This window comes from Chrysemys picta, chromosome 3, assembly GCF_011386835.1.
Source record: "Chrysemys picta bellii isolate R12L10 chromosome 3, ASM1138683v2, whole genome shotgun sequence".
In the NCBI taxonomy this organism is placed as follows: domain Eukaryota; kingdom Metazoa; phylum Chordata; order Testudines; family Emydidae; genus Chrysemys; species Chrysemys picta.
Window position 1 is genome coordinate 62,482,744 of NC_088793.1, and position 288,358 is coordinate 62,771,101.

The 288,358-nt window shown below is 41.4% G+C and overlaps 2 protein-coding genes and 1 long non-coding RNA gene across 5 annotated transcripts; all 3 read left to right on the forward strand.

Moving 5' to 3' along the window:
• Nucleotides 1–76,519: 76,519 nt before the first annotated feature.
• On the forward strand, nt 76,520–218,382 carry MEI4 (meiotic double-stranded break formation protein 4). Of its 2 annotated transcripts, none has more exons than XM_008178124.3 (5): nt 76,520–76,711; nt 94,053–94,301; nt 108,430–108,998; nt 146,744–146,875; nt 216,594–218,382. In XM_008178124.3, the coding sequence occupies exons 1-5, from the start codon at nt 76,669–76,671 to the stop codon at nt 216,843–216,845; spliced, it is 1,245 nt and encodes a 414-aa protein (XP_008176346.1). In that variant the 5' UTR covers nt 76,520–76,668; the 3' UTR covers nt 216,846–218,382. The 2 variants fall into 2 exon arrangements, with proteins under 2 accessions (XP_008176346.1, XP_065444147.1); XM_065588075.1 differs by lacking the exon at nt 216,594–218,382 and adding an exon at nt 147,590–149,634 and having other exon boundaries at nt 76,521–76,711.
• On the forward strand, nt 135,202–138,154 carry LOC135982252 (uncharacterized). The gene is made up of 2 exons (XM_065588073.1): nt 135,202–136,652; nt 137,541–138,154. The coding sequence occupies exons 1-2, from the start codon at nt 136,115–136,117 to the stop codon at nt 138,041–138,043; spliced, it is 1,041 nt and encodes a 346-aa protein (XP_065444145.1). The 5' UTR covers nt 135,202–136,114; the 3' UTR covers nt 138,044–138,154.
• A 10,835-nt stretch (nt 218,383–229,217) lies between the features above and the next one.
• LOC122173232 (uncharacterized) lies at nt 229,218–235,896 on the forward strand. Of its 2 annotated transcripts, none has more exons than XR_006173722.2 (4): nt 229,218–229,411; nt 229,692–231,086; nt 233,192–233,306; nt 235,821–235,896. It is a non-coding gene; the product is annotated as an uncharacterized LOC122173232 (long non-coding RNA). The 2 variants fall into 2 exon arrangements; XR_006173723.2 differs by having other exon boundaries at nt 229,253–229,411; nt 229,692–229,825.
• The last annotated feature ends 52,462 nt before the right edge of the window (nt 235,897–288,358 follow it).

The following is a 288,358-nucleotide window of genomic DNA, read 5'->3' on the forward strand; positions in this document are numbered from 1 at the left end:
AGTTATTCTAAGGGACCATTCAAGATGAAGTGGCTCATTAACACCCCTCCTAACCATAGGACAAAAAGGGTTACAGATTGTTGTAATAAACCATAAATCCAGTGTCCTTCTTAAGACCATTATTTTTAGTGTCTATCAAAGTTATGAATTTAAGCTCCTGGGCTCGTCGTTTGAAAGTGTTAGTTTGTGCAGGTTTCCTTGGAGGATGAGTACTAATAGGTCAGACATAGTGAGATCCCTTTGTGAGAAGTGTTCACCCACAGGAATAGAATCATAGAAGATTAGGGTTGGAAGAGACCTCAGGAGGCCAATCTAGTCCAATCCCCTGCTCAAAGCAGGACCAACACCAACTAAATCCTCCCAGTCAGGTCTTTGTCAACCTGGACCTTAAAAACCTCTAAGGATGGAAAATCCACCACCTCCCTAGTTAACCAATTCCAGTGCTTCGCCACCCTCCTAGTGAAATAGTTTTTCCTAATATTCAACCTAGAACCCCCTCACTGCAACTTGAGACGATTCTCCTTGTTCTGTCATCTGCCACCACTGAGAACAGCCTAGTGCTATATCCTCTTTGGAATCCCCCTTCACGTAGTTGGAGGCTGCTATCAAATCCCCCCTCACTCTTCTCTTCTGCAGACTAAATAAGCCGGTTCCCTCAGCCTCTCCTCATAAGTCATGTGCTCCAGTCCCCTACTCATTTTTGTTGCCCTCCACTGGACTCTCTCCATTTTGTCCACATCCTTTCTGTAGTGCGGAGCCCCAAACTGGACACAATACTCCAGTGCCAAATAGAGGGGAACAATCACTTGCCCTGATCTGCTGGCAATGCTCCTACTAATGCAGCCCAATATGCTGTTGCCTTCTTGGCTCCAAGGGCACACTGTTCACTCATATCCAGCTTCTCGTCCACTGTAATGCCCTTTTCTGAAGAACTGATGTTTAGCCAGTCGATCCCCAGCCTGTAGCTATGCACTGGATTCTTCTGTACTAAGTGCAGCACTCTGCTCTTGTCCTTGTTGAACTTCATCAGATTTCTTTTGGCCCAGTCCTCCAATTAGTTTAGGTCAGTCTTGAGCCTATCCCTATCCTTCAGCATATGTATCTCTCCCCTCAGCTTAGTGTCATCCGTGAACTTGCTGAGGTTGCAATCCATCCCATCATCCAGATCATTAATGAATATGTTGAACAAAATCGGCCCCAGGACCAACCCGTGGGGCACTTGATACCAGCTGCCAACTGGACATGGAGCCATTGATCACTACCGGTTGAGCCTGATGATATAGTCAGCTTTCTGTCCACCTTAGAGTCCATTCATCCAGCCCATACTTCTTTAACTTGCTGGCAAAAATACTGTGGGAGACTGTATCAAAAGCTTTGCTAAAATCAAGGTATCACATCCACTACTTTTCCCATATCCACAGAGCTAGTTATCTCATCATAGAAGGCAATCAGGTTGGTCAGGTATGACTAGCTGTCATAAATATAGAGAGAAGGGTAGCATACAATCCCTCCTTGGCAGCTGTACTGAATTGCCTTACCTGTAAGGGTTTAATCAATTCAAATAACCTAGTTGGCACCTGACCAGAAGGACCAATGATGAAAGAAGATACTTTCAAATCTGGATGGGGGGAATGATTTGATTGTGGCTCTCTTTGTTCCCCTCTCTGGATGAAGGGAAAGACCAAGCAAGTACAACATCTCCTGAAAATATACCTGGACTGATCCATCTAAAATTACAGAAATTGTAAGTAGGGCAAGGAAATTCGTTAGGCTATCTTTTGTTTTGGCTTGTGAATTTTCCTATGCTACAGAGGTAGTTTTATTCCTGTTTTTGTAACTGTGAAGCTGAGCCCAGTGGGGAATCTTCAGTGTTTAAATCTTTTTATTATCCTGTAAAGTTACCTTCCATCCTGATTTTGCAGGTGTGATTCTTTTATTTTTTTTTCTTTCTAAATAAAGTTCTTCTTTTAAGAACCTGATTGATTTTCAGTCTCCTGAAGACAAAGGGTCTGCTAACCAATTAGTTGTATAAATTATTCTCAAGCTGCCCCAAGAAAGGTGGTAAAGGGACTTGGGGGGGGGGGATATTTTGGGGAGATAGGGATTCCAAGTGACCCTTCCCTGAATTTTTGTGTAAATCACTTGGTGGTGGCAGCAATACTGTCCAAGGACAAGGAAAGGAATTTGTGCCTTGTGGAAGTTTTAACCTAAGCTGGTCAAATATAAGCTTAGGGGGTCTTTCATGCGGGTCCCTATATCTGTACCCCAGAGTTCAAAGTGGGGGGGAACCCTGACACTTGCCGTTGGTGAATCCATGTTGACTGTTCCTGATCACCTTCCAAGTGCTTCAAAATGGATTCCTTAAGGACCTGCTCCATGATTTTTCCAGTGACTGAGGTGAGGCTGACTGGTCTGTAGTTCCCCAGATTCTCCTCCTTCCCTTTTCTAAAGATGAGCACTATATTTGCCCTTTTCCAATCATCCGGGACCTTCCCCAATCGCCACAAGTTTTCAAAGATATTGGCCAATGGATCTGCAATCATATCAGCCAACTCCCTCAGCACCCTTGGATGCATTGCATCTGGCCCTATGGACTTCTTTATGTCCAGATTTCCTAAACAGTCCTTAACCTGTTCTTTCAACACTGATGGCTTCTCATCTCCCCATACTGTGTTGCTCAGTGCAGCAGTCTGGGAGTTGACCTTGTCTGTGAAGACTGAGGCAAAAAAAGCATTGAGTATTTCAGCCTTTTCCAAATCATCTGTCACTAGGTTGCCTCCCCCATTCATTAAGGGTCCCACACTTTCTCTGACCTTTTTCTTGTTGCTAATATACTCGTAGAAACCCTCTTGTTACCCTTCACATGCCTTGCTAGCTGCAACTCCAATTGTGCTTTGGCCTTCCTGATTACACCCCTGCATGGTCCTCCCGAGTCATCTGTCCAATTTTCCACTTCTTGTAAGCTTCCTTTTTGTGTTTAAGCTTACTGAAGATTTCTCCGTTAAGCCAAGCTGGTCGCCTGCCATATTTGCTAATCTTTCTGCACATCAGGATGGTTTGTTCCTTTGCCCTCAATAATATTTCTTTAAAATACAGCCAGCTCTCCTGGACTCCTTCCCCCCTCCCCCATATTAGCCTCCCAAGGGATCCTGCCCACCAGTTGCCTGAGGGAGTCAAAGTCTGCTTCTCTTAAGTCCAGGGTCCGGGTCTGCTGGCAGTGGGGGAAGGGCACAACCCCAGAATAGCTTGAGTCACTCCGCCCTACCCTTCCAGCAGCCCCCTCCCTTCCAGAAAGCAACCCCCCTTCTGGGAAAGCAGCAGCCCTTCTGTGCAGCTCCCAGATGTTCCTCTGCTCCCGCCTCTGCCTCTCCCTGCCCACTGTCTCAGGTGCTCTGCAGGAAGGGGGCTGGGCACACAATATGACTGAGCAATCTGTGCAGGCATGTTGGACCCTGCATGCCCCCCCCCACAAAGTGTCGCCTCTGCCCACAGGTGATAGGGTGTTTTTTGTCTTATCATTTTCCCTGTGTGAGTTAATTAGCCTAATATCCTACCCCATTTTCACTTGTGTTCACTATGTTAGAAATCCAATTGCTATTAACCTTTTTGGTGAAAGCTGAAACAAAAAACTTCTGCCATTGCTACATTTTCCTCCTCCCCATTGAGTAATGGGCCTACCTTGTCCTTGGTCTTCCTTTTGTTTCTAATGCATTTGCAGAATGTTTTCTCATTACCCGTTATGTCTCTAGCTAGTTTAATCTCAGTTTGTGCCTTGGCTTTTCTAATTTTGTCCCTAATGCTTGTTTATATTCATCCTTTGTAATTTGAGCTAGTTCCTACTTTTTGTAGGACTCTTTTTGAGTTTCAGATCATTGAAGATCTTCTGGCTAAACCAGGGTGGTCTCTTGCCACACGTCCTATCTTTCCTGTGCAGTGAGATAGTTTGCTCTTGTGCTCTTAACAATGTCTCCTTGGAAAAGGAGTTTGCAAGATAATTTCTCTGAAGTGCTCAGTATAGGTCGCTATGACTGCTGGCAACAGGAGGGTCAGGGACCTTTATACCTTTTGGGTAAGGGTCAGGTAGCAAAGGGATCAATGCATTGTTGGAATGGCCCTGGAGGATTATTAACTGTGACCTGATACACACCCTTTGCCCTCTTCCACACTGTACTGTACAATAGATATGGGGTCAATTAACAGCAGAGGTATGTACATACCCATACCCCTCATGCCTGCTAGGTTTTGCACTGCGCACTCTTCTTCAGGAACGTGCTTCAGGGCTTTAAATGTGGACAATACTGGGGTTATGGCTCAGCAACACACATGTAAACCATGTACAGTCACAAGTGTAGACATAGCCTTTGGAAAAGGAATAAGTAGTAGGAGTTGAATGCTTCAGAAATGGTCATTATGTTTTTATACAAATGTCCCTGGGAATAAAAATAATGGAAATTCTAGTTAGGCAGAATTTTCTCTCATCTAAACAGAGGGAGTTAACATTTTTCTATTAGACGATACCTCTCTTTCAGTAATGAATAAATTAGTGATTACAACAAAGCATTGCAATATGAAGAGGGTACTATTATCCTGTCTCAATTGTTTGTTAGAAATTAAAAAATATTTTAATGTTTTAACCAGCCTGTTTACAGAGTACAGAAAGTTTGTTTTGTTTTTAAATTGTCTCTTTGCTAAAAACATTGTGGTTTTACACTGGAATATTTGTATATCTCCATCACTTTTTAAAAATAGAATTGTTCATTAAAAGCCTGGAAAAGAGTGTTTCTTGCAAACAGGCTCCAAATGGCTTGCCAGAGTCCCTATCAAACCATAACAGCATCTTAAGAGGATTCAGAATTTAAATTGTTCTATGCCTGCGGAACTCCCTTGAAAACACAAAGAGGGAAAAATAGTTCACATGGATGATAGGTAGGAGAGCCTGAGATAATGTGTATAGCAGAAATAAGAGGAAAAAAAGTTCTGGATAGCTGATCCTACTCTTTCGTGCATAGCATTACTGCTAATGTAGGCCATAACACTTAAAAATTATAGACCAAATTCAGCCCTGTAAGCAGGTGTGATGCAGTTGAAGCCAGTTAAGTGGCATCTGTGTATAGCAAGGCTGAAATTAACCCTATATGTTACATCATAAACATTAAGATAAACTAACACTATGCATTACTGTTTGTCTAATATTTCCCCAGATAAATATTTTGCTTTTGAAACTGTTAACTGATGTTCAATTTCACGGAGTGACAAAATATTTGTAGTTAGGTTTAGATTACACCTTTGTTACAACAATAAGAAACTTACAGGTCTAAATCTTCTATTTCCCACAAACAGAAGATGAGGTCTGAGCAAGAAAGCTCCATGATCTTTTTTTAATCATTATTTTGATGCATCATAATCTCAGGAAGGCAAGATTGGCAACAGTGCCAATTAGGTATTAGGACTGTTGCTTGTAAATACATTCAAGGCAGAGCATTACACAGACCAAATCCATAGCTCTCAGAATATCCTGGGTCAAGACTGTCACACAACTGTACAATTTTCTGACAGTGCAAAGGAAAGTATGCTGTCTTCTGCATAGAGGGACTTCATAGAAGACATTTATATTGGGGACATGCATCCCAGAACTCCCTCTTGAATCTCAAAATTCTCCACAAAATGGAATTCCCACTCTCCATCTAGCTCTACCTATGGGTTTTCATTACTCTTCTTCTTAACATGCAACTTGGTCATTAGGAGAGCTGGATAAAAACAGAATTTAGAATACACCTCTGTGATAATATCTGATTGCTGTTCTCTAAGATTGTAATCACATCTGTGTCATTCTTCACACTTAGAGAGACAAGATGGGTGAGCTAATATCTTTTATTGAACCAACTTCTGTGGATGAGAGCTAGAGAAAAGCTTTTGAGCTACACAGAACTCTTCCTCAGGTCTAGGAAAAGTGTCACAGATAAATACAAAGTCGTAAGGATAGTTTACTAGCATAAGTAGACAGCACATATTCTAAGGCGCATTCAAGATGATGTGGACCTTTAACACCGCTGTAGCCATAGGACACCACACTTACCTTCCTAGAGCCAGTACCTACCCAAACACACCAAGAAATCTCTTATCTACAGCCAGGCATTCGAATACCACAGAATATGCTCTGAGGATAAAGTCCAGGACACATACCTTAACATGCCCCAAAGAGCCTTCACCAAACAAGGACATTCTATCAGAGAAATGGATCACATCATGGAACAGGTCATCCAACTACCCTGAGAGAACCTGCTTCAATACAAAAATAAAATCCTCTCTGACAGCCCACCCTCGTTGTCACCTACCAACCCACACTGGAAAGTATATGGATATCATCAAACAACTACAACTTGTACTCAATGGGGAATCTATCCTGAAATAATTTTTTCCTGAATCCCCTATTCTGGTCTTCAGACAACCCCTCAACTCTCCAAACTCATGATCAGAAGCAAGCTCCCCACATACCAGGACACACCAACTCAAAGCAGCACCAGACTCTGCCAGAACAATATCTCCACTGCTACAATGATCAACACACCCCACAACACACCTTTCAAAATCCATGGATCCTACACCAGCCTATCACAACCTGTGGCGTACCACATGCAGTGCACTAAATGCCCCTATAACAACTATGTGGGTGAAACCAGATAAACACTACACGCTTGAATGAACTCACACAGGAAAATGATGAAAGACAAAAACACCACATCACCTGCGGGTGAACACTTTTCACAAACAATCGCTCTCAGTCCTCATCCTCCAAGGAAACCTGCACAACACTTTCAAAATTTGAGTTTGGGAGCTTAAATTCATAACTTTGCTAGACCCTAAAAATCATGGTCTTAATAAAGACACTGGATTATAGCTTATTACAACAATCTGTAACTCACTAACTCCCACTTTTTGGGCTATGGCTACAGAGTAGTTAATAGGCCACTTCACCTTGAATGGTTCCTTCGAATATGTGCTAATTGCTTATGAAACTATCTGTTCAACCTTGTATTTAGTTGTGGCAGTCTGAGTACCTTTCCCATACCTAAAGAAGAGCTCTGTGTAGCTTGAAAGCTTGTCTCTCTCACCAACAGAGATTGGCTCAATAAAAGCTATTACCTCCCCTACCTTTTCTCTGTAATATCCTGGAACTGACATATTCTACACATTCTTCAACTAGATATTCTACAACTACACAATCTTCAAATTTAACACTGCCAGACTTTTAAGTTATTGGAGGGGCATAACAAAAGCTAAAAGACTTCAACAAAAACTAACAGAAAAACACAATACTGCAAGTACTAACAGAATAACACTTTCAATGTTATGTCCATACCGTGTCACCCTCCACACTGCTTAGTTTGTCATTCTGTAGTTGAGAGAAAAGAATCTTACTTGGAACTACTTTAAAAATTCCAAAGATGTGAACAGCTCACCTGTTCTTGTCAAACTTGGGTACAAAGTTTGATTTCAGTTTAGACTACTACTGAATAATTTAGAACCTCAATAGTTGCTGATGGAGAGTTCAGGTAAGGGCCAAATTCTGCCCTGTGTAGTACTATTGAAGTCAATGGGGTTTCATGGGTGCAAATTAGGGCATATTTTTATCTCCTTTAGGAGGAAGGTATGCTTTTAATAAATTCAGAAGTTGTAATGCTTGTGTAGATGAGTGATATATGAATTCCGGAATTCACCCCTTCCCCATCTTTCTGCAGATTTGTTCTCCCGAATCTAAACTTTAATTTTTAAAAAGTTGTTTCTAGCCCCCATGGTTGTGAAGAGAGACACCTTGAAAACATGAACCAAGTGCAAACCAATCCAGCGTTATCTGCCTGAGTCTAGAGAGTCTTAAATTATAGTTCTAAGTCATGCAGACTCTCCCTTAATCACTTGGGATGTCGACTCAAACTTTAAGATGATAATGTAAATGTTAAAACGATCAACACTACAATAGTTAAGATTTATCAGAAACATTCAGCAAATGTGGTTCTCTTATAATTGCCACCTTAGGTACCAAAAGTCCCAATTGTCCCATATCCAGCTGCCTACTCACCAAGTTTCTTCCCTGGCAGCTCGTACAAGGAAGTTGTGTGTCATCAATACAAAAATTCTGTGGCATACTGGAATCTGAAAATGTGGACATAGCATGAAATAAATTAAATTTTAAAAGAAAAATAAGTAACACTGGGATTGCGATTGTTCTTTTTATATTGAGGTAGTGCTCAGTGAGGCCCCATCACTAGGTGCTGTGCAAACTCAGAGGAAGACATGTTTTCTTTCAATCTAATTTGCACCAAGACATAGCAAAGAAGTATGTCAAACATAAGAGAGAAGGGGTAGATGGGTAGGACAGATATTAAGGGGAACACCAATAAGATCATGTGCCTACATAAGCAAGCTAAGTGCATGACATGTTGGTTCTGAATCATTTTTTTTATTTAAATGTATATATGGGGGTAGCGATGAGTGAGGTTGAAAGGCAGAATGGAGGAGTTAGAAGCAGGAGGAGGAAGGAACAGGGGAATGATGGAGGGAGAGAAGGGGACATGAGCAGAGGAAGGTGGGAAGGATTAAGATTGGTAAGAGGAGGAAGGCTAGCAGCAGCGGCACAGTGAAAGAGGAGTGAAGACCAAACAACCAGTCAGCAGTTAGAAAAGAATGTCTAGAGTTCAACTTGCCCAGTGTATTCCACCAACATCATTGGTCCATTGGTGCTGAAGGTGACTCTCCTTGCCCTGCTCACGCTGAAGCTGCTTCGGGATGTTTGTTGCTGGGGAGCTGCTGTGCCTGTCATGGACGAGATGGTTGGCATAGCAGGGACATCGTGAGGCTTGATAACCACAGGAGAGGATGTTCTGTCCAAATCTGTGGTGGGCACACAGATTTGTATTATTCAATTTCATATTTCATTTAAAAACCTCTAGTTCATTTAAAATGCCACACCAGTGTACCACAGAAAATCGGGACTTTACCATGGAATGTAGGTCCAGCATGCTGCAGAATCTACAGGGTTTGCTGGGTGGTAATACAGCTCTGCTCATATGTGATCTTTTGTTTTGAGTGCAGTGTGAGTGGCAGTTTCTCAGCTTGTCAGTTTTATGGCTACCGCTGAATCAATCAGCAACTCCATGCTTGTTAACTGCTAATTGCACAGTTGTTTGAGGGTTATCAGTGCTGCCAGCTTGATGGATTGTGTACACCTCATGTGATGCATCTTGATCAGACTCAGTCACTATCTACAGTCACCCTTTTAGAAATGGTGGTTGCTGTTTGATTTTTTGTCTTGTATGAAGTTCTGAAGTCTGATTTGTAATGACATGGGACAAGACCTATGTGAATTACTGTGTTTTTTTTTTTAATGTACTGCCTGAACAGAAAAATTAAAACATAAACAGAGTTTGGGTCGACCCAAAACATTTTTTTTCCAAATTTTTAATGAACTAAAACAATTCGATACAAATTAATGAAATGTTTTTGTCGATGTGTATCTGCATTTTCAGTGAAAAATTGTTTATCCCAAACAAATTTGCCCAGCTCTACATGGACTGTCACTTGACTGACTTCAGCCTCATGGCCTGCCTTTTTTTCTTTCTTTTTTTTTTTTCCCCTCCCACAAATGCCACAGTTTTTCCTTTTTATGGAGAGCCCCCTTACTTTTAAAGCTATGGTTAGCCACCCTTATAGATAGGATTTTGTCTTTCTAGTAATCTTCTCTTTGTTACACATTTGTAGATTGTTCAGCTCACTCCTCATTTCTGGGAGCTACTCTACAGTGCACCACAGAGTGAACTAAGGAGGTGTGAATTGCAGAGTGCATGGAAGTGTTGCACTGTAACTGCCTCATGTGGACGCACAAACTAAAAGGTACCTAGTTCATGTCAACATAGTTGTATGTTTGAAAGAGGACTATGTTAGCGCAAACTAGATACCTTTTAGTTCAAAACAGCTCTTCATGGGGCAGTTACAGGACAACACTTTGTGCTCTGCAATTCAAACCTCCATAGTCCACACTGAGTTTCAGAGTAGACATAGCATGGGTGATGTAGCTCCATATCCAGTCCTCTGCCAGAGTTCCAGATGAGTGATAGCTGTCCCTAGATATCGTCTTCATAATTTCATGGATTTTCAGAAAGCTAATCCTCTTTCATGTCATCTCTGTGATGTTGTGCAGTCTATATGGTTTTATAAAAATATAAGTGAATATAATGTAACTGGGATATGCTTCATGCAAAAGGTCTCTTGTAAGGTATCATTACAAAATTTATAATCTTCTGAGTGTGATCATCCTATTTGTATAAATGTACCACTCTTGTATCTAAAACTAGAAATATAAAATATAACTCTGAGGGCCTACTGTAATTATGCAAAGTATAGGCCATTAATGGTGGTTTGGAATCTTGATGACTCCCATTAACCAGGACCATTGTCTGCAGATGGCTGTTTTTCACCTGTGAGTCTTCCTGTATATGTGTGTGTGCTGGCAAGGGGTAATGAAGTCTTGCAGTGACATGTGATCATGTCACCTGAACTGGAATCCATCTGTAACCTGGTGCTTTTCCAGTGGGGGAGGGTGGGGTGGAAACCCAGAGGGACAAAGGGTTCCCGCCTTATGCAAAAGATATACAAGAACAAAAGGAGGAGAGAGGAACCATGTAGAATCCCCTAGCTACCACCTGAGCTGGAACAAGAGCTGTACCAGGGGAAGGAATTGTGCCCAGGCCTGGAAGGTGTCCAGTCTGAGCTAAAAACTTACTGAAGCATCTCTGAGGGTGAAATTATCTGTATTCAGTTTGATTAGACATAGGTTTGTGCATTTTATTTTATTTGCTGCTTGGTGACTTACTTTGTTCTGTCTGTTACTACTTGGAACCACTTAAATCCTACTTTCTGTATTGAATAAAATCACTTTTTACTTAATACATACTCTGAGTTAATTAATAATACCTGGGGGAGCAAACAACTGTGCATATCTCTCTATCAGTGTTATAGAGGGTGAACAATTTATGAGTTTACCCTGCATAAGCTGTATACAGGGTAAAACGGATTTATTTGGGTTTAGACCCTATCGGAGTGCTAAAGACAAGCACACTTCTATGAGCTGTTTTCAGGTAAACCTGCAGCTTTGGGGCAAGTAATTCAGACCCTGGGTCTTTGTTGGAGCAGATGGGAGTGTCTGGCTCAGCAAGACAGGGTGCTGAAGTCCTGAGCTGGCAGGGAAAACAGGAGCAAACGTAGTCTTGGCACATCAGCTGGCAGCTCCCAAGGGGGTTTCTGTGATCCAACCCATCACAATCTCACTCATAAAATTTCAGTATTTTGGCTGTGACATACTCATTCACTGATTAGCAGTGTGTGGTTTTGTAGATATAAAAAATTATCTGGTTTGTGATAAAACTTCAGGCATGTTAATCTGTACTCGATAATTTTGATTCTGTATTTAACAGCAATAAACTCAACACTTTATCATCTTTAGTGGTATTATTGGCATCTAAGTGGCTACTAGTACTATATTTCAGTTTCATTTGGTGCATGCAGCTGAATGTATGTATATATGTCACTCATGTATGTGGCCTAATTATGATGTTCTCATGTGAAGGGAAGAGCAATAAATACCTATGTTTAAAAAAAAAAAAAGCATCATGGGCATGTGTTGGCCAAATGCTTTATAACTAAGGAAATTCCTGTGTAACTCCTTGCAGCACTATCTTGTCATGTTTACAAGAAACTGGTAGGTGGCAGATTCTTTTTGGAAAAGGGGATATGGAACACACTGATTGCCTAGCAATTAGCCTAGTATCACCTGTGACTGTTTATAGCAGGGCCACTGACATAGGTTTATTCTAAAACAATAGCAAACACTGTTGTTGGGGAAGTTGTTTGATTTTTGATATGTCCAGAGTGATTCAATCATATATCACATTTGTTTGAATATATATTTCAAAAACACTGACACAGACACGTCACTCATTGCCTTTATTGTGGCATTACCATTTGTTTATTTCTGTGCCTTGCTTATATGACGTTAACTAGTTTGTTCTATCATAAAGAAATTGTTGCTCCTTTCTTCTGACTCATTGAGTAGAATGCTTTGAATATGACTGTGTGAATTAAGGTTCTACTCATCAGGATTAAGGGTAGGAGAATTAGGTCCTAATTGGGCCAGCTATCACTGGCCAAAATTACCAAACCATGATATCCCAGGTCTCGAACCTAGGGAGTTCTCAAACAGCCACTGCAACCCTGGCCTCCACCCATTGTCTACTGAAACCTGGTGGGCTGAGAAACTAGTAGGACTACAGCCACAGCCAAGGCACCACTTACATAAGCCCTGACTGGAGGATTGCCCAGGCTCCACCAATTGGTCCAACCACATTATTTAAGACCGAAGAAGGCACAGGAAGTTGTCTGAGCAACAAGGCTATTTCCTGTTTTTTAATGCTTTGGACCCTGCTTGTGTCTGCTCTGCTTCTGGCTCCTGCCTTCGCTCCTGTTCCCACTGTGCTCCTGCTCCGTGCTTGATCCTTGCCTCTCCCCCAGTTCCTGCCCTTACCTCACTTCCATCATCAGTTACCAGTCTTGGCTCTGATCCCAACTTGCCCCTTGGTTCTGGCATTTGGTATCTGACCTGAGCTCCACCTTTATCTTCGATTACTGACTCTGACTTGACCTCTCTGGCTCTGGTAATTGACAGTTGACTCTGGTGCTATCCCTTGGCTTTGTTCCTCAATCTGGCTTCCTGCTCCACCCACTAGACCTGACTCCTGCTCTGACTACTAGGCCATCTATAAAACAATCTTGGGTATCTAAATCTATATTTAGGCACTTAATTACTGTAAAAGTGCCCTATTTTTCACAGGCACTGCACATCCTCAACTACCATTCTCTTCATAGTAAATTGCAGATGTTAAGCACTTCTGAAAATTGGGACCCTATAGTATTAGATGCCTAAATATGGATTTAGGTACCCACATTTGAAAATATTATACTTGTATTTAACATTATTCTCATAGGAAAAGGTTTGGTCTTATTTACCTAATGTCTTAGCCCCAAAACAGGCACTGTAGGTTACATGGGCAGCCCTAGAACCAGAGGAACTCTCAATGGTGATAGTGTAATTCCTTGTTTTTCATAAATATGATACCACCCTCAACCCAGGAGCTCAGTGCTTCTCCAGTGAAGTCTGTACAAGAGACATTCTTCTGTCAGGTGCTCACTCAGGGTGTCAATGTTTGTTTCAAACTGCAGGGTGGTCTGAAGTGGACACAGAAGCAAAATGAGGACAGACATGTGCATGGAATGAAGCAGCAGGCCACAATTTTTATTAAACTTTAACACGGGGAGGGGCACTACCTCCCCATCACCCACACTTTCCTATACTAGGCATTTAATTGGTTACAGGGCTCCTTACCATATAAGCCATAATTTGGGGTAGGCTCTCTTCAGCCTACCCCCCCCCAGCCTACTCCCCAGTCTCTCTCTGAATCCTAGCACTCTTCTCTCCCCCCCCCCCCCCATGAGAAGGACACCAGGTGCAGAAGGGTGGAGACCTCAGCCAGTGGGGGCCATAAGGTCTGACCTCCACCCATGAAGGCTATGAGGTCTCACCCTATCACATGTGCCCAAGGCCCATGACCAAAATCCCAGGTGTTTGACTTCCTGGAATCATTCATTCTGTTCTCTGAACCTCAATAGAAACCAGCTGCAACTTGCAACCAATGAACAACTCCACTCCACTACCTCAGTTAGCTCCTAAGTGCATTTCATACTTAACCTATTTGTCGCCTGAAGGTTCTACGAGAAGGGCAAAAAACTCCACATGGCCCCCAGATGGATTAAGTCCTGGGAGTTGGAAAATGCTGGCCAATCAGTGCCCCACTGGCCAATGGGAGCCAGAGAGTTCCAGTGGGGGAGGAGCTACCTATGGCCCTTGCCAAGTGTCTTCCTCTCTTGCTGCTGGGGTTCTCCCCCCTTGCACAGCCATCCACATCAAATGCCCCCACCCAGTGATGCAGGTAGGTCACATTTATCAAAGCTTTCACCTTCTCCTTTGAATTATTTCCACTTGCATTTAAATTTTCAAAGTCACTCCTTCAGTCCTTCACCACACTGACAGAGTGCAGGAGCTTGTCTCACCTTGTGTCCTGTTTGTTAGCAGGATTCTCTTTAAAGTCCTGGCATAAACAGGAAGGATAGTGATTGATGATGAATTACACCAGCCCTTGATTTTCTTGTGCACTAAAATTAATCTTCCTATTATTTGCAAACGTGAACTCAGAGTGTGATACCAGACTGTGATGACCTGTACTGAAGAGCAGCATGATGAATCATAAAGTACCTGATAATGGACTGTCTCCAGGCAAGTTTCTAGTGTAATTCCCCTTTTATTTTTTTCGTAAGGAAATAAGGCAATAGTCATTATACAGGAAAGAATAAACTATAATTCCACTCATGTAAAAATATTCAGAGCGTTCAACTAGCAAAGGAAGGCCCATTTTCTGTGTGAACATTTTCTTTCTTTCTTTTTTCTGATTGGTACACTCATTCAATAAATGATTACTGGATTCATCCTCAATGTTCCTTAACTTCATTCAGAAGCTATTTAGTCACTAAGTAATTTGCCAGATTTGTTTAACAGACTTTTATATGTCAGGTGTTCAGTGTAAACACTGGCTCTTTGGGGAAGGAAAAAGAAAAACAGGAAAATCACTGTCACAGACTTCACTCCAAATCCCTAATTGCTTGTCTAGTCAGCACTTTAACTGATGCCCAATGTTACACCACAGTGTTTTAACGTTTCTCAGATTATCTTGAGAAAGTTTTGGGTGCTAGGGATAGATTTCAAAGCCTGTCCTGTTTGTGCTGGCTAATGAGAAGTTAGAGATCTGTCCATACTGAGGGTACTTTGGTAACTTTCCTTCTAGAAGCCTACTCCATGTTTGTGTGAGATTTTAAGAGAATGGATTACACATGGTCTGGTATTGTTTTCTGCCTCCTTTTGTCTTTTATTTTTCCTCTAATTAGGGAGGTACAGTTGCTGCTCTCTTCTAGACTTTCCTGATTAGTAGACTTTCCTGGTTGAAAACTGGAATTTCTGCTAGAAAATTTGATTTTTTTTTCATAATTGGAATAAAAAGCCAAAAATTCCTGCAGAATGAAAATTCTTAAATATTTCAATTTAGAACCACCAAAATGTTTTGTTTAAATTTTGACAAGGTAAAAACATTGTTTTAATAATGTTGATTCATTGTAGCTTTTATACTATATTTTAATATAATATGTCTTATATAATAAATATTATATAAATGTAATAGTGTAATTTTACTATATTATAGAAGTATAAACAAAATTAATCAAAATGATAAATTCAAAGTAAAGCCTTTACCTTGCTGAAATGAAACATTTCATCATTATAGAAATCAAACAATTTAATCAAAAACTGAATCAAATTCACATGTTCCCATGATACATTTTGATTTTGACTAAACATCATTTTTTGACAGAACTGTTTTATCAAAAAAAAATTTCAACCAGTTTTACTGATTAGTTAGTTTAACATCTGCCCCATTCACCAAATACAATGGGAAAATTGTCATTTAATTGCATTATGGGGCTTTTCATTCCTGCTGGGAGCTAAGTTTCCCCCTATGTTTGCGGACTATAAACCTAATCTTTCCATATTAAATTTGTGTTTTGAGATAATGAGAGGTCCTTAACTTAAGTTTTCATGACTCATCCCAAATCTTTACTCAGCCCAGACCACTTAAGAACAAAAACAAAGCTTCCAATTTCACATGGAGTTTCCTATCTCTTAGCCCTGGTCTACACTATGAGTTTAGGTTGAATTTAGCCGCATTAGATCGATTTAACCCTGCACCCGTCCACACGACGAAGCCATTTTTGTCGACTTAAAGGGCTCTTAAAATCTATTTCTGTACTCCTCCCCAATGAGGGGATTAGTGCTGAAATCAACCCTGCTGGGTCGAATTTGGGGTAGTGTGGACACATTCAACGGTATTGGCCTCCGGGAGCTATCCCAGAGTGCTCCATTGTGACCGCTCTGGACAGCACTCTCAACTCAGATGCACTGGCCACATAGACAGGAACAGCCCTGTGAACTTTTGAATTTCATTTTCTGTTTGGCCACCGTGGTGAGCTGATCAGCACAGGTGACCATGGAGTCCCAGAATCACAAAAGAGCTCCAGCATGGATTGAATGGGAGGTACTGGATCTGATCGCTGTATGGGGAGACGAATCCATGCAGGCAGAACTCCGTTCTAAAAGATGAAATGATTAAGCGCAGTCAGACACCAGGGCGGTTAGAAGAGTGCAGCAGGGCGTACTGCACATCAGAGAAGCTTTGAAAACCAGTTTCATGACTGGCCAGGCATGTTCTATTTGTTTCTCCTTGATGCAAACCCGCACCCTGGGTTCACTCTGTTTCCCTGTAAGCCAACCACCCTCCCCTCCCCTCCCCGATCTCCGCTTGCAGAGGCAATAAAGTCATTGTTTCAAATTCATCACACAAATGGGGGGATAACTGGCAAGGTAGCTCGGGAGGGATAGGGGAGGAGGGAAGCACAGGGGTGGGGTAGTTGTAGGGGCACCCGCTAGAATGGCATGCAGCTCATCATAGAAGAGGGATGTGTGGGGCTCTGACCTGGAGCAGCCGTTTGCCTCTCTGGTTCTGTGGTAGGCTTGCCTGATATTCCAGGCAGGACTGAATGTCCATTAGATGAAACTTAAAGAAGGGAATGACCTGGAGTCACTCCCATTTATGTCCAGGTGCCCCCAACCGACCTCACCGAGGCCAGCCAGGAGCACCCATATCTTCCCAGGACCCCCCGACTGACTTCATCGAGGCCAGCCAGGAGGAACCAGGAGACAGCAGCAGACGGTACAATGCGGCTGCTAACTGTCATTGCTAACTTGCAAAGGCAAGGAGCTGCTGCTGTGAAGCACTGCAGTACCGTGTCTGCCAGCAGCACCCAGGTTCCATGCTTGCCATGGTATGTTGTCTGCACGGGTAAACCAGGAAAAAAGGCGAGAAATGATTTTTTGCCATTGCTTTCACGGAGTGGGGGGGCTGACGACATGTACCCTACAATGTTTTTGCCCCATCAGGCATTGCGAACTCAACCCAGAATTCCAATGGGCAGCGGAGACTGCGGGAACTGTGGGATAGCTACGCACAGTGCCATGCTCTGAAAGTCGACGCTAGCCTTGGTACTGTGGATGCACTCCACCGACTTAATGGTCTTAAGTGGGGACACACACAATCAACTGTATCAAATCGATTTCTAAAAATTGACTTATATTAAATCAACCTAATTTCGTAGTGTAGACATACCCTTAGATCCCTGACACATTTGAGTAGTATCATACAGGTCTCCTTAAGTAGTCCAATTGTCATCAAGACAAGATATACCAGACAAACAAAATTGCAGTTAAAATAGCAGGAAAGAAACAGAAAATTCAGAACTTTTGCAGTCAAATTATTTATACAACATCTGGATATTTTAATAAATTTCAGTCTTCAATTTTTCTTCACTTTCAATTCCTGCTGATGAAAAAAATTCTCAATAAAATTATTTACATTGTGCCGCTTTAATCGTTCTTGGATCCAAAGCGCTATTTAAAAAAAAGCAAAATGTTCCTCCCGCAGTTTTGCTCAATCAGCTTTTACCTTTTTAATCTATGAAACTTTTCATGTTGTGCGGTTCAGATTTCAACCTAGCAAAGGTCTCTATTTTCTTAGTCCTCTTTACTTCTTTCTCACCATCCTTTAGAGTGGAAAACGTGTGTTAATATCACTTTCTAGTTAAAATAGATAGGAGAATTTCCTCTCCACCTCTAGCTGCAGGAAGAAAAGTCTTCCCCTGGGTATTCTGACTCTCTTAATTATGCTCCAAAATTTGAGTCAGGTTTTTGCTGCTCAAACTAATTTTGCTTCCCAACAATGAGAGAGAGCATGGTATCCAAGAAAGTGTTTGAAACGCTGGAGGAACCTTAGGAAAATTGTTCTTGTGGTGTGGAGTAAGGAATACATAACTGCTGCTTCTTAGTGAGGAAAAATGACAAATGCTCAGCACAGAAGATGAGAGACGCTTAGCAACAGCAAGATAAAAAGAGGGAAACTGCTTTCTGACTCCAGGACTGACTGATCTGCTTCATTTGCAAATATCATGAAACTGCCAGCCATGCCTACTAGCTATGTGCAGGAAGTGTAGATGTAGTATGTGGCATTTAGTGAAGATGAATTTGCCATAGCAGAGGCTCTCGGTCAAAATGCAGAGTTATTGAAAGATTTTTTTCTCTCTAATCTGACATTTATGATCAATAAAAAATGTTGATAATGTAATGGTGGATCTTCAGAGTTCCCTTCTTTGAAGTCCACCCTCCTTTTCTCAGCTCATTATCCATGTGAGAAGGTGCACAAGTCTTTCAGTGTCCTCTGAGCTCTGCTGCAGCCCACCCAATGATATCACCTGAAGGAGACCCTGTGGAGCCAGCCCATGACCGATTAGTTTCCTGCCAGGGTTGAGAGGTAGTTCAGGGAGTCACTACTAGCTGAAACTCATTAGGTGTAGCGGATCCCATTTAGGCTCAGCACCTTGAAGAAAGGAAGGCTGTTCTGAAAGTGTGTGCTGCCCAGGAAAAGGGAGATGTGGGAAAACATACCAGCTCCCCAGGATGGTTTGTACTTTTTGAATGTATTGTGTATAAAATTGCATGGATGCTGGAGACTGTTGTCAAATTATAGTCAATTTCGGTTAACCAGAACTCCTGCCACAAAACCTAACCCGGACAGGGTGAGTTTGTGTTCCAGGTCAGTCTTATGAGTCAGAGATCACATGTGTGAGGTGTTCCATGCTCTGAAGGAGACTTGTCTGGATGGAAGCAAGGAATGGATCAGCCCTGTTCTGTACTTGATAACACTTGCCGACTGGCTCTGGGGAAACTGCATGTAGTAGCTGCGGCTTGTGAGCACATTTGCCTAGCACAACTTGCGTCTGCCTGATTCACCACTCTATAGGCAGAATCTTTCCAGCAACAGCTGTCCAGATAGTGTGTCTTGATGACCCCTGCAAGCACTTCCCCAATACAACAGTGGTTTTAGTTATTAAAATTAAAGTGACCTATGAGGCCTTCCCAACTCCATCCTCATTAGGCACAATCCAGCTATTCAGATCTGATTTAGAAAAAAATCTTGAATACAGTAAACCACATTCTGCCCTCAATTACCAAATTAATTCCATTAAATCTATTTTGGTGTTACTTCTGTCAACAGTTCTAGCATATTCTGTGCCAGGTCAAACCAGCAAACTAAACTGCAAAATTCAGATCCCTGACCAAAAAATATGCATTGGCTGATCACAGGTCAAACGTTACAATAGAACTCAGCAGTAGGGAATGATGCAAAGAAGGCATTAAGCATTAGGAAGTTACATTTACTCTAGTTAATAATGAAAGTAATTTATGTCATTTGTAACATTTTTATTCCAATTGACAGTTTTCTAATCTGGGTCTGAAGAATGAGATGGGGATAGGACGTGCTAAACCAGAAGCCACTGCAGGGAAACTTTATTTTAAAATATTTGGGAACTTAAAATAGAAATGTGAGGCGAGGGGATAGGTTGGATACTGAGTTGGGATAAGGTAAACATTTTAAGAATTTGTTTCACTTGACTCTCTTAGAGTTATAAACTGAATGAATAATGACTTCAATTTGAATCGCACCTTTAATTTAGAAGGAACACAATGCTCTTCACAAATGTAGCTAAGTCTATTTTCAGGGAAAACATCATTCACTATTGAAATGCTATCTCTTCTGTAATATTATGCAACTGTTTAGGTCAGGAGATTGAAAGACTAACACGCTGAACCTGCATTATCATCCACAAATCTGGACCCCCTAAACTCATGCAGACTTCAATGGAACTCTGCACAGGCTCAGAGGTCTGCACTAGGGGGATTGTGATGCAAGATCAAAGCCTAATACTGTATCCACCTGAAACGGCATAGGAAATTTAGGACCAATTCTACACTATCTGTCTGGTCGGGCTGCTGTACCTGCATGGAACCCCGTTGATTTCATGAAGTTCAATGAGGGTGCAGCAGTCCACCTAAGCACCTCGTGTTGCAAGAATGGGGCCTTAGATCAGCAGAAAATAATTTCCCAAATTCACCTTTTAATGAGGAAATTGGAGTGAACACCCCTACTTTTGTAAAAAGTACCATGGAAACTTCAGTGACCACAGATGTTCCTGAACTTGGTTTCTCATATCTTAGAGATGACACATCCAGTAGCACCGAAGGGCATTGGTTCCATAGTACACCAGAAAGAAGACTGACACCTTCTAAATAATCAACGTCACTTCTGCTGCACCTAGCTTCTCCAACGTGGACTACCATCCAACTGCTGACCAGGTCTTAACCTGATTCGTTTATCGGTTGTGACAAGATTACAGCCTAAGGTAGCATAGCTAAAATAAATAGTTTAAAAGTGGTTTTATATCAAAATGATATCATTCCTGCAATGCATATATGAATTATTTTTTTCTTATTTGAAATCTTAGCTGCTTTGAGTACTGTAGTTTTCCAAAGCCACAGTTTAAGATGGTGTTATTTGCCTTTGAGTAGATAATAATTTGGCTGTTTCAGCAGATGGCTTTTCTTTATTTTTAGACAATTCTATTTTTAGTTCTGTTGGGGGGGGGGAATAATTTGCACCTAGAAGTGTGTCATTTCAAAATATTGCTCCTTTTACAAATTGTGAGAAGAAACTTGAAAGGACTTAGGAAGATCCATTGAAAACATTTTTTTCCTTCTTCTGGCCTTCTTCAATGTCTAGACAACACTGAAATTATTTTTTAACACATTTTAATCTCCTTGCTTCATAATCCATGTTGTTAAGGGGGAAAAACAAATTTATTCCTAAAATGAAATTGCTTTTAGGTAGCTAATCGCTCTCCCACAACCAATCTTCAGCTTGGAGAGATAGACAGTTTTAGCGATCTCTCTAAGGTAAACAGTCCCAATCTCTTCTCTCTTAGAAGAAGAGTTTGTCCATGCTCTTAATCTTTCTCATTGCCAATGTCTGAACCCCTTCTAATTCTACTATATCTTTTTTGAGATAGGATGAAGTGAATACGGTATTCCAGGCAAGGAGGACTGATTTTTTATAAATATGGTATCATATTTTCCATATTATTCCCCATCCCATTGCTTGTGCATCCTAATGTGTTTGTTTTTCACTGCTGCTGCACATTGGGCAGAGGTCTTCATTGAGCAGTCCATCATGGTGCCTAGATCTTTTTTTTTTCTGTCTTGATACAGTTAATTTAGAATCTTGTGTTGCGAAGGTTCAAATTATTCCCTCCACAGTCAACCTGTGGAACTCTTTGCCAAAGGATGTAGTGAAGGCCAAGACTATAACAGGGTTCAAAAAAAGAACTAGATAAGTTCTTGGAGGATAGGTCCATCAATGGCTATTAGACAAGATGGGCAGGAATGCAAAACCATGCTCTGAAGTGTTCCTACCCTCTGTTTGCCAGAAGCTGGGAATGGGCGATAAGGGATGGATCACTTGATGATTACCTGTTCTGTTCATTCCCTCTGAAGCACCTGGCATTGGCTACTGTCAGAAGACAGGACACTAGGCTAGATGGACCATTGGTCTGACCCAGTATGGCCATTCTTATATCCAATGTGATTTTTTTTTTAATTTGGAAGCACTGAATTTCATCTGCCATCATTTTGCCCATTCAGCTAGTTTGCTTAGGTCCCTGTGTAGTTCCTCATAGAGTTCCTCAGACTTTGAGCTGGAGCTCAAAGAGACATACCTGTGCTAGCTCTGATTGAGCTAGTGTACTAAAAATAGAGTATAGCTGCCGCAGCGGGAAGAGCTAGCTGCCCCAAGTATGTAGGCAGCCAAGGTACTAGACTACATTCTATTTTTAGCACTCTAGCTTGATCAGATCTAACACAGGTCTGTCCCCTCAATCTAGAATTTACACCTTCAGGGATAGACATACCCATAGCCTTCTCTGGGCTTGGCTGACCTAAATAATTCTGGGTGATCTGTAAATTTTGCCACCTCACTGCTTTTCCCGATAATTGATTAAACAATACTCTTCCCTGTCCAGATCTTTGTGTCACTTCGATCTTCACCTCTGCCATGATGTAAATTGACCATTTATTCCTATTCTTCGTTTTCTGTCTCTCAGCCAGTTTCTAATCCATCACAGTAAATTGCCTCTCACCCAATGACTACTTAGTTTCTTTAGCAGTCTTTTTGGGGAAACTTTGTCAAAGGTGATTTGAAAGTCTAAATAAATTATATCAACCAGTTCTCCTTTCCCTGAGATATGTTTTATTTGTTTTGTTGACACTTTTAAAGAATTCTAATGGGTTAGTGACACACTATCTTCCTTTGCAAAAGTCTTGCTTGTTAAACTCTATAATATCATAATCTTCTAGACACTGTATAATTTTGTTTTTAATTATCACCAATTCACCAGTTCTGATCCTAGAGATATTCTAAAGAATTATTCTAAAGAAAAGAATGAAATTCAGAGGATACTAAAATGTATTTGGAAAGGAATAAAGATTTTTTTAAAATCAGTCAATCTTCTGGTTTTTGGGGCAACAAATAATTTTCATACATTGTGGAAGTTTATAGCATTTATATGGTGAACTTTTTCTCTGTGAATAACTCAAGCAACCAAAGTAACTGGAGTCTGGTGGCCTCCATCTCAGAGAATTACAAGGCAGTTATGTGGAGTTCAGTGTCACTAGCACTATCAACTACATGTGTGGAATTCTCCTGACATCCCATTTGGCAGAAAGGTACTTTGGTTAATAGTGAAGTGACCCCTGATGCTGAGCTGTAGGTCTCTATTTTTATTGCACTCTCTGCATATTATGTATTTCTTTTAAAGTTTGTTAAAGTATTCTAGAAAACCAAAGGTGTCAGAGCCTTCCCAAAAGTGGGGGGAGGCAGGGGGGCAGGGCCACTCTAGACCCCAAGGCCCTGTCCCATCTCTTCCCCCACCCAGGGAGCCCCCGATAGCAGCCCCCTGTCACAGTGTCCCTGACCGGGCCTCCCACCCAGGACAGGTGGAGGGACCCGCTCCCCACAGCTACCTGCACAGCTCTCCCTGACCGGGAGAGCTGCGCAGTGGGGGAGCTTGGAGCTGCAGCCCGTCCATGATAAGAGGCACACAAGGCTGGGCAGCTGTGGGGAGCCACGGCCGACCCTCCACCTGCCTGCAGTGCAGGGGGCTCAAGGAGAGCAGCCCCTGGCCCGTGTCCCCACCTCCCGGATACCCCACCCAGGGCAGAAGATGGGTCCACGGCTCCTCACAGCTTACCATGGCTGGGTTGTGGCTCTGAGGGCCGCCCCTCCCACCCCAGCCACAGCTGGGTCAGGGAGAGCTGCACGGGCAGCTGTGGGGAGTTGCAGACTCTCCATCTCCATCTGCCCTGGGCCAGGCAGAGAACCTGGGGGGCGGAGACATGGGCAGAGGGGGCTCATGGTGTCGTCATCATCATTATTATCATCACATTATGGACAGAGAGAAGCAAAGATGCTTGTCTTACAACTGCTTTATTCTAAACTTACCCTTTACCATGGAAGCTAGTTTACATAACACTCTTACCAGACTTTCTAAGGATCCACAGTGAGGCATTATGCATTTATTCCCTTTAATTTCTGTGTAATTTCACAGCTGTATCTTGAAACAAACTATGTATTTATTTTATCCAATCTGAATTCAATCAAGCTTCTGCACATTGGGACATACTGCCTGTTATCTTTACTGAACACTGCATTATTTGTCTTTTATTTGTACAGAAAAATGGGAATTAATTGTTGAGTGCTGGCCTGGTACAGAGAAGATACTGGTTCAGAGAGAACAATCCCCACATAAATTATTCTGGTGTTGCCTACAAGTAAGTTGGATACTGAAAGAGGCAAAGATGAATAGGGCAAGGATAGGTTAATATTTGACAGAAAACATAGATGACTATAAAGGGTTAAAAGCTATATTTACCTCTTTGAATGACCAAGGCCTTGATCCTTCATACATTTATGCATATGTTTAAATTTACTCAAGTGAGGAGTCCCATAGACTTCAGTGGAACAACTCACATGAATAAAGTTAACATGTGTTTAGTGTATTGGTATAAATAACTATGCTTTATGATCCTCCTGATAGTCAAAGGATACCAACAACTTATGACCTAGGCAGCACAAAGACTGGGTTAAAAATCACAAAAGGGTTAAAACCCCTAAAAGCTGTAGACAAGACATGCAAGAGTAGACATGTGAATCTACATGTAAGATATAGCTCCCAAGTCCATACTCAAAAACTAATGGAATTCAGGTGCATTTTCCTTTTGGCATTATCCAGAAATAGCCACCGATTAATCTTTTGGCTACATACTATGCTGCAGCTTAGTGTTTATGATGAGTATTTTAAAATTCAGTAGCATCTAGTTCCAGCATGAATCACTTTTAAGCTATTTTTGATAAATAGCAGAAACACAGTTCCAATGTGAATTTATTAAGGTAGAAAGCTTATAGTATATTTCCCATTTAACTTTGAACTTTCATTAATCTAAAGATTTTTTCATTGATGTTACTGATGGCCTCTTTGCATCAATTTTCGTGTATGCCCCTTTCTTCCTCATAAAAATAATTGTATGGGTATATAAATTTGAACAGAAATATTGTTTACATTTAATGTAATCATAAAATCATTTTTCAAGACTGTTTTAATTTAATTACTATATTTATTTGCTATAAAACTTTCAGCAAGTACAAGGATTTAGTCTAAAATCAAACAAACTGATGGGTCAAAATAATTCTTTTCATTCATGCTTGAGAACATTATGGCAAACGCTTCTGATTTAAACAATACAAACCATGAGCTAAAATTCTAAGTTTATTTATGCATTCTGTCCATATTTATGAATTTAATATGGAGGTTGTGTTTCAAGAAAACACAGTTTGAATAATCTGATTCTATATACCTTTTTTAAAAAAACATATTTTTGTTGGTAAAGATTTAATGTCAGACTCTTGAAGGAAGCCAAATTGCCATGGCAGCAGACAATCAATTAAAAGAATTACATTACTTTTAGCAACTTACTGCTACCACTCATGAGCAAAATGGTAAATTATATTTTCAACATGGGTCACACAAACCCAATGACATCTGTAAATGCAGCAAGAGCTGCATTTACTCTAATCTGCCCCCAAGCCAGCTACAGTTTACCCAAAAGAAGAAAACTCAACTGCTTGAGTTGCTTACTTTAAAAAAATCCAGGAAAATAAAGAATCAGTTGAGCTGTGTACTGAGCTGATATCAGAGTGCGTCTTTTGACTTTTGATTCGCTATTCATGTGAATATAAATAAATATGACTAATGCTTCTAAAAAGCTGAATATTTTGTAAGCTGTGCTTTCAGTTTGTTTTCTTCTACATTTCTTCCTTGTCTGTTTTATTTGTTATGTGTAGTGCTGCATCTATGTTTTATAGGAACAAGGTGCCTGAGGTAATCTCTTATTGGATCAACTTCCGTTAGTGAGAAAGACAAGCTTTCAAGAAGTTGGTCCAATCAAAGATATATCCTCACTCACTTTATATCTCTAATATCTTGGGACCAACACAGCTACAACTTTATGTTTTATGTCCTTTTTAAGGTTTATTTTCCTAGCAACACAACCCTTCCTCTGTAGGTCTTTCCACAAAATGGTGAAATGACCATTTCTTTAACTTCTGTTCATTTACATACTGTAAGCCTATTGATTAAAAAAGCCCTCTAGTAATAGACTCATAGACTTTAAAGTCAGAAGGGACCATTATGATCGTCTAGTCTGACCTCCTGCACAATGCAGACCACAGAATATCATCCACCCACTCCTGTAACAAACCCCTGGCCTATGTCTGAGCTATAGAAGTCCTCAACTCGCGGTTTAAAGACTTCAAGATGCAGAGAATCCTCCAGCAAGTGACCCGTGCTCCACACTTCAGAGGAAGGCGAAAAACCCCAGGGCCTCTGCCAATCTGCCCTGGAGGAAAATTCCTTCCCAACCCCAAATATGGTGATCAGCTAAACCCTGAGCATGTGGGCTACACTCACTAGCCAGACACCCAGGAACGAATTCTCTGTAGTAATTCAGATCCCACCCCATCTAATATCCCATCATAGGCCATTGGGCATATTTACCACTAATAGTCAAAGATCAATTAATTGCAAAAATTAGGCTATCCCATCATACCATCCCCTCCATAAACTTATCAAGCTTAGTCTTGAAGCCAGATATGTCTTTTGCCTACACTGCTCCCCTTGGAAGGCTATTCCAAAACTTCACTCCTCTGATGGTTAGAAACCTTCATCTAATTTCAAGTCTAAACTTCCCGATGGCCAGTTTATATCCATTTCTTCTTGTGTCCACATTGGTACCAGGGACGGGTCTATGTTTTTTGCTGCCCCAAGCACAGCAGTCAGGTGGCCTTTGGTGGCATGCCTGCAGGCGATCCGCAGTCACGTGGATTCGGCAGTGTTTCTGCGGGTGATCTGCCGGTCCCGCAGCTTCGGCGTACCCACCGCATAATTGCGTCCGAAACCATGGGACAGACGGACCTCCCGCAGGCACGCTGCTGAAGGCTGCCTGACTCCCGCCCTCACAGCGACTGGCAGGCCGCCCCCGCGGGTTGCCGCCCAAGGCATGAGCTTGCTGCGCTGGTGCCTGGAGCCGCCCCTGATTGGTACTGAGCTTAAATAATTCCTCTCCCTCCCTGGTATTTATCCCTCTGATATATTTATAGAGAGCAATCATATCTCCCCTCAGCCTTCTTTTGGTTAGGCTAAACAAGCCAAACTCTTTGAGTCTCCTTTCATAAGACAGGTTTTTCATTCCTTGGATCATCCTAGTAGCCCTTCTCTGTACCTGTTCCAGTTTCAATTCATCCTTCTTAAACATGGGAGACCAGAACTCCACACAATATTCCAGATGAGGTCTCACCAGTGCCTTGTATAATGGTACTAACACTTCCTTATCTCTATTGGAAATACCTCGCTTGATGCATCCCAGGACCGCATTAGCTTTTTTTCACAGCCATATCACATTGGCGGCTCATAGTCATCCTGTGATCAACCAATACTCCGAGGTCCTTCTCCTCCTCTGTTACTTCCAAGTGATGCGTCCCCAGTTTATAACAAAAATTCTTGTTATTAATCCCTAAATGCATGACCTTGCACTTTTCACTATTAAATTTCATCCTATTACTATTACTCCAGTTTACAAGGTCATCCAGATCTTCCTGTATGATATCCCGATCCCTCTTTGTATTGGCAATACCTCCCAGCTTTGTGTCATCTGCAAACTTTATCCCACTTTTTGTGCCAAGGTCAGTAATAAAAAGATTAAATAAGATTGGTCCCCAAATCGATCCCTGAGGAACTCCACTAGTAACTTCCTTCCAGCCTGACAGTTCACCTTTCAGTATGACCCGCTGTAGTCTCCCCTTTAACCAGTTCCTTATCCACCTTTCAATTTTCATATTGATCCCCATCTTTTCCAATTTAGCTAATAATTCCCTGTGTGGAACCGTATCAAATGCCTTACTGAAATCAAGGTAAATTAGATCCACTGCGTTTCCTTTGTCTAAAAAATCTGTTACCTTCTCAAAGAAGGAGATCAGGTTGGTTGGCACAATCTACCTTTTGTAAAACCATGTTGTATTTTGTCCCAATCACCATTGACCTCAATGTCCTTAACTACTTTCTCCTTCAAAAATTTTTCCAAGACCTTGCATACTACAGATGTCAAACTAACAGGCCTGTAGTTACCCAGAGCACTTAGTCCCCTTTCTTAAAAATAGGAACTATGTTAGCAATTCTCCAGTCATATGGTACAACCCCTGAGTTTACAGATTCATTAAAAATTCTTGCTAATGGGCTTGCAATTTCATGTGCCAGTTCCTTTAATATTCTTGGATGAAGATTATCTGTGCCCCCTGATTTAGTCCCATTAAGCTGTTCGAGTTTGGCTTCTACCTCGGTTGTGGTAATATCTACCCCCATAGCCTCATTCCCATTTGTCATCTTACCATTATCCCTAAGCTCCTCATTAGCCTCATTAAAGACTGAGGCAAAGTATTTGTTTAGATATTGGGCCATGCCTAAATTATCCTTAACCTCCACTCCATCCTCAGTGTTTAGAGGTCCCACTTCTTCTTTCTTTGTTTTCTTCTTATTTATATGGTTATAGAACCTTTTACTATTGGTTTTAATTCCCTTTGCAAGGTCCAACTCTGCATGGCTTTTGGCTTTTCTCACTTTATCCCTACATGTTCTGACCTCAATAAGGTAGCTTTCCTTGCTGATCACTCCCATCTTCCACCCCTTGTAGGCTTTCTGCTTTTTCTTAATCACCTCTCTGACATGCTTGCTCATCCAGCTTGGTCTACAACTCCTGCCTATGAGTTTTTTCCCCTTTCTTGGGATGCAGGCTTCTGATAGTTTTTGCAACCTTGACTTGAAGTAATTCCAGGCTTCCTCCGCCTTTAGATTCACAAGTTCTTCAGTCCAATCCACTTCCCTAACTAATTTCCTTAATTTATTAAAGTTAGCCCTTTTGAAGTCAAAAACCCTAGTCACAGATCAATTTTTGTTTATCCTTCCATTTAGTTTGAACTGAATAGCTCATGATCGCTCGAACCAAGGTTGTCCCCTACAACCATTTCTTCTATGAGGTCCTCATTACTCACCAAAACCAAATCTAAAATGGCATCCCCTCTTGTTGGTTCAGCAACTACTTGGTGAAGGAATCCATCAGCAATGGCATCCAGGAAAATCTGAGCCCTATTATTATTATTAGCACTTGTCCTCCAGTCTATATCTGGGAAGTTAGTCTCCCATGATCACACAATTCCCATTAGTATTTACTTCATTGAAAACATGAAAGAGGTCTCTATCCTTATCCAAATCTGATCCCAGCAGTCTATAGCACACCCCAAGCACTATCCCAGGGGAGGCTCTAGTAGTTTTCTTCCCCAATGTGATTTTTTGCCCAGACAGACTCTGTCTTATCCATTCCATCACTTCTTATTTCTTTACAGTCTACCTCATCATTGATATACAATGCTACTCCACCACCTTTGCCTTTATTTCTGTCTTTCCTAAACAGCATATACCCTTTAATACCTGTACTCCAGTCATGACTACTATTCCACCATGTTTCTGTTATCCCTATGGTTTCTCTTCCTGCACCAATAGCTTTAGTTCCTCCATTTTGTTACCTAGTCACCTCACATTAGTGTACAAACATCTTAATTTTTGCTGTTTGGCTTCTCTCACATTCTTTACCTGATTAGGCACAGACATTCTACTGCCAGTATCACCTATTAGACTGGTATCTACACTACCCTTCCTCCTTATGTCCATTCTCCTACCCACGGCTGTATCCTTTCTTACTTCGTTTTCTTCCCTCTCAATGTTAAAATCCGGCGTGGAGATTACCTGGACATCTCCCAACCATCTCCCCCAAATTCCTAGTTTAAAGCTCTCTTAATCAGTTGTGCCAGCCTCCATCCTAGAAGTCTATTTCCCTTCCTACTCAAGTGAAGTCCATCCTGAGAGAACAGTCCTCTGTCCATGAGTGCTTCCCAGTGGCCATACATCCCAAAGCTCTCCTTATAGCACCACTGCCTGAGCTACCTGTTGATCATCATAATCTTGTCACACCTTTGCTGCCCTTCTCTAGGAACAGGCAGAATCCCACTGAAGATCACCTGAACCTCGATTTCCTTAAGCGTCTTCCCCAGTCTGGCATAGTCTCCCTTGATACATTCCAGTGAGAATCTAGCTGTATCATTTGTTCCCATATGAAGGACAACCAGTGGATTCTTTCCTGCTCCCGTTAGGATCCTCTTCAGCCTCAGGTCCACATCCCGTATCTTAGCACCCAGCAGACAGCACACTCTTCTGTTCTCTGGATCAGCTCTGGTTACAGGCCTGTATATTCTTCTCAATAAGGAGTCCCCAATCACGTAGACCTGTCTTTTCCTGGTGATGGTGCGATTCTCTGGTCTATCCCTTGTTCCCTCTGGCTGGCTGCAAGTCCTCTCGATTCCTATTGTCCCTTGCAATCCTCTGCAACCCATCCCGTATCCTCCTAGGGCTGCTATTTGGTGTTGTTATTTCCATTGACTCTTCCCCTCTTCCTATAGGACTAGCTGCTCTTCTTTTTTGCCTTGCCCTCTCACCTTCAGTGACCACCTGCTGTGCCCCTTCTTCATTTTCCAACTCCGCAAACCTGTTCCTGAGCTCTATTTCTCCTTCAAGCCCATCTTTTCCGCTGCCTGGTTCTCTTACTCACATGCCTCCACTGTCCACTTTCCTCACCCAGCAGTCTTCCCTCAGAGTTCTTTGATCCTGCTTCCATCTGCAAGTCTGAGCTTTTCCCTTCAACCTCCTCATGTCTTTGCTCCATCATCCGCTCGAACCCCCTTCTAAACTCAATCAGAGTTTCCACCTGCATCTCAAATCCTCGGATCTTTTCTTCCATCAGCTCTATCAGGCAGCACTTCATGCAGACGAAACTCTTTTCAGGTACCTCCTCCAGGATCATGTACATGCCGCAGCTTCCACATCCAGTCATCCTCATTGTGTCTTCCACTGCTTGGGTCACTACAACTGCTGCCTCCGTATCTGTCATAGCCTTCTCACCTAAGTCCTGTTAGTCCGGGAAACACAAACCAAATCAAAACACCACCACCCACAGCAAAACAAACTCCCAATGAGCACCAAAACACTGCCAGACCACCACACACTCCCTTCATTACCCTATCTGTTCCTTTGCCTGGCTCTCTTAGTCTTCCCCGCAAACTCCCACTCAAACTCCCCTGTTTACAGTTCTGTTTGCTGGCTCCTGTGCCACTGCAGCTGTCTATGCTGCTGCCTGACTGACTGGCTAGTCAGATACCATAGCCACCAAATATGGCCTCTGTTGATATCCCAATATGTCTTTCCCATCTTCCCCCCAGAAGCTGGCAGAAGATTTGTCTATTTATAGGATAAGATTTTATTGAAGTGAAGGCTGCGTATATTACACTCCTACTTTTATGTATGCAACTATCATAATCATATGTGCAAATCTGCATGCAAAAAGGAGCCTAAATGCAGAATTCCTTATGTAATCGTGAGCCTGTTTGTTCATTGAAATGCCATAATTTTCCATTCAAATGGAAATTTGTGTGCACAAAAACTCCATTTTATCAAGCAATTATGATCAATGTACAGCTAAATATATGCCCAGTTTGGGCCTCTGTACTGCTGTCACTAATGCAATGCATAAATTCATACATATGAGTAGACCCATTGAAGTAAGTGTGACTACTTCTTTGTGTAAAGTTAAGCATGAGCCTAAGTATTGGCAAGATCAGGTACATTTTGCATATTCTACTTTTAAAGAAATTATCCAAATAGCCTAACCACTCATAGTACAATGCATCCAGATCATTATTTGACTTGTGGATTACCACACCAAATAATGTTTCCTAATAACGTTTTTCTTCACTGTTTCCCTGCAATGTAGATTGTTAGTTCATTCTACCCTATTTGTTCTAGTTAATCTGGTTTTACATACTCTGGCTCTGTTAGCTCTATTGCCATAGACTAGGCATATCTTGCCTGGTTTTTTGCATTTTCTGTCATGTGATAGGCCACATTTTACATACTCCCCTGTTCTTTCTGAATAGCATCTCTGCAAGTTTTGTTACAGCGCTGATTGCTTTCCTGGCCTTTATATTCCTTCAGTAGAATATTTTTCTGTTTGTTTGCCTTCCATTCTTCTAACAGTATTTACTTTTTTTAAACTTTCATGTCTTGTTGGGAAATGTCTTAAATTTGGAGCTATGGGAAAAATTCATCATATAAATTTAGCCTTTTTTTGCTCACAGAATATCCACAAACTGATTAAAATGTCTTTGATTTTGTTCTGTATTCGTTTGACAAATTTTTGCAAATGTTTTTAACTCACGGGATTAATTGCAAATTTCCTGTTTGAGTTGTGCTACTTACTTGAGAGATTGGTCAGACAAGTCACATGGTTTCGTTTCTGTTCCCCAGTTAGATGACCAACACTCATGCATGTGGATGTAAACTTCAGTACCTATGAATATTCATGGTCTAGTGTTGACATTTTGTTTCTGTGAACATTTGTGCCACTATGTACTAATATTTCATGAAAAGTGAATGCAAGTGCCATGAGCATGGGTGAAGCAAATTCAATTAAAATTAAATTGAATTTTCACATAATATTATTTGTTTTATCCACCGAGTTTTGCATTTGCAGCCTTTAAAGCTGAGTCCAGCTCTGAAATATATTTGTGGGGATTTTCATCATTTTTGAATTTTGTGACCAGACATTAGGATTCTCTCTTTTATCATGTTCTAAGAACTGTCAAAAGAGCCAATTGACACTAGCAACCTTATCGATGTGACTCGCTCATCTACAGTTTATCTTCTCTTGGCACCTTCATAGATGCTTTTCCTGCACACACCTGAAAAACAACATGACAAAACAAAAAAATTCAAAATGCTCAATTATTTTTTTTTAGGGGCTGGTTTGTCTGCTTCAAACATCTCCTCATCTGAGTACCCACAGTTTGACTCAGCCTTCAACTTTTGACCAACACAACTCAAACAGTGCCTTTTCCCTGCACCTTACCATTTGGAGCCTGCTGAGCCTGCTAATATTAGCTCTTTCCATCAAGCTCAGCTTTCTGCTACATCCCCTGATTCTAAATCCTTATCACTTTGTCAGTTTTCTTTCTTTTAGATGTCCTGCAGAGTTAGCATCCTGTGAGTAATCCTCTGTCACTGCTCTAGTGCTGCTTCCCTCATCCGATTCCTTATCACTCTGGAAGACTTCCAGTCGTATAGTATATATTGCTCTTCTACACTGTGAATGTGATGATGCCTTGGTACAAACACTGTACAAAAGTTACCTAGTAGCTCTCCTGATTTTTAAATTCAGCTATCTTTATTTTATCTGTCTGTAGCTTTTAAAGAGGGAAACCCCAACTCCTTGTTCAACCTCTGGAACCATCTTACAGGGCTTGATCCTGTAAGCTTTTATGTAGTAGACAACAGGTTGCCTGCCTGCAAGTGGAGGTTAGGCCTGGGCCCCAAAAAGGTTAGGCACTTGATGTAATGTTCTGCATTTAAAGAGCCATAAGCCTGGACGCCGTTGTGCTCCAGTCCAAGTGAGCATAGCCTACTCAAGGCTGCATATGAGGGTAAACATTAGCGGTAGTATTCTGCACTTAAAAAAGTTAATTCTCAAGATTACAAAGAAAAAAAAGGTGATAGAGCTTAAGTAGGATCCTCATTATTCCCATAAGGTGCTTAGCTATGTATGGTTATGCTAGGGGTTGGGTGAAACCTTTTTGAAGATAGTGGGCATAACAGCTGCACTTCCTTTAGGATAAATGTAAAAAGCAATTATTTATGGAACAGAAAGTTGAAACAATAGGCCACATGCACGACTAGAGTGCGAGTTGAGCCTTGAAGTTTGAATCCAAATTGAGATGAGCTGGGTATTTGTTTAATGGTGAAGTGGCAGAAACATAACAGAAGAAGACAGGGAAGGCCGATAGGAAGCCCCAGAGAAGTATTTGTAGCATGACCTTTGAGAAAATGCTAAGAGAGGAAACTTTTTGGATGGACTTCTGGCTGAAAGGGGTTTGGAGGTATGAACAAAGAAACCATTTCCCATTTCATTCCTTCTGTGTTCAGGGAAACAGCACTTTGTACACGTTTTGTAAATGAACAGGATTGCATCAGAGATGCCTGACTCCATCATCACCTTTTCCCCTTAACCAAAACAACCCACTGGGCCCTGAATTTTGGCTAACTGCTTGGGTCAAAGGGGATAACATGATTATTACAGCACTGGAATGTAGTAGCTGTACAATTCTTAATACTTCCTACTGCTCCATCTTGTCTTGTGGAAATTGGGAATTTGTTGATCTGCAGGGCATGTTGCTTGGCTCATCTATTTTCCTGGTTGTTTAGGCCAAGTTGAGAAACAAGATAACTTCTTGGGGAGAGTTCTTCTTGCATTTGATTGCCTGGTTGGTTGATCAGGTAGTTATGTGGATTGGGGTTGTCATAGAATCATAGAATATCAGGGTTGGAAGGGACCTCAGGAGGTCATCTAGTCCAACCCCCTGCTCAAAGCAGGACCAATTCCCAACTAAATCATCCCAGCCAGGGCTTTGTCAAGCCTGACCTTAAAAACCTCTGAGGAAGGAGATTCCACCACCTCCCTAGGTAATCCATTCCAGTGCTTCACCACCCTCCTAGTGAAAAAGTTTTTCCTAATATCCAACCTAAACCTCCCCAACTGCAACTTGAGACCATTACTCCTTGTTCTGTCATCAGGTACCACTGAGAACAGTCTAGATCCATCCTCTTTGGAACCCCCTTTCAGGTAATTGAAAGCAGCTATCAAATCCCCCCTCATTCTTCCCTTCTGCAGACTAAAGAATCCCAGGTCCCTCAGCCTCTCCTCATAAGTCATGTGCTCCAGCCCCCTAATCATTTTTGTTGCCCTCGGCTGGACTCTTTCCAATTTTTCCACATCCTTCTTTTAGTGTGGGGCCCAAAACTGGACACAGTACTCCAGCTGAGGCCTCACCAATGTCGAATAGAGGGGAATGATCATGTCCCTCGATCTGCTGGCAATGCCCCTACTTATACAGCCCAGAATGTCGTTAGCCTTCTTGGCAACAAGGGCACACTGTTGACTCATACCCAGCTTCTCGTCCACTGTAACCCCTAGGTCCTTTTCTGCAGAACTGCTTCCTAGCTATTCGGTCCCTAGTCTGTAGCAGTGCATGGGATTCTTCCATCCTAAGTGCAGAACTCTGCATTTGTCCTTGTTGAACCTCATCAGGTTTCTTTTGGCCCAATACTCTAATTTGTCTAGGTCCCTCTGTATCCTATCCCTACCCTCTAGCATATCTACCACTCCTCCCAATTTAGTGTCATCTGCAAACTTGCTGAGAATGCAGTCCACATCATCCTCCAGATCATTAATGAAGATATTGAACAAAACTGGCCCCAGGACCGACCCCCTGGGGCACTCCGCTTTGATTTTCATTGATATTTCCTTTGATTTTTCCCTTATTAACAATAGACCAGTTTTGCCCAGATGTAAATGAGCACAACACCATGAAGTCAATGGAACTGTGTGCAGCTTGAATTTGGCCCAGAAAGCCTGATCTCTTGAGTTTGTTGTGTCAGAACTAAGTATTATGACAAACCATTGTTAGGAAAATGATCACATTTCCCTTTCAGCTACACCAATGCAATCCCACTGAAGTCAGCTGAGAGGAGAATTTAGCCTCTTATTGCCAAGGCAGCAATTTTTTCACTAAGCAATCTCAGTAAGTGAACACCAACATGACTGAATCCTACAATTACACTAATAAAATTTCTCTTTTAACATCTTTCTTTACAAAAAATTACTTTGGATGGAGCTTTGCAAAACAAACAAGTCTAGAACTGGCTGAAACTTACATCTATACTTCTCCTAAAAGTGCAATTTCCTATCTTTGACTGAAAAATAACACACTGGAACTGGCATAATTTAAGGTGCAAAACATTTCAGTTAGTGTGAAGTGCCCTTTATGCATTCTGTGTTGATTAAGGCAGTGATTCTCAAACTTATTTGATCGCAACCCCCTTCTTTGTATCTGTAGTAGTTTATGCCTTGCCATATCGCTTGCCATACCGCTATATGTACGCATTGCCACTCTTACTTCTCTGCTGCTGCTGGCCACAGTACTGCCTTCAGAGATGGGCACCTGGCCATCAACCACTGCTTTCGCTCTCCACTTTGCTTTCAGAACTGAATGGCCAAACACCTACTGACATGTCTGGAGGAATCAGCTTTGTGAATAAAATGTATGCAGTATGGTTTTTTTCCCCTGAAGTTTCTCTCACACACACACAGAATACATTCCACGCCCCCCAGTTTGAGAACCTCTGGGTTAAGGTATTGTGCTGTTGTATGTTCCAAGCCTTAAGACCATAAGATCTTTGAGACAGCTGTTTAGCAAATCTCATCTATAATATTACAGCAGTATATACAGTGACAGCACTATTTAAACGATGATAATTTTAGATGCTACAGTTAGTTTCATCCAAATGCAATATCATATAAAAAGAATTTAAGCCTTAAAAATGGGCGTTTAAAATAAACTATAATACACCCTTAAAACAGCACTGCTATTGTTGCTGCTCAATTGTAGTTAATAGGGTATCAGCATTTTCAGTTTTCCAACTTGGATAGATTTTTATGGGGTATAGGAATATGTTATGTCAGAATCTATAGGAGCTTTAAAAAGTTTTTATTGAAAACCATTTTAGGCAGGTTGTGTAATGAACTCACTAATGTGCACAACTGCATTCTATTGGAAGAGATCAGAACTGCTCAATTGTGTACTGCTAGTAGAGTTACTGCTAAACTAGTAGAGTTTCTTCTTTACCTCAAATGGTAAGATTGTGTGGTTTTGGAGGAGGAAAATTTGAGTTCAAAACATGTTGCCACGAAGTTCCAAGTGTTCGTGGTATACAGTTTAGTGACAACAATGAAACCTCAGAAAATAAAGGATTCATTATAGTAGATTGGAGATCTGGGCATTTGAGGTTACAAAGGTATAACTGAGAGCAGAATTTGGCCTTTTGTTTAGGGAATTCTCACTAAAAGAAACTCTCTGTTCAGTCAAGATTCTTTTTTGGGGGGGGGAATCATATTACAAAAACATGAAGTTCTTTTTAAGAAGTAACACATAGGGCTGACTAGAAAAACTTCAATAAACCATTTTCCATTGGAAGATGGGAATTGGTCCTGCTTTGAGCAGGGGGTTGGACTAGATGACCTCTTGAGGTCCCTTCCAACTCTGATATTCTATGATTCTATGATTCTATGCAGTTCTGTCAAAATTGAAATGCTTTGCAAAATCATGAATTTTGCAGAAGATTCAGCTTGGAGAAAATGAAAAAAGACTGACTCAAAACATCTCATTCTGACACTTTCAGAACTAAACATTTTGATTTTTTCCTTTGAAATAACTTTTTGGTTTGTTTGAATTTTGTATTTTATTATATAACATAAAATAAAAAGGTAAAAAGTAAAACAGAATGATTCAAATTTGTCGAAACAAAACAATCTGAAATTATTTCTTTTCTGAAATTTTCATTCACAGAGAATTTCAGAATCTGGGGGTTCTATTCTAAATCAAAATAAAACAAATTTTGAAATCTCAAATTCCTCCACAAAATGGAATTTTCATGTTCCACACAACTCTAGTCCCAATACAGGACACTGTAATAAAGGACTACCCATATTTACTAGGAATGTTCAGGTCTGCTTTCCTGATTAAAGCCACCAACTGAAATCATGAATATTTCATCAACATCTATAAAATGGAGGCCAATCGAACATTATTGCTATGTGACATCAATACTGGGTGAGAAAAATACCGTGTCAGGATCTGTGGAAGTAGAACCCAGGTTTGCAGAGCCTGGGACCCCTGACATTGCCACCAGAAGGGCAGGTAGAACCACATCCAGGAAACTCTGTGGAGATTGGGTACTGCAGGAAGTACCACCCAAAGGGTTCAAAGTGACAGTGCCCTCAGATTGGTCAAGCACATTATTTAACCCTGGAGGGTGCCCCAGGAAGTTGTCTGGGTGATCACACAGACTTCTGGCTTGCTATGACTCCTCACAACATCTTGTCTTCTGATTGCCAGTCTCCAGCCTTGACCTGACTCTGACCCTGACTTTTGCTTATTGAACCTGGCTCTAGCAATTCCTCTGACCTCTGCTCACAAACTATTGGCATGTGGCTGTCCTTGATGTGTGGACACAAGCCCAGCAGTGATCACTAGGCCAGACCACCTACACCCTAGTCCCTTACATATTAGTTCAATGTTTCATTTTATTTCTCTTATGTGCACCATGCAACATATATTTTTATACTATGTTGTTTATATGCATGTATTTTATGAGCTTTACATGTCATGCTCTTGTAATATTATTTTTCACAAAATTTATAAAAAGGCACTTTAAAAAAAAAGAAAAATGTGGAAAGTAGATTCTTCCCTAGAATAGATAACAGAATAAATGATAGGGACTGTAGGAATCATTAACATGTTCCTGGTGACTTTTTTCCATTACCTTATTGCATTAGAAGATAATATTTTCCATTTAAAGCTTGTTTATTTTTTCTTTCATTAAAACAGTCCTACCCATTAAAGTACCTTGAAAGCTCAAAGCTGGAACAGATTTGCCTTCATCTCACTCCGTGAAAATGCTTTTGATGTATATAGGTCTTTATTTGCCTTTAAAATGTCAAGCAAGCTGTCAACACCTTTTGCTGCTGTCACTATGCTTGTCCTGCGCCTCTTTGTTGACCAGCCTGTTCTGACATCCCTCCCTTGTACTTGATGTACATTTTGACCTATATTATCAAAACATAGTATGTGAGCTACATGCATAAAATGTTTCAGATGTTTCATTGTTGCTCATTGAAATTGGAAGCATGTGAAGGACCAATGTCTGAAAAGTGGGTATAACAGATCTGTAAATTATACTCCAACATATGAAATAGGTGCCCTGTAACTCATAAGGAGGAAATGGGATCTTGTGTTACACCTATTATAGCAATGACTGAAATGTGTAGGTATGGCTGCTATTATTATTATTATTTGTTTACCATAGCACCTAGAAGGCCTAGTCATGGGCCAGGACCCAGTTGTGCTAGGTGCAGTACAAAACACAGGACAAAAACCAGTCCCTGTCCAAAGTGCTTACAAACTAAGTATAAATCAAGCGACAGCAGATGGACACAGACAGATTGGGGAGTGCATGGAAACAATGAGACTATCTCAGTTAGCAGTAATCTCAGCACCCAAGCAGCCTAACCGTTGTCTAGTTTTTTTTGTAGGCATCATGGCAAAGAAAGTTTTGAGGAGGATTTTGAAGGAAGATAATGAGGTTGCTTTGCAGCTGTTTATGGGGAGCTTCTCCCAAGCATGAGGGGCAGGATGGGAGAAAACCTACAGGTACATGTTTGAAAATGTAATAAGTGGGCAACGGACATGGGTATTATGGCCCGGTCACAGGCGAGAGTTAACATCTTAATGGTAAGGAGGGTGGGGATAGACTGCAAAGAGCCTTGAACATGAAGACAAGCAGCAATAGAGAAGGGGGAGTCAGAGGGGAGTGAAAAAGGTAGACAGGGAAGACAGATAGCACATAGCGATCTGCCAAAGTCCATAGTAATAGCATAAGTACACACTCATGAGCAAATAAACCAACACTCCCTTGGTATCTGACAACCTAGTTGCTCAAATACTATAGTGATGTATGGTATAAATGCACAGAAAGAGAGAATTGCATTGTGGATTTTCAACAGTGAAATATAGTTGGCAATGTCTTCCATAACTGTTTTTCTATCCCAGGATTTAGAGAAATCCTGTTTGGTGACATAGCACAATCTGTGTTTAATTAGTCTGGGACATAGAGAGCAGAGAGATTTACATTTGTGACCACATAAGGTAAATACAATTAAAGAACCTATAGCACTTTTCAAAGGAGTAGGAGTGTTAACACCTCATTTCTGCCAGATGTAATTACAAGTATATCTAGTGCAAAGAAGTATACTGCCTTTAGTAGTAGACAATATCTGCATAATTCTTTCTGTGATTACATTTGAACTCAGTAAGCTAAATTATATTTTAGTTACTGTGTAACCACAAACCTCCTGGGTGTGGTGCTCTGACCCCTCTAGTGGCACCGCGACCACTCAGAGATTAATGAGTCTGTTACAGCTTTAGCTAAGAGCCATGTGCAGTAGAGTCCCAGGTTCAATCCTGCCTGCCAATGACTGGGGTCTGTCGGTGTTACAAGTGGGGACTCATCTGGGAAGTCTCTGAAGCTTGGGATACACTTCCTCAGCTAGGGGAAGTATGTAACCCACACACCCTACTGGGTGTGGTGCTCTGTCCCCTGTAGTGGCACCTAGACCACTTAGAGATTAATGAGTCTGCTATAGCGTCACCTAAGAGCCATGTGGCTTTTAGCTCATGCAGTAGAGGCTTATGCATTTAGCTTCAGAGGTCCCCAGTTCTATCCCGCCCGCCAACGACCAAGGTCTGTCAGTGTTACAACTGCACGTAGGTAACCAATGACTAGTTTAAAAACAAAATTTCAATTAAAAAAATGAAAACTTTCACATGCAGTCAGAGTTCTCTTTGTTGTTGTAAATGCAAGACTTGATGTGGTTGACTAAAGCATAGCGTGTAAATGGCATTCTTAATGTCTGGTTCAGTCATTTTCATTTTTCTATCCTTTGTACTACACTATAATGGGGATTATCCATTTTGAGTTTGTTAGATTATAATTACTAATGTCCATAGCTCAGCTCATTAGAGAATATCATATTATTTCTCACTTTCTGGTTCAAGCAAGAACTAGCCTAGAATGTCTGACACAGTCATCACTCTAACATTTTAATTTGTTCCCTCCCTGTAACACCTAATAGATTTGTTACATTTTGTTTAATTTTTCAACACAAAAACATTAATCTCCCTGCTCTCTGGCCCTTTTTCATAAAAAATGAAATTCACATTTCAAAATAAACTTCAGCAGAGACTCACAAAGGCCCAGAGCTGTTTGCGTTCTCCCTGTGAGTGCAAGTGCAACATGATACACACGAGCGACTGCATGCTCTGAGCTTATGCAATAGGAATGATGGTACAGGAGGATCTGAAATTCACCCAGAGAGAACATGTCCTTCCGAACACATACCAGAGCAAGTGATCTTTGTGTGGGGAACTCAGACGGGGTCAGGGGCAGGATGTGGATCTACATGGCCACTAATTCATCCTATACTTTACAATAGTGGCCTCAGGATCCATGGGTCCCTTATCACCGAATTCTGGGCCATTGAATTCATGTAAGGGATCCATCCAATAGTCTCTCTCGGCCCATGATAGCCTATTATTATAAGTTTGCTTGAAGACCTCTCCAGGGCACACAGGGTCTTCAGTAACCTCCTACCCCTTGTGGCCACTCAACTTATAGCCTTTCCTCTCAGAGAGGCCCTGCAAATAGGATGGAGTCCCTTACATGGGCCGTCCACATTTGGGTGACTGTTATCTTCTGTGCGCTGTGAATGAAAGCACAGAAAGGTCTGCGTTCTCTCTATGGACTTACTAGGGATTTTTCCTTTCACACTGTTCATCATTTGCAACTTGCCATGCTGACTCCAGAAAGACTGCACACATTGTGAACACAAAGTAAAGACACACATTATTTGTTGTGCTTAGGCAGATTTTTCTTTGCATACCGAACATGGTTTATGTTTTTTATAAAAGTAACAGTTTTTTTTTTCAAAATTCAGCCAAGGGTCCAAATTCAAGTCATGTGCAAGCAGATGTAGTTCCATTGACTTCAAAAGAGTTACACCCACTTACAACAGGCCTGAACTGTCTCACAATCTAAGTATCATCAACTAATCACATAACCTTTATTCCAAGGTAAGTCTTATTGTTTTTTTTAATCTATGTATTAAAGGAACAGTGGAAACAGTAAAAGGAAAGTAAAAGAACCAGTTGCAAAATATCAAGAATTTTGGTTTATAACAGAATCTCTTTTAACAGGAATTTTCCCTTAACCAAATTAAATTCAGGGAGCTAATTCTACCCTTAGAATTATGAAAGAAAAATGAATTAGCAATTTCCTATTCCATTATAAGGCTTTGGATAGATAGTCTTGCTTAACTATTTCAACATGTACGGTCTATGGTTTATATGTATTTATTTGATGTAGGCCTATATAAAACTTGTGTGCTGTTCTCGTGTATTTTATTGTTAATGGTATAATTTACAAAAGAAAGGCTTTTAAAAAATTGGTTTATTCCCGGGATCTCAAACTCAAATCACCAGGAGAGCCACATGAGAACTAATACATTGGCCCAAAGGCCACATCACTGAAACCTTCCATGAGGCCCTGCCCCTGCCCAGCCTCTTCCCACCCCTTCCCCGCCCCCATTCCAATCCCTTCCCCAAATCCCTGCCCATGGCCCCGCCTCTTCTCCACCTCCTCCCCTGAGCACACCGCATCCCCGCTCCTCCCCCATCCCTCCTGGAAAGTCCTAAGCATGAGAAAGTGCTGGGAGGTAGGCAGAGGAGCAGGGACGCAGCACGCTGGGGGGGAGGGGAGCTTGGCAGGCCACGTGTTTGAGACCCCTCATTTATTCTATCTATGAGAAATAAAATATGTGCCCATTTTTATCTCACAAGCCAAACTAACCATAAAGTTCTATGATATAATTGTTAGGGTTTACTTTACCATAGCACCTAGGAGCCCTAGGCACGGATGAAGACTCCATTGTGCTAGGCACTGTACTAACACAGTACAAGGAGGAGAGTCCTGGTGCCAGGCTCCAGCCCGAGCCTGAATGTCTGCACTGCAATTTTACAGCCCTGTGATCCCAAACCCCATGAGCCCATGTCAGCTGGCCTGGGCCAACTGCATGTGTTTAACTGCTTTGTGGACATATGCTCTGAGTCCTTCAGTGAAATCCTGGCACAGGTGAAGTCAATGGCAAAACTCCCATTGACTTCAGTCCAGCCACGATTTCACCCCTTGTGTATCTAGATTCCTAGGAGCAGCAAAATGACCACCCCTTTTAACATGCTACCTGGGAGTGTGAGACAGTGCAAGGTAATGTCACTTTGCTGTATGTGTCCCAGGTACCTCTCTCCTGCCTAACCACCCGCTGTGCTTTCCCCACTCCTCTGTGATGTATACTGCTGCTTCTCAGCTAGGCTCAGCACAGGAATCCCATGAAGCTGAGTGATAAAAAATGCAGAGCACTGCAAAGGACCATTTGGTGTACTGGGAGTATGCAAGTGGAGCTGGAACAGCAATGGTGAGGCTGGGGATCCCAAAGAAGGAAGAGGAGTGAGCATGAGGAGAGGTTTGAAGGGATTGATGCTTTGTTGAAGGAAGAGGTGATAGAGCTGGAGAAAATGTAAGATGCAGGTGGGGGAAGAAAGACAGAGGAAAAGAAATACAGGAGTGAGTGGCACAGAGAGGGGTACTCAGGGTACTGTGATACAGAAAGGAGAAACCCAGCAATAGGAAGATTATGAGATAAGGGACCTGCAGAGAGAGACAGGAGTTCTTGGGGAAAGAAGAAAGCATGAGGATAAAAAGGAAAAAGATGGTGCCTGAGAAAGAGCGGTGAGGTGGGTAGAAAGGATGACTATGAAAATGGCAGGCACAGAAAATAAATAGAAAAGAGAGAAGATGACAGAAGTAAGTAGATTTAGAAGAAAATATATTAAACTTGCGATGAAAATGAAGAAAAACTGAGAAGTGAATAAAAACCCCAAAGCTGTAATAATTAAAGTTTATTTAATTTCAAATATTTTTGCTAAGATATTTTATGTTTTTTTTAAATGTCAGTGTTTGGTGTTGTATGCAGTGTAATTGTACCTGTGTTGGTCCCAGGGTATTAGAGAAACAAGGTGGATGAGGTAATGTCTTTTTCTGGACCAACTTCTGTTGGTGAGAATGACAGCTCAAAAGCTTGTCTCTCCCACCAACAGAAATGGTTCAATAAAAGATATTACCTCATTCACCTTGTCTCTCTAGTGCAGGGATCGGCAACCTTTGGCCCGCGGCCGGGCCGGTTTGTTTACCTGCTGCGTCCACAGGTTCGGCCGATCACAGCTCTCACTGGCCGCGGTTCGCTGTTCCAGGCCAATGGGGGCTGCGGGAAGCAGTGCGTGCTAAGGGATGCTTACCCTGGTGGGCCGCGTGCCAAACGTTGCCAATCCCTGCTCTAGTGTTTGCTGTTAACATTTTGGGAGCTTTTTAGTTTCTTGACATATTGCTGCAGTAGTAATGGTAGTCATGTTCTATAGTAAAAAAAAATAACAATAGTAAAAACAAATAACAATATCTGTCACAGTGTATGTAATGCTTTTCCATTGATAAAAAGTGTTAAAATTGATCAGTGGGAATTTAGCTGCCTTTATCCCCTGCTTTGGATCTCCTTATCTCACACTGGTATTTCTGAAGAGCTCTCTGGGGCTTCAGGCCATTGACACCTGTTGATGAAATGGGAGAAGAATGTCCCAGAGCTGCTTGAGAACTTCAGATGGACAGAGGCAGGAACTCTCTGTCAGCATCTCCTGGTGAGCCAGGGGAAATGGCTGAATGGGCCAGGCCTCATTTGAATTTCACTTATGTGACAACTTAGGGAATTCTGGTTTAAAATTCAGTTGAGTTTTGAGTTTCGGGAAAGTAAAATGCTGTTATCCCTGATGGGAAATGAAAGGACAAGAGATGACCTGAAGTCATCCTGGCTGAGACTGCAGTCCAGCACAGCTGGGCAAAGGAGCCTGGACCAGCTAAAAGGAGAGAGGGGAGAAAAAAAGAGAAAGCTTCTGTCTTCTGCTGGGAATGTCTCTCTGGTGATAAGGATTATGCTAATCAGATACCACTGATTTCTCTCTAGAGAGCTAAGACAGCAACAAAACAGTGGACAGTGCAGAGCTGGGAGAACTTTGAGGTGACAGATAGTGTGGAGAGAGCAGCAGTCTGTCTGCCTGAGGGATTCCAGTGTGGGTCTGCCTACCCCGCAATCAAAGCTGAAATCTGTTGAGCTGGGTCAGGTGCTAGAGGCCCTAGCACAGCCCAGGCAGCACTTGGATTCCACCGATCCAGGACAACAAACTGTGAGTGGGGAGCTGGGGAGGAGGGAAGTGTCTAGAACATATTAGCCACTCACTCATAGTTGCCAAAGAAGGAGAGAAGTTGGGACTATGGTTAAGACACCTTGGGGACAGTCTTATCTAATAGACATTGCAAATGTATTAATTGCTGGGCTTCCTGAGTTTATTCCAATCTTCCTTCCCTATGTTTCTGCGTTTGGGGTGGCAGTGGGGCAGTGGGGGATAAAGCCAGTGTTATGTAAGTTTAGTAGGAACCCATAGAAAGTTGCTCCTGACAACACCTGGAGAAGGGTTACATATGTCTGGTGAACACCAAAAGGCAAGAGGGTTTTAAATTTACTTGGGGGGGAGGATTCTCCCAGATCTTCCTACAAAGGCTTTATCCATTCAACTGAAACTTTAGCTTGGAATACATATTAAGTATTTTAGCATAAATGGAGCTCAGCCATTAGTTTTGACTATCATACTAGTATTGTCTCATCTTGTGCTGCCCTGTCTGTCTGCTGCATCCATCTATTTTCTCCATATTTCTAGCCTTACTAGATCCTGTTGTATTAATTCTCAGTCATCAGTGGTATCCTCATCATCTCCCCAGTCCATATTCTTATCAAATGTATTTATTGTAATGTAATAAATATATTATCCACGAAGGGATTTAAGTGCCTAGCTGCCACTTTAGGAGCCTCTATACAAAATTAGGTCCTCAAACCCACCTTGTAGAGGCCTATTTTTTTTTTTGCCGCTGGGTATGGATACAGACAGCTAAGTTCTGCTGCCCCTAGCTCATGCCTAAGCCTCAGTGCAATCCTCAAACTAGGTGTTTCCCTACTTTATCTTGCCTGTGGGGCCTAATCCAGTGGGCATTTGCAGAAGCAGGCAGAAGTGGTGGTAACGGTTGTATAATTTTTAGCTCAGTGGTTAGGATAGTCACCAAGGCTGTAGGAGACCTGGGTGCAGGTCTGCCCTCTGCCTGATATGGAGCATGGATTTGAATTGGGTCTCTAACATTGCAGAGGAGTGCCCTAGCCACAGGCTAGTCTATGGTAGATGTTTCTCAGTTTCTCCTGTTGAAGCTGTTTCACATTGTATAAAATACTTGGAAAAGAGGAACTTAGGTCTATCACATCCCACATAAGTACCCTAGCTTCTGGGCTACACAGTCATTCTTGCTCTTTCTCTGCTCTGGACTTAGGTACCAAACTCCCATTGAGGGACAGGGCTTAGGACCTATCCCCCGCCCCCTCAGGACTTCTTATTGGCTAACTTGGATGGCTCCCCTTTCAGCTGGCTGCGTTTTGTGGATCCCATTTTTAGGTGCCTACCTTTCCCCATGCATTTTGTAGGCAGTCTGGGAACCTAACCCAGGGTTTATGGATTTCACTAGCCGGCAGAGCACCTAAACATTAGGTTCTGCAATGCTGCATTTAAGTCCCCTTTGTCGATGTAACCTGTTGTGCATTTGACCCTTAACTCCCTTTTTAAAGAGTCTGAGAGCAGTGCTTTGCAGAAAATTAATCTGAAATTTAATAAATAATCCTATCTCATCAACAAACAAGTTAAAGATGTTGCAAGGCAACTAATTTAGAAGAGTTTAATGTGCCATAAATATAATTCAAAACAAAAAGCATACTTCAGTACAATTACCATTATCTATATTTTGGCATATTAGAGGTAAGCAAAAGCAATGATCCCTTGACTTTTGAAATGTACCTATTCTCCAATAATACCCATCTCTGAATCAATAACTTTCATAAAGCTGAATGCAATAGCTTGCTAAAATCTTCAACAGTGCATCTTTTGGGAGGTCTGTATGTCTAATAAACTTAAAGAATATTGCATTTCTATGTAATTTAGATACCTTTATTTCACCAGATGCAAATATTCCGTCTGTATCCTCCTGTATTTTAAATGCTGCACTTTTAATTAGCTCATTGACATAACAGCCACCACTACAGAACTTAATTGCCTTTGCATTTTCTCAAAGTTACCAATGGTGCTGCATTCCAAAATCACCACAACAGGTGAAATCACTCTCTTCTACTCAAAAATCTATGTGAGAGGAACAGGGATGAAGAAAACTTGGTAGAGTACCATCACAGTTTTCCCAGAATTTTTCTGTTGGCAAAGACCAAGTGCATCATCCCAAGAGTGGCTCAGAGATGCACATAGAAATGTAACTTGATCTAGCCCCAAATCCTGCATCTTGGCAGGGGGTTAGAGTAGATGACCTTTGTGGTCCCTTCTAATCCTATGATTCTACTACAAAGTAGAATCAGAATGATATCTCTATGAGTATGTCTGCATTGCAGCCAGAGGTATGAATGCAGCATGTGTAGACATTCCCAGGTTAGCTTTACATTTGCCATGGAGCTGAGGGTGGAGGGCTAACCAGACCATGGCCCAACCACTTTTTAGCTCTATCTGTGTAAAGGGATTTTAAAAATCAATCAAACATGAAGAAGAAACAAAAAAGAGAGAAAATATGGACAAAATATAAAGGGAAATAAGGATGAATTGTGTGGGAAAGAAAATAAGTGAAGAGGATGGAGGGGAAAATCTAAAAAAGGAAGATAAAAAGTGGGAAAGCAAAGTAAGAGATGAAAACTGGAGGAAGAGGGAAGTGGAAAAAGATATGGAGGGGTCTGAAGAGATACTTGCTGTAGTTCTGGCATGTGAGCTTGTCAGATCAGGTACAGGGCACAATTTGCTCAGTGGGGATGTGGTGCCAGGCTCACTTTCCTGTCCTGCAGTTAGAGGGCAGGATGGCTCAGTGGACTGGAAGGATTTTGTGTAACATTCATTTTGCTGCTTTTTATAAAAGGAGTGGCATATGCCCTGAACTAGCTACTGATCACTATGTACATGCTATCTAATAAAAATAATAATACCTAACTCTCATAGTGCTATTCATCAGTAGCTCTTAAAGCAGGTAAGAAACATCATTATCCCCTATTTTACAGAGTAGGAAACTGAGGCACATAGCTAAGGGGTTGGACATAACCTCCTGACCACACTGCACCCATTTTGAGACCATGGTGCCTAGGCTCACTGAAGAGTCAGTTCCCTTTTCTCTTGCATTAAGACATCCAGGATCCTTTTTCTCTGAAGTCCTGCACGGTTGTGTTCATGGATGTATGCCTTCTTCATCATGCACATAACCCAGCACCTGTACAGCACAGGGCCCAACGTTTCCCATAACAGTAAACATCAGCCTGCTGATGATGATCTGCTTCTGTGAAGTTTTTATTTTGCCAAACTAAATTTTCTTTAAAAAGTATTTTTATTTTTGTGCTACTGGGCTCTCATTGTTTGTTGTGATGATATGCAAAAGTAAGCAATTACATTAGATCTGATCAGATTTATTGGTGTTTTTTTTTTTCAATCTGGTACCATGATGTAATTGAGAAGTCTTTCTAATAACATATTCAAGGGTTGTAAACCTTTTTCAAGGAACAAGTTACCTATGCATGCTTGCTTTAAAGAGGACTAGTGTTTATCTCGTCAAAGTTACTCTATGTATGTAAATTTCTTTAATAGCTTTCTTTTTTTAATGGACTGTTAGGCCTGATCCTGTATTCATTGAAGCCAATGGTGAGATGGATTCAGACAGGGCTTTGGAATTTAGGGAATTGCTATTGGGAGGGTGGGGGAAGATCAGTCACTGGTTTTCAGAGTGAAAAAAAAAGCAATTAAAGGATGGCCCGGTGAGTAATAATACTAGCAGGTGTGGGAGTCTGGGATTTGGCCAGTCAACACAATACAGACTTGCCTAGTGCTGAGGCTGCTGGTATGAGGCTTCTCTTCATGAGAAGTTACCTCAGAAAAGGAAATTTCAGTTATGGCGATGTCAAAGAGCACATATTGTTGAGGTGCCCCTGGTGAACTAGGATCCCATTTGTGCAGGACTGAAGTCGTTAAATCCACAACACAGCTTGGAATAGGAGCCCAGTGGATTATGACTGTCAGTGGTGGCATCCAAATGTATGCATAAGTTTGGAGACTTCTGTGGGGGGGTATATATGTGCTAAACATTTTCGATCTATCCCTTCCCACATGTTTATGTGCTCAGGTCTCAGGAATTGGTGACTGGATGTGTGGTCACAATACTGTGCATTTGTCCCACAGGCAGGTGGCAAGTTTATTACTGGGCTTCAGCAGCAAGGCAGCTCTGAGTTGGCATAAGTGGAGGAGCATGCAATGAGGTCAGCGGATGACATCTTACATTCATTGTTCACGTAGAGTCCACATGAATGGATCAGTGTGTACCTGGGGGCATTTGTGGGTGGACAAGACCAGAATACGAAGCAAATTAGCTGGTGGCTACATTATGGGAGCAGAGAAGGTTGGTGATTGCCCATCATGATGATTGCACATCCACTACTTGAGCTATTCAGGGAAGGGGTGGTACACCTCTCCAGCTGGGGAGTAGATACGATTCTTGCTGCTATTAGGGAAGGAATGGTTAAAAATCTGGGAATCTAGTGAGGAAGATGAGAGTCAGCCACACATATTACTGGTGCCTCCTGGTTGCAGGTGCCCAGTGCAGGTAATCATTTAGTAGGGTGTCTGGTTACCTGATAAATTAGAATTTGAAGTGGATTGGGAGAAATCATCTCCTAAAGAAGGTGGGGAATAGGGTTGGGGCTCTTAATGTCTGGTAGGAGACAAATCCCTCTTGCCCACCCCTTTAACCTCAGATGAAGGGAGGGCAGTTGGATCTCAGCAATGGTGCTGGAACCAAGTTAACAGGGTCAGAAGGGGAGGGGGGATGATGGCAGCCCTCCACCAGATGGAACAGGTTACAATAGGAAGAATGGCATGCACCGGATGATTTATTGCCAGATAGTTCCCAGAACTGTTACTTAATAAAGCTGCAGCCTACCTAAACCACATTCCTGATGTCTTTTCTTGCCTTCTTGCGGTCTCTGGGACAATGCTTCATGGACTTAACAGTGCCTCAGTTGATATTATTCTACTTTGAAAATATTATTCTGTAATTCACATGTCAGTTCCCAAGAGTTAGTTCCATTAGCTCTCAGGATGTGTATATCCCTCTATGTATGTCATCCGATACAAACCTGGCTGTGAGTTTGTCATCATTATTTTATTTTCTTCTTCCCAATATTATGATGAAGTTTGAATAAATAGATGTCCGTGTCAAACATTTCCATATTTTGTGCCTTTTCATGTGTTTACTCAATACTGTTTCCAGAGATGATGATAAAATCAATATGTACAACTACGGATGCTGAGAGATCATTACTGTAGGGGAAAAAATGATCGTCTGACAGTTTTCACTGTATACGTTCTCATTTTGGATTGTAGCCAATTCTTTGTTGGCAAGATCTATTCATTAAGAGAGCGATCCTGCAAATGCCTGACATAGCTGATTTAATTTTTGTTTTTTAAAACACAAAAATTAAAATTTCATAACTATTTTAGTTAAAAACAATTTTCACAAAAACAAATCTGATTTTAAAAAACTTGAATGTTTAACTACATTCAAAAATTAACATGCTTGTTTTGTTAAAATATTATGTTTGGTGTCGAAGAAAAAAATCCAGAATATATAACATTGTTGTTTTAGTTAAATAAAACAATTTAAATGTCTATCTGGTGACGTTCTCCTCCTAATACAGCATGGCAAGAAAATCTTCCAAATATTAATGATTAACCTGTTGAATTGGAGATAGTTCACCTCCCAGTGACTTCATAAATATCTGCTTCAATTACCTTTGGTAAATGAAATAACCAAACAATCATTCATTTTCTGATATCACTGTAAAACTAATCTGAAAAGTTTTCAAAATAAATCACTTAAAAATGTATAGTGTGTACCTTCTAAAAATGAAACCTACATCTATCTCCAGTGGTGAGCTGGAGCCGGTTCGCGTGAACCGGTTGTTAAATTTTGAAGCAGTTTTAGAACCGGTTGTTAACCCGCTTCCCTGTGAGGGGGCGCTGCGGCTTTGATGGGCTCCAGCTGGGAAGTGATGTAATTCCTCCTTCGGCCGCCGGGGGCACTGCACTGCGGGAGCCATGTGGGCCACTGCCTGGCCCTGGGCATGGGCCCTGTTGCTGCTGCTGCTCCCCCAACCCTTGGCCTGGTGGGTCCCCGGCTGCTCTGCTGGGCGTGGGCTGCGTCCTGCTGCTCGGGCTGCTTCAAGCCTCTCTCCCCATGAGTACCCGCCACCTTACCCGCAGCCAGCCCCTGTCTCCAGCCAGCCCCGCACCCCCTGCCTCCAGCTAGCCCTGTCCCACACCCCTGTCTGCAGCTGGCCCCACGTGCACTGGTGCCCTGCAGGTCCCAGGGCAGTAACCCTGCAAACCTGCTTCAATGAGGGAGGTAGAGAGCAGCTGGGAACCACACATGTGCACACCGCTAGGGTGACCAGACAGGAAGTGTGAAAAATCGGGACAGAGGGTGGGGGGTAATAAGAGCCTATATAAGAAAAAGACCCCAAAATTGGGACTGTCCCTATAAAATCGGGACATCTGGTGACCCTGGCACACCCCCAGGGAGTGACAGGGACCCACACACGTGAAACGGAGCTCATTTCTAGTTCAGGCCCATCTTTTTAAAAAAGAACTTTAGGTAGGGTTAACATACATCCGTATTTTCCTGGACATGTCAGGCTTTTTGGTTCTTAAGTCGCTGTCCAGGAGGAATTTTAAAAATTTCTCCCAGGAAAATACAGATGTATGGTAAACCTATTGGTACAAAAAATACATACTATGGAACATCCCTTAGATCAGAACTTTTTATAGGGAACCAGTTGTTAAGATTTTGGCAGCTCATCACTGTCTATCTCTGAGTTCTGAAGAACATGTATTAAGGTTATAACAACGAACAAGAATTCACTTTTATGTAAAAATCCATGATTAAATCAAGTCTTCCTGACTAGTGATTTAAATCATGATTTAAATCAAATCCACCCTGTCCTATTTAAAATTTAGTGGCAACACAACATTTTAAATACATGAGAGGTACTCTGATACTACAGTGAGAGGGGGCAGATAAGTACTGTGATTAGAGAGAAAGAGGGAGATTAGATAAATTCATTTATCATTTAAATTATGATCCCAGTATTTTCTAAATTTTCCATATTTTTCTATTTAGATATTATGCATTTACTGAGTTGAATGATTGCATAGTTTATAAGCAACCCTTGATCACATCTTAAATTGACAGCTCTGCTGATTTTGTAAACACAGCAACCTCTGCATCACCCCCATCACATCACATCAGAGAAACAGAAAAGGAAGAGAAGGGTGATCATACTTGTCCACTCATCAGCACTTCAAAGAATATATAGTGAGCTTATCCTGAAGTTGAGTTGAAGTTTGTTACCTTAGAATAGCTATTAAAACATACACAACACACAGAAAAGCATCCAGCTAGCTAGATTAAAATACTTTGACAGATGTCAAAATACTGAAAAAACACAACTGATTTAATAATCCCTTAGTACCAGCAGGTCCTAGATGCTTTCCAAAAAAATATATTAACTTTGTTGCAGGAAATATCCGCCAAATGCTATTAGTGTTAAGTAAGTGAATTTGCAGGACTTTCAAAACATTTTATATCTATTTCTTTGACTTTTTTTAATAAAAAATACTTTGCAGGCATTGAGAGAAGTTCTGTAGAGTGAATTAGAAAAATTATTGGAACATAGGTCATAAAAACTGATATGCTAACAAAAAATAAAGTGATAAACTGTTCCATCCCACTAGACATTGATGATTTGCTGCCCTTGTGGCACAAGGTATACAGAAAAGGGGCTCAGTTCACTTCCAGATGGTTTTTGCTGGTGAAACCCAGGGTGTGGAATTCCTGTGGCAGAAAATTTACCTAGAGGGTTGCAGCTGTTCAATCTGGTGGGGAGGGATAGCGCAGTGGTTTGAGGATTGCCCTCCTAAACCCAGGGTTGTGAGTTCAGTCCTTGAGAGGGCCACTTAGGGAGCTGGGGCAAAATCAGTACTTGGTCCTGCTAGTGAAGGCAGGGGGCTGGATTCAATGACCTTGGGCAAATATAGTGCCCATCTATAAAAAGGGAAATAAAAACAACCCAGGTAACTACAGACCAGTTAGTTTAACTTCTGTGCCAGGGAAGATAATGGAGCAAGTAATTAAGGGAATCATCTGCAAACACTTGGAAGGTGGTAAGGTGATAGGGAACAGCCAGCATGGATTTGTGAAGAACAAATCATGTCAAACCAATCTGATAGCTTTCTTTGATAGAATAACGAGCCTTGTGGATAAGGGTGAAGCGGTGGATGTGGTATACCTAGACTTTAGTAAGGCATTTGATACGGTCTCGCATGATATTCTTATCGATAAACTAGGCAAATACAAATTAGATGGGGCTACTATAAGGTGGGTGCATAACTGGCTGGATAACCGTACTCAGAGAGTTGTTATTAATGGTTCACAATCCTGCTGGAAAGGCATAACGAGTGGGGTTCCGCAGGGGTCTGTTTTGGGACCGGCTCTGTTCAATATCTTCATCAACGACTTAGATATTGGCATAGAAAGTACGCTTATTAAGTTTGCGGATGATACCAAACTGGGAGGGATTGCAACTACTTTGGAGGACAGGGTCATAATTCAAAATGATCTGGACAAATTGGAGAAATGGTCTGAGTTAAACAGGATGAAGTTTAACAAAGACAAATGCAAAGTGCTCCACTTAGGAAGGAAAAATCAATTTCACACATACAGAATGGGAAAAGACTGTCTAGGAAGGAGTACGGCAGAAAGGGATCTAGGGGTTATAGTGGACCACAAGCTAAATATGAGTCAACAGTGTGATGCTGTTGCAAAAAAAGCAAACAGGATTCTGGGATGCATTAACAGGTGTGTTGTGAGCAAGACACGAGAAGTCATTCTTCCGCTCTACTCTGCTCTGGTTAGGCCTCAGCTGGAGTATTGTGTTCAGTTCTGGGCGCCGCATTTTAAAAAAGATGTGGAGAAATTGGAAAGGGTCCAAAGAAGAGCAACAAGAATGATTAAAGGTCTTGAGAACATGACCTATGAAGGAAGGCTGAAAGAACTGGGTTTGTTTAGTTTGGAGAAGAGAAGACTGAGAGGGGACATGATAGCAGTTTTCAGGTATCTAAAAGGGTGTCATAAGGAGGAGGGAGAGAACTTGTTCACCTTAGCCTCTAAGGATAGAACCAGAAACAATGGGTTTAAACTGCAGCAAGGGAGGTCTAGGTTGGACATTAGGAAAAAGTTCCTAACTGTCAGGGTGGTTAAACACTGGAACAAATTGCCTAGGGAGGTTGTGGAATCTCCGTCTCTGGAGATATTTAAGAGTAGGTTAGATAAATGTCTATCAGGGATGGTCTAGACAGTATTTGGTCCTGCCATGCGGGCAGGGGACTGGACTCGATGACCTCTCGAGGTCCCTTCCAGTCCTATAATCTATGAATCTATGAAAAAAACCTTTCAAGGTCCCTCCCAGAACTAGGATAGCTCCATTAATTTAATTTAACCCACCTCTAACTCCTGCTCTGCTAGGTGCCCAGAGTTGGACTCACTGTTACCTCAAAAAAGCACCAGCACAGTGTGTCTTTGGGCAGTTTCCACTAGCTGGGTTTTTCTGCAACCCTCATTCAAGTTTAAAGAGACTTTTCACTGGCAGAATCACTTAGATGATGGGAGTGCAAACAATTCAAATCAACATGGGCTAGTAGTGATGACTGTATCTGTGGAGTGTGTAAATTCCAGTTTTTGAGCAGAGGGTTAACGGGAGTCTGCCACTGAAGAGCCTTTCCATTAAAGAATGGGGCTTGGCCCCGATAGTGAGCTAAGGAACTGCATACAAAGGGAGAAATCTCTCTTGTATTTAGAGATTTTGATTGTGAGAAGCATTGTTTCTTGGTTTAGTTGGAATTCCTGCTGCAGAAAGCCATTTGCTTTGCGTTATTCTGTTGACACCTGAATCATTCTCAGTGCTGGTGCGTGATCATTTTAACTGCAGCCAATGGAATCAGTAGATAAAGACCCCTCTAATATAAATGGGAGTATTAACCTTCTGAACCCTGACAGTGCTCATGTGACTGGAAAGAGATTTCCAGTTTCTTGCCAGCAATCATAGTCTAGCCGTTCTCTCCTCTATCTGCCTATGTGTGGGCCACACTGAAGTCAGTAGGAGCTGCTGTGTGCTCAGCACTTTTGAAAATCAGGCCATTCATTTAGGCACCTAAGTATGAACTTGGGAGACTAATTTTAGGCACCATTTTTGACAATCTTGGCCAAAGTGTGTTGACACCAGCACTGTAAAAACAATCTTTCTTATGGCTAACAGCAGTAATCCAAGCAGCATGGATTGGATGAAGTAGTTAATAATTGGGCAGGGCATGCAACAGTGTCACTTGGTGGAACAGAAGATTACTGCAAAGTGTAATATGTCTGCTCTGAAGAAATATAAACCCATGTGCACCACTGGAATGCAAGATATCAGCAAGGAGAAAGCTGTGCAGCATTTTAGAGTTTCCCCACACATGAAAGTTAATCCGGAATAAAGTAAGCTGGAAATTTAAAACAGATTTACTATTCCCAGTTAATTCCATATGTGGATGCTCTTACTCTGGAATAAGAGTGTTTCAATTACAGATGAGTTTAATCGAAGTGAAGGCAAGACTGTCATTTTGTATAGAGGGACTTTGATACCCTAGACAGGGAGGACTATAGTGACTTGGCTGGAGGGCTGAATCATGAAAGAGCACCCTGATTTCCAGAGAAAAAGAGAGATCACAGGGAGAGGAATCGACAGAAGGAAGCATGGAACCTGTAAAGCACTAATCCTAAGAGAAACCAGGAGGAGGTGCCCCAGTGGTGAGTGGGCCCCATGACACAACCGAAAATCAAGATTGCAAGAACTCAAAGAAACAAACAGGAAAAGTCCAGAAAGGCTCTGCCTTGACAGAAGGTCCCCTTGGAATTGTAGGCATTTAGATAATTACAGGACCATTTAACTGATTATCTTAAGCTATTTACATTTAATTCATCTGTTTTCTAATTCAAAGACTTCAGTAACAAGAAGACAATAATACATTAAGTTATGAGAACAATGCATCAAAACTAACCTGCTCTATCTGATTAAGGACACTGAAAGGAGAGTATCACAGCCTTCAGCATATCAAAAGAGATTGAGTCTTTTTTCATTTTTTTGCCTCTGGCAACATGTAACATGAGGAAAAGAAAAATGTTGTCAGTTAACAAAACTTCTAACTTTGATAAGACTAGCATTAGAAAGACTATAGAAACATTCTGAAAATTAACGCATTAAGAATACAGTAACAAAGGCAGCCTTAGGTTTCATGTTAATATTTCTTCATTTTGGTTATTAGTCTATAATATTAGCAAATGTTGGAGGCTTGAACTACAAAGTAAGCTTCAATCTAATGCTAATCAGTCTTACTTAAGGTACCAACATTTGGGGAAAAGGGACAAGTACAGGTGTTTGAACCTTTCAAAATCAATGGAACTGTCTTTGGAGAAAGGAAGGGGGAGCGAGTGGTTTTTAGATTTACTGTGAAACAGTTATGCTCCTGCAAATTCTAAATTCCCTCTTTCTAAGGGAAATTCTAAGGCTTAAAGGCACAGATACATTCTGTATGTACAGCAGTTGACAGTTCAAATGCTTGGAAGCTAATCTCTCTGTGTGTTTACTTTTCATTCTGTGTGGGGAAAGCCAGCCATATGTGGCGCCTATCTGGAGAGCAAAGAGGGCTCAATTTAGCAGTCTCTATACCATTCCCAAAATAAAACCACTTTGCATGTCCTCTCCTTCCCTTCTAGGGGACTAGCAGCCAACCAAGGAGACCAGGTGGAGTCCACACAGACATAGTTTACCAACTGTACCAGTCTGCCTGTGCAGTCTTTAAACTCTGGGGGAATTCCTGACACTGAACAGTCCTAAACCTTGTTCTTGAAAGGCAATTCCCAGACTAACAACAGTCATTAAACAAGACAAGGCTGTAAACATTTATCAGTTATTTTGGGTGGGCAGGGGAGCTTCAGCAGAGCATATGTATCAAATCCTGAAATCTTTGTTCTCTTCTTATTTGGGCAAAATTCTACCTGAAACCAATAGTCCTGTATTTTTGAGTGCACTAAGTTCTTTTAAAGACCCCCACCCCATTTTTTTAAAAAATATAGATACCTACCTTAACTCCAATTTAATGAGTTTTTACCTCGAAATTCAGGATATACTTTCCACTGAGACATTAAATGTTATTATCATTATTTAATTAATTGTATTTTGGTACCACTTAGGAGCCTCAGTCATGGACCAGGACCCCATTGTATTGGATGCTGTATACAAACAGAACAAAAGGTGGTACCTGCCCCAAAGAGCTTACAGTCTAAGTGGCACTGTTGTGCCCAATGATAAGGTTGAGCGAGTGCAGCTCTGAGAGGCAAGTCAGAGCCCAAAAAAAAATATTTATGTCATGATAGTTAAGTTTCTACATTTCCCAGAAAAAGAAAATGGCAATGTCTTGCATTGTTAGCCTGCCACCATTGACCTCTAGCTTAGTTCTCATTCCAAACATGCCCCCAAATTTGAACATATAAAATTGATTTAAAAAAAATTCAGTGAGGAACTAAGACGTGTGTGTAATAGTAGTTCCCAAAATCCCACTGGGTGCCTACCTGCAACTTTAAGCATCTAAATACCTTTAGAAATCTGTCCCAAAGAGCCTGGTATCCAAACACACTAATCTTTCTGCACTACAGAAAAATAATTTTCAGTGAACTACTGAAAATGGAAGGCTTTTGTTAAGAGAAATCTGGCAAACCTGAATATATACTTACATAAAAACAACAAGGAGTCCAGTGGCACCTTAAAGACTAACAGATTTATTTGGGCATCAGCTTTTGTGAGTAAAAAACCACTTCTTCAGATGCACGTTTTTTGAGATCACCCAATATTCCTGCTCAATACAAACAATAGCCCCGCTCAATACAGACAAGTTTTCTTGCAGTGAATGCCATGCAAGCAAAACCCTGCACCTGTGCTGAGCCCCAGTGTAGTCAGTTGGACTCCCAAGTGGCAGAAGGGTCAGTTTGCTCAGGGACCATTGTGCTATTAGGGCCTAATTGTTCATTTTATACTCCCAGCCCTTTCCAATTCATTCTGTTCTACAAGGAATTTTGTGTTCTGTCAGGCAAATACCAATATAAAAATCATTCCTTTCCTGCAGTGCAGAAGGAATCTTAAAGGGCCAGGACTTGAAGGCTGGGATTCTTAGAAGTGCTCAGCATTAGCCTAACTCTGCTTCTATTGAAGTTAATGAGAGTTTTACCACTGACCTCAGTGTGAATGTAGCTTGGTCAATATTTAGCACTTCTGGAAATCACATCTCAAGTTATTTTTTTTTCAGTTTATGATTGAGTAATATTTTTCTGACTCACATCACTATTTTGCTAATTCAAATGATCAGTGGTGAAAAGTTTGGAAGCCAAGCCATTTTGACAAGCCGTTAGCAAGAGTATCAAAAAGTGAATAACAAGTAGATGTTTTAAAAACACTATCATTCAAAGGTGTCTTCTGATTTCCCCCCCCAAACTTCACAGAAAATTTCAACATCGGTTATGATGTATCATGTGGAATTTCAGGAGGATCAGTTTATTTTGGGAGAATTTAGGGGATCTACTTTGTAAATCCAGCTTGTAATGGGCAGCTAGCTTTGCCTCTAACTATGAAGTGGTTACTGTAGCTCCATAATATTACTTTAATGCTAGCCAATGTACAGCAACACCCAGTGCCCATTTGAGTCAGTGGGAGTCTTTCCATTTATTTCAATAGGAAGTTGGAAGACTTCTAATGTCTTCTCCAAAGAGCTTAATTCTAAAAGAAGAAACGTGAAAGACAGGTGACTGGATACAACATCGAAGCAATCTTTTTTTATACAACTTGTAAAAAAGATACTATGAAAAATAAATGTGTATACACTTAATAGTTTATACTAAGATACCAAATTCTACCTGCAGTAATTCTAATTCCTTGATCTCCATATCATTTACCATAGGCTCCTACTGTACAATATTAGATACCTTGATTACCTGGCATGATGGTGTGGCCAAACAACAGAAATAATGAATTCACTAGTACTCTATGCCACATGTGCCACTTCAGGACACTCTCCTGCTCTCAGTAAAGCTGATGGAAGATTTGTGCCCTGTGTGACAATATCAACTAGGTGATATTCTATGGGGAAATTGATGTACTTCATTTTTATTGCCTCAGCTGACTGTGGGTCCTCTATGTAGAAGATGGAACCAAAACAACTAAATAAGTTGTGATTCAGACCTTTAGTTAGTCTCCATATAGACATTCTTATTTTGGAATAATAGTGCTCTATTTTGATCTGACTTAAGTCAGTAAAGAGCTGACTTAAGCTATATTGAAACAGGGAGCTCTTATTCTGAAATGTGTTCACACAGAGACGTGCAGCAAAATAACTAAAGATGTGAATTACAACTGATTTAGGTTTTTTCAGTTCCAGTTCTCACGTAGACAAGCCCTGAGTTCCAAAATGTCATTAACAGATATTTACCAAGAAAATGTCATGTTATGACCTTTCAAAATATTTTCAGGTTAGATATTATGAAGCAGGTAACTTGAGTGAAAAGATAAAACACTGGACACTCTAAAAGGAAATGGTTACTGATGTTATCTTTAACATTATTGGATCTTTTTGAATCAAAAATTTCCTTTTCTGTGTAATTTTTGTAATACTAACAGTTTTATAGTATTTATAGTTTATTTAATATAGCTAAAGCTTAAAAAAATTAAAACAGCATACCACTTTCCTTCCCCCCCGCCTCTTTTTGAAATGAAGGGGTCTTTTTGGTGTGCATCTCACTAAAAAGCACCTTCTGAACAACTTCAAAGCAATTTCTAAGAAATGATCAGAGATATTAGAAATGGACAAAACCTATGAGCCTTTACCAATCTACATTGAAAAAAATAGTCCTATAAACAGCTTGTGCCTTTAAGCATTTTGGTTTTATGGAGCACTGGATTTCAAAATTATTCTGAGGCTTGTTGATTTTAATGCTTTATCTAAAATAACTGTCTTTCATCACTTCGCCTTTTAAGCTTGAACTGTTTAGAGTGACTTTCAGGAAAAAAAATGCTTTTCTAATAATAATACCTCAAAAATGCCTTTCAAGGATCTACTTTTAACACTCACTGTCTAAGTGCTTATAAAAGTATTATTTGAATTACAATATTGCACTTATGCCTCTACAGTTAAGGGCCTTTTGGTATTTTCATTACAAAGTTCTATTTTCAAGGGCTTTTACAGCATTGTTGGATCTATAATCCTTTTGGGTTTCGTATATTTGACAGGATTTTGAAGGGTTTCTGTGAAACCACGTAGACATTGCACAGGGGACTTATTTAGCAAGTGTATTGTAGTGAATATATATAACTAATGTAACTTAAGGGTATCTCTTTTAGTTAAAAATGGTGCAAAATGTATTTTCTCTTAAAAACTTGTAAATACTGTAGCTTGGATATGTACAGATGATATTTACATAAGACTGGCCATACTGGGTCAGACCAAAGGTCCATCCAGCCCAGTATCCTGCCTGCTGACAGTGGCCAATGCCAGATGCCCCAGAGGGAGTGAACCTAACAGGTAATGATCAAATGATCTCTGTCCACCCATCCATCTCCACCCTCTGACAAACAGAGGCTGGCTAATAGCCATTAATGGACTTAACCTCCAATAATTTATCTATTTCTCTTTTAAACCATGTTATAGTCCTAGCCTTCATACCTCCTCAGGCAAGGAGTTCCACAGGTTGACTGTGCGCTGTGTGAAGAAGAACTTCCTTTTATTTGTTTTAAACTTGCTGTCCATTAATTTCATTTGGTGGCCCCTAGTTTTTATATGATGGGAACAAGTAAATAACTTTTCCTTATTCATTTTCTCCATACCACTCATGATTTTATATACCTCTATCATATCCCTCCCTTAGTCTCCTCTTTTTCAAGCTGGAAAGTCCTAGCCTCTTTAATCTCTCCTCATATGGGACCAGTTCCAAATCCCTAATCATTTTAGTTGCCCTTCTCTGAACCTTTTCTAATGCCAGTATATGTTTTTTGAGATGAGGAGACCACATCTGTACGCAGTATTCAAGGTGTGGGCGTACCATGGATTTATATAAGGGCAATAAGATATTCTCCATCTTATTCTCTATCCTTTTTTAATGATTCCCAACAGCCTGTTTGCTTTTTTGACTGCTGCTGCACACTGCGTGGACGTCTTCAGAGAACTATCCACGATGACTCCAAGATCTCTTTCCTGATTAGTTGTAGCTAAATTAGCCCCCATCGTATTGTATGTATAGTTGGGGTTATTTTTTCCAATGTGCATTACTTTACATTTATCCACATTAAATTTCATTTGCCATTTTGTTGCCTAATCACTTAGGTTTGTGAGATCTTTTTGAAGTTCTTCATAGTCTGCTTTGGTCTTAACGATCTTGAGCAGTTTAGTATCGTCTGCAAACTTTGCCATGTCACTGTTTACCCCTTTCTCCAGATCATTTATGAATAAGTTGAATAGGAATGGTCCTAGGACTGACCCTTGAGGAACACCACTAGTTACCCCTCTCCATTCTGAAAATTCACTTTTTATTCATTAACTCAGAGTATGCATTAATACCTGGGGGTGCAAACAACTGTGCATATCTCTCTATCAGTGTTATAGAGGGCGAACAATTTATGAGCTTGCCCTGCATAAGCTTTATGCAGGGTAAAACGGGTTTATTTGGGTTTAGACCCCATTGAGAGTTGGGCATCTGAGTGCTAAAGACGAGCTGTTTTCAGGTAAACTTGCAGCTTTGGGACAAGTGATTCAGACCCTGGGTCTGTGTTGGAGCAGACAGGAGTGTCTGGCTCAGCAAGACAGGGTGCAGGAGTCCTGAGCTGGCAGGGAAAACAGGAATAGAAGTAGTCTTGGTACATTAGGTGGCAGCTCCCAGGGGGTTTTCTGTGATCCAACCTGTCACAGACCCCTTCAAAGAACTCTAATAGATTAGTAAGACGTGATTTCCCTTTACAGAATCCATGTTGACTTTTGTCCAACAATTTATGTTCTTCTATGTGTCTGACAATTTTATTCTTTGCTGTTGTTTCAACTAATTTGCCCAGTACTGACGTTAGACTTACTGGTCTGTAATTGCCGGGATCACTTTTAGAGCCCTTTTTAAATATTGGTGTTATATTAGCTATCTTCCAGTCATTGGGTACAGAAGCTGATTTAAAGGACAGGTTACAAATCATAGTTAATAGTTCCGCAATTTCAACTCCACCAGAGAGGTCCTTTGGGGCCATCTGCCTGTCCCAAGTCAGGATAAAGGAGGAGGGTTGGGCGTGGGGCTAGCAACTCCACCCCGTAAAAAAATTAATTTGCTACAGAAATTCCAACAATAGAGATAACAGAGACTTTTAGCCTGGAAAAAGAAGGGCCTTCAACTCGAAGACGCATGATGCTGGGTGGTGAAAGTCGTGAGGAAGCCACTAAGCCGATAACCCTTCTTGCAACTAGGAGGATCACCATCAGTACATGGAACATGAGGACCATGTACGAGTCAAGAAAGACGGCGCAGGTCGCAGCAGAGATGAGGAGCAACAACCTTAACCTTCTAGGCATTAGCGAGACAAGATGGACGCAAGCTGGACAGAGACGATTGTTGACAGGAAAGCTGTTGCTGTATTCTGGACATGAAGAGAGTGACGCACCCCAAACACAGGGAGTAGGCTTCATGTTGTCCAAGCAGGCACAGAGAGCACTGATTGGTTGGGAGGCACATGGTTCCAGGATCATCACAGCATCCTTCAGAACTAAAATGAAGAGGATTAAGATGAATGTTGTACAGTGCTATGCTCCAACCAATGACAGTGAAGAGGGGGACAAAGACTATTTTTACAACAGACTTCAGAAAATATTAGAGACTCTCCCAGACAAAGACATTACCATCCTTATGGGAGACTTTAATGCCAAAATTGGACCTGACAACACAGGATATGAACAAGTCATGGGGACCCACGCTTTGGGAGAGATGAGTGAGAATGGAGAGAGATTTGTGGATTTGTGTGCACTTAACAACCTGGTCATAGGAGGTAGCATCTTTCCTCACAAGCGGCTCCACAAGAGTACCTGGGTATCGCCAGCAGGCACAATAGAAAACCAGATCGATCATGTCTGTATTAGTAAGAAGTTCAGAAGATCTTTGCAGGACGTTAGAGTTAGAAGAGGAGCAGACGTAGTGTCCGACCATCACTTAGTGGTGGCCAGATTGACGCTGAAGAAGAACTGGATAGACGTGTCAGATAGAAGAGCGAAGTACAACATCAGCCTTTTGAAGGATCATAAGATCAAGGAAGATTTTGGACTGACGCTGAAGAATAAGTTTTCAGTACTACAAGATCGGTCTAAGGAAGAGGAAGACAGTGTATCCAACAGATGGCAGAAAGTGAGAGAGACACTTAGGTCAGCATGCCAGGAAGTGCTTGGAATTAAGAAATGCCAGCAGAAAGAGTGGATCACAGCAGAGACCTTGACTAAGATAGAAGATAGAAAGAAGAAGAAGGCAGTAGTTAATAACAGCAGGACTAGAGCAGCAAAGGCTAAAGCGCAAGAAGAGTATGCTGAAGCCCATAAAGTAGTGAATAGGAATATTAGGAAGGATAAGAGAGATTATGTGGATGGATTGGCAGCAGAAGCGGAATAGGCAGCATATAATGGTAATATGAAACAGCTGTATGACATCACCAAGCGACTGTCTGGAAAGTTCAGCAAGCCAGAACGTCCCATCAAAGACAAGCAGGGAAAGTATATAACAGAAATAGAACAACAGATGAATAGATGGGCGGAGCACTTGAGGAACTCCTAAATAGACCAGCACCACTAAATCCACCAGACACTGTCCCAGCCAACGAAGACCTTCCAATCAATTGTGATAGACCTACCAGAGATGAGATCAGAAAAGCCATCACTATGATGAAGAACAGGAAGGCGGCTGGACCTGACGATATTCCAGCAGAGGCCCTGAAAGTAGATCTGGATGCTTCAGTGGAAATGTTGTACCCCCTTTTTCAGAAGAAGAAGTGAAGAAGAAGAAGAAGTGGGAAGAAGAAGTGATTCCGGCAGACTGGAAAGAGGGATACCTTATTAAAATCCCCAAGAAAGGAGACCTTAGCAATTGTGCCAACTACAGAGGAATCACACTTCTGTCGGTGCCAGGGAAGGTCTTCAACCGAGTTCTCTTAGAGAGAATGAAGGATGCCGTCGATCCACAGCTATGAGATGAGCAGGCAGGTTTCCGGCAAAATAGATCATGCACGGACCAGATAGCAACACTCCGCATCATAGCCGAGCAGTCTATGGAATGGAACTCCTCGTTGTACATCAACTTTGTTGACTATGAGAAAGCATTCGATAGCGTGGATCGAGAGACTCTCTGGAAGCTCCTTCAGCACTATGGCATCCCAGCAAAGGTGGTTAACTTGATTAAGAACTTATATGATGGCATACACTGTAGAGTGATCCATGGAGGGCAGCTTACAAACAGCTTCCAGGTGTGAACCGGAGTCAGACAAGGATGTTTGTTGTCACCATTTCTCTTTCTCCTTGTCATTGATTGGATTATGAAGACATCCACTTATGAGCACAGGAACAGAATCCAGTGGACGTTGTGGACCCAGCTTGATGACCTGGACTTTGCCGACGACCTTGCACTCCTTTCGCATAGCAAACAGCAGATGCAAGAGAAGACTAACGTAGTGGCAGCCACGTCATCACAGGTTGGCCTCAACATCCACAAGGACAAGACCAAGATCCTCAAGATTAACTCCATCAGTAATGACCCAGTCACACTGAATGGAAGCCCTCTGGAAAAAGTGCAGTCCTTCACCTACCTAGGCATCATCATCAACCAACAGGGTGGCATGGATGCAGACATCAAAGCCAGGATCGGTAAGGCAAGAGCAGCTTTCTTACAGCTCAAGAACATCTGGAGCTCCAGAGAGCTGTCTTTGGCAACAAAGATTAGACTGTTCAATTCCAACGTGAAATCAGTCTTATTGTATGGAGCTGAAACCTGGAGGACAACTAAAACAACCACCCGGAAGATCCAGACCTTCATAAATAGTTGCCTTAGAAGGATTCTCCAGATCTGCTAGCCAGACACCATCAGCAACATCTACCTCTTGGAGAGGACCCATCAACTTCCAGTAGAGGAAGAAATTAGTAGGAGAAAGTGGGGCTGGATAGGACACACACTACGCAAGCAGCCAACCAACATCACTAGACAGGCATTGCGGTGGAACCCCCAAGGCAAGCAGAAAAGAGGCCGTCCAAGAAATACCTGGCGACGCGACCTTCAGGCTGATAGCATAAAAATGGGCTATACCTGGAACCAGCTAGAGCAAATGTCCCAGGATAGAGGACTCTGGAGATCTGTGGTTGGCGGCCCATACCCCGATTGGGGTGATGGGCATGAGTGAGTGAGTGAGTTCCGCAATTTCACATTTGAGTTCTTTCAGATTGAATCTTTAGGATTGAATATGGATTAATTACTCTGATATCTGTAAGAATACATATATTTAATTTATAAACAATTAAATTTGTTAACTAAGTATTAAGAGAAAAAAATCATGAGCACCTTTACCACATGCATATCTCTGGAGGAAATAAATGGTGAGATCACATATGGCTACAACCTGACTTAAAGATTTCAGAGTGGTAGCCGTGTTAGTCTGTATCAGCAAAAAGAATGAGGAGTACTTGTGGCACCTTAGAGACTAACAAATTTATTTGGGCATAAGCTTTCGTGGGCTAAAACCCACTTCATCAGATGCATGGAGTGGAAAATACAATAGGAAGATATATATATACAGAGACCATGAAAAGATGGGGGTTGCCATAACAACTCTAACGAGACAAATCAATTAAGATGGGCTATTATCAGCAGGAGAAAAAAAACATTTGTAGTGATAATCAGGATGGCCCATTTCAAACAGTTGACAAGAAGGTGTGAGTAGCAGTAGGGGAAAAAATTAGCATGGGGAAATAGTTTTTAGTTTGTGTAATGAACCATCCACTCCCAGTCTTTATTCAAGCCTAATTTGATGGTGTGCAGTTTGCAAATTAATTAATTTTGCTTCAGGTTGGGGAGCTGTCTGTAAGCGAAGACTGGCCTGTCTCCCAAGGTCTGTGAGAATGAGGGATCGTCATTCTGGATAGGTTGTAGATCCTTGATGATGCTCTGGAGAGGTTTAGACAGAGACAAACACCTACAAGATCTCTATCAAGCATTCTTAAAACTACAATACCCACCTGCTGAAGTGAAGAAACAGATTGACAGAGCCAGAAGAGTATCCAGAAGTCACCTACACAGGACAGGCCCAACAATGAAAGTAACAGAACGCTACTAGCCGTTATCTTCAGCCCCCAACTAAAACCTCTCCAGTGCATCATCAAGAATCTACAACCTATCCTGAAAGACGATCCCTCACTCTCACAGACCTTGGAAGACAGGCCAGTCCTCACTTACAGACAGCCCCCCAACCTGAAGCAAATACTCACCAGGAACCACACAACAAAAACACTAACCCAGGAACCTATCCTTGCAACAATGCCTGTTGCCAACTCTGTCCACATACCTATTCAAGGGACACCATCATAAGACCTAATCACACCCATCAGGGGCTTGTTCACCTGCACATCTACCAATGTGATATATGCCATCATGTGCCAGCAATGACCCTCTGCCATGTACATTGGCCAAACCGGACAGACTCTACGCAAAAGAATAAATGGACACTAATCAAACGTCAAGAATTATAACATTAAAAAACCCGTCGGAGAACACTTCAACCTCCCTAGACACTCAATTACAGACCTAAAAGTCGCAGTTCTTCAACAAAAAAACTTCAAAAACAGACTCCAATGAGAAACTGCAGAACTGGAATTAATTTGCAAACTGGACACCATTAAATTAGGCTTGAATAAAGACTGGGAGTGGATGGTTCATTACACAAACTAAAAACTATTTCCCCATGCTAATTTTTTTCCCGTACTGCTACTCACACCTTCTTGTCAACTGTTTGAAATGGGCCATCCTGATTATCACTACAAAAGTTTTTTTCCCTCCTGCTGATAATAGCCCACCTTAATTGATTTGTCTCATTAGAGTTGTTATGGCAACCCCCATCTTTTCATGTTCTTGTTATATATAATCTTCCTACTGTATTTTCCACTCCATGCATCTGATGAAGTGGGCTTTAGCCCACGAAAGCTTATGCCCAAATAAATGTGTTAGTCTCTAAGGTGCCACAAGTACTCCTTGTTCTTTTGACTTAAAGATGTCTCTTGCTCCAAATGAGAAGAAAAGGATGTTGGTGCTTATTGTGAGACTCTAGTTTAAAAATCAACATTGCCTTGGCCCTCAGTTGCAGATAGGGACAGCTGTAGACTTGGGTGACATTCCCATTCATATCTTCAAAAGCTGCCTGGTCCTCTAGCAAAGAGAGGACTCGTTTATAGTAGATCCAGAGAACTGTTCTCACTTTGGGGCTATTTTTTACATTCTTTACCCAACCTATATAGTTGTGGGATAGCTCAGTGGTTTGAGCATTAGCCTGCTAAACCTAAGGTTGTGAGTTCAATCCTTGAGGGGGCCACTTAAGGATCTAGGGCAAAATCAGTACTTGGTCCTGCTAGTGAAGGCAGGGGGCTGGACTCAATGACCTTTCAGGGTCCCTTCCAGTTCTAGGAGATAGGTATATCTTCTTAACTGTATCACTCAGGGTGTAAATTTTCCACTTGGCCACCTGACAGGTGATTGCCAATTGACTTTGACACCTGGCTAGAGACACTCAATATACATTTCAAACATACATTACACAAGAATATTAATAATCAGTGTGTTAGTTTTTTAATGATACCTCAGAAGGCATATTTTGCACAAACATTATGATGATGATGTGTAGGGTGTGAATACAAGGGTGCTTTTAGTCACACAGGGCAAAATACTATTTTCTTTAAAACTGACAAGAACAAGTCCTGAAAACAGGGACAGGAGTAAGTACTTTTGGATTGGAGGGAAACATGTTCAGCAAAAGATTTCTCAGGTCTGGCAAAAATGCTAGGTCCAGCTGAGATTCCCCTCAACGTGGACTGTGTCTTAAAAGCCCTTCATACTTGGAAGCATTTAAAATATTGCTCCTTTAAGGTATTTAGCAGCAAGATAGACTGTTCTGGGGGCTGTCAAAGTAAATGTTTAAAATTAAGAGAATTTGAATGTATAACAACATAGATTTTGTAGCTCATAGAATCTCTCTTGCAATGGCTACAGTTATGGTTGAGGAGGCAGTTCTATTATAAAATCCTATTTTATGGTACTTAGAGCTTGTCAAAAATATGACCCTTAGTGCTAATATTTTTCATGTTTGTTCACCATCCAAACACTAATTATTTTTGGAAAATGTGGTAGAGTTCAACCTGGCTGGTTGTGAATTATGAGAATATGAAAAAATAGTGTTTTTCATCATCTGAAAAATTATTCAGGTGCCTTTTTACGCACTAATTCCAGTAACTTCAATTTATTATGGGGATCACTACAGGCTAACATGGGGCTTACTAGTCAATTGCCTTTGGCATGTTTGGAGAAATCTGGTTTGGAAATAATAAAGTCACACATTTTAAAATTGCAAAACCTAATCATAACAGTGCCACATTGCACATACATATTGCACAGGACGGTGATAGTGATGATGAAATGCTAAGGGAAATTAGAGAGGCTATCAAAATTAAGAACTCAATAATAGTGGGGGATTTCAATTATCCCCATATTGACTGGGAACATTTCACTTCAGGACGAAATGCAGAGATAAAATTTCTCGATACTTTAATAGACTGCTTCATGGAGCAGCTGGTATGGGAAACCACAAGGGGAGAGGCAATTCTAGATTTAGTCCTGAGTGGAGCGCAGGAGCTGGTCCAAGAGGTAACTATAGCAGGACCACTTGGAAATAGTTACCATAATACAATAGCGTTCAACATCCCTGTGGTGGGAAGACCATCTCAACAGCCCAACACTGTGGCATTTAATTTCAAAAGGGGGAACTATGCAAAAATGAGGGGGTTAGTTAAACAGAAGTTAAAAGGTACAGTGACTAAAGTGAAATCCCTGCAAGCTGCATGGGCGCTTTTTAAAGACACCATAATAGAGGCCCAACTTAAATGTATACCCCAAATTAAGAAACACAGTAAAAGAACTAAATAAGAGCCACCGTGGCTTAACAACCATATAAAGGAAGCAGTGAGAGATAAAAAGACTTCCTTTAAAAAGTGGAAGTCAAATCCTAGTGAGGCAAATAGAAAGGAGCATAAACACTGCCAAATTAAGTGCAAGAATGTAATAAGAAAAGCCAAAAAGGAGTTTGAAGAACGGCTAGCCAAAAACTCCAAAGGTAATAACAAAATGTTTTTTAAGTACATCAGAAGCAGGAAGCCTGCTAAACAACCAGTGGGGCCCCTTGATGATCGAGATACAAAAGGAGCGCTTAAAGACGATAAAGTCATTGCGGAGAAACTAAATGGATTCTTTGCTTCAGTCTTCACGGCTGAGGATGTTAGGGAGATACCCAAACCTGAGCTGGCTTTTGTAGGTGACAAATCTGAGGAACTGTCATGGATTGAAGTGTCACGAGAGGAGGTTTTGGAATTAATTGATAAACTTAACATTAACAAGTCACCGGGACCAGATGGCATTCACCCAAGAGTTCTGAAAGAACTCAAATGTGAAGTTGCGGAACTGTTAACTAAGGTTTGTAATCTGTCCTTTAAATCGGCTTCTGTACCCAATGACTGGAAGTTAGCTAATGTAACGCCAATATTTAAAAAGGGCTCTAGAGGTGATCCCGGCAATTACAGACCGGTAAGTCTAACGTCGGTACCGGGCAAATTAGTCGAAACAATAGTTAAGAATAAAATTGTCAGACACATAGAAAAACAAACTTTTGAGCAATAGTCAACATGGTTTCTGTAAAGGGAAATCGTGTCTTACTAATCTATTAGAATTCTTTGAACGGGTCAACAAATATGTGGACAAGGGGGATCCAGTGGACATAGTGTACTTAGATTTCCAGAAAGCCTTTGACAAGGTCCCTCACCAAAGGCTCTTATATAAATTAAGCTGCCATGGGATAAAAGGGAAGGTCCTTTCATGGATTGAGAACTGGTAAAAGACAGGGAACAAAGGGTAGGAATAAATGGTAAATTCTCAGAATGGAGAGGGGTAACTAGTGGTGTTCCCCAAGGGTCAGTCCCCGGACCGATCCTATTCAACTTATTCATAAATGATCTGGAGAAAGGGGTAAACAGTGAGGTGGCAAAGTTTGCAGATGATACTAAACTGCTAAAGATAGTTAAGTCCAAAGCAGACTGTGAAGAACTTCAAAAAGATCTCACAAAACTAAGTGATTGGGCAACAAAATGGCAAATGAAATTTAATGTGGATAAATGTAAAGTAATGCACATTGACAAAAATAACCCCAACTATACATACAATATGATGGGGGCTAATTTAGCTACAACAAGTCAGGAAAAAGATCTTGGAGTTATTGTGGATAGTTCTCTGAAAATGTCCATGCAGTATGCAGAGGCGGTCAAAAAAGCAAACAGGATGTTAGGAATCATTAAAAAGGAGATAGAGAATAAGACTGAGAATATATTATTGCCCTTATATAAATCGTGGTACGCCCTCATCTCGAATACTGCGTACAGATGTGGTCTCCTCATCTCAAAAAACATATACTAGTACTAGAAAAGGTTCAGAAAAGGGCAACTAAAATGATTAAGGGTTTGGAACGGGTCCCATATGAGGAGAGATTAAAGAAGCTAGGACTCTTAAACTTGGAAAAGAGGAGACTAAGGGGGGATATGATAGAGGTATATAAAATCATGAGTGATGTGGAGAAAGTGGATAAGGAAAAGTTATTTACTTATTCCCATAATACAAGAACTAGGGGTCATCAAATGAAATTAATAGGCAGCAGGTTTAAAATAAATAAAAGGAAGTTCTTCTTCACGCAGCGCACAGTCAACTTGTGGAACTCCTTACCTGAGAAGGTTGTGAAGGCTAGGATTATAAAAGAGTTTAAAAGAGAACTGGATAAATTCATGGTGGTTAAGTCCATTAATGGCTATTAGCCAGGATGGGTAAGGAATGGTGTCCCTAGCCTCTGTCTGTCAGAGGATGGAGATGGATGGCAGGAGAGAGATCACTTGATCATTGCCTGTTAGGTTCACTTCCTCTGGGGCACCTGGCATTGGCCACTGTCGGTAGACGGGATACTGGGCTAGATGGACCTTTGGTCTGACCCGGTACGGCCTTTCTTATGTTCTTATGTATTCGAGTTTGAGACCCCATTTTTCCCTGAGATATGTGCTTGATTTCTAATGAAGTCACAGGGAGTTTTACATGCACATATATGTGCAGCATTTGGCCATAAAATATTAACATTATATGCAAACTACAAAATATTGGAGCTGAACAAGGAATGAAAGTTATCTCTCTAGGGGAAAAAACTAAGTTCCCAACTAACCTAACCGTAGATGTAAGAGGATTATCTCTACAAATACTTCGTATGGTACAATTTCACCCTAGGTAACCAGAAATCAGTTCAGAGATAAACTGATTAAATTCCAGTTTAGCTCCTTACAAACCTTAAGTAAGTTCTATGTAATACATATATCAAGATATTACATAGAACTCAGCTTTCTTTATGTTCTCATGCTAATTACCCAAATCAACAAAGTAAGCAATTGCCCCTTCTAAACTGCAGTTTTCTCCTTCCCTTTTTCCATAGAACCAAAGAATTAAAAACATTTTCAACTAAATATGTTACTTACCAGTTAAGTGTATAATAAAATCTAGTATATGAACAGTTTAAATTAAATGTTGTAGTTAAAATCAATAACCAAACAGTGATTTTACAAATTATAATATGAAAAATAAGACTTATTTAAACGAAACCCTAACATAAAAGGAGCACTGCAATTAATATAACACTTTTTGTTTATGAACTATACACATAACATAGGTTTCATGGATTTACAAGGAAATGTCCCACAGAGGGGTTTTAGTGATGATATAAGTCACGACAGCTCAATTTAACTGTAAAGGTATGCATACTGTAAAACCTAGAATCATTTTAATTGCATTCTCTTTCCATCCAATAAGGTGTTTGTAGAATAAACTGCTAAGCTATCTCAATACTTCTTTCAGGAAGCAGAGTTGACAACCTTGTAAAACTTTTATATTTTCTTGTGAAGTTATAGTCAAGTATAGTTTTTCTCTTTGAGAACAAATATGGTTAAAGGCAGTATAAGCTATAAATCCTAGCAGATAGGTGACTGTCCATTCCGTGGGAAAATTTAAGATGCAGTCAGGGAGGCTGACTCGTGTCTTTCCACAGTGGTAAAGGCATCAGCTCTCCCTGCTGATACAGTTTTCAGTAAAGCAGTGGTGTCCGACTTGAGGCTCCACTGATGGACCTTGAGGCTCTAAACTAGTAGTCCCCAAACTTTTCACGGTCATGCCCCCCCTTACCTCTGTCCATACCCATGGGGGCCAGAAGTGAGGCCATGGCTCCTGGGGGGCAGGCATGGACAGGGATAAGGCCACAGCTGGGGGCAGGGCTGGGAAAGAAGCTGCAGCCAGGGATGGGACTGGAGTAGAGCCACGGCCGGGTACCAAGGCTGGGTCCGGGACCTGGAGTGGAGCAGCAGCCGGGGGGGGGGGTTTGGCTGGGGGCCATGGCTGGGGACCGAGCTGAGGGTAGGAGTGGAGCTTTGGCCAGGGGCCAAGGCTGGGGCCGTGGCCAGAAGCCATGGCTCTGCCACAGTCAGGGGACAAAGCTGGGGGCAGGGCTGGGGCTTGGAGTAGAGCCATGGCTGGGAGTGGGTCTGGAGCAGAGCTGGGGGCAGAGGGGGCCTGGGTGGCACTCCCTTCCTCCCCATCTGGGGGTTGGCCCAGGTCCTGCCATGCTCCCTCAAACGTTGGTCCATGCCCCCCTAGAGGGACGCTCCCCATAATTTGGGGACCACTGCTCTAAACAGTGGTCTTCAAGGAGAACTGTATTAGAAAGAAAACTTGTATTTGGTTAGGATTAGGAAATGTTTCCTGAGCCATACCATGTGATTTTTAACTGATATGTTTGAATCAGCCCCATCAATAAGTGGAGGAGGTGGTATTATTTTTTTCATTATTATTTGTATTGAGGTAGTGCCACCACTTCTCCTGCAATCTCATGAGCCACAATGGTGTGATCTGAGAATGCTGTAAGCAGCTGCTCTCCCTTCGCTGCTGCATCTGCTCAGCTGGTCAGCTTCTGGGAGGGAGGAGAGGGAAGTTTTGATTGCTCTATTGCCTGTCTCTCTGGTGGGCTGTGGGAGCCCCAAGAAGAGCAGGATAAGAGCTTGACTGGCTCTTCCTGAGCCTAGGGGAAAAGTTAAAGCATAGATTGTGACTCCTTGACCTTTTTGAAATAATAGGATCAGCCCTCAGCTGGAAAAGTTTGAGCACCACTGAGCTGATGGTGTCAAATTTGCCGCTGAACTGTGCTTGGCCGTTTCTCTTTGAAGTCTGGTCCTGACGTTTTTTTGCTGCAGGATGGCTACCTTTAAATCTGCTATTGTGTGTCCAGGGATATTGAAGTGTTCTCCTACAGGTTTTTGTATATTGCCATTCCTGATATCTGACTTGTGTCCATTTATCCTTTTACGTAGGGACTGTCCAGTTTGGCCGATGTACATAGCAGAAAGGCATTGCTGGCATATGATGGCGTATATTACATTGGTGGACGTGCAGGTGAATGAACCGGTGATGGTGTGGCTGATCTGGTAAACTGTGATGGTGTCGCTGGTGTAGATATTTGGGCAGAGTTGGCATCGAGGTTTGTTGCATGAATTGGTTCCAGAGTTAGAGTTACTATGGTGCAGTGTGTAGTTACTGGTGAGAATATGCTTCAGGTTGGCAGGTTGTCTGTTGGCGAGGACTGGCCTGCCACCCAAGGCCTGTGAAAGTGAGGGATCATTGTCCAGGATGGGTTGTAGATCAATGATGATGCGTTGGAGAGGTTTTAGCTGGGGACTGTATGTGATGGCCAGTGGAGTTCTGTTGGATAAATGTGTGCTTTGCTTTAAGAACTGTGATAAAACCATACCAGCTTAAAGACATTCAACCACTATGTCCCTAACTGGAGTAAGAAGCTAGGATAACTTTTATCAGAAATGATATTCTCTACATAAGTTGTCTTTTACACAGAAGATATAGTTATTCACCAGTAGACAGTATAAGGATTATAACATAGAATCATAGAAGTGTAGGACTGGAAGGGACCTGGAGAGGTCTTTAGTCCAGTTCCCTGACCTCAAGACAGAACTAAGTATTAACCCATCTTAACATGCAATTCTAAAACTGAACAGGAAAGAAATATACTACTATAACTTCTGATGCCCCAAAAAAATAAAAAATCTCCCATTCAGCAGCAAGGCAGGGAAAGTAAGCTTAATTTTGGGAGAAGTGAAAGAAACAAATAAAATATCCTCATAGCATGTAACAGCTTGCACCTGGTTATTGTGAAACTCTGTCCTGGGCAGATATCTAAATCACACTTTATTTACATTTTGGCACCTTCTGTATCCTTATTATGCTAATAAAATCACTATTGTTTATATTTGGTAATTCTAAAAGGCCCCATTGTGTTACGTACTGTACTAATACTAGAAAGAGGGTCCTTGCCTTAAAAGTTTACAATCTGGAAGACGCTAGTAAGGGTGAAAGAAAAGCATAAAACATATCAGCAAGTGGTCAGGATGACAGGCAGACTTCTGTGGGACTTTTGCTTAAAAATGGATGGGACGATATGGTATTTGCATTTCACCACTAATCAAAGGCTATCAAAACACTTTTGGGGATTATTTTATTCTCTCCATACAAAACAACTGACTTCTGGCAAAAAAATAAAAATAAATAAAGGATATATAAAAGTAGTTGTCATTGCTCTTATAATCTACGAAAGTCATACAAAATTTTTGAATAATCTATGAAAGTCATACAAAAGTTTCAGAATCAGAAAGGAAGAAATAGTATCTATAAAATAGTTAACCCATGATATAAAAGATCCATGTTACACATTCACATCTGGTGAAAGAAAGATTTTACACCTCGTTTATAGTAGTTACAGAGAACTGTTCTCACTTTGGGGCTATTTTTTACATTCTTTACCTCACATATATAGTTGCATGCTTTATAGTCCTGTTTCTGTGGAATGAACATTTGATCCAGTTTAGTCCTTACCATTGATACTCTGAAAAAGTGAAGTGTCTTACATAAACTTTGTTGCTTTACCCTTATAAATAGTGGGGCAGACTCTCAGCTGGTGTAAATTGTCATATCTGAATTGAAGTCAGTAATTGAAGTAATTAAACAAAGACTGTGAATGGCTAGCCAACTACAAAAGCAGTTTCTCCTCCCTTGGTGTTCACACCTCAACTGCTAGAAGAGGGCCTCATCCTCCCTGATTGAACGAACCTCGTTATCTCTAGCCTGACTCACTCTTGCTTGCATATTTATACCTGCCTCTGGAAATTTCCACTACATGCATCTGACAAAGTGGCTATTCACCCACGAAAGCTCATGCTCCAATACATCTGTTAGTCTATAAGGTACCACAGGACTCTTTGCTGCATTTCTTATGCAGAGCTACATAAATGTTATTTTGAAGTTTTAGAAACAAAGCTGTTTTTGAGTTATCCAAACACAAGTGACTGAAAAATTATTTAAGTGAAAAATTCTTTTTAGAAGTTCCCTTGGTACCTCACAATCAGTTGAAGAAAGAAACAAAGTTGAATAATATGAAAAATATATTTCCCTTTTAACAGAGGAGTGTGGGCCCATACCTAACGTGTGAGAGGTTCTTCCTCTCCCAAACAAATAACTCCTGTGTCTGTATCCTCCAAACTCTAGCAGCAGTGAGTCCATACCCTTCAATATTGTTTATTTGTACTACTGGACCAGGACCCCATTGTGCTAGGCACTGTAGAAACAGAACAAAATGATAGTGCCTGTTCCAAAGAGCTTTCAATCTAAGTATAAAAGAAGGGACAACAGCTGGATAGAGACAGACTGATAAGGGAGTAGCTCAAGTTTAAGCACCTCATCACTTGGGGAAGTGGGGTACTCTGGTGTTAGATGCCCATTATAATATCTGTGTCAGCACAAACTATTATAAGCGGGGCCATTTCAGGTGACAAATAGGTACCTTGACTCCAGTGAGATAAACTAGATGAGTGGAAATCTGGTAACTATTCCCCTTCAGAAACAGGTCTGGCCCACCCAAAGAGGTTGAGTTAGCCTATATGAAATTGTAAGAGGTAAGGGAGGGTCTGGAAAAGAGTCCCGGGCACTGGCCATCGGGGATAGTGAGTGGTGTGGCAGGCGGGCAGGCCCCTACCAGAACTGACTCCTGGCCAGGGCAGTAGCAGAGCAGGTGCGTGGGGAAGGTGCTGCAGGTTTGTTGGATGAGGGTTTTTTTGTGTGTGGGGAGCGTTGCCGATTCCCTAGGGAGGCTGTCCCCCTCCCGCGTGGGGGCTGCTTTCGGGTGCCGGCCCGGCGGGGCCCTGCAGGGGGCCGCGTGCCCTGCAGGGGGAGCGAGGCGGGGGAGCGTGAGGGCGGCGGCTCCTAGCCTCGAGGCCTTCGATGGAGCCGGCGGGCAGCGAGGGCGTCCCGGGCTCCTCTGCAGGTGGGTGTCGAGGGGGGAGCTGGCTGGCCCCGATGCGGGCGCGGTGCCCCCGATGCGGGGTGGCCTGGCCCCGAGGACGCGGAGGGGCCGGCGGGCTGCACCCGATTGCCGCCCTCAGGGGCGGGGCCGGGGCTGATGTCGGGCGGGCCGCGGGCGACGTGCAGGCCTTGCACACCAGGCGCAGGGCCCGTGCGCTCCCTCCTGCTAGCCCGGCTGCCTGGCCCCGGGCGTGGCTGAGCGCTGCCCAGTGCGGGCTCCCGCCTGCTGTCAGCCGGCGCGGCTCTGTCAGGGTTGGCGAGCTGCGCGCATGGCCGGGGTGGGTCTGCCCCTTTGGTGCTGGCAGTGCTGGGCTCATGGAGGCCGCCCCTCTTGCAGAGGGGATACAACAGAGGTCCCAGCTATGGTCAGTATCAGTAAAGAACCCGTGACATATTTTCATAAGTTTAGGGCCGGTATCCTGTCTGCAGATGGGCCTTCTGCTTGTAGAAATTCTCCTTGCCGTTGCAATTGATAGCTGCAGAGTTGCAGGGCTCTATCTGCTTTTTGGGGGGGGACCTTTTTTGCTGAGCGGGTGTAGATACAAATTTTGTATCCACGCAGGGCTCCATCAATTGGGTACAGCATTCATCGCCATGTGTACTGACCTCTTGCTATGGGCTGTTCTTAAATGCCTCCTTTGATCCCCGTAATTGCTCTATTTAGGGTCTAGGCGAATACATTCCTTAAATACCACACAAGGATGTTTAGAGGCCTAATTAATCTCTGTAAATGAAATTCGTGAATGAAAGGTCTTATGGCAGTGCAAAGCATTATAGATCATAGACATTCAGACATTTTTAGTTCTGGTTTCTAAAAAAAGTTGTGTATTCTTGGCCTGTTTGCATGCTATAGGTAAATCTGCAGCCCAGGCCTCATTCTCCATCCCCTTGCACCAGAGTTAAACCTGAGCAATTTGCATCTGATCTCAAGACATCACTATTCCATCTGTCACAACATACATATTTCCAAGAATATCTCCAGCACACCTTCGGGTTATGCATAGTTTGCCGTTGCCATTTTCTGGACTGATTCTAGGCACTGTACAGATTCCCAGCAACCTTTTTCTCTCTCTTCCGACCTCTTCTACAGATACTCCCTCATCTCCAAGCAGTCCCGTTTTACATTTCGTCGAGTTACTGATATATATAAAATGGGTGTAACAGAGTAGAGAATTATGGCCTTAAATTCCGACAAACTGCTTCTAATTGAAAACTCATTAACAGGCATTAATCTGATAGACTTGTAATTACTGCGACATCTCATAAGATTCTTGTTAAAATTTAAACTTTTATAAGCTTGTCGGTGTTCACTTGCATAATTATCTCTACAGCTGCTAATATAATAATGCATAAATAATGGTAGTGTCCACCAGCTTATTTAAAGTTTAAAATGAGAATGCAACAAAGTTCTGTTCCTTGTAACTTCATTAAAACAAAGTTTCTGAACTGAAAATTGGCATGTGTGTTCTATACATAGGAGATAATATCTTCCTGTTCTTGTGTAAAAATGTAAGCCAAGACGTTTGTTATAAATTAGATAAGTACAAAACAATTGGGTTGGAATTTTTATTTACATTTTTTGGTCTTAAACTGCAGCAGTTTTTCTAGAAATGAGACAGTCTTTGATAGTAAAAGGAGTAACAGAGACTAAATGCACTAAATAATTCTATTTTAATATAGTCAAACAATCTGTGTTACATCACAAGTCCGATTAACATTTATGTTAAAGATAAATCAGTATATTGACACTGGGTGGGTTTGACTCTCACTATTTATTATAGGCAGGTCTGGCAAGGGGAAGAACACTAATTGTTTCTTAAGATTAAGGTGAAGATCAAGGCACATGGAAAATTATCTCATGGGAGTGAGAATGGAAAGTGAAGAGACACTTTTTAAAATATTCAAACAGGCATTGCTTGTATTTCAGGAAATAAATCTGGGCAACAGTTTGACACATTTGCTGTTAAGACAGAAAGACAAACTAATATTTGGCATATTTACTGTTTTATTTATTTCTATTACTGTTGTGTCCACAACATGCTAGGCACTCTCCAGACGTATAGTGAGGCACGTCACTCCCCCAAAGAGCTCACAACTGAAGAAAACAAGTGAAGGGGTGGATGGGGAAGATCAGAGACAACATACTATCAATGTTTTTATTATTAAAAAGGAAGAGACAGTTATCCCCAATTGCAGCTCCAGCTGATTTCTTGTAGGTGTTATGGTGGAAGTGATCATAGTAGGGAGGGGTTGAAGGAGAAGAGGTTAAGGGCCTGCCTTGCAGACCAGTTCAGGGAGGGCATTCAGTGTGGAACTGTCTCTTCGAAACAGAGGTCGAAGGGCCAAAGGCTGGCATAATTGATGGGGCAGAAGGGTGGGGACAATCAGAAAAGACACAAAATCAGGTAAGAAAGGAAGCAGACTGTCAAAGGTTTGAAGGTGAAGATGAGAAACTTGAACATGATTTGCTGGAAGATGGGGAATCAATGGAGGGATTCAAATAGGGAGGTGACATAGTGAGCATGATAGGTAAGGAAGAGGTTAATGGGGTTTTGGTCAGTGTATTGATTTGATATTGGAGAAGGAGAAATGCACAGTGATTATCAGTTGCAGGAGTGTATCCTTTACTTATGTGAATAATCCTGACGGCTGATCAAAGCAAAGAAAGAGTTTAAGGAGGAATCATAAAGATCTGCTGTAAGTGGAGTATTTTCTTAAGCATGTGGAGCTTGGTATGTACCACCACATTCTCCTTCTAATATGGCACTGTTCAAACAGAAAGGAGGATATACCGGTAATTTCCCACAGTCCCAAATGGCCTTTATAAACGTAGTCTTTCTTTTTTCATCATTTAAATTCCATAGTGGCACTTTCTGTTTGTATTTTATTCTCTTCTGTTTTACCTTTTCCAGTACTGACTTTCTCCATGTTTATGTGTTCTCCCCCTTTCCTTAGATCTTGACTTCTGCTCACTTCTTCTTTATCTATCAACAGAAACCTTTCACTCTTAATTTTTGTCAGTCCAGATACATTTGCAAAGTTAATTGTAAAATGAACTAAAAAATCATGTTTGAAGTTAATCCTAGAATCAGTAATGTCTGTTACAGTCTTATATTTTATTACGGTGGAGTTATAGTTTATCCAAAGGAAGATTAGCAGCAAGCATGAAACTAGGCACATGATATAGGGCCTGTGTTATATGAACTGTCTTACAAAGCTATGATAAGAAATGTAATTTCACGTCTCCAAACAGAAGGGGTTTTAGGCCATTTCAGGTTTAAAAAAAACTAAAATAAAATTGCTGTTATGCGTTTAGAGAGAGAAATTCTAGAGGGATGTAGACAGGATAGATTAGAAACCTGCACCACTAAGTCATTCTTTAGTTTCTGAAGAGTGAACTTTATGGGACAACGTCCCTGTGTAACTCTGTGTGTGTGGGTTGGTCTACACTGGAGGGGGGGGGGGGAAATCGATCCAAGATATGCAACTTCAGCTACGCGAATAGCGTAGCTGAAGTCGAAGTATCTTGGATTGAATTACCTGGGGTCCAGATGGCGCGGGATCGACGGCCGCGGCTCCCCCGTTGACTGCGCTACCGCCGCTTGCTCTGGTGGAGTTCCGGAGTCGATGGTGAGCGCGGTCGGGGATTGATATAACGTCTTAACGAGATGCGATATATTGATCCCGAATAAATCGATTGCTACCTGCCGATATGCCGGGTAGTGAAGACGTACCCTGTGTGTGTATGTACAGGTGGGGCAGGGGAAATCTGTGGTAATAGTGCATGCCAGATTCAGTAGATATCATTCTAAATGACACAGCAAAGAGCTTGTCATGGGAGATAAAAGGATCACAAAAGGAAGAACAGCTTGTAGGGAGAATATATACATAATTTAAAATTGATCAGAAATCTCAAGCTTACACTAGGATTTTGATATTTGGCCTATTCTAATGGGAATAAAACTGAAAAAAAGAATCCTTTTATCTCTGTAAGGCTCCAGTAGTGCACACAGTCTCCCTTGCCTCAACACATTTAAAGTCTTTTCAGTTATTGAGGGACTTGAAGTCTTGAGTGACTACATATCCTTATATGTAAAATTTGTATGATGTTTCTCTAGTGGGCATGTCACTAAACACAATACGCCAGAGATATGATAGCTAAGAAACCTGTCAGCTAAATCTGATCAAAAAGCGCTAAGCCAAACCTGTCCAAACTGGAGTTAATTCAAGATGTATCATAGAGTTGTAGTAGCAACATTAGTTTTATGGATGAGAAAACATCTTAAAATAGGGGTTTATAAACTTTCTGATGGGAAAAATATCACCTTGAACTAAAATTTTCTCATATAACCTTTCAGTCCAAATGCATGCCCTTTGTGTAAGCGGGGCAAACTAAGGTGGCCCATGCATCTTTAATTCTGTTTCTTTGGTAACTTCTAAATGCTTGATTTTGTAACCTTGACTTTCTTTTTAACAGAGGGGTTCTTTAAAAAAAAAAAGTGTGTGTATATAATATTAATTTATGGATTTGTTTTTTTAGTTATTCAAGGTGTAGGTTAAAATGGTCAAAAGAGTGTTATTTTGAAGCCCAAGTCTCATTTTCTATAGGAGTTGCCATGTTGCCACCTAAGTCTTATTGAAAGTCAGTGGCCTTCCTCTCTTTTGAATGTAGAATTTGGGTTCTTATGTCACTTAAGGTATGTCTACACAGCAAGAAAAACCCCATGGCAGTGAATCTCAGAGCCCAGGTCAACTGAGGGCTTGTCTACACTTAAAACACTGCAGCAGCGAAGCTGCAGCGCTTCAGTGTAAACTCTACCTATACCAACCGGAGGGCTTCTCCCCTGAGCCTGAGCAATCAATCTCCATTAGAGGTGGTAGCTAAATTGATGGAAGAATTCTTCCATTGACCTAGTGCTGGCTTTTACCAGGGATTAGGTTGGTATAGCTGTGTCTCTTGGGTGTCGATTTTTCACACCCCTGAAAGACGTAGCTATATCAAAGTAAAGTTCTAGTGTAGACCAGGCCTGAGTTGCACTCATGCTATGGGGCTAAAAATAGCTGTGTAGAGGTTTTGGTTCAGGATGGAGCCTGGGCTCTGAGATCTGGTGAGGAGCCAGGGTCTCAGGCACTTTTGAAAATTGTAGCTGGTGAAAGTAGAAAAACATGGGTAACTTAAATGGCTTATTTTTAAAACCTGAAATAACTTTCGAGTTGAAGTGTTTGAAGATATCAATCCAACTCACCTTTTGATCAAGATCTGACCTAATATTTTAATTTTTATAGTTTGCAAAATAACTGAACATGCTCACCATAGAAAAAGATGAGTATGTTGGAGTTTTCATTTTGGGCTCAAGTTAGTAAAACTGATTTAGTTTCTCTTACAGATATACATTGTGGATATATTTGCTAAGTGTTATTGAAAAAGGGCATAGTCAAGTATAAATTCACTTTTATACTCTAGAAGCTGCTTAATTGGAACATAAGGTGGATTTGAGTCCATCCTGATTATGCAGCTGTCCCATTATTATTATTTATTTTTTACATAAATAAAACACTAGCATCATGCTGGGTGCACCAATTAAACCAAGTTTATTTAAATGTTACTTAGTGTCATAAAACAGACAGCCACAAAAACAGAAAACCCAATATTAATGGGGGATTTCAGCTATCCCCATATTGACTGAATACATGTCACCTCAGGACTGGATGCAGAGATAAAATTTGTAGATACTATCAGTGACTGCTTGGAGCAGCTAGTCTTTGAACCCATACATTAAATTAAATTAATGGAGATATCCTATCTCCTAGAACTGGAAGGGACCTTGAAAGGTCATCGAGTCCAGCCCCCTGCCTTCACTAGCAGGACCAAGTACTGATTTTGCCCCAGATCCCTAGGTTTGAACTCACAACCCTGGGTTTAGCAGGCCAATGCTCAAACCACTGAGCTATCCCGGAGAGGCAATTCTACAAACTGTGGTATGTAACCTATCACTTAAATCAGCCTCTGTAACATATGACTTGGAGGGTAGCTAACGTAACACCAATTTTTTTAAAAAGGCTATAGAGACGACTCTGGCAGTTACAGGATGGTAAGCCTAACTTCAATACCAGGCAAATTGATTGAAACTGTACTAAATAACAGTCAAACACATAGATGAACATGATATGTTGGGGTAGAGTCAGCATAGCTTTTGTAAAGGGAAATCATGCTTCATCAATTTATTAGCATTTTTTGAGGGTGTTGTCAAGTGTGTAGGCAAGGGTAATTCAGTGGATATAATGTACTTGACCTCTCAGAAAGCCTTTGACAAAGTTCTTTACTAATGGCTCTTAAGCAAAACTCTTAAACGGTCGTGGTATAAGAGGAAAGATGCTCTTATGGAGCAGTAAATGGTTAAAAGATAGGAAACAAAGAGTAGGAATAAATGGTTAGGATCTGTACTGGGACCAGTACTGTTCAACATATTCATAAATTTTCTGGAAAAGGTGGTAAACAGTAGGGTGGCAAAGTTTGCAGATGATACAAAATTACTCAAGATAGTTAAGTGCAAAGCTGACTGCCAAGTGTTACAAAGGGATCTCACTAAACTGGGTGATTGGGTAACAAAATGGCAGATGAAATTTGACAAATGTGAAGTAGTGCACATTGGAAAAATAATCCCAACTGTACATACAAAATGATGGGGTCTAACTTATCTGCAAACTCCAAGATCTTTTTTAAATGGGATCCTGGATAATTCTTTGAAAACATCTGCTCAATGTGCAGTGGCAGCCAAAAAAAAAAAGCTGACAATCTTAGGAACCATTAGGAAAAGGATAGATAATAAGTCAGAAAATTTCATAATGCCACTATTGAAATCTCTGGTACACCCACACGTTGAATACTGTTAGCAAGGTCCAGGGACAGCCCTTTTTTTGCATTATTCCAGCTCCTGTCTACTGAGCCCCTGGATAATAGGGGTAGGGACACTGGACTCTGTCAGGGAACCTGGAGGTATTTCCCCAAATTCCCATGCTTACCAAAAATTTCCCAACCTTACCAAAGCATGCATTTTATATTAAGGTATATTTTGCCAAGTTTGGTGATTTTAAAATGAAACTGCTTTAAACTATTCAAGTATACTTTGGTGATGTTTAGACGTGGATATGATAAAAAGAAAATGTGAACATCTTTGTACATGATCTCATCTTTATTGTTTTTGTAAAATGCATGAATGTTAAACTGAGGAGACCAGTTTAGGAAATTAGAGGGTTTTGTACCTTGTTGATGGATTTTGCTTTAGCCTTAGATGCCAGCAATTACAACCACACTGAGTGGATTAGGGGCCTTGTTTCTCCACAACTCTACAACCAGCTCCAGTGGCACCATTGCTGTAAAGAGGCCAGTAGCACATGTCCCCAGTGACCTCAAGCCATCTCAAGAACCTACCTTCTCTGGGCCTTTGGCACCCTCATAAGCAATATACCCACCAGGATCATCACTGGGAATAGAGGGAACACATGCTGAAGGAAAGGCAGAAGGACCAAGGTGTGTATCAGGAAATGCAGAAAGACATCATCCTCAGACAGCAAACTCAGATGCTCCAAAGTATTATTGAGAAAAGCCTCTGAAGGCCTACACCACAGCAGCCATTACACTGCCTAGACAATATCCTCTTCATGAGGCCTAAGCCATCCATCCCTCCACTCAAGGCACGAGCATTCCCTGCAACAGTATCTCCTCCACTCAACCCCAGTAGGGGGAAAAAAGGAGAATTGCTACGACTTGCACCTACACTGACCTGAGATGCATCTCAAAGCAAAATGCACGTTGCATTTTGTTTTTTAATCTTTAATAGTCTGCTTACTACTTTTCAATAATTCTGTGAAAACCAGGATTTATTTTGTCTTTAGAATAGGGTGGCCTGGCACTTCAAGAGCCAGGAGGCCCGGGGCTAGTCAGCCCTGTTCAATAAGCCCATATGTGCCATAATTTGCTGCCTCCAAGGCTAAGCAGAGGAGGACTAACTGGGGTCAGATAATAGCCTGATAAACACCTGGGCCTCATAAAATGCCAGAGAACTCAGTTTGGTAGAGGAACCACAGCCAGTAAGTTGAGTTACTATGAACAGGCCCTAAAGCAGAGTCAAGAAGAATCAGTGGAGTCAGAGCTCTCTCCCAGAGCAGGAAAGACAGAAAGGTAACCCAGAAGGAGCTGAGAACTGAGCGCAGAGGGCAAGCTGAAGAGAAGCACAAGTGAGGAGGAGAACTTTTGATAGTTTGGACTTCTGTTACCCTGGAAGGGGACTGAACTGTGAGTGGGATCCAGCCAGAGGGCTGAGCCATATGAATCCCTGAGACTGAAAAGCCCATTGAAGGAAAATTGAGGTGGGGAGCACCTCCAAAACCACACTCTGCTAAGATGGAGTGCTATAGGGCAGCTACACCTCTAACAATAGAGATGTAACCCTCCAAATCAATAGTCCCTCATCAGATTCATAAACGTTTATAATCATTCATAATCTGGACATGTCTGTTTATTCTCAAAGTAATACAAAACACAAAAAACCACATGGTCTAGGTGAGCTTGTAATACCTCCCTCAGCTGTAATGTGCTTCAACAGGCTTTGATAACTGCCCTTGTGCCAGACTTCTCAAAATTATCAGTCTTTCCAATTCCTCCCTCTACCCTTCTGTAACACTTCCCACTTGGCCTCGCAAATATTATATAAAATATAACATGCAGCAATAACAACGGGAACATTTGGCTCATGGAGATCCAGCCTAGTGCTAAACCATCTCCAGTGGCCCTTTAATCTGCTAAACATATACTCCATGGTCATACTGCACCGCTCAGGTTAAATCTTTCCTTGCTCCTGTCCCCGTGTATGGCTTTATGATGCAAAGAAAAGGGAAGGCTGGGTCCCCACATTGGAGGGGTTGCAGTGCCAATGTCCCTGCTAGTAGCTTTTTGAAAAGTCCTGTACTCCAAAAGATGCACATTTCATACATCTTCCCTGGCTACCCAATGTTAATGTTAGTGAGATATCCTCAGTGATGCACCAAAGCTTGCACAACTGTGGAAAAGTCCCCCTTTTCTCTTTATGTTCTCAGAAGCAATGCCGCCACCAACACAGTTAGAGAAGCCCATTGCATCATACCCATCTCCTATTACCTGCACATTGCCCAAAGTCATAACCCAGTGCAGCACGACAGTTTTAATGGGCTTGCATATCTAGACGTCTGCTCTGAGGTTGTAGGCAATCCTCTGCTCCAACATGGAATGGATTGCCTACAACCAATAGTAGTGGTGTTGTAATCTTCCACAGCACAGTCGCCACCCACTTCTCCACTGTCAAAGTAGTTCTCGTTTTGGTATCCCTGTACCGGTGGCCTGAGGCAAACTCAGCACACAACTCCAAGATTGTGGCCTTCTGCATCCAAAAGTTCTGTAGCCACTGCTGGTCCTCACAGATTTGCATTGTGATCTGATCTCACCACTTGAAACTTGTTTCCCAGGACCAGAAGCACTGCTCCACTGTGTACAGCTGCACTTAGTCACTTTCACTTACTGTCTTCATCATCCATTCTTCCTCGGTTTTCTCCTATCCATTGCTGCATGACTAGCTGCTGTGCTGGTAGCTCGACTTCCACAAAGAAGATGACAACTCAGGCACCGTGTCTCTAAAATGGACAGAACTCCACTCACCAGTTCATCATCCATGCTTTTGACAGTGAGATGGCAGCCAGATTGCGGAAGATCATATTATGGGATGTAACAAAGAATGTGGGAATTTTCTTTTTAAGCATGAGAAAAAGACTGAGAGATGGGACAAAGGGAAATGCAGGAACTTGTCCCCAAATTTGCATGATTCCCTGAGAGAACTGATACACTGCAAAAATTTCCCTGAAATTAGCAAACCAGACGGTGGTGCAGTGTACTTGGATGCTTACCCACAGTGCCACCCATCTTTTGCTGATACAACCTGTCACTCAGAGAGTGCAATGCACCAGTAAAGTTGAAATGAACTCTAGCAAAATAGCTATGTCAACCACAGTTTGCAAGCACAAGTGCTACAGGTACAACTTTCTAGTATAGAAGTGGCCCCAGTCATTAGGAGAAACAAAAATTTAGGGCAGATCAGGGACCTTTCCGCCCCAGTCTGAAATGCAGCAGCAGAGGGTAGGATGGGGAACCATCAAGCCTCCACAGGTTAACAAGGCCAGATGGTACATGAACAGCGAGGATCGGTAATTACACAACAAAAATATATTTGATACCTGTGTTATTCAGGAAATATGGGTTCACCTTACCAACCGAGGAGTGGATATATTTTTGTTAACTATCTGGGAATTCCTCTGCGGAAGGAGGCAGCCCAGCTACTCTGATGGATGGCATCTCTAGCACAGGTATTCATTCTACAGAGGGTCCAATTCCCTGATAAACTGGAATTGGAATGGGACTTAGGGGAAGGCATCTCCTAAAGAAGCCAGGGAATGGAAGTGGAGCTACAGCAAGGAGACAACCCCCTTTTTCCAGCCCCTTAACCCTCATTCAGAGCATGGGCAGAGGACTCACAGCAGCAGGCTATGAACCAGCTGCAGAGAAGTAGGAGATTAATGGCAGCCTTCCACCTGGTGGAAACTGTTAAGGAAGGAATCATGACCTGCACTGTGTGAGTTACTGTAGGATAGTTCCCAGATGAGTTCAGTTAATGAAGTTGCGGCCCAATTAAACCACTTTCCTTGTTTTTCTTCCCACATGTCAAGGGCAATAAGGGTGGCATGCTTAACGTTTTCTGAATCGCTGAACCATAAATATTGCTAAATTATTGCTAAATTAAGTCCACTAAATTAGGGATAGTCACAAGTCACCGAGGCTGAGACAGTAAGCTCACATCCGTGTCAGGCTCAAGGAAGTGTAAGTTTTCCAATAATTAGCTCTAGAGAACATCAGCCTCTTTATGCAGTATAGCATAAAGAAAAAATTGCTCAGACTCTCTCTGCACATGAATAGTTTAAAGCAGTCACCCTAGTAATAAAGATCCTTGCCCTGCAAGGTGCTCTGCACAGACAGATCACTATGTTGGTCCCCATTGACTTCTAGAGTCCTATGGAGATCCATGCAGAGCAGTTTTCAGGATCACAGTAGAAGATTTTGCAATTGTAATTGTTGCCATCTGTTATACCTGTGCAGCTCTATTGTTTCAGTGGGGTTACACAGGTGTAATTTAGGTCATAATTTTGAAAGCAGTGGAGTTGCACACATGGCCCTGTAATTGGAACAAGAAAACTTCTGTTGATGTATGAATCAGGAAAGAATCCAGTTTGCTATCCCAGAACTGTGTTTAATTTTGTAGAACTGACAGTAGTAAAACTTATTAAACTTTATTTTTGCCACTGACATTGTCAGATATATCTGAAAACTTGCAGGAAGCAGACTGGTAAATAAGTTATGCAAAAATTACATCTCAAATTGGAACCATGTTTTAGGAGAATAATTCTAAGTATACCATGCATTTTCCATTGAACTATTCAACTCCTAAAGACCAGTTTCTTACTAGTCTCTTTAGCCATGGAAGAGAGGTTTCACGGTACATAACAGTTAAACTCCAGTACAAAAACAAAAGAAAGTACACCTCTACCCCAATATAACGCTGTCCTTGGGAGCCAAAAAATCTTACTGCATTATAGGTGAAACCGCGTTATATCGAACTTGCTTTGATCTGCTGGAGTGCGCAGCTCCGCCCTCCTGGAGCACTGCTTTACCGCGTTATATCCGAATTCGTGTTCTATCGGGTCGTGTTATATCGGGGTAGAGGTGTATTAGAACAAAACGAAAAAAACAAGTTTTACAGACTTATTCTCAAACATACTGTAGTCTCTTCCCTGTTTTTAACCGTTTGGAGTTAAAAGAAGCAAATTCATTATATTGTTCTGAAAATATAATTCCAGCATATAATGGTTGTACAAAGTTGGTTTTCATTTGGCAGACCTGTCAAGTCTTCCAGAAATGATTGATAAGCATATTTATTTGAATCCTTAATGTGCAGTAAAATTGCCCTAAACAAGTAGATGATAAATTGGATAACATACCTTCTCATATAACATCATCCATTTTTCACAATGATTAAATTAACTCATTTAAATGAATTCAGTGTGCATTTGTTTGTGTTTCTACATTGTTAAATTACAATGTTGTCATCTAAAATGTATGGTAAAATTAAGGCTCTTCAATGCAACTTACAAAATATATAAACTTTTTGGGGACCTGTACATGATCTTGGCTTTGAATTTATCCCAATCGAGTAAAGGACTTTAAGACTATGCATAAATTGCACCAACTTCAGCGAGACTACTAAGGTGTTTAAAGTTAAGCATATGCTCAAGTTCCTTTGCTATATGGAGGCCTGAGTACTCGATACCTCTCAGGATCAAGCTCTTTTATATCCTTGCTTGGTGTTAAAACTGACTGGAATATCTGAACTGAGGTTGAAAATGAAGGAATTGCCTGTCTAATCCCTTGCTTTGTCTGAATTCCTTTTCAGGACCCGCACTTGGTGAAGTATGTATTGTTACCCAAAGTACATTATGGGTGCTATTGCCATTTGGTAGCACTTAATTATTTAAGTCATAGATTTAAATCAGCAAGCAAGAAACCTTGATTTAAATAATCAAAATTAATCATGTTTTGTATTTGTACATTTTAGTTACTTTCCTAAAGAGTGGTTGCTTCTCAATGGTTGGTAACCATTAAAATTTGTTGATTTGCAACTAAATATAGTCTCTATACTAAATTTGAATCTTCTTTTGCTAACCAGGGTGATACATTATTTATTTAAATAAATATATAGCTTAACTTACATTAACTCTCTTGATTTTTACATTTTGTGTTATGTTAGAAATGGTGAATTATGAATTTCTCATTTTACAGGATGATGATTAATTTTTTACTTGTGTTTTGTGTCATTTCATTTGGATGAAAATTCAATTAAAATGTACAAAACCAACATTTTAAAAAAATTAAATAAAACTATGTTAAATATGCTGGATTTATAAAAATGTTTATCAAAACATTTTTTGCATTTGAAACTAACTGTTATTAAACATAGGAAGTTTGTTTAATAAAGGATTGGGCCGAAAGAAATCTGATGAGGTTCAACAAGGACAAATTCAGAGTCCTGCAATTAGGATGGAAGAATCCCATGCACTGTTACAGACTAGGGACTGAGTGCCTAGGCAGAAGTTCTGCAGAAAAAGGACCTGGGGATTACAGTGGATGAGAAACTGGATATGAGACAACAGTGTGCCCTTGTTGCCAAGAAGGCTAACGGCATTTTGGGCTGTATAAGTAGGAGCATTGCCAGCAGATCAAGGGACGTGATCATTCCCTTCTATTAGGCAATGGTGAGGCCTCATCTGGAGTACTGTGTCCAGTTTTGGGTCCCACACTACAAGAAGGATATGGAAAAATTGGAAAGAGTCCAGTGGAGGGCAACAAAAATGATTAGGGGGCTGGAGCACATGATTTATGAGGAGAGGCTGAGGGAACTGGGATTATTTAGTCTGCAGAAGAGAAGAGAAGAATGAGGGGGGATTTGATAGCTGCTTTCAACTACCTGAAAGGGGGTTCCAAAGAGGATGGATCTAGACTGTTCTCAGTGGTAGCAGATGACAGAACAAGGAGTAATGGTCTCAAGTTGCAGTGGGGAGGTTTAGGTTGGATATTAGGAAAAACTTTTTCACTAGGAGGATGATGAAGTACTGGAATGGGTTACCTAGGGAGGTGGTGGAATCTCCTTCCTAAGAAGTTTTAAGGCCCGGCTGGACAAAGCCCTGGCTGAAATGATTTAGTTGGGGTCCTGCTTTGAGCATGGGGTTGGACTAGATTACCTCCTGAGGTTCCTTCCAACCCTGATATTTTTTGAAGTGTCTGTAGTTAGTGAATTGAACTGATGATTTCTGGTCACTGTCTTTCAAAATTTTAGAACTAGCAGATCTCATCCCCTCACCCCTAGTTTTTAATCATAGATTAGAAGAGGAAACAAGCTGCTCTACTTTTTCTACTTCCAAATGATTTCTTAACTTTGAATGAACTAGTCACGGAATCAAACTGAAATGAAGAAACTCCTCTGCCCCTGCAGAAGAGGCTGCTGCTGTCAAAAGCTGGTTTAGCACTTCAACAAACTCTGGTTCCAAGTGTTTTGCCAGTGACTTCCACTAATTGAGGGGTTTGACTTTTAAACTTGGTAGCACACGTGTACTGCTTAATATTATTTTTTGTATTTAATTTAAATGATTTTAACAGACTATAATAAGTTTAGACCGTAACATAGATTACCTATTTAAAATTCAATTTTAAGTTGACATATTTAAAAAAATAAACTTGTATTTTAATTTAAATTTTAAAAAAGTAAAAAAAAAAATTAAAAAAAAAGAGAAAAATCTATTTTTATTCACTGCAAAGTTTAGATTTGGTTGCCCTTGGAGAGGTCATGTTTATTTCTATAAAAAAAAAAATGAAAATCTTGCCATGATCCAATGCAGAAGTTCCCTGAAAAAAAAATCCAGTTGATGTGGTGAGGTCTTGCTAATGGTATTCCATTCAAACCATTGTTATGAAGAGATTAAAGACAGCTTCCCTAACACCTCGCCTCAAACTTATCTCTGGCAGCTGATTCATCCAGAACAGTTGAGGACACTCATTTAGGCACCTGTAGCTGCAAAGGCTGTTGGGTTCCCAGTTATATCTGTGTAGAACAAAGGTCCCCAATGTGCACCCCTCTTGGGGGGTGTGGAGGAACATCTGGGGGGGCACGGAGGGGCATTGGTCATCCCTGACCTGAGTGGGGGGAGAGCACCTCCCAGTCCCTCTGTGCCTCCCACCCGCAGCTGTGTCCCCAGCTCCTGGCCCTCCACCTGGCCCCGTCCCCAGCCTTGGCGTGGCTCCGCTCCTGGCTAGGGGCAAGACTGGGAGCGAAGCTGCACCTGGCCACAGGCCTGGCTGGTGGCCCCCGCCGCAGGCCTGGCTGCAGCTCTGCTCCTGCCCCAGTCTCGGCCCTGGCTGCAGCCCCGTTCCCGGCCCCAGACCTACCTCCAGCTGTGGCCCCAGCCTCTGCCCCCTTACCTCTGTCCATGCCCCTTCCCCCCCCCGCGTCCCCAGAGCCACGTCCTGGATCTGGGGAAAGGGAGGGGAAGGGGATGGGGGAGTGTGGACACGGGTAAGGGGGGGCATAACCCTCAAAAATTTGGGGACGGCTGGTGTAGAAGCTTCATTATTGAGCAGAACACATCATCAGCATGGAAGCACGTCCTCTGGAATGGTGGCTGAAGCATGTAAATACCTTTGCAATGCCAGCTACAAAAGTGCCATGTGAATGACTGTTCTCACTTTCAGGTGACACTGTAAATGAGAAGCGGGCAGTATTATCTCCCATAAATGTAAACAGACTTGTTTGTTTTAGCAATTGGCTGAACAAGAAATAGGACTGAGTGGACTTGTAGGCTGTAAAGTTTTACATTGTTTTATTTTTGACTGCAGTTATGTAAAAAATAATAATTCTACATTTGTAAGTGCATTCTCACAATAGAGATTGCACTACAGTACTTGTATGAGGTGAACTGAAAAATACTATTTCTTTTGTTTCTCTTTTTCATAGTGAAAATATTTGTAATAAACAACGAGATAAAGTGAGCACTGTACACTTTGTATTCTGTGTTGTAATTGAAATCAATATATTTGAAAATGTAGAAAACTATTTAAATAAATTATATAACAGTGCAATTCAAACTGCAATTAATCACATTTTTAATCCTTTGATAGCCCTAATTTAGAATGCCCTAAAAATAAGAAAATTTGAGCTAGTATGACTTGTGTTGTGTGTGGGAGGTTAGTGCAACTCAAAATTGTCTGCATGGAAGGCTGCAATATTACCATCTAGGTCAAGTGTTTGAGTCTTCTGAAGCAATGTTATTGTTCAGAAAGGAAACAGGAAGTAAATTAGTAATTTTTTTTTATTTTCAGAGAATTTTAATAATAATTGTGACAATACCCCCGATTTGCAAAAAGGGGAGGGGGAGAAATTAATTACCTGCATTGCTGTTTTTGGAATCAATTTTGTGGAGACTAGTGTCAAATGTTAGAGAGCACTTGTTCAATATTCTGGCAGTAATAAATAAAATAAAAGCTACAGTGAAGTACAGAATGAAAAGAGATTTTTAAGAATTTCTAATTTAACTTATTGGCACACATCTGCTTGTCCTTTCTGTTAATTTTTTCCCAACCTTCTTCCTTAACTCTGCTCACACCACCAAAAACGTTGTCCGTGTCTTAGTCATTTTGGCTCCTCACTAGAGCAACCTTCTTTTCTCTGACCCTCTGCCTCCCTCCTGCCTACTGAAAGTACTGCTGCCAAAATCGCTTTCCACAAAGACCAGATTCCTCACCTTGAAATTCTTCATTGGCTCTTTCCTCCTCTTGTATCGCATCACTATTCTTTGTCATTACCTTGAAGACCCAGTTTGTCTTCGATAGTATCTCTGTTCTCATAGTTTGCCAAGGGAGAAAAGCTTTTGGAGAAAGCTTTTTCACCTGTTGGCATCATTACTGTAAGCCCCTTAGTAGTAGGGGCTTATTTGATGTTCATAAAGAGCAATATGCACCTATGGGGCTGTATAAGTAATTAGAACAACTCAAAACATGTCAGATTCAAAGGATGTGTTTTGAGGATGTTGAGGGCAGGAATGTAAAAATTAGGCTGTAACTAACTTTTTGGGTTCAATTTAAAACAGATCCTGCAAGAGGTCCTTTGTGCATGGCTCCTCTTGCAGTATCTGGGCCTAAATTATGGAGTCACTGTCATTGGATCCAAACATATCAAGTGTACAAAAAGACAAGCTGGGGTATTTTATAAAGATCTGTTTATAATATTCCTTTATTTTTAACACATTACAAAATTATGTACAGTATAAAGTATGTATGATCCTGTACACATTCTGCAACCATGAGGTTAGAACTTAGTGTTGGGATAAAATGTGCATTAAAATATTCATTTTTCCTCCTAAGGTAAGCCTGTTTGAGATATATACTATTCACACTATTACTTTCAAACTACCAAATTGACATTGCCTGCGTGCTACTTTTGCATGTTTCATGTTCATACTATATGTGATTGTTTAGATTTGTGTTTCTGTTGATTGATCTAAGGCCACACGAGAAAAAGATAATTAGCCTCACTGTGGAATATAGCCATCAGTAAATGAGATACATAACATACTCACTAAACAAAAAAACTTACTGTGACTTTTTCATTATATGATAGGAATAAAAGACAGAAAAGAACATCAAGCATGGTACTTGAAAATATCAAAGCTGGCACTGGCATTGGCAATTATCCATTCAAAGCCTCCAGAAAAAAGCAGCAAAGAATACACAGAGCATCTTGCTAAAATTATTTCTGGACAGGATTTTAAATGGAGATCAAAAGTTGAAGCATTAGAAGCTGAAGTCCTTAGATTACGTCAGGAGCTTCTTTTGAACAAGATCTGTCCAAGATTCTGCTTGGAAAATAGTAAGTCTCTGAAGTTGTTTTTGAATAACATCTAACACTGCACTAACATTTGAAAGACAAAATATCAGAATGTTTTTGCTTAGCAATAGTATTTTTTTATGCATAGGTAAGACATATCCTGTCTTAAATGCAGGAATCTTTATTGTTTTTTTCCAAAAAGTGTACAGTGGCGAGACACTAGTTTCAGTTATAACAGGAATGAATGTAAACATTTTGAGATTTACTCAGAGTTAATAAAAAAACAACAACTTTATTCACAGTAGAAAATAAAATACCATAGGATTTGGCTGTCAATCTTCAGTCTGTTGTTGCTGCATATTGGATAATTTCAGAAGATACCATGACAAGACTTTTTAAATTTTCACAGCATAGCCTACTAGTTTTAATTGAATGGGAACATTAAATGTACTATATTTAAATTTGGAGCTCTATCTTATGAACTTAGTTTTCTATCTCTAACCACATTAAACAGAGCATTTGGGCCTAATATGTAATATATTGATTTATGTGAAAAAAATGACGGAGGATAATATCTTAATCATTTTCTAATTTGTATCTTAAGTCTAATAAGTTCTGAGACCAGAAGTTGTGACTGGTTAGTGGGGAGGAAGACTGAGTTGCAAGATGCTGCAGGCTTTAGTGCAATATGCTGGTAGATCTCTGTGCACCTGTCTGTGATTTGGCTCACAGGACAGTCTGTTTTAAAAACAAAATGTGGTCAAGTTTTATGTAGTGGCATGCTTTTTTTCACACCAGTGTTTTAGTTTAACTTTTGTCTCTGGGAAGAGTTTCTTTCCTCTAATTTTGAAATGGGGAGGAGGCGAGGAGGCAATTTTATACTGTTCATCTCTCTTCCGCATTCAGTGTTATTTTGGGGTCTCCACTCTGGCAGTTTCTGGGCTTTGTCCCCTTTTTTGCATATCTCTGCTTCCCTTCTTGGTATATTCCCAGCCTCCTTTCTCCATACCCCCATCCCATACACACTACCATACTTTAAGCAGTATTTCAAGAAGAGGAACTCTCAAACTCTTCTTGTCACAGATGGCCAGCGATTGATTTAGTATTCTGAAGAGCTGAAAGATATGAATGTGGGAGGCTCATTATCAGGATAGACTGCTTCTCTGTATTGGCTACCAAGGATATTGTAGTTGGGGATGTGTGGTCTGCAGAACATGTCAACTGACTGGAAATGAAATCAGTTCACCTGCAACTTCTGCATTTCAAGCTTTGTATTTTACAATCTTGTCCGCGGAGGCGTCTTACCTCCTCAATCAACCAGTGGCTAGGAGTGAAGCTCTGCTTTGAGAGGCACTATTAATCCTGAGGCAGAGAAGAGCAGATATGTTCTGGGAAATGGAGTCTCTATCAAGAGATATTGAGTCTCTCAGCCCTAGTTTAGTCATAGTGAAGGTGGTTCACATACCTCACCCTGATGACTGTAGCCAAGTTAGCCTTTGTTTCGTCCTTACATGGACTTGTGTCTGTTGTAGAAGAGTAGTCCTTTAATCTCTGCAGATCAGGCATCCAACTCCAGACGTCCAACTCGGACATCAATACACTTTATCAAATCTCACTGACTAGTACAGAAGCGTCTGGAGTTTCCCTACATTGTTCTGTGCAAATAGGGGGCATTTCCCCTTTTCATATGCTACCTATGAATTTTCTAATTTTCTCCAGTTCAGCCAGAAAAGAATAATTGTGTCACAGTACCTAAAGCAGGGGTGGGCAAACTTTTTGGCCCAAGGGCCACATCTTGGTGGGAAAATTGTATGTAGGGCCATGAATGTAGGGCTGCGGTGCGGGAGGGAGTGCAGGGTGCGGGAAGGGGTGTGGTATGCAGGAAGGGGCTCAGGGAAAGGGGTTGGGGTGCAGGAGGGCGCTCAGGGCAGGGACTTGGGGTGCAGGAGGGGTGCGGGTGTGGCTGGGGGCTCAGGGCAGGGGGTTGGGGTGCAGGAGGGGTACAGGGTGTGGCATGGAGCTTGGCAGGGGGTTGGGAGTTCAGAGCGTGGGTTGGGGTGCAGAGTGCGGAAGGGTGCTCAGGGCGGGGGTTTGGGGTGTGGGATGCAGGAGAGGTGTGGTAGGGGGCTCAAGGCAGGGGTTCGGGGTGTGGGGTGCAGGAGGGGTTTGGAGTGTGGGCTCTCTGCCTGCCCTGGTCCCGCGCCACTCCCAGAAGTGCTCAGCATGTCCAGCAGGGATTCCTGGGGGTCGCGTGGGGCAGGCAGCTCCGCCGCATGCTGCCCTCGCCTTCGGGTACCACCCCTCCGCTCCCCGAATCTCCCATTGGCTGCGGTTCCCCGTTCCTGGTCAATGGGAGCTGCGGGGCGTGGTGCCTGCAGGTCAGGGCAGTGCATGAGCCCTCTGTCCCCCCTCCTCCTCTGGGCTCTAGGGACATGGTGCTGGCCACTTCTGGGAGTCATGCAGGGCCAGGGCAGGCAGGGAGCCTGCTTTAGCCCGGCTGTGCCACGGGGCTGGGAATCCTGCCCTCCCCTGACCAAAAGAGTTTGCCCTCCCCTGACCTGAAGAGTCAAATTCCATCACTTATTACCACCAGAGTATCTATGGATGGCTTCTTTGGGGGGTTTCATGCCTTGTTAAAGTGTTTCTAAAAGCCATCAAGCCCTGCATACAGTACATGAAATTGTTTCACCTTGGAAATTCAGTCTAATATTCAAAACACTGTACCACTGTTCAATGGCCACTCTTTCTTTAGAATTGCTTTAATTCAAAGTGGCACTCCTAGTTGTGATTACCTGAGCCAGGCAAGAAATGAGCTAGCTGCCTCTTGTAATTTTCCATTTGTTACCTTTTATCCTAACCGTTTTGAGAACTGTGCCAAGCTTCATTTCATGGAAGAATTCAGGTTTCATATTAATCAAGAGATTTTTTTCCCCTTTCTTCTGCTCAAACCTGAAATATGACAAAGACGGGATTCTGGCAGTTTTCCAGGGAAAAGGACACAAAACATTCAGGTCAGCTGACTGTCTCTCTTTGGTTTGGAGAAGCACAAAAGACAAAGTGGATACAGTTAGCTATCCTCTGAGGCAGGTTTCCTTACCCATCATTAATAAGAGCTCATCAAATCAAGGATCATGTTGCTTCTTGGCAAAAAAGTGAGTCAGTCTCTGTAGCAGAGATTTGAAAAGCTCGCACCTGGTATTCCAGCTCAAAAGGCAGTGCTAATCTTAAAATGGACAGAAAATTGCAGATTGGCTCCAATCGTTCTAGCATACATCTTGTGAATGGAGTATTAGAGGGTAGAGGATGTTGCCTTGGCTGATACAGCTTTAGATTAATGCATTTGAAGGGCTGTAATTCAGTTAGCCAACATGTATCTTAGCAAAAGTTATCAAGGGGTATATTCCCCCCACCCGCATCTTCTAATTTGGCTCATTTTACTAATCAGAGTCAATTGATATGAATTACTGGAGATACCATCCCTGATAGACATTTATCTAACCTACTCTTAAATATCTCCAGAGATGGAGATTCCACAACCTCCCTAGGCAGTTTATTCCGGTGTTTAACCACCCTGACAGTTAGGAACTTTTTCCTAATGTCCAACCTAAACCTCCCTTGCTGCAGTTTAAGCCCATTGCTTCTTGTTCTATCCTTAGAGGCTAAGGTGAACAAGTTTTCTCCCTCCTCCTTATGACACCCTTTTAGATACCTGAAAACTGCTATCATGTCCCCTCTCAGTCTTCTCTTTTCCAAACTAAACAAACCCAATTCTTTCAGCCTTCCTTCATAGGTCATGTTCTCAAGACCTTTAATCATTCTTGTTGCTCTTCTCTGGACCCTCTCCAATTTCTCCACATCTTTCTTGAAATGTGGTGCCCAGAACTGGACACAATACTCCAGTTGAGGCCTAACCAGCACAGAGTAGAGCGGAAGAATGACTTCTTGTGTCTTGCTCACAACACACCTGTTAATGCATCCCAAAATCCTGTTTGCTTTTTTTTGCAACAGCATCACACTGTTGACTCATATTTAGCTTGTGGTCAACTATAACCCCTAGATCCCTTTCTGCCGTACTCCTTCCTAGACAGTCTCTTCCCATTCTGTATGTGTGAAACCGATTGTTCCTTCCTAAGTGGAGCACTTTGCATTTGTCTTTGTTAAACTTCATCCTGTTTAACTCAGACCATTTCTCCAATTTGTCCAGATCATTTTGAATTATGACCCTGTCCTCCAAAGCAGTTGCAATCCCTCCCAGTTTGGTACTCCTTGAGTATTCTAGGATGCATTTCATCAGGCCCTGGTGACTTGCAGGCATCTAACTTTTCTAAGTGATTTTTAACTTGTTTTTTTTTATTTTATCTGCTAAACCTACCCCCTTCCAATTAGCATTCACTAGGTTAGGCATTCCTTCAGACTTCTCGGTGAAGACCGAAGCAAAGAAGTCATTAAGCATCTCTGCCATTTCCAAGTTTCCTGTTACTGTTTCTCCCTCTTCACTGAGCAGTGGGCCTACCCTGTCTTTTGGTCTTCCTCTTGCTTCTAATGTATGGATAAAGTCTTCTTGTTTCCCTTTATTCCCATAGCTAGTTTGAGCTCATTTTGTGCCTTTGCCTTTCTAATCTTGCCCCTGCATTCCTGTGTTGTTTGCCTATATTCATTCTTTGTAATCTGTCCTAGTTTCCATTTTTTATGAGACTCCTTTTTATTTTTTAGATCATGCAAGATCTCATGGTTAAGCCAAGGTGGTCTTTTGCCACATTTTCTATCTTTCCTAACCAGCAGAATAGCTTGCTTTTGGGCCCTTAATAGTGTCCCTTTGAAAAACTGCCAACTCTCCTCAGTCGTTTTTCCCCTCAGTCTTGATTCCCATGGGACCTTACCTATCAGCTCTCTGAGCTTACCAAAATCCACCTTCCTGAAGTCCATTGTCTCTATTTTGCTGTTCTCCCTTCTACCCTTCCTTAGAATTTCAAACTCTGATTTCATGATCACTTTCACCTAAGCTGCCTTCTACTTTCAAATTCTCAATGAGTTCCTCCCTATTTGTTAAAATCAAGTCTAGAACAGCTTCCCCCAGTAGCTTTTTCAACCTTCTGAAATAAAAAGTTGTCTGCAATGCAGTCCAAGAATTTGTTGGATAGTCTGTGCCCCGCTGTGTTATTTTCCCAACCTATATTTGGATGGTTGAAGTCCCCCATCACCACCAAATCTTGGGCTTTGGATGATTTTGTTATTTGTTTAAAAAAAGCCTCATCCACCTCTTCCACCTGGTTAGGTGGCCTGTAGTAGACTCCTAGCATGACATCACCCTTGTTTTTTACCCCTTTTAGCCTAATCCAGAGACTCTCAACACTTCCGTCTCCTATGTCCATCTCCACCTCAGTCCAAGTGTGTACATTTTTAATATATAAGGCAACAGCTCCTCCCTTTTTCCCCTGTCTATCCTTCCTGAGCAAGCTGGGCCCATCCACACCAACATTCCAATCATGTGTATTATCCCACCAAGTTTCAATGATGCCAACAATGTCATAGTTGTATTTATTTATTAGCACTTCCAGTTCTTCCTGCTTATTACCCATACTTCTCGCATTTGTATATAGGCATCTAAGATACTGGTTCGATCTTGGCTCCCAGTTTTGCCCTGACCCTCCTTTCTCTCTGCCATTATAGCCCACACTCCCTCTTGTTTCCGACCCGTCTCCATGTTCCCCACTTACCTGTGGGCTTTGCTCACCTGTCCCCGTCGAACCTAGTTTAAAGCCCTCCTCGCTAGGTTAGCCAGTCTGTGTCCAAATAGGGTCTTTCCCCTCCTCGAAAGGTGAACGCCATCTTTGCCTAGCAGTCCTTCCTCGAATAGCATCCCGTGGTCAAGGAAGCCAAAGCTCTCCTGGCGACACCATCTTCGCAGCCAGGCATTCACCTCCATGATACATCTGTTTCTGCCCAGGCCCCTACCTTTGACAGGAAGAATCGAAGAGAATACCACCTGCGCTCCAAACTCCTTCACCCGTACTCCCAGAGCCCTGTAGTCACTCTTGATCCGCTCAGTGTCACACCTCGCAATATCATTTGTGCCCACATGGATGAGTAGCATGGGGTAGTAGTCAGAGGGCTGGATAATCCTCGACAATGCCTCCATAACATTTTGGATACGAGCCCCCGGCAGGCAGCATGCCTCCCGAGATGAAATGTCAGAGCGACAGATGGGCGCCTCTGTCCTCCTCAGCAGAGAGTCTCTGACCACCACTACCCTACGTTTCCTATTTGCAGTGGTGACAGCAGACCTCCCAGCCTTAGGGGTACGAGGCTTCTCCTCCTTTACTGTAGGGGGTGATTCCTTCTCTCCTGTATCAAGAAGAGCATAATGGTTACCTATTACCACGGCGGGAGGGTTCGGAGCAGGGGTGGAGCACTGCCTGCCGCCAGAAGTAACCAGCTGCCAGTGTCCACCCTGATCCATCTCCTCCTCCATCAGTGGTGTATCAGCAGTCCTGTGTACTGGGACAACTACCTCAGCTGTCTCCACATGGACACTGTCCAGGAATTGCTCGTGGATTCAGCTGCTCCTCAACCTAGCCACCTCCTCCTGTAGCTCTCCCACCTGCTGCCTGAGAGATTCCACCAGCAGGCACCTTTCACATTGGATGGTCCCCCCAGCCTGGATATCAGTAAGTGGAAATTGCAAGTTACAGTCTCTGCAAAACCACACCAGGATCTGGATAGAAGCATCCATGCTCAGGCGCTCTGTCTGGCTACAGGCGCAGGTGGAGGAGACAGAAGCCGTGCTGGCACAGGTGTTACAGGTCTTCCTAACCATCGTAGCCTCCCTCTCAAACTCCCCTGTCTGCAGCCCCGTCCGCTGAAAGGGTTATTTAAGCAAGAAGTTTTGAATGTAGTTGGTTTATAGGTATTAAGGGGAATAAAGAGAAAACAGATAGAACCGGCAAGGGACCCTCGCCCCCTTCCTGCTCCCTTTCCCAACTCCCTTGCGAAACTCCCTGTTAGCCACCCCTGTTCGCAAAAGTGATACATTACTCCAGTCTGCTTACAGCTTAGGGGCAGAACAAGAAAGAAACCAGGTAGGATTAGGGAAAAACTGACTTCAGGGCAAGCAGCCCCTGCTTTCCCACTTCCAGTAGGGGAGTGAAGCCAGATGGACAGTGCATCAGATGGAGATCTTTTTGCTTTTAAGCTTTACCATACCATTTTAGATGTGTGCTCTCCCCTGCCCCCTGGTCTCTCTCCAGAATCATGGTAGCAATAGTACTGTCTTTAGGGAAGAAGGAAATTCACTTATCTCTTCCTGGACAAACTCTTTGATTTGGGCTCTGATTAGTGAGAGCGAAAGCAAGCACACGGAGTGGGATGGTTCCTGGAATATCTTGGATTTAGGACAGACCCAGACACGTGATGCCAGGGAAGCCAATCACAGGCTTGGGCTGAGGATGAACACACTATTGCTGATTTTCCTGTTTTTGTTTTGTTTTTGTGAGAGATGGGATTTAAGAGGGATCAGGCACTCTTCTTGTGATGATGCGAGAAGCTTCAGCTCCCTCTTGAAGTTCATCCCTGCAGGAAGTGTCTGTCCCTTCACTTGCAGCACTCGCAGGAGGTGAGAGGGGGAGGAGGGAGCAGAGAGCTCAGCAGCACAACACAGTGCTGCTCCCCCATGCCTCTCTTCTTCACCTCCTCTCCTCTCACTGCAACACCCACCTTGGGAAGGAGGGATGGGGATTTTCCAAAAACAGGAAAATCAGCAATAGTGTGTTCATCCTCAGCCCAAGCCTGTGATTGGCTTCCCTGGCATCACGTGTCTGGGTCTGTCCTAAATCCCACTGTAGCTCCCCCAGGCTGGTGGGGGGGGAGGGGGGCTGCGAAGAACCCCAGGAGCTGTAGAAGAAGTGTAAGTGATGATGGGGGGTGCAAAACTGATGGGGGGGTTGGGAGGCCTGGCAGATGTGGGGTCTGGGGGCGAGATAGATGTGGGCCTGGGTGTGGCATTGTTATGGGTGGTGGGGCAGTTGTGGGAGCTGGAGGACAGACAGTTGGTATGATACGCAATTGTGGGGTGGAATTGAAGTGGGAACTAGGAGAACAGGATTGGTTTGGGGGCAGGATTAATTGCTGGGCAAGGGGTGGACAGATGTATTTTTTTTTTTGGTACAAATCCCAACATTAAATGCTTCCATAGGGCGGGCATTGACTTTATTCCAACTTTGCAAGGAGAAAGAGCATGGCCTTTGAACCTCATTCTGCTCCTCACAGCACTACCCAGATTGGACCTCTTCAGGAAGCATTGTTACATTTCCTGTCCTGAAGACTATCTCCAACCAGCTGAGGCTTTGTATTTAAAGTTGGGAGCATTCCCAAATGGGATGTTCTATAGTACTTTAAATTCAGACAGCTAGCTCTCACAACTATCATAGCATTCATTCCGTAACTAAATTCAACAAACATTGCTTCTCCAGTTAAGCATTGAATTCCAGTCCTCAGGAGCACTGACAGTCTTAGGGCAGAGTAGTTATGCCTCTTAGATTGAGATCAATTAGATGTACATTAATTCTCTAAATTCTGCACGTTGATTATCCAATCTTACATAATTGTTATGCTTATAAGAAGCACACAGAATCTTTTTCAAGGGTATAAGGCAATCCGCGGCGTTTGAGAGTACAGTTTAAGCATTAAAATCAGCATATGCTTCCATTCTCTCTCACACACGCACGCACGCGTTCTGCAGCTGGATCTTATAGTTACCAGATCTTAGTGTTGCTTGGTCAGTTTCAGTGGCCAACTGAACCTGCACAAGAGGGAGAGGAGGAGCTGTGTCTTTGTTGGACACAATGGAAGCTCCGATGTTGATGAAGAACGAATCCAAAGTTCCCTGGCAATACACCCTTCTTTATAGTAATAAGTTCCCATACAAGTCTATGGACTTTGCTGCGTCGCATCGGAGCTGTTAATCACGAGGTAGTCAAGACTGCTCCCAATCAGCATTATATTGGGTTGTTACTGGGAGTATCCATAGCGGTTTCTTATCTCGTCCCTCTGGCTCCACTCTTTATCTTGTCCTTGGGGCGTATGCCTTGTTTTAGGGTCGTCAATCTGCCATTCGGGTGATTCTGATAATAAGGTTGCCTCTCAACTTCTCCACTCTCCTCTCGACCATTTGGCCCATTAGTACTGGCGCCTCCTGTCTCTTCTCTGTAAACATGCCATACGTTCTTCATTCATACACAAAACAGTAAATAATTTCAAAAGCAACAATTACAGCCGTAACACTTCTATCCTTCTAAAAACGATCATTAACATGTAAAGCAAAGAATAAAACCAAAACAATTTCTTCTTACTAATTCAAAGTTAGGAAAACGGAGTACAATATACACGAGACAAGTTCTCCCCATTAGGCTTTTGGCCTACACAATGCCATTTCCTTTCTTTTGGTAGAACTCTTCTTCATATCTTAATGTCTAGGTTTAAACGTATATCTGCCTAGTTTCGGATGTTGTTCTGTAAAAGGTGATCCTGCTTCTCACACTGAAGGTAAACTGCTATGAAAATCTCACTGTAACAGACTTGTGGTGCTTAGCATAAAGAAGAATAGGAAAACATACCTGTGCTTATCTAAAAAATCCCTTTTTTCAAGTAATAAGACCTGGCTCACCCTGCAGATATGTGGATCATCCAGAATAGAGAGAGAAATTGACATCCAAAGATTTGGGTTGTGCGTTGTTAAGTGGGATTTACCAGGCTCTGCTGTAGGAGAAATTGTTGTGCTCTTTCCTCAAAGTATTATGTATCAGAATCTGTCATTTTAGGAAAGTGAATTTGAATTATTCTGACTTTGAGACTTGGGCAAATACCAAACAACGAGTGTGTGCAGAATTAGAATTTGGGAATTCTGAATGCCTGATTCATGCTCATTTCTCTGCGTCTGTTCCTAAATGGGAAATCTGTAGTACAACCAGTTTTCTTGAATTGCAGCCCTGTGTTTTTTAATCAGAAAATACTGTCCTTTCTTTAATTTTTTTGTAAAGGTCCACTGAAGTATATAAGCAAACGCTAGAGTACTTGGTGTAAAACATCTCTAAAGAGAAAATGTGTTGCTTGCTCAATATAGAGAATCTTGCAAGCATTTACCATCTGCAGAACTATTCTGAAATAATACATAGAGGAGGTAAATAGGTCCTGGGAGCAATAAGGTCTATGAAAGCAGATCTTGTTTCCAAGGGACCATAAGTGCCATAACCATATTAGTGTGCTAAACAGATACAAGTTCTTGAAGTTGTGAAGGAGGGTGTTTCTCTTTTTTTTTTTTTTTTTTTTTTTTGCAAACCCAGTAGCTTAGCTTTTAATGAATGTAATAGTTACCGAAAAAGTAATGTGGTAGAGAGAGGCTTACATAATAAGCCAGTTAAAAAAAAAAAAAAAAAAAGCCACAAAAACAAATAGTTGAAAGGGTGGAAAAATGAAGTGAATAAACCTGATTCATCATTCATGAAAGTCTACCTACCAATATTTCAGTCACTGAAGACTTAATGAAGGGTAACAGGGATGCCTCAATGTGAAAAGAGAGACAGCAATAAAAAATAAATAAAAAAAATTCTGGTTTTGGGTGTGCGGTTCCCCTCTCTTCTCTGAATGTATTGACTAGTAATTTCATGTTTGATTCACAAAGTGTGTATTAATAATTTGGATCTGTTTTTGTTCCTAAGTGTTTTTTTTAATTATTAGTTTCATTGTGTTTTATTAGATCTGATCCTTGCTGGCAACCATTTGATTTTCAGAAGTTGAGCTAAATTAGAGGCTCCCAAACTGCGGTTCCTGGAGCCCAAGATGGTGATAACAGTGCTAGATATCACGTGGTGCTGGATCTTCCTCCTCCTTTCCAGCATTACCAATCAAAAATATATTCCTAACAGCTAAACAACTGTTGTAATTGCCACAGGGATGATATGCTAAACATTGAAATTAAAGTATTTTATGATTGGGGACCCTTCTCTGATCAGCTATGATATTTACAGAACTAAAGCCTTTCGCTTCTTACAACAGAGTTCCACCTCATCCCAGCTTTTAAAAAGTTACATAAGAGATGTAAAGCTTAATTTATTCTAAAAAAACCCAACTTTATTTCAAAAAATCATTTAATGTTCCTAAGTGACAACATTGTACTTACCTATCATACCTTTTACAAAATCCAAGCATTTACAAGCATGGATATGTATCTAAGTACATAAACATAAAATTTTCAAAACCACCTACATTCCATTTGATCAACTAAGGCATTTAAGCCATCGAAGGTCAATGGGATTTAGGCTCATTCTTAAGGTGCTTTTGAAAATTTTAGCATAAACAAATTGCCCACATAATAAATGTAAACACATTTGTATCAAGTAAAAAAGAATGGACATTTCAGCCCAGCCCAGCAATTTTAACTCTGACCCCTGTATTTTTAAAAAATATATATTTTTGTTATCTTGATTTTGGTATCAAAATATTTTCAAAGTTAAGTGACAAATGTTAATTGATAAATATGTACTGATATTTTAAGATTGCTGATGAAAGAATAGTATTTATTTTGGGGCAGAGCTAAAGTTTGCACACTTTTTTTAATTATCAAGGGAAAAAAGTGTGACTCTCGGTGTGTTTTTATATTCACACTATTCATCAGTCTGGAAATGTGCTGCTCTTGAGTATCCACATCTTTAAGCATTTATGGAGACTGGTCATCATGGGATAGAAGTGTTGGTTCCCAAATGATCAGGAACTGAGTCATGTACTCTGTCTCCCAGTGATAAGAGCAGCTCAGTGTACATGCTCTGCCTGTTCTTTGGAGTGGGGAGGGGGATGGCCTCAAACTTGGTTCTGGCAGACCATTCCATATCTCGTCTTTTTCCTTCGGTATCTCTTTTGTTCCTCGTCCTTGCACCCCTCACCATTCTGCTGACCTCAGCAGGGGACTTCTTTTGCCTCGGTCTTCTCAGACAAGATCATGCTCTGTCCTGGGGCTGGTTTTGTTCAATATCTTCGTTAATGATCTGGACGATGGGATAGATTGCACCCTCAACAAGTTTGTGGATGATACTAAGCTGCGGGGAGAGGTAGATACACTGGAGGGTAGGGATAGGGTCCAGAGTGACCTAGACAAATTGGAGGATTATCCTGGACCCCTGCCCTCTCTCACATGTGAGACACATCATGGAGGATAGGTCCATCAGTGTCTATTAGCCAGGATGGGTAGTGATGTTGTCCCTAGCTTCTGTTTGCCAGAAGCTGGGAATGGGTGACGGGATGGATCGCTTGATGATTACTTCTTCATTCCCTCTTTGGCACCTGGCATTGGCCACTGTCAGAAGACAGGATACTTTGGTCTGACCCAGTATGGCCATTCTTATGTTCTTGAGACAGCATAATATCATGGTCATCAGTGTCCAGTGTTGCAGAGGGGTCCAGGAGGATGAGGATGGATGTCTGTCTTCTATCCATTGACAGGAGGAGATCATGCATCAGTGTCACTAAGGTGGTTTTGATTCTGTGTCCTGGCCTGAAAACAGATTCAGGTGTATGTAGAATGTTCACTTCAGTTAGAAGAGCCTGATGTAGCCATTTGCTAGCTTCTCTACAATCTTGCTCAGGAATGGGAGGTTTGACATTGGGCAGTAGTTGGCTAGGATTGATGTACCCAGGGCATTTTTCTTCAGTGTTGATTAGGCTATTGTGTGTTTGAAAGAGAAAAGGAAAATTCCTGCTCTGGATGAGGTTGTTGGCTATTTGAGGCCTGGTCTGCACTTAAAAATTAGGTAGACATAGCTTTGTTGGTCAGCGGTATGAAAAATCTATACCCCTGATTGACATAGCTTTGCTGACCAAACCCCCCAGTAAGATGCAGCTATGTTGATGGACGAATGCTTCCATCAGCATAGCTACTGTTGCTCAAGAAGGTGGTGTTCCTACCCCAGTGGGAAAAACCATTATGTCAATGTGGGCTGCATTTACTCTCTGGGATTATGCCAGCATTGCTGTGGAAATTTAGCTATGCCGGTGTAGTCTCGGTAGTGTAGACATACCCTCAGTTAGTTGTTCCTGACTCTTGTTCTAGTGCATAGGAAGTACATGGCATCAGAGACTAGTACTATAGAGTGTTTTTTAAATGCACAAAGTAAAGTGGGAAAAAAACCCTGAGAAACGTTCTCTAACCTTTTTTTTTTCAGTTCTCGTATTTAGGTGTTACTTATAACAACTGTAGATAACACATTTCTGTCCAAAATGTTCTTTGACTTTTTTCCCCCCCAAATTGAATGTTTCTCTTTAAAGGTTAATTGTGATCAGTTAACACATTTTTAACCAGTTGAATCTAGATTAGCTTCTAAATTGTTTAAGAACATATTATTTAAAGCATGTTAACACATTCTAGAATGGTACGGTAATGCAAATAAATAGTAGTAATAATCCATATTCCAGGCATAGACAAAACCCAAGAATTCTTTTTTTTTCTAACAGCACCCATAACGTGATACTTGCTCGTAGATTCATACTCGTAAGATGTCCTCCATTGCATAGTGTGGAAGAGAGTAGAACATTCCTGTGTTTTCCTATTAAAAGCATAATTTGATTTGCTTGAATGACAAAGTAAATAGGTCACTTTCAGGGATATTTGACAAATTAAAAATTGGAAAGAGATTACTTAGTAGATACAATTATGTTAATTAACTTTAAAATTTACAAAAATACTATTCTTTAAGCGGAAAAAGAGTGAAAAAGGTAATGGAAGATGGGAAATGGCATACAATTCTTTCCTTTGGAACTGATAGGAGTGCAAGTCCTATTGTACAACCAATTTAATTTACTATATGAAGTCTTTGAACCATCAAAATATTTAAAATCAGATTAAAACTGCTACTCCTAAATTGCTCAAAGGATTTTATCAGAGATACAGATTGGGCTATCTATTTAAGGCAGAATCTCAATAAGCATTGTTTTCAGAGATTTCTAACTTTATTAAAATGTGTTTTAAATTCCATTAGTATTAAAATTGATGACTGGAAAACAACCTATACTGTATTATTCATTTTTTGTACTTAAGATTTATGTTAAAAACATTGGATTAGATATGGTACATTCTTTGTGAAAGTATCTCAGAAATATAAATATAACTTTCATGTTTGTATTTCAGGAAACCCAGATGCCTTTACTGAAATTCTGCTGGATCAGGAACATATAAACCCTATAATAAATTGCTCAAGTCAGCTAGAAGATTCTGGGTGTGATGTATCTAGTGACTGTGTATTTGATACTGTAGACATATCACATAACTTTGGGCACTCTGAGCACAGTTGTAACACTTCATCTTGTACGTTTAATTCTGAAATACTTCCTATATTGAATACCCATTGTACTAACAAGGAAAAAACTCTGGCTGCTCACATGCAGTTCTTGCAACATCTCCTTGAACTAAGAAAACTGACAGAAGCAGGAGGTCTGAAAACAGTCTTTACAAAGCTTGAAAGCGACTGCTCCACAATATCAGATTCTGTCTCTCGATTGCTTGATGGCCTGCTTACTTTTTACAAGAATCCTAAATTTCCTGTCTCAAATTTTCTGACAGAAGCAGTTTCTGTTTTGATCAATTTAATAACTGATGCTAATTTATCTAATCATGTTCTGAAAATGTGTTTTGAGAAGCTAGAAGAATTTAAGAAAAACCTAGTTCAGATTATTTTAAGCAACAGCAATATCAATAGGGTAAGTGAAATAACTTCCAACCTCACTATCTACGTTAGCATGAAATCCAAATATACAGTTTACAATAATAGTATTGTTAGTTAGAAATAAAATATTATGCCTCCTTGGAACTTTCAACAGAGACTAAGAAAAAGTAAATATGTAAAAAAGAGAGCATGTTGTAGCACTCGTCTTGTTTAAGAATAGGATTTCAGTGAATATCAGCATTTGAAAATCTTTTATCTGAATGTATGCAAAGTTCTCCTCCAGCCCCAAATTTAGGGTTTATCCTCCAACTAGCCATTTATATGCAGATCAAAACAAATTTGTGGAAACCAGAATAAATACTGGTTTTTTTTGCTTTGCTGCATGAGGCGATTTTATAGTTTGACACAGGCTACTAAAAATGTCCAATGATTTTTTTTCTTTTCCCTGCATTAAAGATGTGGGGTCAGATCCTCAGCTGGTGTAAATCTGCATACTTGCATTGAAGTCTGTGGAATTATACTGACTCACATTATCTGGGGATCCAGTCTCCTGAAGCTTGAAAATAATATTTAAAAATAAAACACAGGAATTAAGAAAGGAACATAGGAATTGAATGCCCACTATTATGAGAGTAAAGAGGAGTGCATACTTTACCTTTTGTATACCATACATCATTTTATATTTCTCTATCATGCTATTTTTGATTAGTTGTCTGTGTTACCTCAGAATTTGACATTCTTGTGTGAACCCCAGAACTTGACAGTACTGTTGTCAGCCATTTTGTATGTTCAACCACTGCCAGCTAAAAACCAAATACCACAGAGTGAAAAATAATCTTAGGACTTTGTAAGACCAGGTCAAACAGTTGCATACTTTCGGTTTGCTAATGAATTTTTTTTGTTAATTTTGTGTTTTATTTTTTATTTAAAAAATAAATAACCTTAATTTTAAATACTCCTAACATATTATTATAATTATTATAACTAAAATGCTAAAACATTTTAAAATAATAAATTTATTAAATATAACCAATAAAATTACTATACTAAAATCACTATAAATTATATATTTTGTATTAATATTAACTATAAAATAAATAATTTGCTTTAAAACAGTCCAAAAAAACATTTCTTCAAGCAAAAAACTAACATCTAAATTCCCCATCAGCTAAACTAAAAAAAGCCCCTAAAAGCCTGGCTAATAATCACTCAAAACCATCTCAAACTATAAATAACTATATCTAAAATATCCTAAACCTATTGCACATCTGTGTGTGTGCGTGTGTATAATGCTTAAAATCTAATAAATAACTTTAAATAAAAGCACACTTGCTTATATCACATATCAAACAAATAAGCTATGCATCTTAATAATTTATTCCTAACACTGCCTAAAAAAAAAACAATTAAATTACCACGGCTTTAAATTCTAAAAAAACCCAAGTAACAATCTCTTCCAAATTAAATAGTCCCTGTCTTTCTCCATGTGGAGGTTTTTCCAGTGCCTGCTCTTGAACTTTCCATTTCTGCTCTGTTTTCTTGAGTAATGAGAACTGAACACAATATGTAGAATTTAAGTATTTTAAGTACATACTGATGGAGATGTGTCTGCTAGTCTCTGAGCAGCAGATCACACAAATGCCTGCTCTAGTTAGTCACTGAACGTGCCCCCACCCCCAGGGTGCTGGGGAAACCAGTCGTCTCCTAAGGGAACCAATCTGCCAGGTTGCATGGTACGCTCGGGACACACAACGCAGAGGCACTAGGCCTCTAGATCTCTGCACAGCTGGAGATCTACCTGGGGCTACAGGCACTGACTTTTCAAACTACCGGGGGGGTGTTTGACCCCTGGCTCTGCCCCAGACCCTGCCCTCATCCCACCCCTTCCCTCAAGGCCTCTCCCCGCCTCTTCCTGCCCAGTTCCGCCCCTGAGCACGCCATATCCTCGCTCCTCTCCCAGCCTCCCTGCATGCCATGAAACAGCTGATTGTGGGAGGCGCGGAGAGGGAGAGGGGAGGCGCTGATCTGCGGGGCCCACCAGCAGGAGCTGGTGGTGGTTGTGGAGGGTGTTAGAACATTGCACAACTTTAAACGAGCATGTTCTCCAATAGAACAGCGATTTAATAATGAAACAACTTTAACTGGGACGACTTTAAGTGAGGAATTACTGTACACTGAGCCTATCCTAAAGCAGGTGACTTCTCTTTTCTTTGCTCCTGGTCCCTCCGCTCTCGACTTTTGATGCAGAGTGAAGTTCTTGGAATATTGTACTTCTGAGCAGAGGAGCCAACAGCAAAGATAATGAGAGTAGTTTAAAGAGATGGGAGAAGAGCAGATGTCGAGTGGTTTTCAAGGGCTTCTTGAGGATCGATTGTATCTAGAGTTTCCCTACTTGGAGGTGGGTGGGTGAGGAGAACAAGTGGACTTTTATAGAAAAAAAACAAAACTGAAGAAATGATACATCACAACAGCACACCAAAAAACCAAAAACAATCTGTGGAAACTAGGTGGAGTTTGTTTATGAATAGAATCACGAGGATATGGTAGGGAATCCAGGAAGAGGGATTCATTGTTGGGATGGGGAGGAAGAAGAGAGAAGGAACCATGGCTCGGGTGGGAGGTGGAGTTAGCATATTTTACATAGGAAGAAAGCTGGGTGTGAGATTGGAAGCAGTGTTTCCCATTGGGCAAACCCAGAAAGAAGGTTCATGAGTTCCAAGTCAGCTTCATCTCTACTATTTAACTACTGGTACATTGAAATAGACAACTTTTTGCCAAATTACAAATGATCTACGCTCTATAGTATATTAATAGAACTCATTCCTGCATTCAGGTAGTTTGAGTGAACATCTGTTTAAACATATATTAATTAGTTAACCATGCTGTAGTAATTGCTAAGTTTCTGAAAAACTATTTAAATTGATATAGTTAATACCAGTAATGGTGTTTTAGTGATCCTTTAAGTAGAAAAAAATGGAACAGTTTATTTTTAGTTTCAGTTTCAGCCTCCGCGTTGAAAAAAAAAATTAAGTAGAATGGAGTGTAGAATTTTTAATAGAAGTTGTATGACTAATATGTTTTTTATCTAATATCACCCAGGGACATTTTTGCTTAGCTTTTAATTATCGCTATTTACCCAAACAGTGATTGAAATATGGAGGGTATTGATTTAAAACAAGATAGCTAATGTGTAGCAAACTGGCAGCTGGTGAAAATTCAGATCACTTAAACACCTTCAGAATAAAGTAGAAACTTTTTTTAATGTCTAATCTTAATGTTCATGAGGATGACTTTGAAAACGCGAACCCAGTACAAACCAATGCAGCATTCTCTCTTTGACGTTGCAGACAGCCTGAAATAATAGTTGTAAAAGGTGTGAACTTTCCATTAATTTCAACAGAGAATAACTGAAACCTAGCGATGAGTGATGGCAATTTAGAGTCACACTTAGCTATTTCACTGATGATCATGATGTTAGGAGTATCCAGCCATTCTTATTCAAGTGCTAGTCCCTACATGTGATCTTCTGTGGGTATGAATGCACTCCATGCACCCAGAGTGCCACAGAATCCAAAGACCTGCTTCAGAAATTTGGTCCATCTGGCTGTGGATTATATTAATTGTAATTGCTTAGAGCACCAAAGGATCTCAGCAGTTTACAAACAGTGACTTAAATACTTTAAAAAATTGCTGAGAGGTGGGGAAGAAATATCCCCATAGTATAGATAGGGAGAAAAAAAATGAGGCAGAGACATTTGATATAACTTACAAGAATCTCATTGCTTGAGTTATTTATCACTAGGTTGGACAAAGCACTAGAAAAATATATTGTAGGAACCGATAAGATCACTTATTCAAGTTAGGCACTTCAAATACAAAATTTTGGTCTGAAATTCTAAATTCACATTTAAAGAAAAACTTGCTTGTTCTTCAGGATGAGGGAGATAGAATTAAGGAAAATACTTCTAATTTTAAAATATAAAACCTCTTTGTCTTGTAAAACTCTAAAATAAAAGAAGACAGTAGCTACTTCCATTTCCTTTTTCTTTGGCAAATAGTTCATAGGTGCATAATTTTCAGAGAGATGCACAGATTTTTTTGAAGGTGTCTAGATCAATTCCCAGAGAATCCATGTAACTGTAAAGTTGGTAATCTGAAGGGTTACTTTGTCTTTTTCCACCGAAGGTGTTTACAAATTCCTTAAAATCTGTTTGGATTGGCATTAGTCTCCTCTAGGTAAACTTCTTAAGTCTTTGTGTCCTCCCTGACCTTCTCAGTGATTACAGTCTATGGTGAGTTGTGCTTCAAGGGGTTTGCTTGCCTTCTGGTTTGAAGGCAATTGTGGTGTTTGTTTGGTGGTGTTTTTATTTCTTCCATTTTAAGACAAGGGACAGTATCCCACAAAACTGTAGGAAGTTTTGAAAATTGAGTAATTCTATTCCATGCAGTTCATTTTCGGGATTACATTAGTTCTGTAGTGGAGCTGTTTTTTTTGCTGTGCCTCTTATCTGGCTATTGCCAAAACCTATCCCTAAGGACACTTTTTAATTTTTTTTTTTAAATTAGGCCACAATGTAATTGCATGTTAAATACAGTAACTGTTTAGTTTTTATTAGTTTTTAAGTGTCTATGAAGTTGGAATATGCTTATAGTTAATTAAGATTCAGTGAAACTATAGTTAAAAATATCAAATTGTCTGTCTATATAAACTGACATTTAAATGACGTTTTTCTTTGGGGTTAGAGAACTACTTCACAGTGGAATTATTTTACAGTATTTATTTTAAAAAAATTGATAACTGGAAAACAGTTTTTTGTGATAATTTCAGCCTACTCAAGTATGGTAGGTTAGCATCATTTCACTGACATAAAATAGTATATATAGTCAGGTCCACCTCATAGAAGTTAGTGGGCAGCAAAGGCTTTTATTAGCTACATCATCTGCTATGCTTTGGTAGTAGTCGATTATAGAATAGTACATAATTACGAAAGGAGCTCTGTATCTACTTTCCTTTTTATGTCTCCTCATAATTAGAATTGAAAATAGCAGATGTCATTCAAAAACAACAAGGAAAGTCCAACATCATAAAAAAATCCTTTTTCGAACATACACCAGACATAAACTGAGGATTTTACCATTTAACTATTGGGTGCAATTATAGGCGACAATCCGCTTGCTGTAAATGTCTCCACTCTGCCTTCGACAGTTCTGAACCATGAAAATAATTGAACAATCATTTAGCTTACAATGAAACCTACTGTTTCCAAATTATTGTTGAAGGAAGAAACTCACTCCCATGCCACAAGTCTGTCACATCAGTTACTTCAATGATGGCATAAATAATTAATAATTATGGGAATTCCCTGGTGCTTGGAATCTGACTTGGAAGTCCACTGTTCATAATAGATGTATTGGCAACACTGAATTCACCTTTTTAAATAAGCATGATTGATAGGGCACTTAAAGTAGTACTTAAACAAAGCTAACTCAGAAATCCATTGAGGAATAACAGAAGACACGTGGTGAAGTATATCACCATGCTCTGCTGAATGAATTATTATTATTTTTTTTTTTTGAGGCTGATGGTAGCTGCAAGATTGTGGGTGGGGGAGACAGTCCAAAGAGGTACCAGAATGCTTCTCACTCCCTTCATTGTTCCTATGAATAGGATTTGCAATACCTATTTCCCCTCCCTTGGACTCCATAAGTAAGGTCCAAATAGCCTGGCTCTATTGATTTGCAGGACCTGCTGTAAGATGTATTTATTTATTCCACACATTGGTAGGGGAAATTGTTTGACTGTGCCTGAGGTTTTTATGAAAGCAGAGTTTTGCAGGAGTCTTGGAGTTGAGCTGTGTAGGTTGTATAGTTAAATATTTATTATTTATCTTGTTTCTATAATTTGTTGAACACACAGTCTCAGGTGCCTTCTTAAACTTACTATAAATTCTCTGCACATGACAAAATAATTCGCCTTTTCTCTGCACTGTCTAGAGGATTTATTGTTTCATCTGGATGTTCAGAAATTTTGGAAAGATGGATTGTCATGGGGCCCTGCTGTCCTCTAGGTTTTTAAATTAGGGAGCCTTCTATATTAATGGGTGACTTGGCTTGTAGGTCTAGAGTTTATCAGGAAAGAATGTCCATAAAATCCAGCATACAGTTCTTCATTTTCAGAGTTGCTGTAAATTGTGTTTTTGGTTTTAACGTGACCTATCTTCTAGCTTGCTACATTTTTGTTAAAGTTCTTCCTCCCTGCAAAGAAGGAATGTAAGAAATGGTTTTTCCTTATAACACCATTGTCTTCTCCAGTGCTTTGTTCTACATCTCTTTGTTGGTTTGAAGAGCGATGACAGTCTCTTTAAAATCAGACAGTGATAGTCATCTCTATTAACCCCCTCTTGTTTGAAGAGGAGAATTTTTGCTCTCAGGAGCTTTACCTCTTCGTGGGTTGCCTACAAACACACACACAGTTGCAAGGGAAGGGTGAACAGATATGCTATTTATTGTTTTGCTAAGTAAATGGGTTTTGGGAAAAATTGGAAACTTTTCAAGTTGGGGAGACATTTGATCCCCACCTGCAGAATGGGTTATCTAGTTACCTTTTGCAACTGCCCAGCAAAAATTATTGTTTCTAAAATATACAGTGTTTCATGAGACAACAGCAGTTCAGTAGAGATTCATTTTACGTAAGTGTGAGTCATGAATTTCAATTGTAGGGTATGTTGCACATTCATAAAATCCAACAGTTGCTTTTTACCAATAAGTTATGGGGAAATATCTCATACGTAGACTATATGTCACAGCAACAGAATAATTTCAGGATAAGGTAAAGACTATTATGGATTTTACAGTGAGCCAACTAATAGAATCGCTTTCCTAAATTTGCAAGCAACTAAATTATGAATTGTGTGTGTGTGTTTTATATATAAAATACACCTTAAAGTAGTCAAAAACAGTGCCTAAAGATCAGGAATCTGTGTCATATTCAGGTATAATTATATGCATCACCAAGGATTAAGATTTTCAAATAAAGAGAAATCATAATTTTATATAGATAGCTTTATTATGTTACACAATAACTAAATTAGCTATAGGTGACACTAAATTTCTGTATACAATTGTAACCTGCTGTCTGTGTTGTCAGCAGTCACATTGACATTACCTCACTCATCAATGTACAAGAGCCTCCCTATTCAGGGACAGATAATATTTAAAAATAGATTAAGGTTATCCTGTTTCTCCAGTTCCTTTCAAGTCCAGTAGAACTTTAGAGTTATGAATACCAGAGTCACAAACTGACTGGTCAACCACACACCTCATTTGTAACAGGAAGTACATAATCAGGCAGCAGCAGAGACCAAAAAAGCCCAACTAAACAAAAAAAAAAAAACCCAAATACAGTACAATACTGTGTGAAATATGAACTACTAAAAAGATACAGGGAAAGTTTTAAAAAAAAAAAAGATTTGACAAGGTAAGGAACCTTTCTCTGCTTGTTTCATTTAAATTAAGATGCTTAAAAGCAGCGTTTTTCTCATAGTAAAGTTTCAAAGCTGTATTAAATCAATGTTCAATTGTAAACTTTTGAAAAAAACATAACATTTTGTTCAGAGTTACAAACATTTCAGACTTACGAACCACCTCCATTCCCAAGGTATTTGTAACTCTAAGGTTCTACTGTATACAGCTAGTGGGCTTCAGTTCTTCTTTGAGTGATGGTCTCCACTGTGGGGTTATGCATGCGCACCATGCATGTGGAGCTGGAGAATTTGAAAATCATGTATGTTAGTCTGTGCATGCACCCTGGCTCACCTCGTGCCACTGACCGACGGGATAAACAGCGGAGCAGACCGACTACCTCTCCAGTTTCTTCTCACTGTTGTCCAGGTCAGAACAGGCTTCGTCTTCATCTCTTAAGATAAGATTTAGCTTTGTAAATAGTTTTAGCATTGTATACAGTTTATAGTTTTAGTGTTTTCATCATTTTAGTATTGGATTAATCTTTGGGGGAACAATCCCCCATACCTTTTGTGGGTACTATGGAAGCAGAGAAAGAATTGACAGGAAGGAACTGTCATGCATTGCAGTTCCTTCCTGTCAGTTCTTTCTCTGCTTTCATAGTACTGTATGATGCCCTACACTCCAGGCTTCAAACTCTGTGTTTCCTGCCCATGATCCACCAATGCTGCCTACACTGCCTCAGAGAAGCCCACGTTGTAGTGAGGTGCAATATCTGCTGCTCATTCCCCAGCTGTACTCAAGAAGGGCTGGAACTCTGTCTCCAAAACCACCTCACGAACAAAGCCATGAGACTTTAATTGGACCCAGGCCAAGGAACCCTCCTCCCCTATACATTGGCCTGACACAGGAAGGAATGAGCCTCCTGCTGCTAAGTCTGACACTGGTGCCAGAGAATCGATTCCCATAGACTCCCTGGTGGGATTTTCTCCGGAAGCACTAGTACACATGAAACTAAGTCTTACTTGAAATGCATTTTGATACTTTCGGATTAATCTTTGAGCAAACCCAGTACCTCAGCCCAAGAAGACTTAGTTTGGTCCTGCTTTGAGCATGGGGTTGGACTAGATGACCTTCTTAGGTCTCTTCCAACCCTAATCTTCTTCTATGATTCTATGATAAGTCCCAGAGGCTTGACAAGAAAGCCCAAAAACATCAGGCTCCATTGGTACCGGAACATGATCCATTGGTACGGTCATCCTTGGCCCTTCCTAAACCTTGGGATTCATCGGCGTTGACAAAAGACTGTTCACACCCTATCCATGGCACCGCCTTTGACAGCACCCTTTCCAGCTCCACTGGTCTGGCCACAGACAACCACTCTTACTCCAGGGGGAGCCGGGCCTCATGCTTCCCCACAGGATATCTCTTCATTCCTGGATCTGGATTCCTTTCCAGGGATGTCATAACACCACCTGGTTGGAGAAGTTTATTGTCCATTCCTTTCTTGAAATACAACTTCCCTCCAATGGACTTTATCATGGCCACCCTGGATTCAGTCACTGCAAGAGCTTACTTGCCCACAGACAGGTTTCAGACCATGAGCTACATTATAGCCCAGATCACAAACAATCCTTGAGTACCAGTCAGGACATGCCTATCTCTCCTAGGTCATATGGCCTCATGCACTCATGTCATGCCAGTTGCAAAACTCCACCTTCGTTGCCTTCAAGCGTGGCTCCAGTTGGTATGTTCTCTGAACCACCACCCCATGAGCTTCATGATAACAATCCTTGCCAAGATGGTTTCTTCCCTACTGTGGTGGATGAATCCTTAACAGATATGCGTGGGTAACCCTTTCTCCCCCACTCCTCTCCAGACAGGACCATTACCACAGACCCATTTCTTTTCAGTTGGAGAGCCCACATAGACAGCCAGAAAACACAGGGCACCTGGATGCCCCGAGAGTCCAGAATGCACATCAATATTTTAGAGTTACGAGCAGTCTGGAAGGCATGCGAAGCTTTCTTCCATTCATCGATGCTCACCACTGATACTGTCGGAGAACATCATGATCATCTTCTATATCAACAAGTAGGCGGAATGAATCCTGTTTCCCTGTGTGCGACTGCGGTCAGCTTGTGGAACTGGTGCATCAGCAACCAACTCACACTATCTTCCCAGGAAATTAAATACGCTCAGGGAGTCTCTCAGCAGACATATTGCTGTCAACCATGAGCAAGAACTCCATGACTTTGTGCTGCACAACATCTTCAGTCTATGGGGAACCCAAACCAGAGATCTGTTCACCTCTCTAGCAAACTGAAAATGCATCACATACTGCTCCAGAGGAGTTCTAGGTCGCCGCTCTCAAAGGGATGCTACACTTCTTTCTTGGTCAGATAACCTGAACTGTGCATTCTCTCCATTACTGCTTCTGCCAAGAATTCTAAACAAAATCTGGTAGGACAGGGCACGGGTTATATTGATTACTCTCTACTGGCCCCAACAATTTTGGTTCCCAAATCTTCTGGGCATGTCATGCTGAGTACCAATCATCCTCCTGACGTTTCCTGAGCTTCTGATACAGCGGAACAGTAAGATAAATCAGCCTGATCTGCATTCGCTTCACCTCAGGGCTTGATTTTTGGATGGACACCGTCCTTAGAATGCTCATGTTCTGCATACTTTCCAACTGTAGGAAAGATTCCCCAAGACGATATTACCTTGCTCAGTGGAAATGTTTTTCTTCTTAAGCACATCAAAAGAATGTTCTTCCAGAAAATACAGATATCCCTCTCATTTTAGAGTGGAAGCCGTGTTAGTATGTATCAGCAAAAACAATGAGGAGTCCTTTAGGTGCAACAAGGACTCCTCGTTGTTTTTCCTCTCATTTTAGACTGTATCCTATTCTCTAAAGATGTCAGGCCTATCCATCAGCTCCTTATAAGTCCACCTGGCAGCAGTCAGTGTGTACCATCCTCCTTCTCGGGGCACTCGGTCTTTGTTCACCCACTGACCTCAAGATTTTGGAAGGGCCTAATCAGAACTTTCTTGCCTATTCACAAACCTACCCCTCAGTAGGACTTGAACCTTATTCTCTCTGCACTCGCAAGGCCACCCTTTGAACTCCTAGCTTCCTGCTCCATGTCCCTTCTCTCCAGGAAGGTCACATTTCATGTAGCCATCGTCTCAGCCACAAGGTTGGTGAGCTTGGAGCGATGATGGAAGATCCTCCTTACACTGTATTCCATAAAAATAAGGTTTCATTATGTTTACACCCCAAATTCACCCTCAAGGTTGTTTCAGAAATTCACTTGAACCAATCCACTTACTTGTATTCTTCCCTAAACAGCATACTTCCTTACGGGAACAGAGACTCCATGCCCTCAGTGTCCGGTGAGCCTTGGCATTTTATTTACACAGAACAAAACCAATCAGGAAGTCCCCAAGACTGTTCATTGCTATAACAGAAAGAATCAGGGGACAAGCACTCTCCACCCAAAGGATCTCCAAATGGTTCTCTGGCTGCACTCTACTCTATCAACTATTGAACCTCGCCCCACACCCATGGAGTAAGAGCTCATTCCGTGAGAGCACAAGCAGCGACTATGGCATTGCTTCAGGAGGCGTATCCCTCCTTGAGATCTGTAAAGCAGCCACGTGGGCTCTGCTCATATGTTTACGAGACACTGTGTGCCGTAGTCTACAACTCCTCTGCTGATGCCTCCTTTGTAATGACTGTCTTTCATTTAGCCCTACTGTCTACCTGCTCACACTCTGCTTCTGCTTAGGTACTGCTTGTCCGTCACCCACAGTGGAATATAATAAGGTCCATCACCCGAATAAGAAGAGGTTACTTACTTGTAATTGGAGGTTCTTCGAAATGCATGGTCTCTATCTGTATCCCACTGCCCACCCTCCTTCCCCTCTGCTTCGGAGCATCTCTGATTCACAGTGGAAAAGGAACTGGAGAGGCAGTCGGTCCACCACACCCTTTATTCCCTGTATTGGAGGCTTGAGGTAAGCCAGGGTGCATGCATGGACCAACGGACACTATTTTCAAATTCTCCGACTCCGGATGCATGGTGCGCATGCATAACCCCACAGTGGGATAGATTGAGATAGGGACCACACATCTCAAAGAACCTCCAGTTACAGGTAAGTAACCTTCTCTTTCCTTGAATTAATTGAGAACCAAGAGGATTTACGATTGAGAAGCAGCACATTTTGACTGGTTTTAGAACATCAGTTATATGACAGAACAACAGTTATGTCATAGGAATATTGAGTGGTCTTGCCAGACTTGTGATCTAGTATGAGAGAGGTAATGGCTGAGTCTGCTAATTGTTAAATTCAGTTAAATTTTCTAAGCAATCTCCTTTAGAGATAGCTATTCAAGTCAAATAGTAATCGTTTATGAAAAACACCACAGTCTAAAAACAATCACCAAATCCAGTGAAGTAGTCCAGAGGATGACCTAAACAGACAAATGGATGGGTTAGAATTTTAAGCACAAGCCTTGTCTCATTGCACCCTCTCTTGCCTTCCCTTCTTCTGGCTGATATGTCCCATACTTCAGGACTACGGTGGTCGTGGTGGGAGGACGTAGAAGAGAGCTCTGACTGTTGACCATGGAGCAGCTGCCAATCTCTCCCTCTATGAAGCCTGCAGTGGCTCAGGGCTACTCCTTGCCAGCAGTGTCAGCCCAGCACTGTCTCCTAGTGCAGCAGTGTATATTTTGCTGCATTTTAGTATGTTTTATTCAAAGCACTGCAAAATGGTAACAAAGGCCACACCATCAACAGGTAGTCCTGGGGGAGAATAAAATATTGTGTTTAGAAAAGATGAAGAGAAGGAGCTTTAAAGGAAGCATTACAAGAAGGAGCTTTAAAAAGGGGGAGGGAGAGAGGTCTTGAGATGAGTGTTACAGTGATGAAGAATATGAGCAAAATGGAGTAAAGTATGCCAAGGAGTTGAAGCTTAGAAGAGAAATAGCATAATATTTAAAATGACAATAGAAGAGTGAGTTACAGTAAGAAGATAATGAGAAAATTAATAAAGGAAGCAGGTGGCAAGGTGGAGGCTAATAAAAGAATAATGGTAGGAAAGAATAGTTACAATGAATACCTTCCCTGTAAGAGTGAGAATTTTAAAATGACAACGCAAGTGAATCGAAATGAGTGAAGTGGAGAAAACAAAAAAAGATTAATCGAAAAGTAAATGTTATTAGTGTTTAGGAATACCAACATAGCTAGTCATTCAGGTGCTGCGTCTCCAAGGAGTTAATGGTGTATATCAGTCAAACATACAAGTATGCACACAATTCCTTAGTTTCTGATGTAGTGCACTTGTTTTTGGATAACCATGCAGAGTTGAAACATGAATTGTGCTAGTACTCAGAGTATTTGCCTTTATGAAACTTGCTACTGGTTAGTATTTCTGAGTTTCAGATAACTCATTTTCAGAAAGAGGTGTCTTAATACAGTCTGATCAAACTAATTCTAAAATGAATAATTCATATCTTGGGATTTTTCCTGTGGTAAAGAACTACCAAGAAGTCCAAAGTCCAATAACTTTTTTGCCAGTAGATTTAAAAACAAACAAACAAACAAAAGCTAATAGATTCCTAACAGCATAGTTTTTATTGTATCCAAACCATTAATCCAGCCCAAGAACAGACTGAACGGATTCTTGTTTCTTTTACTGTATATTTTTGTGAGCTCAGTGTATTTTATATTTTTGTTACTAATAAAAGACATGTAATATTTTGAATTTTACAGTATATCAATTTGAATATTTAAGGACAAATTCATTTTGCCATTATTTCCAGACAGAACTAAAAGATGATCCATGAATAGACCACTGAGAGATGAAATTTTATGTATGTTCACTGTTTGTGGATAACTTTATTATTTAGCCAATGCTGTTTGCATTTGTAGCCGTGTTGGTTCCAGAATATTAGAGAGACAAAGTGGGTGAGGTAGTATCTTTTTCTGGACCAACTTCTGTTGGTGAAAGCTTGTCTCTCTCACCAAAAGAAGCTGGTTCAATAAAAGATACTGCTTCACCCCTCTGGTCTCTCTTACTTAGACAATGTAAGGTTAGCCTGAATGCAATTAATGATGAAGCTGCCTTGTAAATACTCAAACGTCCTCCTGTACCAGTTCAGGCAAGTGGGTTTACTACATCTCTATCAGCTGGTAGAGACATTAATAAATATGTAAAAGGCTCAATATTAACAATTTGCATCATGCACTTATTTGTAGAACTGAATATTCTTATTATTATCTCTAGCAAATGGAGGCAATTCTGTGCTGGGAAGCTAGATTTAAATATAATTCAAGTTTCATGATAAATCCAAGCTTATGCAATTTTATCATAACTGTCACCCTGGGATACAAATTATTATTCATTTGAGTCTCTTTCAAAGAGGTAGGGATTCATTGGCACATTGGTATCATGCAGTATAGCAATACAAGTGATCCATCTAGTTTAATAGTGTTTCTGACTGTGAATTATACTAGATACTTCAGTGGATTTTGCAAGAAAACAAATTCACTCCGTAATGAACAGGCAGAATGGTCTGCCTAAAATTCATAGATTCATAGATTCATAGATTATAGGACTGGAAGGGACCTCGAGAGGTCATCGAGTCCAGTCCCCTGCCCGCATGGCAGGACCAAATACTGTCTAGACCATCCCTGATAGACATTTATCTAACCTACTCTTAAATATCTCCAGAGACGGAGATTCCACAACCTCCCTAGGCAATTTGTTCCAGTGTTTAACCACCCTGACAGTTAGGAACTTTTTCCTAATGTCCAACCTAGACCTCCCTTGCTGCAGTTTAAACCCATTGTTTCTGGTTCTATCCTTAGAGGCTAAGGTGAACAAGTTCTCTCCCTCCTCCTTATGACACCCTTTTAGATACCTGAAAACTGCTATCATGTCCCCTCTCAGTCTTCTCTTCTCCAAACTAAACAAACCCAGTTCTTTCAGCCTTCCTTCATAGGTCATGTTCTCAAGACCTTTAATCATTCTTGTTGCTCTTCTTTGGACCCTTTCCAATTTCTCCACATCTTTTTTAAAATGCGGCGCCCAGAACTGGACACAATACTCCAGCTGAGGCCTAACCAGAGCAGAGTAGAGCGGAAGAATGACTTCTTGTGTCTTGCTCACAACACACCTGTTAATGCATCCCAGAATCATGTTTGCTTTTTTTGCAACAGCATCACACTGTTGACTCATATTTAGCTTGTGGTCCACTATAACCCCTAGATCCCTTTCTGCCGTACTCCTTCCTAGACAGTCTTTTCCCATTCTGTATGTGTGAAATTGATTTTTCCTTCCTAAGTGGAGCACTTTGCATTTGTCTTTGTTAAACTTCATCCTGTTTAACTCAGACCATTTCTCCAATTTGTCCAGATCATTTTGAATTATGACCCTGTCCTCCAAAGTAGTTGCAATCCTTCCCAGTTTGGTATCATCCGCAAACTTAATAAGCGTACTTTCTATGCCAATATCTAAGTCGTTGATGAAGATATTGAACAGAGCCGGTCCCAAAACAGACCCCTGCGGAACCCCACTCGTTACGCCTTTCCAGTAGGATTGGGAACCATTAATAACAACTCTCTGAGTACGGTTATCCAGCCAGTTATGCACCCACCTTATAGTAGCCCCATCTAATTTGTATTTGCCTAGTTTATCGATAAGAATATCATGCGAGACCGTATCAAATGCCTTACTAAAGTCTAGGTATACCACATCCACTGCTTCACCCTTATCCACAAGGCTCGTTATTCTATCAAAGAAAGCTATCAGATTGGTTTGACATGATTTGTTCTTCACAAATCCATGCTGGCTGTTCCCTATCACCTTACCACCTTCCAAGTGTTTGCAGATGATTTCCTTAATTACTTGCTCCATTATCTTCCCTGGCACAGAAGTTAAACTAACTGGTCTGTAGTTACCTGGGTTGTTTTTATTTCCCTTTTTATAGATGGGCACTATATTTGCCCTTTTCCAGTCTTCTGGAATCTCTCCCGTCTCCCATGACTTTCCAAAGATAATAGCTAGAGGCTCAGATACCTCCTCTATTAGCTCCTTGAGTATTCTAGGATGCATTTCATCAGGCCCGGGTGACTTGCAGGCATCTAACTTTTCTAAGTGATTTTTAACTTGTTCTTTTCTTATTTTATCCGCTAAACCTACCCCCTTCCCATTAGCATTCACTATGTTAGGCATTGCTTCAGACTTCTCGTGAAGACCGAAACAAAGAAGTCATTAAGCATCTCTGCCATTTCCAAGTTTCCTGTTACTGTTTCTCCCTCTTCACTAAGCAGTGGGCCTACCCTGTCTTTGGTCTTCCTCTTGCTTCTAATGTATTGATAAAAAGTCTTCTTGTTTCCTTTTATTCCCGTAGCTAGTTTGAGCTCATTTTGTGCCTTTGCCTTTCTAATCTTGCCCCTGCATTCCTGTGTTGTTTGCCTATATTCATCCTTTGTAATCTGTCCTAGTTTCCATTTTTTATATGACTCCTTTTTATTTTTTAGATCATGCAAGATCTCGTGGTTAAGCCAAGGTGGTCTTTTGCCACATTTTCTATCTTTCCTAACCAGCGGAATAGCTTGCTTTTGGGCCCTTAATAGTGTCCCTTTGAAAAACTGCCAACTCTCCTCAGTTGTTTTTCCCCTCAGTCTTGATTTCCATGGGACCTTACCTATCAGCTCTCTGAGCTTCCCAAAATCTGCCTTCCTGAAATCCATTGTCTCTATTTTGCTGTTCTCCCTTCTACCCTTCGTTAGAATTGCAAACTCTATGATTTCATGATCACTTTCACCCAGGCTGCCTTCTACTTTCACATTCTCAACGAGTTCCTCCCTATTTGTTAAAATCAAGTCTAGAACAGCTTCCCCCCTAGTAGCTTTTTCAACCTTCTGAAATAAAAAGTTGTCTCCAATGCAGTCCAAGAATTTGTTGGATAGTCTGTGCCCCGCTGTGTTATTTTCCCAACATATATCCGGATAGTTGAAGTAGCTTTTTCCCAACCCCAAGGAAATAGTGGTTGGATTGTTCCCTAAAGTGATTTCCATAGGTTAATTGTGATGTTAAAAATACATTTTAAAAAATTTCCTTTTCCGTTTTAAATTTGTTGGATGTCTCCTGGCTTTAGTATTGTAAGAGGTGAAAAGAAGTGTCTGATTGACTTTCTCAAGACCTATACCTCTATCATGTCATCTCTTGTCGCCTTTCTCATTTAAATAGTTCTAACCTTCGTATACCTTTCATATATGAAAGTTTTTTCCAAACATAGAATCATAGAATATAAGGTTGGAAGGGACTTCAGGAGGTCATCTACTCCAACCCCAGGCTCAATGCAGGACCAATCCCAAACTAAATCATCCCAGCCAGGGCTTTGTCAAGCCCGACCTTAAAAACCTCTAAGGAAGGAGATTCCACCACCTCCCTACGTAACCCATTCCAATGCTTCACCACCCTCCTAGTGAAAAAGATTTTCCTAATATCAAACCTAAACCTCCCCCACTGCAACTTGAGACCATTACTCCTTGTTCTGTCATGTGGTACCACTGAGAACAGTCTAGATCCATCCTCTTTGGAACCCCCTTTCAGGTAGTTGAAAGCAGCTATCAAATCCCCCCTCATTCTTCTCTTCTGCAGACTAAACAATCCCAGGTCCCTCAGCCTCTCCTCATAAGTCATGTGCTCCAGCCCCCTAATCATTTTTGTTGCCCTCCGCTGGACTCTTTCCAATTTTTCCACATCCTTCTTGTAGTGTGGGGCCCAAAACTGGACACAGTACTCCAGAAGAAGCCTCACCAATGTCGAATAGAGGGGAATGATCACATCCCTCGATTTGCTGGCAATGCTTCTACTTATACAGCCCATAATGCCGTTTCTTGGCAACAAGGGCACACTGTCGACTCATATCCAGCTTCTCATCCACTGTAACCCCTAAATCCTTTTCTGCAGAACTGATGCCTAGCCATTCGGTCCCTAGTCTGTAGCAGTGCCTGGGATTCTTCCATCCTAAATGCAGGAATCGGCACTTGTACTTGTTGAACCTCATCAGATTTCTTTTGGCCCAATCCTCTAATTTGTCTAGGTCCCTCTGTATGCTGTCCCTACCTTCCAGCATATCTACCACTCCTCCCAGTTTAGTGTCATCTGCAAACTTGCTGAGGGTGCAGTCCACCCCATCCTCCAGATCATTAATGAAGATATTGAACAAAACCGGTCCCAAGACCGACCCTTGGGGCACTCTGCTTGATACCGGCTGCCAACTGGACATGGAGCCATTGATCACTACCTGTTGAGCCCGACGATCCAGACAGCTTTGTCTCCACCTTATTGTCTATTCATCCAGCCCATACTTCTTTAACTTGCTGGCAAGAACACTGTGGGAGACTGTATCAAAAGCTTTGCTAAAGTTAAGGAATAAGACATCCACTGCTTTCCCCTCATCCACAGAGACAGTTATCTCGTCATAGAAGGCAATTAGGTTAGTCAGGCATGACTTGCCCTTGGTGAATCCATGCTGACTGTTCCTGATCACTTTCCTCTCCTCTAAGTGCTTCAGAATTGATTCCTTGAGGACCTGCTCCATGATTTTTCCAGGGACTGAGGTGAGACTGACTGGCCTGTAGTTCCCCGTATCCTCCTTCTTCCCTTTTTTAAAGATGGGCACTACATTTGTCTTTTTCCAGTCATCCGGGACCTCCCCGGATCGCCATGAGTTTTCAGAGATAATGGCCAATGGCTCTGCAATCACATCCGCCAACTCCTTTAGCACCCTCGGATGCAGTGCATCCATCCCCATGGACTTGTGTTTGTCCAGCTTTTCTAAATAGTCCTGAACCACTTCTTTCTCCACAGAGGGCGGGTCACCTCCTCCCCATGCTGTGCTGCCCAGTACAGCAGTCTGGGAGCTGACCTTGTTTGTGAAGACAGAGGCAAAAAAAGCATTGAGTATATTAGCTTTTTCCACATCCCCTGTCACTAGGCTGCCTCCCTCATTCAGTAAGGGGCCCACACTTTCCTTGACTTTCTTGTTATAACATACGTGAAGAAACCCTTCTTGTTGCAGCTAGCAAGGGATGTTAAGGATAACTCCAAGTGTGATTTGGCCTTCCTTATTTCACTCCTGCATGCCTGAGCAATATTTTTATACTACTCCCTGGTCATTTGTCCAATCTTCCACTTCTTCTAAGCTTCTTTTTTGTGTTTATGATCAGCAGGATTTCACTGTTAAGCCAAGCTGGTCGCCTGCCATATTTACTATTCTTTCTGTTAGTTCCTGCAACCTTAATAAGGATTCTTTAAAAACATCTATTTTGCTGTCTTCTAAACCGTTGCTATTTCTAGTGAATGCTTTTTGAGATGTACTGACCAAAATTGGATGTAGTGTTACCACAATCAACATATAATTATGGTACCATCAATTTATGTAGTATTTCCAGTGTTTTTCTATCCCCTTCGTAATACAACAGAACAGGTCAGCCAGACACATGTGAACTATACTAAGATCCACAGCAGCTCCTGTGGATGTTAAAAAGTCTGCAGTCAGGAAAATCTAGGACTGGGCACAGGAATCAAGATATGGAACTGAGAGAGTGGGAAAGAAGGAGGCAGCTATCTCAAGGAAGCCAGTTGTGAGTCATGCACCTAAAAGGGCTATAGGATCGGAGAGCTCTACACTGTTCACCTGGCCCTTAGTAGCTCTGAAGGCGTGCTGAGCTGAGGGTAGAGAGAAATCTCTGAGATGCTTGGATATTGGATTACAGGAGTCCCTGGAATCGGGGAGGTCAGTCAGTCTGCCTCTCAGGCTCAGCTAATGTGCTGCTTCTAGTGGCTTCCTTCTCACAATTAATCTGTATGCATAGGTCTGCAATGTGCTTGTACAAGTCACATGGTCCATTGTTCTGTCTTTTTCTTTAGCCCCACTATTTTCTCTTTCACCCCTTTTAGAACACAGAAGTTTTTACCATGTGAGGAAAATGCCACCATATTTTCCTGGTGTGGTTGTGATAATTATGCAGCCTTATCATGATTGGGTGCATGCATGGAGATGGTGCTGCTTACAACCCTGTATGGGAGGGATCTGCTGCCTCTCTGCCTCCACCATCTAAATGTTATACCAGCATACCCTTTTGGATGAGATGTTGCAGGCTGCTACTGGAGAAGGACAGCAGTGTCTGCATTCTGTTGTCTTTTAGGGGACTCTATATTGGAAAAAAAACAGAGGTGGGATGAGGTTTGGAGTTTCAGAGCCAGAGACCAGCCTGTATTCTTTCTGATTTTCTCAGATTTAAAGTGTTCTTCTCTTCATCCGATGTAATATGCTGCTCTGAATTTTCAGTTTTCTTCCAATAATTTTGTCATTGTAATGTGGAAGGTGGTCTCAAACTTTTATTTTTTTAGGAGCAACATATTTATACAGGCCTTTAATCTTAGAATGCTGGTTTTGTTGATGTAAGAGATGAGGTAAGTACTCCATGGATTATTTCTAAATCAGAAATTCCAGTTGAATTTTCATTTAATTATTGCATCGGTAGCTTGATAGATGCTTTGTGAAATTCATAATGTTGCAGTTTTGCTTTGTTCTCTACAGCCTGTGTTTTATGGTCTGTTTATATTTTCTAAAGCTTTCAATTTCAGTACTCAGCACTTTCTATTTCTTTCTTAAGTGTCTACTTCCTTGATTATATCCTCTCTAATGTAATGCATTTCAGCTTCCCAGCATTTGTAGGGTCTAACTATACCTGTATTTAACTCTCGAAAAAAGACTCCAATTTGCTTCCTATCATGCATGAAAATGTTTGTTCCTTAATAGAGAGGAGTTTATTCTCTGCTCATTTGATTTTATTTGACTGATACCCACATTTATTATTAATTCCACAGATTCATGATCCCTAAACACTGTAATGTCTATTTGTCATAAAACAGTTCCTTGATGTAATAAATGTGACATTATGAAAAATTGTTCCTGAGAAAATACTGTGTAGCATTGAGTGGAAAGTAAATCCTTTTATTCTTCTATAGATCTTCTAGACAAGTGAATACATACAAAGACATCAGTGAAGATGGTAATGTGAGTTTAGTTGTCTTAAGATGGGTGATAATTTTTGTAATGGTGGCCTAGAGCTACCTAAAAGTGGACCTTTGACTATATTTGAATATGCCTTTTTAATAATGGCAACTCATGTTATATAATTAGGAATTGATGCAGTTAATAAACACAGTCATCTAGATGATCCCTTCAGATGACTACTAGGGATTATCTTCAAGGACTCATGGAGAACCCAGAGGACTGGAGAAGGGCAAATGAAGTATCTATCTTTAAAAAGGGAACAAAGACGAGTCAGCCTAACTTTGAGACCTGGAAAGATACTGGAACAAATTATAAAACAATCAGTTTATAAGCCCGTAAGGGTTAACAGGGTGATAAGCAGTAGCCAATATGAATTTGTTAAGAATAAATCATGCCAGGCCAACCTAAATTCCTTCTTTGACAGGGTCACTGGTCTAGAGCATATGGGAAGCAGTAGACATATCTTGGTTTTTATTAAGTCTTTTGACACAGTCTCACATGACATTCTCATGAGCAAACTAGGGAAATGAGGTCTAGATAAAATTACACTAAGATGGGTACACCGGTTGAAAAACCATATTCAGAGTAATTATCAATGGTTCGCTGTCAAACTGGGAGGCTATAGCTAGTGTGGTGCTGCAGGTGTCTATTTTGGGTCTGTTACCACGGTATTAGAAATCAATATGACCTTGACAAATTGAAAAATTGTTTTGCAATCAGCAAGATTAAAGTTTGATAAAGGTAAGTGTAAAGTACTGCACTCAGGGAGGAAAAATCAAATGAACAAATACAAAATGGAGACTAACTAGCTAGGAGTAGTACTGCAGAAAAGAATCTGAGGGTTATGGTGAACAAATTGAACGTGTCAACCAACATGATGCAGTTGTGAAAAAGATAAATATCATTCTCGGGTGTGTTAACAGGAGTGTCATATGTAAGACCCGGAAAGTAATTGTCCTGCTCTGCTTGGCAATGGTGAGGCATACTGTGTCTGGTACCTGGTGCCACACTTTAGGAAAGATGTGGACAAATTTGGAGAGAGACCAAAGGAAAGTTACAAAAATGATAAAAGGTTTAGAAAACCTGAGCAATGAAGACTTTTTTTTTTAATAAGGGTGTGTTTTATCTTGAGAAAAGAAGACTGAGGGTGGACTTGGTAAGTCTTCAAATTTTTTAAGGGGTGTTATAAAGAGGATAGAGATCAAATATTCTCCATGGCCACTGACAGTAGAACAAGGAGTAATCAGCTTAATGTGCAGCAAGGGAGATTTAGGTTAGATATCAGGAAAAACTTTCTAACTATAGGGATATTTAATTCCTGTAATAGGTTACCAAACGTGTTTGTGGAATCCCTGCCATTGGTGGTTTTTAAGAACAGTTTAGACAAACACATGCTTGGGGTGGTTTAGCCCCTGCCTCAGTGCATGTCGATGGGCTAGACGACTTCTCAAGATCCCTTCCAGCCCTACATTTCTGTGATTCTCTGATTGATTCTATAATTTGAAAGCTGATCCTGTAGCAATTGAAGTAAATGGGAATTTAGTAGGGCTGTCAATCAGTTAAAAAAAATGACGATTAATCGCGCTGTTAATAATAGAATACCATTTATTTATTTAATTATTTTGGATGTTTTCTACATTTTCAAATATATTGATTTCAATTACAACAGAATACAGTGTACTTTGCACACTTTATATTTATTTTTATAACAAATATTTGCACTGTAAAAACAAAAGAAATAGTATTTTTCAATTCACCTAATACAAGTACTGTAGTGCAATCTCTTTATCACGAAAGTTGAACTTACAAATGTAGGATTACGTACAAAAAAACCTGTGTTCAAAAATAAAATGATGTAAAACTTTAGCGCCTACAAGTCCAATCAGTTCTACTTACTGTTCAGCCAATTGCTAAGAGAAACACGTTTGTTTACAGTTAAGGGAGATAATTCTGCTCACTTCTTAATTACAATGTCAACTGAAAATGAGAACAGGTGTTCGCATGGCACTGTTGTGGCCAGCATCACAAGATATTTATGTGCCAGATGCGCTAAAGATTCATATGCCTCTTCATGCTTTGGCCATTGTTCCTGAGGACATGCTTCCATGCTGATGATGGGTTCTGCTCGATAACTGGCCAAAGCAGTGTGGCCCGACGCATGTTCATTTTCATCATCTGAGTCAGATGCCACCTGCAGAAGGTTGATTTCCTTTTTTGGTGGTTCGGGTTCTGTAGCTTCCACATCCGAGTGTTGCTCTTTAAGACTTCTCAAAGCATGTTCCACCCTCATCCCTTTCAGATTTTGGAAGGCACTTCAGATTCTTAAGCCTTGGGTGGAGTGCTGTAGCTATCTTCAGAAATTTCACATTGGTACCTTCTTTGCATTTTGTCAGATTTGCAGTGAAACTGTTCTTAAAACGACCCACATGTGCTGGGTCATCATCCGAGATGGCTATAATATGAAATATATGGCAGAAAGTGGGTAATACGGAGCAGGAGGCATGCAATTTTCTCCCTGGAGTTCAGTAATAAATTTAATTAACGCATTATTTTTAAAGAGTGTCATCAGCATGGAAGCATGTCCTCTGGAATGGTGGCCGAAGCATGAAGGGGCATATGAATCTTTAGCGTATCTGGTACATAAATATCTTGCGACTCCGGTTACAACATGCAATGTGAACGCCTGTTCTCACTTTCAGTTAACATTGTAATTAAGAAGCGGGCAGCATTATCTCCCGTAAATGTAAACAAACTTATTTCTCTTAGCAATTAGCTGAACAGTAAGTAGGACTGAGTGGACTTGTAGGCTCTAAAGTTTTACATTGTTTTATTTTTGAATGCAGGTTTTTCTGCACATAATTCTACATTTGTAAGTTCAACTTTTATGATACGGAGATTGCACTACAGCAGAGGATCTCAAACTGTGGTCCGCAAGCTCCATTCAAGTGGTCCACGGATAGTTCCCTCTAAGGTGCGTGCCTGGGCAGCTACACATGAGAGAATGAATGGCCACCTACCTAATTAGTGGAGCCATGCAGGCATGGCTCCACTAATTAGGTGCCTGGACCCTGGAAAAGACGCACATATAAGGTGAAGTGGTGGCCTTGGGGAGAATAGGGGGCAGTGGGGTGAGATAAGAGGGTGGGGGGAATTTGGGATGTGGAGGGCTGCCGCGGCCAGAGAAAGAGGCAACTTTTCCCAGCTCCAGGGCTGTGGCTCCTGGGGAGAGACAGCCCTCCTTCCCAGCCTCAGATCTTTGGCTGCAGTGGCGGGTGAGAGACCCCCCCCCTTCCCAACCGCCAGCTCAGGGGCTGCTGCGGTGGGGGAGAGAGGGCACATTGCATTAGAAAGGTAAGACTACTGATATTAAAATATGAGTTGTGTGCTCTTATTTGTAGAACAAACAAAATTAAGTTTTTTTTTTTATAGCGCTTTTATCGAACGCGCTTTACAATAGTTAGCTAATGGTATGAACAACATTTGGAAAGATCATTAAGTGGTCTGCCGAGACCCTCAGCAATTTTCAAGTGGTCCGTGAAATAAAAAGTTTCACCTAATATTGTATTAGGTGAATTGAAAAATATTATTTCTTTTGTTTATCTTTTTTACAGTGCAAATATTTGTAATAAAAATAATATAAAGTGAGCACTGTACACTTTGTATTCTGTGTTGTAATTGAAATTAATATATTCTAATATATCAATATTTGAAAATGTAGAAAAACATCCAAAAATATTTAATACATTTCAATTGGTATTCTATTGTTTAACAGTGTGATTAATCACAATTAATATTTTTAATTACAATTAATTTTTTTCAATTAATCGTGTTAGTTAACTGCAATTAATTGACAGCCCTAGAATTTAGCTACATTGGTAGCAGGATTCATTGAAGTCTGGGAGCTGTGAGTGTCCAATGCCTCTGGAAATCAAGACAAGAATTTCTAAAAACATTTGTATAGATTTATATAAAAGCCATTTCAGTGGCTTTTATAAACTATGGAAAAAATCTATAATGTAAAAATAAGAAGGGAGAAAAGTGAGGAAGTCGAAGGAAAAATGATATTAACGTGTTAATTTTTTAAAAACATGTTCATTATGCTGATATATTCTTTGGAGAAAGATAACATCAAAGGTCTAGTCCTATACTCCTAAAGTAGGTCAAACTCTCATTGAAATCCTGTTTCTCAGCTTTCACTGATTCAGGTGGCATTTGCCATGTTTAAGAGGTATGTGGTATTACCTTAAGTCTAAGATGGAATTTCATTGATGTATAGAATTATTTTGAGGGTATGGAATCTGTTCTGTAAGACAACTTTTAATTAGCAACAGAAGGTCCTGTGGCACCTTTAAGACTAACAGAAGTATTGGGAGCATAAACTTTCGTGGGTAAGAACCTCACTTCTTCAGATGCAAGTAATGGAAATCTCCAGAGGCAGGTATAAATCAGTATGGAGATAACGAAGTTAGTTCAATCAGGGAGGGTGAGGTGCTCTGCTAGTAGTTGAGGTGTGAACACCAAGGGAGGAGAAACTGCTTCTGTAGTTGGATAGCCATTCACAGTCTTTGTTTAATCCTGATCTGACGGTGTCAAATTTGCAAATGAACTGGAACTCAGCAGTTTCTCTTTGGAGTCTGGTCCTGAAGTTTTTTTTTGCTGTAAGATGGCTACCTTTACATCTGCTATTGTGTGGCCAGGGAGGTTGAAGTGTTCTCCTACAGGTTTTTGTATATTGCCATTCCTGATATCTGACTTGTGTCCATTTATCCTCTTGCGTAGTGACTGTCCAGTTTGGCCAATGTACATAGCAGAGGGGCATTGCTGGCATATGATGGCATATATAACATTGGTGGACGTGCAGGTGAATGAGCCGGTGATGTTGTAGCTGATCTGCTTAGGTCCTGTGATGGTGTTGCTGGTGTAAATATGTGGGCAGAGTTGGCATCGAGGTTTGTTGCATAGGTTGGTTCCTGAGTTAGAGTTGTTATGGTGCGGTGCGTGGTTGCTGGTGAGAATATGTTTAAGGTTGGCGGGTTGTCTGTGGGCGAGGACTGGCCTGCCTCCCAAGGTCTGTGAAAGTGAGGGATCATTGTCCAGGATGGGTTGTAGATCATTGATGATGCGCTGGAGAGGTTTAAGCTGAGGACTGTAGGTGATGGCCAGTGGAGTTCTGTTGGCTTCTTTTTGGGGCCTGTCTGGAACAGCAGGAGGCTTCTGGGTACACGTCTGGCTCTGTTGATTTGTTTCTTTATTTCCTTGTATGGGTATCGCAGTTTTGAGAATGCTTGGTGAAGATCTTGTAGGTGTTGGTCTCTGTCTGAGGAGTTGGAGCAGATGCGATTGTACCTCAGTGCTTGGCTGTAGACGATGGATCGTGTGGTGTGTCCGGGGTGGAAGCTGGAGGCATGAAGGTAGGCGTAGCAGTCGGTTGGTTTTCGGTATAGGGTGGTGTTAATGTGGCCATCGCTTATTTGTACGGTGGTGTCTAGGATTGGACCTCCCATGTAGATTGGTCCAGGCTGAGGTTGATGGTGGGGTGGAAGCTGTTGAAATCATGGTGGAATTCTTCCAGGGTCTCCTTCCCATGGGTCCAGATGATGATGATGTTATCAATGTAGAGTAGGTAGAGAAGGGGCGTGAGTGGATGAGAGCTGAGGAAGCGTTGTTCCAGGTCAGCTATAAAAATGTTGCATATTGTGGGGCCATGCGGGTGCCCATAGCGGTGCCACTGGTCTGGAGGTATATATTGTCACCAAATTTGAAATAATTGTGCATGAGGATAAAGTCACAGAGCTCAGCAATAAGTTGTGCTGTGTCATCATCAGGGATACTGTTCCTGACAGCTTGTATTCCATCTGTGTGTGGGATGTTTGTGTAGAGAGCCTCTACATCCATGGTGGCTAGGATGGTGTTTTCTGGGAGGTCACCAATGCATTTTAGTTTTCTCAGGAAATCTGTGGTGTCATGGAGATAGCTGGGAGTGCTGGTGGCGTAGGGTCTGAGTAGGAAGTCCACATATCCAGACAGTCCTTCAGTGAGAGTGCCAATGCCCGAGATGATGGGGCGTCCAGGATTTCCAGGTTTGTGGATCTTGGGTAGTAGATAGAATAACCCCGGTCGGGGCTCTAAGGGTATGTTGATTTGTTCCTGTGTTAGTGTAGAGAATGTCCTGAGTAGATGGTGCAGTTTCTTAGGCCTGGTCTACACTACGGGTTTAGGTCAACTTTAGCAGCGTTAAATCGAATTAAGCCTGGACACGTCCACACAACGAAGCCCTTTCTTTCGACTTAAAGGGCCCTTTAAACCGGTTTCTTTACACCACCTTCGACGAGGGGATTAGCAATAAAATCGGCCTTTGCGGGTTGGAATTGGGGTAGTGTGGACGGAATTCGACGTTATTGGCCTCCGGGAGCTATCCCACAGTGCTTCATTGTGACCGCTCTGGACAGCACTCTCAACTCAGATGCACTGACCAGGTAGACAGGAAAAGACCCGCGAACGTTTGAATTTCATTTCCTGTTTGCCCAGCGTGGAGAGCACAGGTGACCACGCAGAGCTCATCAGCACAGGTAACCGTGATGGAGTCCCAGGATCGCAAAAGAGCTCCAGCATGGACCGAACGGGAGGTACGGGATCTGCTCGCCATATGGGGAGATGAATCAGTGCTAGCTGAACTCCGTAGCAGTAAAAGAAATGGCAAAGTATTAGAAAAGGTCTCCAAGGCCATGAAGGACCGGGGCCATAACAGGGACACACAGCAGTGCCGCGTGAAAGTTAAGGAGCTACGGCAAGCTTACCACAAAGCCAGAGAAGCAAATGGAAGGTCCGGGGCAGAGCCGCAAACTTGCCGCTTCTACGCGGAGCTGCATGCCATTCTAGGGGGTGCAGCCACCACTACCCCAACCGTGTGCTATGACTCCGTCAATGGAGAAACACACAGGGAAGACGGTTCGGGGAACGAGGAAGATGAGGATGGAGGTACTGTAGGTAGCTCACAGCAGCAAGGAAGCGGAGAAACCGGTTTCCCCAACAGCCAGGATATGTTTGTGACCCTGGACCTGGAACCAGTAACCCCCGAACTCACCCAAGACCCTCAGGGCACACAGGAGACCTCTGGTGAGTGTACCTTTGTAAATATTTGTAAATATTACACATGGTTTAAAAGCAAGCGTGTTTAATGATTAATTTGCCCTGGCAATCACGGCCAGTACATCTACTGGAAAAGTCTGTTAACGTGTATGGGGATGGAGCGGAAATCCTCCAGGGACATCTCCAGAAAGCTCTCCTTCATGTACTCCCAAAGCCTTTGCAAAAGGTTTCTGGGGAGGGCTGCCTTATCCCGTCCGCCATGGTAGGACACTTTACCACGCCAGGCCAGTAGCACGTAGTCTGGAATCATTGCATAACAAAGCATGGCAGCGTATGGTCCCGGTGTTTGCTGGCATGCAGACAATATCCATTCCTTATCTCTCTTTGTTATCCTCAGGAGAGTGATATCATTCACGATCACCTGGTTGAAATGGGGTGATTTTATTAAGGGGGACATTCAGAGGTGCCCGTTCCTGCTCTTCTGAACAGAAATGTTCCCCGCTGTTAACCACGTGGTGGGGGGAGGGGTGAAGTGATCATCCCAGAGAATCGTGTGTGTGTGTGTGTGTGGGGGTGGTTTACTTGGGTTTGTGCCGCATGTTAACCCGGAAACCGCAGCACCTCCTTTTACATTGAAAACCCATTTTAAATGGCCAACGCAATTCATCCTTGATATGGGAAATGCGCTGCTGTTTGAAACCTTTCCCGCATGTTAAGAAGGTTAGAAAAGCCAAAAGACTGTGGCTTACCATGGCTGCCTGCAAGCCGAAATATGTTGCCTGGGGCACTGCGTGAGTGATCTCTCATACCAAACCGGCAGGCAGAGGAAAAATGCGATCTTGTAATGAAAGAGTGTACCCATTGTTCTCTAAAAATGTGTCTTTTTTTAACCACCTCTCCCTTCTCCTCCACCAGCTGCAAATGTTTCTCCTTCGCAGAGGCTAGTGAACATTAGAAAGAGAAAATGGAGGACGCGGGACGATATGTTCACGGAGCTCCAGATGTCCTCCCACGCTGATAGAGCACAGCAGAATGCGTGGAGGCAGTCAATGTCAGACATGAGAAAAGCACAATATGAACGAGAGGAGAGGTGGCGGGCTGAATGGCGGGATGAAAAGAGCAAGTGGCGGGCTGAAGATGATAGGTGGCGTCAGCTTGCAGACAGACGGCAAGAGTCAATGCTCCGTCTGCTGGAGCATCAAACTGATATGCTCCAGAGTATGGTTGAGCTGCAGGAAAGGCAGCAGGAGCAGAGACCGCCGCTACAGCCCCTGTTTAACCAACAGCCCTCCTCCCCAAGTTCCATAGCCTCCTCACCCAGATGCCCAAGAACACGGTGGGGGGGCCTCCGGCCACCCAGTCACTCCACCCCAGATGATCGCCCAAGCATCAGAAGGCTGGCCTTCAATAAGAGTTAAAGTTTTAAAATGCAGTGTGTCCTTTTCCATCCCTCCTCCCCCACCCATCCCAGGCTACCTTGGCAATTATCCCCCTACATCTGTGAGGAATTAATAAAGAATGCATGAATGTGAAACAACAATGACTTTATTGCCTCTGCAAGCGGTGCTCGAAGTGGGGAGGGGAAGGTGGGGTGGGGTGGTTGGTTTACAGGGAAGTAGAGTGAACCGGGTCGGGGGGGGGGGTTGGAGGGTTCATCAAGGAGAAACAAACAGAAGTTTCACACAGTAGCCTGGCCAGTCACAAAACTCGTTTTCAAAGCTTCTCTGATGCGCACCGCGCCCTGCTGTGCTCCTCTAACCGCCCTGGTGTCTGGCTGCGCATAATCAGCGGCCAGGCGAGTAGCCTCAACCTCCCACCCCGCCATAAATGTCTCCCCCTTACTCTCACAGATATTGTGGAGCGCACAGCAAGCAGAAATAACAATGGGGATATTCTTTTCGCTGAGGTCTGAGCGAGTCAGTAAGCTGCGCCAGCGCGCTTTTAAACGTCCAAATGCACATTCCACCACCATTCGGCACTTGCTCAGCCTATAGTTGAACAGGTCCTGACTCCTGTCCAGGCTGCCCGTGTACGGCTTCATGAGCCATGGCATTAAGGGGTAGGCTGGGTCCCCAAGGATCACGATAGGCATTTCAACATCCCCAACGGTTACTTTCTGGTCCGGGAAGAAAGTCCCTTCCTCCAGCTTTCGAAACAGACCAGAGTTCCTGAAGACGCGAGCATCATGTACCTTTCCCGGCCATCCCACGTTGATGTTGGTGAAACGTCCCTTGTGATCCACCAGGGCTTGCAGCAGCATTGAAAAGTACCCCTTGCGGTTTACGTAGTCGGTGGCTTGGTGCTCCGGTGCCAAGATAGGGATATGGGTTCCGTCTATCGCCCCACCACAGTTTGGGAATCCCATTTCAGCAAAACCATCCACTATTGCCTGCACGTTGCCCAGAGTCACTACCCTTGATATCACCAGGTCTTTCATTGCCCTGGCAACTTGGATCACAGCAGCCCCCACCGTAGATTTGCCCACTCCAAATTGATTCCCGACTGACCGGTAGCTGTCTGGCGTTGCAAGCTTCCACAGGGCTATCGCCACTCGCTTCTCAACTGTGAGGGCTGCTCTCATCCTGGTATCCTGGCGTTTCAGGGCAGGGGAAAGCAAGTCACAAAGTTCCATGAAAGTGGCCTTACGCATGCGAAAGTTTCGCAGCCACTGGGAAACACCCACACCTGCAGCACGATGTGGTCCCACCAGTCTGTGCTTGTTTCCCGGGCCCAGAATCGGCGTTCCACGCCATGAGCCTGCCCCAGTGACACCATGATTTCCACATTGCTGGGGCCTGTGCCTTGTGAGAGGTCTATGTCCATGTCAATTTCCTCATCACTCTCTTCGCCGCGCTGCAATCGCCTCCTCGGCTGGTCTGAGTTTCGCCTTGGCATGTCCTGGCTCTGCATATACTCCAGGACAATGTGCGTGGTGTTCATAGTGCTCATAATTGCCACGGTGATCTGAGCGGGCTCCATGATCCCAGTGCTAGCTACGGCGCCTGGTCTGAAAAAAGGCGCGAAACTAGTATCTGACAGACCAGGGGAAGGAGGGAGGGCGGGAGGGAGGGCGGGCCGAGTGATGACATGGTGTACAGGTACAGGGAATTAAAATCAAGAACGGTGGCTGTGCATCAGGGAGAAACACAAACAACTGTCACACAGAATGGTCCCCCCAAAGATTAAACTGAAAACCCTGGGTTTAGCAGGCCGTTGATTTGACGGAGGAAGGGGGAAGCAAATGAATACAAAGCAAATCTATTTTTTACATCTTAAGATGACGGTGCAGTGTGACTGATAGCCCTCGGCATCTTTCTGGGTGCTTGGCAGCAAATACTGGGCGCTTGGCAGTTAGTGTATTACGATGGCCTTCAGGCCTATTGCACAATCTGCTGCTCAGGGAAGATTCTGCTAATGTGCGATGACCCAACTTGTAATAGGACGGTTACGAGTCGTAATACACCATCTACTGCCAAAAGGCAAGGGGCTGGTGCAATGCAGCCCCACGGCTGCCAGCCCCACAGCTGCCAGCCCCACAGCTGCCAGCACCCAGATCGCCGATGAAAGCTACCAGTCTACTGCACCGTCTACTGCCAAAAGGCAGTTAGCTGCTGCTGCTGTGTAGCAATGCAGTCCCACGTCTGCCGGCACCCAGATGACGTATGGTGACGGTGAGCTGAGCGGGCTCCATGCTTGGCGTGGTATGTTGTCTGCACAGGTAACCCAGGTAAAAAGGCGCGAATCTATTGTCTGCCGTTGCTGTGACGGGGGGGGGGAGGGGCCTGACGACATGTACCCAGAACCTCCCGCGACACTGTTTTGCATCATCCGGGCATTGGGATCTCAACCCAGAATTCCAATGGGCGGCGGAGACTGTGGGAACTGTGGGATAGCTGTGGGATAGCTACCCATAGTGCAATGCTCCGGAAGTCGACGCTAGCCTCGGTACTGTGGACGCGGTCCGCCGACTAGAGCACTTAGAGCATTTTATGTGGGGACACACACAATCGGCTGTATACAACCGATTTCTATAAAACCGGCTTCTATAAATTCGAACTAATTTCGTAGTGTAGACATACCCTTAGTGTATTCCTCAGTGGGATCTGAGGAAAGTGGCCTGTAGAATTTGGTATTGGAGAGTTGTCTGGCAGCCTCCTTCTGGTAGTCAGACCTGTTCATGATGACAACAGCACCTCCTTTATCAGCCTCTTTGATGATAATGTCAGGGTGGTTTCTGAGGCTGTGGATGGCATTGTGTTCTGCACGACTTAGGTTATGAGGCAAGCGGTGTTGTTTTTCCACAATTTCTGCCTGTGCACTTCGGCGGAAGCATTCTATGTATAGGTCCAGACTGTCATTTCGACCTTCGGGAGGAGTCCATGTGGAGTTCTTCTTCCTGTGTTGTTGGTGGGAGGGTATCTGTGTATCAGTGCGCTGTTCAGTGTTATCTTGAAAGTATTCTTTGAGTCAGAGGCGGCGAAAGTAGGCTTCCAGATCACCGCAGAACTGTATCATGTTCGTGGGAGTGCTGGGGCAGGCCAGTCCTCGCCCACAGACAACCCGCCAACCTTAAGCATATTCTCACCAGCAACCACGCACCGCACTATAACAACTCTAACTCAGGAACCAACCCATGCAACAAACCTCGATGCCAACTCTGCCCACATATTTACACCAGCAACACCATCACAGGACCTAAGCAGATCAGCTACAACATCACCGGCTCATTCACCTGCACGTCCACCAATGTTATATATGCCATCATATGCCAGCAATGCCCCTCTGCTATGTACATTGGCCAAACTGGACAGTCACTACGCAAGAGGATAAATGGACACAGGTCAGATATCAGGAATGGCAATATACAAAAACCTGTAGGAGAACACTTCAACCTCCCTGGCCACACAATAACAGATGTAAAGGTAGCCATCTTACAGCAAAAAAAACTTCAGGACCAGACTCCAAAGAGAAACTGCTGAGCTCCAGTTCATTTGCAAATTTGACACCATCAGATCAGGATTAAACAAAGACTGTGAATGGCTATCCAACTACAGAAGCAGTTTCTCTTCCCTTGGTGTTCACACCTCAACTGCTAGCAGAGCACCTCACCCTCCCTGATTGAACTAACCTCATTATCTCCATACTGATTTATACCTGCCTCTGGAGATTTCCATTACTTGCATCTGAAGAAGTGAGGTTCTTACCCACGAAAGCTTATGCTCCCAATACTTCTGTTAGTCTTAAAGGTGCCACAGGACCTTCTGTTGCTTTTTACAGATTCAGACTAACACGGCTACCCCTCTGAAACTTTTAATTAGTGTTGTAAACTTTGTTTGTGCTGCTCACATAGTAGACCCCAATATATTGTAGAATTATCTGGGACAAACGGTAGCAAAATCTGCTTTATTCCAAATATGGTCCCTTTTTAACTTTCCAAGGATTTTATATAACAGAGTGGAGTGAATTAAAATTTATTTAACATAATCAGACCAGAGGTTTTGTGTAGAATTATTAATGACCAGTGCCAGGAAAAAATGAGCAAGTAGGTGATGGTCTTTGCTGTTTAATTTAAAGAGAGTGATTCAGTGACTCTGCAGTCATCAGCTTATTGAGGGAAAAGCTAGATCTCTTCAAAGCTTTATTTTATTCCATGACAGTCAGTTTGCTTATTTTTCTTCCTATATCTGCATCTGTGATGTTTTAATCTTTTAATCAATCAGTAATTGCAGATTTTTCTCATCGATCATTTGCCACTACTTACTGAATACAACTGCTACTTGTGCGATCTGCCACAATGTAAAACGCTATTGTTTGTTATATCTATTAACAAAATAGTATTCATAAAGTGGGACTTCATAGACTAACTACATATTTGTATCAGGGTGGGTTTGATTTAAATCAAATTGATTTAAATCACTAGTCAGGAAGACTTGATTTAATTCTTCACAACTCAGAGATAGATGTAGGTTTCATTTTTAGAAGATATACACTATATATTTTTAAGTGATTTATTTTGAAAATTTTCAGATTAGTTTTACAGCTGTATCAGAAAATGAATGGTTTACCAAAGGTAATTGATGCAGATTATGAAGTCATTGGGATGTGAACTATCTCCAATTCAACAGGTTAATCATTAATGTTTGGAGGATTTTTTTGATTAAAAAAATCATTGATTTTTATCCACCCTGATTTGTATGAAGTTAGACCTGAATTCTGTATAATGTTTACATTACCTCTGCTTTGACTAACCCATATCCAATAGTATATAAGGAAATTATCATACAACTTCATATACAACTTTTCATTGTAAGTACAAGGCATGCATTAGTGTGCTGCTCTAACCTCTGCAAGCTGTCAATGGTCCCAAAGATCACAGGGGCTCACCAGCTGTTCTCTCTGTTCCCCAGCCATGAGAGCTGCACCAGGTATTGGGAGATGGATAGCACAGGAGCTGCTATAGTGGCTCTTCCCTACATTTTGGGGAATCATCTGACCAGTCACTCTGGTTTTGAGTCTGTTTTTTACTGGAACACTAGCTCAAAGCCAACTTAATAAATTGGAGGATTATGGTCAAATTTCAGTTGAAGCTTCACTTTGAAGGTGGCCACTTTAGTGAGACACCTGAATACAGCACTGGCAATGACTAATTATTGAAAGCAAAGTGACTAGGAATCCTGTATTAAGGCTAGAAATGAAATGCTGGGTAGTATTTGAGGTGGCTCTAGTTGTAGGTAATAAGATTTTTTTAATAAAATTTCTTTTATATTTTTTCCATCCCAAGAAATATTTGCTAGGCTGATAGAACATGTTGTGTAAATAATACAGAAATTGACTTTTTATAGCCTGAAATAAATGACATTGGAAATCATGGTGGTTTGGTATACCTGACTGCCAAAGGCAAGTTAGTTTGCTAACATGCTCAAGGTTATACTCTAAAAGATGTAGAATTTGTAAAATATGTATCCAGCCTTAATGCATAAAAATGAGAAATGAAGTCAGTAAAGATGACTTGCACGCTAAAAATGTGAAACATGTTTGTTTGTGGCATTGCCTAAACCTCTGTGTAACAATTTGCAATGTACTTAACCTTATCTAGATCTGCAGGGATTATGTAGGCTGTCTAGAAGGCAGAATGATCGACATACAACAAGTGCTGCTCCAGTTATATATTATTAGTGGATACACCGGAAAATCTTTCAAAACTGTAGTTGTCTAAATTATTCCTGCAAAGTGCAACAATAGCATTGTGAATGATGTCTTGTACAAATGCCACATATCATTGTGTCCTGGTTTAAGGCCATATAAGATCAATGTGCCTGTGATCTCAAATTACAATTACATAGACTTAATGGAAATTGAATCATTTTGTCTTGAATGAAGTAGACATACTAGCTTTCTGGCGTACTTGCACCCTATCTCAGCAGGAGGTACTCTTATGCTGTTCAACCAGTGATAGTACTGTTTATAATTTGGGATGTGTGGGGTGTGTGTTTTATTAAAAAAAAAAAAAAAACAACCAACCTTCCATGTGTATGCCGTGCACTGGGACAGACGAGAAAACAATGGAAGGTTACTTCCTGCATGATTTTCCTCTTTAGTGTGTGTAAAGTAATAAGCTGTGATGGGACATCCTGAAGGAGTCAAGATATGAGATGTTATTTTATGACAAGTCTGTAACTCTGAAGACTGCTTGCAATCAACTCCACACATGCTTTATAAAATTTTAAGATAATATTGTTGCCAGTTTTATATGATCTCTCTCTTAATATTATGATAAAGTTCCAAGTAAATTTGATTGTTTGGAGGTTTATTTACCTTTTCCTCACATAAATTTCGTATTTATACTGTTTCCGTTATCTGTGAAAATGTAGTCATATTAGAGGACCTTACAGTATATTTTGTAATGTCATGATGATGATGATGATATTGGTGACAGTAGAAGTGACTTTACTGAATGAATCTGTGAATGAGTTTTGCATACAGTAGAACCTCAGAGTTACAAACACTTCAGGAATGGAGGTAGTTCATACCTCTGAAATGTTCGTAACTCTGAACAAAATGTTATGGTTCTTTCAAAAGTTTACACCTGAACACTGACTTAATACAGCTTTGAAAATTTACTATGCAGAAGAAAATGCTACTTTCCCTTTATTTTTTATTAGTTTACATTTAACACAGTACTGTATTGTATTTGCTTTTTTGGGGGCGAGGGGTGCTCTGCTGCTGTCTGATTGCATACTACTAGTTCCAATTGGGATGTGTGGTTGCAGCACTGGGCCCTTTAATTAGATATAATCCAATACGCAATGACTGAACATGTAGCTATAATCTTGCAAAACCATATTTTAATGCGTATAATCAGTTAGTGTTATAGATTTGTGTGAATTTTCTTCAGCTCTGCTCACGTTACTAATGGTTTTATACAAGTAGGTATGTGTTGACTGATATGTAATGCGCCTGAGTACGGCAAATTAGTCGATTTAGCCCTATGCCAGCTTTTTAGATGGCTATCAGGAGGGGTAGAATGAATGATAATGTACGTGCACAACTTGTTCAAATGGTGTAGGGCAGACCAAGATAGAAAACAGTATGGTATTTCCTTCCAACTTGACTGATTGCTTCATTGCAGCTATAGGTGGGCTGTGGCTGACTGGCTGGAGCTGCTATCTCTCTCCTCTCTGTCTCTTCACTCCATCCTTCCTTCCTTTCCTCCCCTACCACTGTTGCCTCCCTCCCCTCATTGTCCTCTCTCCGTTCCTGTGTTGTTCCTTTTAGTTAATTCCCTTCCTTAACTGCCTTTGTCCTATAATTGGTTGAATGTCATAAAATGAAAAATAATTACCCCCAAAATTGATATGTAAACCAAACAAACAATTATGTCACTCATATGCTGGTTGTGAACCATTACTCTGTTTGTATGTGTATATTTCTTTCCCCTTACTATGTGTCTGTCATGTCTATTTAGACTGCGAGTGCTTTTTCTTTAAGAAAGGGACTGTCATGTACTGTTTTGCACAGTGCCTAACACAATGGGATCTCAATCTTGGGTAGGTGCTCTAGATGCTATTGTTCCTTCACTGGTTTCTGTGAATCTGTTTTTTCAAAATATGCCGAGGTGAACACAATTATAAATGTATGTTCCATTCTCTTCTACTTCCATAATTTTTTTATTCTACTAAGTAGAGGTTCATTGTTTCCTTCATGACCATCCATTTCTGAAGGTTTTCTAAGAAGTCATGTTCCTATATTATGTTGTTTGGCATAAGGAATAAGATTAATGTGATTTATGTATACTTTTGATATGCACAGAGGCCACATAGCCATTCTGGGTTTAGTGAGGATATGTCCTGCATGGCTTTGTGTTTTAGGAACAAGAGGTGAATTGGGAGGGCTGAGTTTTCTTCTTTACTCTGCCACACTTTCTGGTAGGATCTTAAGCTCTGTGCCTCGTTTCCTCTTCTATAAAATCTTAAATACTAACTCATGGGGAAGTAAAGGCTAATTTTGTTAATGTTTGTAATGTGGTTTGAGAGCCTGAGATGGAAAGTGTGATTAGAAATGCAAATTACTATTTTCTGCCCACAGTGAACTAATTTGTACAACCTCTTCCTGTCCCCACACAATATTCTTATACTGATTTGTCAACAATCTGTTCTGAACATTCTTCCATTGATTATTGTTGGTGATAGTGTGCTTTGCACTATATAAGGAACTGAAGACATGACCGCTCCAAGGAGCTTACAGTTTCCCAACGGACAGCACACAAACCTGTTGAGACAGCCAAAGTGAGATATTAAATGTGAGAAACTTGAATGTATTGGTTGGGTGCTGGGGGGGTGAGGGAGCCTGGGCACACTAGCACCCACCCGTTTCCAAAAGACACCAAGATCCTCACATTTAAACACTGTGAGAGTGTGTGTGTGTGTGTGTGATGTAGTTTTTAGCTGTCAGAAGTAAGTTTTGAATTTATCTTCATTTTTTCATGTCTTCCTTTTTACATATTTATTTTTTAATTTAAAAGTGTGTGTGTGTGTATGTATATGTAAGTAAAGAGATCATACAAAGTAGGGGTTTGGACAGATGTTGAAAAGATGGAACTTACAGATACTTATATTCAGTTTCAGGTGCAGTATCCCGTGTCCCACACTCTTGTTTTGCTGGGAAGATGCAACATATTAAGAAAGTCTATAATATCTCTGCTGTTATCTGAAGTAAATCAATTTGCTGATGAGTTGCAGCAAGCCCACCAGGTACTGTTCTGTTGAAAATTTTATATTGTCATGAAGCAAAGTAAACAATAATACTTATTTAAATGATACAACTTTTTAACACTAGAGCTCTGTTTCAATCTCTTAATTTAAGATAACAAAAAGATCCACAGAAGTTGTTGACTTTCAGATTTAAATTTATATCTTCTACCAAATTTCAGATATTTTTTGAAAGTTAATTTTTTCATTCTACAAAAATAGCGTGTGATTTTCTTTTAAGTGAAAGATCAGCAAATTGAAGAAATTTCCCAACTAGGACCAGGTCTCAAAATATCTTAAATTCAAATACACGCACAATAGACCTTTGATCTGTTTGACACCTGTTTTGGTCTGGCTATGCTGTAGAAACTGCGCTGGTGGTGGCTATGGTTGATCCTTTCCTAGTGATTCATGGAGTTCAGGTATCCATTTTCAGATCGATCAGGTATCTTTGATACCATTGAGCACAAGATATTGTTATTTGTTTACTGACCCTCATTAAAGCTGACTGGGCTGTTCTTGAGTGGCTTTCTTTCTGGGAGATCCTAAAGGGCAATTGTTTATCTGTGGCTGTTGTTCCACAGATTCCATCTTTTTACCCTTTCTGTTAAATGTATGCATGGGGCTTGTAGGGGGTTACTGAGGAAGAATGTCTTGAGAAGTCTTCAGAATGTTAATACTGAATTTTATGTCTCTTTTCTGTCCCTGCTGGTGCAGTGGAGCAGTTTTATAATTGGCTAACAGAAATTATAGATGTGGACTGTGAGGAGATTTACCTAGCTGAAGAGCAAGTAGTTAATACAAGACTGAGATGATGCTTACAGGATTTGAGAAGCAACTGAAAGAGATGGTAAACATTGTATCAGCATCCCTGAATGTTGGGGTATGCAGACATGCAACCTGGGGAGTTTCTTGGATACCCAAGGATCATGTGCTTATCATGATCTGGCACAGACAAGGAAGCTACAGTCTTTCTTTTCAGAGATGGCTTTTGCCTTGGTTATCTAGCTATAAAAATATTTATACCCCGCAAATTGCTCTTATCCTTCCCTTGTTAACACAAGATTAGGTTATTGCAGTGAATGAGGTATGGAGAACAGAATGGAATGGAGGTTGTGGCTTGGACAGGGCTCATTTCATAGGAGATGAATTTAAGATTTCTTGTGCTGGCTGTATTTTGAAATAGAATGATTGTATACTTGGGCTAAGCATACTTTTTCAAGTACGAAACAAGTGTTTAAAAAAATTACCTCCAGGGGAAAATATATATATATCATTTGTATCTGCTGAACAGATGTGAGATCAGGGAAATCCAGTAGATCCCAAGGCATTATTGTAGTTGCATGCAGAAACACGACACTCCACTGTACTCCTAGTGACCCCTAAACTCCTCTTAGAGTATGGCTCCCTTATACACTGCTCTGGAAAGTTCTACAGACAAAAAACACATAACAAGAACATAATATCTGGAGAAAAAGGAAAGCCCAAGGTATTGAAAAGTATCTAAATGACTCATTAAAGTCATATAGAAAAATATTCTAATAGAGTTCCATGTCATTTATTTCTGTTACAAATGTATAAACACCTCTCTCTTCAACATTAAATATTCCAAAAAAACAACCTTAATTGTAGTTCTTTTTTCATTATGCTCAGTTTGAGTGATACATTTGTTGAACTACTTGTGTATTAATTATGATATTATGTGGAACGTACGTTTTGGCTACTCAAAAACAGGTAGGTAATTAACAACATGAGATTACAAAGAAATAGCATTTCCAAACTAAACTCCTGAAATTCTTTATAAGGATCAGCAAAAATTGAATGAAAGGAAAAAGAAGGGATGAGATTTTCCTGCATTATAGTAAGGCATTGGTGACATGCTGCCATTCTTGATAGTATCTAAGAAACTGAACAAAAATCTGTACATTTCATTTAAAAATAGAAATATGTAATTTAAAAAAATAATTTTTAAAAATTAAATAACCTGTTCTGGCATGATTAAATCCCACCTGTGTAAAACTCACAAGATTATGCACCCATTATTTCAGCACATTGCTGTCACCAGTGCTGACACAGCACATATCAAGTGTGTTGCATCATCCATTATGCTCCATGTTGATGTAAGGGTTCTGTTGGGTTATTGGGAAGACTGTGTTGAGCTCAAGAATTATGATAGTTCATTTCATTTTGCCATACAGAATTTTTTGTGTGTGTTGCTATTCTGTGTTGTATGCAAGACTTAGTTGGATGAATCCTATGTTTGATGAAGAGATAATGGCATGAGAGTTTATAAATTGTGTATTTTGCGGATGATAAACATAGGGCTAAATTAATACGCCATGGCTTTTAACCTTAAATTATACTCTTTAATAGTGTTACGTAGAGGTGGATTTTCCAATGACAAATACAGTTAATGGTGTTCTGTAAAGCAGATGTGGTTTGAGAATATTGCACTACTAAATTCATTTGTAAATGTAAAAGAGTTGATATTTTAATCCATAAACAATTTTCTACATAATAGCCAGTACAATAAATTGTAGGATAATTTCTGTGCTTGTCTTATTAAACCAGAATTCTAAATGAAAAATGACATCAGCTTTGATCTTGTCACATTGAACTAAAATTTTATTCTATTTACTTAGATATGAAAGTTGTTTTCAATATTAATTTATAAATTGTGTATTTTAATTTTTTCTGTATAATTGCTGATTCTGAAAAAATGATCACAAAAATAGCCTCAAATGTGCACAATTAGCAGTGTTTCAATAAAATGTCCCTATAATAACTTATAAACACAAGTATATGTTTTTCCTACATGTAATAAGTATTTTGGGAAATTATGTTTAACAAAGGTATCATAGTTCAGAAAAGGATTAAAATACTTAATATAAATCCTGCATGCTATTCTGCTCAAAGTAAAAATATAAAATCATTTTCAAATGTACAGAATTCATGTTAAAGTTTTTCCTCCATCAACATTTAAATTACAGTTTGCAGAAAGATGATACTCTGTACCAAATGTCACTAACTGACAAATGGCCAGATCCTGCTTCATTTGTCAAAACTATCATTGGCTTCAGAGGACATCTTGCTTGATTGCAGAATCAGGCTCCAATAGGCATTTCAGATATCCTGTTTAAAAAGAACAAAATCGAGAATCTGAATCTTAGTTATGATCCAACTAGGTTTATAGTGTGTGACAGGTTTTGACTTAAGAATTCCAAAAGATCTAAAAAGAATGGAGCTGTGTCAGTTGAGCCTAGACCTATGTCTCTACATCTCACAGCTTTTTCAAAGCTGTATGTTGAACTTGAATTTTACCGACTAAAAAATAGATTCTGTATAGGAGAATGGATCAAATCAAATGAAACAAGAAAGAAGAAGTAATTGTTACCTGAAATTGTTATACTGATCTTTTAGAAACCTCCTGAATAGTTAAATCTTGTGGTCTTAGAGGCCACAAATGAAAGAGAAATGTATGAATAATGAAGGTTTGCCTAACATTTTATAACACATCTCTCCATATTTTAATATATAAAATAAAACCAGCTAAGATGCTTATATAGCAATAAACCACTTTTAAATTTTTACTGACTTTCATCCTCAGAATACCATTTTTTCACAGCTTTTGTTCAGTCATTGCGTATTGGATTATATCTAATTAAAGGGCCCAGTGCTGCAAACTCTGAAGCAAGTGAGTAACTTTACTCACATTGGCTCTGATTCTGAAAAGTTCTTAATCATATGCTTAAAGTTAAGCACATACATAAATGCTTTCCTGAATGACAGTGTAATAGGGTCTTCGGTGGGCTGGGAGGCCTACTGGTTAACATCCACTCACTTGTGGGGCAGTGGTAGGGGAGCCCGGGCCCATCTGCTCCATCAGCCTCTGACCCAGGGCCCTAGGAAGGATTAGCATTACCCTCCCGGAGTTACTTCCTACCACTTCTCTCCGCTTCCGGGACCAGTTAAGAAAAAAGGTAACCAAACAGTCAGCCCCAGCCGGACTCAGCATACTGTCCTATTACATCAGGGAGCCATCACTAGCCTCTTTTGGCAGGTGCCTTCGGGGTAGGTATGTACTCCTCTCCAGCCTTCTGAGCTTTTCAACCCTGTCTCCAGTTGGAGCACCCTCTGCAAGATTGGAGGGATGAGGCTAGCTGGGCCCAATACTGTCCTTTAACCCCTTTCGTCCCAGTGTGGGTTTTGTATACCCCCATCAGACTGGGCCATTGTTTTCTATTTAGGTACATATATTAATGTAAACGGAATTGGGCCTCTTTGATTGTTACTTCTGTGGTATATGGCTTGTTGTCTTTGACTGAAAAGCAACATGGCCACCTATGTGCTGTATAATTAATAATTGCAATTGATTGTAAGAGCCTTACATCGCACCTATCCTGCAGGAACAGGAGTGTCTTGATGTTTACCAAAAAAAAAAAAATCGGAGTTGCTTAATATTATTTTCTCTGTAGAGCAGATGGAATTTATGGCTCCAGACTGTATTATAGAATGTAGATTATTCCTTCAATCAGAGTGCTTATGTAGCACATTTTCCTTGGAGGTGTCTCATAATCGCTTCAGAGACAGAGGATCAGAAATGGAAAGCACGTATTGATTGAAAGAATGTTTCTAACCTGCCAGGCTTTCAGATTTTAATTTTTTTAAAGAATTGTTAAATAGAAAATAAGTTGAACTTAATTGGTGAGACCTTTTTTGATAATACTAGGTTTCACCTCACTAGGATGTCTTACCTAACTTTTGAGAACAGGTGTGGGCCAGATATGATGTAAGCTGTTTAGGCTCTTGTTTAATTATTCTACTGGGTAGTTAGATTAGTAACATTTTTGCACAGTATATAAATTGTATTAATTGTTTTTCCAAATAGGCATAGTTGCTGTCCATATCTTCTTCACATGTAAGATATTTATTTTAGGCATTTTTAGTGACATTTTTGAAATGGTAATTTTCATGCTAACAAATACTTTTTAATATCTTTTTATATATATAATGTGTGTGCATGCAAAAACACACACACATATTATGAAAACTACCACTACTTTGGAAGACTGCCAAAAATATACATGGAAGCACGTAGTTCTTCTGTCAGTAAGGACCTGATTCTGCAGTCCTTCTGTATGGAAAGCTATCATAGACTTAAGTGAGAGTTAAGTGTACAAAAACATTATATGATGTCTTAACCTATGGAAAGCAACATAAGAAATTCCTATTACCTATCTGGTGGAAAAGATAGAATTATAATATACCTTCAAGTTCCATTCACAGTGATTCATTTATTAACTTACGCCCCAGTTCTGCAGAGTATTTAAGCACCTGCTTATGTCTGTCCATAATAAGTTCGAAAGCTTGTCTCTCTCACCAACAAAAGTTGGTCCAATTACAGATATTACCTCACTCAGCGTGTCTCTCTCATATTCAGCAAAGCACTTAAGGTCATGCTTTGTTAAATAGAGATGGACTGCTGAATTGGGACCAGGGCAAACAGAAAGGATAAAAGTGCTGCAGAGATTAATGTTCTAGTTTAGATCACATGCAGATGTTATTGCATCAAATACATTCTGTTAGACTGAGAAATCACTTTGAACAACTATTTGTGGAGTAACAAGGAAAGTTTGAAAAAAGGGAAGCGTAAGTACAATGTGTTTAATGGAACTGAGAATATCTCATATTCTTCTGCTTGCTCTTCAACACTAACGGGTACTCATGTCACTGTAATATCACACAGATGGCAATAGTTTCTTACTGAAAAAAACAAGGCTATTAATTATTTCAGTGGGTAGGGAACCACACTTTCTGAGAGCTATGCATGTCAGTGAGATACTAAATGTCCAGCTGGACTGGTAGTGGTATAGTTGTGTTGGTCCAAGGATATTGTAGAGACAAGGTGGGTAAGTTAATATCTTGTACTGGACCAACTTCTGTTGATGAGAGAGAGACGCTTTCGAGCTTACAAAACTGTTCAGGATCCAAGAAGCAGGAAACCAAAACCAAACCAATAACAACAAAAGGTAGCTTTTGTGACAGGGTAGCTGGCCCTTAAATGAAACCAGGCACAGCCCTCTTGTTCCAGTTCAGATGAGGCCTAGATTGCTATAATGAGGAGGGTGGGGCTCCCCATTGGAGTTACAAAATGGGAGAGAGTCCAAAGGTGGGAGTGTTCAGAACCCAGAGAGCCAAGGAAGAGATGTCAGAAGATGACCAGAACTAGGTTAAAAGTTTTAGGGAGGTGGTGCCCTTGCAGGAGGGAGAAGTAAGAGTTCCCTAGTGAGTGGTGGAGGTAGATCAAGCTTCTGAAAGGAGAAGGTGGGAAGGAATTTGGGCGACGGGGGGGGAAATCACCTACAAACTTCTCCAGGCCAGAAAGCCATGCCAGAGGGGGCTGAAGGCTGGGAAATGATCAGTGCGCTGAGCCCACTGATGTCTCTGGGCAAAAGTTGGAGATGTACCTCAAAAAGAAACAGGATGGGGAAACACCCTAGTAGAGGGGCGGTGAGAGATGCTGGAGCTGTACTTAAGAGGTGAGCATGTTGAGAGACATCAGTGCTGTACTGGAGAGCAAGAGCATGGTGAGAGATGCCAGAACTGTATTTGGTATGTTGATGGACTATAGGGCCTTGAAAGACTTAATGTACTGTTTGGCTAGTGTCCTGGGTCCTGCAACCCATAGCAGCTAGCATGGCTTCTGTTCCCTTCTCTTTCTTGCTCAGCTTCCTTTTCCTGTTTAGATACAATCCCAGCCTCAGGGCAAAGCAGGGTTCTCCTTGATTGTGCCCAGACTGTTTTGGCTGGAGCTTTCATACTGTACCTTAAAGAGATAGTGCACCCCACTACATACACTCTCCCATCACTCATAGGAAGGGAAGGGTCTTATCTGAAACTCTGCCCCTCTTCAGTCAAAACTTGATACCGGTCACAAGTGCCATAAACATTGCAGACTGGGGATCTAGTTTTACTGCTAATGTCTTCTGCAATTCCAGATTAGATTGCAAGATACATACAAAATAATGTGGCATGCCAGACAAATAGGTAAGTGATAAATGGGCCATACAACCGCGCAATTCGCCCTGACGCTATCATGGAATCTAGTAAGGAAAGAGGAATTTAAAGTATTCTTAGGCAGCTGAGAAGTAACATTGCTTTGGCTATACTTAGGTATAGCGCAAAATTGAAGATGACACATAATCAGAAAACTCAGGTGCTTTTGCGAATAGAAGAAGTAGGGATATCGATTTCATGAAGAGAGAAAGGATCTCTTTATTACTGTTGACTAGAGAATTATTTGCTGGAAGAGTTCAGTGTTGGTGAGTCATCTCATTCACTAGAGAATAAGTGATGGAGGGGGAGGAAAGCCATCATTGTAAAAATCAGAATGTATTGTATCATAACAGAGAAATGGGTTTATGTTACTGGAAGCCTTTCTGCTTATATTTTATGTATGATTTGAAAAAGACACACCATACCATGATTATAAATTACTATAAATAATTTTAATTCTTGCAACAGGATAAAGGAATGTGATTAACATCTAGCTGGATTCTGCTTTCTGGCTTTACTTTCATACCGTCTGTGCTAATTACTTCCTTTTTTTCCCTCTGACTACTGCTTGCTTCCTCTCAGCAAATTCCACTGTGTGATGGATAGCTGAATGAAAACAAGACAGAATTCTGCCTTTTAACCTGCTTTGTTCACTGGGCATTCCTGCTTATTTACAAAAAGAAATGTACTAGAGAAAAGTAAGCACTGCTTCCTTCAAACTTTGATTAGATATTGAAACCCTTACTTGCACTGAGCAGCATTCAAGGAGTCAGTGCAAGTAAGGGTATTACAAAGGGAAACATTGTACATTTGTGGTAGTTAAAATATTTAAATTACAACTGATAACTATATTTTAAAAGACCCTCTATCTCTAGATTTGTTTAATATTACACTTGGAATTGACAAAATTGGAAAAATTTGAGATTTGGTGTTTTAACTATATTTTTAAAAGATTGTTAAAAATCTGTGTTGTTTATTTTAAGACAGCCCTCACTGAAGTATTTTATAGAAACCAGTATCAATACACAGTCCCTACCTCAAAGACATTGTCATTGAAATATAGATATGAAACATGATAGCAAATATTATGGGTGGTATTGGGGGAGGAAAGACAAGGAATGCATCACAGAGTTTTTTTAGAAGAGCTTTTCTTAGTTTTTATAGCCAAACCAATCTGTGTGGTTACAAATACTTACACAATAGATTTACAATATGGGTTTGTATCCATTTGTTACTTTTTTGATTCCTTAAAATGTATTTCATTAATATAGTGAAAAACTATTTAAATGTTTCCACTTCTATGGAAAAAGGTTGCTGGTATTAATGCATAAGTCATAAAATCTGTATCTCTAGCATTAATTATGGTTGTTTAGCATAGCTAATTATTAAATTGCCCATAAATAACAATTTTGTCAAGTATATTAAAATACAAAATATAGAACTATGAAAGGATAATAGATTGCCAATCAGATCTTAATTTCATTTTTCATTTTAAAAGTGTTGCTGCTTTTACAGTACAAGATTTCTTATTCTCTCTCTCTCTCACTTACATACACACTGTCAGGGTTCCCTCCTCACTCTGAACTCTGGGGTACAGATGTGGGGACCCGCATGAAAGACCCCCTAAGCTTATGTCTACCAGCTTAGGTTAAAAACTCCCCTATTCATTGGATTAAGTAACACTGCCACCACCAAGTGATTTAAACAAACATTTAGGGAGGGCCACTTGGAGCCCTACCTTCCCGAAATAACCTCCTAAGTCCCTACACCCCTTTTCTTGGGCAGGCTTGAGAATAATCCCCCAAGCCCCTACACCCCCTTTCCTGGGGAGGCTTGAGAATAATGTCCTCACAAATTGGTACAGGTGAACACAGACCCAAACCCTTGGATCTTAAAACGAAGAAAAATCAATCAGGTTCTTAAAAGAAGAATTTTAATTAAAGAAAAGGTAAAAGAATTACCTCTATAAAATCGGGATGGTAAGTACTTTACAGAATAACAAGAGACTCAAGAACATAGAGGATCTCCTCTCTAGGCAAAACCTTAAAGTTACAAATCCAGGGATAAGCCTCCCTCTAGACAAGGAAAATCACAAGCCAAAATAAAAGCAATCTAACAAATTTATTTGCCAGTACTTACTAATGGAGTTGGATAGCTTGCTTTCTTGATCTGTCTCCGGCAAGCACACAGAACAGACAGACAGAGAACAGTCAAAACAAAGCCTTTTCCCCCCTCCACAGATTTGAAAATATTTTGTCCCCTTATTGGTCCTTTTGTTCAGGTGCCAGCTAGGTTACCTGAGCTTCTTAACCCTTTATAGGTAAAAGGATTTTGTGCCTCTGGCCAGGAAGGATTTTATAGTACTGTATACAGAAAGGTGATTACCCTTCCCTTTATATTTATGACACACACTCACACACACCATTCTCATTCTTCTCTAAACGTTTGGAAAAATGCTGCACATAATAAATAGTACCTATACCTGCCAAGTGACCCACATTTTGGGGACACAATTCCTACTAAAAATTCTGCTGAAGAGAGAACTTTTAAACATACTGCATTATATTTACCTATAGAGTTTATGAATAACTCTCACTACTTAAACAACGAGGAGTCATCGTTGTTTTTGCTGATACAGACTAACTCGGCTACCACTCTGAAACCTCTCACTACTTAGACACCTCACCAGGGTGTTATGAGGAGTAGCTGATGATTGTGCAATGCTTGGAAAAATGTGAATTGTATATCTAAGGTTTGATATTAAACATAAATTGGTACAAAACCTAATAACTAAGCACCGTAAAGCTATCATCATCATAGCACAGGGCCGCGTGAGCTCTTAAATACACAAGATGACACACACACTCATTTTATTTACAACCACATTATGTGCTTAAATTTATCTTCTGAAAATACTGCTGTTTACGTGCTCAAATGTGCACTCAGAAGGTCGCTGTTGAGTTGAAATGCAATTACAGTAGAACCTCAGAATTATGAATATCTCTGGAATGGAGGTTGTTCGTAACTCTGTAATGTTCGTATCTCTGAACAAAATGTTATGGTTCTTTCACAGTTTACAACTGAACATTGACTTAGTACAGCTTTGAAACTTTACTACTACGAAGAAAAATGCTGATTTCCCTTTATTTTTTAGTAATTTATGTTTACAACAGTACTGTATTTGCTATTTTTTTGTCTCTGCTGCTGCCTGATTGTGTACTTCTGGTTCCAAATGAATTGTTGATCCAAATTGTGGTTGACTGGTCAGTTTAAAACTTTGGTGTTCGTAACTCTGAGGTTCTACTGTAGTGCAAAAATAAATACATAAAATAGTGTTAAACTAATTCCAGGGAGTACCCGTACATCTGAATCCATATCAGGTGTTCCAGTCACATATTCCTGTTATTTACAGTGGGGTTTGTCTCCCTAATACAGTATAGAAAATCCAGACAAACAGGAGAATTGGACTACATACAGAGCACTGTCAAAGGCACAAATTAAATAAATTGGAGAAAAATAAAGGACAATATTTGTCTCTAATTTCTTTCATATATAGTAACCTTAGGTGCTACTATGAAATGGTATGTAAACTATATTCAGACAGCCATTTTTTTTCTTTCAAAGTTAAGTATATTGCCGGTACATGCTTAAAGAGCAGTGTTTGAAAATGAACTAATATGTTTTATAGTTGCTGGCATCTGCTACCCCTTGAACTGAGTTGGTCAAAAATCCTATTGTATCTCTAGGATTCTTGTTTTGAAACAAGATTTGTTTGGCTCAGTACCTTCCTCAAAATTAATTCCTTTAATGAAAGTTACTTTTAGTTTATCTGGGTTTTCAGAGTATAGCTCAAGTTCCAGTTGTAAAGAACCCTTTCTGATTACCAGTTCCCTTATTTATTTACAGTTTTGAATTACACGTTTCCAGTAATTTATCTCAAACACTAGGAGGTTAATTACAGAACATCAGATAAAGCTATTTTAGATTTCCTAAAGTGACTTCCAAACTTAACTGGAAATAAACCCATAGTAAATCTATATAAATCATTAAGATCTGAGCAGAGGGAGAACTTAAGCTCATACTGTTTTATAAGAAGTCGGCTTTTGTCCTTAGTTCAGCCTTCACAATTAACATTCAAAGTCATATCAGGCCAAAAAAGATATTCTTATTCCCCATTTGGGAGAGTGAAATCCAAGGTGTACATTTGCAATATAATTTGCTGTATGTACAAATGAAGCATGTAACAAAAACAAATTGTCTCTGTGTTTATAGAGTGCCTTCTTGTGTGTGCGTGCATGCCTCTATACTAATTCATGGATTATTCCTGCCAGTAGGAGAAAAATGGGTATCATTTAAGGCAAGGGCATTCTTTAGTGCCAGAAGCCTCAGTTCTATTTCCTTCATTAGCTGGGGAACAGATCGATCAATTTGTCTGGTTCAGGGATACTACCTAATTCAGTTTACAGTTACTATTTCATCTGTAAGTGTTACCTTCTTCTGCAGCCAATACTTGCTGCTACCAGTTAAATGACTTTGAAGAAGTCATTTGGGTAAAATGCACATTCCCCTCACATAGGTGAAGGAAGCAGAATTCACACACCCGATCCACAAGCAACTCCTGTTGTCACTAACCCATCCAAGCCAATTGCAGCCTTTTTGAAATCAACAGAAAGTTCTCCCTCCGCAACATGTGGAGGTGTTAGAGGCCCCAACTTGTGTGGCCATGCCACCCAAGCCCACCTTACACAGTGGGCTTTAAGTGATATGGAGTGGCTTGAGCAGCTCTGGGTCAATTTCACCTATGCTGAACAGACATCAGTCTTTAATTGGTTTTGAGATTTACTTTTCTGACCATTGTGTGTGTGCCACTGAGCACAGTGCTATTAATTTTACACGTTTTTCATTGATCTAGCACTGCAGCAGAAATCTCAGAGGGAAATATTATAGACACCAACAGTGGTGCCAACATGCCCAGATTTTACTGGATTTATGGAGGTAAATGCAATTACTGCCAGGCTTCATTTTCAAGCCAATTGTTGCTTGTAATTTTCTGCTTCCTCTACTTTTTAGTCCAACTTTTCAGATTCATGGACATATTTAACAAATTGGCCTCAGAATTCTCATTTTAGGATAAACTCAGGCATGAGTACTACCAGCAGACAATTCATTTCTCTCTTCAGTGATCTGCCCATGTGTTCATCCAAGTATAAGGGTGCACTTCGGGAACAGGTCAGACTCCTTCCAATGGACAAGGTTCTCCTTGTCAGCAAGATCCAAGTCACCCTTTAGAACATGTTTAACTCACCATTTGGATTTTTTTAGGAACAATTACATGCTTCATTCCAGCTTTACGTACAGATTTCAGCTAAAGAGAGACCCAAAAGTAACTGCATATGGTGGAGAATTTTTCCCATTGTTATGGTAAAGAGTGGTTCCAACTGTGTAAATCAAAAGGAAATGATCAATGACAATCATTCCCTGGTAATACTGTACTGTGATACAGGCCGGTCAGCCTCACTTAGGTCCCCAGCAAAATCATGGAGCAGATCTTCAAGGAATCCATTTTGAAGCACTTGGAGGAGAGGAAGGTGATCAGGAACAATCAACATGGATTCACCAAGGGCAAGTCATGCCTGACCAACCTGATTTGAGAATGAGATAACTGGCTGTGGATATGGGGAAAGCGGTGGATGTGATATATCTTGACTTTAGCAAAGCTTTTGATATGGTCTCCCACAGTATTCTTGCCAGCAAATTAAAAAAGTATGGATTGGATGACTGGACTATAAGGGGGATTGAAAACTGGCTAGATTGTCGGGCTTAACGGGTAGTGATCAATGGCTCGATGTCTAGTTGGCAGCCGGTATCAAGCTGAGTGCCCCAGGAGTCGGTCCTGGGGCCGTTTTTTTCCAACATCTTTATTAATGATCTGGATGATGGGATTAATTGCACCCTCAGCAAGTTCGCAGATAACGCTAAGCTGGAGGGAGAGGTAGATACGCTGGAGGGTAGGAATAGGGTCCGGAGAAACCTAGACAAATTGGAGGATTGGGCCAAAAGAAATCTGATGAGGTTCAACAAGGACAAGTGCAGAGTCCTGCACTTAGGAAGGAAGAATCCCATGTGCTGCTGCAGACCCACTGGCTAAGCAGCAGTTCTGCAGAAAAGGACCTGGGCATTACAATGGATGAGAAGCTGGATATGAGTCACCAGTGTGCCCTTGTTGCCAAGAAGCTCAACGGCATATTGGGCTGTATTAGTAAGAGCATTGCCAGCAGATCGAGGGAAGTGATTATTCCCCTCTATTCGGCACTGGTGAGGCCACACCTGGAGTAGTGTGTCCAGTTTTGGTCCCCCCACAACAGAAGGGATGTGGACAAATTGGAGAGAGTCCAGCGGAGGGCAACAAAAATAATTAGGGGGCTGGGGCACATGACTTATGAGGAGAGGCTGAGGGAACTGCAGTTATTTAGTCTGTAGAAGAGAAGAGTGAGGGGGAATTTGATTACAGCCTTCAACTACCTGAAGGGGGGTTCTAAAGAGGATGGAGCTAGGCTGTTCTCCGTAGTGGCAGATGACAGAACAAGAAGCAATGGTCTCAAGTTGCAGTGAGGGAGGTCTAGGTTGGATATTAGGAAACACTATTTCACTAGGAGGGTGGTGAAGCATTGGAATGGATTACCTGGGGGGGGGGTGAAATCTCCATCTGTAGAGGTTTTTAAGGCCCGGCTTGACAAAGCCTTGGCTGGGATGATTTAGTTGGTGTTGGTCCTGCTTTGTGCAGGGATTGGGCTAGATGACCTCCTGAGGTCTCTTCCAACCCTAATATTTTATGATTCTATGTTGGGAAGTGATGACACGTGAGACTTTTTTCTAACCTTGAAATATAACAATTACAGCAAAAGCCACACGTGTATTTTAAGCTGATATTGGGAAAACAGACAGGTTTTGTTATAGAAAGGGTCATCAGCTCTAAAGTATCTTTGAGCTTATGGAATGGAATTTACCATAAGGAAATATCCCAAAAGCCATCTGTGCACATAGTTCTTGATTCTATCTTTCTGGAGAAAGTTATAGTTCAAATGCTGTATGGGATGGACCACTGGAGATCCTCGATCCATCTCTAACTTCAAGAAGTTGAAATGAAGTTAGCTATCCCTGGAACTTCTAATAATTTTTTTTCAGGCATTCTATCTGTGGAGTCAAGAAACTTAAATGTCTCATAAATATAATGAGTTGTCTGATTTAATAGACACGAGACAATACTTTCATCATACACCTGGTGCGTTTAACTTGCAAAATTGATTGGAGGATGTTCTGGCCTAGGAAATGTTTTGAAAAAGCAGTAAGTCCAAACCTCTCTCACTTTGCAACAGCTAGAGAGTGAAGGTGCCTGGAATGAAGCCAAGTAAAGCAGCAGCAGCCCACATCCAGGCTGGGAATGCTCCTGACAGAGAATTGTTCTTTCAGCAATGACGGTCTCTGAAATTATTCATGCAGGACATGCAAATGACTTAATTTATCCCACTGCAAATTTACCTTCATAAAATCTTTGAAATACATAAAGCACAAGTAGTATAGTGGAAATATGCCATTAGGTATTGCATAGTGGTGATATTTTCCAGTCGCTACACAAGAGCTATATGAAGACTTGAAAGCTAGAGAAACTCTTTGCTTTCTCCTTCCAAATAACCAGAGACCATTCACCAAGTGTTCTATCAGAGATCACGGACATATGATTCCGTATGGTATTTCTATAAGCACTTTTAGCTAAGTCTGGATAGTGTGTTGCATTTGTTTCAGATAAATGCTTTATGGTTGAGAGGCTAATTGTGTGCTGACTGCTAAAAACAAAAAAGGTCACAGGTATACTAAGTATGAAGGATGCTTCTCCCAATTAGTTCACCTAGCTGCTACAGAAACAGAAATGGCTCTGGAGTTGTGAAACTGAGCTAGACTGTCACCTAACCATATTGTTAAGGTTGTCCAACTTTTTTCATTGTAAGACCCTATTTTCAGGTGTTTATAATTTTGCTAAGCTTTAACCATTTTGACTGAAATTTTCCATGCCATGTGACTGCCTCAGACATTTTTTTTTTGAGGGGGAGGGAGTTTCAAATGTTGAGCAGTCATACTTGCAACTGAAATTAATGGGAGCTGCACTTTGAACATATAAAATTCTATATAATGTTAAGTATTCTGAAAAATCAGGTCTTCTCTCAAATTGGGCACCCAAAATTAGTGAACATTTTTGCCTTCAGTGTCTCTGTACTTCAGTTCCCCATCTGTAAAAAGTGGGTAACACCCACTCCCTCACTTCCCGGGGATGTTGTAAGGATAAATTAATTCAAGTTTTGAAGCTCTTAGATACTGTAGTGATGAGTGTCTTAGAAAAGCCAATGAGGAAATTAAGAATTCTTTATTCAGATCATAGTTTGACTAGCTTGCAGTATATAAGGCCTCATTTAACAATATAGATAAAAGAAATATTTAATAGCTGCTCATCAGTTGAACACCATTTATCTTGTGCACTGAATGAGGTAGGGGCCCTGTGGAAAAAATAGCATGTGATCATGTAATTAAAGACTGTATTATACTACATACATACAGGCAAGTAGGCCGAATTAAGGTTCCACAGGCAAGACTCATTTGCTTTTAGATCTTCCTATTCATGTTGAAACCAGCTAGTTACCAGTATATAGAAAAGCTGTATAAAAGTGAGAGAATTAATTTGAAATATTTGAGATAATGGTCTGACTAGTCCTTCTACAAGAATTAGAGAGTTATGTAGTTAACTTGCCAGTATTCCACTAAGAATGTGATTATTCTTTGACTGCTTTTCAGGATAAATCCTAGTAGGCTACATCTACTGTGGGAAAATGGCATATTTTTACAGTGATATAGTGATATAACTATCATGTGATAGCAATCTCACTGTAAAAACATGCCTTTCCCTGCCCCAGTATAGATACCAATGTATAAGTCGGTGAAAAAAAGTTAACTTTCTTTCAGTGGAAGTAAAATGCCTCAGAAACTTCTTTAAGAATACTTGATCTAAAGTTTAAAGAAAAGGAACAGGATTTTAGCTGCTGTACTGGTTTTTGAAGACTGTATATGGAAATTAAACAACATCATTCTTTTTTTTTCTAGATATTTTGTCACATTAGGTCATCACTTGATATCGATGTAGTGTACTTACTATATAAGTAGTAAGCATCATTATTACTTTTTTTCCTAAGCTCATCTATTTTCCATTCAGATAATGTTAGGGAATATGCAAAACTTTGTGAGGTGGTTTAATGACATGGAGTGTTGTCTATTGTTCATTAAAACTCATTTTAGTTTATAACAAGATTAGACGTGATTTATAGACTCCATTGATCTAAATGGCGAGTGTTTTCAATTTACCAAAAATAGTGCCATGTCATTTACACGCTTTTATTTCTTCATTTTTATGGTCACTCTTTACCCATTTGATATTTTTTTTAAAAACAATCTGTACGTGCAGGAAATACAGCACTCCCCATCATTGATAGGAACCTTGCACATGATTTTCCATATATTCAACTTCTATCAATATATTTCTAAGGGGGAACAAATAGACAAAACCTAGTTGTTCAGACAGTGTTATAATGTTGACTTACCAAACTCAAGTCTTTTTATTGTTTTGTAGTATTGTTCCGTGCATACCTAGGAGTTGTACTTGGATGACAGTTGCTGCTTTGTGTATATCAGTCATGAGTGGAGATATTGTATGAGCTTCTGCTCTAAGGGTCTGATCCAAAGCCCATTGAATTTAATGGAAAGGCACCATTTTATCAACTAAGGTCCTTACTGGAGTTATACCATTGTTACTGATTTCAGTAGAGTTTCAGGGGTGTAACTGGGAATGGAATTGATTTGATTTCTCTCTGAAGTTAACAGAGTACAACAATCCACAAGTGGAACTTTTTAATACTTTTGAAATTAATGATTTTATTAAAATTGTTAACTTTATATGGACCCTAGGGTATTAGCTTGGTAAAACCCAATTTCAGGACTTTTTTTGTGGTGGCTTTTGTTTTGTTTTGTTAGCATGGTGCTGAGCACTCTGACATAAGGCTAAGATAAGAACATTATTTTTATATTGCCATGGTAATGGAGAAGGGCGTAGCAAAAATGTAAGAATTTTTCACATGTAAGTTAAAAAAGGATTGGCAGGCCTGTAAATCGGGATTTGTGAAACACAGGAGACTCAAACTCCCTTCTCCTTCAAACAGTTGTGCAGTTCAGCTGTGGCATAGATTGGTGGAGGGGAATATCATAGCTGGATGATCTTGCTTGCTCTGCAGCAGAACTGACATTCAGAAGCATCTATTTTCTGGATTCCTGTGATTACTGTGTTCTGAAGCAGCTTCCCTGTGCTAATTCAGCCTGTACTCACAGTTCTCTGTAAGACTTGTCTGTCATATAATTATTGCTTTCTGTAACTCTGAACATGTAATATAATATATATATTCAATAGTATTATATTTTAAATGCGATAAAGTATATCCCTCAAAAACTGGCAGAAAAATTAGCTGAGAACTAGTGGAGTGTTGATTGTAATGTGGTGCTTACAGAGGTGATGGCTGACAATATAAGAATTTTTATAAATATCAATTAATAGCAACTGAGTACAGTTGAGTAGTATTTTAAATTATACTGTGATTTTTTGCTAATCACAGAATTCACCATATTTAAATTCTTCTTTTTTGCTATTTATAGCATACTGTCCATCTTAACTTTAAATACTTTGTTTCATGATAACCATGTTATCCTAAATATACATTAGTGACACAATAAAGAAAATAAAGATTTATTTTCAATATGTTCTGTGTTTGAAATATGTAGTGTACAACAAAATTTCAGAACATCTTAATGTGTTTGCATACAGTTTTAAACATATATTTGAAAGACAAAATAAATAAGGTATCTAATGTATTGATTTTCTCCATTGTTTATAATGATTATTTTCCTCCCAGCTTAAGAGCAGCTCACAATGTCTGACTTTCTAGCCCTGAAATGTATTTATTTTATTTCTTTCAATTTAGGTAATAGTAAAAAAAAAAATTCCTTTACGAAAGCTCTAGGGTGCCCTGACAGTGACTTAAAAATTACAACTGCATAAGACACCGAGCAATGTTCTTTTTAGAATGTGAACAGGAACAAATTAATTTTGCCAGCCAGTGAATCAGACACAACAAAGCTTCTTTTGTTCTCTTGCTTCATCTCCAGGAATATACCATTACCTTTCTCTAAAAACTCTTTCAAATTACACACCATTTGTTCTTTTGTGGCAAGAATGTGATTTAGCATTCTGCCTATGCATCACTTACACATTAAAATCTTAAGTTTAACACATGGATTTATTGCTTTGGCAGGCATGGTTCAGTTGAAATGTTAGAAAATACAGTTAAAAAGGGTGAAAAAAATCAATTTAAACAAGTAAAGGTTATGAAGCAGCTTACGAAGCAGCTAAAACTTTATAGAGGAACTTGAGTCAATAAAATTAACCCAAGCATGGGGTTTTTTGTTCAGAGAGCGCCTTTAGTTTAGAAAAGTTAGCTAGTGATAACACTGCTCTACTGCCAAAATGCTTCTGAAATAAATGTAGTCAAGTTTTACTAATTCTGGGTCACTGAGAATGAAAATGATGCTTAAAATTGTTGATTGGCTCTAGTTTTCAAGATATGCTATTGGGTCAGTATATACGACCCTTGACTTGAGAATGGTGGAGGATAAGTGAGTTATAAAGGGAAGGGATCTCAATTTAAACCAGAAATGACTAAAATACATCTTTGACTGGATCTATGAATAAATCTATGACTGGGTTTGGACAGTACTTGCTTTTTAGGCAAAACAATGAATGATGCAATCTGAAGCTGGTATTGCATCACACATGATATGAATTGCATCATGTTATTCCTAGAGGTCATGGATGATGCAATCATAACGAAGCTTACATCACTCTGCTGAACTAATTGCCCTATATCAGCTCTAGAAATCATACAGTGTCGTGCTCTCTTATTTGTCAGTGTTTGATTTTGCAAAGGGACACATTTCTGTTTAGCCAAAGTGAGCAGAGATGCCTCGTACTTGTGTGAACAGTGCAGATAACATCTGCTATGTTTGTGGTGAAGTGACTTTTGCATCACAAAAGCGCAGTATAACCACTATGGTTAAGAAAGCCTATCACCTTTATTTTGGCTGCAAAATTGGAGATCAGGACAAGAGGTGGGTCCCACATATGTGCTGCAACACTTGTGCAACAAATCTTCGCCAGTGGTTGAACAGGAAAAGGAAATCTATGCCTTTTGCAGTGCCAATGATTTAGTGAAACTTCTGCTCTGCATCTATATGAAACATGTGACATTTATTGAAGGTGACAATTATTTTTATATTTATTTTCAGAATACATCTAAGAGCATCATTTATTTGTGCCCAGAACTGTCTCTTCAGTTTTACTTTTCTAGAGAATCTCTTTTCGCTCTTCCATGTACATAAATAATTATTATTGACTGTACTCCAGAAATCATTCAAGGTCATTACTGTTGTTTGCGGGCTTAAAATAAAAAGTTTAGCGAAAACTATTTAAAAGTCTTAAGTATTCTTGTCTCTTATGGTATTACCTCTGTTCCATCAATGACAGCCAGCCTTGGTTGTCCATCTATCTGTTTCATTGTTTAACATCTCCATGCTTTCTTCCATGTGTCCTCTCATGCATGGGATGTTCTCCTTGAACTAATGTGCAAGGACTTACTCTCCTTCAAGCCCTTCCTTAACATCCAGCACTGTTGTGATTCCTGTAAAAAACTGAATAGCTAATAATGTCTGTGTTGAGTGGAAGGTGAGCATATTTGATGGTATTTTTTCTTTTGTATATAAAAAACAAATGATTTGTGTTTGCATAGCTAGCCTATGTAACTTTGTGATCATGTTAACATTATCCTTGTATTCCCTCCCTCCCTCCTTCTGTATAGTTTGTTACACATACTGAGTTTTGTTTCAAATTAGAATGTAAGCCCTGCAAAGTGGAGACTGTCTCTTACTAAGACTTTTTTTTCTTTTTTGGCTGATCCTAACTGGAACCTTTGGGCATTTCCATGATACAAATAATAAAGGCAGTTCAGGTTGCTGTGTCAGTTTAGTCTTTGCCCTACTTTTTAAATGGTGCTAGGGTTGGGGAGATTTGTTTACAGCTTTTTAGATCAAATCCTAAATTATATGATCCAATTAACTGGTCCTAACTTAACAATGATAATAAGCAAGTGGTAATCCCACTTTCTCAAACAGGTTTTCATAGGTTCCTACCAACCTTTAAATTAGTCGACTCTAGTGCAGCATAGAGCACTCACTATTTCTTTCATTCTACATATGGTAGGGGAAGGTTTCAACAGTCCTTGCCTAGAGGCACAGCAGGTCATATTGCTAAATCACCTGCTTGTGTAGGTTCGCCAGTGAGGGACTTACTGCTAGGAACCTTGAGTCTCAATTTGCTCAGGTCTCATCACTAATGAATAGGTCATATCAGTTTCACTCTTCCCATCTTTTCTTTTTCCTGCGATATCCACCATTAATCATAACTGTGGGAGAGAGTGGTCTGCCAGCTGTGATGTATGTCCAGCAACCTTATTTGGCTAGCACTTATGGCTTGTTTCAAATATTTAAATCAATGCATGTCCGTTTTTATTTTGGCATATAAAGAGTATATGAAACCTGTCTTGGCTTATTAAAATTGTTTTCACTATTGGCAAATAATTGAGAAGTTTATTTGTTAAAGTCTTTCATGGAAGCAAAGTATAAAGGATTGCACCTGAACAACGAAGAAAAATGTTGTTTTGTTCTAGTTGAGTTATTTCTAACAAAACCTTCAGACCTGCTTCCTTACCATAGTCAAATATTAACAGTTAATGTGACACCTAATAAATGCACTTCTACCAAGTTAATAAATAAAACATACACTTGGATGAATACCATAGTTTTATTAGCTGCCAATTTTAGCCAGAAACATGAGCAGTGAACTGTGGCACTTAAAATAAATTGGAATGTTATAAATACTATTTAAGAAATAATTACAGTCCCAGCAATGATCATCCATGAATAGTATATATCACTTATCCACTTCTTCATATAATTCTTAACTTCATAAGTGTAAAATAAGATTTTGGTATTTAATCATATCTATTAGTTTGAAGATCTTGCTAGGCGGTCCTTAGTTGCAGTCCAAACCATAAACATTCTCTTTGCATTGATCCCAGCATTTTTTGCAAAGTGAACTTCTATTTCCATGCTATTCCTGGTACAAATATGGGGTGGGATGTGTGCTCCCTTTCAGTCCTAGCAAAATGGCTGTGTATTAACTGTGACGGGTTGGATCACAGAAACCCCCTTGGGAGCTGCCACCCGATGTGCAAAGACTACCCCTGCTTCTGTTTTCCCTGCCAGCTCAGGACTCCAGCACCCTGTCTTGCTGAGCCAGACACTCCTGTCTGGCTCCAGACACAGATCCAGGGTCTGAATCACTTGTTCCAAAGCTGCAAGTTTACCTGAAAACAGCTCACAGTAGTGTGCTTGTCTTTAGCACTCAGATGCCCAACTCCCAATGGGGTCTAAACCCAGATAAATCCGTTTTACCCTGTATAAAGCTTATGCAGGCAAACTCATAAATTGTTTGCCCTCTATAACACTGATAGAGAGATATGCACAGTTGTTTGCTCCCCCAGGTATTAATACATACTCTGAGTGAATTACTAAATAGAAAGTGATTTTATTAAATACAGACAGTAGGATTTAAGTGGTTCAAAGTAGTAACAGACAGGACAAAGTAAGTCACCAAGCAAAATAAAATAAAATGCGCAAATCTATGCCTAATCAAACTGAATACAGATAATTTCCTCACCAGTTCCAGAGTGCTCCCTTTTACAGGCTAATCTTCTTTTAGCCTGGGTCCAGCAATCACTCACACCCCCTGTAGTTACTGTCCTTTGTTTCAGTCTCCTTCAAGTATCCTGGGGGGGGTGGAGAGGCTCCTTCTTTAGCCAGCTGAAGACAAAATGGAGGGGTCTCCCACAGGTTTAAGTAGACTCTCTCTTGTGGGTGGAGACCCCCCTCCTCCCTCCTATGCAAAGCCCAGCTCCAAGATGGAGTTTTGGAGTCACCTGGGCAAGTCACATGCCCCTGCATGACTCAGTCTTTGCAGGCCGACGCCATTGTTCACATGGCATCTTGCATGTTTCCAGGAAGACTTCTTATGTGGATTGGAGCATTTCAAGATGCATTGTTCCCTAAGTGTCTCCTGATCAGGTACTTAACCTGGTGAATTTCTTCCTAAAGAAGCTGACCAAATGCCTCACAAAGCTTACTTAGAAATCAGGCAAGCATACAGCCCATATTCTTAACCTCGAGTAGAAAATGATATATGTGTACAAATAGGATGAGTAGATATAGTAGATCTTAACCCTTACGGAGATATGTTACATGGCACAGGCAGCACAAAACATATTTCAGTTATGTCATACATACATTTATAAGCACCCCCTCCCCATAAAGCCTTATGGGGTACACTGTCACATTAACATTAAGGAGCTCTTCATAGCAGAAGGGCTTCCTCACTTTCTGGGTGCAGGGCCAAATCATTGCTTTAGAGGCATGTACAGAAAGAGTCAGTTTCTGCCGCGTTGATCCTTCCAGGCAGTGATTTGGAGGTCAGTACACACCTTTGTTTGACATTTTTAGAAACTGTGTTGAACACAGTTATCAGGACTGTGGTCTAAGAGAAGTCACATGCCCTCTAAACCACCCCTTCCCAGCATTCCTGCATAAGCCTAAACCTGCCTATGGTTCACCTGGGATTCTGTTAATTACAGTCTAGATTTCAGATTGGTGAGCTCCTCACAGACAGAAGGAAAGATCTTAGTCCTCCCTTATAAAGTAGTTTTCTTTGAGGGAAACTAGTAGTCTGGAAACTCCACCAGGGTATAAATGTCTATACCTGCAGTTAATGTATCTACAGGTATGTTTCAGGATTTTGATTTTTTTTTTTGAGTTAATGTTTGTTTGAGGCTAAGGAACTTTGATCAGTGGTTTGCTCAAAAAGAGGAGTCTGTCAGGATGAGGGGTTTTTGCTGAGTGCTAAAAACTTGGAAACCTGGGAATGGAGCTACCTTGCAACAATATAAAGAGGAGCAAGAGCCAGATTCTAATACATCAAAGGATTTCTGTTTTCTAGCATGGGTTATTGCTTTTTCAGATTGTCAGTGGCATAAAGATCCCTCAGCCACTGCAAGATGATGCTTTACCTTGGTGCTATTTATGCATCCATGAGAAGAACATTCCAGTGTTAAGGAGCAAATAATGGCATGCTGGACATAAACTGCAACTTGTTTTTGACAGAAGTACTAGGTTTCACAGGCTGGGAAGGTGCACCATATATGGTACAGGCAGAAAAAACATCAGAATTACATTCAAAAGTGTACTTGAAGCACCTGCTGAAAAAGAATGTAATGTTCTTGCACATTCTTTTCAGTATCTCAATTATATTAATTGGTGTAGGAACCTAATTAAGCAACTCTGTTCAGCTGTACTGAATAATGTTGTCACCCCAATGCCAATTGATAGCAGATGTGAGTCCAAGACCTTGCAGGTCACTTCACCATTGAGCAGAAATCAGTGATGTGGAGTCTGGATATCTTCTTAGTGCAACTTGCTGATTTTGTGCTATAGGAAGTCCTTGACTAAAAGTGGTCAGAAGTTGCACACAGTTCCCTGTTTCAGGAACTGCAGCCAAAATGCTAATGCCCAATGTCCAGGGAGCAACTCTTCCTTGTAATGAGAGAACAACCTCTCCTACTTCTTGCAACACCTCCCCAAATAAGAAACTGCAAAAGAAAAATAGCAATACTACAAGCATTTCTTCAAAGACTGAACAGTGATCAGTGTTAAGAAAACAAATTTCTAACAGCACCACCTTGTGACTTCTACTATAATGATGTTATATTTATTCAAACCTTTATCACAGGCTTATAGCATCCATAACCTGCTCAATAAAACCCACATGAATGAATTGACTTAGTTATGGCTCAAATGAATTGCTGAATATGCTGTTAATGCTTATGTTCTCATTGCCCTTTATGCTTACTGTAGAGAGACAGAGTTTGTGTGTGTGACAGGCTTACATTCTTTGCCAGACATGACCCCGAAAAGAAGATCCAATAAATATAAATGTAAGAGACAGGAGAAAGGAACTCTAGTCCAATTGCCATTGCAGTCTCTGTGACAATCCAGTGATGACTGTATGTGCTAATGTAAATGGGTTACAAGTGTAAATTGTAACAATTTGGCATTATTTGGTGTATAAAATAAGTGTAGCTCATGTGCCAAGGAACAGAAAGATTGTTACAGGAAGAACAGCAGAGAATTTAAGGCCATAAGGGATGACCAGATCATGTAGTATGACCTCTACCCATACCACCCAACACCTGTAAACTAAACCCAACAACTGAAATGAGACCAAAGTATTACAGCCCACAAGAGACTAAACTATTATGTGCCACAGGCAGAGAATAGGAGAGACCAAGGGCCACCAGTGCTCAAGGCCCCTAGAATGGCAGGAACTCTGGAAATGAGATATACCCAGATAATCCTGGCAAGTGATCTCAACCACACGCTGCAGAGGAAGGCGAAAGCACCCCAAGGTCACTGCGTATCTGATGTGAGGAAAAATTCCTTCTGGACCCCATATATGACAATCAGTTAAACTCTGACCATCTGAACAGGAACCAGCCAACTGAGCATGAGCGAGAGAAAGCTCAGTGCCAGAGTTCTCCCCCCCCACACACACACACACACCCATCCAGTGTCCAGTCATGGCCATCCCTGGGGCTTTAGAGGAAGGAGATTAAAAAAAGAGAGTGAACACTTTTGGGGGCAATCCCTGCTTGACCCTTGCAGGTGGCCAGCGGAAGTCCTGAAGCATGAACTTTTGTGAATATAAGATATAAACCAGAAGTGAGTTCCAGGGCTATTGAGCCCTGCCTGCTACCATCACAAATAACCCCATTATACAATCACACACAAATTTGTCCAGTTCTCTCTCAAAATGAATTAAGTTCTTTGCACCCATAACTCCTATGGAGAGGTGGTTCCAGAACCTCACCCCTTTGATGTTTAGAAACTTTCTAATTTCTGGACTGAATTTGTCCGTGGCCAGTTTATATCCATTCGTTGTTGTGCAAACATTATCCTTTAGCTTAAATAGCTCTTCATTCTCTGTGGTATTTATCTTTACCCCCAGTATATTTATAGAGAACAATCATATCCCCTCTCAGCCTTCATTTTGCTAGACTAAACAAGCCAAGTTCTCCGGTCTCCTCATAATACAGTCCCTCCATTCCCCTGATCATTCTAGTATTTCTTCTCTGTGTCTGTTCCAGTTTAAATTAGTCTTTCTTAAACATGGGTGCCCAGAATTGTAGATGGTAGTCCAAATAAGTTCTTACCAGTGCATTGTGCAATGGCATTAATGCTTCTCTATCTCTACTGGAAGTGCCCCACCTGATACATCCTAGGTTCGCATTTGCCTTTTTTTCCACGGCTGCATCACATTGGTGGCTCATAGTCATCCAGTTATCAGCCCACAGTGCAGGTCTCCGTGCTCCTCCACTGCTGATGAGCCCCCAGCTTATAACAGAAATTCTTATTATTAGACCATAAGTTCATGACCTTACTCCGTGCACTATTGAATTTCCTCGGACTGCTGTCACTCCACTCTCTTCAAGGTCATCCAGATCTTCCTGTAGAATATTTTGATTCTCCTCTGAATTGACAGTGCCTCTCAGTTTTGTATCATCAGCTAATGACATTAGTACCCTACTTTTTGTGCCAACTTCATTAATAAAAATATTGAATAAGATTGGTCCCAAGACCAATCCTTGTGGAACTCAGCTAGTAACTTTCCTCCCATCTGATAATTCACCTTTCAGCACAAATGGTTGTCTTCTCTCATTTGCCAATTCCTTATCCACCATTCAGTTCTAGTACTCATCCCCATCATCTCTAATTTAACTAATAATACCCCATGTAGTACCATGTCAAATGTTTTACTGAAGCCCAGCTATATTAGATCTACTACACTTCCCTTATCTAAAAAATCAGTTGTTTTCTCAAAGATGGAAATCTGGTTAGTCTGGCATGGTATACCTTTGGTAAACCCATGTTGTATTACAACTAGGGCTGTCAAGTGATTAAAAAAATTAATTGGATTAATTGCGCGATTAAAAAAATAAATCAAGATTAATCACACTGTTAATAATAGAATACCTTTTGTTTAAATATTTTTGGATGTTTTCTACATTTTCAAATACATTGATTTCAATTACAATACAATACGAAGTGTACAGTGCTCACTTTATATTTGTTTTTGATTACAAGTATTTGTAATAAAAAAACCAAAATAAATAGTATTTTTCAATTCAAAGTACTAATACAAGTACTGTAGTGCAATCTCTTTATCATGAAAGTTGAACTTACAAATGTAGAATTATGTACAAAACCCCCTGCATTAAAAAATAAAAAGGTAAACTTTTAGAACCTGCAAGTCCACTCAGTCCTACTCCTTGTTTGGCCAATTGCTCAGACAAACAAGTTTGTTTACATTTGCAGGAGATGCTGCTGCCCGCTTCTTGTTTACGGTGTCACCTGAAAATAAGAACAGGCATTCTCATGGCACTGTTGTAGCACTGATGCGCTAAAGATATCCTATGTCCCTTCATGCTTCAACCACCATTCCAAGGGACATGCTTCCCTACTGATGACAGGTTCTGCTTGATAACAATCCAGAGCAGTGTGGACCAATGAATGTTCATTTTCATTATCTGAGTCAGATGCCACCAGCAGAAGGTTGATTTTCTTTTTTTGTGGTTTGGGTTATGTAGTTTCCGCATTGGCATGTTGCTCTTTTAAGACTTCTGAAAGCATGCTCTACACCTCATCCCTCTCAGATTTTGGAAGGCACTTCAGATTCTTAAACCTTGGGTCAAGTGCTGTAGCTATCTTTAGAAATCTCACGTTGGTGCCTTCTTTGCATTTTGTGAAGTTTGCAGTAAAAGTGTTTATTTTTACAGTGCAGATATTGATAATAAAAAATATACTTTGATTTCAATTACAACACAGAATACAATATGCATGAAAATGTAAAAAAAAATTCCAAAATATTTAATACATTTCAATTGGTATTCTATTGTTTAACAGTGCAATTAAAATTGCAATTAATTTTTAATCGCAATTAATGTTTGTGATTAATTGATAGCCCTAATTACAACCTCTTTACCACTTACCTCTATGATTTTAATTAGTTCCTTCACAATTTGTTCTAAAGTCTTGCATGTTACTGAAGTCAGACTAAGAGGTCAGAAATTGCCCAGATTGCTTTTTCCCCCTTTCTTAAAATAGATATGACAGTAGCTATTCTCCAGTCATTGTACCATCCCCAAATAGATAAGAAGACTAGCAATCTCATATGCCAGTTCTTTCAGTATTCTGGGATGGAAATTATCCGATCCCGTTGATTAGAGTGCATTAAGCTGTTTGTGTTTTTCTTCCATCTCAGATGTGGTAATTTCCATTTCTAGACACTCATTTTTGTCTGCCGTACTGCCTTCATGCATGTTTCATGTTATCATTCATATTGAAGACCAAGGCAAAACATTCATTTAATTATGGTCCATACCTAGATTCTTTAATTCTTCTTTGAGTGATTGTTCACGTCCATTACACATTAGGGTGTACGCGCGCCGCGTGCACGGACGTCGGCAACTTTTTCCCTTAGCGGCTCCCGTCGGGCCGGCAGGGCCCCCTCCTTCCCGCCAGAGCGGCGCCCCGCTCCAGGGTATATATATCCCTGCCGACCCGACCCCTCCAGTTCCTTCTTACCGTCCGTGGCGGCGTTGGAACAACTCTGTCTCTCGTCTGAGAGTGTCCCTTAGTAATAGTCATTAGTGTTATCTAGCAGTTATCAAGTTAGTTTGTTGTAGTGTTGAGCAGTAGTTAACAGCTCATTAGGGTACTTAAAGTTCTTGCTGTGGTTGTTTGTTCAACCCCGGCACCGGCCCTGGGCGGCGGGGCATGCCGCACGCCCAAGGCTTCAAGGCTTGTGCCACGTGCCGCAGGCCTATGCCATTGAGCAACCCCCACGCCTCGTGTCTCCGTTGCCTGGGGGAGGCTCACCAGAAAGAGCGCTGCAAGATCTGCAAGGCCTTTAAGCCCAGAACCAAGAAAGAAAGAGACTTTCGTCTTAAGCAGCTGCTCATGGAGACGGCATTACAGCCCTCCACTTCGGGGGCACCGTCTGCCTCCGTGCGGAGCGCCCCGGCATTGGTGCGGGAACCGGCACCGGCGGGTCACATGAAGCCCACGGCACCGACCCAACGGGGTCATATACGACGCCGGTCGTCTTCGCCGGCAAAAGCAAAGGGCCAACCTAAGGCCCGAGGACGCTCCCCGCACAAGAGGGCGGCACCGGTGAAGACCTCGAGTGCCCCTAAGGCCGGTACGGCCCCGGCACAGACCCCGGTAGTGGCTCCGGCGCCAAAAGGCCCGTCGAGCCCCGGGATGGGCGCATCGAGCGAAGATGAAGGGCTGGAGGAGCTCTTGGAACAGCCCTCCACTCCGGACACGTTTGAGGCAGCTAAGGACCTCATCGCATTGTCCGTCGAGGCCCCGGCACGCGCTGAGGACGCTCCGCCGAAGCTGCCGCACAGAGGCAAGCCGGCGATGGTGCGCCCGTCACGATCGCCGTCTCAGCACCGTTTCGGGAACCGGTCCCGGTCGAGCTCCGCTTCGGTGGACTCCCGGTTGCCCTCGGCGCAGGAAGCACCGCAGCAGTCGGGCTTCACTAAGCGGTCGGCACCGACTCAGCAACCTAGCATGAGTCGGCACCGCGAAATGTCGGCGGTATGTTACCCGAGGCCGACCAGCCGTAGCCGTTCCCGGTCCCGCGACCGCCGGTACCGTTCCAGGTCCAGATCGGCGAGACGCTATTCCAGATCCTGGTCGCGGAGGCGCTACTCCCCAAACCCGGACCGGCACCATCCTACGGCTCCGCTGTGGCCTTCCAGGTCACCGTCCGTGGTCTCGGGGACCGACTCGGACCGGTACGGCGGAATGGCCATAGGTTGCAGGCCAGCAGAGACTATGGCCATTCTCAATGGGGCCAGCCGAGCCAATGGCCATTCTGGACACCCTGGGCCTACCACCAGCAAGGGCCCCCATCGAGGGCCTCGAGATCCGGGCCACCGGGGTACCGATCCTGCTCCCCACGGCACCGCCCGCCATCACATAAGGAGGCAACGGTCTCTAGACCTCCGGAGCGGGAAGGAGTGGACTCGGCACCAAGTACGGTACCGTCCCAGTCCCACACTGCGGGTCAGGCCCCAGAGGAGCAATTGGTCGATGCCGGGTTGCAGGACACTGAGGAGGGGCAGAAGGCTCCGACCTCTTCCTCCTCGCCAGATGAGGCAGTAGCGGGCACCATGGTGTCCGGCCCTCCCCCGATTGACCATCGGGCACACCAAGACCTGCTTCGCAGGGTAGCCCTCAATTTGGGCTTGCAAGCGGAGGAGACCGTAGAACAGGAAGACCCCATGGTCGATATCCTGAGCCCAGAGGGCCCCTCCAGAGTCGCTCTCCCGATCATACGGACAGTACAGTCCAACTATAAGACGGTGTGGCAGACGCCAGCCTCCAGTGCACCAACTGCAAGAGGCGTGGAGAGGAAATACTTCGCCCCATCTAGAGGGTTCGACTTCCTCTTTTTACACCCGTCCCCTTGTTCGCTAGTGGTCTCGGCGGTCAACGAGAGAGAGCGCCATGGCCAGCAAGCTCCGGCCCCCAAGGGCAAGGAAGCTAAGCGACTGGACTTGTTCGGGAGGAAAGTCTATTCCTCTGGGGGCCTTCAACTGAGGATCGCCAATCAGCAGGCGATTCTGAACAGGCACAATTTTAACTCTTGGGCTTCAGTCGCCAAGTTTAAGGACTCCCTCCCACCTGACGCGCATCAGGAGTTCACGGCCCTGGTGGACGAGGAGATGGCGGTGGCCAAGACCTCATTGCAGGCCTCCCTCGACTCAGCCGATGCTGCGGCTAGAACAATCGCGTCAGGAGTCGTGATGAGGCGTTCGGCGTGGTTACAGGCTTCAGGTCTTCCACCAGAGGTGCAAACCACACTGCAGGACCTCCCGTTTGAAGGTTCGGGCTTGTTCTCCGACCAAACGGACGCCAGGCTGCATAGCCTTAAAGACTCGCGTGCAACCTTTAAGTCGTTGGGCATGCACACCCCGGTAACGCAGCGTAAACCCTTTAAGCCCCAGCCACCGCAGAGGCAATATCACCCTCGCCCCCGGCACGAGCCTTACCGCCGTCGAGGCAGGGATAACAGGCGGAGACGTAACAATACGCCTAACCAAGGCCAGAGTCACGGCCAGGGCAAGCCGCAGCCGGGGAATAAACCAGGCTTTTGAAGCTACGCCCGAGGACAGCGTACCACTTCATATACCGGATCCTCCTCTGGGGTTCAAGGACCGCCTGTCCCATTTCTACCGGGCCTGGTTGCACATAACATCGGACCGCTGGGTCCTGCGCACAGTGAAGGCGGGCTATACCCTCCAGTTTTCCTCGCCCCCTCCCTGCCATCCCCCTTCCCCGTCCCTCTTCAGGGACCCTTCTCACGAGCAACTCCTCATACAGGAGGTACAGACCCTTCTCGCTGCAGGAGCAGTAGAAGAGGTCCCACCAGACCTAAGGGGAAAAGGATTCTATTCCAGATACTTCCTGATTCCCAAGGCGAAAGGGGGCCTCCGTCCTATTTTGGACCTGCGTGATCTAAACAAGTTTCTGATCAAAGCGCGCTTCCGTATGGTCTCCCTTGGAACTATTATCCCATCCCTGGATCCGGGGGATTGGTATGCTGCCCTCGATATGAAAGATGCCTATTTTCACATCGCAATCAATCCGGCCCACAGACGGTTTCTGCGCTTCATTGTCAACCAGCGCCATTTCCAATTTACGGTCCTGCCCTTCGGCCTGGCGTCAGCACCACGAGTGTTTACGAAGTGCATGTCCGTGGTAGCAGCCTTCCTTCGAAAAAGAAGGATGCGTGTGTTCCCGTACCTGGACGATTGGCTACTCGCGGGCAGGTCGGAGGCAGAAGTCCGATCTCACGTGACGCTGGCCTTGCAGACGTTCGACCAGCTCGGCCTCCGGGTCAATGTGCCCAAGTCCACGTTAGTCCCCACACAGAGACTGGACTTCATAGGTGCCACCCTGGACTCGGTAACCGCGCAGGCGAGCCTACCAGAGGCACGGTTCATGTCAATTCAGAGAGCCGTAAGCTCGGTCCAAAAATTCCCCACGACAACGGCAAGGTGTTGCATGCAGCTTCTGGGGCATATGGCAGCTTGCACACACGTGGTCAGACATGCCCGCCTGAGGCTCCGGCCTTTACAGTTGTGGATCACCCACATGCATCGCCCCAACAGAGACCCATTGGATCAAGTAGTCACGATCCCAAACCAGGTGCTCAGCTCGCTACGCTGGTGGCTCGATCGCCAACAGGTATGCGAAGGGATCCCCTTCGCTGCCCCACAGCCCACTCTGACATTGGTAACAGATGCATCGGACCTGGGTTGGGGGGGGCGCACCTGGGGGGACTGCGGACCCAAGGGCTGTGGTCCATAGAAGACAAGCTGCTCCACATCAATCTGAAGGAGCTAAGAGCGGTTCGCCTCGCCTGTCAGACCTTCCGCGCCACCATAAAAGGTCACAGCGTGGCAGTCCTGACGGACAACACTACCGCCATGTTCTATATAAACAAGCAGGGCGGGTCCCGGTCTTCTCCCCTCTGTCGCGAGGCACTCCAGTTATGGGACTTCTGTATAGCCCATGCGATACACCTCATCGCGACGTATCTTCCGGGGATTCAAAACGGCTTAGCAGACCACCTCAGCTGATCCTACCGAATGCATGAATGGACGTTGAGGCGAGACGTCCTGCATTCGATCTTCCGGAGGTGGGGCTTTCCCCGGGTGGATCTATTCGCCACCAGGGACAACAGCCAATGCCCTCAGTTCTGTTCATTCCAGAACCTCAGCCGCGGATCATTAGCAGATGCTTTCATGATCCCATGGGGAGGGAGCCTGAGATATGCCTTCCCTCCGTTCCCACTCATACACAAGGTTCTCCTCAAGACCCGCAGGGACAGGGCGACGATCATACTTATCGCCCCGGCCTGGCCACGCCAGCATTGGTTCACGTCCCTGCTGGAACTGTCCATAGCCGATCCAATCACCCTCCCCCTCCATCGCGACCTAGTCACGCAAGACAAAGGTCGCCTACTCCACCCGAACCTGTCTTCGCTACATCTCACGGCGTGGTATCTCTCTGGCTGAATGATGCAGAACACAGGTGCTCTCACCAAGTTCAACAAATCCTCCTTAATAGTAGGAAGCCCTCTACAAGAGCGACCTACCTGGCAAAATGGAAAAGGTTCTCCCACTGGTGTGAGCCTCAACGCATACAGCCTTTACAAGCCTCAGTTCCGTCGATCTTGGACTACCTACTGCACCTCAAGAATCAAGGGCTTGCGCCCGCCTCAATTAGAGTGCACTTAGCCGCTATTTCGGCTTTCCATCCGGGAGAGTTGAGAGCGTCAGTGTTCTCCAACCCCACAGTGGCCCGATTCCTCAAGGGGCTGGAAAGGGTGTTTCCCTACTCGCGCCCGCCTGTCCCGGCGTGGAGTCTGAACCTAGTCCTAACAAGACTCATGAGTCCCCCCTTTGAGCCCCTAGCCACTTGCTCCCTCACGCACCTCTCGTGGAAGGTGGCGTTTCTCGTGGCCATCACGTCGGCCAGAAGGGTATCGGAATTGAGGGCCCTCACTTCGGAACCACCCTATACAGTGTTCCATAAGGATAAGGTGCAACTGAGGCCGCACCCCAAATTCCTCCCAAAGGTGGTATCACAGTTTCACATGGGGCAGGACATTTGCCTACCGGTGTTTTTTCCTAAACCCCATACGGACCCTCACCACCGCAGCCTACATACCCTGGATGTCCGAAGGGCGTTGGCATTTTACCTGGAACGGACCAGGTCGTTCCGCAGAACACCCCAGCTGTTCATTGCTATTGCGGAGCGTATGAAAGGCTTGCCTATCTCGACACAGCGCTTGTCGGCATGGATTGTGCATTGTATACGCACATGTTATGAGCTCGCCAATGTTCCGGCCCCGGAGATCCGGGCCCACTCGACTAGAGCCCAAGCGTCCTCAACGGCCTTCTTGGCGCAGGTCCCTATCCAGGAGATCTGTAAGGCAGCCACCTGGTCGTCCGTACATACGTTCACAGCCCACTACGCGATCCATCATCAGACCAGAGAGGACGCGATGGTCGGTCGGGCTGTACTACAGTCAGTTGTACCTTGACTCCTACCCACCTCCAATGGTAAGCTTGGGAATCACCTAATGTGTAATGGACGTGAACAATCACTCGAAGAAGAAAGAACGGTTACTTACCTTCTGTAACTGTTGTTCTTCGAGATGTGTTGTTCACGTCCATTACACTTCCCACCCTCCTTCCCCTCTGTCGGAGTCTCCGGCAAGAAGGAACCGGAGGGGTCGGGTCGGCAGGGATATATATACCCTGGAGCGGGGCGCCGCTCTGGCGGGAAGGAGGGGGCCCTGCCGGCCCGATGGGAGCCGCTAAGGGAAAAAGTTTCCGACGTCCGTGTACGCAGCGCGCGTACACCCTAATGTGTAATGGACGTGAACAACACATCTCGAAGAACAACAGTTACAGAAGGTAAGTAACCGTTCTTTTCTTTCCCATCCATGCTGCATAGAAGGCCAACAACATCCTTCCTTCCTATGTATATAACCAAAAAACCCCATTCCCCATGGGCTCTCTGCTTGTTACTAATAACCTTTTTGAGGTGGTTATTCATCCGGCACAGTCTGGAGTCTTTCCCTACAATTTCCTCCCCTTTCTTGGGATGCAAATTTCAGATAGTTTTCATGTTCGCTAGTTACTAACTTTTAAATGTAGCCAACCTAGGTCAACAGCACCTCCTTGCTAAGGGATATCTGCAAGCACTAAATCAAGCCACACACCTGGAACAAATCACTCAAAAAAATCCCCTGCACCTTCAGAACAGAACACAAAATGACCACTTTCCTCTCAGGCCAAACTCCCACAGAAACTCCGCTGTTAGCTTTTGGCTGGCAGTGTGTTAGCTATTCACTAGAAAGGTGTAAGAAAGCAGGTCCCTCTAGAACTCTACTTTTCTTATTACATCTACTTGTTTTGCTCTGAGTGTGCACTACAATTTACCTTAGTTGACTAGATGAGCAAGAAAGAAAATAAATCTTAGCTGGCTCTGCAGCAGGGAGCCACAGAGCTTCTCTGGAGAGTGGATGTAAATGAAATTCGTCTCCCTCCACCTCTCTCTCAGCAATTCTATCCTGTGCGACAATTTGGAGGTTCTCCCCTCTTGTTCATCAGGCTAAGCAGAATAAATGTTATTCTGAGGCTTATTCAGAAAGCTGTGCAATTTTTTTCAACTGAATTTGGATCAGTAGTAGCCAGGGCCGGCTCTAACTTTTTTGCCGCCCCAAGCAAAAAAAAAAAAAAAGCAGCGCCGCTCCGCCAAAAAAACCTCCCCCCCCGAGCGCCGCCCTGCCCCGCTGAAACAAACAAACAAAAAACCCAAGCGCCACCCCGCCACCCAAAGATTGGCCGACCCTTACAAGGTGCCACCCCAAGCACGTGCTTGGTTGGCTGGTGCCTGGAGCCGGCCATGATAGTAGCAGATCGAGGTGGACAACCCTATTGAAAGAACATTAAAAGTAGAATCATAGAATATCAGATTTGGAAGGGACCTCAGGAGCTCATCAAGTTCAACCCCCTGCTCAAAGCAGGACCAATCCCCAACTAAATCATCCCAGCCGGGGCTTTGTCAAGCTTGACCTTAAAAACCTCTAAGGAAGGAGATTCCACCACCTCCCTAGGTAACCCATTCCAGTGCTTCGCCACCCTCCTAGTGAAAAAGTTTTTCTTAATATCCAACCTAAACCTCCCCAATTGCAACTTGAGACCATTACTCCTTGTTCTGTCATCAGGTACCACTGAGAACAGTCAAGATCCATCCTCTTTGGAACCCCCTTTCAGGTAGTTGAAAGCAGCTATCGAATCCCCCCTCATTCTTCTCTTCTGTAGACTAAACAATCCCAGTTCCCTCAACCTCTCCTCATAAGTCATGTGCTCCATCCCCCCAATCATTTTTGTTGCCCTCTGCTGGACTCTTTCCAATTTCTCCACATCCTTCCTGTAGTGTGGGGCCCAAAACTGGACACAGTACTCCAAATGAGGCCTCACCAATGTTGATTAGAGGAGAATGATCACATTCCTCAATCTTCTGGCAGTGCCCCTACTTATACAGCCCAAAATGCCATTAGCCTTCTTGGCAACAAGGGCACACTGTCGACTCGTATCCAGCTTCTCGTCCACTGTAACCCCTAAGTCCTTTTCTGCAGAACTGCTGCCTAGCCATTCGGTCCCTAATCTGCAGCAGTGCATGGGATTCTTCCGTCCTAAATGCAGGACTCGGCACTTGTCCTTGTTGAAACGTATCAGATTTCTTTTGGCCCAATCCTCTAATTTGTCTAGGTCCCTCTGTATCCTATCCCTACCCTCCAGCGTATTTATCACTCCTCCCAGTTTAGTGTCATCTGCAAACTTGCTGAGGGTGCAGTCCACGCCATCGTCCAGATCATTAATGAAGATATTGAACAAAACTGGCCCCAGGACTGACCTTTGGGGCACGCCACTTGATACTGGCTGTCAACTAGACATGGAGCCATTGATCACTACCTGTTGAGCCCGACGATCTAGCCAGCTTTCTATCCACCTTATAGTCTATTCATCCAGCCCATACTTCTTTAACTTGCTGGCAAGAATACTATAGGAGATCGTATCAAAAGCTTTGCTAAAGTCAAGGAATAACACATCCACTGCTTTCCCCTCGTCCACAGAGCCAGTTATCTTGTCATAGAAGGCAATTAGGTTAGTCAGGTATGACTTGCCCTTCGTGAATCCATGCTGACTGTTCCTGATCACTTTCCTCTCCTCTAAGTGCTTCAGAATTGATTCCTTGAAGACCTGCTCCATGATTTTTCCAGGGACTGAGGTGAGGCTGACTGGCCTGTAGTTGCCCAGATCCTCCTCCTTTCCTTTTTTAAAGATGGGCACTACATTAGCCTTTTTCAGAAGTAGGCCATATATGAAACCGTTAGCTATTGGTGAATTCTTAAATGGTTGACGCTTACCTAGAATGATCACAGCCACAGTAAAATTTATGCTGAAATGATATTACTGCATTGGTTGCATGAGTTCTACTTTCATCTAGAAACTTAAATAAAAATGTTTATGAAAAATGTATATGGGTTTGATGTACATGTTTAGTTTATTTTTCCACACTTTTGATTTACAACTGTATCTCCCTTCAAGGATGATTAAAGTAGCTACTATTAAAGAGCAATTTTTACCCTCTACAAATGGAAATAATGTACAAATTAGGAAAGGTAAAGTAACTATCTATCTTACAAGATGTACGAGAAACTTCAGAATTGATTTAGGACTAAGCAGGGAAGCTGCAAACAAGAATACTGTTTTTGTGTTATACATTACATGGAATTATAGCCTTAGTTACAATGCATTGTATGATGAAAATATATTGCATTCAAAGTGAAAGTACAATGTAATAGCATCTATTCCATTACCAACTTAAAGAGATACCATTTACAAACATTGTTCAGTAGATATTCTTCTGGTCACCTTACGATATATTTTTACTAGATTTCTAAACTAAAAAAACTGTTTTATAGAGCCATATCAAACCCGTTATTGCCCCTCATCCTGTGTTCCTGTTTGATAGCTGCCATCTAAGGCTGAGACGTAGATAGGATTTTCTAAGTAGGATGAACTCTCACTTGAAGGGGGTTAATCAGAGTCTCTTATCAATGCCACTATACCATGTGCAAGTATTTATAATAATATTTGGCTATTTTAATCCCTTCCCTACTACTCCTTTGCAACCTTCTCTTCTTCTTTTTTAACTGGGAATTGTTAACTGTTTCAACTGATGGTGTGGCTTGCTTGAAGGCTGTTACATTCCCTTATACTACATCCTTTGGTTTGGTTGCTCTTCATCTTGATTTTAAATATTTTGTATTGTTCTTCTGTATGGTTCTTAGATGCTTATCAGTAGGTACCCCATAATTATATGTAATATAACAGCAATAATTCTGAATAGAATAAGGCTAAATTACAAACAGCTTCAGGTAGTTAGTTCTGAGAATGGGGGTGAAGCTGGAAATAAAAGAGGAAGTTCAGTTCAATGAGTGTGGTCATCTTGGCATTTGTGTAAATTCCAGTTTTTTCAAGGGTTTGGGAAAGAACTATCACTCTTTTTACCTAATTATATTGTACTTGTACCATTTAACTTTATGAAAAAAATATGTCATACCTAAACTCGTGTGGGGTTAGTATAAACATAAAACATGAAAAGCTTTGTTGCTGCAGAATGATCCCTGTCATTCAGTCACTAATTTCTCAAAGGAGTGTAATAGAGACGCAGGGGGAGCATTCAGAAAGACTAGATAATTGACTGATACTCAAAACTGCTTACAAACATAAATATTATACAGCCAGCATAACAGCAATTGCACTCTGTGTAGAATCTTAATATGCTACTTTATATGAGATAAATCTTTGTTATAAGCTCATTTTATTGATTAAACCATTGTAATTTGTTTTTAGTGTGAATCATAACATACATTTGCATTAATAAACTTGTTTCACATACTGTATTGTCTTTTCTTGATATGCTGTTAAGTACATTTCTGAAATAGCTAAAATAAATTGTACTGCAAAGCAACTGTATTAAATTAAAAATCACTGTAAGCATAGTACTATTTTGTGTCGTTAGCCTTTCATCAATTAGTGTAGCAAGTTTATGTAAGCTCTCATAAATTTAAATCTGAAGAGATTATTAGTCGTAATTTTTATCTGTAATTGTGGTATATGATTGTTTTGTTTCATACTTGAACAGGTTGAACTTGTTCCTGAAGATAAATTTAATTTATTGTCATTTAACAAGTACAGAAAACAGATCTTGAGATAGTATATTTAAATGCAAAGCAACTGTATTAAGATTAAGGTTATGAGATATACCCATAAAGTAAGAAATTCTGAGTTAGGGAGATTTGGCCTATTGTGATGATCTCATCTCAAGGGGGAAAAAGTAGTAGAAATAAGTGGTTTCAGATATGGGCAACAAAAATAATTAGAGGCATCAAAAGGCTTCCTTATTAGCTAAGATTGAAAAGATTGGGACTGCTCATTTAAAGAGGAGACAGATAAGAGGGTTATTGATGGAAATATACAAACAGTGAATGGTATAGGGAAAGTAAATTGGGCACTCCTATTAACCCTTTTTCATGATAGAAGAGCTAGGGGGCATTCATTGAAATGGAGAGGCAGCAAATTTAATCTGATAAAAGGATATTTTTCTTTAAACAAAATACCTGGCAGATTCTCAGTTTCAAATCGCTCACATGAGACTGGTAGAACTCACTAAGGGCATCAGTAGCAGGATGGAGCATTTGCCATTTCCCCTACTGGTGGTAGCACACCAGCTGTTGGACTTAAAAACTGCCTCTGAAACTTCCCAGTAAATCTCTCTGTAATGGCACTCAATAAAAATGCTCTGTAAAGGAGCTAATCCTCTGCTGTCGCTGCTCTTCTTTTCTGCTTCATCTTTCCTCCATGGATTGCTCAAATCAATCAGATATCTTTTCTAGTAAAGTCCCTTTCCTCCAATTGGGTCCAGGTATGTTTTACATTATTTTAGTGAGGTTTTTTGCCTTGGACACTTTGGCTGGTTTTCAGATGCCGCACTTCCATGCCTGTTTTTCTCTCTGGTTCTCTTGTTCAGGTTTTTGTTAATGCTTCAGTACCTTACTTCCGTGATTCAGGTCCCACTTCATTGCTTTTTGTTAGTTGGAGAGCCTGCTTTGGAACTTCATTGCCTCTATTTGCAGTACTTCTGTTGCTGCCTCAGTGCCTATATTTTTGGTGCTTTGATGCCTGCATTATCACTCTTGACTTTTTATATTGCTTTTTATGCCATGCGCTTCATTTTTATTAGCTGTTCTGGTTATTATTCCTCATGGGTGTTTAACCTTATTACAACCAGTAATTTATTAGGTGTCAACTGGAGTCTAGCAAGGCAGCTTTGTGTTTCTTAATTTTGATGGGGTTTGACTTTGTTTAATCCCTATCTGTTTAATTATTTATTTTATGGTAACTTCCTGTCACATTTTTCTTATTATGCTTTCAGCGTTTAGCTGAAATCATTCTGAAGACATAGGTGGTCTGTATTTTTAGCTTGATTTGTTAATATGAACTTTTATGTTATTGCAATTTTTACCATACTAATTTATTGGGAATAGAGTGGCTTTAATCATGCTTAATAATTTAAGAAATCATGATAAATTACATTCAATGTATTACATTTGATAGTTCTACAATATCTGTCTAAAATAACAGCGTAATGCATGAGCAGAGAACACTGTTCATGTGCAGTTAAAAGCATTGTAAAGGAAGCCTTAGTTATTTACACATCTACAAAGTTTAAGTATTTGCTATCTGTAATTTCATTGTTAATTATTGGATAGAATTACCTACTCACAAGCAATGAGTGTGGAGAGAATTGAGTAGCATATATTTCTAATTTAGCACATTTTTAATATCTTGGGTCTCTTGTTTTTGAATGGCAAGATGCAAGGATTTCTTTTAGTTAAGAATGCACTTTAGCAAAAGTAAACCACCTCCTCTTTTGTGAGGTTCAGATATTATTTTGGAAGGTTAGTCATACTCTGCAGCTCTTAAAGATTTTTTCTAACCTTATCAATACAAAATAATCACTATTTGTATATTCTAAACCTAACTAACACTTCCCGTTTTGTCATCACACATTTTAAATCCATTACAAGCTATTACTTTTTAGCCTGTGTCCATTTAATATAGTTTGAAGAAGGTTGCACTGTTGATTATGCAAAAAGGAAAAAATCTTTTGTGAGAAGCCATTCTTCATACCAAACACCTGTAACTCCTCTACTCTCCTGCTGTGACATTTTATTTATTTTTACTGTAGTAAGATGTAGTAGCCTCTCTCCAGACTTGAGAGTGAGGGACCACTACAGTCCCCCTGGTGAGCAGGGTCAAACCCACCCCGCTCTTCCCCTTGGCCAGAAGTTCTGGGGTGGGGCAAGAAGTAAAAAGGGAGGGCCCCGCAACTCAGTTGAGCAAGACAGGGAAGGAGGCAGGTGTCTCCTGACTACTGCAGAACTCCAGAGTTGAGCCTGCGCTGTGCAGCGCCCTGCCCACAGGAGACCGACCCTGGAGAGGAGTTGCTGGGACTGCCATCTGCTGTGTACCCTGAGGAGACAGAGGATCCTTGGACTGCAGGAATGCCCCCGCCCCCCATCCAGACTGTGGTAGGAAATAGCCCAGGGATGCCAGACTTCAGTCCAGTTTTATGGCAAGAGCACAGGTCAGCATGTTTTGAATCTTTTGTCACTGTTAGTACCCTGGACTGCGATCCAGTGGAGTAGGGTGAGCTTGGGGTCCCCCTACCACCTGCCGTCAACCCTACTCTTGGTGTGGCAGCCTGTTCACCCCAGGCCAGAAGGCTTGTTCATTGCTTTTGGTCTGCCCCAGCCAGTAGACAATGGGCCCCACTGCTTGCTTGCAGGCTGCCTTAGCCAGGAGACTTAGGCAAAAGCTTGCTTCCTGCTCTGCCCAACGCAAAGGCCAGAGCTTCCCTGATAGACTGTTAAGCATCCTGGAGGCTGTGGGCTAAAGACTGCTTGTGCTCTAGGGTCAGAGCCCTGGACTGTTGATTGGCAGCAGCACTAGCCGGGAGACGCTGGGCTAAAAACTGTACTGTTCTGCCCTGGCCAAGGGGGCTAGAACTCCAGACTGTTAACGATTGTCCCTGCTAGGAGGCTATGAGCTATAGACTGCTTGCTGTTCGGCCCCGCCAACGGTACCCAAATTGAGTGCTGCTGCCTGATGCAAGTACCTTGAGAGTGAGGGACCATTACGTTTACATAACGTTTTGGATGATGTTTTAAAGTTTAACATTATTGGTAGGAATGAACAAAGGAGCTCTAAAGCCAAATATCAGTAATGTTTCCTTATCTAATCTCCACAAAGCTCTGTTTAGTTCTGAAACTGTTTGGATAAGCACCCTTGCCCAGTTCCATTTTCAAAATCCACTTTTCACTGTAGCAGCAAGTATCTGTCTAGATTTTTACATGGCACTAATTATGGTGTTTCAGCTCCTCCAAGAGTTATAAAACATAGACATAAAGATAATTTTTTCTTTGTTTATCTTTTATATTTTGAGATATATTAAAAATGATGGCATTATGGGAAGACTAGATCAAAGAAATAACTTTTCTGTTTTGCTGAGGTTCAGGATTCATAGATTTTAAAGGTAGTAGGGGACCATGATGATCATCTAAGTCTGATCACCTACATAACCCAGACCTTACATCTTCACCCAGTAATTCCCTCACTGAGCCCAACAATTTGCAGTTGAATGGGAGCATATCTTTTAGTAACACTCCATATCTTGATATAAAGACTTCAGGTGATAAAAAATCTATCACAATCTTGGGAAGTTTTTCCAGTGGTAATTATCATAATTGATTATGCATTTTAAATCATCTTATTTCCAGTTTGATTAATAGATTCCAAGGCCAGAAGGGACCATTGTGATCATCTAATCTTACCTCCTATATTATGCAGGCCATAGAACTTTCCCAAAGTAATTCCTAGAGCATATATTTTAGAAAAACATCCAATCTTGGTTTTAAAATTGTCAGTGAGGGGGGGGATCCATCACAACCCTTGGTAATCTGTTCTAATGGTTAGTTACCCTCACTGTTAAAAATGTACACCTTATTTCCAATCTGAATTTGTCTAGCTTCAACTCCCACCTTTCATTTTTGAAGTTAACATTGGATCATGTTATACCTTTCTCTGCTAGATTGAAGAGCCCATTAACATGTACCATGTAGGTACAGTACTGTAATCAAGTCACCCTTTCCCCTTCTCTTTGTTAAGTTAAATAAATTGAGATCCTTGAGTCTATCACTGTAAGGCATGTTTCCTAAATCTTCAGTCATTCTCACGGCTCTTCTCTGGACCCTCTGCAATTCATCAACATCCTTCTTGAAATTGTGGACACCAGGACTGGAAACAGTACTCCAGCAGCAGTTACCCCGGTACCAAATACAGAAGTAAAATAACCTCTCTGCTCCTACTCGAGATACCCCTGTTTATCCACCTAAGATTTGCATTAAGACTCGTTGGCAATGGTGTCCCACTGGGAGCTCATGTTCAACTGATTATTCACCACAATTGCCAAGTATTTTTCAGATCTGGGGGTCATGGTGGATTTGAATTTGAAGTTTTATATCTTCAGTTCCAGCCATTGGATCTTCCATGTTTTTGTCTGCTAGATTATAGTTGTCTTGTATCAGACACCTTTTCCTTGGGTATAAGTTCTTAGAGAGTATAGTTAAGTTGTTTCTTAACCATTACTTAGGTAAAGTAAATAGAACTATTTCCACAAGTCTCTCATTTTAAGGGATGTTTTCAGACCTTGAATTATTCTTGTAGCTCTTTTCTGAACCCTTTCAGTTTTTCCTATTATTTTGTTACAGCCATGCGTAGAGGTCCTAGTGTGCTAGGCACTGTACAAACATATAATTAGAGACAGTCCATGTGCCAAGGAGATTAGATAAGAGTTGGAGGAGAAAGAAGCACAGAGAGGTGAATTGATGTATCTTAAATCGCAGATCCAGGAATTAGAACCTGGGTCTCCCGAGCCCCTCTTGAATACCCTATCTACTGGACTACATTGTCTCTTGAATGTGTGCTTCAGAATTACACCGAGTATTCCAGTAGTAGTCGTCATACTAATTCAGTATACACTCCCTGCTCATACTTGATATGACACTGTTTATACATCCAGTTTATCATCCTGAACTCTTGTTTGAGTAACTTCCAGATTTGTGGGCCAGCTGGCAAGAAAACTAGATCTTTTGCAGATGTGAGTTTCATTTTTGACGTTTACAAGTAGCACACATCGGATCATGTAGGGTGAGACAATCCTTTATGTAGCTAGGGTTCACTCCATGGAAGGCTTTGAAGATAAGTACCAAAACCTTGAGCTTGACCTCATATTCAGTGGAGAAATAGTAAAGAAAGGGGAGCGTGGGGGTGCTAGCTCTCTGTAGTCTGTGTTGCTGAATAGAGGGGCTTCTGTGTTCTGAACCAATTGTACCTTTTTTGTATGGTTGGCAGTTGATGTAGAACATGATGTTGGTTTGATGACTGTCTTAAAATACCAGGTCTCTGAAGTTCATTACTGCATTCAGGATCCCCCTTCTCACCAGAATGTTGATGTGCAGTTGTTAATGGACAGACAACATTCCCTGGTTTTGATGTTCTTCTACATGGGATCATCAGTCAAGGTTGGATACAACAGTCCATTGCTACCTTCTAAGTTCCAAGGGGGCAGTGGGAAAGAGAGAGTAAGAGTAGCAGCCAACAGATATAAAACATTCAACACACATTTTATCTTCCTCTGTTATTAGAATCAGATCACTAATACCAGCATGCTTTTCTTACCATACACAAAGCTTGAACCTGTCTGAGCCAGGTCAAAGAAATCAGAGGACCTCAAATTCTACTGGAGTGGCTTCATCACAACCTTCTCAATTAATTTGCCCCAGAGCTGGAGATTTGTCAGAGGTTGATAACCATATGCTTAAGCTAAAACTGTGTAAGGCTTGCAGAATATGGCCTTTCATTTATTATATTAATTTATATTATTTTTAAATTCTTTATTCTGTTACCAATAATATTTTAACTTACTAAAAGTGGAGGAATTCTAAATATCTATTTTTTGCTACATAATGCTGTCTAATTTTTGCACATCTCTCAGCTTGGATAATGAAGAAAGGTTCTAGTTTTAATCCCCATTCAAGTTAATTTTGCTTTCTCTGGCACTAGCATGATGATGCAGTGTTCACACATCCCTACAGAAGGATGGTTCCAATGGTAGCCCTGGCAGATATTTGCACATTGTTCTCTCCTAAGGAGTGACAGGGGAGTTCCTGTGCTTCCCAGGAGCTGTGGAATGCCTCCCGGAATTGCAAGAGGAGGGCAGTGTGTGGCTGTGTGTCACTGCCTCTCTGTGTCAGTGTACATTGTTGTTCAAAAATATGAACAAATATGAGCTTCTATGAAGCTCAGTTAGCCCTGTCTTTCTACAACACTATGTTGATATGAAAAAATTGAAAACACTTAGAAGTTTCTCTTTGAGATGTAGAATATCTATAATGAAACAATTAATGGCAAACTAAAGTTGTAGAAGAAACCCTACTCTGTCACAGTCAGACCATTTTAGTTTATAGAAAGTCCAGAAAAGACATTAGAAACAAATCTATTGACTTTTCCATCAATGTCATGTTGTACTACAAAGAGTAACTGCATCCAAAATTAAGCTTTACAGCATGTTTTAATCTTTCAGATGTACCAATTTATTGTATTCCATGCCTCATAGGCTTTGCAATCAAATATTCTGTTCTTATAATTTTTAATTTTTCACAGATTTCGGCTAAACTGCTAAGTCATTTTAACTCCGTTGAATCCTAATATTCTATTCAGAATTTGATTTTTCACACATTCAGGCTTTTATTCTTCAGAGACTTACACCCTGCATAACTTTGGCATAAACTAAACAAGAAAAGCAGTACAGCTTGATTTTCTTCTCTATTTTACATGAAATTATATATTTGCACCATGCCCCTTTAGGTTTCCCACTGAATCCAGTATTCAATATTAGTGTCAGAAACTTGTTAGAAAATAATGGCTGTTTGGTGGACTATAGTCAATATGTGGGGCCTTGCTGGGTTGTTTTCTTTAGGAGGAGAAATGTATTATAATCTTTCGTGCAATTTTGTGCAAAGAATGTACACAGAGTTCTGTTTCCCTGAACGCAGCAGGAACAAACAACAGCAGGCAGTCTCATTGCTCAGAAATACAAGCCTGCCTTTTCAGCCAGTCCTGTGCCAAGGAGCTTTGTCACTGTTGCCTCTCCGAAGGTCACGACTGCTTCTCTTGCTGTCTGTGGGCTCTCTTGACTTTCTGGTTGTTTTTTGCTCCTCACTTGCACACAGCCACACACACAGCTCCAACCAATCAGTGCACCAGCCCCTCCATTTGCAATCAGTCCCTAGGGAACCTCTCTTATTCTCTCTGTGTGAGTGCTTGCTCAGGTCTTCCTTTGTGGCCCAGTGCCTTGGGCAATGGTTTCTAATGTTTCAGACTTAATGAAAGGTGGGTGGCAAACCTATCAGTTTTAAGGAGATCTGTGATTTCCTCTAGATCAGGGATCGGCAACCTTTGGCACGTGGCTCGCCAGGGTAAGCACCTTGACGGGACGGGCCAATTTGTTTACCTGCCATGTCTGCAGGTTCGGCCGATCGCAGCTCCCACTGGCTGCGGTTCGCCGCTCCAGGTCAATGGGGCAGCGGGAAGCTGCGCGGGCCGAGGGATGTGCTGGCCGCCCTTCCCACAGCCCACATTGGCCTGGAGCGGCGAACCACGGCCAGTGGGAGCCACAATCGGCTGAACCTGCGGACGGGGCAGGTAAACAAACTGGCCCGGCCCGCCAAGGTGCTTACCCTGGCGAGCCGCGTGCCAAAGGTTGCTGATCCCTGATCTAGATGCAAGACGGTAACCTTCCAGCATAACAAGCACTTTAGGAGCCTATTAAGTGGAAAATGTTCAAAAGAAGTGGGGGCACAAATACATTGCAATTAGATAACATTATCTTATATGAAATGTGCTATCAATGCTGGACCCATAAATGGTTCTATCCGTTTCTTAAAAGACATTGGGGAAAAAATAATGTCCTGTGTTCAAAATTATGCTGTAAATTTTACTGGTGCAACCACATCGATTTGGTGAAGTTTCATTACTTTGATTGAAAGAATTTGACTCAGATTAACCTTTGGAGGGTGTGCAGGAATATTTCAAGAAGAAATCCCTGAAAGAAAACTCTCTGGAGGAATCTCGGCATATGAATGGGAAGATAGAAGTCTGGAGAGAAACGCTGAGGCAGAAAACTGAGGTGCTTGCAGGATCCCTGTGAAAAGAACAAGGAACACTTTGCTTTGCCTCCATAGAAGTAGGCAAAATACAGCATCCAGGCCTGATAAAGCATTGGACACCCATTCAAAACATTACATTACAGATAAGCTAATTTTACCATTTCTTTATTTGGAGTGAAAATTCAAAATGACTTCCCAGACATCCACCAGTTCAAAAGACAATAAGGGGTGTGGCTTATCTTTGTTGCAAATAGATTCAATAGCCCTTTGTTGCTAATATCTCTCCAGGCAGAAAGTGGGTTAAATTCTTGCCATAGTTATTTCCTCCACATTGGGCCCACTGTTGGCTTTTCTTAAGGTCTCTTACTGGGAATGTTTTGACCTTTCCTAGAAGAGGGAGAAAAGTTTCTGATCTAAAATAACTTATGTTGATAGCGGCTGGGGCATAGAGGCATTATTACTTCTCTGAGACCATAAATGGTATTTTTCAGTCAGACTGAATCCTTGCTCTTGTGAATAGGTTTAAAAATATTGCAATATATCCAACCTCTAAAAATTAAGTGTGCATGTACTATGGATCAGCTATCCTAGATGAGCAAGTACAGCACTCAGAATGGTACTCAGCATATTTGTTAGATGACCTGCCATTAGTGGAAGCTTCACACTAGATAGAAGTTGGGCCTCAAAAGGGTTAATTCTCAAAGGAAATACTGTTTCCCTACTGTCTGCCAATGAGGATGGAGCAGAACCTGTTTGTGATCCTAAAAGCTTCTTTATGCCAACTGGCAAAGGGTACACACAGCACATTGTTGTCAGAGTATTTAGTCAAACAGTGTCTTGTAAGGTATCATACAACAATTGGAGACATGCTGGTTATAATATCATTGTGTGATGTATGTGCAGTTGTTTATAAAGAGTTATGTATGTGTCCTGGAAATACGTTATGTTTTGGAGGTAGTGAATAGATCAAGTCTGCCTTAGATAAAGGAATGTGGATTTACCTGTCTGCCTGGCTCAATTACAAGCAGAGGACAATGAAAGTATGTTTACGTATAAGATAAACAAAGCAATCAAGCTAACAAGTGGTGTAGGAAAGAGCCTGGTGAGCACACTCGGGGACACACTGGAGTCTAACCCCCCATGAGCAGAGGCTCCAATTTTCTATTGTGCCATGGGGTGATTGACCCCCTGCTGTGTCCCAGGCCTCTTCCCCACTCCACCTCTTCCCCCAAGGCCCCATCCCTTCCCTGCCTCTTCCTGGTCCAGCTCCACCCACACCCTGTTCCGCCTCCTCCCCCCCGAGTGCATCCTGCTCTTGCTCCTCTGCCTCACCCCCCCCCCCCGCGCCTACTGCATGCCACAGAACAGCTGATCGCAGCAAGTGGGAATAAACCACGGAGGGACCAAATGCACCACTCACTAAGTTCTACTACCTCCAAGCAAAGAGTCTGCAGCTGCTCACTCCAAAGCTCCCATTACTGTCTCTGTTCACAGCAAGATTCAAGAAAAACTTGTTTAAAATAGAGCTCTTATCAAGAACAACAACCTCCAATCCCTTCAAAGGACACTTGACCATAAAGGAGAAACAGCAGAGCCCCCTGCAGCCTTTTCTTCACTTCCTCAGAGCCAGCAGCTGGGGAGGGGAGGAGGAGAGGGTCACAGAGACTTTCCCCCATTTACAGGCCTTTCTTTCGTCTGTATGAGAAGAGTAAGGATTTCACTCTTAAACTTCTTATTAAAAAACCCTGATGTTAAAAACTATTTACATTTTTACCCATTATCCCTGTTAACAAGAGCATGTAGAAACTTACTCAGATGAATTTACTCAGGGAGAGCAACATCTGAAGCATCATCAACCCTCCCTGTCTTGACCATATGAAAGCTCCTCCATTGAAACTTTATAGAGTACGTGAACTACAGGACTTTAAGGAGAGGGATAGCAAAGCATACTGTGTTACCATCTCTTGCTGCCCCAGATTCTTGTGTATCCAGTGGTGCTTTTGAAGTAGCATTAAGGCATTCCAGAGGGAACTGTGCTGCTTGTGGGGACCAGCAGAACTGTCTTGAAGGTCCGACCTTCTGCAGATCCCCTTTTTCTCTCTCTCTGCAGGATTACAGTTTCTGTCCTCTGTGGGCTTCCAGGAGTAGGGAGCTGTTCTCACCTCCCCCCCTCCCAAAAATCCCACTGTCCAATCTGAGGGCAGTGAATTGAGAATTTCCATGAAATCATCCTTAGTTTCCTGGTCCTTGTGCTTCTTCCCCTAAGATCTCCATTGGAGTGAATAAACCAGCCCTAAATAAATTAAACCTTTTCAACTAGGAATATTCCTCAGTGGTTCCCTCTAGTTTGGAGAGAAAGTATTTTAGCAGCCAGTTTTACACTATTTCAGCTTTTCTGTTATAAAATGTATTTCAAGCATCAGCTGTGAAGAGTGATATTGATTTTTCTAGGCGTACATCATACAAATAACATAATGGAATGTCAGATCTGACAGTTGAGGGTTTTGCATTGTAAAGTAGAGGGAGATTGGTTTATGCATTCTTAGTCCTGTTACCACAGGGACATAAAAGCAGGCTCATACATTCACTTTAAGTATGCTTCTCTCTAAATGAGATTTCTTAGTGACTCATATTTTAGCTGTCTTTTAAAAGGATAATGTAGATTTGAATTTGTTTTGTTAGTCTTTTTGTTTCCTGGTCAGGTTGCTTCTAAGGTGATTACTATTAGAATTACCATTCCAAAGTGAAAGTCTTAATATGTTATTGCAAGCATATTTAATGTCCCACAATATATCAAGGAAATCATATTAGAAATAAGAGTAATACTGCTTAAGAAGGTTTAAGAATTTCATGTAATTCACAACATTGTTTTATATATTAGATATTTGTAATAGATGACCCTTCCAGGCATTCCCTGCATAGCCAATAAAGGAGCATTGTTTAGCTTCTGAAATCCTACATGCAAAATCCAACAGTTGGGCATCATTTATTTGAGATACTCTTAAGTTTTCACAAATAGTGTGCTTCACAAACTAAACTGCATTCTTCAGAATATGTACCCCAGGTTATTCACCTGTCATATAGTCAATATTCTTCATTTTAGTAAGTAATTCAGAACGGGTTTAGTTCTTGAAAAAGGTGCATTTTTTCATTGCTGACTGAAAGGATTGACTTGCGTGTAGCAATCTAAGTGGGTGATGGTAAGCAGGAAGAAAGATTCATGGTCAGAAAGAGGGTAGCAATTCCATTGACTACTATTGAATGGGGATGGAGATGAGCCTTGCATAACATTTACAATAAGCTTGTCAATAGAAAGAGTTTTTAGACCATTTCATTAAGAAATAAGGTTGGGATTTTCAAAGGAACCAAGTGGATTTTAATGGGAATTAGGTACTTAATTCTCTTAGGTTCCTTTGAAAATCCCACCCGAAACAAAGAGAATGTATTAATAGAAATGTGTATTGCCACCTTGTAATCAGAAATGGGATTGCAGAGAATCTGTGATAAACAGACATTGCTTTTTGGAATACTGCTATTATTGAGTGCATCTGAATTAAGAAGCATCAAGGGGCATGCAGTAGTAAGGTCTAGAAAGGGAAAAATGCTTTAATGCCAACACTGTAAAGTCACATGGGATATTTTTTCTGTATCCTGGTTGAATGACCTAACCTTTATAAACTATTGCTGCCTGAAATGTATTTCATTTTCTCATGTAGCTAATTTTATTTTGTGATTTTACATGAATTTTGGCTTATTTTCCACAAACATTTTTAAGAACAAAATTTTCCTCACAAGGTTGAAACATGAATTAAAAAGTTATGTGAACAGAATCTGTCTAAACATCTAATTTTATGAAATGAAATAATTAAAAATGAAGATTAAGGAAAGAAGTAAGGGTTGATAATCAACTATCTGAAGAAATAACATTCACTTAATTCTCTTGCTTAAAATCCAATTTATTTATTAAGTCAGGGAGCAAAAAAGAAATTTCTCTGGCTCTGATAAGATGTTTTGAATCAGAGTTCTAAACAAAGAAAAATAGATAAGAACTTTCAGTTCTAGTAGAGATCCTTTGCTCTTTTATACAGCGTATATTATACTTCAAACAATGCCTCTTGCTTCAGCAAGGCTTTCTTCTGAGTGGTTTTCTTCGTATCATAGTTTGTTAGTCTTAGTATAGTTGTAGTGTATATATTGCAAATAGTACTAATATAGTTAGAACCCCGCCCCTTATCGTCGAGGGGCTCCTTTTGCCCTTGGGGTCAGGCATGCCCCAGTCTCCAGGCTTCAAACCTTGTGCCTACATGACAAGCCTATGCCCTTGAGAGACCCACACTCCACTTGTCTGAAGTGTCTGAGAGAATCTCACATGAGAGACCACTGTCAAATTTGTCGGGACTTCAAGCCTCGCACAAAGAAGGTCAGAGAGATCAGACTGAAGGCTATCCTAATGGATGCCACTCTTAGACAGGGGGATAGCTCAGTGGTTTGAGCATTGGCCTGCTAAACCCAGGGTTGTGAGTTCAATCTTTGAGGGGGCCACTTGGAGATCTGGGGCAAAAATCAGTACTTGGTCCTGCTAGTGAAGGCAGGGGGCTGGACTCGATGGACCTTTCAAGGTCCCTTCCAGTTCTAGGAGATGGGATATCTCTATTAATAATTAGACTGGCTTCGGAGCCAAGCCATTCAGATTCGGCACAGAGCATTTCAGCCTTGGGGTGAAGTGCTCCTCCAGCACCGCATACATCCTGGCATGATGGAACCCACTAGAGAATGGGGAGGTTGAGGAATCTTCTCACAGCCTCATTGACATTCTGGCTGCAGCAGCAGCACCATGTAAGGTGGCTCTACCCATTAATGAAGCAGAGCAGATGGACATGAAACTCCACGACCTGAAGGCCTCAAGGGCCACCCTCAGGTCCCTGGGCCTTTATGCTCCATCCACTTCGAGGAAGCACTTCAGGCCTCAACAACTGCCCTGCTTGTCGGCCCTACCTCCAAGACAGGACACCTACAAGGGAAAGGGCAGAGATTACAAGTGCTGTCAACTACTTCAATCCATCTCAGTCTCACTGCCTGGGTCGCATAGGGACTCTGGTGGGCCCAAGCAGGCCTTTGAAAATACGCCCGAGGGTGCTATACCAGTTCCCACTTCAGACTCTGCCTCTCCCTTATCTTTTGGTCCAGTTGTCCCACTTCAGCCCAGTGTGATCCTGCATCACATTGGACCACTGGGTTCTAAATACAGTGGTGGATGATTATACCCTTCAGTTTTCATCCACCCCTTCCTCTATCCCCCAACTCCGTCCCTCTTCAGGGACCCTTCTCATGAGCAACTCCTAGCCCAGGAGGTATAATCTCTCCTACAGATGGGGGCTGTGGAGGAGGTACCTCAACACTTGAGAGGGAAAGGGTTTTACTCCCGATATTTCCTAATTCCAAAGGCCAAAAGGGGCCTTCGACCCATACTGGACCTATATCACCTCAACAATTATTTTGCAGAACTGAGGTTCCGCATGGTCTCCCTGTCCTCCATCATCCCTTCCCTGGATCTACAGGACTGGTTCGCTTAATTTCACATTTCCATCTTCCATGGCCACAGAAGATTCCTCAGATTTATTGTAAACCAGACTCATTAATAATTCACCTTTCGTCCCTTTGTCCTTTTCAGAGCCCCCAGAGATTTCACAAAGTGCATGGCGGTGGTAACTTCCTTCCTCAGATGGCAAGGCATTCATGTCTACCCATAGCTCAATGATTGGCTGATCAAGGGCAGTTCAGAGGCTCACGTAAAGAACAGCATCAGCGTGGTCCAAGCCACCTTCCAAGTGCTGGGACTGTTGATAAACAAGCACAAGCCAACTCCAGTCCAAAGAATAGAATTTATCGGGGCAGTACTCACTCGACCCAGGCCAGAGCCTTCCTTCCAGAGACCTGATCCCAGACTATGTTGGACCTGATATCTAAGGTCATGACCCACCAGATCACAATAGCCTGGATTTGCCACAAGTTCATGGGACACCTGGCTGCATGCACTCATGTGGTCTGGCATGCAAGGTTCCACCTCAGGCCCCTGTTGATGAGGTTAGCTTCAGTGTACTCCCTGAAGACACACCACTGGGATTCGGTCCTTACTGTTCCTGGCCTCCCTCAATTGGTGGAAGGACCCCCGGTCAGCAATGGTTGGTGTTCACTTTGTTACCCCCCAGACATCAGTTTCCCTAGTCTCTGACGCTTCAGAGCTAGGTTGGGGAGCCCACTTCGGCTGCCTCAGGACGCAGGGCCTGTTGTCCCAGGAAAAGTTCTCCCTGCACATAAATGTCAGGGAGCTTAGGGCGGGTTCCTTCCCCAGATCACAGGCAAGGTAGTTCAGATACTGACGAACAAAACTGCGGCCATGTTCTTCATCAATAAGCTGGGAGGAGCTTGATCCTCCACCCATCTGTCTATGGGACTTCTGCGTGAAGCACTCCATTCACCTCAAGGTTTCACATCTAGCAAGAGCCCGGAACACCCTGGCAGATCACCTCAGCAGATCCTTCTCCTCTCACCACACACTCTCTTCACCGAGAGGTCACCATGTTCATCTTCCAAAGGTGGGGATCTCCCCAGATAGAGCTCTTCACGAGCAAGCAGAACAGGAAATGCCATCAGTTTTGCTTGTGACGCGGGCACAGCCTGGGCTCCCTCTCTATCGCCTTCCCTCTTCCATTCACAGAGCTTCTACTCTACGCATTCCCTCCGGTTCCCCTGGTTCACAAAGTCCTTCTGAAGATCAAGCGGGAAAAGGCAAGAGCTATTCTTACAGCCCCCTCATAGCTGCGCCAGCACTGGTTCGGCACGCTGGTAGACCTATTAGTAGCACCCCGCTACTGCTCCATCCGGACCTGATCTCACAAGACCATTGTTGGTTACTCCACCCAAACCAAGGCTCCCTTCACCTAATTGCTTGAAAGTTGCATGGCTAAACACAGAGGAGCAGGCTTGTTCGCAACAAGTTTGACAGATAAGAACATAAGAATGGCCGTACTGGGTCAGACCAAAGGTCCATCCAGCCCAGTATCCTGTCTACCGACAGTGGCCAATGCTAGGTCAAGAGGGAGTGAACCTAACAGGTAATGATCAAGTGATCTCTCTCCTGCCATCCATCACCACCCTCTGACAAACAGAGGCTAGGGGACACCATTCCTTACCCATCCTGGCTAAGATCTTGCTGGGCAGTGGGAAGCTGTCCACTACGGCTACCTACCTCACCAAATGGAAGCATTTTTCTGTATGGTCATCCCAACGAGACATCTCTCCAGCTCAGTCTTCCCTTCAGTCTATCCTGGACTACTTGCTCCATCTAAAGTAACAAGCTCTGGCCCTCACATCCATCAAGGTGTATCTAGCAGCAATTCTGGCCTTCTGCCAGCCAGTGCGTGGTAGGTCATTGTTCTGTCACAAGATGACAGTGGGGTTTTTTATTTTTTTATTTTTTAAGGATTGGAGAGACTTTACTCTCATGTTTGTGAGCTGATCACCCCATGGGTCTTAAACCTGATCCTATCGAGACTCACAGGCCCTCCCTTTGAGCCGCTAGCATCGTGTCCTCTGCTGCTTCTCTCCTGGAAGGTTGCCTTCCTGGTAGCGATCACCTCAGTCAGAAGGGTCTCTGAAATCAAGGCCATTACATCAGAGCCACTGTACACAGTGTTACTCAAATACAAGGTCCAACTGCGCCCCCACCCAGCCTTCCTGCTAAAGGTAGATTCAGAGATCCATAGCAACCAGGCCATTTTCCTGCCAGTCTTCTTCTCAAAGCCTCAAAAGAATTCAGAAGAGCGGCGCCTTCACACATTGGATGTTAGGAGTGCCCTTGCCTTCTACATCGAGAGGACTAAACCCTTTCGCAGATCCATGCAACTCTTTGTAGCAGTAGCAGAAAGGATAAAAGGCCTCCCAGTGTCAGCTCAGAGAATCTCATCTTGGATAACCTCCTATATTTGGGCATGCTTGAGCAGGCCATCCTGACCACTCACTCTATGAGAGCTCAGTCCTTTTCAGCAGCGTTCCTCACACAAGTTCCAATCCAAGACCTCTGCAGGGCCGCAACTTGGTCATCAATGCATACTTTCTCATCCCACTACCCCATCACCCAACATGCTCGAGATGATGCCAGGATCAGGAGAGCAGTGTTGCAGTCCACATGTCCATGAACTCCAAGCCCACCTCCTTGGGTACTGCTTGTGAGCCACCTAATGTGGAATGGACATGAGCAGGCACTCGAAGAAGAAGAAAAAAATAGTTACTAACCTTTCCATAACAGAACACAGTTATTCTTTGAGATATGTTGTTCATGTCCATTCCATGACCCACCCTTTTACCCCACTGTCAGAGTTAGCCAGCAAAAAGGAAACTGAGAGGGTACAGGGCTGGCGTATGCACCCCTTATATTGGTGCATAAGCGCCAGAGGGTGCTAGAGCTCACCCGATGGATACCACTGAGGGACAAATTTCCGATTGTGGTGCACACATACCTAATGTGGAAGGGACATAAGCAACACATTTTTGAAGAATAACAGTTATGGAAATGTTAGTTACTGTTTTTTCTATTTCTTGACAGAAGATCATTGTACAACATTTTTGGCAGTAAAACTCAGAATTTAAACTGTGGTTCTAAATTGCCATATTGTGAAATTGAATGGCTAGGAGCTATTTGTCAGAGCTCTGTAGTCTAAAGAGAAGAAGCTACCCAGTGGTGAAACTTGCAGGTCACAAAGAAAATAAAGATGAAAAAGAGACTGTTGATGAATATGGAAATAGATGAAGAAAATGTAATTTATTAAAACATTTCTTTTTTAAACAGTATGTCATTTCTGACCATTATATACTGCTAGCATCAACTACTGTAATCATGATTATTTTGATCTTGGACTGTCATGTCATCGTCAACACTTTCTTCAAAGTGTGACATTTCTTTGCCTTCATAAAACTTATTTTGGGTTTCTTCACTTTGTAGCACTAACACTGCACAACAATTTCTCAGAAGTCCTCAGGACTTACGTTCATTTTGACTTGTTTTTAATGAGTTTAGCTTAAAGTGCTGTAATATGTCAGGTCTTCTTAAACACATTTTTTAAAAAGAGATTAATTTATCCCAATGGTAGTTTCTAAATAAAATAAACTCATCATTGCAATTTTTAGCAGTAAAGAAAAGGAGCCAAAGTTGGACAGACTAATTTATTTAGGATGAAGCATTGCTGATAAGTCACCAGTGAAGAACAGACATATTGACTATTATTAAAAGTGGATTGATGATCTGAATTTAGTCAACTATCTAAACACATGGAAATGTCATGCTGTTTTCATTAACTCCTGCTGATCTTTGTATCTGCTGTTTGTACAGACTGCATTTCATGCTGCTTCTGGCAAATTTATCTAAGTCATGGCTGAGCACCCTTTAACACTGCTCTGGGCAATTTTTATTTAGCCTCTGGCTTTTGTGTGACTGGGCAGTCACTGATGCTGCTCCAGGAAATTTTTATCTAGTCTTTGGCTTGTGCCTGGTTGAGCAGATTTTGATGCTCTCTTGGGTAATCTTTGAACAGAAGTCTTATGAGAGCAGCTCTTGCTGATTTTGTTTCACTGAATATTTGGAAATATATTTCCTATTATTAATGGGCCTCTTGTAGGTCCTTATGTTTTGAATCTAACATTTTCAATGTTTTTCTCAACTTGCTTTGATTTTTCACCAATTAAACTTTTCAAGCCTGACTCCCTGTTATTAAATCATTTAATTATTTAAATTTATGAGATAAGATTGAAAAATGATTTACTTGTGGAAAAAAATAATCTAGTGACCAGCACTGATCATTAGCTACTCCTCATTCACATATTTCTATCACCAGGTCCAAAATGTTGATTGTGAACTAAATTTTTAGGTTTAAATAAGTAAAATATTTATTTATACATATATACTACCATAGCCCGTGGGGCTCCAGTCATAAACTAGGACCCCATTGTGCTAAGTACTGTACAAACAAAAATATGGTCCCTGCCCCAAAAGGCTTACAATCTAATTGTAAGACAAAAGTCAACTGATAGATATAGACAGGCAGAGAAGTACAAGTAAACAATGAAACAATATTTGTTTCAGGGATGCTAGAACAATTTTATAGTGGGGGTGCTGAGAACCATTGAACCAAACTGTAATCTCTCTATATAATGGAAACCACTTCAAGCCAGGAGGGGCGGCAGCACCCCTAGTTCCAGCACCTATGATTCATCCGCATCAGAGGCAGTCCTCTCTTCTCCCATCTTACAAAGGATTTATCTAGAACAGCAAGCTGTGTTGTTCAATAATTTGAAAACAAGGTAAATTAATTAGCTGTAGATTGTATATAAATCCTTCCTGCTTCCCTCCTAGCTAAGTCTGCTATTTTACCTGCACCTTCTGAAAAAAATAGTGTTTGCAGTCCCTGGCTGATCATATCTTTCCTCTTCCCCATACTGCCTTTAGAGGAAAATAGTGTTATGCCACAATAAACAGTTAAAGATTCTAGACAGTAACTGCACTCAATGAGTTAATAATTGTGTGGGTTAAAGCAATTCTTTTCCACACACCTGGACCTTTCTAAGGTTCTTTTGTATGCAGAGCAGTGCACAAAAAGTAAGCAAATGCCCAGGTACAACTTTCCAGGATACATAGTCTTAATGAGCAGCCTTGTCCTTGAGGTTTCCCAGGTGCAAAGTGGAAGGGTTTAGGGAGGAAAAGAGGCATGAGGTAAGCAATGAGACAGGTTCCGGACACTGCTTCTGGGACAGGACAGAGATACCTTAGCTAAAGTTTCCGCAAGAGGGAGTCTCCTGTGTGCCATTTGTTATCATCCTTATTCACAGAAACAGGACGTGTAAACATTTTGTAAATAAACAAATTACACTAAGAAAATTCCTGACTCAGTGTCACCGATTTTGGCTCTAAATGGGAAACTTACGTACAAGGTCCCAAATTCTGCTGTCATCATTAAAAGGGCAACAATAGGAAAATGAGGCAGCTTCCAAGAAAGGACAACGAAGAGAGACAGACAAAAGGGGACCTACTCACACAAAGACAGTTCTGCAATCATATAAGGAACATTTGGTATACTGTTGCTAGATGTTCCCTGAAAGTAAATGGTGATACTGGCAAGCTTTGTCTGACACAATTCTTGTTCCAGACTATCAGAATTCCTTTCTGTGCCACTGTGGTTCTGCATGGATTTCTGTTCTCCTGCAGCTGAAATAAGTTGCACTTCAGGAGTCTGTGAACATGACTATGAGAGCCCATAAAACCCCTGAAAATAACCTAAAATAGCATTGTGTACATAGTCTTGACATTTTCATCTCAGATCCTTACTGGATTAGAAGTCGGTGCCATAAGTTACTGTGAATTTCCCTTTTCCAGTATTATAAAGGTCAAGTTTCTAGCCCTATAGGAGCCCAAGATATCACTTTTTGTAGTCATAATATTTTAATGTATGGAAAGAGCTATGCTAGGACTCAGTCTTGCGCATTCTGGTTTCTGCTGGAATATTTTTTGAGGAAAATGAAAGACTCATCTAACAGATAAACATACACATTTCAAAAGATTCTTTGCTTGAAGTTGCTCAGTGAGTCAGAGTATTGGAATGAGTCCCAGGAAAATGAATCAATGGGCTGAGATGGCCAAAGGTGCATGATCAATCTATTGCATGAATCTGCACTGTTTCACATGAATATCACATCTACGCATGCCTGTGTGTGTGTGTGTATGTATGTATATTACATGTGCATTCTGTATTTGTGTGTGTGTAATGTTGTTTCCCCTTTTGACCCAAGGGACTAATTATGCAAAACTCTATGGGTTGTTCCCACTAGGAGGATAAACTGATGATAGAGCCAGGTATTTTCTTTGACATAGTCTTGTTTATTTACAAAGATTATACATAAAGTCCTATTTCCCTGAACACAGCAAGAGTCAAACAGCAGGATACAGTTCATGTGCTTGCTCTTCCCGATGTGCCTTTCCCATCAGCGCCCTGTACCCCAAAAGCTTTCCCTCGGGGCCACATTGTCAACACTTCTGTTACTGTCTGCGTGGCTGTCTGGCCAATTCTGTCTCCCTTCTGTCACAAACACCCAGACAAAAACAGTTCCAACAATCAAAGCACTAGCCCCTGTATTTGAAACCCCTTGGGCCACCTGGTTCAGCTTCTACTCAAGCTTTTCCATATGTATGTTTTGGGTGCTGCTGCTTTAGTTTCAGCCACTGCTTTACGGTTAGCCTGAATGAATGGTGACAGTTATGCCCAATCCATAACAACAAAGATAGGACCCAATCTACAGTTATATATAATGAAAAACATTTACAGGGATGTTGTAATTACCCATACCAAGAATTACACAGGGATAACCTTTGTGCTACAGGAGGGCCAGGGAGCAGTGGGAGAGGGGAAGTATATAAGCACTAGGCTAATTAAGGCGTGGTTCCCTGTAGATTAGGGAGGGTTGCTACAGGTTAATTGGAGCACCTGTAGTCAATTAAGGCCCTATTAGCAACCTAATAAAACCCTCTGCTTCAGGCAGTCAGAGGAGAAGGAGGAAGGAAAGAGGACTGGAGCTTGGAGGTGTGCTGTGAGATGTTGAAGATCAGAAAACTGGAGTAAGGGAGACCCTGTCCCAACAGGGGAGGGAGACCGCCTCCCTCAGTGTTTAAGTGCTGAAGGTACCCCACCCAAGGGGGAAGAGGGTAAGAAAAGGGGTTGAGAGGGGCTGGGGCTCAGAGTGCTCCAAGAGCAGGGGCAAGCGCCCCGCACCAAGAAAAGCGCAGGACCCACCATACTATGTCAGCCATCTTATCACACCTTACAATTATGGTGCAATAACCTTACAGTTATGACTAAGATATTTTAGTGTGTGTAGTCTCCGGTTAGATGAAGCTGAGATTAGGTTTTTTTTTCCTTATTTTTGTTCTTATGGTTTCAGTACAAGACCGAGATAAGGTAGTTTAGTGTCTTAACTGTGTATTTCCATACCTTAATACGTTTGCATTTTGTTTAAGTAAAATTAGATTAGTTTCAGGTCAGAGGAAGCTAAGCAGTGAGAAGGTGAGACACAAAGTATGGTCAGGAATGAAAAAGTGGTTGGAAGCCAGGAAACAAAGAATTAAGAAGTCAATTTTTATTGTGGTGAAAGGTTAACAGCAAGATGGCATCCACTATTTAATATATTTATTAAAGACCTAGAAAAGGAGGTGAGCAGTGAGGTGGCAAAGTTTGCAGATGATACAAATTTATTAAGACTAGTGAAGACCAAGAAGGATTGTGAGGAACTTCAGAGGGATTTAAACAATCACAGAAAAAGGGCAACTGATACCCTATTTAGTTCAGTTTTGATAATTTAAAAGAAATACACATTGCAGAGAAAAAATAATCTTTTTGTGCATCTTACATGTTTCTAAATTAACCATGGGGCTCATTGAAGGGACCTGAGCAACATTGTGTACAGCTCAGTGAAGACCTCAGCTCCATATGCAGCAGGAGCAGCAGTGGGAAAAAAAGCAAATGAGATGTTAGGCTGCATAAGGAATGGGATGGAGAATAATATTGAAAATATACCATTATGCAAATCATGATGTGGCCTCATCTGGAATTCGGTTGTGAAAAACGGGTCACCCCATCTCAAAAATATATTATGGAATTAGAGGTGTTCAAAGTGGACCATCATGAATTTGAAGCCTGAACAACTCTCCTAGAAAGAGAAATAGGAAATGACTGGGATTGTTTCCCTTAAAAAGGAGACCAAAAAAGGATGCAATAAAACTCTATAAAATAATGAATTGTATAGAGAAGGTAGATTAAGAGCTTCTATTCATTCTGTCTCCTAACACAAGACATGGGGATATTCACTGAAGTTAGAGTGGCAAAATCAAAATGTTAAAGGTAATACTTTTTCATACAGCATGTAGTTTGGCTGTTGGAGTCTTGTCACAGGATGTTATTGAGATTAAAACATGTAGCAAGATTTAAAAAGGGCTTGGATACTTCTATGGATATGATGAATATTCAGAGTTGTTAATAGCTAATCTCCTTTTGGAAAGGATATTAAACCTTATGCCTTAGGTTTTAAACCAATCTCTAATACATAGGGGTTAGGGTGAGACTCGCTGCTGGAGACAGATTATTCCATATCTGCATACTGCAGGGTTTTTTTTACATCTTCTGTCTGAAGCATCTGGCACTGGGCACTAGACTGATCCAGTGCAGTGCTTCCTATGAAGTTCCTGTGCCAAGTAATCTATCCAGGAGCAACAGAGGGTCCTGTGGCACCTTTGAGACTAACAGAAGTACTGGGAGCATAAGCTTTCGTGGGTAAGAACCTCACTTCTTGCATCTGAAGAAGTGAGGTTCTTACCCACGAAAGCTTATGCTCCCAGTACTTCTGTTAGTCTCAAAGGTGCCATAGGACCCTCTGTTGCTTTTTACAGATTCAGACTAACACGGCTACCCCTCTGATACTATCCAGGAGAACATTTGACACACATCCAGTCTGTTATACTACTGAATCATTACTTCCAATAGAATTGTTCCATGCAAATTTCTTGTAGAAAAAAGGTGTTGATTGTTACCTCTTAATATCTCAATGTCCCTATTTAAGAGTTACCTGTGCGGTTGAACTGACCCTGTCCATAGCCTATGTAGTCATTACATGAATACAGTGTTCCTGTGAATGTGCATCACCGATAATGAACAGGAGTCTGACAGAGATTTCCCTGCCTCTAGAGTACTGTTAAGTGATGCTTAGTAGAACTTATATCTGATGAAGTGGGCATTCACCCACGAAAGCTTATGCTCCAATACTTCTGTTAGTCTTAAAGGTGCCACAGGACCCTCAGTTGCGTAGTAGAACAGACTCTCATCTGTGGGCCTTTAAAGATACTTTTCCAGAACATTTTCATGTATTTATTTGTTTATGTCTTTGGAATCCACTCTATTGTATATAATGGCAGGTATCATGGGGAACATATCCACAGAGCTCTCCAAACATCGACACATGTTAGTGTACACGATTACCTGTGTGTGTACTTCTGGAACACGTGCTCAGTGTCCAAATATGCTCTGCTGGGCATAGTATATGCTGTGCACTGGCATATGCCTGCATCCATATTGCCCCTTTTCGATATGCGGTGTTAGTGCTAAAATTTCAGGAAGAGTATCCCAGAGTCCTGTGCATCACAGGAGACATTCTAGGAACTGCCTTGCTGCATGTTGATGGAACTGTATGCCGCCTTCACACATTTGATGACAGCAGCTCCTGCTCATCTCTCCTTTCTGCCAAACTGTATTAGAGACATGGAGCAATTCCATGAAGATGTGGTTCTGCTACTGCTCCCAGGATTAATGTTCATGCAGTGCAGTAGCAGATACTGGATGGAATCAGTCCAGAAATCTGTCAGATGGTAAAGTTGGCTGACCTAGAGGAGGAATGAAAATCCACTCAGGTCCCATGGAACAGATGTTTTGAATGCCGGGATTGCAACAGTACACCCATGGATGTGTGGTGGGACACATTATCTTAGAAACCTGAGATGGTGACCAATGGCTTGAGATTGAGGAAGCAGACTTTCATTGAGTTGCATGAGGAGCTTGCATCAACTTTCCAGTGCCAAACCATTTGATTTGGGAAACCCATAGCAGTGCACAAGCAGATGGCTATTACCCTTTGAAACCTGGCAACATCTGATAGCTACCGGTCAGTTGCCAACCAGTTTGTGGTTGGGAAGTCAGCTGTCAGAGTGGCAGTTGTACTGGTTGCCGGGCTATCAATACTATATTCTACCCACTGGTGGTTGACATTACCCACATCTGAAATTACAGCGGGATTTCAGAGGATGGGGTTTCCAAACTGTGGGGGGGGGCCATCAATGGAACACACATTCCTATACTTTGCCTACCAAAAGGGGCCTTTGAATATGTGAACAACTATTCACTAGTTCTCCAAGGCGTAGTGGACCTGAGTGGTTAGTTCATCGACATGAACGTTGGACACACGGGGAAAGATCCATGACGCCAGGTGCTCAGGAGCATTTCCATGGCACCAGATTTTTAATGCAGTTACACAGTCATGTGCTGTGGGTCTTGCTACCTCAACCCAAACCTCTGGGGAAGTATCCCATTGATCATAGTCAGAAAACAAGGTGCACATACAACTGAAGTGAACAGTAACTTTTATTTACATATGTGCATGAAAAACAGAGCTAGAACAGTTTGTAACAACAAATGAACCAAAAAAGGCCAAATTCCCCCCAAAATGGCAAGCATTGCTTTCTGTAGAGGTGCCTCCTCATTCTTCCCCTCACCCTTTCTCTGAGAAGGGAGGAACACCCGCGGAATATTGTGGGGGCAATAAATGGGGATATCTTCTGCATGGGGTTTGGGGGCTGAGCATAGGCTGGTCTGCAGCGACAGGATGAAACTCAGCATTCCTCTCCTCCAGGTAAAGGTGCAGAATCACATGCTCCTCTTCCTCCGGGTCTCTTGGGCTTCCTCTCGGGCATTGTTAGAGGTCTCTGCTGCCTCCTTGCCCTGCCACTCATCGGTATCCTGCCATATGATGCAGCTGATGGCGTTAAGGATGGGGTCATGAATCACTTCAGATTCAGAGACCAAGCACTGAACAGTACTTGTGTGTGCTTCAGAGGCTGCACTCAAACCATGATTACTTGTTCTGAAGCACAGTTTGCTACTACTTGTGATATGGTACCCGCTCTTTACCCCAATCCACACTTGTGATAAATGAAGTGGGGAGGTAGCTTCCTTTTATGGACAGCCAGCCAGTTAGCTATAAAGTCCCTCTTGGTAGCTGTTCTTTACTTGCTTTACCTGAAAAGGGTTAAAAAGTCCCCCCGGTAAAGAGAAAAAAAGTGGGCACCTGACCAAAGAGCCAATGGGAAGGCTAAAACTTTTTAAAATGGGGAAAGAAACTTTCCCTTTGTCTGTCTGTTCTCTGGGCTGGAGGGACAGAGCAGCCATGCTATATGCAACTTTAAGCCAGGTATGATCATAAATCATCAGATCATGCCTAGAACTACTTATCTGAACTCCAAATGTGTAAGTAGATTAGAATGTTTAGCTAGATGCGATCAGGTTTATTTGTTTATTTTTTAAGGCTTGTGGATTTCCTCTGCTAACCCCAGATGCTATTGTTGCTTGTAAGCTGAACCCCCAAGAAAGCTGTTTTGGGTGCTTAATTTTTGTAATTGTTTTTTTTTTTTTTTTTAAGATCTAGCAAAAAGCCTAAGTTCGAGATGTGTATTTTTCCTTTTTGTTTTAATAAAATTTAAAGGACAGGATTGGATTTTTGGTGTCCTAAGAGGTTTGTGCATGTTTGATTAGCTGATAACTACAGCTGATTTCCTTTGTTTTCTCTGGGGAGGGGGGGGGGAATGAAAGGGCTTGAGGGTACCCCACAGGGAGGAATTCCCAAGTGCTCCTTCCTGGGTTCAAAGAGGCATGTACATACCTACACCCCTTATGCATGCTAACTTTCACACAGAAGACTATCCTTCAGAAACATACTTCAGATGTGAACATCGGGAATTCTGGCACAAGAATGCACATGTGTCAATGTACAGTTGCAAGTGTAGACACCCTAAAGGTTTATGTCCCCTCCTTTTCCACCCAGTTACCCAAAACTTTGTACAATGTAGACTTGCTAAAAGATACTGTCCCAGGTAAATTTGTATCTTCTAGTACAATTTTGGAAATGGCTTATCTGTGAGCCCTCAAGCACTAGTAATTGGAGTGGGTGGGGGGAATACTTTTTTATCAGAATGAGTGAAGGTGTTTGCTTAGATGTGGAGAAAAATTTGGGGGAGGGAGGGAGAATTACTCAGGGATTCCAGGTCAAGAAGTTTAATTGAATGCAGGTGCTAGATTCATTTATACTGCATGTCAGGATTCTGGCTATTGGATGGAGTATAACTGTACATCAGTGAAATTCTAATTTAATATTTTAGGTATTTTGCCATGCTCTGTGACTTCATTTTATATTGGGTAACATTCTCATTTCCTCCTTCAGTGATCTCTTGCTTTTGTAGTATTTTAAAAAAGTGTTTGAAGTTGTATTTAACACTTTTTGATACACTGTATTTATTTCAAAGTGTCTTGTTGCATTTTAAATGTTCTCCTTTTGCTGTTTCTGAATTCTCGATAGTATTCTTTGTATGTTTTATGGCTATCATTTATCACAAAAAGGAATCTGTGGTTGGTGCTACAAAGGTTCCTATCAGCTGCCATACCAAGAAGACCACAATGTTCAGTCGTACCATGGTGGTAACTCTCCCTCTCCCATTTTGCTGTGGGAAGCAATGAGGGATGTTTGTCCAATTCATCAAGTTTTGAAAAAGCCAGTCAATAAGGTGAGAAATTTAAATTGGAAGAGGGTGATTACAATAAGAGGTATATTTTCTGGAAGGAGCCAAATTACATTTTTAATTATGGTTCCTGGATGGGAGCAGCAAGCAAGGTTAGGGCCATAAACCACTGTTTAATTACAGGAGAGCTCGTACTGCCATCAGTAGGAGTTTGTCACAAAGAACATGAAAAAACTGTTGTCCTCTCTTAGGTCACAATTTTCATAAAATAGCAAGCTAAAGTTATAAGATCCTAAATCCACATTTACGCACTTGCCCGGTTTTTCAAAAGTGGTGAGTGACCAACAGTTCTCATTGAAGTATTATTTCACACTATTTTATTGCTGTATGATCTGTGCCATAATGAAATTCAGTGCCGACATTTTTGGTGCTATAGCCCAAACAGTCAGAAACTAGAGGTTGAGATCTGCTTGTATGCATATGAACATGCAGTTTGCCAGAGATCCAAACCATTTTTTCAACCCTTACCAAACATATTTCTCAACTTTCTCATGTATAATGTTGATTTCCTACAAGCTATTGTTTTAGCTAGAAGGATTAGCTAGCTAGGAACTTTATTCATCTAACTATCATAATTATGGTCTTTTCAGTACTATCTTGTCCTGAAAAAAAGAATGGGTCCTGCTATTAAGCAGGACACTACCTTTTCATTTTCTCTTCTTGTTCCTTTTTGTTCCTGACAGCCTAATACGAAATGGAAAGGCAACTCCACATGCTGGTCATAAGAACGGATTAAAATTTTACTTTAATAAACCCAATGCCCAGAGGATTTTAGATACTGTAATATATAATGATGATAAGAAGGCCTTCAATGAATTCAAAACTGCGATTTGCATATAGAGATAATTGTATAACGTATACTGTTGACACGCTTGTAACAAATCACCACCTTGGTATATGACTTCATTCAACAAAAATTACTTCCCTCACTGTAGTAGTAATGGCAAAGAATTAGGAATTTTCGTTTAACGATATATGTTTTGATTATGAATTGTATCCCGCTCTCCACCCAAAGAAGCACTTTTATCTTTCTGCTTTTACTTTCTAGCAGTGTCATCCCAACTGGTGATTATCATTGTATAAGAGGGGAAATGTTTCTTTCTTGTAATTTTAGTTTCCCATAATAGAGACATCCACCAGTTTGGATTAAGAAACTGCATAAAAATAAACAATCAAAACCTTTGCTTTATTAATTAAACTAAATAGGAATTATTTTGCGGAAGCTTGATGGCTTGCATTGTGGAGGAGATGATCACAATGGTTCCTTCTGGCCTTAGACTTTACAAATCTGTAAAGAATCCTCATTTTATAGTTGTTAGCAGTTTTAATTGGTTAGGTTTGGGCAGGTTTCTGATTGTGTCATTAACGGTGATAGTTTACTAAACAAAATTGGACTGTTTCTCCTGAGGGTCTGTAGAGTGCAATAGGGAGAGACTACCCAGCTTACCTCTCTCCTTGGGTGGGCCAAAACTGGGATGATCTCCAGGTTGGTGGCTAACTCTTTTATGAGAAACCACAAGTTTTCTCTGTCACTCTTTTAGGTTGTGATCCTTCACTACTTGTCAATGGCAGTCTTGCAACTGACTGCAGAGTAGGAGCAGGATTGGATTCATAATCCTCAGAAACAGAATTCAATTATGATAAACTGCCTATAAATCTGTATATAATTATTCATTTGTATTTAATTAGTGATGCCCTCAGGTTAATATGCTTGCCAACATGATACAATAACAAATGTAATTGTACAATAAAATTGATATTTCCATTATAGCACTTTAAAATTGTAATATGTTTTGTAATGTAATACAAAATGCAATTACTAAAACATTACCATAGTATGTATATTATGGGCTGAGTTTTCAAAAGTGAAAATTGATTTGGAGTGACTTCATTTTTGTGTGCCCAACTTGATACAACTAAAAGGAGTCTGATTTTCAAAGAGCAGGTATGCCCAACATTTTCTGATAATTGGGTCCCTTTAAGCTGGACATTCAAAAATAGAGCCACCTAAGGTCATTAGTCACTCTTGAAAATTATACAAAATATCTCAACAATATCAGTGTTTTCTGCACTAGAATTTTAGTGCGTTTAGAAATGAACATATTTTTACAATATATTAAGGATGTTTTTGGAAACACCACCAGGATTAAAACATGAATGGAAACTATCAGACCACATGTGATGAATATAAATAGTAGGTACCTGTTCTCTTTTCCACAACAGAGGAAAAGAGTTGTAAATAATATTAGGAGTGAAGAAAACCTTACTGTGAGAGTGGTCCCTCAAGAGAGACAGCATTCTATGGTTATCGGTCACAAGATTTTATATACAGCACTTCATGTCTATATTGTCACTCTTTTATACAAGATTCTTGTATAAAATTCAAGGAAATGGTGTCTTGAAGAGACTTGTCTCCATATATATTTGTTCGGCCAATCGCAGCTCCCACTGGCCGCTTTTCACCGTTCCAGGCCAATGGGGGCTGTAGGAAGCAGCGGCCAGCACATCCCTTGGCCTGCGCCGCTTCCCGCAGCCCCCATTGGCCTGGAACGGCCAGTGGGAGCTGTGATCGGCCGAACTTGCGGATGCTGCAGGTAAACAAACTGTCCCGGCCTGCCAGCGGATTTCTCTGATGGGCTGTGTGCCAAAGGTTACCAATCCCTGACCTAGGTCATGCTAAAAAAAAAAAAAATCTATTTTAAAGGAGTTTTTGTAACAAAATGGAATGTGGTTCAATCTGTGAACCCCTCTACTGCAGTATTCTGTCTAGATGGTTACATGGGTTCCATCATCGTAGTATCTGAGTACCTCAAAAACATTAATGAATTTATCCTCAGAACACCCCTATGACAATGGGAAGTATTCTCTCCATTTTACCAATGGGGAACTGTAGCATTGAGATATTAAGGGTAGGATTTTCCAAAAGTCAGTGATTTTTTTGGAATACCAATCCAATTGAAAGCAGTAGTACTCGCTTAGATGTTTTTGAAAATTCCATCCTAAGTAACTTGGCTAAGGTCACACAGAAAATATTTGGAAAAAACTGGAGTTGAACCCAGACCTCCAATACCTTAACCACAAATTAATTTTTTCTTTGTTCATTATTCTGTAACATTTCTTTTCATTTGTGTGTGTGTGTGTGTGTGTCCCCACGTTTGTAATTATACAACCAATTAAATCTGTGTCCCCATTCCCATCACTAAATGAATGACTGGGATATCCCAAATCCACAGTAGGAAAACTCCATGAGTTCACACTTGTGGAGTTTCCAAGATATCAGCAAACAGAGGATGGAAAGGTTTTTCTCGCCTATCCTGCAGATGTCCCAGGGAGAGCTTTGGTGCCAGAAGAAAAACAGTGAACAGTATATTCAAAACATAGTCCTGACTATGCAACAGTTGTTCCAGGACAATAAGTGGGAGTTATGGTTGAGAATGTATTATCCTTTTATAACACTAATATAATGTTATATTAGAGTGGGGCGAGAGGGAGAAACTAAATGCAAGAAACTGAGGCAATTTGAACTTAAAGTTCCAACACAAACCTTGAATGTAACTCCATGTACCCACCTATCCTTGGTGCTTTGGGTTTATCTCGTATAGTTTCATATTCTGTGATGTTTCAGTCCTTTTATTTTCCCCTTTATACCCTTGGCTTTTAAATCTTGCCAGGTCTGAAGAAGCAGGTGTTGAGCTTCATAGATTCCAAGGCCAGGAAGCATTATTGAGATCATCTAGTATGATCTCCTTTATAACACCAGCCATAGAACTGCCCCAAAAATAATTCCTATAACATATCTCTTAGAAAAATATCAAATCTTAATTTAAAAAGTGTCAGTGATGGCGAATCCACCACAACCCTTGGTAAATTGTTCTAATGGTTAATTACACTTCCTGTTTAAAATGTATGCCTTATTTCCAAACTGAATGTTTCTACCTTCAACTTCCAGCCAAAAGATCATGTTATACTTTTCTCTCCTAAACTGAAGAGCCCATTATTAAATATTTGTTCCCCATGTAGGTACTTGTAGCCTGTAATAATGTCCCCCTTTAGTCTTTCTTTTGTTAAGCTATTTTAATTAAAGATGACACTACCACTGCATACTCCATGCAAAGTGTGTATGTAGATGTTGAATAATAAGTGAGAGAAAGTCAGAGGCTTTTGGAGGTGGATGGACAGTTGGTATAACAAATTTCAGGGTTCAGTCTGAGAGGAACCATTCCATTTAAGGCTATTTCTACTCCCAAGCTAGATTCTGAATAGTTTGGTGATCAGTGATATCAGATGCCAGCTAGAGGTCCAGGAGAATGAGTGTTAATGTCTCAATAGACAGCAAGAAATCATCCATCATAACAACTGGTGTTGTCTTTCTGTGCCCAATCTTGTAGCCTGAGAGAGATTCAGTAGCCTTCAAGACTGTTTTTTCCATGGGAAATATAATTGTGCATTATGATGTCTAATTCCTTGGTGTTAAATTACCTAATTTCTCATGTAAAAGTATAACAGTATGCTATTTGGTATTTGAGGGCTTAAGCAAAGATTTATTCAGTTTATAATGTATTTGTTTTAAAAAGCAGATCTGAAGGTACCACTGCATTGATTTTGATTGGCACATCCATGTATGATTATAGAATGTCATGGTCTTTCTATGGCTAAGTGGGAAAATAAGCTTTCTTAAACCATTTACTGTGGAAGCTGGTAAGCTTTGGATTTTAAAATGTATTTAATTGCTTGGAGGGTGGCATGTATAATGAAAAGGTTATTTTTTTGTGGGGAAATGTAAATAATTGTACAGTTATCCTCAATTATATCAAAATAAACATTGCTAAGAATTTTAACAACATTCTCTGGAGCATTGATGGACTGCAAAAGCATTTTCAGTTTATGCTTATGCACTTTTTCTTTATTTCTAGATTGAGGCCAAGTATAATGTTACCCAATATGAGAATATTTTTTCTCTCTGCATGATTTTGGAACAGCTTCTTCAGAAGGGGACAGGAGAAGGTAACATTTCAAGCTCTGACTATGATGGAGAAGAAAAAAACAAATTTCTGCAGAACCTTGATCAAATTATTCTCCATCTTGCTGATGAATTCCCATTGTTTTCGGTTTATATGTGGAGACTGGGTGCTCTTTTGAACTCATCTCAAATGCAAATTGTCTAAAACAGACAGGCTTCTTTTTAGCAGTATATTCATTATAGCTGTGGAAAACCAGAGCATGAAAATGGTCACTACTGAAAGACTTTCAATGATTATACTAAACAACAATATCTAAGATAATGTGGTTGTTTTTCCATTCTTCATATAGAAAAGAGTGATATCTTGAATGCCACTGTGTAGTAACTGTGCATAAATGTTGGCTTTTATTATGGAAACTCCTGTGTATTACATTGTCTACATGAATGGAAGTTGAGCAGCAAAGTCATTTTATGTGATATTTAGAATAAGTAAATAAAATGAACTTTTAGATTAAGTCCAAGACTTTAAAAAATTGAGTGCTCCAGTTAGGCTCATGAATCCATATTTAGGCACATAAATAAGTGGCATAACTTTCAAAAGCGCTGCTCAACCAGAAGTTTCTGTATATTTCAGTGGGAGCTATTGAATACTCAGCACTTTTGACAATCAGACCATTTATTTAGGTGCCTAAATATGGACTCACAAGGCTAACTGTAGGCATCCATGATTTTATTTTATTACAGTTTTAAATTTTGGCCAATATGTTAAGGTTAAATTGTATATAGCGAAGATTTCTATGCTGTGGTGGAAATACAGATATATATTCATATGCAGAAGCTTTGTTGTTTTCAGAAAAAATGAAATAAGTACAGCTATAACTTAGATAATTTTTTCACATTCTCCTAGGTCTATTGTAGTCTCCAACTTAACCAAAATATTTTGTTTTATGTCAGATATAACCAATGTTTAATTTGTCTATTTTTATCCTTTTCTCACTTTCAGCAAACATTGCATATACACTAATTGTACGTGCATAAACACTGAGCCAAATTCACTCTGAATTAACTCAGCTGTAGTTAACGGAGTTGCACCTGTATTAATTTAGCTCATTTTGTAATTGCTTGGACCTAAAAATCCTAAGTTAGACAGATAAAATCCCATTTAAATGTTCATACATTATATCTAATTTTTGGATTTTCATTTCTTTGTACAGGATTTACATAAATATTTACATACTTTAGTAGGAATCTTCTTAAACATAAAAACTTTAAAATTTGGGCCCAACAGTTATTACAGTGATCCAGAATTTTTGTTACATTTTAGCAATTACCCTCCAAATACATTACAATTTTCTCAGGGAGATCAAACAATATTAATATCCTTATGAGTTCTATTAGTGAGATTCGCTTATAAATTAAATATTTTAAATATTTCAACAGTTTCTTCCCATCACAAAGTTTGCTTCATATCGATTTTAATGTGTTTTTATTTGTTACTAAAATTCAGTGAAACACCTCTTCAGTAACATTGGAAAGATGTTTGTATTAAATGTGAATGCATATTATTTTAATGATCGAAACTGTATTTTCTAAATATTAATATATTTTTGCAATAATGTTGCAACAGAACAACACTCCTGTTATATAGGCATAACTGGGCCAATAAGGCAATTGTCTTGTGATTTCTGTTTTACCACTCTCTAGTATTATGTTCGAGTTATTAAACTTGGGTTTTAGTTATAGCATGGGGTACCATTTTTTCATGTTTTATATTAATTTCAACAAAAATCCATTTGATGTATAAAACAGATGAACACATCAGAATAGCCTGAATAGCCACATCAGAAAATCAGCTAATTCCAATAGTGACAAGTTACAGATATAAAATGTAGTAGATATCTACTTTAAGCTTGTCAACCACTCATCCACTAGCATGATTACTTTTTGAGGGGTTTGCTTTCAGGATGTGTGTTTGTTTCGTTTTTCTTTTCTTAGTCAACTCTTCTACTCATTGTGTTGGAGGATAAAGGTAAAAGTCCCAGAGTGGTGGGAAAAAGAGGAGAGATACAGAAAGTGAACAAAAAATAAGAACAGCCATAGTGGGTCAGACCAAAGGTTCATCTAGCCCAGTATCCTGTCTTCCGACAGTGGCCAATGCCAGGTGCCCCAGAAGGAATGAACAGAACTGGTAATCATCAAGTGATCCATCCCCTGTCGCCCATTCCCTGCTTCTGGCAAACAGAGGCTAGGGACATCATCCTAGCTAATAGCCATTGATGGACCTATCCTCCATGAATTTGTCTAGTTCTTTTTTGAACCCTGTTATAGCCTTGGCCTTCACAACATCCTCTGGCAAGGAGTTCCACAGGTTGACTGTGTGTTCTGTGAAAAAAATACTTCCGTTTGTTTGTTTTAAACCTGCTGCCTATTAATTTCATTTGGTGACCCTTAGTTCTTGTGTTATGAGGAGGAGTAGATAACACTTCCTTATTTACTTTCTCCACACCAGTCATGATTTTATAGACCTCTATCATATCTCCCTTAGTCATCTCTTCTCCAAGCTGAAAAGTCCCAGTCTTATTAATCTCTCGTCATATGGCAACCATTCCATACCCCTAATCATTTTTGTTGCCCTTTTCTGAACCTTTTCCAATATATCTCTTTGAGATGGGGCATCTACATCTGCACAGAGTATTCAAGTTGTGGGCATAACATGGATTTATACAGAGGCAATATGATACTTTCTGTCTTATTATCCATCTATCCCTCTCTTAATGATTCCCAACATTCCGTTTGCTGTTTTGACTGCCGCTGCACATTTTGTGGATGTTTTCAGAGAACTATCCACAATGACTCCCAAGTTCTTTCTTGAGTGGTAGCAGCTAATTTAGACCCCATTATTTTACAGGTATAGTTGGGATTATGTTTTCTAATGTGCATTACTTTGCATTTATGAACATTGAATTTCATCTGTCATTTTGATGCCCAGTCACCCAGTTTTGTGAGATCCTTGTGTAGCTCTTCGCAGTCTGCTTGAGATTTAACGAAGCAAAAGGGAGCTGGTATAAACTTTTTAAAGATCTCCACTCCTCCCATGGGCAGAAAAGAGAATAAATTGGGTGTCATTTTTTAGCAATAATTGATCAGTTTTCTCAAGAAATAGTATTTTCCCCAAAATGCTTTTGCTTCAGTGAAAAAAATGGGACAATTGAAGAAAATTAGAGTTTGAAAAATTGCAAAATGCAAGTCATCTCAATATTTCAAGATGTAATTGAGAGAGAGAGCAGATTCAGCAATTGGTCAACTACCAGTCAAAATGGTACCTTTCTTACTGAGTGTTTTTTAAAAAATTTAAAAAATGCCAGTAGCTGCATCTTGTCTCACAAAGGACAGGATATATATTTTCTTCTATACGGCTCAAAGCTTTGTCTTAGACATAGACATATTGGATTTCTGTGTGTGTCTTTGATAAACTTAGAAAATAGCTCACACCAGCTTGATGGTTGAGTCACCTCAGAGTTTTCATAAAAGGATCTAGGGTCGGACCTTTCTGGCCAGGGCGTGGGTTAACTCTGTCACCCAGGTTCCACGAGAATAGAATATCCATCAAGTCATTATTATGTAACTTTCAAAGTTTGGGGCATGGTTTCCTGTAAAAAGCACGTTGGTGTGGGTTTATCTTCATGTGAGAACCTTTGAGAGAATAATTGTCAAATATTAATCCAATGGCTTCTCATTGGAAAAGAGACTTGCAGTACCCCTAGGCTCACAGATTCTGTGGTGGGGAAAGCAAAGTATCTTTGACAGGTATATTTTTACAGCATCCAGAGAATGTTGGGTGAGACCCTCACAATGGATGTGAGCCTGCTTTGTTGGGTAACACACAAGAATTTTCTTCTCACAGTTTCAGGTCAATAAAGGATAAATATCCTCTAAATGACGGCAGAGTGGTAATGCTAGCTATAAAAGCTTTGTAGTGTTCACTATTTATGCAAGGAAGCTGCCTGTTCAAACACATACATGCTATTCCCAAAATCTTTAGGACAGCTTTGTCTATGATGATGTGATCAAGGTGGATGAGGATCATATTTATTTGGGAAATTGTTTTGAAGTGCCAGCCAAAAATGCTGGTTCAGCTTGTCAACATTTTTGCTCCTCTCTGAAGCTGCAACCAAGCCAGCTGTTGCTGGCTGTATCTGCTATTGCTGTCATAAGAGGAATATCCCTCCTGCTATCTCCATCACTGCAACTAGGTCCTCGCATCATTCCCCCCCTTCTTCCCTGACCATTCCAGTCACATAAGATAGAGGAGATTGCTGCCCTAAGTAGCCACTGAGCTGTTCTCTCTGCTGTTGCAGGCCCACCCAGCCAAGAGCCTAAAGAGTTTGTACTGAGAAGGAGCCTTGAGCCCTGTTTTCCCTTCCATCACTAGGGAATAATCCCCACACACCTGCCATGGTGCAACCTTTCCCCACCCTGCACATTAGTTAGGGGAGTTCACCAGCCAGGTTAGACCCACCCAGCTCAAGAACCAAAGTGGACTCATTCCCCAAACAGCACTGTCTACCTGACAATCCACCCCCCAGCCAGAGCCTGGAGGGCAAAATTATGAAATTGATGGGTTATGAATAGGTTGAGTGTGAATTGATGTTTTCTGGGGAGTGGGAATTACTATGGAATTGATGCATTTTTACAGAAGTAGGAGTGTTGAGTTGATGGATATTTGGGAGTAGGGGAAAGGTATTTCACATAGGGGCTGTCACATATATCACCAATTGACGCAGAACTTTATATATATATTTCTTTTTAGGGAGTCCTTTGTTAAAAACTTGTGGTAGTACATCACTGATCTATAGCTATGTCTTCACTATTATGGTTACTAGCTGTGGCCTTTGCCAGGAGAAGGGGGATTTCTTCTTGCCTGATCATTTTTCTTCTATAAAAAAACCATACGGGTTCCTGTGGTGGGGCATAAATTCCACATTGGTACTGAGTTACCAGGAGCCTCAGAGGACAATTAACCCACCTCCTGGCACCTGGAGGGGTATTAAGCAGGTCAGTGAGCAGGTCATTCTGGAAAGGAGTCAGGTTTCCTTAAAAGAACTGAAACAGCTCACTTAGGGAGAGAGGAGACTGGGAGTTCCTGACTGTTAAGAGTGGCATGATAGAAAAGGGTAGTTCACTTCTGTGGTGGGTCTCAAAATAGGAGATGTCATCATTCAGCTGAGGAGCAGAGTATTAGGGAAGACTTGTGAAGAACTAAAGTTCAAGGCTGGGATAGATGGATGTGGTTTAAGTTGGTACTTTTCATTTGGGATTTCTTGGAGAACTCCAGTGGGGAATCCAGTGAGCCACTGCCCTGAAGGAAGGAGGGACCTTGAGATATCAGGGAGCCTGAGAGAAACTCAGGTATACAGTGAGCCCAGGAAGAGGCTGGAGGGAAAAGGTAGAAAAATGCCCTGGAAGGAAGCAGGGGGCCTGAATAGACAGACCTTGCCTGCTTCTTACAGGGTCCCTGGGTGCTGGACCTGGAGAAGAGAGTCTGAGTTCCCTTACTGGCCACTGGAAAAGGTAGTGTGAAGATCCCAGAGACCAGTCATGGAAGGGCTATTGTGTTGAGACTTGGGCCAAAGACTCCGACTGAGGCTACAGAACTATTGTTTGTTGGACTTTGTTGCCTCAGAAAGGTCAGACTTTAAAGTGAGGTGTCTGGAGGGCTGAGACATGAGAAGAGGCAGACCACAGCAGGCCTGAAGCAGCTGTCAACAAAGGTGGTAGATGAGGAGAGCCCGCTATGCCACGCACAGCCATGGAGGGGTGTGCCAGTGGTGAGTCCACTCTTCTACTATGCCAATTTGCCCTTCCTTATGTATGGGAAGATTTTATTATAAATACTGTAATTTGCAGCTCGGTAAATTGTATTTCTAACAATTCAGTATATTCAGAGGTCTTCTATAGCACAGAGTTAGCGGTAACATAAAAGCCTAATAGTTTAATATACAGCTGTTTAGAGGTTTGAAATTGTGGTTCTCCAGAATTCATGGACATTGTGATCCATCCAGTAGCCACCTAGTTGGCTGACAGTTTTGTGTATTTCTCCATCTGGCAAGGAAGGAGACACTCCAGTATTAGAATTAATGGTTGTGTCCTGTTTTACAGGAGAGAAATTAGTACTTAAGAAAAAACTCCCAATTCACTGTTGTTGAAATGGCATCTGCTTCTTCTCCAAAGACTATTTCATTGACCAGAAAGTTTTACCTACAATGCCAATAATGGTAATTGGTGTTATCTTGTCATTAACAGTCTTGTCATTGTTGTGGATTGGTATATATTTGTATTTTTCACATGATGTACATGATTTGTTTTTCTTGAACTGCAGTAATGACTAACACTCCAATCTATTGTATGTCCTGGCATACAATACAAGGGGAAATTCTACCTTACCAATTAATTGCTTAGTAATCTTTCTCTCTCCCTTTCAGTAGCTAATGGATTACCACTCATTATCAAAATGAAAAGAATGCTTTATAATTTACTATTGTACAGTACCAGAAAGCCAGAGGTGGAAGACAGGGATAGATCACTCCATAATTGCCCTGTTCTGTATACTCCCTCTGAAGCTGTGGTACAGGTCACTGTCTGAGACAGAATACTAGGCAAGATTGACCATGGTCTGACCCAGTAGGGCAGCTCTTAATCATTTTCTTATGAGGAGACTAGATCCTTAAACTATCACTTGCTTAAAAGACATCAGTGAAAGATCATGATCTAGGCTATTTGGCAACTTACCAGTAATGAATGATTCAGGTTTCTTTACTGTTCCAAAGTAACTAGGTTTGCAAATTCAGTATTAATATCTGTAAAAAGATCATTTAATCCGAAATCCAATTTGCTTTAGCTAGTTTTAAACAGTATCTGAAGTGGCTAATTCATTTTTCTATATCTTATTGATATAGACAGGAAAGTATAAATAAATAAGGCTTTTAAATTCTTGTATCTGGTGTGGGAACTGTGGACTAATGGATGATTTTACTTCTGCTTTATAAGGAAACAATATTGTTTGGGATTCTTATTTACTCATATTTTATCAGTTCTTCAAGACCTTATTCAATTATTCCAAACTCAGTAAGCAGCCACCTTGGGACATAAATATCTAAGACAGGATTTACAGTAGGGTAAATAATTAAAGGACTGATTTAATATCAGAAATCTTATTGTGGTTGAAACTATTTTAAAGCAACTGTAAGAATTTTCAATTCATATTTTTTTAAAAAGAGGCTTGTGATACACTCTTTTAAAAAAAGAAGAATCTACAATCTTTTTATCTGTGTTATTTAAAATAACCCTGATCTTGGTTTGAACTCTACTCCAAGGGACTTGCTGAACATAACCTCGGTTAGCATTAATGGTTGATTCTACTGTAAATCCTTCATTAAAATAATGAGGAAAAAAATCATCCTTAATAGGGTGTATGGTAAATGTCTATAAAAGATTATAGTCTAGGGTAAGGCTGAGCAATCTGTTATGACAAATTTAGTTGAACTTGTTAACTTTTAAAAAAATCTTCATCTGAAAATGCTGCTCTTGAGATTAAAATATCCTGAAATTACCTATTTAAAAGACAGATTATACAGTTAAAGTACTCAGCTGTACTGGATACAGTGCAAAGCCTCCCTTATCTCAGGATCTCTCTTGAGGTTTCAAGGGTTACCTTCACAACTTTAAGAACTCAGAAAAAATTAAAGAATGCTTTCATCCTGTAGAATCTGCCTCTCTGGCCCCTAGCACTAGTGTCTGAGTGCTTTAACAATAAAAATCTGAATATTGGGTGCCATGGAAAAAAATAAAATAGCCAGGCCCAGTGTGCAAACTGAAAGTTTGACACCCTCATCTGAAGATTTCTAATGTGACTCTCAGCGTAACATCTAACTGCCTTGTGCACAAATTGAGGAACACTGATTCTGCCAAAATTCTACTCCCTTTTATTAAGGGTAGCAGATGTCTGAATAAATCCCAGAAGATGGTCATCCAAGCAATCAAGTTATGCAAGTTACTATGCTAATTTGGTCCTAATTTGTAGTCCTGGAGCAACATTTTGAACATGAAGCACTTGTATTTTCCCTGACTATGGCACCAACAATTTTTACTTCAGCTCTACAAAACTATTTGCTCACACACCCCAGCCAAGTAATTATATTAATTGTTAATGAGTGAAATAACTTAGCTTTTCATTATCAGTCATAACAAAGGAGATGTGCATAGATTGTGTGCATGGTTTGGTAAATTTTCATGACAATATTGCAAAGTATTCTTATTTTTTTCAGTTATTAGTATTTTAGAGCACCCAAAAAGTGGGGGCTCTGTATAGAACAAATGGAAAGTCATGGACCCTGCCTCAAAGAGCTAATGATCTAATTTTAAAAATTGACTCTGCAAGTGACGTTAACACTTAGTATGTCTACACTGCAGTTGCTGGTGTGATTGCATAGTCAGCTAGTCATATACCCACACTAGCTTTAATCAAGCTATCATAATTAAAAGTAGCAGTGAAGACATGGCAACAGGCTGTACAAGCCTGTCCAAGACCCTGGGTATGTACTTGTATTGTAAGCCTTCGATGAAGCCGGCACCACTGTGTTTTCACTACTATTTTTACTGTGCTTGCTAGATTAAAGCCTGTGGTGTGCCTAACTAAAGTTGTAATCACACCTCCAATTGCAGTGTAGACATTAGGGAAGGAGTTGGGATGAGGACAGATAAGAGTTCCATGAATGAAATCAAATAATTACTCAGGTTAGGGATGGCTCATATTTTGAAGGAGGCGCTAATTTTTCCCAGAGACTTCATCAGCATCTGTATGGATCAGGATCGCAGGATACAAAGAGCCTCTTCACCTGTGCAATAGTGACTTGTCCCACACACTCTTTGTCCAGAGATAACATCCCTCCACCACTGCTCAGTTTAATTTAATGTAACCATTATAGCTTTTTTATTTAACAAATTTGAATTAGAAAAAATGACTGATCATTAATACATGATGAGAGGACAGTTTAATTACCCCAAGGAAACAGTTTTCTGACACTTGTAGTTTTTGTAAAGAATTGAGTCAAAAACTCATGAGTCAGAGACTTACGTAAATGATTATTACTTAGTTAAGGAAGAGACAGTCAAACTAAAGATTTTGTAAGTGAATGAAAATCTCGGGCCTAACTCTCTTCTCATTTAACATCAGTAAATTCCATTGCTTGGTGGAGTTATTTCAGGTACAGAACTTATCAGAAGGTCCCTCATGCTATAGATGAGATGAGGTGTAGATGATCTTTCAGAAATCTGGTTAAATTGCAATTTATTTTACTGATATTTTCAAGAGCCCAGAAAGAAAATTTAAAAGTCTGAGACAAGAGATTTTAGCAATGCTATCTTTTCACACTGGTTGCTGAAATGGGTAAAACAAACATATTTAAGGGCTCCCTTGCTGCTTCTCTTTCTGGAATTATATAAAATGTTAGGTGGATAATACCAAACAGTGCAAACTTTTGAAGCTTTACCCATCTGCCACAATTAGGACATTGGATTATATATTTGCATGCACTTTATGTGTAGTTCAGGGATATACCATAAAAGACAGAAATTTGGCCAGGTGTTACTACAGAATCTTTTTGCAAGAGGGATTTCAATGAGTGATACTTATGGCTTAAAAATATATTGATATATTAGCTAATAGAAGCAGAAGAAAATGCCTGCATGGTATGAATACTATCTGATTCCAAATTCTTATGTAGTTTTAAACTAAGATACAGTTATAAGCATTTTCACATATATTGTATATTTTTGTGCAGAATACTCCCATTTCACATTTTCTCCCAAGTAACTATATAAAATAAAATTGACATCCTAAGCTGCAAGCAGTGAATTGACTCCAGTATAAACTTGAGGATTGTGTTTGACATTTCTAATTCTTACCTCAAAATGAGAAGGAAAATCTGTTTAAGCAAATTTATACCATAGCATGAGAATCACTTTAGGCAATAATTCAAGCAAGCAGTATAAAGAAGTACATGTTAGTCAGGTATATCACTGTAAATGTTTTTGACACTTCTTGTTTACTCATTCATTAGTTTCCAATAATGCTGGAAAGGATAGCAAGGGCCACTAAAAAATACTCAAACACTTCACCGCTAAACTAATGATCCTGTTTCATTCAAAGTGCCCTGATGGTTTTTAACAGGAAAGAAAGGTAGCATTTCTGGGGTTTTGGTGAGCTCTGTGACAAGACCAAATACAAATGCCGCATCCAACATTCATCACCACCATTAACTTGTTCTGTTACTTTTGCAGCTGATTTCATATAGCTCATGCAGTGAATTTGATAATACCTGTTTAACATGTAAACATTCACCTATACACTGATTGGCAATTGTAGAACTAGGGAGAAACACTGAGAATGCATGATCAGCTTAAATTGAACCATCCAAGAGTCCACCCTATCTGCTTCAATTTTTCATGATGGTTCACCTTTATACAAGCTGCCATTGTGTTTGCCCACCCCCCCCAACATAATTAAGGGACATATCCTGCACTCCTTACTCAAGCTAATTTAGAGCTTGTCTACATTACCCACTGAATTGACAGGCAGCAATCGATCCAGCGGGGGTCGATTTATCGCGTCTAGTCTAGATACGCTAAATCGACTGCCGAATGCTCTCCCGTCGACTCCGGTACTCCACCAGGGCAAGAGGTGCAGGCAGAGTTGACGGGAGCGTCAGCCATCGACTTACCACACTGAAGACACTGCAGTAAGTAGATCTAAGTACGTCGACTTCAGCTACGTTATTCACGTAGTTGAAGTTGCGTAACTTGGATCGTTCCCCTCCCCCCCCCAGTATAGACCAGGCCTTAATGAGTGTTTTGCTTTGTAGGTAATGCAGGATTCAGGAGGAAGATGGATATTGAGGGTCTCACAGGAGTAAATATGAGAGAAACCAAGAGAAGAGAATCTGCAAGAACTCCACTAGAGATTTGAACTCGTGAACAAGCTCCTATAATTGCTTTCACCTCTTTATTTTGCTTCTGAGTTTACTTTGCTTCTTCACCTTCTGTTGATCTGGTTGCATTGACTGTTGACAATTGGAAGGAACAAAGAGGCAATAAGGAGAGCTACAACCCTTCTCAGCTATGTGTCTAAACTGTAACCTTTATTCTCAGCTACTTATGAAATTGTTGCCAAAACCTGTTGCCTTTTGAAGGACCATTTTGTAAAAAACAACATTTGGAAACAAATCTGTGGCTACCAAATCACTGACGCTGCCCTTAGGCTCAGTGACAAAAAAAACCTGAAACAATTGGAAGCACTTTAGTGAAGATTAGAACTTAGAAAGGCTTCGTTAATCATTTTGCAACTAATGAATAGCACATCGTTATTTTCAAGATGTACAGATGATATTCTAATCTGTTACAAAACTCTGATAAATAGGAGTACATGCCCATTATTATTTTATGTTCCTTCTCGCATCTTACATTTTTTACTTTATTAGCAGTTTGAATTTTTCCATGAATTCATTAATTTTTGCTGCTTTTATATGCACCAATTTGTTAATATATTTCTGGTAAAGTGGAGCTTAGAACTGAATGCAACATTTCAGCTCTGGGAGCACTTGCACTGCACTGTATTTAGTGATTGTTGCCTTTCTTGTCCACATCATGATGCTTTACACATGCAGCCCAAAATTGTGCAAACAGCCCTATTACATTGCATACTCTGATTTGCTGTCCACTATCACCAATAGGTCTCTTTTTGCATTACAGTTTCCCTGGGTTCTCCCTCCCATTGATTGTGTGAGATTGTCCCCACTCCCTGATGTATTTGTGAAGAAGGTTGGAGATGTCTGCATTTTTATGAATATTTTGTTGCTATTTGGTTATTATCCTACTGTCTGCTACATGGGTGAAAGGAGTTAACTTGGTCCTGAGGGGTTGCAGTAAGGTAGAGAATGGTTACAGATAGCCCAATCACTGATGCTTAACCAAAGAGTACAAGTGTCAAGAGCTGTTGTTGTTTTGTCCAAGAAGGGCACAACCACATTCAGCATAGGATGGATTCAGGGCCCTAGTTGGGCAGTGAAGACTACTGCCCCAAAACTATTGACTTGCTAATAACTCTTCTCCACTGTAACAAACACAGAGGACTGGTGAATGGAAAAACCTGTGAGGAAGGATGGGAAGAGACAAAGTTGTTAAAATCTGCTGTTAAAAGGGAGGGTCTCTCTAGCAAGGAGAAAGAAAACAAGACTGGGCAGGAGGAGAAGATGGTGCAGAAAGATCCTGGAGGACGCTGACTAAGACCCTAAAAGCTCTCAGGAGAAAAGTGAAAGCAAGGTCTTGTGTGCAGCTGTTGGTTGTTTTTTTCCATAGATCTGTGTATCTCTTGTGCTTTGTCTGAGGTGAGTGTGTCTGGTTTAAGAATTCCTTTGCAAAGTCTGTGTGTCCCTTGCTTTAACTGTCGCATAGCTCTCAGAGTTAATGGCAAACGAGGGCTCCTCTGAGGATAGAGCTCTTCAGGGGGCATGCATGCATGACTGGGAAGTAGTGATGTGTAGGGCAGCTGGGCTCCACATACCAAGAAGAGGTACCAGCACAGGAGTGGAAAATGCCTGAAAGACCAAATATAGAGTCCGTGTCTGGAACTGCTCAGACCCAGTAAGCTTAAAAAGGCTGGGTCCCATGTAGCATCCTGGTAACCATCGAAATAGGGAAGCTCAGCCAGGGATGTATGTGAGTATGTTTGAGATTATTTTCTTCCCATATGGATTAAGTTTAGTTTGCTCAATGACTGAATATCTTTGTGTTCTATGGCTCCAATCACTGTGTCCCCGTTGGTATAGCTGTGTACTTATTTGTGTTTAACTCCTCCCAAGATATTATCATCGGAGTCACTAATACGCTCTTTACTCCCACTAAATAAGGCCAGCCCTAGCAGCCTCTTCAAACCACAAGATAGCTGCCCAGTCAATTCATTGCCATTTGTCACTACCCTTTATTTATGCTCCTTTAGACAATTTTCAGTCCACATGGAGTATTGCATGTATCAGGCAGCGGAAGCCTTCAGAGTACATGCAGTTTGAATGGAGCAGTCAGCCTAAGGCCTGGAGGAGAGTGAGCCAGACCCCTGGGATGGGATCATCAAAGGTAGAGTGCCAGTTGTATGTATATATTCAAGTTCCATCTTCAGCACCTGTTTAAATCTTTGATAAGCACCAATGAGCAGATCTTTATATCAACTCTGATATTTATTTATCATCTGTCCCAAAGGAAACAATTACTACTGTAAGTGGGAACAACTGAAAGTAAAATAGTTAAAACTTTGGGAAAAGTGCAATAGCTCAGAAAAATAAGACTCTTGTAGCTTTGCCCTGTGTAGAGGACACTTTCTTAGTTGAAACTGGGCCTCAAAGCAGATTTTGTAAAAGCAGGTTTTATAAAACCTGAGGTGGGTTGAAGTTACAGTGGAAACAGCTGTTTTTAAACCGTCATTCTCCTGAAGTGTTTCCAACTGAAACATTGCAGCACAGAGAGCCTGCAAGTAAAGCAGAGTGAGTTCATTGATTTCCTTAGATCAGTCTGAGAGGCAAACAAACATAATAAATAATGAGCAGTAAAATCAATTTTTATTTTTCCTATTCTTAGTATATGGGAGGGTTTTGTTAGTGCCATAGGTAAAGAATGTGTTTGTTTCTAATCGGTGACTGTGTTGACACTGCAACTAACGTTATTACTTTTCACAGTTTACAACACTTTAAGGCTATGTAATTTTTATAGGACATGGTTTCCCATTAATGGAGTTTGAACAGGGAATGGAGCATTTTTATTTACAATTCTTAAATGATGGTTAATAACACAAGTGTTGTGCTGCTGTGTCGGGTTTTTTTTTTAAAGCTACATGCTCTTTTTCTGTCAAATTCCATCACCTCTGGTTAAAAAGGCAGCATCAGAACCATCTGTGATGGGGTATTCATCCCACACAAACCCTGAAAGGATTAAAGAAGCTCAGAAAGGGCCAGTTAGTGTGCTTGGCCCCACATTAGGGAATAGGCTGAAGGCACAACCTCTGACTGGAAGATGAAGCTCACTTGAACAGGTATGGGCTGGGCTAGTGTAAAGCCAGGAAGCTGGCAACGGAAATGGTGGCAGTGAGGAAATACACCTTCTATGTATTAGAGAGGGAAGGAGGTAACCTAGGAAAAGAGTAGGACCCTAGGAGCCTGGCCTGAGGAAAGGGCATACACCGAAGGGGAAACCACATAGTAACCTGACCAGAAGGCCAAGTCACGAAGAGGAAGCTGCACCTCCTGGAGTGAAAAAGAGAACAGATGTCGAGACCACACGGGAAGGCATTGGTCCTGGAAGAGAGCTAATCCCCCTGAGCAGCCAGGAGGAGGCACCACTTGTGGTGAGTGAGAACCCCATAACATAACCATCTTAATTTTCACTTCTAAGAACTATTTTTAAAAGGAATTATTTGCCTTGGTAAATGGAAGAGCTCTACTATTATCCTAAAGACAAGAGTAAGCCACAAACTTCATAACTAGATTTTTAACACCTAGAAATTGAGCGGTGTTCAGGTGTGGTTCAGCCCATTGTAAGAACAAGAGGTATTTGTATGCAAGATCAACTTTCCCACACCCAAGGTTTGGGGTTGTTCAGATCCAAGATTTAGAGTCTAGTCCTTTTCTAGCATATACAATATATGTATGTTGAATTACAAATTGTAATTATGTGAAGAATTACAAAATGTATTGAAATGTCTGAGAGTCATTCCAAGTAGAATGTTTACAGAGTAAGCCAAATTTCTTTTAGTGATGAGAGAACTTCAAGAGACTGAAAGATTCTTTGTGGTTCAGAAAAAATCACTGCAATTGCAGTTTAATGAAATAGCTGTAATCTGATATGCAAGAATATAAAAATGGCATTTTTTAAAACACAGATCTGAGCTCTTCATTGTGCATAGTGAGAATCCTTTATGTAGTAACAAAAATGGTATTTGGGGTGTTTTGTTTCTAATTGACCTCTCTGCCGATTAGCACTGCAGAGTCACCACAAGTATGGGACAGTATACTGAATTCTGTCCTTTCTTGCACACTGTAGTAGGTTATATATCTCCGGCGCCCTGTTGAGGAAAGGCCAGGCATCGCTCTTGTCTCAGAGTCTGGAGGTTTGTGCTGTTCAGGTTGTCTGCTCCCCTTGTAGTGGGAGGGGTAAAGCAGTCCAAATGAAAAAAGTAAGGATGCTTCCGCAACCCACAAAAGCCCCTTGGGAAACCAAGGAGAAAATAAAAAGAGAAAAGAAATGGACCCTCTCCTTTCATGAGGCACGTGGGCAGCCAACACTCTCAAGAGGTTTCCCCAGTCAGAAATTCCAGCTTTCTGGAGCTGGGGAGCTCTGAGTTCCAACCTTGCTCCTTCAAAGTGGCATTCCACACTCAGCAGGGATCTGCTATTTAAAGACCTGTTCATCTCCAGGCTTGACAAGCCTCGCCGGTGTGCTGGGTTGTGGCTGATTGTGCCCAGAGGAGGCCTTTGATCCCTTCCTGGCTGATGTGGGGGTTCACCACATGCACCTACAAAATTGTGACCTTCAGTTCCAGTTCTACAATTTACAAGATGCACAGAGCTCCACTGCCTTCATTGTGGTTCGGTGTAGTCTGAGGGACCATCTGCACATTTCAGACTGCAAACTTTCAGAGCTTAAATTTATTTTAAAGTCAATCAATTAAAGCTTTGCCATCTCTATGAAAACAAAGAGGTGTCATAGGTGCAACCAAAGGCAGAATCTTCTCTACTGGTAGTGATGTGAAGAAAAGACATTAACTTTGTGTTCAGATCCCAGGGGGAGTTTGCAAGACTGGCAGCCTATTTTTAAAAAATCTCTTATATATAAACTGAGCAAGAATGGAGGAACCACTCTTTAAGGGCTGGTCTACACACAAACTTCCACTGAAACAACTAACTCAGATTTAATTCAGATCATTGGCTATTCTGGTGCAAGTCTGAATGAGGACACTTACTTTGAAATAAGCCTTCTACTTCAATTTTGCTTATGTATCCCCCAGTTTTGCTTATGTAACCCATATCCTCAAGAAGGGAGGAATAAGGAGTCCTACCACCCTGGAAGATCAGATTGGCCTCAGGAGGAGAAACATTTGGTTGGCCTGTTTGTCAGATGGACTCCTGGGTTTGCCCCCACAGAGGGAGTTGGCAGGCAGTCTCTTATTCAGTTCCCCCAGGCTCTGTGTCTCTGTCTGTGGGAACTACTAAGAACTACTCTTCTCACACTCTCAAGCAGGGGGAAGCTACACTAAACCAGCAGGGGTGCTGAAACAATTTGTATAGTGGGGGTGCTCTGAGCCATTGAAACAACTAAACCCCGTATATGATGGAAACCACTTCAAGCCAGGCGGTGCAGCAGCACCCCTAGCAATCCTAGTTCCAGCACCTATGTAAACCAATAAAAATTTCTTTATGTTGGTAAAAACTTGAGATAACATTTTCTTTTCAGATATCCTATACTAGTTTCTAGTTTGGGAATACACAGGAAAAGTTACTCTTGCAGTTATCTTGATAGTATTTCTGCTCGTTGCCAAAAGCAGAAGCAGAGAAGCATGCAAAGTGAGGTAAGGAATTATTAACAGACATTTTCCAAGTTTGATTTCCATTTGGGCTGAGGGGCCTTGTTTATCTGAATCAGTTCTCATCCATAGTACTCATCTAGTTGTTTGAGAAAACCTTCAGGAGCTAAGGTTTTAAGCACCTAACTGTCATTTGTGCCCTTGAAAATCTCCTTATTTTCCACAGAGGATTTGTCATGTTGTATCAGGTTAAGGTTTGTCCCTGATAAAGACCCTGATTTAGCAAGTCCCTTTAATGGGACCACTCATTTTCTTAAATTTAGGCCTGTGCATACTATCTTGCAGAATCAGGGCCACTCTGTCTCGAGAAGGGGCCAATATCTCACAATTCAGAAAGTTAAAAAATGTAAAAAGGGAAAGAAAAAAAATTCACATCTAATAATACCTAGCTCTCCATTAGTAAGTCTCAGATTGCTTTACAAAGGAGGTGAACTTCATTGTCCCCATTTTACAGACAGTGACTTGCCAGAAGTCAACCAGCAGGCCAGTGGCAGAGCCAGGAATTGAACACAGGTCTCTCAAGACCCAATCCAATATTCTGTCCACTAAGCCCCACTGTATCCTTTATCAGCCATCTTTTATTATTTCCACACACAAAACATTGCCATGTAAGAATGAAGGTAGTTGTAGAGAGGGCTGAACAATCCTGAGGCAGGAACTGAAGAATTAGCACAGCCATACCCTGATTACTTTGTATCAGAATTTCCCTCTTGTGTTCTAGAGGAGAGCCTGATGCAAAACCATCCTTTAACTTCTCTGCTGTTTCATCACTCTTTTCTGTTATCCTGTCCCCCTTGCTGGTGTGGTGGGAGGAAGACATCCATGTTGTTTTGATATGTTTAGAGATAATATTTACCTGGGTTGCTGAGGATACCTATATTTATTGTCTCTCACTTTCTTCAATTTCCGGTTTGAACCTTAGCTGTCACTGTTTGCATTCCAGTCTACTAGTGTCATTCAGAATCTAGCTATACATACCTTATATCTCACAAACACTCAATCTACTATAAAGCAAGACTGTTTCAATACTTTATATTCAAGAAGGCCTTACCCTGAGAATGGCTCAGTGGAGAAAGAGTGTTAAATATTTCATTCAGCAGATCAGATTCCATTAACTGCAGCACCTAGTTGTTTAGACAAATGTCAACAATGAGCTCTGTTGAAACAAATGCTATTCAGTAATGAGCTGGAACCCATTAATGTACAAATCTTTGTAAGAATAAGTAGTAATTATAACGGAAGCATAATCCTCTGATGGGGCAGTTAAAAAGCTTTCCTAATGCCTCACTGGTTCCCATTTCCCACTCAATAAAATTATGATTTCCCAATGACCCTAGTGCTTGATTAGGCAGGAGCAGTTTCCACACTTTAAAAAAAACCATTAATCTACTTTTTTGTTGCATATTTCTATTTGCCTTTAAGGGAGTTTATTTAAAAATAATGCCATTGGGAATAGAAGTTGCCACTCCATTTACGGGAGTACAATGCAGAAGTGATGAGGGGCAAGGAAATTGCTATAATTATGAACCTACATAAGCATTTACTGATTGCCTTTTGCAGCTGCCCAAAGATTGTTTAAAGATAGGGCTGGCCAGAAGACAAGTAGTCCATGTCATGAAAAATGTTGAGGTTTTGAAATTTGTCACCATTCTGATGTGGAACGAGACAGACAATGAGCACGCCCCAGAATAGCCAGTAGTCCAGTGGCTAGAGCACATACCTGGATGGTGGAAGACCCAGATTCGAATCCCTTTACTGCCAGAGTCAAAGCAGGTAGTTGAACCAGGGACTCCCGTCTCCCAGCTGTGTGGTCTGACCACCCCATTATTGGCTATTCAGCGGAAAGGTTCTCCCTGGTTTGACTAGAAATTCCCCCATGGACCCAAGAAATGTTCCCAACAAAAGTTTTCTCACAGCCTAAGTAAGAGTTCTTACCACTGGGTTCTATAGTCAGTCTCTATGGTATAATTAATATTTAATTATTTATGCAAAGTGGAAAGAATCCAATGGGTGTAGGGATGGGAAAAGGAAAGAGGAAGAGAGAGAGAGACCAGAGCCACATTGTTAGGGCACTTATCTGGGATTTGGGAGACCCAGGATTAAGTCCCTGCTCTGAATAAGGCAGAGCCTCCCCCGATTGTTTTTGACAAAATTTTGTCTGGATGGGTTCTCAGGTCAGGATTGGAATTTCTAATCAAAACCATAGAAAGACCTGCCTCAAAATAGCTAATAGTCTGGCGGTTAGGGGACTCACCTGGGATATAGGAGACCCTCATTCAAGTTCTGGGTCTGAATCAGGCAGAACAGGGATTTGAATCTTTGTCTCCTACAACCCAGGAGTGTGCTCTAATCACTTGGGCTATAGGCGTTTTTGGAGTGGTCTCACCCTGCACCAGAAATTCCATCCTGGACCTGAGAAAAGTTTCTTAACACATTTCATTAAAATCAACCTTTTCCTGCAAAAAGCTTCAATTTTGATCATTCTGCATTTTTCAACAGGAAGAACTTTCATCAAAAAGTTTCCAACCAGATCTGTTTAACAACCTAACAGACACTAGGGGTGCAAAGTCTGAAGGTAATTTCCAAAGGGGACAAAGCTGTTTTCTACCACATGTTATGTAGCATTCTGTAGACGTCCGGGTGGGGGCTCGTCCCTTGCAGGGGCGAGTGGGAGCCAGGCCGCCTCACTCCACGGGGCTGGGGAACAGATCAGTCTCGCAGGTCCAAGCCCTAAGTCGGGGCGGGGTCGCGAGCAATCAGTAGTCCCAGGCTTAGGCCCTCAGGCAGGAGCTGAGCAAACAAATAGAGAGTTCAGGGGCTCAGGCCCTCAGGCAGGGGGAGGAGGAGAGACTGCCACCCGGTGTGGGGTGGCAGGGGGGAACACAGGCCCACCCACTCCACTGTGTTCCAACCCGGGGCCCTGTCAGCAGCAATCTGTCTGCTGCTGGGTCAGTGGGGATCCGGACCGCAACACACTGACATAGGTTTGGGGTCTGCTATCCCCAGGCCACTTCCCATCTCCTCCTCCATGGGTACCTGCACGTCCTTAGCCTCGTCCACTGTGTCCCAGATCATGGGTTCCTCAGGGCAGCGAGCGCTGGGTAGATTGGGCGGTTCCTCCGAACCCTCGGTGAGGGGAAGTTCAGTCCGCTCCTCAGGATACCGGGCTCGGGGCAGGCGCGGCCAGTTCTCCTCAGGATACCGGGCCCAGGGCAGGCGCAGCCCAGCAGGAGCTTGGGCACCAGCATCTGCCCTTTTCCGCAGTCGGGCCGTAACTGAGCGCTGGGGCCGGGCCTTTATACTTCCTGCCCCGCCCCTTGACTTCCGGGGGGCGGGGACAGGCGGCGGTGACTCCACCCACTCTGGCGGCTGTTCTGGCTCGTCCCTCGCAGGGGCAAGTGGGAGCCAGGCTGCCTCACTACATGTTCAAAGAGCATTTGTGGCACAATTAAAATAGCTAGTAAAGTTTATGCTTCGTAATTACATTTCTTCTTTCAGAACATCACTAGGAGGAAACATTGTAAATAAGGCTTGATTAAACTTGAAGGGGTCAGAAAAACATAGCATGCAAGAGTTAAGGAAAAGATGAAATGCACAAGCAATTCTTTATTACTGCCTTCTTCATGCTCATTTTGAGTTTCTCGAGCCCTCTACAGAATCAGAATGCAAAGCCCCACAACCCTATTGAAAGTTATATTCCTGCCAGTTACAAATCTAATTTTTTAATTAGCAATAATTACAGAAAAAGCACATTGCATTTAAATAGGACAGGAAACATTAAATGTAAGCATTGGCTTAAAATGTTAATGTATTTAATGGTATGACAGTCACCTGTTTCTTTACATTTTCAACTGCCTCCAAAATGTGCCCATATGCCCCACTTGTATTTGCAACTGGTTTATAGTAGATTACTGCCCATTTTCTGTATGTGAAATTCAACTCTTTCCAGGGGTATCTGGGCTCTGATTCAGCAACATACTTAAGCACATAGCTAACTTTAAGCATACGAGTAGTTACATTGACTTCCAAAGGACTTCTGATAAGCTTAAAGTCAGACTCATGCTTCAGTGCTTTGCTGAATCAGGATTTTGAGGAAAATAGTGTAAAATTTTGGATCCAATTCTGCAACCCTTGCTAATACGAATAATCGTCTCAAATCAGTGGGGCTGCTCACCTCCGTATGGGCTACTTGTATGAGTCAGCATTGCAGAAGTGAACTCAGAGTTGAACTCAGTCTCTTCAAGCTGAGCCACCTCTCAAACACCCATTTTCTCCACATCTTCAGACAAGGCAGCTATGCCTCCACCGCCTTCCATGGCTGACAGTTTTCAGCCATTTCAAGACCTTATAAAGAGGGTAGCTGACACTCTTCAGATTCCACTAAAGAGGTCAAAAATTCACAACACAAGCTGTTGGATCTTCTACAGTCAGCAACGCCCTCCATGCATTACCCATCAATGAGGCATTCCTGGATCCAGCTAAGACTGTTTGACAAATACCTGCTACTATCCCACCAACATGTAAAAGGGTGGATAAAAAGTATTATATTCCCCTGATTTCTTGTTCTCACAACCTCCACTTAACTCCCTAGTAATGGATGTGGTAAACGAGTGGGGCAGGCAACACTTCTCCACATCTACTCCACATGACAAGGACCAAAAGAGACTGGATTGGTTTGGACAGAAGTCCTATGTGCCAGCAACCTTGCAGTTCAGGATCACGAACTATTAGGTGGTCACGGCCAAATACAATTTCACAAACTATAATAGGTTGACAGCCTTTACTGAACACCTGCCACAGGAATATAGGGAGCAATTCCTGTCCATCATTGGAGTGCCAATTATTGGCCAGGACTGTTCTGCAAACATCCCTGAACGCTGAAGACACTGCTTCACAGTAATAGTCTATCTTCACAGTAATAGTCATGTACAGGACATCATGGCTTCAGCTCTTCATCTATGAGATGGCCTTTTTAGTAGCCATCACATCATCCCATAAAGTTGGGGATCCTGGTGCCTTGATGGCAGATCACCCTTGACAGTATTCTTCAAGGATAAAGTTTCTTTATACCCACATCCTAAATGCTTACCTAAGGTTCTCTTGGAGTTCCACCGTAACCAATCTATTCACCTACCAGTATTTTTCCCAAAGCCACATCTCTCTCTTCAGGAGTCCTGTTTTCATACCCTAGATGATCGAAGGGCTCTGACCGTCTACTTGGATAGGACCAAGCAATTTCGAAGGTCACCCAAGTTGTTCATCTCTTTTGCAAATAGATCCATGGGATCCATGAGCTGTGCTAAGAGACTTTCAAGATGGATATCTGGAAGGATTGTCACTTGTTAGGAAACTACAGGCATTCCTCCTCCTTAAAAGGTGCTAGCACATTCCAGCAGGTCACAAACAATATGCACAGCATTGCTTAAGAATAAACCGGTGTCTGAAAGATGTAGGGCCTCTACATGGGCTTTGGTACATATACTTTCGAAGCACAATGCTTTAATCCAGGCCATCAGATCTGATGCAGCTCTGGGTACTGCAGTACTACCTTCAGTTCTGGACTCAGTTCTGAACACCCTCCTCCCTCTAGGGAAACTGCTTGGAAGTCTCCTGATATGAAGCACCGATGGGGACACTACTGGAGGAAGAAGAGGTTACTCACCTTATACAGTAATTGCAGTTCTTGGAGATGTATGTCCCTTTGGGTGCTCTACTACCTGCACTTCCTCCCGCTTTGCTCCGGAGTGTTCTCAGTGGAGACGTTCGTGTGGAGAAGGAACTGAGGGACATGATACCAAGAGTTGAAACAAAATAATTTTGTGGTGGTCTTCAGACATACTATTCCTAGCATCATATACAATATAGCTGAAGGTGCAAAAATGCAGTGAAATTAAATTGGATTTTCATGAAATTATCCATGCAAGAAAATCTTGGTATGAATGAGAGAGCACAATTTGAACTTTAGTTTTAATACATGCTTTGATCGTTTACTTTTGTATTCAGTATACATTCATTTTCAATAGTTTCGTGTTCAATATTTTAGTCATGCTCAGTTGTTTTGATACAAAAATATAGAAGCCTTATGGTGTCTAAAATACTGCAAATTTCTGTATCTATTTGCTCAGCAGGGGCCCAATTCTGTAGTAAATAAGACATTCTGGTTTCAGTAGGAGCAAGGGGGGAAAGTATTTATATTTCAAGTTTATCACAGAACTGAGACATAGAGAAGACCTTCTTTTATGTTGTGACTTCAAGCCCTGAACAGGGACTGCCTTCTACTGGTGCCGCTGAGCTCAGGTCACTCAAAGTGGAATAAGGAAGAGGGTACATGACTATGCATTCTCTCTCCATCAGTCAGTGGAGCTCTACCTACTAGAAGGGAAACACATATTGCAATTCTGAGGAAGTCATACAATCTCTCTGCTCCCCAGAAACTCCATGAGGCATTGTGCACCAGTTTCAATGGGCCCTAATGCCATAGAGGCACTGTCTAGTCCCAAGCTTTCATATTTAAAACATAACTTAAATATCATTTTCTATTGAAAAGATAAATAGTAGTTATAATAATAATAATTGCAACTTTACATGCCTACATTGTGCATGTTGCTTTAAACAACATAAAGGCAGACACAGTCCCAGCTCCAAGGAACTTACAGGTAAACACTCAGATACCAGAAAAAATGAACTGGGAAACAGAGGATACTGCTAATATAGGCCCATCTATGTCATACTCTCAGCTGTTTTAAGCAACCCAACTGCATACAGTTCTTTACTGTAGCACAGATACAACTGAACAGTGTCCCTGAACCATGCTAAGGCATTGTATATTTAACTGGTTTTAGTGTTTTATAAAGAAAATGTTCTGGTAGTAAGGGACATAAACAATTGGAGGTCCAAAGGAAATAAGAGACAAAGCTTACGTTTCATTTAAGTAAATATGTGAGAACATTAGAAGGCAATGCAAAATGAACATATTGATAATATTCTTATTCCTGTCATCTAAAAAAGCTGCCTGGCTTTTGTGATTGATTCCTTTAAATTACAGTAATGCCAGGGGTTTGGAGTTTGACAGATTGTGTTATCTGATAAGCAGTTTAATACGTTTTTTATTATTGCAGGAAAGAATTCAGGACCAATAACAATGCCATCTGTACTGTCTGACTAAGTGTGCATCTAGTACAGGGACGGGCAAACTTTTTGGCCTGAGGGCCACATCGCGTTTCGGAAATTGTATGGGGGGCTGGTTAGGGGAGGCTGTGCCTCCCCAAACAGTCGGGCGTGGCCCAGCCCCACTCCCTATCTGACACCCCCCACCCCACTTCTTGCCCCCTGACGTGCCCCCCCCCCCGGACTCCTGCCCCATCCAACCCCCCCGTTCCCTGGTGCCCGCCCGGGACCCCTGCCCCATCCACCCTCTCCCACTCCCATCCACCTCCCTGTCCCCTGACATCCCCCAGAACCCCAGTCCCTGACTGCCCCCCGCCGCCCCATCCAACCCCTCCTCTCATTCCTGACTGCCCCTCCACGATCCCTGCCCCATCCAACTACTCCCTGTCCCCTGACTGCCTCCACCCCCCCCATCCAACCACCCTCTCCTTCCTGACTGCCCCCTGGGACCCGTGCCCCTATTCAACCCCTGTTTCCCACCCTCTGACTGCCCTGACCCCTATCCACACCTCCGTCTCCTGACCACCACCCTGAACTCCCTTGCCCTCTATCCAATCTCCCTGCCCCCTTAGCACGCTGCCTGGAGCACAGGTGGCTGGTGGCGCTACAGCTGCACTGCCCGGCTGTAACCAACCATGCCACCACACAGCACAGAGCACCGGCTCAGGCCCCGGCTCTGCAGCTGCGCTGCCCCAAGAGCTCACCGCCCAGAGCATTGCAGCGGAGCGAGCTGAGGCTGCGGGGGAGGGGGAACATCAGGGGAGGGCCAGGACTAGCCTCCTGGGCCATGCAGGAGGTTCTCGCGGGCTGGATGTGGCCCACGGGCCGTAGTTTGCCCACCTCTGATCTAGTACATTCCTAATGGTCAGGAATTGCCAGGAATTGCGTCTTGAGATACCATTTAAATGGTGTGAATGAAGTTTGGGGTGGTGGAATTTTTTCTTTAAAGACAAGATCTAGACAGTATATGTCTGCAATCTATATCTATGGCTTGTTTATATTCAGGTAGTTCAGGTCTGTTGTGCCAGTACCACTAACACATTTTGTTTCTGCTCCTTTCTGACGGTGTTAGCTAAGGACCTCTCATCCTTACGTCTGTCAGAAGTGAGGCCAGGGACATAACTTTAGAGGGAAACAATATGTTCCCCACAACTTTCAGCTCCTTGTGCAAGATTAAGAAGAGAGAAACTTGGGGAGGGAAAAGAGGAGTCCAGCAGCTAAGCCTATTTAGTCTCTGTGGCTTCCAGCTGACCCACCAATCAGCTGGTGTTAAATAGAGAGGATGAGCTCCTGTTCAACAGTACAGAAAGAAAGCTGCACCACCAGCGGCCAGCAGGGTCAGTGATAGCTGCTTCCCTCCTGCTAGCTTGTCAACAGAGAGGAGAGGGAGAAAGAGGAGGCACAGACCTTGGCCTCCTACACTAGTCAGGAAAAGGTTCAGCTATACTAGATCAGACCCAACGCAGTGAGAAGGGAGACAGGAGAAGAGAGACACTGCCCTCTCAAGAACATTGAGGAAAGGCCAGAGATGGTTGTGTGGGGAACAGAATATGAGAAGCCAGACATGGGAGAACAGAGGGAGTCTGGCCAAGAGGGAGCCAAAGATGGGAAAGCGGAAGGCAATTAGGGATGGGGAGTGCGGCGGCAGAAAAGGAATCTTATGGGACGTAGGGAAATGAGGGAGATAAGAGGAGTTTGGGGGTGGGAGGAGAAGGGATTGGGGGGCAGAAAACTGATGGGACGAAGGGAACTTTGGAAAGGGAAACCGGAGAGATGGGAGTGGGAGCAGAAGGTGAGAGACTGGGGGCACATGGTTGGAATGAGAACATCATCTGAGTGGTGAATGGAGGAAAAGGGAACCTCAGGTAAAGAAAACGCAAGAAGGAACTTAGGGTAAATAAGTTGAAAGCGTGAAGTTGGTAGGAGCATGTAAATGAAGGTGTTACTAATACTATACTAATACCCTGAGATGGGAGCAAAACTGCCATCTCTTCCTGAAAACACCTAGCATCCACCCCAGCAAATTTCCATAGGAACAAGCAGATCATCAGAGCTAGCTCCCATCCCTTAAGAAGGGATAATAGGTCAAATAAGAGCCGTTTGCTGAAGGTGGAGGGAGACCTATGAGTTGTGTAAGGGGGTCAGGTCTTGGTGAAGCCTCCAGGATATCTAATTCTTTATCCTCCTGCACTGTCAAGTGCATGGGTGTCTGTCAGTTCTTCTTCGAGTAGACGTAGGCACTTAATTGTGTGTGCACCCAGCTCATAAGATCTGGAGACTTTTGCCTTGCAGTATCCATAGAGGGGTGGCACTTGCCTCGTGGCTGTGGCCCCTCCCCTGGCTATATGAGGCAGCGCTGCCCCAACCCCCCTCGGTTCCTTCTCACTGCGTGTGGCTGGAATCAGAGCTCTATGTGGATGTATTCTCACAACTTCACATTTAGTCTTAGCCTAGTTTATTGTATATAGTTAATTAGTGTTAATTAGTAGTTAAATAGTGTTAGTTAACAGCTAGTGTTTCCCAGTGATGCCCTCATCGGGATTTAAACACTGTCCTTCATGTTGATCCCCAACAACGACCCCCACATGGGGTGCCTGCTTTGTCTCGGTGAGGCCCACCTTAAAAAGCACTGTTCTATCTGTAAATCGTTTAAGAAACAGACTCAGGTGGCACGAGACCTTCACTTTAAGCAGCACTTGCTTGAACAGACCATGTGTCCTGATCCACTACCAAGGCCCTCCTCAAGTCAAAGATCGCCCTCAGGCTCAGTGAGCACTGCCATCTCTTGTTCCGGGGCAGGCACCTTGTCAAACAGATGGAGGAGTTGTTGTCCAGCATTGGCGCTGAAGGAGAAATGTCATAAGACCAATCAGGACTACTCCAGGTCACGGGGAAACTCCTCTGCCTCCTCCAGGAAAAGCACAGACCAGCACAAGGGATGGCGTGGGTACCTCTGACACTTCCTCAATACCAAGTGACTCCAATTCTGGCATCCATTGAGTCCAGTATAACCAATGGAGATGCCAACACTGACTGTCCATGTTGTTGCCGGACCTCCTCTGCCTCTCAGTCCCGACCTTTCCGTTGATCCAGGATTTCTCCAGGGCTGCACCAGCTATAGCTATTCCGATTAACTGAGCTGTTAAATCTGTGTCTGTTGGCACTGCATCCAGATGCTCTTCTTGTGATGGAGAGGGTACCAGGATCGATGTAGGACATCTCAGCACCGGAACTCTCTTTGGCCCTATCACATTCTATGCCGCAAGTACTCCCATGGTGGTTCTCTCCCCCATCAACAACGACACTTTTGGATGCACCAGTACAATGTTTGTGCCGAGACCTACGCTGCCTGTGGCATCACCTTCATTGGGGGTGCCGATTTCTGCCTCGTTCTGGGCAATGGATGAATCAAGCCACATGTTGATTCCCTCAAGCATCACTCCGCCCACATCGTTGAGATTCCAGGGCTCTGATTCTGAGTCAGTCATTATACTCCCACTCCTCATCACCCAATGAACTCAAGGGACCGCTAATGGACCAGTTTGGCTCTCAGGGTTGGCATGTGGCTCATGACTGGGATGGAGGTCCCTGGCCTAGCTCCTACTGACCACCAATGCCCTACCCATATAAGCGGCCTTGGACTCAGTGGGATGCTCCTTGTTCATGGAGATTCCTCTCGTCAGCCTACTCGAAGCCAAAGTCACCCACATGATTTTCCCAGGCACTGAGAGTAACATGGATTCCTTGCAGTTTACTGCAGTTAGTAAGGTGTGTGTGTGTGTGTTATTATGAGGCCTCTTTTCCACCCCAGGAAAGTCTGGAGGGCTATTTTGTCACTTGCTTTAAGCATCTCTCCCGTACTATCCTCTCCAGCTGCTTTCCCAATTTTAAGTTTACTGATGACTTTTCTAACTTCTTCCATTGTAAAATATCCTAAATCAATATCAAGCTCTGTTGGTAGAGCTTAATCATATATTTCTAGTAGTTCGCTTGGCTTGGTCTATTTAAAGCTGCCTGAAAATGTTCTGCCTATCCTTTCCTTTGTTCTTCTGTACTAAGAGTTTTTCCATTTGCATCTTTACTAGGGTCTCCAGTACCACTATTAGCTGTTTGATTGTCTTATACAAGGTTGTAAGGTCACTTCTTTGGCAAGCATCTTCAGCCTCTCGACATTTTCTGTCAATATATACCTTTACATCTCTGCTAGCACTCCTTTTTGTAGTTCTGTCTAGAGCTCTGTATTCTTCTTGCCATTTGTTTTTCTCTTCATATGTCTTAGCATTCATGAGTTTTTGCTTTACACTTCTCTTTCCCACCGCTACCCAAGTAGCATTAATAATCCATTCTTCTCTTTAGATTTTGTTTTTATTAGGACTAACTTTCTAGATAGCAGTCTCTGATGTTTTTCCACAGAGTATCAATGTCTTGGTTTTCTTCAGCTGACTTCATTAGAGCACTGAACTTGTTCTTCAGTTCAAGCTGAAAAACACTTTTTGTGAGTGGGTCTTTTAATTAAGCACTCTTTTAATCTTCTTCATCTTCTTTAACTGGATTTTTAATTTAGTGATACAAAGGTCTTTGTCCATGTCTGCTCCCCTGTACACACTGCCAATTGTAAAACTTCCAATATGTGCAGATGTGATCGATCTGGTTCTTTGTAGAATCATTTTGGGAGTTCTGTGTCACTTTATGGATTTCTTTGAGGGAATATTGTTCCACCTATCAGTAGGCTGGTCACACTACAAATTTCTACTAATCATTCACCATTTTGATTTATGTCTAGACCCCTGCCGTACTTGCCCATAACTTTATCCAAGCCATCAGTGTTACTTCCAATCTTTGTGTTAAAATCACCCAGTCACTATGATATAATGTTTTGGGACCTCCGTTAACACATTCTGTAACAAATCAAAAAAGGCATTTTGTTGCTCAGCTAACTTTTTGTTGGTTGGTGGATAGGTATATGACTATTAGTTTGAAGAATCCAATTTGAAAGCAAGCTCTAATAACTCTTTCTTACTGACTCACACTCAGTCTGTGTCTTCTCGGCTTCATTCAATATTAGAATTGTTATATCAGTTTAATGTCTATCATCCACATTCCTGGAGTACATGATGGTCTTATTTGTTTCCCTAAAGTGTACTTTGTTTGAACCTGTTCTGATTCCAAGGACATCAAGATGGTATCTGTACATTTCTTGAATTATTTGAGCAGTTTTTTTAGTTTCATACATTGTTCTCACATTCCAAGATCTGATTTTCCTTACTGATCTGGCCTTAAGCAAGTGACTTTTCAAAACATGGGCTTCCCTATGGGTTTGACCAATGACTGTTGTATTCATCACATGAAGTTGATCTCTTGTTTAAGACTGCTGAACACAACTATGCATCCTGGTGTTCATTTCCATAGTAAGTTTGTTTTACATGCTGCGGTTAACCGCCCCCCATGATGCGGTTAACCGCCCTAACAGGCGGTTAGGTAAGGGGGGGAGGAGTGTGACAGGGTGCTGGGTACGAACAGCTGAGCCGGCCCTCTGTCACGCCAGCTCCAGTTAAGGGAGGTAGATTGGAGCTGCCTAGAGAAATCTGTGCCTGATTGGCAAAGGGGAAACAGCTGCCAGTCTAATTAGCCTTGGGCTGCATAAAAGCCTCAGAGGAAGGAAGCCAGGGTGGGTAGAAAAGGGGAAGCCAGAGAGTGGATGCTCATCCCTCCTGGCTGCAGAGATTGAGAGGCCCTTAACGCTGAAACCCCCAAGTTGTAGATGGTGAGAAGGGGTGGGATTGCACACTGTAAATAAACTGCACCGGTGATTGCTGAACCTGAGGGTCTCTGCATGGCTTCTGGAGCAGAGCAGAGCAGAGGCAGGACCAACGGTGGCCCTTCTATGCCCTGTTACACTCTGATTATCTCAAACTATATATCTATATTCTGTGGACATGGGCAAAGACCTTTGTATTGCTAAACTGAAAATCAAGTTAAAGACGGTTAAAAGACCATGCAATTGTCTTCTATACTTAGACCTTGATGGACTCTCTGCTTCCTGTTTATCAAGAAACCAAACCAGAAAGTTCCAGAAAGAGGATCCAAAGCCTGTAGTCCAGCGTGTCATTTAGCTATGGAGCAAGGGGGGGGGGGGGGGGCAATTGGTTTTTATAGATTTATATGCCCATTATGTCTTCCATTCCCTCCCACCCACCCTTGATTTTTCAGGATATAATAAAAATCACATAAAATGTTCAGACACGATACAGACACAATACCCTGAATTTTTCTGAAATGATGCTCCTGCTGCCAGTTGATGTCAGAAGGGAGCTGCATTACTACTGCCTCAATGAGCCCAATGTTTTTGAGAGCTCATGGTGCTCTGTGTTTTCTGTGTTACATTAGGGAGCTGAGCTGAGACCCAAAAAGTAGGAATCCAGTCAAAGAATATCTTCAGAGAAGCAGAACTACTGGTGAACAATTACCCCTTATAGTACCTTTTGGTGGGGAAATAATGAAAAACCTTGCTGCGCCTTCAGCTATAAAAGCGGGTCCTAAACAAATAAAACTATTGCTATAATCTGCATACCCTTTAAGGATACGTGTGTCTTCACATTTCAAAAATGGGATAGGTTTCCTGCCAGATTTTAAATGATTTTGAAACTTAATTTCCTGGGGAAAACATTTTCTCTGAATTTATTCCGGTGACATTCGCATAAGAGTAAATAATTGTCTAAATGATGCATATTTAATATTCTGAGTCATCATAAGCCATCATTTCATAAGAGAAATTTTACTCAATGTGGGAATGAATACTCTGAGATTTGATCATTAATATTCTATGCAAGTTGGAAGAAAATACCATAGAAACTATACGCACTCTCCAGATTAATTTTAGAACTCAGACCTCATCATCAGATTTTTAGGTAGAGAACCAGCTGCACCATAAAAGACCTGACCTTGCATTTATTGTATACCCAAAGTTCCCACTGAAGCCACTGGGAATGGCTCAAGGAGTACAGGATTAGGCCTAAAGTAACTAAATAATGGTTGTGAAATAAATTGCAATTCATTTTACAATACTGTTATGTATTCCCACATAATATATCCTAGAAGTTTGTTTAACAACCACATAAAGGAGGAACAGTGTGTATTTCTGTCTAAATTAAATGCAGCTATAGAGACACACAGTTCAGCTAGTCCAGGCACATTGTAGCTATTAATTGATACTGTTACAGATAATTCATACAGCTTTGACTGGTAGAGTTATGTCATTTCTTCCGATGTGGTGATTTATAGTAGTGATTTGTAGTAGCAAATGACACCGGGATTTACTGTCCCCCATTATCCTTTTCAAGAAGGCCAACGAGGATAAAAGAATGAGAGAAAATAACCTGAGTAGTAATAACAAAAAAGAGGCACGGCAACAAACTGTATGTTTCCCATCCATAATACAAGGTGATACAATGCAATTCCATCTATTTTTATATGGTGCCCTTTGTGCAGAATACAATACAGGAAGAGGTGCATTAGAGAGTTGATGCATCACCGAGCTGTGAACAGCAAGTCTTACATCAGCAGAGGTGTCAAACCAATACATGGAAATGGCAAAAAATAAAAGGACAGAAGACTTAAATGTAAAAGCTGCAAAGATGCAAATAATTGAAACTTCTAGAAACTAACTAGTCTGAGGCGAATTCAAGAATATAGTAAAGAGAGAGAAATTGAAAAAGTGGACCCTGATTTAGTATGAAAGGACCAGATCCAACTTAGGGACTTAAGACCCATTTTTAGGCACCACATTGATCCACAGAACTCCTGTTTGGCTTCCACCTAAGCCTGGAGGTGCCTAAATTCACTCAGCACATATATTTTCTGCAGTAAAAGTCCCCTAGGTGCCTGTGTTTCTGCCTTTCAGTATGTGTAGTGCTGCCTAAATCTAGGTGCCTGGACACCTATATCCTGCCCCAGAGCAATTCCCGAGTCAGGCGCTTGTCTGCCTAAATTGACGTGTGGCCGGTACTGACAGCCAGCTACGACCTGACGTGGTCGTCAACAACGAGGCCCAGAAAAAGTTCATACTCGTCGACGTCACGGTCTCCTTTGAGAACAGGACCCTGGCATTTCGCGAAGCCCGAGCTCGTAAGCTGGAAAAGTACCCTCCCCCCCCCGGCTGACACCCTGAGAGCGAAGGGCTATGAGGTCTCAGACGCCATCCGATGGTCCAGGGACATCTACATTGAGCACATCACCGGCCACCGACAGTACCAGGAGGCGTGAGCCAGAGTGACATCGTTCTCCCACTACAAGAAAGGGACCAAGTGACCTTCTCCATTGGATCATATGAACTGGAACCATAAACTCTCTGAACATTAAATCTCACCAAATGAGGATCAATCCATCCTCATCATCATATCCACTCATTATAATCCACACCCGAACATAGCCACTTTATGAACTTCATACCCTCATATCTCAATGTCTGTACTTTGACCCATCAACCTTTTTCCCCCAATCAGGGATATTGCAGATTATGTATTCCTCATGCCACCTTATCTGAAACCAAACTTTGCACCCTCAATAATCTGTATGTTATTCCCTGATAACCAGAAACTTCTATGCTCAAACTCTGTTCACTATTTTTTTTAACATCATCTTAATAAAATTTTTAATTCAGAGGCTACCTCACTCTATCCAAATCAGCTGGGGAGAGGGGAATGGAGCGTGGCGGACAAGGACATTCCCCTTATATCCAGGCTTGGCAGGATTCAATTGAAATCGATAAGTCATTAGATATTGATTTCAGCTGACACTGAAATAAACGACAAAAAATACTGGTTGGTAAGAGTTGGCGGGAGTGCAGCCTACCCTCCATGTCTGTCCAGGCAGAACCGTCCCTAGGGTACGGTGAATTGGGGTGACCGCCCCGGGCCCTCTGCTTTGGGGACCCTGCAAGAGTGGGGTGAGGAGGCGAACGGGGAGGCGAGTGGCAGGAAGGTAGGTGGGGGGGACAAGGAGGAGCCCCTCTACCAGAACTTCCCCCTCTCCCCAGCACCTCCTGCCTGCCAGCGGGCCCCACCAATCAGCACCTCCCCCTCCCTCCCAGTGCCTAGCGTGGATCAGATGTTTCACCCAGGGCATCAGGAGGCACTGGGCGGGGAGGGGAGAGGAGTGAGGGTGCAGCAAGCTCAGGGGAGGGGGCAGAACTGGGTAGGGTAGGGGTGGGAAGAGACGGGGTGGGGCCCTGGGGGAAGGGGTGGAGTGGGGGTGGGGCCTTGGGGGGAGCACCCCCAGCAGATTAGAAACTCAGTGCTTGTGTCCCAGGCCCTGCACCTATCTAGGGATGGCCCTGCATCCAGGGATTGGGTGTGACCAGCCCTGTATCATCGTAGAGAGCCCTCTGCACTGTCAGGGCTGCAGAGGGCTCCCAGCATGGCCACAGGGCCAGTGACACCCAGTCACCCAGCTTAGACGGCTCCCTGCATACTGTGCTAGCTTCATGGATCACATTCTCAGTCATCTATCTCTTCCCCATTCATTGTATCGGGAGCCTCATTGCCTAATTTGGGCTTTGTGGATCAGTGTTGTTCCTGTGATTTTTCTAGGCATCTAAAAGTTAGGCATTCTGATGCAGAATGTCGTAATGCCTAAATTCCGTTGTGGATCCAGGTGTAATACTAAAGTGAAAAGGAAAATTTTAAGACAATCCAGTGGCTCAGCTAGTGGGAAAATCTTCCAGCTATATAGAGTAGCACCAATAAAAGACCATTGGAGGAGACAAAGAGGAGGACAAGATCTGAAGCACAGAGTAAGCAGGATGGGAAGGTCAGAGAGTCCACTGAGAACTTTGCAAAATAGGAGGAAAACTTGATTTGGAAATGGCTAAAATGCCAAGGAGGTGTAAGGAAAGCGGTTAATAAGGTCCAGGCCCTTGAGCAGTGTCTGTAGACACCAGTATTTCAGAGCCCTTGACATATAGAATATACGAACTTATGCAGACCTTAGCAGAGGATGACTAATTGTCAAAATGAGAAGTGCTTGAGACGTGAAAATGGATAAGCATGTTAGCAGACACAGGGGCAATGCAAGAATAAATTCTAGAAAGGTTTCACAGATGGTGACAGACAATGAGGATGTGTGGGGAAAGTATGTTCATACTTAAGGAGAAATCTAGGTTTGTCCTAATAATCGGTGAGCTTGGGAGGTCATTTAATGTCTGAGATGAAGAGTCTGAGATATTTTGTTTCTCTATATCAATAAATAAAATATGCTGAGATGAAATACTATGGGTTAAATGGTTCCATCCAGTCTGGGGTACAGAGAGTAACAAAAATATGCTAATTTTGTGCCATGAGCCTAAAAGTAGTGGAAAAGGGGAGTAGAACCTATAGAGAGCCAGACAGGCACTGAAAAGCATGGAGGTTTGGTGTGGGGAATCTGGCCAGCCAGAACGATGCTGCTCATGGGGCCCCAGGCTCTCTTCTGTTGGAACTCTTCCACTATGTATAAATAATTAAATATGCATTGGGCTGGAGAGAGAGAGAGAGACTGATTCTTTATAGCCCAGTGGCTAGGACACCTTAGATGTGGATGACCCAGGTTCCAGTCCCCTTTCTCCAACAAATATTTAATTATTTCTACCCAGTGAAACAACTTCAACAGGAGAAATTGAGTGAAAGGTGCTCCAGAATACCCCATAACTCCATGATTAGGGCACTCTCCTGGATGGTAAGACCCAAATTCAAATATCTGCTCCATATCAAGCAGCCTGGGGAAAGTGAACCTGAGTGTCCCACGTGCTGGTCAAGTGCTCTACACTGGGCTAAAGGTTATAAGGGGGCACTGCCTCCTTTTTTTTTTTTTTTTTTTCTTTTAAATGACTGATTTGGTTTACATGTCTCACTCCTGGAGAGGGATCATGGCTATAGAGATTGGCACCTAACGCCCTTTCACAGACAGGGCCTAGGGCACACACCTCTCCTTGACATTTCCTACTGGCTGGTGTAGGGGCTTCCCACTCAGCTTTCTGGCTTCTGTGAATCCCATTTGTAGGCGACTAACTAACCTCAGGCATTATGTGCAGATCCTGGGCACCTAACTCAGGGTTGCGAATTCCAGTAGTGTATAGGGTGTTGAAAAGTTAGGCTCAGCAATGCAGCACCTAAATCTCCCTTGTGAACCTAGTAGCCAAAAGCCCTTTCAGCGCCACTCACCCACTACTCTCACAAATGGTTAAGATTTTCTTCGGCATTAGCACCCTTATATTTGTATTACTTTTTCCCCTTCCATGTAGAAGGGGATAATGTTTCTTCAGATGTCGAGGTATAGTTGGTAAATGCAAAGTTAATCTTATCACAGCTGTTGCTTGATTCGTGAGGCAGCCCTGATAACGTCTGGACTGAGGTGAGAGAGGGAACCTGGAAATGATTCGGCTTTCTACCAGGCTTTGCAGAAGACTGGACTAGAAAAGAACATTTTGTTTTTGCTGAAGCAAGTGGTCACACCACAGGTAAAATTGGCCCCCAGTGGGATAAGGGGGGAAATTCTTAGTAAAGTAGGCAGTGCATAATTATCCACAAGCAATTTAAGTTTTACAAAACTGGCAACAGATTTTGTAATAGATGCTTACGTGTAAAATGTTCTCAAAGGTAAAAAGTGTGGAAAATAGTTTTTTTACAAAATTCTGGTAGTAGTGTTCAGAGATTAAATCAGAGTGCTTAATACAAGTTGATGTTCACAAGACAGTCTGAAGGGTTAAATTGATGACATATGGCATGAGTTACAGAATGGGAGGAATACCAGCAAGGACAGCTGTGGGATGTGTGCATTGAAGAGACAACACTGAAAACACAGGATGGTGTAAACATCAGAAACTGGATAACTGTGGAAGAATGGAGGTACAGCAAAGTTCTATATGACATAACTGTGTTCAAGTAGGTTCTAGTTACTGGTTGGTATCGATTGCAATTCAATGTAAGTTGTAGCACAATTCAATGGATTGATAAAAGCAAAGTATGGTGTATTCTTTGTTCAGGACCATTCTGCAAAAGTAGGATGAGCTAACAGGAGAGTGATGAGTTATCCAGGCACAAAAAGTATAGATGTTAGTGAAAACAAAAGGCTGATCGATTAGTCTGGTGAAACAAGGATGAGCCTGTTGTACATATTGACATAAATGTTACCTAGTAACAACTACAAATATAAAAGGTTGAGACACTTCAATAGGTGTAAATATACTTGCAATTTGGCTGGCACTTCCTTGGTTAACGTTTATCAGAACCTCAAGAGGTGTCGTGGCCAGGTCCACCTACAGTAAGCAATTCAGCATTCCTCTGGAGAACTGATTAATACAAGACTGTAACGGTATCAGGGTTAATGATCTTTAAAAATTAGAGTGACCCTTTTACTATTATTTAACTACAGGTGCTTAGATAGAAATGGTGAAGGTTTGTACAACAGAGCTATGGCCTGTTCTTACAGACTAAATCTTACTTTCATGTAGCCTAGTACATGCAAGATCCAGAGCACAGAATAAATAATATATAGTATGATCAGTGTATTTTTTTAAGCTAAAATGTCAATATTTGTCTTAGATATGAACAGAAATTTTAAGTTTGAAGAAATGCACTACTCATACATTATGTAATAACAGACAGATTCTAATCTCTGGTGGTACTAGCAACAACATCAAGGCTTCCTTTTTATTTTTTAGATCATGCAAGATCTCGTGGTTAAGCCAAGGTGGTCTTTTGCCACATTATCATTACTCTCTCTTGCAAGATTTATCCCTAAATGATACCGTGCTTGTTCATGACACTAGTCTTACTAGGTTAGGCCCAGAATAATTTCTGATCATGTGCAGTAGATGGTGTAAGTTGCCACGATGTGGGTGTCCTACCTAATGAGTGGAACAGGACTTTGACTGGTGGTTGTGGCGGCAGTTTGGAGCACTGGTGAGCATAGGCCCAGGAGTCAGGTACCAGTCCAAGGGTTAAGCTGGAGTCAGGGTCCAAGAATCACGCCATGAGGTCAGAACCAGAGTCAGGATTGGGAACATGCTGTTTGCCCCCTGCAGCTCCACTGTCAGCACTGCTCTAACCCTAATCCCAACCTTATCCCCTCCTTAATTTCCCGCAACTGTAAAAATAAAAGTAGTTAAAAGTAATTAAAAAATCTTAAAAATAAAAATCCATATAAATCGTTGAAATTGCAAATAAAAAAGAGAGAAAAAAGAAGAAAAGAATTGGCCCAGTTCCAGTCCCTCCCTTCTGCCTGATGCGTAAGGATTTGAATAGAGATCTGCCACCAGAAGTTCCTTGTCCAAGTTTTGCTTCACTGGAGTCAGTTTCTAGGAGAAAAGGTAACTGGGTGAGACCTGCAAGCTGGTAAAGGACTGAGCCTGCTGAAATGTCTGAAGCATCAGTTTCAATGATGAAGGCCTGAGTGTGTCTAAATGGACTAGGATGGGGGGCAGATGTGAAGGTTCTTTTCGGGTCATTGAATGCAGCCTGCACATTGGCAGACCAGGCGAATCTGACTCCCTTCTTGAGGAGGGACTTTAAGGGGGCAACGAGGCTGGAAAACCTCTTCAAGAATCACTTGTAAATGTTTGCAGAGCACAGGAATTGTTGTACCACATGCATATCTGAGAAAGCCTTCCATACTATGATTGCCACTACCTTGCAGGGGCCCATTGTGAACCCTGCCGGGGAAGTGATGTAACTCAGGGACTCCACTGTGTCTGTATCAAATTCTCACTTTTTGGGCTAGGCATAGAGTTGATCCTAGCAAAACTGATCTAGAATAATATGTATGTGGTGGTCATGGAGCTCTGGTTCTCAAAGAAGATGAGAATGTTGTCTAGGTAGGAGACCACTAACTGATCAAGGATATCCCTGAAGATGTCATTCATAAAGTGTTGGAAGGTAGTGGCTCTAGAACAATTTGTATAGTGACCTGTAGTCTTTAAAGGTTCTGGTGTAGAGAAATAAACACAAATACTTTTGTTACTCAGGACATCTGACTCAGGACATCTGTCTTTGGGGAAATATCTAATTCACCAAGGAATTTTAAGTGGGTTTCTACAAACATAAGAAGTCTGCAGATAATATTACAAATATTGAAGATACTGTAATTAAAATAAACCAGTTGTATATGAAAACAATAAGTGGAGAACTTTCAGAAAGACAAGCACTATAGTGCGGAGAATGATCTGTAAATATGAAGTGATGCAAGTTAGAAGGATAACTAGGAGCAAATATATACATATTTACTGTTTAAACTACAGAAAATACCCTAAACTAACAATAAAAGTTTATTCAAAAAGACTGAAGTGATGATAAGGAAAATTGGTGCACTAAAAAAGATAATGTGGGAACTGGAGTCATAGGACAAGGATATAGCAGATTTAGTAAACTGATTTTGCTTCTCCCACCATTGTAAAGGCATAAGAATAGAATCAGTTTTGGGGAACAATTTTGGTAGGATTGAACACTTCAAAGGGCATAACTCATTAGGCAAGGGAGATTTCACAGAAGGAAACCTCACATAATCTTTACAGTGCTAATCCCAAGCCCTCTACGCTGAGCGGCTGATGGGGGCTAAACTAGTTTCCACAATATCTTTCATATCCCCTTCCCCCCAGCAGGAGCCTCTACCACTTCCTTCCTGCTTGCTAAAATAATAAAATAATTCTTGAGTAAAATAATCCCTCTCCCTTAACCCTGCTGTCTGTGACTCCCTCTTTTTGTGGCTCATGTTTTCTCTACTCCCTCAAATCCTTTGTTTGCCAACCTCATCTTATTCTTCTCACATGCTCTTCTCCCAAGAATCTTGACCTGCTTGCCTCCCAAGAGCCAGAAATGTTCCTGGCGTATGACCTATACTCTACAAAAATGATCCCTTGATGATCAATATGTGAAGATCAGCCTGTTTCCTGTGAGTTAGTTAATTAGTGGGCGTTCTTTAGAAATGTTACATGATATATCCAATAGGATGATCTGGGTGAGCACGTCAAATATAAGATATACTGTTAGAGTCAACTGAGATGTAATGAAGAACAGGAGGACTTGTGGCACCTTAGAGACTAACAAATTTATTAGAGCATAAGCTTTCGTGGACTATAGCCCACTTCTTCGGATGCATCCGAAGAAGTGGGCTATAGTCCACGAAAGCTTATGCTCTAATAAATTTGTTAGTCTCTAAGGTGCCACAAGTCCTCCTGTTCTTCTTTTTGCGGATACAGACTAACACGGCTGCTACTCTGAAACCTGAGATGTAATGCACAGTGATGGTACCAGATTCAGAGAGACTTGAATCTTTTAGGAGATGGGGATAATAAATGTCTGCTTTTACTGTGGACACATGTAAATAACCACCTGCATGCTACTGAAAGTATCTGGTGCATGGGGGTGTTTGGAAAAACCCTTTTATCTCTTTTAAATGTATTACCTTTAATTTTTATTAGCAATCGTCTTGCTGTTGTATTATGAGTGGGCATAAGTCCCCGTGCTGAACTGACCTTCTCTAAGTGTTTTATATAGCTGTATCATGTTCCCTCTTATTTGTTTCCTTTTAGCGCTGTCAAGCGATTAAAAAATTAATCGTGATTAATCACGCTGTTAAACAACAATCGAATATCATTTATTTTAAATATTTTTGGATGTTTACTACATTTTCAAATATATTAATTTGAATTACAACACAGAATACGAAGTGTACAGTGCTCACTTTATATTTATTTTTTATTACAAATATTTGCACTGTAAAAAACAAAAACATTGTATTTTTCGGTTCACCTCATACAAGTACTGTAGTGCAATCTCTTTATCATGAAAGTTGAACTTACAAATGTAGAATTATGTAAAAAAAAACTGCATTCAAAAATAAAACAATGTACAACTTTAGAGCCTACAAGTCCACTCAGTCCTGCTTCTTGGTCAGCCAATCACTCAGACAAATAAGGTTGGTTACAATTTGCAGGAGATAATGCTGCCTGCTTCTTGTTTACAGTGTCACCTGAAAGTGAGAACAGACATTTGCATAGCACTGTTGTAGCTGTTGCAAGATATTTACGTGCCAGATGCGCTAAAGATTCATATATCCCTTCATGCTTCAACCACCATTCCAGAGCACATTCTACCACGCTGATGATGGGTTCTGCTTGATAACGATCCAAAGCAGTGCGGACTAATGCATGCTCATTTTCATCATCTGAGTCAGATGCCACCAGCAGAAGATTGATTTTCTTTTTTGGTGGTTTGGGTTCTGTAGTTTCCACATCAGAGTATTGCTCTTTTAAGACTTCTAAAAGCATGCTCCCCGCCTCGTCCCTTTCAGATTTTGGATGACACTTCAGATTCTTAAACCTTGGGTCGAGATTTTTAGAAATCTCATTGGTACCTTCTTTGCATTTTGTCAAATCTGCTGTGAAAGTGTTCTTAAAACGAACATGAGCTGGGTCATCATCCGAGACTGCTATAACATGAAATATATGCAGAATCCAGGTAAAACAGAGCAAGAGACATACAATTCTCCCCTCAAGGAGTACAGTCACGAATTTAATTGACGCATTATTTTTTTAACAAGCATCATCAGCATGGAAGCATGTTCTCTGGAATGGTGGCCAAAGCACAAAGAGGCATACGCATGTTTAGCATATATGGCATGTAAATACCTTGCAACATCGGCTATAAAAGTGCCATGCAAACATCTGTCTCACTTTCAGGTGACATTGTAAATAAGAAGCAAGCAGCAGTATCTCCTGTCAATGTAAACAAAGTTGTTTGTCTTAGCGATTGGCAGAATAAGAAGTAGGACTTAGTTAGGGCGATCAGATAGCAACTGTAAAAAACCGGACAGGGGATAGGGGATAAAAGGTGCCTATATAAGAAAAAGTCCCAAAAAACGGGACTGTCCCTTTAAAAACGGGACATCTGGTCACCCTAGACTAAGTGGACTTGGAGGCTCTCTAGTTTTACATTGTTTTGTTTTTGAGTGCAGTTATATAACCAAAAAAAATCTGCATTTGTAAGTGACACTTTCACGATAAAGAGATTGCACTACAGTACTTGTATGAGGTGAATTGAAAAATACTATTTCTTTTGTTTACCAATTTTACAGTGCATATATTTGTAATAAAAGATAATAATATAAAGTGAGCACTGTGCACTTTGTATTCTGAGTTATAATTGAAATCAATATTGAAAATGTAGAAAAACATCCAAAAATATTTTTAAAATTTCAATTGGTATTCTATAAGTGCGATCAGTCGCGATTAATTTTTTTTTAGTTAATCGCATGAGTTAACTGCAATTAATTGACAGCCCTATTTCCTTCATAAACTAAACAGTCCCTATTTTTGTTGTATCTTCTCACATGGAAGTCTTTGTATGCCTCTAATCATTTTTATTGCACATTTCTAGGAAGAATGAAGTACATTTACATGGGAAAAAGTACCGTGTCCTTTACCATACGGAGCTATTCCTTTCAGAAAATTACCATCTGCTGAAATAGCAAAAGCAAAATTGGATTTTTTCCTAGTACGCTTTTTAAAAGCCACTTCAAGTTCAAACCCATATATTTAAGTCTATTCATTTCAGCATCATTCGGTAGCAACCTTAATCTATTACCACCATTCACTATAAGTAAGTGCTTACCTTTGCATAATAAAATCATAAATCATGCAGATGAAATTCCTTAGTAATAAGAGGAATCTATAATAGGTTTTAGGAAGTAATTTAGTCTCTTTGGTAATTAATAAATGCCTTAGATGGCAGCAACTACTTTGATGGACTGTCTTATATTTTAAGAATGGAAAAATGTGCAAAATATAAGACCAGCCATACTGAATCAGACCAGTGGTCTATCTAGCCCAGTATCTTGTCTTCCAACAGTGGCCGTGCCAGATGCTTCAGAGGGAGTGAACAGAACTGGGCAATTTCCAGGATCCATCCCCCATCACCCAGTCCCAGTATCTGGCAGTCAGAAATGTAGGGTTTATGTACATTTCAGAGTAGCAGCCGTGTTAGTCCGTATCCGCAAAAAGAACAGGAGTACTTGTGGCACCTTAGAGACTAACAAATTTATTAGAGCATAAGCTTTCGTGGGCTACTGCTCACTTCTTCGGATGCATATAGAGTGGAACATATATTGAGGGGATATATATATACACACATACTCATATCATACACATATTATGCTCTCTGTATGTGTGTATATATATCTCCTCAATATATGTTCCTAGCGCACATGCCAGTTAAAGAACTGGAAGCTCTTAGCCTGGTTCCACACTTAGGTGCCCAAGTCCTGTTTTTGACACCACTTCTGCTCAGCTCCCACAAAACTTCTGCTCAGCTCCCACCTAACCCTGTACATGCCTAAACTTACTTGAAATCTAAGTTTTTGCAGTAAAAGTTCCCTATGTGCCTATGTTCCTGCCTCTGAGCATGTGCATTGCTGCCTCACTCTGGGTGCCTGGGTGCTTCTCTTCTACCTAAACCCCAAAGTGATCCACAAACCAGGGAAAGATAGGCGCTCCTCTGCCTAACTCAGATGCAGGGCCCGATCCGGTAGGCTCAGAAGCCCTGTAATTCCACACAAAACATATGGGGAGTGGCAGAGAAAGCCCTCCCCATTATTACAGTTACCCAGTGTTTAGAGTACTCATCTGGGATGTGGGAGATCCCTTGGTTTAAGTTCCCACATTTGCCTGGTGAGGAGAAGAGATTTGAATGGAGATCTGCCACTTCTCAGGTATATGGTCTAACCACTGTGTTGCAGAATGAATTTCACTCTCTTGGCCCAATTAATATTTAATTATTCAATTATTTATTTCAAGTGGAAAAACGTCAACAGTTCAGAACGAGGGAGATGCATATCAGAATATCTCACAGCTCAGTGGAGAGAGCACTCACTGTAGAGGTGGCAGATCCCTGTTCAAATCCCTTCTCCTCAGGCAGAGGGGGGAATTTAACAGGTAAGTACCCTAACCACTGAGCTAACAGTAATAAGGGGAAGTCCTGTTCCCCACCCCACTGTCTGTTTTGTTGGAGTTAGGTACAAGGCTGCCCAGGGGGGGTGGGGGGGCAATTTGCGCTGGGCCCCGCAGGGACCCCCATGAGAATATAGTATTCTATAGTATTGCAACTTTTTTTTATGGAAGGGGCCCCCGAAATTGCTTTGCCCCAGGCCCCCTGAATCCTCTGGGCGGCCCTGGTTAGGTAGCCTCTGAGCACACCTATCAGATCAGGCCCCGTATATGAGTTTAGTGGATGAATGTCTAGGTTGCCCTGGTTCACGAATCACTAGAGGAGATAGGCACCTGCCTGCAGGCTGACTTAGCCACCTATCTCCATGAGACAGACAGGGCTTAGGATCACGGGCGGATTAAGGTCTCCTGGGGCCCTGAGCCAGAGGAAGTGGGGGGTCCCAGCACTGAAACCATGGTCCTGCCCCACCCCTTCCGCCGGTGGTCCTGCCCCCATTCCACCCCTTCTCCCCCTTCCCCCACTACCCCACCCCTGTTCTATCCATGGTCCCACCCCATTCCACCCCTTCCCCCGTCCCCGTTCCACTCAATTTGGCTCAATTGCACTGGTGTAAGTCCAGAGTTACTCTATTGGTTTCACTGGTGTTACCTCAGATTTATGCTGGTGTAATTGATGCAGATGTGGCTCATCTGTGTGGTCCCCCAAATTATAAACATTTACATTATTTTGACATAGTTAAAAATTATAGAAATCATAGTATGCGAGGGGGGTGGACGGGTTAACAAGTAAATGCTAATTTCTGCCTTGTTGGCATTGAAAATGCCAAGATTGCAAGCAAAGTCTGAGCACTTTTTATTTCTCTCTAAAGCTTAGTATTTTTGCATTTAAAGGTTAGCCTATTCCGGTTTTCTTCTTACCAGAATTCTAAATTAAAGATGGTTTCAAAAATGAGTGAAGTAATTCCGATAGGCATAGCATGTAGAGTTTGATTTTACCATCCTGCTGCATACAGAACTTGTATTGAAATTATTTCCAAAAGAAATGAAGCCTCATGGAATCATGGAGCTAGATGAGTGCAACTCAGAAATATTAAGATTTCAAATCCTTTGGCCTATCCTCCTTTCTGAATACATGATATTTAGAAACCCCCTTTTGTAATTTATAGTAAGTATTAAGAGCCTTGATAATACTCCATTAAAGTCAACTGTAGTTTTCCCATTACCTTTGTGGTGCTGGCAGAGCAGGTATCAGCTCATGTCAGAGCCCCCCGGCCAATTCACTTGTGTATTAGTATAGATGAAAGTGATTGTTAAATGTATATAAGAGTGTATTTGGTGTTTAAACTTCATGAAAACTAGTGGGATGTTACTTGCATTGTTTTCACTTATCTGTATCCCATTATAATGTAGGAGCAGCCATTTACTTTGTGTATACACCTGTAACTAAATAACCCAACAAACAAGCCATCAAACAAGAAGAAAGAAGCCTTGTTTAAATAATGGACTTTAACAGAAAAGTGCTAATTTCAAATCAAGTGGTCATTGTGTGTGATGATCGGAGGTCACAATGCATTCCTCACTCTCGTCGTCAAAGGAAAAGTCCATGTGGGTAGTGACACTGTAAGCTTGTTTTCTGTCAGAAGAAGCTATAAGTATGGATTCAAAGAAAGATCCTACATCTCTGGACTGTTTGGACTCTTACAGGGAAATGTACCAGATCTAAAGCAGAGGTCCCCGGGGACAATCTGGGTACCCTGAAAAGACTTTTGGGAAACTGGCAGTTTATTACATCACTGCCACCATCTGGAATTACAAACTGTGACTCACCTGTGCATATATTTTACTTGCTTAAACCTCTCAATAACTCTCATATCCTTTTCTTATCTAATAAACCTTTAGTTAGTTTACTATAGAATTGGCTGCCAGTGTTGTCTTTGGTATAAGATCTAGAGTACCAATTGGTTTGGGGAAATGACTGGTCTCTTGGGTCTGGAAGCAACCTGATGTGGTGTGATTTTGGTTTAAATGACCTTTTATCACTGAGTCCAGTTTGTCTGGGTGGCAAGATAGACTGGAGATTCTACGGGGACTGTCTACAACTCCATGGTAAGACTGGTATGGTGATCCAGGAGTTCATATTTGTCACTGGCTTGGTGAAATCTAATTGTGGTATCTTCTCTGTTTTCTGACAATCTGCCCTGAGATAGGCACACTCAGTTGTGAGCCAGCCCAGACAGCATGACAACCTTCAATAGGATCACGGTCAAACCCTAGTACTTTGTTTTGATTTTATGTTAAGTCAAAATAAATATTGCTCACATCAGCCAGTGATCTAATCTAACTGGGAAAAATGGCATGTGCCATAATTCAAAATCCCCAGCAATTTACTTAGAATGATCTTGTCTCACATAAATATGCACATGTCCATTTAAGGATTTAGTAAAAGTGCTTTTATAGAGTGCAGTTCTTCTCTTTCCTCTTCTGACAATATGTTTTCACTCCAGATGTCAGAAGAACTATATTTAACCTGGAGATGCCTGGATAGATGTGTGTGCTGTCATCTTTTTTCCCCCTGTACTAATTTATTTCGGTTGTACATCACTTGTACAATGTGAAGGACCAGCTTTAGAAAAGTAATTTTGTAATAAATTAATAGGTTTACTTAATAGCATGTCTGTTTGAAAAGAATCTATTAATATTGTGCAGTGAACATTTTTATTTTATCCTACTGAATATATTATTCACTTTGTTTTAAATTATATTCCACTGACAAGTGAAATGATCCTTTGTCGACAGTTGTTATACTCTAATCAGACAGTGCTAATCTTGTTACTACGGTGTCAGCCCTTGTACTGAGGGAGATAATGGCCAAGTCAAGCTGGCAAGCGAGAAGAATGCACAAAGGTGTCAGAAGGAAACAACAGGTCCCAGTGAAATTTAAACTGAAATGAGTGACTGGTAAAGCTATATGTAGACTGGAAGAGTGCTGTGTGTAATTTCCAGATGCGTTCCCAGCCAGTTGAGATAGAGCATAGTTGTCTTTTATACTTTGCCTCTAGGGCTGACATTCTGGTGTGTAGTTGAGCTGCTGTTGAATTCTAGATAGACATGAAGTGTTGAAAGCACTCAGTGCTCACTATGTTCAAATTAGAGCTGAAAAGGCCAATCTACAGCTGATTGTGCAACAATGAATAGTTTTTCATTCCAGGCTCACTTTGGAGAATATTTTCACCCTCTAAATCTCTGTTGTGTATGAAAGTGTTGTCTCTAAAGGCCAATTCTGATTGATCAGAGACTGAGAGGAGAGAGGTACAAATCCTCAGCTTGTGTAAATCAGCTATAGCTCTGGTGAAGTAATGGAGCTACTATTGATTTACCCCAGTTGATCTGGTCCATAATGCTCATACGTTAACATCCTTGCTGGGGGAGTTTTGGAGCATAAGAAGTTGGAATGCACTACTGTACTTCAAAAGTGCATCTCCTGTTGAGAGAATATTTTACCTCTGTAGTCTGCTCATGTATTTGAATTAAGATCCATAATAAAACATTTTCCTCTTTTTCTAATTCACCTCAAGACTTTTATACTTTTTATATACTTTTTAACCTGATCATGAAACAATATTATCCAGCCTGAAAGTCCTTCCAGGTCTGTGAAGTCTGCAGACCTCCTAGGGCTACAGAGTGACAGTGGCAGCTTATTCCTCTGAGGAGAATTACCCTTTCTGCTGCAGCTATGTAAATGCTATTTCGCGGCCTTATGCACAAGTCCACTATCTTCTATGATGCTCTCCTGTTCTGATTACCCTGTCAAGAAACCAGGCTGCAGCTAGAGGAGTGTTTGTACGTGCACATTTATACATGCCACGTATAGCAGAGACCGGATCTTACCAGTGAGCCAGGATAAAATGACACCACACAATTAAATGTAGCTAACAAAAATGGAGCACAGCTAAAGTGACATGACACCCTAGGGCCTGTACTCTAAAATTATCTTTGTCTATGTCCTGCCTTTACATTCTGCCTCCTCAGCCCTAAGTGTTGAGAACACGGAAGCCTCCTTTCCTTGGCCAGCCCAGCGTCCAAAACCTTAAACACAGAGAACAGTTCCAACACAGGCAGCATGTACATCGGTGATCTCTACATTTCGGGCATATTTTTAAATGGTTCCTTTCTCCTTTTGATGCCTGCAGAGCTTCAGAGAGCACTGCGGTTTATTTATACATGGAGGGGAGACCAATACTCCTTTTGTACATTGGTGAATATTTGGCATATGTCAATGGCCTGATGATGAATAAACATTTCTCTCTCTCTCTCTCCTCTCTCAAAATCTGTCATAGCAAGATGTGCTGTTACTATCTAAACAGCTTGAATTCTTGCCATGAAAACTATCTACGATCGGTTCCTTGTCCCTGTAGTAACATGCAGGTTTTGGTTAATAATTTACAAAGAAAAAAATGAAAATTGTTTTTAGGCTACAGGAAATTCTAGAAGAGAGATGAAGGGGTTATTCATGATTCAGAGTGGAACATAGGGCTTACTTACTTGTGAGAAGCAAAAGAAAGTCAGAAGCTTGTACAGTGTGCCAAATATCTCCTTCAAATTCTGAATGAAGCCAAAATCCTAGTATCAATCAGATAGTGGATCATCTAAATTCCTTTCTCTGCCCAGTGGGGAAAATTAAAATACAGTTTCCTGGTTTCCTCTCCACTCCCACTGCCGGCCTTGGCTTCGTCTTTGGCCCTTGCCCTAATTCTTGCAGCCCTCCTCTCTGACTTACCATTTAATACAGTACCACATGGAAAATTGATAATTAAATGAGAGAAGATGGGGATTAATACAAAAATTGTAAGGTGTGTAAGGAAATGGCTAATGGGAAGATTGGAAATGGTTATGATGAAAAGAGAACTGGATGACCAGTTGGACCGGAGTGATAAAAATCAGATGAAATTTAAGAATACAAAGTGCAAGGTCATTCACTTGGGCACTAACAGCAAGAACATCTGCTATAACTTGGGGATTCAGCAGTTGAAAACAAGAGAGGAGGAAAGAGACCTTGTGTATTAGTCAATCATAGAATGAGAACATGGAAGCCAGTATAACACAATTGGGGGAGAGGGGAGGGGAGTAAATGCAATCCTAGGATGTATCAGGTGAGGTATTTCCACTAGAGATAGGGAAATATTAATTCCATTGTACAAGGCACTGGTAAGCCCTCATCTAGAATGCTGTGTACAGTTCTCGTCATTTATGTTGCAGAAAGATGAATTTAAATTGGAACAGGTGCAGAGAAGAGCTGCTAGGATGATCACAGGAATGGAGAGCCTGTCTTATGGGAGGAGATTAAAAGAAATTGGCTTATCTAGCCTAGCAAATTGAAGGGGATATGATTGCTCTCTATGAATACGTGACTGCAGTAAACACCAGGAAGGGAGACGAACTATTTAAGCTAAAGGACAATGTTGACACATGAACAAATGTGTACAACTGGTCATGAACAAATTCGGCCAGGAATTAAAAGAAAGTTTCTAACCATCGGAGGAGTGAGGTTCTGAAACAGCATTACAATAGTAGTAGGGTCAAAAAACTAGCTAGTCCTGCAGTGGATTGTGATTTGTTTATGAATGGGATTATAGGATAGGATTGCTTGTGATAGCAGGGGACTGGACTCAAGGACTCAGGAGGTCCCTTCCAGTCCTATGTCTCTATGACAAATGTTGTTTTTAATAGCAACTACTGTCCTAACAAAATTTTTCAATTGAATGGAACCGGGGGAATTAAAAATCCACTGAGTGTTTCACACCCTACAATGATGCTTATATCTGCCTAGTCTAGCTGGCATTTTAAATATTATGCTACTGTGTACTAAAAGAATCAGCCATAACAAGCTGGGGTGGGGGAAATTACACAAACAAAAAACACGACACATAAAGTTGTGCAGTGAGGCTTCTGTGCCTCACCAGACACTGGAAGTGTCAGTCCTCTCACTTCTATTGGTTCATTGATCCTGACCTCTCTTGCTGTCCCATGTTAGCTCTAACTAAACGTTGCTTTATATGCATCTTGAGTGTTAATGGCATCATCAATTGATTTTGTAATTCTTTTAATCAATGAAGACATCCCTCATGATCTCTCAAGGAATTATTCTGTTTTATAATAGACAAGTGGCATGTATGAATTTTGAAGGCTGAATATGTTTAAAGATGAGGCATTTTTCTTTTAAAAATGCAAATGGTTATATAGTCTCCTCTAAACCCTTTACTGCCCAGTGGAGCAGTGGATGAAGTGACAGATATAATAGATGTGCTCTCCACTACATGCAAGAATACAGGATACCTCCAAACCTGCAGATTGTTTAACTAAGTATAGAATAACCTTTAGCTGTTTTTTAAAAGTCTGTGAATGTTCTTTGTTTAACTTTCTTACTGATTTTCAGTCAGTTGATTGATACCATGAGGATATTCTGATTATTTCTGCTGGCTCATTCTTAGGAGGGAAATGTGCCTTTTTCTATGGCTGAGGAATGCAGAATCAGGGCATTCTACAATACCCCTTTTCCAAGGTCAGAATCTGTGACGACTGCCCTAAACTTGTATATGGGAGTTCAAGTTGGGGGAAGTAGGTTTGAGTGAAAGAGAAGGAGGCTCCCAGCAAGCGAAACATGTCATCCCTTGTTTCATTATTTTTTAAAAAGCCAAAGAAAGGATCCAAACTGCTTGTCCTCACAAGAGAGTTACAGGCTACAGCTGGCTTCTGTGCCACTAGCTTTAGGGGGGCAAGATTGAGTGACCAGAAGTCTGGAGAATCATGACTAGTGAACAACAGGGTGTTATTTGCTTATGGTCTTTAGACTGGATTGTGGCATGTGGCCACAGCCTCGCAATTTTTGCAGAGGAGGAAGTAGGTGTACTAGCCTTGCAGGGTCCTTTCATTCCCTGAGCTCAAGGATTCTCATTCTGCTCGCTCTCTGTGGGGGTTCAGGGTAGGGGAACAGAGAAGGAAGGGACACAATTTGGAAAGGTCCTTGCATTCCTTCACAGGGTTTCTTTTCTTCTTGAGTGGATCCATAGCTCTCAGCCACGACTTAGTTGGTTTCTTTCTTTTGGAGACTGCCATGGTTGGGCTGATCTTTCTATTGATTCTAGTTTTCCTTATAATGGTTTCCATATAATACTATCATTTTCTTAAGCATACTCACTGGATAACTTGCGTAGGCATTGTCTTTTTTCTTTGCCCTTGTCTTGCTGCCAGCTGAGTGGTACCATACATCACTGTTTGCTCATCATCAAGCACACTCAGGCAATCCATCTTTCACTTCTGATTTTAAAAAAAACTCACACTTCCTGCCTAGTTTGAAAGCCTTATGTGTTTCCCCCAGTTAAATCACAGAAAATAATTTTCTGAGAGCCCTATGCATGCTGGACAGTGCAAAGCTATATCACTTGCTCAACTTTGTAAAGGTTATTTAAGGTATAATCTCTATTGATTTGTAGCATACAAAGTCATAAGAAGCGCTGAAACAGATTAATAGATTATATGAAATTGAAGCATTTAATCAATCTCAAAGGCCACTTTATGGAAGTATATTACAAAGTTACAGTTGCTATTATACAATGAGCCATAGCATGTGCTCTGGGAGTGCTACATGCTCATTCTTAAGTGACCAAGGTACTCTTAATTGTGTCCTTTGCAACTTAACCATTTTAAATATCTGATATATTTCTAACATAGCTGTGTTTATAAGCATCCTGAACTAGTCAGTCCTTGCATAGGTGTGCACAGCTCTCACTTAAGTCCAGGGGAATTGTGCCTGCTTACACCAGGGCTAAATTTAGTTCAATACCTGTATAAGGCTGATCTGTTTTATCCCCAGTTTGTCTTCTTAACATATCATATGTTTTGAGTCCAAAAGAACTGTTTTCCACTTTTGCTTTCAAAAACTGTTAAGGAACTAATGATTCCTGTTAACTTGTGCTGACATCCAACTGTTTCATTTGGCATGGAGGGTGGAATTCAGGTGAACACAAGATCACATATGCTAGTAAACTACATTGTATTCCAGTGAGAGTGACTCCTAGCCACCTACCCCAGCAGACAAGGTGTCGAATGGAGTGGCTCCTGAGCTCCCTGTAGCTGCTTCTTCAACCCCTGTGTTGGAATAGGAGTTGTGCCCTATTGCATTCCTGGGCTTTTTGTAACCACTGCCTCTGCACATTGGCCAGTCCCCACTCCTGCCCACCCCCAGTCTCCCCTCTGTGCTGGGAAGCGCTAATGTAAAGCCAGCTGTGTTGAGCACAGGTAGAGTTACGTTGTTGTTGTTTTTTTGCTTGCTAGGCAGTTACCCACTCACTCTGCAGTCGAACCAAGGAGGCCTCACTGTGTTTGGAGGCCTCTTCACTAGAAGGTGAATTTGCCCTCAGAACTAATAAGAGGTAAAGATATTTCTTGTAAAAGTCTAACTCCCAGGATTTGAGTTCCCTGTCTGTGCAATACAAAACAGATGCTTTATTTTCTAGGTCTGTGAATTTTCACCTATGGGAATACAAAAATGTTAAGTTAGCCCTGAAAGACATCCTTGCTCTTTGAATGGAAAAAAATATTTAAAATGAGGAGAAAATCATCTACAAAGAGTTCAAACAAATTCCCTAGCAGAGTACACATGAAGAACACCATGCTGCAAATTGATTACAAATCAGACATAATTGTGTCTTCTATATTTTTTATAAAGCAAGAAGATGTTTTATACTTTTGGCTGCCAATTTCTTCATAAGTAGTGTGTGTGTCTATTGAAATGCGTTTGTAAATGCAGTGTTAGTGACTAAACATGTAAAAAGTACAAAGTTTCAAAGTTACACATTGTCAGGGCACTATCCCGAGAATCCAGTTCTAGATAGAAATAGTTGATCTATTTCAAGCTTGGCAAGTCATTACTGTGACTCAGTCTGTTACATTTCTGTTGTTTTGTTTTCTTTTTCAGTTGTACAAGTTTTTCTCCAGTCTTGGTGAAGGGTCTCAGTAGAATACTACATTGTTTTCCTCCAATCCCTGCTTTGAATAGTGTGTTTCCAACTGTGCTTCCGTTGTATGTCTGTTCAACATGTCTTATTAGCATTTCATTGCTGCTTCTAAAAATGAAGGTTCTTAAACTTGATATTTTTGACATGTGAAAGGAAAACGATAGGCCAAAGGTTGAGATTCAGTTTTCTTCAGGTACAGTCAGAAGTAATCAAGACCCCAGCCTGGTCTGAGTGCATAAAATAAATGTCAAATCCACTCCAAATGTGGCATGGTGAGTTTTCATATGTCATTTCAGACCAGCCGCCAGTGTTCTCTTTTCTTGTGCTAAGAACCAGATTCTGCAAGCAGCTGCGGGCCTCCTGAGGGGTCATGTGGTCCCTCAATGCCAGCTGAAAGTCAATGGGAAAGACAGTGTGAGTGCTCAGCAGGCCTCTCAAGATCCTGTGACCTTACTTCCCCACCAATACATAGCTAAACCTCTAAACAGAGGGACATGGCAAACAGTTTTTCTCTGATTTTTTCACCACTAACTGCATCCAAAGCACAGCTAATCACCGAGGACTGCAACTGTCTTTGAACATGGAAGCAAATATCTACTGCTTCACTTGTGTGGGAGGAGAGGTGATTTTGCATGTCTTTTTTTGGTTGTGGGTTAAAATGCACAAATCAAACTGCAATGACTCCTTTTCAGAAACCATGTCAGATCCAGGGAAGTAAAGTCCTTTTCTCCTTCTAAAGACTTCACTGAAGACAATGGGATTTACTCACATTCTGACAGAAGAGTAGGGCCTTTAGAAAACAAAACTGACCTCTAGTTTGTAATAAAGCTCAGCAGTGAGAAACGGAGGATGTTTCTGAAATCTATGCAGCTGCTTTACCTTCTCATGAGTGTATGTGTCTTTCAAACACCAAAAATCCCTCCCTAGCAATTCCCACTCTGTTTTCCTGACTTTCTAAGTTATCCCCCTTTCAGACAGAGTTGGCTGTGAGAGATGTTTGGAATGACAGCCTCAAGTTTTACTGCTCAAGCTATTTTTTCTGGTGTTTTGAAACTTTCCTGTTAGTGCTGGAATTGATAAGAATTCTCTATAGATGAACTGCACAGATAAGTTTGCATTCTTGATGTATGCTCTTAAAATTTCAGTTTTAGAGTACTAGGAAAAATCTAAAGATTGACAGAATCTTTAATTTAGGGCTAGATTGTATGCCTGACAGACATAGCTGCTTCTACTCCATATTATGGGGCACAGTCCCGTGCTCCGCTTCCTTTCATTTTTCATTTTGAAATTCCTCACAGACACCTCTAATCTTGATTAACTTAATTATTTGGTGGTATCTGCAAATTTTCTCACCTGGTGATATCCCTTCTCTCCACATCACTAATAGATTTATCTTCACCAGTCCTAAGGCTGGAACATTGGGCACCTGGAAATTGGCTATTTACTCCTCCTTTGTTTCCTGGCTCTTAGCTAGTTTCTGATCTAGGGCAGTGCTTTGCTTCTCACCCCATTACTATTAAATGTATATCTTCACTGCGGAGTTAGCTCGAGTTATTTGCAGTTGAGGTGACTCCTCCCAAGTTATCCTAGCCTGAGTGAGTGCATCCACACTGCAGAACAACACTTAAGCAGCACACAGTGTTTGGATTAGCAGCACAGAGTAGCTGTATCCCCACTGCAATACCAGCTTGAGTGTTAGCAGCACTCAGTCTTCAACATCTAGCCCCTGATGGGCCAGTTAGCTCACGTTTTAGAGTATCACATAACTCAAGGGACAGATTTGTATGTATGGGCCAGAACTGGGCTAGGGGCAAACCTCAAATTATACCTCAAGCTAAAACTGCAGTGAAGGCAAGCCCTTAGATTCCTGACTAGTCTCCTGTGAGGACAGCGTCCCCTTACAAATACCCCCACACACCCACTCTGACACACTTCATCTCCCTGGGATGCATCTAACCCCAGTGCAGGAGCATACACAGGAGTGGCTGAGTATGAGTGTGCTGTGTGCACCATCTGTTCTGGCTGATGGAGCAGCCTGTTGGCAGCTGTGAGAAGCCACTCTTATAACAGAGCAGGCCCTGGAGCTATTCTGTCTTACACCGGAAGCCATGCCAGTCCCTAGCCCATCTCACAATGGTGGAGGTGCAAAGATGGTATAAAGTCTCCATTGTCCCACACAGCACACAAGCTGTGCTTCCAGTGCTGTATCGCAGAATCTGGCCCTAGGCCCAGGAGCATACTGACACACACAGATCATTTAGAGTTTCTTCAATGATTTTGTCCTGGCTATTTTCTTCCTTTGCATAGGGTGAAAGAATAAAATCTAGACTGGAATGTCTTCTGTCTATAATATCCTAAAGGTACGGTAAATACTTTAGATGCCAGCTAGTGTGTAAATATTGTAGATATAGTATTTAGTGTAAGTCAGTTTAAGAGAAAGTTCTCAGAGAAAGTTCCTTCACTCTGCCTTCCCTGTCCAAAATTTCAGCAGGGAAAAAACATGCACCAGTCTTTGCAGTTACTAATCATCCATGAACTTCTTATCAAAAACTGTTCTGAAAAGAATCCTGCAGCTTATGTTAGTTTGAAGCATGCTGATATTTCATTGTAACAAAACAAGAATGACAGTGATTGCAGTGAGAGGGACATATTTCAGAGCACTTTTCAGTGTGCTTTTGCTGAATGACACTAAATTAGCATAGTTTTATTAACCCTATTGGATACAACAGTAAATAGTTTTCACTGTGTGTTGGGTGAGCCACAAGTCCCTGGGGAAAGTATTGCAGCCAGATTTAGTCTAGAGAAGAGAACTCCTTGATCTGTCTGTGGAAATATAGATCTCTGGTGAAACCTAAAAATGAGTTAAAGCACGTTGTAATTACCACGCATGGTCACACGATGAGTTATTAATGGGAAAAGAGGGTGAGATGCATGTATAAAGACTGGAGGAACTGCTGATGTGATTCCCTGCTGACACAACTCTCCTGTCTGTATGGGACAAGTTTCACTCCCATGGGCACAGCTTGAGAGATGCTTTAAATCATTGGGCAGGCCTCTCTCTACCTGGTATCAGTGAGGGAGCTAATAGAGGGTTGGAAGTGGGGGGTGACTGTCTCTCCAGCTGCTTTTAAGTGTGTGTATGTGGCACCTTTTCAAGCTAATAGGTGTAATTAAAGGTGGCACCACTAGTGACCCATCACCACTGCTCAAAACTTGGCTCCACTACTGCCTGAGCCCATCCACTTTGTGGATTGTGCCAGGCAGCTTCAGGACTCTCAGTGAAGCAAAGGTTGTGGGTGGTATGCAGATTTACTACCACTGGAGAGTCTTCAGACAAACCCAGGTAAAAAATCTATCCCATTATATTCAAGGTGGAAAGGAGTTCAAGGTGTTAATTTATATTACTGTTTGCAGTGTTGTTTTAGCCATGTTGGTCCCAGGATATAATAATCTGTCCCAGCTCATATTTAGCTGTGACATTTTTGTTTTCTTCCTGTGATGAGGTGGACCAGGCCCTGAGGCCCCCTGCTGGAGGCCTTATGGCACTGCCACACCCCACCCCAGAAAAAGGGTAGTAGAGAGGTCCTCCACGCTGCCCAGAGCGGCTGTGTGGGAAGCAGCCAATCAGAAGCTGTAGAGAGCAGCCAATCTGGCCCAGCAGGCTAGTATAAGAAGCACTGCAGGGCCAGTGTGAGATCAGTTCCTTGCTAGACCTAGAGGACAGTAGACGGTGTGCCTGGCTAACTGATGGAGCTACAGGACCTCAGACAGAGCAGTGCTGGCAGAGGCCCAGGGGAACACGAAGGAGCTCTGGGCTGCCTGCTGGGTCTCCATGAAGACAAGGCCCTGAGATATGGATGAAGAATGTGCTGGAGCCACTGGGAAGTTGCCCAGGGAATTAGAGCAGCTGTGCAGCTTAGATAAAGAGACACAGCACTACTGCTAGCTATATGGTCCCAGGACTGGGACCTGGCATAGAGGGCGGGTCTGGGTCCCGCCATCAGCCACTGGGAAGGTGGCCTGGACTTTGATACACCCCGGGATGGGAACTAAACTTCAGTGGCCCAGCTGGAGAACTGCAGCCAGAAAGGCCCTGAGAGGGTGAAGACATTGCCTCCAGGGAGGGAGCCCTGGGGTACCGCTCTCTACCAGAGCAGAGACAACTTGAGAAACATTACAGAGGGCACTGAGAGGAGGTCCCTGTTGGACTTGTACCCCAGAAGGGGTTTGCTTTGTTTTTATCTCACAGACAATGTATGACTTGACTGGAGGGCTGAGTCAGTGAAGACCCACAACAAACACAGAGGGGGAGGGGGCAGGCATACATACTCGGCCAGGGGGCGCTCATGAGGTGAGTGCACCACATTATTCTTCCGAAGAGCTCTGTGAAGCTAAAAGCTTGTTCCTTCCAACAGAAGTTGGCCCAATAAAAGATATTCCCTCACCCACCTTGTCTCAGTTTCCATTAATGTAAATCCAGCCTCTAACTCTGACACCCCTTTGAATTTACCGTTCTGCCACATCTTCTGTCTAAGAAATCATTCTTCCTCCTACCCATACTACTTCTTTCTCATGAGCCTTTGGATTTTTTTTTTATTACCATCATTCAGCTATACCCATAAACATAGCCCAAAAGAATTAAATACAGTTCCTTCTGCATTTTCATGGAAGTGGGACAGTCTTTACCCTCTTCCCGTTGGAAGGAACAATCTAGTTCAGTATAGTAAATAACAGGGTCCATTTCCAGAACATGCTAAAAGAAAGTAGTACTCCACCTGCATATCAAGGTGTTCAGGATTTTGGGCACCAATTTTAGAGCTGAGAGAAGGATGATAGTTCTGTTCTGTGGCAACATTTGAGGGTTCAAAAATTATTTTTGTTCTGTACTGGAACAAAATCAAAACCTTTCAAACATTTTCATGAAAATCAAATTATGTCAATGTCACTGTTTTAAATTGAAAATCTGAGGTTGTTTTATTCAAGAAGAGGTTCTAAGTAATGTGGTGGCTAGGGCACTGGTCTGGGGTGTGGGACACCTAGCTTCAAGTCCTTGCTCTGCCTCATTCAAAGCAGCATTCATCCTAGATCATGCTGATTAAGACAGAGCAGGGATGTGAACGTAGGTGTCCTAACCAGCAGGCTATAAAGTGTGAGAGTCTCTTCCCACCTCCACCCCTGCGAGCCAAAAAAACATTTTGTTGAAAATATTTTGACCAGTTCTGACTATCATCATCTGACTCTAGCCACAAATAGTGACATTTTGAGCTCTACATGGCCTCTTCTTCCCCCATTGTCTACCCAAGAGCTCCTTGGTTTTTGGATAACCTTCACTGTTTGAAGATGAGAGGGACAGATGCTTGAGTGATGGTGGCAGAAAATGAAGACTGAAATAGACAGGATGAAACACAAAGGATTTATCCAAGCCTATGCCACGGATGAATTATAACGCCACAGAGCTTACTCCTTTGGCCTCTATAACAGCCACCAAATCATATCAGAGCAGTAAACCGCTTCATCAACCCTGATGGCCTACAGTCCACATCAGAACGCAGAGTCAAACATTTCAAAGAATTATCCTCCTTCACGGAAATGATCTCTTGCATTCAGAAAAACTTCTCAGGATCTGAATCCCCTAGGCTAGCATACTTATTTTTTTGTATTTACAATAGAAAGTAATATTTTGAAAATATCCACACAGAATTGTCCCTTGGGGGAGGGGATAAGGAAATTATCACACATGACAGATGCTAGTCACATAATTTAGTACACTTCTGGAAGGATCTCAGGTATGACAGTAATGGGCGCATTATGTGAACCTGAATAGAGTAGAATGGATTCTGGACTAGTAATGTTATATGAAACCTGTACTTATAAATCATTAGATTAAATATGTCTCAGATACTGACCAAAAGTTCTTGCCATCTGATGTCTATTTTACACTTTGCCTGATAATTTAAAAGTGAATGGACAGGAATATTCTGGAATTTGGGAATCCTCTCTCAATGTGATCTGTTGTGGGTGCAGCAAGTACAGAAACTGGAAGCTTTTCTGAGGAGGCCGAGGCTGAGATGGAAGCAGGTGGCTGTGGGAGGGAGAATAGGTAACGAGTGATAAGGGGAGGAATTGAGAGAGAAAAAGGTTTCAAGAAAAAAGAGAAGTGAAAAACCAGAGCGGAAAAAGCCTGTAGGAAGGAGGGACCAAGAAAATAAGTGGATGAGAGAAGCAAGAAAATGAGAAGAGTTGATAGGAGGGAATAAGTTAGAAATATAGAGTAACTATTGTGGATTTTTAATGGCTAAGAAAAATGTGCAGGTGCTAAGCATATCGCTAAAAACAGAGAAAAAATAATACCCTTATTTTTTGGAAGTGGCCACACATTTTTGAGATCTCCTTATACATCTGACAGATAGGCGGCTGACTGGTGTGGATCCTTCTAAGAAGACCACATGTACTATTTGTTGGTTCTGTGTTTATCGTTCTCTGTTAGAATGTCGTACATTTAGACAATAAGCACTTCAGAGCAGGCTTTCTGTTATTTGTTTGTTACAATGTTTGCTCATTGTAGAATACTGTGTACATCTACTGATCTATAGAAATAATAAAGCTGGGCCCAAATCAAACTGGAGATCATATGAAGTTAAATGAAGGTAAGCTGGAGTGTGTCATTGTGTGGCCATCATCACGCTGTCAAAGGTTGAAGCAGTATCTTCCAGCCAGTATTTCAGATAAACAAAGGTGTTTTAAAAGTCATGTCGACTTAATTCCAATCAAATAATATATTAACTAGCAGATCTAGCTCTACTTTCTCACCTAGACTCACATCTAAAGAAGTCAGACCCTTGGGGAAAGTTACCTTTCTATCTATTAGTAAACATTTTTGAGACTGGAGGTAATTAATATTATTACAAAAAGCAATGCAAAAAGGCATTTCTCACCTTTCTGAGAAAGAAAGGGAAGTGGCAATATTGTCATCAAGAGACGCAGGGTTATGGGTTCCAGTAAGATAAACAATGTATTTTTCTAAGTGTAACACTGTGTGTATTATAAAGATACAAACATGATTACATAGCACCAAGGGGCATGTTTCTACCTATTTTCTTCGATCCAAAAGAAATTACTGGGTAGGAAAAAAAGAATAATTCAAAACACTTGTAATACCCTTAAGGTATATGAGGCATCATGCAGTAGGCTTTACAAACTTTCAGCAGTTACCATCCTATTAAATTTATTCTGTTGGCTTCCGTTTTCTCAGAAAATGTTTTGCTTTTAGTTTTAAGGGACTTCCTTATAATTTGTTGGATAAGACACACTACATCAGGGGTAGGCAACCTATGGCACGTGTGCCGAAAGCGGCATGCAAGCTGATTTTCAGTGGCACTCACACTGCCTGGGTCTTGGCCACAGGTCCGGGGGGCTCTGCATTTTAATTTAATTTTAAATGAAGCTTCATAAACATTTTAAAAAACTTATTTACTTTACATATGACAATAGTTTAGTTATATATTATAGACTTATAGAAAGAGACCTTCTAAAATCATTAAAATGTATTACTGGCACACGAAGCCTTAAATTAGAGTTAATAAATGAAGACTCGGCACACCACTTCTGAAAGATTGCCGACCCCTGCACTACATAGTCAAAAAGTTGTTGTTAATTTTGTATTTATAATACAGTAGACATCAGTCTCTGCTGTCCTGCACCTTGTACAAAGAAGTGGTAAAACACTACCATTGTGAGTGGGTAGCATTTTGTGGCCACTTTGAACTGCTGTAAAATGGTTGCACTAAGTACAAGACAAGAGAAAATTAGGTTCAGTATGTATTAGATTAGATGGCCATGATTAGATTAAGGCATTATACAATAGCTCTACTTCAGCCCCCAACTTTATTCTGAGTTGCCCCTTACATGTGACTTGATTTCTGTGAATTAATCCACAAGAAATCTTCTATTTCCTCTTTCAAATCTTTCTTCAATAACTATTTGGAACTTAAAAGACATCACTCAAAGAACGTTGGCTAGATGGAGTGGCATTTGGTGATAGCAGATTTCAGTGTGTGTATACACCACTTTTTTTCTTCACTATGATCATATAACATAGTATAAGATGATATTTATATAAAATGGTTGCAAACTCCTGGCTATTTGAATCAATAAAACATATCTTCATTACTTTGATCAGTCACATAATAACACCCATGTTTCCTTACAGATCTGCAGTGTCCAATGAGACTGAAAGATTTCTTAAACAAGATCCCCCTTTTCTAAAAGAAACCAGTAAGAATAACTTTCCTCTTCCATGGAGTTTTCTATATCTGGTTAAAGAACTTCTATAATTTATATAGGCAGTCAACAATTAACATTCTCAGCTTGTCACATGATGCTAATATTCCCTTTAATGTTTCCCTAAACTAGAGTTGGGTGAATAGTTAAAAATCCTTCTATATATTATTTTATTTTTAAAATATAATTGTTTCTGCCATGTTCACATCCAGTTTGCATTCACTTTCTGTAAAACCTTGTGAAGTTGGGTTCTGCTAGCAGAAATGCTCTCACAACCCAAATGTTAAGCTCCTTTTCAGGAACAATAATTTAAAATTTTGATTCCCTGAGTGCTGATACCTACACTTTTTCAGTCTGTCCCTCTTTAGCAACACACATAGGCTTGTGGTTTGAGTGCTTTTCTGAATCAGGGCAGTTAGGTTTTGCTAGCAGAAATGCTCTCACAAACCAAATGTTAATATCATGTTAGAATCCTTAAGGAAAAATAATAAAAAATTCTCATTTGCTGTTGGGGGTTGGGCGCGGGTGGGTGCTTTTCAGAATCAGAGCCTTGGGCTCCAATTCTCCACCCACTTATGTCAGTTGAAGCTTTGTCAACAGCTTCAAGGACAGCAGCATCAGTCCCCTTATGTTTAATTAATAAAAGAACTATTTAAAGTTAAACTCTTTACATTACTTTGTTACTGTCTCGTTGTCTAACTTGTTCTATTCCTACCCTTCAAAAATGCTTCACATTGTAATTCTTCACTGTTTTTGTCTCCTGATACATTAACTACAGAATTGAAGCAGTGTTTCATTAGAGTCCTTTTGTTTGTCCTTTAGACCTGATTCTGCAATCTTATATGTGCTGGTGGATTCTTTGTTTTGCAGGGCACTGCTGAAGTTAATAGTGCTCCATGCAGTCACAGAGGTCTTCCTCAATGCCTCAGCACTTCCGTAATTTGTCCGTCACTGTTATATACAACGCCCTCTGGGCCCACTCAGCCCCTGAGGACTGAGAGTCTCTCTCCCATGACAGCTGTGTACCATTTTTCCCCGCTGATAAAACTGGTTATACAAGTCTTTTAAGTGTTCCTTTACACTAACAGTAAAACAAGGAAATGTTTTTCTTATGTTTGTAAATTCAGTATCCTGTTTCTCAAGTTGGAGTAACAATGTTGCATTTTCTTTTAACCCTTATTAAGACTTGAATGAGGAAAGCACTTAAGCATATGTTTATCTTTAAGCATGTGCTTAAGTCCTATTGATTTCAGTGCTTCCCTGAATGGGATGCTTTCCTTAATCAGGGTCAAAAGGGTGCCATGGTTGTTTGGTTAGGCTTTACCTACACACCCGCAAGTGAAGAATTGGGTCCCAAATGGGTTTGTGTGCCATATCCCAAAGTAGTAAAAGTATAAACACTATCATCTTTAACTTCCATATTTCTGTGAGTAGATGTTTCACTTACTGCTTGGAGAACTTAGTGCTTCAAAAGAATTGATTTTAAAAAGCAATTACTTTTTGAGTTAATCTGTTATATTTGTTTAATATGTAAATCAAATCACAGTGCATATTGCCTCTTATAAATACCAGATCAAAAGCTGTCTTAATCTAGGACTGACTTCTCTCTTTTTTCAATAACTTTCCAGTTACCTAAAAATGTCAAAGTTCTCCTTTTTTAACACTAATATTTTGCCAAGAAAAGCCGTAGTTTTATACTAGCCTTTATATATTATTGTTCATTCCCATAGCAGCTACATTTTCAGTGCTGGCATAATTAATAGTGCTTTTAGAATATTTAATAACAAATATGCATGTTTTAAGAAGATCCAAGGCCACTGCAATTGTTGAATTAACCCCTCATATCATAGTTAGACTGATGATTTTAACATGTACATTTCTTCTTCAACATCTATTTCAATTAATTTTCACGAATAGTCTATAGTTTTCATTCTAAGTGTGTCTTTTATTCAAATTTAGAATGAGAACGAGGTTAGGCTGGATTTAATAGAAGTACAATGAACAGTTATACATTGTCGCATGATTGCACCATTTGAACTCATGAGAAGTATTACGTTTTCAAACAATATTTTGTTTCCTGATGTTGAAATTAACAGATTTATCGTTGCTACACTTTTTAAATATAAACAGAATTATGGACAGGACAAAATATTCTCTTGGATAATTAATACAGGGTGACAAAGACAAATATGCAACAATGAATCCTGTGGCACTTTATAGACTAACAGACGTATTGGAGTATAAGCTTTCATGGGTGAATACCTACTTCGTCAGATGCATGGGGAGCACCCATTGGGAAAAATTGGTGAATGCTCTGCACCCACCAGCAGCCAAGCTCCCCTCCCTGCCCCACCTGCGCCTCCTCTTCTGAGCACTTCACGTCCCCGCTTCTGCTTCCAACGCTTGCTCCTGCAAAACAGCTGTTTTGCAGCGTAACGAGCTCCGGGGGGGTGGGGCGGAGGAGTGGGAACACGGTGCACTCAAGGGAGGAGGCAGGGAAGAGGCAGGGCTGGGATGGGGATTTGGGGAACGGGTTGGAGTAGGGGCAGGGAGGGGGCAGAGTTGGGATGGGGACTTTGGAGAAGGGGTTGGAATGGGGACAAGGAAGGGGTGGGAGGGGTGGGGCAAGGGTGGAGTAGGGGCGGGGCCAGGGGCAGAGGGGGGTCGAGTACCCACTGGCACCAGCAGAAATCGGCACCTATACTTCAAATCCTCCCACCTTGTGTGAAGACCCATCTTGCTCAGCTCACATGAGCTTTGACCCCCGGTATCTGTTTAGTGATGGATGCCAAAGATGGCTTCTGTCTTTGCTTACATCTTCCAAAGATCAATGACCTTGCTTCAAGAGTTAGAACAATCTCATGCCGTTCTTCCTCTCCTGTGGACTTCCCATTCCCCTGCTGATTTTCTATTTAAATGAGGCTTCCATTGTTTTTGGTCACACCTTGCTTCATTTACATAGATGTCAGGTAGATAGCTGCGTTCTCTCCCATCTGAGAGGAAATCTGTTTCTCTCCATTTGGCCACAGACTTTAAAGCATAATGGCATTGTTTCCATATTTCCTCATATAGTGCTAGTACACACATTACACAATGATGTTAATCACCACTGTGACACTGGCTTTCAGGAAAACCCTCACTCTATATACACTTTTATAATACAGTAATATTGTGTACAATGAGTTAAATCAATTGCTTATCACTTAAAGTTCAATCCCCCTATCTTTATCGACCAGTAAGCCATTGAAATGGAATCTTCTGAGGGTTACCCCTCAAAGTAAAGTTTATTCAACCTGTGAGGAAGGCAACATGGAGTTTGGTGGTGAAGAAAGCTCCATAGTCTTTCTTCCCTCCCACTGGTGTTTGCTAAAATGCAAATTGTTCTGTTTCCTGCCATCTCTCCCTGCCCCCACCCTTTCCCCATTTACTGCCTATTCGTAAATTGAGGCAAACCCACATTTCTTTGTCTAACGCAAACTGTCCTTATGCATTGCTTGCCAAACACATTTTAAGAATATAATTCTAACACATATCCATAACTTTTGGTACACGCCCTGTGCATATATCATACAAGAACATAAATGAAGAGTGAGCTATTAGTTTTCCAATAATATCTTACAAGATATATTTTGTACAAAGATTATTACAACAGTGTGTAGGGTGTGAATACAGGAATGCTTAGAACCATAGTAATGGGAATTTGAGGGACATATTGCTGCAATAACTTCTATATCAATTTTATAACATCAAACCAGAAACCTTTCAAATAGGACAATCCCAGAAGAAACTAAGATGATTCTTTATACCAAAGCATCTCCTCCAGTATTTTGCTGTGAATTTTGCATCTCTTTTCTTTTGTAAGATTGGTATGTGAAAATATCCAATCATAATTTTCAACTAGTATTCTCTCCATGAGGGGAAACTTCTAGTACACACATTGGCTTGCACCGTATCTTTTAAATCCTCTGGAAAGATTTTCTGGTTCAATTTGCTTTTCCCAACCTAACCTCCCATCCTCAGTATTGCCCTGTAGAAAAGAGTGCATACTTATTCATTTTAACCAGAGATCTGATTTGCTAGTAATTTCCTTCCATAGTTCTCTATTGTGAAACAATCAGGTTCCATTCATCCTCATTTTTATGACATTGAAAATAGCATCTTAAGCATAAGAATATATGCATTTCTGCCTACTCACATTGCTCTTGCTCTCGTGTGAAGGACTGTAGCTCACTTGTCACAGAAATTGTGGGTATAATTTAATCTCCTATTTTTGTTCCCCTTTTTCTCTTACATCTTTTGTAAAAGTAGATATAACATCTGGACTATTAGAAATGATACATTTTGCAGTATCCCTTGAAAATACTAGTTATTTTCCAATATAGATAACAGATATTTAGTAATTATGGATCTTGGCAAATAAATTATCCAATGTGTTTACAAACAAAATGAAGAAAAGTGTTAAAATAGCTTCAAAAGCAGTGAGTAACATAGTGAAGTCATCTCATCAGGGTTCCACGAATTCTTTGTGCTATGTGGGAATCTTGGAATAATATGCTGAATTTACTCATCTGGCATCCTTATTCTGTTGCTTTATGCTTGCTTTAGCAGCCATGGGGTGGCTTTGTGGCAGAGGAAAGGAGTCGGGCACTATCAGCAGTATCCTGATCCCTGACATTGCTGCAGCCTGAAGAAGGTTGCAGGCCCAGCTGGAGGCAGTTAACCTTTTTGTTGGGGGATTATGAGCACCTGCATAGTAATTACTGGACTAATGATATAATTGGGATGATATAAGTGGAAGGAATAGGAAGCAAGGAGGATCCCAGAAGGGGAGCCTGGGCTGGGAAGTGGAGACTGTGGGAAAGCCACCCCTTGCTGTAAACTTGCATTACAACTTGCATTTGTAAGCAAAGACTAAAAATACACCTGGTGAAAGATAACCTGGTGTGTGTTTGTGACTGTGAGGCCACACGAACTGGCCAGGCAGTTGAGTACACTGAGTAGTGGTGAAGACCATCGCCCATATGTCTTCCCAGCTCTCAGCCCAGCTAGTCATGCTGGGAACTGGATTGGGCCTGAGTGTATAATTATACTGGTGATTAAAGAACTCTCTATACACAATGTCGGCAACATGCCCTGGTAATACTATTTGTGAAATTCTTTTAAAAATACATATAAAAATTTAGTAACTTTTGCTATAATATAGTATAAAATTCCAGATTAAATAACAAAAATTGGAAACATTTATTTGTTAAAATTGGAAAAGCAACAAATGTCAGCTTGATGTATCCATTTTGTCCTTTTCATGTTCCTAAACCATTGTATCAATTAGTGTGGCTGTTAGTTTAGATTCTATGATACATTTTTTTAAAATATTTATTTATTTTATTACTGTAGCGCCTACAGGCCCTGGTCATGGAGCAGGACCCCTTTGTGCTTGGAGCTGTACAAACACAGAACAAAAAGATGGTCCTTACCCCAAGGAGCCTTCAATCTAATTATAAGACAATAGATGGATACAGACAGGGAATACAAGTAAGCAATAGTAATAGCGGTAGGGATAAAGTGTAATTTTTCCTAGGTGACTTAGGAGCCTCAGCCCCATTTTCAAAATGACATAGGTTCTCAGGACAAGATTTTCAAAGTTGTTTAGGTGTCTAAGGGTATGTCTACACTATGAAATTAGGTCGATTTAATCGAAGTCGATTTTTTAGATACAGTCGATTGTGTGTGTCCCCACTTAAGACCATTAAGACCACAGTACCGAGGCTAGCGTCGACTTTCGGAGCGTTGCACTGTGGGTAGCTATCCCACAGTTCCCGCAGTCTCTGCCGCCCATTGGAATTCTGAGTTGAGCTCCCAATGCCTGATGGGGCAAAAACATTGTCGCGGTTCTGGGTACATGTCGTCAGCCCCCCCACCCATGAAAACAATGGCAAAAAATCATTTCTCTCCTTTTTTCCTGGGTTACCCGTGCAGATGACATACCACGGCAAGCATGGAGCCCGCTCAGCTCACTGTTACTGTACGTCGCCTGGCTGCTGTGGCAGATGCGGTACTGCAGTGCTACACAGCAGCAGCTCCTTGCCTTTGCAAGTTAGCAAAAACAGTTAGCAGCCGAATTGGACCATCTGCTGCTGTCTCCTGGTTCCTCCTGGCAGGCCTCGGTGAGGTCAGTTGGGGGCTCCTGGGCAGACATGGGTGTTCCTGGCCAGCCTCGGTGAGGTCGGTCGGGGGCGCCTGGACATAAATGGGAGTGACTCCAGGTCATTCCCTTCTTTAAGTTTCATCTAATGGACATTCAGTCCTGCCTGGAATATCAGGCAAGCCTACCAAAGAACCAGAGAGGCAAACAGCCGCTCCGGGTCAGAGCCCCAGACATCCCGCTTCTATGATGAGCTGCATGCCATTATAGTGGGTGCCCCTACAACTACCCCACCCCTGTGCGTCCCTCCTCCCCCATCCTTCCCGTGCTACCTTGGCAGTTATCCCCCCATTTGTGTGATGAATTAATAAAGAATGCATGAATTTGAAACAATGACTTTATTGCCTCTGCAAGCGGAGATCAAAGGGGGAGGGGAGGGCAGTTGGCTTACAGGGAAGTAGAGTGCACCAAGGGGGCGGGTTTTCATCAAGGAGAAACAAACAGAACTTTCACACCGTAGCCTGGCCAGTCATGAAACTGATTTTCAAAGCTTCTCTGGTGTGCAGCACGCCCTGTTGCGCTCTTCTAACCACCCTGGTGTCTGGCTGCACTTAATCATTTTGTCTTTTAGAACGGAGTTCTGATAGCACAGATTCGTCTCCCCATACAGCGATCAGATCCAGTACCTCCCGTTCGGTCCATGCTGGAGCTCTTTTGCGATTCTGGGACTCCATGGTCACCTGTGCTGATAAGCTCTGCATGGTCACCTGTGCTGATCAGCTTGCCACGATGGCCAAACAGGAAATGAAATTCAAAAGTTTGCGGGGCTTTTCCTGTCTACCTGGCCAGTGCATCTGAGTTGAGAGTGCCGTCCAGAGCGGTCACAATGGAGCACTCTGGGATAGCTGCCGGAGGCCAATACCGTCGAATTGCATCCACACGACCTCAAATTCGACCCAGCAGCGTCGATTTCAGCGCTAATCCCCTCGTTGGAGAGGAGTACAGAAATCGATTTTAAGAGCCCTTTAAGTCGACAAAAATGACTTCGTCGTGTGGACGGGTGCAGGGTTAAATCGATCTAACGCTGCTAAATTCGACCTAAACTCGTAGTGTAGACCAGGGCTAAAAATTCAGATAGGTTGTCTAGTGGCATTTTTCAAAAGCACCGAAAATCAGTGGGGGTTAGGCACCTAAATTGCTTAGGTGCTTTTGAAAAATCTCACTAGGTACCTATCTGCATCTTTAGGTGTCTAAATATCTAAAAATCTGGCCTTAAATTCCCAGGTTGCTTTTGAAAATGGGACTTAGGCTCCTAAATCACAGAAGCATTTTTGAAAATTTTACCCAAATATCAACTTAACCAAACATTTGCTTGTATGAAACAAGCTTTAATATAAATGTTTGCAAAGTTGCATATTTTAGGAAATATAGGGGCTGGTTCTGGTGTAACTCCACTGGTGTGCGAAGGTAGTGCTGGGGGCTTGCACTAGTCTTTGCACGTGGGAATGTTTACAAAAATGAGGAAAATATCTACCACTTATCCTTGTGAGGTATTGGATCTAATAAATATGATTTGTAAATGAGTGGAGAGGTCTTGGCTAAACAAAATAAACTGGTTTTTCATCTGATCTTGTTTAAAGAGCATTGCTGTGCAGAAGCAATTTAATGACCAGACTGGCAGTCTCAAAAAATGAAACCACCACAGGAGGCAATAGTTTCCAGGACATGAACTGAGAATGAGTGAGGGAGAAAAATCAGTCAGCAAAGTGAGAAAAGGTTCTTATTTTAATACTATTTTAAAAAATGTTGAACATAAAATGAATGAAAACAGAAATGCAGTTGGAGAGTAGATTGCATTGTGCTGAAACATTTCAGTCTAGAGCTTAAATGAAACAGATGATTCAAAAAAATCTGACCATTGTTTGCACTTTGGGAACTATCAATCTTCAGTAGCCATTAATTACTGTATCACCACTTTGTTGTCTGCCATTTAAGATGCTAAAGCAGACAACTAATTATCAGAATTCTTTACACAGTGGCAGAATTTGCTGTAGACATGCCATGCACTTTGCTTCTGCTATAATACTTGAACCAAGATGCACGTGGGCCTGACCCAAAGCCTACTGATGTCAATGGAAAGATTCTATTGACATAAATAAATAGGTTTTGGATCAGGTTCTCAGTCTGTAGATTGCAACTCTATATGTGAGACCGTCTCCATCAAGCCTGAATGAGTTGTACTAAGAATGTCTCAACTGGAAGTCAGGCTTACATATTGCTCATTATTATTAATGATATTTATTTATTAGGCATCTCTTTTCAAAAAGAGGTTGAACTACTCTCATGAGCAGTTGGCACTAGCTTTAACAACTTTTAGGAACCTAATATATGGCGGTTGGTCATTGATGGTGCCATAGTGAAGAGTCTACATTTTCAGATACAGAACATTTGGCCTGGTTATCCGAACTGTGACTCAGATTAAATGTTGTGTATCTGAGTACAGATTTTCTATTTGTCTGTTTGGAGCATTGTTGGCATTACCCAGGGTTTCCTGAACCCAAAGCTCTGGAACTTTAGCTTTGTGAGGTGGTGGCAGAAGATAAACCATGGGGACACGGCCTGTCCAGCCAATAGATAGTTGATGCAAACAGGCAAACAAAAGTATATTCACTCAAAGCTTCTACTTTATTTAGTATCCAGCACTTACACATGTCTGCAACAGGCGAGTATAGCACCCCAAATTACTATTTACCCAATTTCTTGAGGAGGTCTCGAGTGGATATCTGTAGATGTCCAGTGGCCAACCTTCTGTTTGCAGGGGAACTTCAGAGGTGTGCCAGTGTCCACCGAACTCAGATCGCTTCCTCCTTTTAAACTCAATGTGTTAGTATTACATAGCTTGTTCATCAAAAAACTGCTGAGCAGAAGTTAAGTGTGGAGTTTTGCAGTCTGTCAAGCAGGGAACTTTCCATCAGTTAACCAGCTGGATTTCAGATAGCAATCGTTATCTATTGCCAGATTTCCCATCTTGCAAAATTGCATGCTTCAACAAAAAACTCAACTAAGGAGATCACAGAGTCACGCTTACTCCTCATGTTCACTCACTGCCCCCCTCCTGGTCTGTAAGTTGTGCTGAGGTTTCAGAAAGCCTTCCTTTTAGCTGCCTTCAGCAAGAAGCATAACAATTGGTATTCCAGCTACTGGCAGTGGTCTACACATTTTACTGGGCTCTGGGCTATCAAAAAAACCCTCCACTCCCCTTCCCCCCCCCCCCAAATCTTGCCATAGGCCCACTCTACCTTTCCAACTTCATATCCTATCTTCTTTTCTTCTCTGAATCCCAATGGCTCTTTCAGTTTGGGGTGGGAGAAGTAGATGCTTGTTTTGCTGCCTCTTTTAACACTCTCTCCTCCCCTGTCTCACGTATGTCTTTTCTTAAATTCAAATGTCACTGGTAGCTTTCAGCGATCTGATGCTTACCTGCATAAAACTTCAGCTGGTTTTATTTCATTTGTTTCAATATTTAGAGAATGTTTGTAAACCCTTTATAAAAGTAATTAGATTTGAAAGTGTGTTTCAATGGAATCAGAAAATAACAGCAAAGGGATCCTCATTGCCATATAAACCTTCCTCAATACACTATTCAATATCCACCACCTATGCATCCTAGTTTTATTCTGCAAGGGAAATCTGCTTTTGGATTTATACAGTAGATTTTATATATTATTGTACACTCATTTGATTTACAAAGTTCTAGAAATAGTCATATGACATAGTTTCCTCCTGCCTTTTCATAAAATCCACTTTCAAATACAAGAAGACATCCTGGCAGAAGCTTTTGACCAGAAGTATAACCAGCATTGAATTCTGACTTGGACTGAACTCTTAGAGGCTTTGTTTCTGCTTGGTTCCACCTCTCAATCGTCCCCCACTATTTTTTTTTTAACTGTGTATACTTTTCTCATGAAAATACTTTCCACCTTACTTTCACTGGCTGGCCAAAGGAAGTAATTATCCATTGGAACAATTTACCAAGGGTTGTGGTGGATTTTCCGTGACTGACAATTCTTAAATCAAGATTGGATGCTTTCCTAAAAGTCATGCTCTAGGAATTATTTTGGGGAAGTTCTATGGCCTGTGTTATACTGGACGTCAGACTAGATGATCAAAATGGGCCCTTCTGGCCTTCAAATCTATGTTTCTAAATTTGTTTTCAACTTGAAGTGGAACAAAATGTCAAAACATGCAAATTTTTTGTAAAGTTTCAAAAAATTCAGTTGGGATTTTCAAAATATTCCTGAATGACTGAAACATAATATTTAGACACTCCCAAAGTAAACTATTAAAATATCAGCTTGTTAATCTGAATAAAGACTTTGGTTTTGGCTTGATTCAACAATAATTTGTGTCCCTCTTATTTGCCATGTAGTTCGCCCAGGAAGCCCAGTCCATAGAGAAGAATGGGACAGAGGCAACTGAACTATACCTCTTATGAGGCACCACAGCAGCTCAGACAAATCCAGTCTTTATCTCACACGTGATTCTGGTTCAGTTTGACATTAGCTTGCAGTCAAACATTTTGTTTCAGTTTGATAAAGTGGCATGTTTCAGTTTGGCTCAACCCAGTCAGAAATGAAACATTTCTCTTCAGTTTTCCCAAAGGGAATTTTTTAAAAAAATAACAAAATTGATTTTTTTCTGTGGAAATTTTTGATTGAATGGAAACTGCATTTTTGGACAACAAAATACGTATGGAAATTCCCAACCAGCTCTAACTCCAAGTCCTTTGCTCTCTTTAAGGCAGGGTACTGACTGAACTGCAATGTTAATTCCATTAGGCTCCTCACTGTTAATTCTCTTCAACTACACTAAATGAAAGCAGGAAATTAACCTATGTAGTAGTTGTTGTATTTCAGTAACTAATTGACATCTGAAGAGAGTCTCCTTGTCGCCAATTAGCATATCTCCTACAAGAGGAGTAAGTGAAAAAAGCGCTTCTCTAAAAGACCAATATACTCAATGATTCTGATAGCTACATTTTACTATTTAAGTGTTTAAAGGAACAAAGAGGTAGTAGCCCTTGGGAGCAAATTCTGGTCCACTTCGTTCCCTAACCTAGAGGTTTTAATAACTACATATCTCATCAGCATTGTGCACTGTAGCACAACGTTTATCATTTTTGCGTGTATATTTTTTAAGAGAGTGGGCTTTTAACTTTTAGATCCTCTATTTTTGTCTACTCAGAACTGGAATATAAGTTTTACTGAAGTGGCACTTAGGAGACTATCCTTGCTAATTGCTGGACAGGAAAAGTCTTGATTTACATTTGCTGCCAACATAAAAAGGGATATGCGGCTGCTCCTCATTTGCTATTTATCAAAGTAGCTCCAATGACTTCAGATAGAATTGACTTAAATAGAACTATACTGATTTACACCAGTATTATGGAAATAAACCAGCTGCA

Excerpts from the sequence above, each read along its gene's own strand:
- MEI4 (XM_008178124.3), top strand. The coding sequence starts at position 76,669 with ATGGAGCCGGCGGGCAGCGAGGGCGTCCCGGGCTCCTCTGCAG. Across the intron at positions 94,302-108,429 it reads AAGATTCTGCTTGGAAAATA|GAAACCCAGATGCCTTTACT; the intron begins GTAAGTCTCTGA and ends TTTGTATTTCAG. Across the intron at positions 146,876-216,593 it reads AGTTGCAGCAAGCCCACCAG|ATTGAGGCCAAGTATAATGT; the intron begins GTACTGTTCTGT and ends CTTTATTTCTAG.
- LOC135982252 (XM_065588073.1), top strand. The coding sequence starts at position 136,115 with ATGGAGTCCCAGGATCGCAAAAGAGCTCCAGCATGGACCGAACGGGAG. Across the intron at positions 136,653-137,540 it reads GGGCACACAGGAGACCTCTG|CTGCAAATGTTTCTCCTTCG; the intron begins GTGAGTGTACCT and ends CTCCTCCACCAG.